The sequence below is a fragment of the Motacilla alba genome, chromosome 5 (genome assembly GCF_015832195.1).
Source record: "Motacilla alba alba isolate MOTALB_02 chromosome 5, Motacilla_alba_V1.0_pri, whole genome shotgun sequence".
In the NCBI taxonomy this organism is placed as follows: domain Eukaryota; kingdom Metazoa; phylum Chordata; class Aves; order Passeriformes; family Motacillidae; genus Motacilla; species Motacilla alba.
In genome coordinates, this window is record NC_052020.1 from 57464653 (window position 1) to 57702924 (window position 238272).

The 238272-nt window shown below is 43.8% G+C and overlaps 6 protein-coding genes, 1 long non-coding RNA gene and 1 other non-coding gene across 25 annotated transcripts; 3 read left to right on the plus strand and 5 right to left on the minus strand.

Annotated features, from left to right (window-relative positions):
• Positions 1–2171: 2171 nt before the first annotated feature.
• DACT1 (dishevelled binding antagonist of beta catenin 1) lies at positions 2172–17334 on the minus strand. 4 transcript variants are annotated; one of them, XM_038138956.1, is made up of 4 exons: positions 16858–17334; positions 14480–14612; positions 12809–12871; positions 2172–10301 (listed from the first exon to the last, which is right to left on the minus strand). In XM_038138956.1, the coding sequence occupies exons 1-4, from the start codon at positions 17212–17214 to the stop codon at positions 8557–8559; spliced, it is 2298 nt and encodes a 765-aa protein (XP_037994884.1). In that variant the 5' UTR covers positions 17215–17334; the 3' UTR covers positions 2172–8556. The 4 variants fall into 4 exon arrangements, with proteins under 4 accessions (XP_037994884.1, XP_037994882.1, XP_037994883.1 ...); XM_038138954.1 differs by having other exon boundaries at positions 2172–10415; XM_038138955.1 differs by having other exon boundaries at positions 12716–12871.
• Positions 17335–19443: 2109 nt separating this feature from the next.
• On the minus strand, positions 19444–126503 carry KIAA0586 (KIAA0586 ortholog). Of its 8 annotated transcripts, XR_005256983.1 has the most exons (33): positions 125737–126209; positions 124615–124691; positions 123960–124029; positions 122827–122893; positions 122344–122524; positions 121354–121587; positions 120582–120750; positions 119629–119808; positions 118722–118842; positions 117632–117764; positions 116236–116277; positions 114640–114866; positions 113699–113771; positions 113067–113324; positions 112717–112891; positions 106954–107142; positions 105871–106058; positions 104610–104717; positions 103409–103489; positions 98965–99161; positions 98642–98763; positions 97876–98063; positions 94920–95079; positions 94103–94340; positions 93268–93509; positions 92795–92871; positions 90997–91131; positions 89208–89388; positions 85742–85881; positions 82087–82174; positions 56781–56973; positions 56208–56403; positions 19444–19476 (listed from the first exon to the last, which is right to left on the minus strand). XR_005256983.1 is itself a non-coding variant. In XM_038136858.1 (32 exons), exons 1-31 carry the CDS (start codon positions 126002–126004, stop codon positions 56828–56830), a joined length of 4755 nt encoding a protein of 1584 aa, XP_037992786.1. In that variant the 5' UTR covers positions 126005–126209; the 3' UTR covers positions 55865–56403; positions 56781–56827. The 8 variants fall into 8 exon arrangements, 7 of the variants coding, with proteins under 7 accessions (XP_037992786.1, XP_037992787.1, XP_037992790.1 ...); XM_038136858.1 differs by lacking the exon at positions 19444–19476 and having other exon boundaries at positions 55865–56403; XM_038136859.1 differs by lacking the exon at positions 19444–19476 and having other exon boundaries at positions 55866–56403; positions 85742–85878.
• Positions 126504–126680: 177 nt separating this feature from the next.
• On the plus strand, positions 126681–133745 carry TIMM9 (translocase of inner mitochondrial membrane 9). 2 transcript variants are annotated; one of them, XM_038136869.1, is made up of 4 exons: positions 126681–126823; positions 130504–130567; positions 130882–130977; positions 133267–133745. In XM_038136869.1, exons 2-4 carry the CDS (start codon positions 130529–130531, stop codon positions 133399–133401), a joined length of 270 nt encoding a protein of 89 aa, XP_037992797.1. In that variant the 5' UTR covers positions 126681–126823; positions 130504–130528; the 3' UTR covers positions 133402–133745. The 2 variants fall into 2 exon arrangements, with proteins under 2 accessions (XP_037992797.1, XP_037992798.1); XM_038136870.1 differs by lacking the exon at positions 126681–126823 and adding an exon at positions 127225–127860.
• Positions 133746–139875: 6130 nt separating this feature from the next.
• Positions 139876–188315, minus strand: ARID4A (AT-rich interaction domain 4A). 3 transcript variants are annotated; one of them, XM_038136865.1, is made up of 25 exons: positions 188215–188315; positions 187514–187575; positions 186215–186325; positions 183817–183882; positions 182803–182893; positions 173293–173372; positions 173096–173190; positions 172413–172545; positions 170943–171022; positions 169205–169281; positions 167573–167739; positions 157912–157984; positions 155559–155653; positions 155142–155239; positions 153534–153762; positions 151690–151940; positions 150155–150352; positions 148988–149072; positions 148706–148838; positions 148475–148537; positions 146358–147488; positions 145657–145761; positions 143929–144144; positions 143274–143420; positions 139876–142823 (listed from the first exon to the last, which is right to left on the minus strand). In XM_038136865.1, the coding sequence occupies exons 2-25, from the start codon at positions 187517–187519 to the stop codon at positions 142720–142722; spliced, it is 3834 nt and encodes a 1277-aa protein (XP_037992793.1). In that variant the 5' UTR covers positions 187520–187575; positions 188215–188315; the 3' UTR covers positions 139876–142719. The 3 variants fall into 3 exon arrangements, with proteins under 3 accessions (XP_037992793.1, XP_037992796.1, XP_037992794.1); XM_038136868.1 differs by lacking the exon at positions 148475–148537; XM_038136866.1 differs by lacking the exons at positions 187514–187575; positions 188215–188315 and adding an exon at positions 187239–187492.
• A 298-nt stretch (positions 188316–188613) lies between these two features.
• LOC119701345 lies at positions 188614–196186 on the plus strand. 4 transcript variants are annotated; one of them, XR_005257066.1, is made up of 3 exons: positions 188618–190615; positions 190798–191052; positions 193172–196186. It is a non-coding gene; the product is annotated as an uncharacterized LOC119701345 (long non-coding RNA). The 4 variants fall into 4 exon arrangements; XR_005257067.1 differs by having other exon boundaries at positions 188618–188976; positions 190489–191052; XR_005257065.1 differs by having other exon boundaries at positions 188614–192670.
• A 5037-nt stretch (positions 196187–201223) lies between these two features.
• PSMA3 (proteasome 20S subunit alpha 3) lies at positions 201224–211148 on the minus strand. 2 transcript variants are annotated; one of them, XM_038137905.1, is made up of 11 exons: positions 211072–211148; positions 210116–210198; positions 209418–209541; positions 208118–208219; positions 207925–207998; positions 207287–207359; positions 206288–206353; positions 203614–203660; positions 202054–202121; positions 201846–201910; positions 201224–201477 (listed from the first exon to the last, which is right to left on the minus strand). In XM_038137905.1, exons 1-11 carry the CDS (start codon positions 211090–211092, stop codon positions 201433–201435), a joined length of 768 nt encoding a protein of 255 aa, XP_037993833.1. In that variant the 5' UTR covers positions 211093–211148; the 3' UTR covers positions 201224–201432. The 2 variants fall into 2 exon arrangements, with proteins under 2 accessions (XP_037993833.1, XP_037993834.1); XM_038137906.1 differs by having other exon boundaries at positions 210116–210167; positions 211072–211141.
• Positions 211149–211226: 78 nt separating this feature from the next.
• TRNAK-CUU lies at positions 211227–211299 on the plus strand. The gene has a single exon. It is a non-coding gene; the product is annotated as a tRNA-Lys (tRNA).
• A 2197-nt stretch (positions 211300–213496) lies between these two features.
• ACTR10 (actin related protein 10) lies at positions 213497–226194 on the minus strand. Its single transcript, XM_038137904.1, has 13 exons — positions 226009–226194; positions 224447–224519; positions 223673–223755; positions 221984–222092; positions 219682–219789; positions 219432–219499; positions 219056–219135; positions 218056–218091; positions 216683–216762; positions 216516–216589; positions 215609–215690; positions 214794–214995; positions 213497–214273 (listed from the first exon to the last, which is right to left on the minus strand). Exons 1-13 carry the CDS (start codon positions 226083–226085, stop codon positions 214092–214094), a joined length of 1254 nt encoding a protein of 417 aa, XP_037993832.1. The 5' UTR covers positions 226086–226194; the 3' UTR covers positions 213497–214091.
• Between the last annotated feature and the right edge of the window lie 12078 nt (positions 226195–238272).

Sequence of the window (238272 nt, forward strand, 5' to 3'; positions counted from 1 at the left end):
TCCATGGCAGGGAAGGGGAGGGGAAGGAAAGGGAGCTTGTCATTTAACAGCAATAATAAACACTTCTGAGTGTGCTCCCTCCTCTCCCTGCATGAGCACCTTCACCCTAAAACCTGATGGGCTTCAGGTGGGATCAGTCGGATCCAAACTTCTCAATCCTGATACTCCTGTCAGAGAAAAATACTTTGGGGTAGCTGTGGATTGTGCAGCTCTAGGGTTGCTGCAGGGGGTCCCACAGTGTTGAAGACAGTGATGTGTTACCTTGATGTGTTTGTTGTCCCATATAAACCACTCGGAAGACACCTGGAGAAAAACATGGATACGTTGCAGATGAGAAGAGGATCACAGCCCTTCCTTCCAAGCAACTGAACATCAAGGAAAACACTCTCATGAGGTGTTTGACAGGAGAAACAAGCCAGAACTTCACTTTCATTCAGCACTCAGGCTTTAATGCCAAGCCACAATTTATTTCACAAGGAAGAAAAAAAAGCAGTAAAGGAAACACTTACCAGGATGAACACGCTGTCTGCTGTGGCCTGGAGGCAGGAAGGTGGCTTAAGCAAAGGCAGGGATCAGGAAATCCAGGTCAGCGGCCAGCACTGCCCTTGACCTCACTGCCCACCAGGTGGGATGGCTGCTCGCCTGGCACAGCTCCTGTGGCTCCTGCCATGGCCTCTACAAGCTGCTCCAACAGGATTTACAGACCTCTCTCTTATCAAACCTGATGGATTTCCTCTCCCACTCCTTTCCCAGCCCTTGCCCTGCACTGGGAGATACAGAGAATGATGCAGCACTGGGGACTGACCTTAGGTCTAGAACGAGGAGACCATCACCATGATTCTGCTTTCCAAGACTCAGGATTTTTAGCAAACACCTACTCTTTCCTGAGTTCACCTTCCCGAGAGAAGAGCAACTCCAGGAAATCGTGTCAGTCCAGAGTCCAGGAAAGAAAACTGCAATGTGATACAGGTCTAACCCGCAGAAACTCTGGGAACGTCTCCTTTTACAGAGGGCCCTTCCAAAAGGAAACCAACCCACTGTAAAAAATGTGTCTGGGAAGCAAACCTCTAACCATTCCCTTGCCTCCCCTGCTTGCTCAGTTAAACTGCATCTTTCCTTTGAAGCCAGGCTAAGTTACCCTCTCTGCTTTCTCGTTCTGCTCTCTAGCCCGGAGACCCTGCTGTTCTGCTAATCTCACTGCCTGAAACCGGGATTAAAGTTGGATTAGCCAGGCAGATGAATGAGTGGGGCTCCAGACCCTCCACATTTGGTATTTGTGCCTACCTCATTTTCCCAGCTTTGTCTGGGCATCCAAGGGAAGAGAAGGGAGTGGATACAGAGAGGGTCATTCTGTCCCTTCCCAAGTGCCATTCACAGAGTTTACAAAAAGTCCTGCTACTGATACAGAGCACAAAGCACATTTATTCATGTAAATGAAGTGGTTTTAGCTCTGTATCCTCAAATATGACAAAATTAATTTCTTTCTTTAAAAGCTCTCCTTGCTATTACTGCTTAAATCAAGGACTCAAGGCACTGCTTCTCCCAAATTCAAATTAACAGCTTGAATCCAGTTTTACCACGGCTGGTGAAACTGGATTTTCAGTCTGGATTTTAAGGAAGAGCAGGGAGTTCCTTCCAACATGAGCCAAAAGAAGTCATTGGGACAGTTTGTACAAACAGGATGGGACTCTTGGAAAGCCTAGTGACCTTGATCCAGCATTCCTGAGCACATGCTTAATTCACCCCAAAGCGTGTGCTGAAATGCTTCGCTGAGTAAGAATGGGCTTAATGACATGCTTAAACACTTACTGCATGAGCACTTCAGAGATTAAGATTGATTAGGTCCTTCTCCTACCTGTGCCTCATACCTCCCTCTTTGTGAAAATCTCATTTCTGAGAGCATGAAGCTCATAAGGAGACACAGGAAACACATTTTTCAACAGGTTGCAAATTTTCCAGCTTCCTGCCCCTTGACCACAGAAGACTTGACCTTTTAAAGGGGGGATAAAACAATTTACTTCCAAAGCCTGATGGCATGAACCCCATCACGAGGTCAGAGTCCAAGTCATATGGGTTTTGCTTCAATATTGTCAAGGAAGTCTTAGTTCCCAGGACTTACAACTCTTTTAAAACAAACAAAATCCAGATTTTCAGAGCTCGGCTCAGTGAAATCAAGTTGTTAATGTTAATACACTTTATTGATCTTAAAGGAATACAGCATGGAAACAAAGGCCATTAACTGAGAGAGAGGCTCAGTTTACATCAAAAAGTCACACAGCATGAAAGGAATGAAAGGAGCAGATCCAAACTCAGGTCCCCACAAAATGAGGTCCCCACAAGAACAATGTACAAAGTTCATGTGTTTACTTCAGCCTAGACTTAGTCTGGTCTCCAATGTCATCTGGACCAAGCTTGCCCATATTTTTTGACTGGAAGCCATCACCGGGTCAGATCTCCAGATCCCTGCTCAGGGGAAAGCACATTTGCCCTGCCCCTGGGTCAGTGTTCTACCAGCGTGCTCCAGAACTGCCCTGCTGCCCCAACCAACACTGGTCAAGTGGAGATGACCATGGGACACACTTTCAGCCTGCTCTGTTGCTCCAAAGCAAGGCACAAGTGGAGACACAGTCAGATGAAGAGAGAAACTCCCCAAGGACAGCAAATTCCCAAGGCAAAGAGCGGTGGAGGCACTCAGGCTCTAGGATGGATCATCTGGTTTGTAGGCCACCAGCTTTTCCTGCAGTTTATAAGCAGCTGCAGGGTGTAAAACTGCAGCCCAACACTGACTCCCAAGGTAGATTCATTTATGGACTGAAGTCATGAGGAACTCACATGGGTTGTGTCCATAACCGTATTTGTGGTACAGGGGATGATGTTCACTGTAAGAGAGGATTTAGAGTGCCTGCCTGAAAGGGTGGATGAATTGATTGTGCCAGAGGACAAGAGTGACCAAAACCATGTGTCCATAGTCTGGATAAATGCATGTCACCATCAGCCAAGTGTGGAAAGTGAACTTCTTGGCAAAGCAATGTAAAACTCGCCTTCAGCAGAAGTTGGGAGGGCGAAAGACTAATAAATATCAGAGTGAGGAAAATTCAATTGCATAGACAACTCCCATCAGTTACTTCAAGATCAGAGGAACACAGGAAATGGTCTGCTGGGTCAGCAGGATGGTGCATCTCCCCCAGTTAATGGTGCTTCAGCATCTGCAGGAAAAGACAGTCTTGAGGAGGAGCACACAAACCTGGCCACTGTTTGCAGTCCAGTCACCTCACACTCTTCCTAGAATCCACAATCATTGGTAGAGCACATCCATCCCTACCTTCTCTTTCCCTCTGAACTTGCTGATGTTACATCCATCTCACTATTTCCAGCAGAAACAAATTCCCTGCTGTGTAAAAAAGCACTTTCTAGTATCCCTTTTAAATAGATCCCCCTGGTTTTCTTTTATCTCCCCTCATCCCAGAACTGTGAGAATTTTCAAACCCCAAAGCACCTCATAGAATCATAGAACAGTTAAGGCTGCAAGAGACCTCTAAGATCAAGTCCAACTCTTAACTCAAGCACCACCTTGTTCACCTCTAAATTAAGTCCCTGAGTGCCACTTTTTTTGAACACTTCCAGGGATGGTGACTCCACCACTTCCCTGGGATGCTTGTTCCAATGCCTTAACATCCTTTTAGTGAAGGATTTTCTCCTAATATCCAATCCAAACCTCCCCGGTGCAACTTGATGCCATTTCCTCATGTCCTATTGCATGTTAATTGGGAGAAGAGATCGACCCTACCTGGCTCCACCCTGCTTTCAGAGAGTGGTAGAGGTTGATAAGGTCTCCCCTAAGCCACCTTTTCTACAGGCTGAGGCTCCCAGCCCCCTCACTTCTCTCAATACTTCTGCTCTAGTCCAGTCTTTTCATCCATTCCATTGCCCTTCTCTGGATATGCTCCAGCATCAACTGTTTCTCACCACAGTTTTCCTCCTGTAATGTTAAACTGAGAAAGGTTCAGTTTTTTGTACTAGCAGCTCAGTCATATTTATTTGTGTTGGCTACTCCAAAGGTACATACTCTGAAGTTAGCTATTAAAAATACATTTCGTGTTTTTGCTTTCTCAAAAATGTCCTCGTTCCCTCTTGTAAGAAGAACCACGTGCCTGGGGAAAGCCATGCCCAGCGTGGTGAGTCACCTGCCAAGAGGCCACCACTGCTCATCAAAGCCTTTGCTGCCCTTTGTGACAGGAAGGGGCGCAGGTCCCTCAGAGATGGCTTTGTTGGCTGCCACCTGAGGAGTGCCTGACCTTCCTCTGAGCTAACAAACAGATTTGGGATTACTGAAGGCACAGGACTGCTGTGGAGAATGTTTTCAGTGCTTATCCAGCATGAACCCCAAGCCATGAGAAAAGTAGAAAACTTGTGAGGGATGGACAGATTCCTGCTGAAGCTCCAGGACCAGGAAAGCTGCAGAGGCCTGGGACCTACAGGCTCTCTGCAAGCAGGGGCTGTGCTGTGGAAGGCCAAACCCAGACCTGGGGAATGGAACCTCATCTCTTTCCCCAGTTCCTACAGCACTTGGTCAGATGGTTTTTCTGGAAGAAAAGAGGCAGAGTCCCTGGGAGGACTCCATTCAGTCCAGTCTAACTTCCTGAGCGAGGTGTCAGGCTGAAACACCTCCTCTTCCCACCTCCTCTGGAAATGCAGATGAACCAGATCAGACCACTCTGTTCATGGGACTCTCCACTCCTCCTTTCCCTCAGAGGCAGCTGTCTGAGCCCTTGCTCCACAGGCACATTGGATTTCTCACGGCAAGCAGGAGGTCCACAGCAGGGGCCCCACGCAGTTGGGACGTCTGGGCACCAGGCCAGAGCCTCTCCCTGACCCCACACACACCAGACACAGCCTGGTTCTTTATTTGCTGACCCACAGCTGGTGGCTGGGGTGAGGCAGCAGAGGATTGACCCAGAAAGGCTGCTGGAAGGCAGACAGCCCAAGGACACGCTCATCCCCTCAGTGTGTGGTGCTGATTCCCTCAGTGGGAGTGATGGTATTCCAGAGGTGTGCAGAAACGCTGCATTATCTGAACCACAAGGAATCCAGCTCAAAGGGCTCTGCTTGTGCTCCTCTATGCTCCTGTACTTTCCCGCACATAAGGAGCACACTAATACCAAAACTTCCCCCTACCACCTACCCCCACCTTGAAACAGCTCCCAGTGCAATGAAATGTTCCTGCTTCAGACTTCCAAAAACAACCATAAACGCTGGGGATAATTAAAAAGTGAACATCATGAAAAATACACTGGCAAGCTGTGAAGCTGGAAAGCCAGGTAGCTTAAAGAAGTGCCAGATATTCAACTGGTCTCCAAGACCAGCAGATGTTTTTCAACCTAACATTGCAAAACCTTACTAACTCAGATGTGTTTCCTAAATCAGAACCAGAGATGAGAATGTGTGTTGTGTATTGGGACCATATCAAGTACTTTTCCAGCACTGTTAAGATCTGTTATTTAAAAAAAGGAAAAAAAAAAAAAAGAAAAAAAGAAAAAAAGGAGGGGGTTGGGTGTTGATAGAAAAAACTAGGCCCGAATAAAGGATTCTGGATGCTTACCTAAATCATGTAAGAAAGGGAAAATTCCTTCCCCAAACTGAAAGGACTCAGCTGCAATTAAGAGGTAGATACCATCAGCCCATTTCCATGTCTGGTATTAAGCTATTCACAAGAGAACTGCAGAATACAGTGGCTGCAGCTGATACAGCCTTAGTGATATTTAGGCAGTTATTTTCTTTTTTTACCCAATTACCTGAAAAGAAATCATTCAGCAGCTCACTTTTGAAAGCCAGCCTCCCTCACTTGGTACAAGGCAATCTGCTATAGCACTGCAATTAAAAACTCATCATCCCAATGCCACTTGGTGTTGGTTTGTCTTTCCACCAGCAGCTCCTTTACAGCCAGAGTGCACAGCTGAGGATCCTCTCTGCTGCTCTTCCACACTTTTGAGGAGATTTACAGGGATTTGCTCATGTTTTTCTCGCTCAAAGAGAGATTATGTGGCGTGATTAAGAGATATTCTAGGAAAGAAACTACCAGCTTCCACAAGACATTCCCTTTGTTTGACATAACACCCATCAGTTATTAATGGGATGGCTTGAAGCTGTTGCTTAGCCTTAGTAATGCCATATTTATCAACAAACTTTACTTCTCTCCCCTCTCTGTAGTGGCAGCCTTTGTCCAGCAATTTCTGGATGAATCATTCTAAACCAATATATAATTTTTTAATACATACATGTATGTATATATATATATATATATATATATATATATATATATATATACACACACACACACACATACAAGCTGCCTTCCATGTATAAAGTAATAGGAGAGTTATGAGCAGATAAGGGGAGTTACAGCTTTTGCTGTTTCATGGGAGGTGGAAGTGTGCAAGGAGGGTCACTGAATCCACAGCCTGGTGATCTATTGCAAAACCCTTACAGAAACTGATTTTCCACTCCTTATAAAAACAAACAAACAAACAAACAAACAAACCACAAAGAGGAAAATAATAATATGCGACATTATAAATAGGGAATTACTACACTGCAGATTGAAAAATCAAATGTGCCTCTTAGGAAAAAATGTTCCCACTGTCTCAGAAGCTGCTCCCTGAGATGTTTAATTCTGAGTGGATCCTTCCCTCCCACATTTGTGATGCAGAGAAACCTGGGAAAACAAAACCTGCTCTGCCTTTCAGGTGTGTGACAGCAGGAAGGACAAAGAGGAACCACAAAGGAAAGCTCTGCTCAGACCTTGCTATGGAAAGGACAGGCTGCACACATGTCCCTGAAATCCACACCAGCACCCACAGCACCCACTCTAGTTGTTTGTCCATTGCTTTGTGGATGCCAAAGCAGAAGATGGACCTGCAGCAACCAGCTCAACCTGCCCAAAACCTCCAACCTTTCCACCAGGCAGCTCCAAAGCTTTTGTTGTGAATGGAAGCAGCGCTGCCTATGGAGAGGAGGGCTCCTTTCTGCTTTGCTGCCAGCCTCCCCTCCAGTCCCAAGGGAAGAACCTGAGACAGAGACCAGTGGGTGACCCAGCTGTCATCTTCCATGACCCTGCTAGGGCTGTAAGAGAGCCAACAGCCAAAGCTACAGAGGGCACCATGGACAGGCAGCCTGTGCTCTCCTCCACCCAGCCCAGCTCCCAGAGCACACAGCTCTTGGGGATTCACTTACTGGACATTCCATGGGGACACCTGTTGTGCCCCACAGATTGATTTGGTTACAGAAACCAACCATCTGCCCCCGTGTTGTACCAACCAAAGTCTGAAAGCACCCAGACAGAGAGCAGGATTAATGTTATACTTCCATCTGCTCTGAAACATGAGCTGCCCATCAGCAACAACCTGAAGATGCCTCTGAGCTCCTAAATCCCACCTTGCCCGGGGAAAAGTGCAAGCTATGAGGAGAACAAGAGAAGCCATGACAAGCCAATTCCCTCAAAGCACAAGTCACATCCACAGCAGCATTTTAAACTTGCCCCTTTTCCTGCATGGCTAAATGCAAGGAAAATGTTATCAGGTCACATCAGGAGATATCTAAGTGGTGACAACAGCAATATAAAAGCACTGACTGGGTCTGCACCAACGTAACAAACTTTAAAAAGTATTAAAACAGACTGTTTATTACAGCATATGATGTGTTATATTAATTTACACAATGATATATATATATATATATATAAAAACAGCCATTGATGATGTACAGTAAATTGGACATCAACAGGAATATTAAAACTACTGATACTCATGCACGTGACATGCATATGGGTTTTTTTTTCTTTTTCAAAAGCAGTTTTACACAATATAATGAAGTTACTAAGCCTTGGTCAGCTGCTCCAGCTGCAGTTTACTCTGGACACCACCGCCGTCCACAGTGGGACTCCCAGGAGATCGGAGCAGAGTGCACTCCAGGGAAGGCGACTTAACCTCGGAGACAGATTGAACAGGAGCCCTTTCCTGGTGGGGGAAGGCTGGGGGAGGACAGGAGTGAGTTTCAAGAAGAGAATCAACAAGAAAAGAAAAAAACCAGACCAGAGTACCAAAAGGAAAAAGTTCAAGATGTGGCAACAGCAGCAGCAGAAAGGGACAAGCAAAAACATTAAGAAACACCCTCACTCCCTCCCCTTTATTCCCTAAAAACTTATGACCTTAAGCTGTCGATATCCTGTATAAGACCCAGAACTGGAAAAACTAGGCAAGGAAGATCCACTCTCAGAAACATTTTAGCCTTTTCTCAAAGCCTTCTGACACCACGCACTGGAGGCTGTTCACCACTGAAATGGCAGTGTTGTGTTGTTGGGTTTTTTAAAACAAGTGTAACGGTCTTTTATTTCCACATAAAAGGCACTAGTATCCACCCAAGTTCTGAAGACAAGTGACATAATTTACCTTAAGTTTTAAATATTTGTATTAAAAAAAAAAAAATCTGTGAAAATATGTACAAAAAAAAAGCACCTTGCTTCCAAAAGCAGAAGCAGATACATTCCACCAAGTCACCTCACTAGACGGTCGTCATGAGCTTCAGGGAGCCTGACCGAAAGCGGAGGATCTTCTTCTTGAGGTTATGGGAGGCTTTGATTTTGACAAAGGCCTTGGCCGCATTTTCATGCAGCTCCGGTGCCGTGACTGTTTGGATGGGGAGAGTCTGGACAAACTGGGACCAAATCAGGCCCCCACTCTCATCAGAGTCACTGGTGGTCGTGCTCTCCCCTACAAACTCCACCTCGCTCAGGCTTGACTCGCTGTCTCCAAAGCAGTTTGTGGTGTAGTTGCTCTGCTCGTCCTCGCTCGTGTCCACCACGGTGGAGTGGAACAAGGACTCGCACTCGGCCGAGTACTCCGAGTCGCTGGCCACGTAGGCGTAGGGGCTGACATAGGGCAGGGGCACCTGTGAGTAGACCCCCACGCCCTCCCGCCGGTTCCTCCTCGCCCTCCGCAGGGCCTCCTCGTAGGAGATCTCCGCCGAGGACTTCCAGCGGCGGTAGTCGGCACGCTTGTGTTTGGGCTTGGCCACAACAACCTCCCGGCCGTGCCCATGGGAGCGGAGGGCGGATCTGTGCAGGCCAGCCTGCCGGCCCGGGAGGCTTGGCTCCAGCGGCAGGCCGCTGCCTCTCTTTCCCCGCGACGAGGGCTTTTTCAGTTTCTTATTTGTATCCAACTCCTCAGGAAAGCGGCACTTCTTGCCGACCAGTTTGGCTTTCTCCCTCAAGGTCTGTGAGCTGTTTTCCACCCCGTTGGCAAGGTGGGACCTGTGCTTCAACGCAGAGCTTTTCAAAATCTTGACGTTCCGGGTGCCTTTGTGAAGCTTCATGCTTTGCTGCTGGGCCGGGATGTACTGGGCGTTCACCAGCAGCCCATCATCCAGGCTCTGCGAGGAAGAGCCCTCGCTTTTGAAATCCAGCGCGGGCCTCTCCTCGACAGCCGGTGACGAGGAGCGAGCGGCCTGCAAGCTGCTCTTCAACAGGATCTTTTTGGGAGGCTGGCTGACCCTGTTCTCTGGCTGCAGCACCACTGGCTTCCCTGGGGTCTCCTTGGGAGATGCAGCAAAGAGCTGGCCGTTCTCCTTGGGGACATCCCCGGCCGTGGCCGCGGTGTTGCGGCTCAGCTCCAGCGGTGCCGGTTTGACGCCCCGTGGCAGGTGCTTGCTCTGGAGTTCCGTTGTTGTGCCAGGTGGGAAAGCTGCCGGCAAAGGGGCCTTCCTACTCTCCAGCTGCTCCCCAGCCGGCTCCCTTGGCCTCTGCTTTAACGGGGAGGGAGCCGTGTGGTCCGGAGCGGGAGCCCCACTGGGAGGTAAACACACTGGCTTGGAGCTCTTCAGGTTCACCACGTTGCCGTGGGCCACCATCGCTGCCGGCTGCCGGACGCACATGCTCCCATGCCTCAAGATCCCTTTGGTGGCATCGGCGTTGAGACTCGTCCGGGGTTTGTTAGTCCTTACTGCGTGAGTCTTTTTCTGAACCAGGCTTAAGATGTAGCTGTCTATCCTCTTGCTGGTGGAAGGGCACGGAGCCGGCCAGGAGCTCTGCGGGGGGAAGGCGCTGGCGGATTGTCCCGAGTCCGTTTCGGATGGGGTGCAAACGTCACTCATATCGCAAGCGAGCCTCTCCTCTTCTCGCTGGGGGTTCTCAGTCACGGGGAGAAGGAACATGGGGCTCTGCACAGCCACGGCGTGGAGCGGGCTGGGGTAGCGGTAGATGTCGTTCCCGTTTTTAGACACCAGATCGCACTGGTACTTGGGATGTACATCTGCAACGACATCGAGGGAATTTGAGTGCGGTGTGGATAAAGAGCGACAGACAGAGCCTGCGGTCTGGTCCTCATGCTGGCCTTCCTTATTATAGTCCATCCAGCCTATGAGATCTGAAAGGCATTTTAGGAGAGTTTAGAGAGCCTGCCAGGGACAGCTGTGCTACGTTTTTAATGTGCTGCCAAGGACGCCGGTCCATCTAGGCACACAATGCAAAGCTTTAACTACAGCAGCAGCAATTTTGCAACAAGAGGGGCTGTTCAAGCAATACAAAAAGCAGCACTGTCCTTCTGTGGGTCTCCCTGTCACTGCATCTATGTGGGATTTACCCCACTAGGACCACATGGTCAAAACAATAAAAATCACAGCCCTAATGAGAACGTGTACATTGGTTTCAAACCTGTGCCCAGGTTCTTAAGATCTTCCTATCTTCCTTTCAAGCCACCCAGAAGTCTGCAAGGGTCTCTTATTTGTTACATAGTCACCTGTGGAACTCTCTGCAGGCCTCAGCACATATGAATTTTAAATCCAAAGAGAAACATAAAAAATACAGACAAGAAAACAATTAATTCTTGTAGCTTATTGACAGATTTCACTTCTGAATTCTTTCAAGCATGTCTCCGGCCAGGAAAAAAATCCAGACATAATTTTATTGTTGCTTTTATTATTGTTACTACTACTATTATTATAATATTTATAGCAATGCTAATAGTAATAACAGATGCTCCTTTTGAGTGATAAGGGGTTAAAGAATGGGAAACAAGCTCATGTTTTCACACAAGTACAAGGAGTGCAGGTCAATCCAGCTGACATCCTAGCCTTGGCTCTGCAAAGAGAGTTCTGCCACAGAAATCCAGTGCGTTTCACAATGCATGAGTCAGATTTAATGGCTAAGGAGCTTACTAGAGAGGTAAGCAACCTTAAGAGCAGGGCTTCCACCCAAGCACCTAAGATTATTATTATTTTTTAAGCTTAAGTTGCCCTTGTCTTCTTGGGTAGGGGTACAATCTAAATGATCCTCTGCCAGTCCTGTTTTCTGCCCTTGGGCTGGAAACTTCAGCCAGGGTACTCTGATTGGAATGCTCAGTGCTCATCACTTATCTAAGGCTTATTTCAAAGAGGTCTCATGGGCATTGATGAAATTTGCTGATAGAGATGATGTTCCTGTGTGAGCAGGAGAGGAAGAACAGGAAAGTTAAGAGCATAAACTTCCTCCAGATCACCTCTCAGTTTTCCTGCATTTCCTAAATTCTACGTTGGCTTCAAGGAATGTTGACAAAAAGATATTTTTGAAATTTGTCAGTTTGTGAAATTTCATCTGCGAAAGTGAGACTGTATGAATCATGAGAGGTATAGGTTTTTGTGGCATATACAGAAAAAACAGCAATGCAATCAGCTGGAATTTGTTGTGTGTGGGGGGGGTTTTCTTGCTTTAATGAACGGCCCATGAAGATCACCTATCCCTTACAACAGGGAGCATTAAATTACCTCGAGCTGCTCACAGGAAAACTTAAAGGACTTGTCAGCATCTCAGAATGAATGTATTCCAGGCTGCATTTTCCCAGTTCAGAAACAGAAGAGCATGAATTATTCTGTCCTTGATTCACAACAAATCACTATAAGTTAACCTTAAAGAGCAGAATGCAAAGTGGAAGCACTGTGGTTGGAATCATCCTCCCCAGCCCAGAATGAGCTAAAGCTTTTGAAAATGTCTGCAGCCAGTAACGCTGGATCACAACAGCCCTATTGAAGAGTCCCTTCTGGAGAACAGAGGAGACCTTCCTAATGAACCATCCCACAAATCAAGGCTTGCATCTTCAGACTGGTGTCCAAGGAAAGTTCACAGCTCTCTGCCAAAGAGATAAAATGTACCTGGCTTGTTCATGATGTCTATCTGTCTATGCTATACAAATGCAGGACACACCTCACCATGCTCACCCGGGGTCAAGGACCATCAGAATTGGCAAAATGACTGCTAAAAACGTGTGCCCTGACCCCCTAAAACCTGTAGCCAGCGCCTTACTCTGTGACTTTATTGCTGACATGGCTAAGAGCTATCGTTAATTATTGCTATTCACTAAAAAATGCTTTTCTAAAGAAAGAGAAATCAGCTGACTGATGTGTTTCTGCGTACAGGTACCACTGCCCTCTGCTGGGTAGAGCAGCTGCCAGATCTTCACATGCCAGTTTTATGTGTTTAGAGTGACATATTCATGTGCAAAGCTGGAGCAGTGGAGGGCAAACAGTCCTGCCTCGTGACCCATGTACGTGAGAGGCACTGGGATCTTTTCAGAGCATAATATGGCACATGAAAGGAAGAAGGGTTAATCCAACCCAGGTACTCCTGAGGCAGTATTTCCAAAGCCTAAGCCACCTCCTGGAGTATGATGTACTCGACCTGCTTTTACTATACCTGCAGATTTAGGGCGTCCATCTGAGATATTCAGTGTTGCCTCCAAAGGGCTGCAAAAGCAAGTGCTAGAATGGCAACTGGATAAACACTCACTGAAGACAGAGTTAGATGAATTGGAAAGCGATCCAGAAGCTCCATCACTCAGCTCATAAAACCCTATAAAAATAAGAGTTTGGATTTATATTAGTTATGTCTACACAAAGTTACTATTTGTGTCCCTAGAAAGGCAGTCAAGCTGGTGTTTGAGTTGGCTTACTCTAACACAAGTAGTTATGGGATTTCATTCAGTCACCCCAAAAACAGCCAACAATTTAGTAATATCCTTATTGCCATGAATTTACTTTGTTTAAAAGTAAAGCACTTAAAACAGCAGAACTTATCTTAGCATATGGAATTTTTTTTAACTTTACAAGGGTTGGGGTTCTAACTCTTTCAGGGATTTTCAGATTTTAGCAACAAGGATCCAGGCTGTGCTTGGCAGCTCATGCATTTAATAGAGTGTTATACTTCCAAGACAGACTCTCCAACTATTACTTAACTATAAAAGTGTTGGGCCCAATGCTATCCATTACTTTCCTCAAAGTTCTGGAGATAAACATAATATTTGTGGATTACAAGAAAGAAGGAAAATGGTAAATAATGTGCAGATGCAGCAAATTTAATTTCCTGGTAAACTGGGACAACTCACGGAAAAATGACATACCACAACCAAAATTTAAATTGTTCATTTAGGAGTAAGGAATGCAGAGCATGCCTACAGAATGGGGATGCATCCTGGAAAACAATAATCCTGGAAAGGGCTTAGTCAGCGTGGAAAAGCAGCTCAATCAAGCTTAATGATATGGCAAAAAAAAAAAAAAAAAAAAAAAAAGCTAATGAGATTGTTGGATGTACAAAGAGGCTAATGAATAGCAGCAGGGAAATGACTTCAGCAGTCTACATGGCTCTGGTAAGAAACACTGGAACGGTGAGCCCAGTGCTTGAATCCAGCATGCTTAAAACAAAGCTAAAAAATTGGAAAGAGGCCACCAAGCTATTTAGGAGCTTGGAAAAATGCCTTAAAATGAATGACTTCAAGAACTTGACCTGTTTAGCTCATCAAATAAAAGCCAGAATTATAATGTATAGCACCTCCAAGAGGAGGAAAAGACCTTTCTTTAGGGGAGAAAAGGATATAAAAATATCAGTGCTGGAACAAGTCAGACTCAGACTAGAAATCAGCAATGGCTTTAACAATTGCTAGTTGGAGGATTCTCCACTTTTTTGTGTGTTCAGAACAAGTCTAGGGGCCTCTAGGAAAGGCTCCCCATAGTCAAATACCACTTACTGGCTTCAACACAGTTAGAATGAGATGAAATTCAGTATATGGGGGATGAAATTGTTTGACTCCATGCTCCTTTCTGGCTGTATGACCACTTTTGATACCTTCCTCCTGATGGTGGTGCTTCTTTTCACCATTTTTCCTTCAGTCTCCTCCCTAATATACAGGACAAATAGAACTTTTCGAACTAATGTGAGTGTGGCCTTGAAAAAACAAATGCCCCAAACACTAAAAATCTAATGAAGCTTGAAATGCTCCTCTGAAAGAAGCAAACAGCACCTTTCCAGTGGTCAGTGAACTCTGTTAGTAGAGATTAATTATCAGAGTGTGAAGGAGATGTAGACATTTGCTGCTGCAGTACTGAAAACTCCAGCACTAAAACCTACAGCCAGTTTAATTCCAGATCACAAGGGAGGCTGCATTTTGCTGAGCACTGCCCTTACCTGAACTTGGACGACTGTCTGTCTCCAGGTGTTCATCTGTCGTTTTCTCCACGTCCAGGCGGAGATCACTTATTTGCTTATCCAGCTCTTGCAACTGATTTAATAGCCCAGCATCCCTCCTCCTCAAGCAGTTCTGCAAAAGAAGAGGACAAAGAACATCAGCTCCTTCAGTGGGGCAGATGTGAAGGGGTCCCAAGGACCAACAGACTTCTCTATCTAAGCCTTGTGAAACACCTCATCGATATTCTTTTATATAAAAACCAAACAAAGCCCTGACATTTTTAGATGGATGCTCTGGATAAATACTTCGGTGAAAAATTATGCAGGCACTTCATCCCAGCCTGTTCCAGCCAGTTCTGCATGAGGAGCGTGCTCCACAGTTCAGGAAGACCAAAGGGCTGTGCTGACCACAGCTGGAAGAACAAAGCTGGATTGTGTGATACGGCCCAACCAGACCTGTGCACATGGAACGGGCAAGGACGGCCGTGCCAGCCTAGCAGGGCACGTTCCTCACCACACTGGTGTTACTCAAAGATCACATCTGCTCACACAATGGCACCAAACAGCTCTGCCAACAAGTGCCTGTGGTGTGGGAACCGCCTTGTTCTGCTGCACATTATGAGCTTAGAGTGCACCATCCAGAGAGCAAGATTCCCAGGGCTGGGATCACAGCCCTTTTATTAGTTTTGCAGTGCAGCAGGAAGGAAGAGTAATTCTTCCTCTTCTCCCATTATAATTGTACGAAATTGCTGCGAGATGAATTTTAAGGCTATTTATGAAGGTAATTTGATGGCATAAAATAAGCAATAAGAAATTATTTTGCAAGGCACTCATTAACCCACGGTCAACACAATCAGTTTCCCCCAGTGTATTATAATGTTGCTTATCCATCATCTGTTCAGCTTCATACCCTTTAATTGCTCTGGCTTTGGGGAAAGGGGAGGAGGCAGGAGGAAGGTTCATCTACTTTTGTTTCTTTGAGTGCATCATTTGACTGGCACCCAGGGGTGCTCTGACACACTGCAATGAGTTTTGACGCTCATAGCTGGACTAGTTCTGAACCCATTAAATCCAGGATAATCCTTTCCATGGAGTGGACCAGTCATAGAATCATACATTCATAGAAGGGTTTGGGTTGGAAGGAACCCTAGAGATCATCTTCTTCCAACCTCCTTACCCATGGGCAGGGACACCTTCCACTAGACCAGTTGCTCAGATCCCTGTCCAGCCTGGCCTTGGGCAAAGGGAGAGCAAATGCTAAAAGCACTGGTTGAAGATGTGCCGGCGTTTAAGGCCATCCTTTGGAGAACCAAAGGGGTGATCCCAAGCCTGCCTTCTCCCCCATTCCTGTGGGAGCCAGGGCTGGCTGGCAGCCAGGCTGGAGGAGGTGATGGGTTCAAGGGATGACTTCGCTGCGCCACCTACTGCCACCAGCGCCCCCTCCCCCAGTCAGCACCGCATCTGGTTCCAATCTGCAATGTCAAGTGCACAAATTGAAGTGCTACCACAAATCCCCGACTTCTTTCTTTTTTTTTTTTTTTTTTCTTTTTCTTTTTTTTTTTTTGAGTAATGATTCCGTGGTCCTTCACTACGGCTCTCGGCCGCCAGCCAGCCCCTTCTCAGCAGAAAAAATAATTTATTTTTTTCTTTTTAAAAGGGAAATAACCCTAACCTAACTAAACCAAAAGGGTAATAAGAAGAAAAAAAAAAAAAAAAAAAAAAGAGGAGGAAAAACGGGGGGTGGGGAATAGAAAAAATCAGGGAAATAAATCACGCAATCCAACTTCTCCCCGGGTGAAAGCAAATGCTGAGCCGCGCACAAAGAGCGCCAGGCACAGCTGTACGCTATTTTCATTGAAAAATGATCTGCCGCTTCATGCCGCCCTCCATCCCTTCCCACAGCAGCTCCAAAGCGCGTCCTCCAACAAAAGCATCCCTTCTTTACGGGCCCGATCCTGCCGGTGCCCGAGCGCCCGCTGCCTCCTCTCGGGGCTGGACCCGGGAGCTGGCTCCCAACTTCCATTCATGGCAGCGGCGGCGCCTCTCTTGCCATGAATGGAAGTGGGACCGCCGGCCGGGCTCCGGGAGCCGAAGGGAACCGTGCGGCCAGCGGCACAACGCCGGCACGACCCGTCCGCCTCCGAGCTGTCACCGGCGCGCCGCCTCACCTGCGCGCCGTGCCGGTGACAGCGGGGCGGGGGTGCCGCCCGCGGGGCTTCCCAGCTCCTGTCTCGCCTCTCCGCGGGCAGGACCCGCGGGTCACGGCGACACGGGGGCACCGAGCGGGCGCGCATCCCCGCCCGCATCCCCGGCGCTCCCCGCCCGCATCCCGCGGCGTTCGCCACTCGCATCCCGCGGCGCCCCCCGCCCCCGCTCACCAGCTGCCTCCGCAGGAGGAGGATGTTCTCCTCCAGGAACTTCTCCTCCAGGCTGCGCGGCGGCGGCCCCTCTCCCTGCGGCTCCCCGCGGCCGCCCTGCGCCCCGGGCCCCGCTCCCGCCGGCCGCCGCAGCAGGAGGCTCTTCACCAGCAGCTCCTGCCGCTGCCGCAGGTACTCCAGCTCGCCCAGCCCGGCCAGCGTGGCCTCCAGCCGCTCCCGGGTGCGCTGCCGCTCCGCCTCCGCTTCGCCCTTCTCCCGCCAGCGCGCATCGGGCTCCCGCGGCGCCCCCGCGGGTCCCCCCGCCGCCTGCCCCGGCCCCGCCGCCGCCGCGGCGCTCGCCACGGGGCTCGCCTTCATCGCCGGGGAGGGGGCGGCCGCCGCTGCCAGCCCTGCCCGCGGGGGCACCGCGCCGAGCCCCGCGCCGATGCCGCCGCCGCCGCCGCCGGTCGCGAATGGTCCGCGGGGCGCCCGGCTGCCTCCCCGGCTGCCGCCGCCCCGCGCCCGCCCACCGCCCGCCTCCAGCCCTCCTCCAGCCCTCCTTCCCGCCCGCCTTCCTCCCCGCCCGGCCGCGGCTCCACGCCCGTGGTCGCCTCGCTCCTCATCTCCTTCGTCGTCCTCCTCCTCCTGCTCTCACCTCCGCTCGCCGCGGGCTGCGGGAAGGTGGGGAATGCGGGAGCGCGAACCGCTGACCTTCCCAAAAACTCCATCCGTGACCTCTGGAGCCCTGCGCGGCGTAGTCACGGACCATCACAGAGTGATGACGGAGTCATTATTGTAGAATCGCAGAACGGTTTGAGATGGGATATTAAAAACCACCTCGCTCCAACCCCCCCCGTGCCGTGGGCACGGACACTCCACTAGACCTGGCTGCTCCAAGCTCCGTCCAGCCTGGCCTGGAACACTGCCAGGGATGGAGCATCCACAGCTTCTCTGGGCAACCTGTGCCTCACCCCCTCACAGGGAAGAATTTCTTCCTAATTCCTAATCTAAACCTGCCCTCTGTCAGTTTAAAGCTAAACACTGCTTATACAAACCAGCACATCCAAACCAGGAACGAGAATTATGCATCTGGGGGAAAAAAAAAATCCAAGCACGAAGAAATGAGGGTGTAAGGAGAGGGAGAAGTGGAAAGCAGAGGAGAACATGGAAGTCCTTGCACTAGGGTGCTGACCGTGGCATGGGCAGTGGGATCAGAGCACTGGTGAGCAGTTGCTTCAAAGCCTGTGTGAGTAAACCAGTCCAAAAAAAGCCATAATGAAGTGAACTTTGCAGCAGCACGCAGACTAATTGCAGCAAAGGAGCTGCAATTAGGTTTTCAATGGGCATGTGGTGGAAAGAGGCGGAGAGTGGAATGCAGATGCTGAAGGGAAAAAAAAAAGAAAGAAAATGTTAGTTTCAAAATAGAGCAAAAATTGAGTTGCAGACATGTACGAAGGGGAGAAAATGGAAGAGGAGGAAACAGGCATTGAGGGAGTCCTCCACAATATGGGGTTTGTTTGGGAAGATGTGAGCCCACTGTACAGCAGCTCTCATGGACATTATGAGCACAATGAAATGCTCTTTCTCACTATCCCTCAAAAGATTATGAGAGTTTGTGGCACTGAAAGGTCTCAGATGGAATTTGTCTCCTCACTCCCTTGCTCTTTGCAGCACACAACACACAGTGGTGTGCTATATCCCTCCTTTACCTGGTGGGTCCTTGTCCCGAGAGCCCACAGCTGGCAAAATCCTTACTTCACAGTCTTCTTAAACCACTGTAAAGTGCTTGCAAAAAGGGACATCCACTTCTTCTTGCAGTTTAAAACCAGCCCTCCCAAATCCTGGCCCAGATGCAGGTGAGGGCACATGCTCAGAGGATGGTTGAAGCTAAAGCCAGCTCTTTCTTTTTGCAGTTTCAGCCCACAGCTGGGGCAGTGCAGGGCATCTATGGTCATCTTTTAGTTTGAATTGGGAGTGACTTTTCAAAGGGTCTCTCCACATCATCCCAGCTCACCTGAGGTTGCTAAGAAAAACTGGAAATAAAAATAAGCCACATGCTGGCCCTCTGTGTCTCTACTCCTTTTGTGTATCTGGGCCCATAAAAGGCCCAGAAGTAGGTTCAACCCCTGCCCCACAGCATTTAGGCCACCCGTGCTGACTTAAAAATCCTCTCCATGGCTTTCCCTCTTGCATGGATCTTGGCTCACAGCATCCCTGAGCATGTTGATGCTGAAACTTGTATTGCAATGCAGAGTGACTTTTCCAAGGGCACCAGAAGCTCTCCAGATATGGAAGCAAAAGCTTCCACATTTTCCTTCACCCTTTGTAGCCAGGTTTTGCATATAGCTCTGTGCCTGGTATGTGTTTGCACACAAAGCTTCATGCAATATTTATGCAAAGCTATTTCAGCTCCTTCTGAGCTGTTGTGCGCTGTACAATGTGTACGTCGCTTCCAAAATAAAATACAGCTGAACAAAATCTTTCTTAATGATATTTTTTTATTTTGCCACTTATCATCTGGTAGATTTCAGCCCGATTCCTCCCTCCCAAGTTACCTCTTCCACTCCGAGGAGTATAAGGTGCTGTCTCAAGGACTCTCCACTGACATTTCTGTGTTCATCCTTCACAGTGCATTAGTTCCTGAAAGGAAAAGAAACGCAGGACCTGCCAGAACAGTCAACTCCCTACATCACACAGAGAGGAGAACACAGCTTTGAGTGAACCAGGCTCACCATGTGGTTATAGAGTCAGCACAGAGGAAGGGAAGGAGGATCTGATGAAGAGAAACTGAGCTTTTTCCCCATAGAGGAAGGAAGGAGATGCCTGGGAAGCAGTGGGACTGGGGGGGGGCTGGACAGCATGGGAGGAGGAGATGTGCAGTTGAGCAGTCAGCAAAAAATGACAATTTATGTGAATAATAGAAGGAAAACAAGGCATCACCTGAGACAAAACAAGGGAGGGGAGGGCCACAGAGAACATTTGAGAGCTAGGATGCAGCTCAGCAGAGTGCAGGTCATGGAGACAAGGGAGGAGAGAGCCTGGAAAGGCAGAGTATGAAGGCAAGAGAAAGAGCAAAGGGACTGAGCATAAAATACAGGAATTTTAATTTACTCAGGAAGCCACTCAGAAAACAGCAAAATGAATGGCCCATAAGCAGCAAGAGGGGACAATAAGGTGAGAAGATGGAGAAAAGGGTAGGTATCATCCTTTAGTAAAATGGGGATTTTAAGCACATGAGGAACAAAAGACTGAGAGTGGTTTCTCCCCTCTCAGTTACACTGCAGTAGATCATCCCAATGAAAAACCAATCTGAGAGAAGAGAGAGACCCCAGTCTCTCATCAACCCAGAGCCCCATATTAGCTCTGCCTGGACCTTTGGAGTTTTGAGATGTTTGGTTTGTCTCAGCAAACCAAACATCTCAAAACTCTTAGCAAGGGCTGAGTAATAGGACTCTCATATGAAAAAAAAATTGAGTCCAAAATTGTCTTCCATTCATCTCCTGGCTTATGGCAACAGCTGAAGGACTTGCTCTTACATTCCTCTGGAAAGCTGCTATCCCTTCACTGGCGTATTCAGATTAAATTCTCCACAAATAATCCCAGATTCCCCACTGAATTGGAAACAGCAAGGAGTGAGATGTCTGCAGGTAAGGAGAAGAGCTGATGATTGAGGAGCTCTGTTGCTAGGATGTTATGAGAGATGTAACTCTGCCTGCTACAGAGGCGGTTATGAAATGGCTCATCTCTTCTGATTATCCTGCCTCATCTCCTGTGCTTGTGTTATTAAGTGGTGGAAATGCTGTGTTCCTTCAGGATTCATAGATGGGGAAGGAAGAGATGATCTCTGCCCCACAGAGCTTACAAGACAAGAAAGAGCTGCCTCTGGTAATATAAAAGGAGTCCTGGAAAAGTAGTGGTTGGCACAGTGAATTCCCAACACACAGGCAAGGGGTGAGAGATTCTGACCCCCATCTCCTGGTCATTTCCTTCCCACTGGGAGCAAACCCCTACATCCCAACCCACACATTTGTCTTTCACCCTGCTGATCATCAAATTCAATTTAGATTGAATGAGGCCAATTAACACTTGTTGCTTTTCCTAGGTTCATTTCTGACCTGTCACACTAAAACGAGTGTAGAGAATTGGAAAAAATGAGGAACATGACAATTCCCTGTTGGTGGAATGAAAGCAAATGCTTTCCTTGCTCATTGAAACACAGCAGGGTGACACAAACTCTTGGGGACTATGCCTGAGACCCACAGCTGTCTGATCCTTTATTTTAATCTATTCTAATGTTAATTGTCCACGTATTTCTTAATTGCATTGGATAATATAATAGGGCATAAATCTTATCAGCAAATCAGCCTGGCATCAGCCTGTGTTATCATATTACCATGGTTACATTATTATTACAAGTGAACCTTGTGCTCATTACTAACCACAAACAATCCTGGCAAACAAGCTAAACTGGAGCAAAATATCCTGGCGGTGTTTCCATTTTTTGTCAAACAAAACTAATTTCTCTGGGTGCTAGGTAACGGCAGCGTACCTACGATGCATTTTCAACCTTCTGCATTTATTTACTTGCATTTGTACATCACTGAATCATTCCCTGCTGTCAACAAGAGGCCAGATTCTTGGAAAGTGGAACAGAATCTTTAACACAAACTCACGGTATTCAGATGACAAGCACTGCCCCAGCCTGTCAAAACACTGCCACGTTTGTGCTGTTGTGACAAAAACTGCTGCATTGGGAACACCTGGCAGCTTCATTAGGTCCCTCAAGGGCTCAGTTTCTCAAGGGGTGGCTCTCATCTGCTGTGGCTTTGGTCTCCCATCAAAAAACATTTCCCAGGGGGTCACTGTGAGGGTCCAACTCCCCTCAGCTGATGCAGGAGAGGAGGAGATGTGATGGATTCAGCGAGGGCAGAGCTGCCCTCCCCTGCTCCAGACTGTTCATTGGGGCATTTTCTGCTGTTCCTCTGCTGCAGAGCATTGTTCCACCAGCTGTGCTGGGACTGTGGCTGGAAAACAGATCTCTATTCTGGTCTGAGTTAAAAAAAAAAAAACAACAAAATAACTTCTTTCCTTTTTTGCTGATATTTCAGTGATCCACTTTTACGAGTGAGCAGTTGCGCTGCACGAGTGAGACAGCAGAGCTGTGCAGGAATGGGGAGAAGAGCAGGAAACCCTCCAGCAAAAACCTCCATCCAGACGGAATGTGGAAGGAAGGATGGACTGTTTTCAAAATAAGAAGTCACCCAGGAGGCCATGGAAGAGGATGCAGACAACAGCTGCTTGTGGGGAAGCAACATTAGAGCTTCTCCAGACATTCCTGTCAGACTGCAAGCCATGCAATGACATTCATTTCCTTTTCACAGCAGCAGCCCATCTGTTGTGTCAGGGAAAGGGCTGGTTTTGGATCACCCACTGCAGCCTCCAGCACTGTGGTGCTCCCCAAGGCCATGAGAGACTCACCTCATGCAGAACCTGTGGAGAAGTGGTGAGCCCTGAGCCCAGCGAGGTGTCACTGCTGCTCAGCGATGCCCAGTGCCTGTCAGGTGTCACACTGGCAAAGGTGATGCAAAACCTGCTTCGAGTCCCTTGATTAGGGAAGATCTGTGAGAAAATTTGATGGAAAAGTGGAAAAGACTCAAGAGTGACCTTCTCACTCTCTACAACCACCTTAAAGGAGGCTGTAGCCAGGTGAGGTTTGGCCTCTTCTCCCAGGTAAAAAGTGGCAGGACCATAGGAAATGGCCTCAGGTTGCACCAGGGTAGGTTTAGACTGGATAATGGGAAAGATTTCATCATGATAGGGTGTTCAGGTGTTGGAACGGGGTGCCCAGGGCAGCATGGGGTGCTGGAAGTGTTCAAAAGCATTGTGGATGTGGCACTTGGGGACATGGGTGAACACAGTGGTGCTGTGTATGTGGTTGGATTTGAAGATCTTACAGCTTAAAGATCTTTTCCAACCTTAACTATTCTGTGATTCTGTGAAAGCCAGGCAAGATCAGCTCCATTTTAACCTGTTTTCTAAGGAAAAGAGAAGGTCTGATAAGGACAGCACAGGGAGGGAGAAAATGGAGTTTAACAAACCAGTGTCACTTATGATCTTCACAGCTGACAAGAACCAGAGCTTGAAGCTACCACCCTCACAGTTCACCATAAAGAAACTTCACCAGCATTTCAGCAAATCACCTAATTCATCATGCCCTGATGCTCATGGACACTTCAAATAAGTCAGAGCTGGACTATTCCAAGTGACACTTCCTTTTCCCCCCCTTTTTTTTTTCTCCTCATCACCAAGCAGATGATGCCAGTTGAGTTCTGCTCCAGTTTCTTTCAATTCATCCTTACCATATCATGTCCGATGTTCTTGTATTTTGACTCCTTTTCTTGTCCTGGACTGGGTTTCATATGCACGTTTTTAAGTGCCTAAATTTGGATGCATGAACTTCTGCTTAGTTTAATGCCTTCTTACACCCATGCTGCCAGTGTTCATTGAGCACACTGGGCTGGGGACAGCCCTCAGCAGCACGGATTTTGTGGAAGAATGCTTATTAAATTGAACAATCAGCCACTGGGACTTAAATTACAACTTGAGATTTAGACAGCCTGGGACAAATTCCCAAGAGAAGGAACTTTTCCAGGGGAAAAAAAGGATGTAACCTGCAGTACAACTTGCATTCAAACTGCCCATGATGAAGGCAGAGGTGGCTGCAGTTGTGCTCTTTGGATGGCCTTGGGACCCCTCAGCTGAAGCTGGCACATGATGGGAGCCTGGAGCTGGGAAAAATACTCAGAGAAAATAACAGGAGTAAGTCTCTTTAGTGTATAACAACAGCAGGTCAAGGAACCACTAAAAAAGCCAAAACCATAAATCATTTTGCCTGAAAAAGTTCCTTTTCCACTGCTCTGAGGAGAGCAAACACAGAGCTCTTGCTGGGCTTAAGGCACGTGCCTGGGGAAGGGAAGGTGTCACTGGCCCCAGGCTTTGCATCACTGGGTCCCATAAAGCTGGGAAGGTCAGAAGTGCAGCCACAGGGCCCAGGGCACAAAACCAGCAGGGTCTGAAAGGACTCTGGAGGTTCCTGCTGCCAGCCTCTGAGCCTTACCTTAAAATCTGAGCTGAAGAGCTGCAGGTTTTAGCAGAATGACCCCCAAGTCTGCTCCATTCTCCTCTGAGAAACCTGTGCAACTCTTTTCCCACCTTGCAGGATGGGAGCAGCTCTGGTCCCTGCCATGGGAACATTTATTCCTGCAGTTCTTCCCTGTATGTTGTGTCACTCCATCCTCATGTTTGCCTGACTCTTTAAAAGTCTTTTTGAACCTGAATAATTCTATGGTTCTGTGAAAGGCTGGGTTTGAAGTCAGGTGCAAACTGACACGCAGAGGTACCTGAATTTCTGCTGGTTTATGTTTTGTTTTTTTTCAGTATTGACCCTCTTATTAATCTTGGCATAAGAGGGAATAACACTTCTTAATCTTCTCTAATGAAAGCTTTTGTCCTGGTAGAAAGCATTTTCCATCAACCCAGGCACCTGCAAGAGGAAAGAGTGGCATTTCAATTTCCAGAAATTATTGGCCCAAAAACTTTGATGTGATTCTCGCAGCTGAACTGTTCATTCAGGGCACGCTGCATCTTTACATTACCATTTGCTGCATTGCCATCAGATGTGCAGGCAGGACTGTTCCTTCATAGAAAAAATAGCCTGGAACACAGCAAGGCAGCACTGGGGATGTTATTCCATTTCAAAATTGCCAATCAAAGCCTCTCTCACATGGCATTGCTTGTCATGGGACAGCACTGTCCTGGACTGAGCCAGGAGCCCTCCAGACCTGGGAGAGGACATGGGGGAGGGAGGGTCTGGTTTGTCCAGAGAAAGCCAATCCACCCCTGCAATTCTGGGAACCTTTTGGGTGCCCCTGCAATAGGCTGGTATTGTTGCCCAGAACTGTTCCCACTTTTCAGATGATTACCTCCCAGTGCTTCTCAGATTCCAACTGTTAGTCTCATGCATAATGGATTTCATTTCAAGCCTTTCATCTGTGCATAAGTTTTCCATCTATTTCCATCCTGGTCTCAGATACTCTTCTACCTGTAAAGCAGGAAAAGTTATATTTTTCCCACTTCTTTTCTGGAGTCTCTTTCCTCTCAAGCACAGCTCCAGAACAGCTTTTTTGCCACCAGAAGGCTGTTTCAGGGGATGAGGTTCACATCCTCTTGCTGCAGATTTAGGGGGACACCTTCTTTCCAGCAGCATCTCTGCTGGCTGCAAAGCCTGCAGCTCCTCTCAGTTCCCTGCTGTCGGTGAGGGATCAATTGCATTCCTGGGATCCCTCCCTCAGCCACAGGCAGCCAGCTTAGCTCGTGTCACCCACTCCTTGTAGCCACCCTGACTTCAGGGGCTCCCACAACAAGGGGATGCTGGTTACAAGCACCAAAAGAGGCCATCGGGAGGCCTGCAGTGTCTCTTCAGCTGGGCCAGCACAACAGCACGACAGAATCACAGAATCCCAGAATGGTTTGGGTTGGAAGAGACCTTAAAAATCAACCAGTTCCAAACCCTCAGCCATGGGCAGGAACACCTTCCACTAAAGCAGGTGACATTACAGAGTTGTTTTGTTTTTTTGGTTTTAGTTCTAGTTTTTTGGGGTTTTGTTGATTTTTTTTTAATTTAAATATTTTTATTTACAAATTTAAGCCTTTATCTTCAGGCAGATACCTTAAAAACAGGCACAGCTCACACAGCAAGTAGATGTTTGGTGAAGGAAGCCTAGCTGAGTGTTTTCTTGGTCTGAGCTACAGGGAAAGTTAAACTGAATCCTAACAGTCCTTGCTGGGATTGAAGAGGGTCCTGGAGACAAACAAACCCCTCAGGCAGCAACCCTGGTGTTACCACGCTGCCTTGGGATCACTGATGGAAGCTGCAGGACATCCAGGCTTCTCCAGGAGCCGGTGTTAAATGTCCATAACCCTGTGTGCTCTCTCCTGAGTCACCTGAGGGCAGGGACAAGCCGTGGAGATGGTTTGGAATAGCAGTGAGAGCAGATTCAGAGGAACCAGCCTTCAAAGCAGGAATGCAGAGCTCAGCCGTCAAACACCCAGCAGTATCTGGATGCCACTTCTTTTCCAAATCCTTTCAGATGTAGCCCAAGGGCTTAGAATTGACTTGAAAAGCTGGGGGGGTGATTGAACAGAAACAGTTAAGCACTTAATAACATTAAGCACGTGCTCAAGTCTCTTCCTATTCAACAAAGCACTTAAGCACATACTTCACCCCTTTTAGATGGCCCAGAACCAAAACACTGAGTTCTCAGAATTTCTTCAGTCTTTAATTTTGGAGGGACAGGAATTCTAACCTTGATCCATGTTTTCCAGAGGGTCCCTATTTGCAAATGAGTCAGACTCCAGCTCCAGAGCTGCACATCCAAGTGCTGGCGCATTCCTATTTTGGACTGAATTTTTCAGCTTGTGCCTCACTCTGATCGATGCTGGTGTTGATCATAGAGGTTGAAGTGCAGGCAGGGAGCTATTAAACCCTGTTTCTATGCAAGGTTGGGGTTGCTGATGCTTTCCCCAGCTCCACCTCACTGGGATGCAAAGCTGAGGCACCACCTCAGTGTTCAGTGGGTGGATGCTCAGCCCAGGAGTGTGCAGGACTCGCAGAGCTGCTCCAGTTTGGCTGCTCCTCCACAAATGTCAAGCCTCTGCAGCACAGCTCCCAGAACTGAGTGAAATCCTCAGGTCTGGTTATTATCCAGATGCCATCCAGCACCCACTTGGTGGCTGCAGGGGGAAAGAGCAAAGGGAGTGAGCTCAGCCCAAGGGGGATGCAGCAGAGGAAAGGGATGGCAGCCAAGAGGGAGATCCTCCATCTTCCTCCAAGCTGTTGTCTCAAGCTTTCAGCAGACTGAAGCAAACATCACCACGTTGCCTCTTTCACATTTCCAAATGTCACTGCTTCCTCCAACACTTTGTGTTCTTCTTTCTTCCCCTGTTGTTGTATTTTTTTCCTTTTATTATTCATTTTAATTTGCTTCTACCAAAAGCTGAGATCCTCCAGAGCAGCAGGCAGCAGGAAAAGCAGCAAACAAATAAATCAAACCCAAAACATCTGGGCCACATGGCCAAATCCAGGCCTGCTTCCCATCTCACCCCAGTGCCAGCCACATCTCAGTGTGTGGAGCATAAAGCTCTTCTCCCCTCTTGCTTTGACCAGGGAGCTTCAGGGCAGCTGGCAGGGTGGGAGAGAGCTAGGAAATAAAAGGCCAGGCTTGTTCCAGGGAGACTGAAAACAAATGGACTGCCAGTTGTCTGGGTGAGCAGGGCAAGTGGCAGTCAGATGTCTGAGGCAGCAGCAGGAGTCAGGAGCCCCTCCAAGGGAATTACCCACGGCCTGGAGGAGGAAGAAAGTGAACCTGGATAAAAACAAAAGGCAGAATTCGAATGGCTGCATCTTGGGCCTGCCAGTAAGAGCACCACTGAAGGATTTGCTGATGAAGTGGTTGCCAGAAGATGAGAGGAGGAAGGAGCATCCAAGGGCTACAGGGCCCAGGAGGAGCTGTCACTTGGAACAAAAAGAGGCCCAGGGAACCAGCAGGCCTTTGCTTGCTGGCCATGAAATTGGCTAGAAACCAAACCTTCTAATACAATTTGAAGTCTTAGAAAGCAGGCTTTCTCTATTTTCAGCCTGCTGGACATCCAGGGGACATTTCCTCTAATCAGGTGTGTTGTGAAATTTACAGCAGGGTATTTATTCCCTCATGATCCCACATACTCGCTACAGCACACTCCCAGCTCATCCAGACACAGCACTTTCCTAGAGCTCATTTGCATGCACCTGTCCCTTAGTGGAAGCCCTTTTATGGTCTTGGAGGGTTTTCTAAAGGGGTTTCTGGTGGTGGTACTCACTGAGTGTCCCCCGCGGGACAGATGACTCTGCCTGGAATGTCTCTTAGGGCAGGTGCTGTTGCTGTTACGTGGCTTTGCCACAAAAGCCACAGCATTCCTCATCTGTCTGTGCTCTGTCCTTCCCAGGCAGCCAGAGCCAAAGGGAGTCTGGCACAGAGAGTGACCAGGAGACCAGGGATGAGGAGAGGCAGGAATGACAACTGCCTTGGGAAACACCTGCCTCCAACGTGCCCTGTGAATGTGCTTTGCACTGTATCTGCTCTGCACCAAAGCACGTGGGCTGGAGACCCAAGAATCCTTCCTTCCAGACGCAGATGAAGAGTGAATGTCCCATCTGACCGAGTGGGACAGGGCTAGGGAGACCTGCCTGAGCTGAGGCACAGAGATGAGAGCAGAGCTGGCATCTGTATCAAACCTGACCAGCCACCATCTGGCACTACTGACACAGAATCACACCCCTGGCTGTGGAACAAGGATTACTCCTGGGAAGGAGCAGGTCATAAATAATTAAAATAAGTCAAGCAGCAGCTCCTGGCAGCCCAGCAGAGCTGTGAGAGCTGTCAGGCTGGGCTGGGCACTGTGGGGCTGTCTGACTCTGCCTCTCTCCTTTGAGGTGGTGATGCTGAGGCCTGCTGGTCCCACAGAAGTTTTCCCAGCTTTGCAAATGGGCAACATCCTGGAGCAAGGAGCTCTCAAAAGAACCTCACTGCACTGCAAGAGACACCAGGCACTGCTGTGATGAGGCAAGAGCTTCACCTTGCATGGACAGGCCCATGGAGGCGCCAACCACAAAGGGCTGCAGTGCTGCTGGGAAGGCCTGGGTGGCAAGTGTTGGGACAATAACAAGGGTTGGGCTCCTGGCTGTCACTCTGTGCCCTACAGGCCATTCCCTGTCATCTCTCAGCCTCCCTGAAGCTGGAGCAAGATAAAAGGAACAGGCTCCCCAGAAAAATGGTCACAGCAGCAAGCCTGCCAGAGTTCAAGAAGTGTTTGGACAACACTCTCAGGCACAGGGTGGGATTTTGGGGGTGTCCTGTGCAAGGCCAGGACTCGATGGTGCTTGTGGGTCCCTTTGAAATTGGGATATTCTGTGAAAAGGTGAGGAGAGGTTGGACCCAGCCCAAGAGCGGCATCCAGACTGCAGGATGCTGGCTGGATTGTGCTGATCCCTCAGACCCTCCCCAGACCCCAGGTGATGTCCAGGGGAGTGCCCCAAGCCCCAGTGTGGGTGTAACCCCAGGTTTACCACAGCAGGGGTTTTTCCAGCACTTCCAGCTTAATGCACAAAGCCCTGGTGACCCAGGCTGGATTAACCAAGAAGGAGGGGAAAGCTCCAAAGGCTGTTACCCTCTGCTGCCCTTCCCAGCAGCTTATCCAGGCAACCTTTCAAAGTGACCAAAACCATCTTTCCTTCTTTTCCTTAGTGCATACACTGGCTTATTTTCTATCCCACAGCTGCATTGGGAACCTGCAGCTCTCAGAGAGCACTGTAGTAACCACCCTGGCAGATTTATTGGGGCAGCCAGCTCTTGGTTTCCCTGGTCACCCTCTGAGGATTTACAGCCCCTGTGCACTGAGAGTGAACAAAGCCCTGCTGTTCCTCATCAGAGACCTTATGATTGTGTCCATGGGGAGGAGGCTCCAAACCTAGATAACCTTTGGGAGGAGAAATGGCCATTCCTGGATGTAACAGGAGAGACAGGCAGGAAGGAAAGAATCCACCGTGCTCTGGCAAATCTCAGAAAACGAAGCTGGGAGTTTGCAATGTTTGTAAGGGTGGGCAGGAAAGGTTAGTCATGGGGCAGCAGGAGCGGGTTGGTAGCAGAGTTTGTTCATGTAAATTTAGCTTCTGGGCCGATTTTCTCTTGGTTGTGACACAATTAAAAGTGCTTCTTTCACAGGATTCAAGTTCCAGCTCTTTCTTCTATCAACAGAGCCCGGGGTGCCTTGAGACCTGCACCAGCAGCTCCTGTTTGGAGTGGGCTGCACTCTGTGACACACAGCTATGAGGCACCTACAGGCATCTTTTGGAGCAGAAGGGCTGATAAACTTTCAAAGGATTCTCTGGAGCCCGTGCACTTTGCCCTTCCATCTGTGCTGGGGCTCTGATCTCCCTGTAACCAAGAGCTCTACCAGCAACACTTCTAACAGCCCCTGTGATCTCGGTGGTTTTGCCCTCAGCTTGCCCTGAACGACTGGCATGGGCCTTGCACTCTGCCACTGCTTCACGCTGCTGCCGATGGCTCTGGCCATGAATGCCACCCAGCTGTTTACTGTACCCTGGGTGCTGGAGTCAGCAGCCATGGAGAAAGGAGGGTAAACAGTCATTACTATGCAGATTTCAAAGAGAGCTGCATCTGTGCCTGGCTTTCTGCTTTGTTTGGTGACATCTTCACAGGACAAAGTGGAGTTGGTTTTTGTTTTTTTTTCCTTAACTCTTACATTAGCAGGGGAAGTATGAATTTGCTGGGATGGTAGTTGTCATATGCACAAAATACAACCAAAAAAAAAAAAAAAGAAACAAAAAAGCTCCCAAACAAACAGGAACACAATTCCCTGGGACTGAAGATTCTGCATCTCAGCAAGTGGCTTCCTGGAGGAATATATCCACAAAGGATTAAAGTCCCATCCTAATTAGAAGGGAATCTCTGAGACAACCTTTTCCACAAAGGAAACAAAAAGGCAGCTCTGACACGTCTAATGCATATATTAACACTAAAGACGTGGAAATTAATTGGATTTATTACTCTCACAGCTGCAAAGACGGCTCATTTCTAAGTTTATTTTACAGAAAGTGGCGGCAGGAGTGGGATTTAATAGTCAGCTCAGTTAAGCTAATGAGCCAAAACTAATGGTCTCTTCTTGTTTAGAGAGGCCCTGGCTCAGTGGAGCACCTGAGCTTGTGTGTGGCTCTCAGCGTGGTGAGAGTCCAAGGGATGCTTGGCATCTGCTGGAATGTTTGCTGATGAGCAGGACATGCACAGATGCTTAAAGTCTGGGAGGAAGAGGAAGCATCTTTCCCAATGGCAGCCAAAATCTATGGGATGATCCATGGGGATCAATCCATGCTATCATTTCTGTCCTGAAGAAATGCTCCGGAGGCAAAAAGACCATGAGAAACTCTGTCCATTTCCAGCCAGGTTAGTTTTCTGCTAATTTACCAACACAACCATCTTTCCAAGAGGTTGGATCCATTCCAAAAGAAAGCCACAGCTCCCTTGTGCTGGCTCCAGCAGGCAGGACACTGAGACAGGGAGGCAGCAGCTCAGCTGCAGCTCAACACTGGCACCAGTGTCCCTAAATCTCAGCCTCTCTCATGTTTTCTAGGCTGCATCACTTGAAAGGATGTTAAAAAGGTTTCTAAAGGAGCTCTCAGAGATCTCTTCTCTCCTGTAGATGAAGAAAAAACAGAAGGTTTTTGATGGGAAAACTGAGCGTGGAAATGGCAAGATGAGTGCTGTTTACAGAGCACTTACCTCAACCCTCCATGAGAGGATTTGGAGGATTTTGGTTGCTTCCTTCCCGAATTAGAAACCAATTTTCTGAGGCAAAGGCAGGCTGCCTTGGGCAGGGAGGTGTTAAACTAACAACAAAAGGGAAAGGTGCAAAGAGGGAACAAATGGAATCTCATTTAACACATAATGAAGGTGCTGAGAACAAAATTAATCAAAGCAAAGAAGGAAGTGGAGAAAAAGGCTTTCATCACCTATTCACCAAAGGTAGGTCCTGGCTAATAAACAGGAATCTCTGTTGTACAGCAAAAATTTGGCCTAGCTGGAAAGATGGAAACCTGGTGGGAAGCTCGCTGGAGTGTTAAAACCATGGCTTTTAGGGAGGCTGAAGTGAGGATAAGATAGGGACCTGTTAGAAATGGGATCATGAGCATCCAGGTCATTGGACTCAGTAGTAAATGAATCTGAAAATTGATGGCTCAATCATCTAAAATAGAAAGTACAAAACAGACCAGCCAGTGTCTGCAGTGGAGCACAAAATCAAACCTGTGAACCATCTGAACATCCCCCCAAGCAGCTGCCAAAGGCAAGGAGGGGGAAAGGGCCAGATTGTCACAGGGAAACTTCAAATGGAGCAAATCTGCAGGAAAGCTGCTTCCAGCACCGAGACAGGCGCCGGGCTTGTGAGGGATGATGATTATTTGCTATCTCAAAAGAACTCACACATCCAGCAGGGAGAACTGGGGATCAGACCTTTTTTCTTGGCAGATACAGAGAATTTGATCACAGCACTGAAAACACACAGTAGCTTAGGTGGGAAGTGATTGCCACTCGAAAACATTTGTTATGTGCAGATGGAATAAAATCAAACCCAGTCAGACATTGCCTTGCTGCTCTCTCAGGCTGCTGTTACCAACCTGAAAACAATCATGGGCCGAGTTCAGAGTAAGAATTTAAACAGAAAAAAACCCTAAAACAAAACAACACAAAAACCCCCCAAAAAACCAAACCAAACCAAATAATAATAATAAAAAAAAAAACCAAACAAAAAATCCCAAGAATGATAATAGGGAATATTGAAGTACATATCTTTATACTGACAAAAGGCTCAATCTTACAAGTGAGAGACTGTTCTAGTGGTTAAAACAATACCTCTTCATCAAGAGGAGAACAGACATATCCTTTATGAACAAATGGGGAACAGAGATGCTGAAGGCAGTGAGTACAAATCCAAAGGTAGGATCTATAGATCATCCACATGGGAAACAAAAGGGGAGGAGAGAGCCAGGAGAATAAGGGCAATTGCAGCTTTTTTTTTTTTTTTTTTTTTTTTTTTTTAAGTACAGGGAAACTTCTTGTTTTCCATGTGGGGAGCAATAGCCCTGCAGAAAAGGCAGCAGTAGAAAAGCACCAATTTTTGTGTTTGTCCTTTGAAAACAGCCAGAGGGTGAAGTGACATCACCTGGGGCTGATGGCAGAGCTTTCCCCGCAGTGGGCAGCAGGGTGATCATGAGGCAGAGATTAGATATTTTTAAATAAAGGGGTTTGTCCAACCTGCAGCAAGGCTGAACTGTCTGTGCTGGGCTTTTGCCTTCCAATTTCCTGTCGATGCTTTGCTAACAGAAGGAGCTCTGGGAATTCCCATGCAGAGGCCAGAAAGCGTGTGAGGTAACACTGGGTAACAACAACATGGGTGCAACACCTAAAACACTGGGAGTAGCCTTCCAGTAAATCTCTCCCCCATCTCCCCTGGTAGTTATGAGCCAGTTGTGCTGCTGGCAAACAGATCTTTCCTGTCCTGAAGAGCAGCAGGATTGGCCTCCTGGATCCTGGAGATTAAATCTCAGGAGGAACCTGTGCTGTTGTTGCTGGATACTGCCCTTGGAGCAGCAAGAAGGACCAGGGCATTGGGTGGGACAGGATCTTGGAGACACTCCCCTACAGCTCCTGGGCTTGAGACTCACTGTGGGATCAAGAGTTTGCCTTTCCAGCTGGACACTCCCAAACCCACCTCATCTGGGTTTGCTAACAGATTGTTTATTGCCAATCCGGTTTAGAAATTCTGTACAAATCCTGCTCAGCCCCTTCCCTGCTCTTTAGCAGAGCTGCAGCCCTTCAGGGAGCTCCCAAAACATCCTCAGAGTTACCAGAAAGGCAGAGTTAGTAATGAAACCTTTTACTGATGGTAAAGAGCACGGGTGAGCCCAGGGCAGCTCAGTGAGCACATGGCCAGCTCACTGCCAGGACAAGGCACCGCTCTGCTCTCTGTCTCCCTGCCTGGAGCCACCTTGACAAGAGGGAATGGCAGATCCTCTTTTCACAGTGGGGGACTGATGTTTTATGTCACCTGTGTAGAGGACAGTGGCCATCCTGCTGTTGACCCACAAAGCTGTTCTCATTTCTACTGCAGCTGCATGGAAATCAGCCCATCTAAACACATCCCACGGGCACTGTTGGCTCAGCTGCCAGTAGCTGAGCTGCCCCACATGTGGCACATGTGGAGGGGCACCACCAGTTGGTATCTTCACCTTCCAGTGCCTTAAAAAAATAAGGAAATCTACAGAGAGAGGCACAGATCTGCTGTGTTTGTGGCGAGACAAGGCTCTAAGCAATGTCTGCACACACCCACCTCCACTTTCCCAGAAAACGCCTGTTACACCACTACAAAAACCCCTCTTTTATTGACTATTAATGAAAGCATTCTTCCAAGAGGTGGGAAGGAGCAGGGAAGCTGAGGAACCCAGCCCAGCTCACCAGAGCCAGGGACATGGGGCGTGAAGTGCCAAGCAGAGATTGATGCAAAGTGAGCAGCCCTGAGCCAGCAAACTCAGGGGATGGGGAAAGGGGAGTGGAAATCCCTGCAGTGCATAGCCAGGGCCTGGAAAAAAAAAATCAGGACAAAAAGTGAAGGGCAAAGCTTGAGTCACAGAATCAGAGAATCACTGGGTTGGAAGAGACCTTCAAGATCATCGAGTCCAACCCAGCCCCAACAGCTCAACTCAACCCTGGCACCCAGTGCCACATCCAGGCTTTGTTAAACACACCCAGGGATGGTGACTCCACCACCTCCCTGGGCAGCCATTCCAGAACTTTATCACTCTTTGTGTGAAAAACTTCTTCCTGATATCCAACCTGTATTTCCCTTGGTGCAGCTTGAGGCTGTGTGCTCTGCTTCTGTCAGTGCTGCCTGGAGAAAGAGCCCAACCTCACCTGAGCACAGGCACCTTTCAGGAGCTGCAGAGAGTGATGAGGGCACCCCTGAGTCTCCTTTTCTCCAGGCTGAGCACCCCCAGCTCCCTCAGCATTCCTCCCAGGGCTTGTGTTCCAAGCCCCTCACCAGCCTTGAGTCCACCCTGAACCCACCATAAAGAGTCCACCACGAAGCCACCACACTCTGTTGGCCCTGGTGCACCAGCCCTTTTTACCCCAGACTGTTATCCAGCAAGGAAACAAGTCAATGGAATAACCCACTCCAGCTTCATTACTGTCAGCTCGCTCAGAATTATGTGTATTAATGACCAGATTATATCTGTTTATATCATACAAATTACCATGGAGTGACTGCAGGCATTGAAACGCTCCTTGTGTGTTTGACACACATAAATAATGGAGGAGCTCACGCTGCATTTGGTACACATGACTAACCTTTTATCCCTGGCACCCCCGTGCAGGCTGCAGGGAGGACTCGGGTTTCAAATTCCTCGCTCCAGCTGTCATTAGCCCCTCTGAGTGTCGGCGAATTGGCAGCTAATTGATGTCCTTGTTGGACATTATTTTATTAGTCAGGCCTGGTGAGCATCAAGTGGCATTTTAATGCCCTTCTATCCTTGGCTCCACGTGGCCCTAAGTGTTAAGGCTTGTAAATAATTAACTGCACTCCAAGAGTTTTAGGAAAGGGTGAAGAAGTTGTCCTGGGGGTTCGGGTTGCTCCAGCCCTCCCTGGTGCTGTGAGCAGTGTGGGCTCCTGGCAGGACCATGGGCTATGAGGAACCACCCAGACCTCAGCCCCTCAGTGATGGTCACACCATGCTTGGGGGTGGATGGACCTTTGGGAATGTGCCATGGGGAACAGGGAGAAGCAGGAGTTTGCAGACAGCCTCGGGGGAAGGTTCAGCTGAGGGTTCAGTGGTAAAGCTGTGCCAGGCTGCCCGGTGCTTGCTGCCGCACCAAAGATCCATCACTGCATCGAGCTGTCCCCGACATGTGGTGAGGAATAAAGGATTTTCACAACCTGCTGTGAGCTTCTGGCTTGTCTGAAACCCCGCGTGCCGGGTCACCCAGGGGCTGGGGCTCAGTGGTCGCATCACTGCTGGGCCAGGCACTGAGCAGCATCCCCAGCTGGGGACCCCGGGCACAGTCAGGCCCCTCTGGGACCGTGGGCAGGGAGGTTCTGTTGTTGCATATTACCTCAAAAATACTGGTCTTTTTTCTTCTGCTTTTTGCTTTAAAACTGGCTAAATAACCTGAAATTTGAGACTTGCAAATCAGGGGCAAAAAAAATTATTTTAAGTGAAATACTGGGAATTACTTACTTTTTAAATTCCTTCAAATTTTTTTTTCCTTTATGATTTTTAGCAGCACTGGGAAGTCCACCCTAAGCTCAGACCTCCTGAGCTCACTGCTGGCAGACCATTCCCTGCTGATCTCTTGGGATTTCTCCCCTTCCTTTCCCTCCTCCACCCATCACTCTGTAACCCCTCCGGGACAGGAATTGTCTGTCCCTACATGAGTACTCTGCATTCGTCCTCAAACAGAGCCCCCGGGGCAACAGCATGATGCAAAAAATAAATAATTTAAAGATCAAACCTTGATCAATCTCATGAGATTCCCTTCTCCAGCCCTGCTTAGGTACTGCATGGGTTTTTCCAGGAGCTGAGTAAAAATGAACAGGCAACTTGAGCACACCAGGCTATTCATACATTAGGCAATAATTATAATGTATATTAACTGCCTGGGTGTTGAAAGAGTCCCAGCATGAGACTGCTTCCCTAATAGGAGACAGGAGTGATAAAAGACAGTAATAGATTGCCTTTCAGATGTGGAATTAAAAGCAGCAGCTCATTAGATTATTTTTTTTTCACAGCCTCTAATCGCAAGTAGTTTCTTTTCAAGTCAGATTTCCATTTCCAAGGCTAAGCTCAGCAACACAAACAGAAATTAAAGAGGATGGGGGGTCCTATTCTGACCTCTCCAGGATCACAGGAAGGGAGAGTAACTGAGCTCAGCTCAGCAGTGCTGCCCAGCCCACCTAGGCAGCCTTCTGAAGAGACTGTCATCAAAAGATCAGGATTTGGCAGCCTTTTTTTTGCTTTTTTCTCTTTTTAAAGGTAGCTGCAGCCCCTAAATTTCCTTTTTTTTTTCTTTCTTTTTTTTCTTTTTTTTTTTGAGATAGCCTAGAAGATAAAGCTTTTGAATTAGAACAATCAAACAAAAAATTAAGTTACTTCAAAGCAGTGGTGGAGATTCTTAAAAAACTGACATTTCCACTTACTGATCCAGTTTGTCTCTAGCAAGGAATGGTTTCCAGACAACTTTGGCTGCTGTTTTTAAAAGTAAAGTATAGAAAGCAAGAGAAGAAAGAGCTGGATTTTTGCTGAGCTGGGAAGCACAGTAAATAACATTCATTAGGTTCTCCCAGACAGTTTTAATGACTCAGAGTTTTAAACTGTTCATTCAACATCTTTACAGGCCAAAATACAGTAAGGTTTCAAACTCAATCCTTTGGCAGGAGCTGCATAATCCATAAAACATTTTAAGGGCAGGAATACAGGGGAGAGTCAAAAAGGTATAAAATTAGGCTGGGAATGGTGTTGCTGGTCAAATTTCATCTAAATCAGCAGCAAAGTCTGATTTTATCTGTACTGATGGCACCTAAAAATAAAGAAGTCTGGAGATCTCTGTCTTCCCATCCTCAGAGCCAGGACAGGCACAGCCACATGCAGATTTTGGCTGCCAGGCATGGGTTAACCAGGTTTCCCCATCCCTGGTTTTAGTAGCCAAGCTCTTAAACACAGATGGAGACTTGGATCCAACAGAACAAAAGCTGCATTTTTTTTTTTCCACTGTTCCATCCACTTCACCCTGGATGGGAAATGAGCTCTTCAGTTTACACAAGATTCATGCAGGAATCCACGCCTGGGCTTTAGGGCTGGTTTAAGGCTCCAAAAGTGGCATGATCCATGTCCCCTGGGAGCAGTCCTGCTGTGTCCTTCCAAGTGGGGTGCCAGTGCTGCTGGTCCTGGCAAGCAGGGGAGCCTGGGCAGCTGAAATTGGTCTGTGGAAAGTGAAGGCAAAACCCTTCAGCCTGCTCACAGCTCTCCTTGAGGAGCATGAGGAGTGCCTGGGAGCTTCTCTGGAGCCAAGGGCTGGTTCTGGGGGCATCTCTATGGGGTATGGTCACTGTGAGTCCATCCCCTTGAGGTTGGTTATGGTGTTTTTCCTGCCCTCAGCACGCTGTGGTGCCAGCTAAAGAGAGTTTTCAGGGTGGTTTAGCACCTGAACAGGGAGAAAAGTGAAGCCCAGAGCCCAGCGAGGCCATCACCCACAGGAACTGATGTGGTGCAGCAGCAGCAAGAGGTGCCATGGACCAGGTGCCACCAGCTCTGCCACAAGCCAGAGCCCCCCGGACTGGTCCAGGGTGTCACCCCAGCTGCAGGCATGGCTGATCCCAGCTGTGCTGCTGCTGCTGGGGGGCACAGAGACCTGCAGCAGCTGAGCTGGCTGCTCCCAGAGGAGGATCTGCACCCCCAAAGCCAGCTGCAGCACCTGGCGGGGAGCAGGGTCTGCCTCAGAGGGATGGAGCAGTGCTGGGGGGGCATTAAAGGCTGGCCCAGGAGCTGCTCACAGGGACACACACACTGAGCAGGGCCCCTGGGGAAAAGCAACCTCTGGGGGGGTTTAAGGAAAGCTTTCAGCATTTTGGGAACTGGAGGGGCCAGGGGTGCTGCAGAGGCACAGCTCATCTGGGGAGGGCTGAAGCTGAGCTGGCTTTTGTCATTTTGGTGTGAAAGTGCTTGGGGTGAGCACAGCCAGGGCCCAGCCCTCACCTCCAGGGGTGCAAATCAGGAGTGCTCTCAGAGCCTCCATCTGCAGGGCAGGGCTTGCCCGGAGGGGATGGGAAGCAGGGAAGGTGCTTTTCTGTGTGCTGGTTTGACAAACACGGTGTTGTGGTTAAGGAGACATCCAGGAGGGGAAGGAAGGGAACCCGCAGGATTTCCCATTTATCAGCCACAACCACCTCCTCCATCTCTGCTGTCAGACAAGAAAGGGTTTGCAGGAAGGCCCTGTGGTCTGGGCAGGAAGGGGATTTCGTCCCTATCACCCCACACCACGACACATGTGATGGTTTCCCTGGATCAGAGGTGCTCTCCCCAGATCAGGTTTGCAGCTGTGTGCATTTATCCAGTGCTCACCAGCTGCAGATCAAACCTGGGGTCAAAACCAAAAGCCCACAAACGCAGAGCCACACTCCAGCCTGGCTCTGCTTCCCAGCTCCGTTTGCTCCTCCAGAGGCAAAAAGCTCAAACCCTTTGGCCATTTACTTCCCAGAAATAGGATCAGGACCTCAAAGTAGCCATTGACCCCCCTCCAAAAAGTCCCCATGGATTACTTTTTGTTGCTAAATATTTTCTCCCTGCTCCCCCCTTCTCCTGGTATCCTGCTGCATGGAGAGCTTGAGCACAAAAAATGCACAGCTGAAAATGAAGAGACGCCCTGAGAAAACCAGGAAACCAACCCAGGAGGGAGCCCTCCTTCTCCTTCTCCTTCTCCTTCTCCTTCTCCTTCTCCTTCTCCTTCTCCTTCTCCTTCTCCTTCTCCTTCTCCTTCTCCTTCTCCTTCTCCTTCTCCTTCTCCTTCCCTTCTCCATGTGCTAAATCCATTGGAGATGAGCAGCTCAGACCCAGAAACCCCAGGACTTCCCATTCCCTCTCTCTTTTATGATTACCCAACCCCACTACAAGCAGGCAATAAAACCCTGCGGCCTCATCAACAAAATTAGATCAATTCCATGGCTTCACTTCCACCTTAAACCTTATCAAATTACTCCTCATCCTGAGGATCCTGGGGAATAGCTCTTTACGGGGAGAGCACAAAAATCAAATTAAAGATTCATTCAAATTAAAAGGTTCAATTCTGAAAGAGGCAGGGCCAGGCCAGAAGGAGCTGAAGAAAGTATTTTTTAATGAGCTCAGTGGCAGGAGTATCTTTAATAATAGATCTGATGGGGGGACCCGGGAACCTGGCAGCACGTGAGGCCTTTCCCTCCACACTGGGATAAATCAAAGGCACAGGTGTCCCCACACACTGGTGTCAATGGTCCTTCTGAGCCCCCAGATTAAATTTTGGTGACCTGAAGAAAAATGTGGCATTGGTCTTATGAATTGGCTGGGCCAACAGCACAAGGGAGAAAGCATCTAAGAAAAAAAGGCAAGGTAAGAGTTATGAAAGAATATTCATTCTCTGGTAGGATGAGACCTCTGGTGACTTGGCTGTGATCCTTCCTGGCTCTGGTTTGAAAACAAACGCAGCAAGAGAATCAGAGAATCACAGAATGTTTTGGGTTGGAAGGGACCTTAAAGAGCATCTAGTTTCAAACCCTTGCCATGGGCAGGGACACCTTCCACTAGATCTGGTTGTTCCAAGCCTTGTCCAGCCTGGCCTGGAACACTGCCAGGGATGCAGGGGCAGCCACAGCTTCTGTGGGCACCCTGTGCCAGGGCCTCCCCACCCTCACAGCCAGGAATTTCTTTCCAATATCCAATCTAAACCAACACTCTTTGAGTTTAAAGTAATTTCTCCTTGTCCAGCCACTCCATGCCCTTTTCCAAAATCCCTCTCCCGCTCTCCTGGAGCCCCTTCAAGCACTGCAAGAGGCTCTGAGGTCTGAACAGCCCCAACCCTCAGCCTGTGTCCAAAGCAGAGGCTCCCCAGCCCTCTGGTCACATCTTTGCTCCATCAGGTCCATGTCCTTCTGATGTTTGGGACCCCAGAGCTGGATGCAGCACTCAAAACATTTTCTTATCTCAAATCACTCATCCACACCCATGGCAGAACTTCCCCATTCCCAGGACAGAGATGGGCTTCACTTTTCCTGCTGTTCAGAAGGTAATGTTGAAACTCCACTGCTGCAGGTCAGGGCTCTTCCCAAATCCTGCCTGTCCATCCGTGGGCTGTCACATTTTTCACTGCAAAATTCTTGTGCCTGGAGCTGGGTCGGGGTGAGCAGAGCTTGTGAATTCCAGGGCTGCAGTGCTGGAATATCAACGGAGATAATAATCAATGGAGATGCTGATTCCAGCAGCAGGGAAGTTTTCCAAGGCAGTGCAGAAATTGAAGACCTTCAACCCCACTTTGAAACACCTTCCAGTTTGGGGGGGTTGGTGATGTGGGACTGCGCCCTTGGAGAGTCTCAGGGAGTGTCAGGGCAGCACCTATATATAGATGTGCATATAAATAACCTGTTCATCTGCATGTGTGACACACTGCAATCAGTCTGTCTGCAGCTGCTGACAGGGGCAGTCCAGTCCTTCCCCAGGAGGGAAAAATCAGCTGGACTCTGCTGAGAAAAGGGAGGAGGATGCAGAAGTCACCTCAGAAAATTAAAGTGAAAAAAAGGACTGATCTGCAGCTTGAGGTTTGGGGGCACAGTTTGCCTTTTCTCTTTGCTTTTCTCCTCTTTCCCCACTCGCCTCTGTGCCTGGCTGAGCTCTTGCCCCTTCCTGCATTTTCTTTCCTGCTGCCGATTTTCTTTCCTGCAGCCCTTTGCAATTGGCAGAGGCTCCTGCAAAGCCTCTGCATGGCTGGGGCAGGAGGTGATGAGTTTGATGGTGCTGCCCACAAAGCAGCACCACCAGAGAGAGAGAGCCAGGGATGGAAGAAAAACCATTTGCAGATTTTTCTTCAGCCCCAAAGCCCTCCCTCTCCTCCCTCCCACAAGAGTTCCTGGCTCACAGACAGTGCCAGTCTCCTCTGGCTGCCCCCTCCTCACTCCCCCAACAGCCCAGGAAGCTGGGATGGAGCTCTCCCTCTGTCAGGATGGAATACTGGATGGTAAATTTTGATGCAATCGACTGAAAAAAGCCTGGAGAGCTGGGAATCATCCTCTGGGCAGGCTTGAAGCCACAGAGAAAGGCTCCAAAGTGCTTCAAAACCCCTGCTCCCTGCACGGGTTAGAAACAGGGGGTTCAATAATTTTCTTTTTCACAGGGGCTGGCTCCCTGCCTTGCCTTGTCCTGGGGTGAGGTGTGGCTGCTCTCAGAGCTGGGCAAGGAGGGGTTTGAGGGGTGTGAGGGCTCAGAGCTGGCAGAGGGGCTGTGAGGCTGCTGGGCTGTTCACTCCTGACATGGGGCAGGGAGAGGAGTCACCCCCTCCAGGCCTGGCTGTCAGCTTAGAGCCCCCTGACCAGGAATTTAAACAAAATTGTTTATTCACAATAATGAATTGTGCTTGCCATGGAAGCATTTCTGCTTTAAAGAGAAAAAAAAAAAAAAAAAAAAAAAAGAGATAGAAGGGCATGTAGTGATAGGACAAGGGGTAATGGCTCTAAACTAATCCAGAATCCCTTGGGATGGCTGGGTCTCAGAAGTGCCAACATCTGACCAGAGCATCAAGGGAACACTTTCCCACTGATGCTCCAGTTTTCCAGCATGGCCATCCACTAAATCCTTGAGCTAAAGGGGATTTTTGTACTTGCTGAAGACATTTTTGTCCTCAGCAAAGCACTGCTCAGGGCCCCCAAATGGGGAATAGTCAAATCCCCTGAGCTGGAAGAGCCTGTTCCCTTGTGCTGAAATTGCTGCACTCTAAAAACACATTTTTAAATGTTTCTCCTGGCACACGGCAAATGCCCTCAATCCCCACTTGGAGGAGGTCCCTTGGAAAGCAATTTATGATGAGTTCTGTTTCTTAATTAGAATGTGGCTGCGTGAAAAGTTATAAAGAGGCCGCTGAGGTTTTTTTGTTTTACTTTTTACAGCAGCTCCTTGGGGGAAAAGGCCTGACTTTAAACCATGAGAAGGAATCCAGAGGGCTCTGGCACCTTCCTGATGAACTCAGGGAAGCTGATCCTGGGGGAAATGGCCAAACAGGCAGCTCAGGTCCATCACTCTTGCCTTCATCCCAAAATCCCCACCATCCTTCCCTGCAAAGGACCTGCTGCAGGTTGACTTCCACTCAAGGATGGTTTCAAAAGGTTCAATTTAGCAACAGATGCAGGAACACCACCAGTGGTGGCATCACCTCCAGTCACACCCCAACACTGCCCCTCTCTCTTTCCAGCTGTGTTGGCCAAGAGTAAATTGAAGAATTGGAATGAAAGAAAAAAAAAATAAGGAGAAATGGTTTGTTTCCATTTTACATGGGATCTGGAGGGGTTCAGGGACTTCCATGATGGTGCAGCACTGCCATTGAGACCAGGCTGGTTGAAGACAGACTTTGCTAGGAGCCAAAAAAAGCTCCAGGAGAGCAGCCCAGGTGCATTTTCCCATTGCTGCTCACAGAAGTGTCATCGAAGGGTCTGCAAAATTTCTCGTAGCATTTTGATTTTCTCTTTTTATAGCCTCATAACCACTTAAAGGCACTTCTTCTGAAGGAGCAGGGGGCCTCTAAAACAGGGAAGATAATGGTTATGAAAGGAAGTAATTCTACAGTAGGATGAGACCCCCAGTTCTCAGCTGTGCTCCTGCCTAGTCTGGATCTGAAAACAATCCCAGAAGGAGATTCCAGAATCCCAGAATGGTTTGGGTTGGAAGGGACCTTAAAGAGCATCCAGTTCCACCCCCTGCCATGGGCAGGGACACATTCCACTATCCCAGGTTGCTCCAAGCCCCATCCAGCTGGCCTGGAACACTGCCAGGGATCCAGGGGCAGCCACAGCTTCTGTGGGCACCCTGTGCCAGGGCCTCAGCACCCTCAGAGGGAAGGATTTCTTCCTTAAATCTAATCTAAATCTGCCCTGTTTCATCTTAAAGCCATCTCCCTTGTGAAAATGCCTGGATCTACAGATGATGGAGGCAGAAGTCTTCCCTTGCTGGCTCCCTTTGGAGAAATGCACACAGCAAATGCGATCTACACAGCAGCTCCCATGCTAAACAAAAGGCAGGCAACAGCTCAGCAGTTTCCCTGCTCCTGAAGGTGGAAAATCTGTTTGGCTACACTCACCCACTCCTCGAGTTGTTGGCATGTCCCAAAGAGAGCATGATATTCCCGTGTTTCGTAGGAGCAGCACAACAAACCAGACAGAGCGAGAAATCCAGGAGCAGCACAAAAGCCATAAATACCAACCACAGTGCTGAGCCAATTAGTGAAACAAGAGAAATCCAATTCAGCCTTGGGTTTTCACTCAGAGGCAGGAATGTCTCTGCTGCAGCCTGGGAAGTTCGCCGGCGCTGGCAGCTCTGAGAATTCACCTCGTGTAAACTCAGCAGAGATGAAAAATACTCTCCTGCTCCGGGCAAAGCTGCTGAGGAGCTGCAAAGTGGCTGAAAGAAAGGACAAAGATTAATTTGGGGATCAATGGAGTAGCCAGAGGAGCTCGGCTGGACACGGGAGGGAGTCAGTGGGGCTGTGTGAGCAGTGGCCAGTTAGTGAGAGCCATGGGCTGCCTGGGTGACAACCAGCACCTGGGAAATGGGGCTGGAATCAAGGCTGATCTCATCTCCTCGCTGAGTGAGGAGCAACCCCACACAAAAATTACAGCAACCACGCTGCTGTGGTACCTGGAAGGTCCTTGAATGGCAGAGAGCACAGGGAGCACCAAAATATCCTGGAAAAGACACACACAAAAGCATGGACAGAGTGATTTGTGGCAGTAGCTCTCACCCCTGATGGAGAGATGTCTTCCAAGCTGGGATTTAAATTCAGTTCTTGAGCTCCTACTGGTTTAAAGTCAATGTGTAAAGCCCCAAGCTGCAGTGCTGTTTTGCCTTTATTAACCTGTAACCAAATAAAAGGTTTAAATCAGCTCTTCCACAAAGTTCCTGTGTCACTGTCACTGCTTTTTGGCTGCAGGAACCATGGCTTGCTGAAATTCTCTTTACAAACAGAAGGCACCAGGAACAGGCTCTGCTATTTTAGTTCATACAGACATTTTGGCATTGCAGCCAGGCCTCATCAGTGAGAGCAAACGTAACACTGGTGACTTCAATGCTGAAGAGCAGGCTTTGAAACTCCTCAAAATGCTGCTATTTGAACACTCATCACCCTCAAGAATGGGGATATTTGGGATTGAAAGGAGGTGGTGCTGCACCAGTGAGCTGCAGCCAGCCCAGCCCAGCCCCAGGTGAGGGGATGCAGGAGCACAAAGCTGGGGCAGGGTGAGGTCTGAGCACCCCAGGGCTGGCTGGATCACCCTGGGAGCACCAGCACAGGAGGGCAGGGGCAATGGAAAGCAGCACTGAAACAGGCTGAGCTGGGCACCTCACCATGGCCTTGCAAGAGCCAAACCCACCACTAAGCCATGTCCCCAAGTGCCACATCTAGGGGCCTTACATCCCTCCAGGGATGGTGATTCCCCCACATTCCTGGGCAGCCTGTTCCAGTGCTTGACAAGCTATTCCATGAAGAAATTTCCCCTAATATCCAATGTAAACTTCCCCAGGTGCAACTTGAGGTTGTTTCCTCTGGTCCTTCACTTCTTACCTGGGAGAAGAGACCGACCCCACGTCACCCCAACCTCCTTTCAGGGAGCTGCAGGTGGATGGTTTGCTCCCTCCCCTAGCACAAACCCAGGGATTTTCAGTCACTTTCTGCTACCTGTGGTGATACCTGAGCGATGGAGGGAAGGGTTAGATGATGTTGGCAGGGAGACAGGAGCAGGAGGTTCTTCTGCAGCCCCATCTCAGCTCAGCTGCAGCAGAGGGTGGTGGGGTTTGGCACATTCATCCTTTGGACATCACCTGTGAGGGGTGCACAGGGGACAGAGCACACCTCCCTCCTCACCCACCAGCATCTGGAACAGATCCCTGAGCAGGGACAGGAACAGAGGACAGGGAGCAGCAAGAGAAATTATTTTATTTAATCTTCCCTGCAAGCATCAGGAACCTGTGTGTAAGCTGGCTTTGCAGCACCAGCACCTCTAAAGCAGTATTTCCTGGATGAGTGAGAAAGCTCTCTGTTGAAGAATAAACTTAACAAAAGACAGATTAAAAACTCTCTATATCTTACTGAAAAACCCAGATTCCTAATTTCTGCATGCTCTGGCTGTCCTGAGGCACAAGACACACACCAGCACAGTCTGAGGGCTGAAATCCTACACCCACCAGTTTGTCTGAGGGAGGAAAAGTTATCAGATTAAAGATCAGCAAGATTTAAGGACTGCTAGAGCATTTATCACAGTGGTTTTTGCACTCATCTGCTTTATGTACTCAACCAAGATTTACTTGGAGTTGTCACTGTTTGGGCTCTGAGGAGGAAACATGCTGACTCCTTCTCTTTCTCTTTCACTGAGACATCTGAGCCTATGCCTAAATTTACCCAAGAGAATGGGCTCATGAAGCTGGTACAACTATTTTCATATTTAAATGTAGGGATGTTTTTGAAATATCTTCTGAAATTGAAGCTTGGGCACAGTAACCCAAAATACTTCCATGTTTCTAAGCTTGTCCCCAGCCCTGCTCCTTTCAGAGCTTCTTTCACATTACTAAAAATGTTTGCATACTTAAGATTTCCATTTGGTGTGGATACATTTTCTATTTGGTGTCAGTTTTACCAGCAGCAGCAGCAGCAGCAGCCACCCAAACAATTCAAATACTCCCAGGGACATGGAAAATCAGTATTTGATCAGGTGCTTGGGTTGCATCAGAAATTTATGTATTACTTTTACTTAACCCTAAACTATCCAATATCCAAGCACTGTTTTCTTCAGATCATAGAACCATGGAATATTCTGAGTTGGAAGGGACCCTCAAGGATCACCCAGTCCAACTCCTGGCCCTGCACAGAACAACCCCAGGAATCCCACCCTGTGCCTGAGAGCACTGTCCAAGTGTTCCTTGAGCTCTGTCAGGCTTGGTGCTGTGACCACTGTCCTGGGGAGACTATTCCAGTGCCCAATCACCCTCTGAGTGAGAAACTTTTCCTCATTTTCAAGTCCAAACCTTCTCCTAATATCCAAAAATCTTTATCCTAATATCCAGATGTTTCATTTGCCCGTGAAAATTAATTCTCACAGTTCAATTCCCATTACATCAAACACCTTTTGGAAAAAGAAACCCATAATCCAAGATGGTCTTTTTCTTAATAAAGACACCCAGCAGGATGCAGAAATAGCTGTAAAAATAGCAGAAGCAGCACAACAACTGTCCTGCATCCATCCAGGTTCTGCCAAGTTTCTGGTGGTGGCCACGGCACAGAGAAAATCTAACCTGTGACAACTGTCTTGCATTTCCTGAAAACCACAGGAATTCCCAGCTGATTTCTTCATGTGAGCACTGCCTTTCCAAGCCATCTCAGAGCTTACAAAATGCTCTCAAAGAGAGGAACGGACAAGGAACTTTTTAAAGGCTTTGCAAGAGGACCAGCCCTGGAAACCCAGATTGCTTCTTCTCTGCTTCTGTTTAGGAGCAGCATTCCCAGGCTGCATTTCCAAGAGGTTTTTGGTTTTACAGCTGTCACGACAGCAATTTTCTCAGCTTTGCAAGGTTCCCTCATATCCTGTTTGAGCTGGCTTATCTCTGTTTAGAAGCCATGTTCCTACATGGCGTTTTTCAGGAACAGATGTTCCAGCTGATCCCACATTGCAGCACTCAACGTATTTCACAGCCCCATTTTGAAACAATTAGCCTGTCACTGCTGAAAGAAACCTAATGCTTGGCTACTTGTTTGGAAATAAAAAAAAAATAAAAGAAAAAAAAAAAAAAGAAGAAATCAGGAGCAACCTATGATTTATGCTTTTCCCAAATATGCCAAGATGCTCTAAATTTACAGCTCATTAAAATGGCAGCGTGTCGTGGTTCAGCTGCTGGTCCCAAGATCTGTTATCTGGAGAAAAAGATCTGTGGGCAGAGCAGCTGGCAGAGAGCTCTCCCAGCCCCAAAAGTGACAAAAAAAAAAAAAAAAAAAAAAAAAAAAAAAAAAAAAAAGAAAGAAAGAAGGAAAAAAAGAAATCAGGAGAATCTTTATTTACACAAATTAAAAAGCTAATGGGTTAGTGAGGAGTGTTCAGAGCAGTGGCATCTGTAGCTTTTGGACCACAGGCTGCTGTCAACACACCCTGTGCAATACAAGGCAGCCTGATTAATAAGTCCTTAATGGAATCATAGAATCCTAGCATGGTTGGGTTGGAAGAGACCTTAAAGCCCATCCAGTTCCAGTCCTCTGCCATAGACAGGGACCTTCCACTATCCCAGCTTGCTCCAAGCATGGCCTTGGACACTGCCAGGGATGGGGCAGCCACAGCTTCCCTGGGCAGATGCTCTGGATTGCAAACACCCAGCAGAGCACCTTGAACCCATGGCTGGGATTCCAGTCATCTGCAGGCTTGGGAACCACCCAGGCACAGAGCCAGTGAATAACAAGGTGCAGTAAATGGCTTTGGTGCCATAAAAGCCAAAGGAGCCACAGGCAGATTTATATCAGGGAAGAATTTGATCCCCGACATTAAGCAGCAGTAATACCCACAAAAAGGAACTTGCAGGCTGATCTTCAATAAAATGATCTCCTTTTCATCTCATCGAGATTCCTCCAGCCTATTTCTACTTGGAGGAGGAGATCTCATGGTCATAAAGACCCAAAGGAGCACCCAGCACAGAGCCCATCTGCCACCAACACACACCCCCTGCTTGTCCCTGCCTGCTTGGCACCTTCTGGTGCCATTTGCCACCTTGTGTACCTTTGTAACCTGCTCCTGGTCAACTCCTTTTTTTTCCCTCGGAGCAACCTGGTCTAGTGGAAGGTGTCCCTGCCCATGGCAGGGGGTTGGAATGAGATGACCTTTAAGGTCCCTTCCAACCCAACCCATTCCATGATTCCCTCTGTCTACCTTTCCCTTCAGAGGGATGAGGGGGGATGAGCCAAGCCCGAGCTGGCAGCCCACGGCTGACATTTCCTGGCCAGCACAGGGTGCAGTAACAAGGAAAACGACAGCAACTGAGCTTCCAGCATGGAGCAGCTGCCAGGCCACGTGTCCCTGCTGACACGCAGCCTGGCAAGGACAGGTCCAGTCTGCCAGGAGCAGGCTGAGCAGGAAGAGCATCTCCAGGAGCAGGCTGAGAGCCCAGGCAGGAAGAGCATCTCCGGTGACAGCTCACGAGCGGCAGACAGAGATAGGAGACCAGACAAGGGTCAGGAGAGACACTGCTACAACCACGAGCTTCAATTAACTGAAAAGAGCAGAGGCTGCCTGAAATAAAGCTCTTTCTCATATCAGCTGACACTCAAGGCAACTGCATTTTTGATCATCAAAGCAAAACCAAAAAGCTTTTGCTCTCTGCGATTGCTCACGGACCTTCTCTGGGAAGGCATCCTGCCACTCATGGGTTTAGGGAGAGAAATGCTTTCTCAGGCTCCTGGAAGGATCACACAGCCCAGACATGCCAGAGACATTCCCTGGTATTATATATGTGTATCAGATGCAAAACTCATTGCATAAGTGTATTTTACTCTCAAGCAAGAGTAGCTGAACTAAGGACAAAAGTGGAGCAGTAATTCTTGCATGGAGCCCTCTGGGCCACTGCTAATTCCAAATACAGATTTAGCAGCCAGCACTCCTCAAAAAAAGGTTGGAAGATGAGGTTTGCTCATCTAGAGGCTCTCAGAACAACAGTCCTAGTGGAAAATGACCACTGGGGTGGGCTTATCTCTACCAGCCCTGATCCCAACCATCCCGGGAGGTGGGGAATAAACAGAAAAACCCACCTTACCCCAAAGGAGGAGTCTCCAAGAGCAGAGGTGGTTCACATCCTAGAGAGCCTGTTCCAAAAACCATAAGGAAGTGCAGAGGGGTAACAGAGGTGTGGACACCTTCACTGCCCACCAAACAGAATCTCACTCTCAGCAGAGCCACAGCAACAGGACCCCTGACTGGCCTTACCTGTCACATACAGAAAAATAGTGCTTCTGCACTGCAAGGCAAAGCATGGATCCAGCACTTATTCCCCAAGGAATATTTCTACAACATTCATCACTGATTAAAGTGAATTTGGGGACCACCACCCTCCCCCCAGACTGGCGTTTCTGCCTCTGGGTTCTTGCACATGGCTGGGGGTGCAGCAGGCAGGGACTGAATTACCAGGGTTATAATTCTTGGCTGGGTACTTCTAACTCTGGTGAGGCACTGGCAGAGCTCAGCTCACTAATTCACCTCCATGTAAACATGATTATTTTAAATGAACTCCAGACGAGGCTTAACTGTAAAAACATCTCCAGTTTTTGTAGCATTTTTAAGTGTTCAGCTCCGAGTTGTTTTCGTTACGGCAAGAACTTACCCTTTCTTCAGCTTACAAAGAATATTTTCAGAATTAATGACGCCCAACACCCCCCAACTATAACATGAAAAGTCACAAGTCTGAAAATTAAGCTGCAGCGGGATTTCACGGTCAGGATTTTCCCTTTCTTAGCCAACCATTCCTTTCCTCACAAACAGGAATGCTTTCAGCTTTCAGAGCCAAGCTGAAGAGAAGTGAAAACAGTAAGAGGTATTCACTTGGCTGCATTTCTTTGAGTGTTTCTGGTGCAGGGTTCCCATTACAGCTTGTGAGGAGAAGTGGCAGAGAAACACCGTGTGTACACGGGAAGGGTTGTACTTTCTCTGAACAGACACGTTTCCAGGAGGCGGCAGATGAAAGAGCTGGTGGTACTTCAGACAGGGGAAAATAACATCTTGCCAGTTGTGTTTATTTGTAGGGCCCTGTGATTTATGCCTTCCCATTTGTAGAGGGCTTGAGAGAGATGGATCACGTGGGCTCTGTTTAGATAATCCCCGAGGAAATTCGGAGTACATCAAGCGGGGAGAGATGGGGTTTGTTCTCCTAGATGAGAGGGGCTGGGAAGTGGCAGGGAGATGTGAGATTTCCTCAGGATCCTGGAATGAAGTTCAAGGCTCTGATTTTCTGAGAAGATTGAGTGTGGGTTGTGAGAATGAAGCAATTAAGATAAGAACACAAGTAGTTCAGGGTAGGCAGGGATGAACAGTTCTTTGCTGTTATTTACTGGCCTAGTACAGAGAAAAACAAGGAGTTACTCCCTCAAAGAGCTTTACCTGTCAAAAAATACAAGGAGAAGATGCAGAACTGTTGCTACAAGAGTGAAAGCAGAATCTGTCACCCTCTGACTCACGCTCCTGCTCTTTTGATTTTTCACATGAATGCCGCTTCGTGGTATGGTCCCCATCTCAACCCTTTGGAACCTCCTGGCTTTAGCAGGACTTGCAGAAATCAGCCACTATTGTCTGTATAAAGAACCTACACTGGCATTTCACACCCTGGAAAACATCCTTACCACAGTTTTGGGAGGCAAGAATGCAACTGCTTTTAAAAAGAAAACACTTATGGCAGAGATGAGTTTAGTTAATTGTTCTGGGGAAACAAAACAAAACCAAAGGCCAGGCTGGACGGAGCTTGCAGCAGCCTGGGCTAGTGGAAGTGTCCCTAGAACTGGATGGTCTTTAAGGTCCCTTTGAATTCTGTGACTCAAAATCAGCTGTACAAAGAGGCAACAGCTCAGCAGCCCAGCACAGGAAATCCCCCTCAGCCAGAGGAACCCCTGAGTGTCCAGCCCCTGTCACGGTGCTGCTGGAAAGCTGCTTTAAACATGTGGCATGAGCAGCCCTGAGTGCTCCTGCAGCAGTTCCTGGGTGTCACAGTGTGCCTGCTGCTGTGCCAGAGGTGCTGATGAAGGGAGCACAGCAGGGAAGGAGAGAGGGAAGATGTGATTCTGGTGTTTGTGTGATGTGCAGGATGCAGAATGCCCTTGGCCAAGGGCACATCACACTGGAGCAGTGATTTCCCAGACTGTCAGGATAAAAGGAAAGGAGGAAAAAAAGAAAAAAAATGACAGGATGCCACTCACCCAGCCAAATCCCCCATCACTGCAAGAAGCAGCTCCCAGAACCCATTAAAAATAAGCTCTAAGTCCTCATTTCAGTGGCAAGATTTTTCCATGGTGATCAAACACTCAGCTCTCTAGGGGATAACAGGCTGCAGGGAAGTACAAGTGCACCTGCTTTAGGGAACAGGCACCAACCAGGGGAGACTTTTTCATCTGACAGTAACAAATTGGAGTGCTGAGACCTCTAGAAGACCCCAGTGCATCCCTGCCTGCAGCTAGGTCAAGGCAATAGGAAGTGTTAGCAACCCTAATTTGCAGGGCTGGGCACCCCTGCCAGGAGAGAACAGAGCTGAGAGTGCTCTGAAGAGTCCAAGCTGCTGCCTTGTCTGCCCAGGGCAGGCAGGATGAACACTGGCACTGCTGGGGGTTCACTGCTTTCCTCCCAAACCTCCCTCCTGGAAGCTGGTGATGATTCCAGCTCATCAGCAGAGCAGGCAGGATTGCTGCTTCCCAGCTGGTTTTAGGTTGTTGGGTTTTAGTGAAGTTCTTTGCTCAGCACCTGCTCAGCTCTTCATGTGAGTGATTTCTGTATCTCTTCTTCCCAACTGTTTTTTAAGGAGCTGCCCTAGATCTGCAACAGCCTTTCCAGGGGCAAGAGCCCCACTGGCTTTTAGTTCAAGAAATTCCAGGGGCTTCACATCTCCCTTCAAGGTCCTCAGCAATTTTGGTGCAGGATCTGACAGCCTGGGAGCCTGGGGCCTTTGGGATGAAGTCTGACCAGAAGGACAATGATTCTCTGCCCCAAGTAAATCCTACAGAGGGGGTGAAAAAGCACCTCTTCCCAAAATGGCCCTTTCTTGCATTGGAAATATGAGAATTACCTCCCCCATGATCAAGGCACCTCACAGGCTTCTGATTCCACTTCTTACTTGACTTTTCTCTCCTTTCTCTATTTTAGGCTAAATATGAAGCAATGTATAAAGAACAAAATAACCCCTGAGCTATAAAAATTCCCTTTCTGCACTCACCTCCCAAGGCAGAGAAGGAGAGCAAAAGACAAAACCAGGCTTCCCCTTCTACCCAAAATACAACCAAAGCTGCAGACATGGATACAGGACTGTGGGTTTGTGTTACTGCCATCACAGGAACAAAGCCCAGGCCTTATTCTGGCCTCTCCTCAGCTGGCCACACCACCACACTGAGATTTCCATAATTTAATTTGGGATTTCTGGAAAAACCTTTTGTTGCAGTTCCCCGACCTGGCTCAAGGATGCCACAACATTGAGATTAGGATAAGGGATCTGGCCACATTCACAAGAGCAAAAAACCAAAATCCCATCCAAGTCCTGCAGGGCTGGGGGAGGCATCAACACACAATCAAAATAATGAATATTTTGAGGCAACTTATGAAAGACACGCATCTAAATCAGGAGTGCAGCAGAAAAAGAGGAATAAAAAAGAGATCTCCATAGGAACAATCCTGCCAAGCAGGCAAATATCTCAGTGCTTATACAGAAGCTTTCAGTTCCACACACAAAACACCACTGGGACACCTCTGGGAAGGATGGATTTCCCATGTTGAAACAACCCCAGAGGATGCAATCCTGCCCCCAGTGCTTGTGCCAAGTGTTCACAGCGAGCTGTTAAACAGTTGCAGGGTTCCAGCTCTTCTGTGGCTGCATTTCAGACTGGAATCCAACAGAAGTTTTGCACATGTGTCATTTTACACATCTGAGTGCTCAATCCACTGGGAGGAGGTTGGCACACACATCTTTCCTCCATCAGGGCAGAAATGTTATCCTGCAGCGATTCAGAAAGCACCTGGGAAGGTCAGCTCATGTTTTTAGCAGCTAATTTTGACAACTTCCATCTCTGAGCTATGAACAGGAATAACAAAACCTTCACTTTTATCCATTTTCCCCACAATTCAGATAAGATGGAAGTGTGCACATGAAATTTTCTGCTTCTGATATTGAAAACCCAGAAAAGCTGAGCAGGGAAGGGTGACACCAGCTGGAGTCCTGTCCCAGAGCCAGGGCTGGCCTGGGAGCTGGGATCTCCCCCTGTGCCAGGAATCTCAGGTCCTACCACTCTCACCATACAGCAGCTCTCTTTTATCTTCAGGAAGGGGAGAAAAGGGGGAAAAAAGCCATGGATTCTTGAGCACCTCACTTCCAAAATGCCAGATTTTCCTCATCAAAGTCAGAGAAAGATTCTCTGCAAACATAAAAGCTTCTGACATTTCAGTTTCGTGCTTTCCTAGCACTGCCAGTCCAATCCATGAGCAAACAGCCTCGTTCCAGAGCTTTCCCAATGTAAGACATGAGCAAACTTCACCAGGAATTCAATCAAACCAAAAAATAAAGCCAGGGGTTTGGTTTCCACGCTACAACCCTGAAATCCAGTAACACCCTTCCTACCCCCTCACCTCTCTGCTGCTGAGATTCCGCTGAAAAATAGAGCTGTATAGAGGTGGTTTTTTAATACTTTTCCTGGATGGAATTCTATTTGATGCTGTTAAGCTTTGATGACATACCCCAATGACTGGCTTGGAAGAAATCCATTTAGCAAGCTCGCAAATCACGCTGCTTCAGTGCCGTGAGTGCCCATGAGAAATGTGCATTTTCAATCATAAAAGCTGTAGAAACAAAATGGAACTTGGAGATGCAGACAGAAAAATTCCTTATCAAGGCTTGGCTGTGCTCACAGAACATGTGCTTACCATTTCCAGCTCCGGAAAAGTACTTACAGGAACCTGAAATACAAGACTGAGTCCAAAAGTAAGAAATAGATAAATTTCTAGAAGATACATTCAGGGGGTGCTTTTCCATTTCAAAGTCAAAATGGAGACTCAGATAAAAACTAAAACAACCCTCCCTTCTCCCCCTGGCTTTTCCTAGGAATAGAAAGAATTGTAATATGATCCATGCACGGAGTGCCAGATTTACAGAGGTTCCCTTATGTTTATGTGGCAGGACACATTGTTTTGGGGAAGCCTGGAGGAAGGAAAAGCCACGAGTTTGCACTTTTTTCACCTCTCCAAAATGCTCTTTGAATAGGAGCAGCAGAGGCTGCAGTGGGGATGAAGGATTAGCAGATCCCACTGCCATCCATGGTGTAATCCCCACCAGCAGCACATCTTTGAAGCTCAGTGCCAGGAACCCAGAAGCTTCCAAAAAGATCAGTCAGTCACGACAAGCTGGGAGAGAACACAGCCCTGTGGGGAATTTTAAAAACTGACTGAAAATGGTATTCACTGGGCATTTCCTGACATATTTTCCTCAATTTTTTTTCCAAATTCTGTCAATGACAATGACAACACCTTTGATTAATTGCAAGAGAAGATAATTGGAACAAAATGTGAGATGCTCAGCCTTGCAGACAATAAAACCCCATGCAGTAATTTTCCTGGGATTATGAGCTGATGGCCTCTCCCACTGGTTGGGCTGCCTCATCCTTTCCTAAACAGTCTCCTTGCCTGTGTATCCATCTACTGCCTCCCATCCCATCCCCATCCCTCATCTGACAGCTCTCTGCATGTTCTCAATTCAATTACTGCACTTTGTTTAGCAAAGCACAGTCCTGACCCAGCCTTGCAGCCCTGGGCACAGGAGCAGCTCAACTGCTCTTTACACTGCAACAAAGGGGACCTGAATTATACATCAGCACCCTGAGCCATGCAGGAGACTGACAGAGCCCTTGGAACACAGCTCCAGGAAGGACTGCTCTTGCAGGAAAGCTTTAAGTTTAAGAAGCTCTTGCCCTCTCCACTGCATTTCCTTGTCCTCTCTGTTTTAGTGCAATCACTTCTTGTAGCAGCTTTTGCTGCAGAGTAAAAGAACATCTCCATCCTCCCCTGAGAAGCTGTTGTTTATAGAAAGCATTGATTGGGTCAATAGTGGGATTTAAAGTGCAGTTCCACAGAGAGCAGCAATGAGCAGAACTGTGCAGATCCTCATCACAGCACCAGAACATTGAGAAGCAGCTCCCTGCTGGTGCCAGGGGTTGTGGCACCACGTGCTGCAACCCAGCTCCCAGAGATGCCATCCCACAGACTGGATTTTAGGAAGAAATCCTTGGCTGTGAGGCTGGTGAGGCCCTGGCACAGGGTGCCCAGAGCAGCTGGGGCTGCCCCATCCCTGGAAGTGTCCAAAGCCAGGTTGGATGGGGCTTGGAGCAGCCTGGGATAGTGGAAGGAGTCCCTGCTCATGGCAGGGGGTTGGATGGTCTTTAAGGTTCCTCCCAACCTAAACCATTCCATGGTTCTGTAGCTCTCATTTGTGCTTTTCCTTTTTTTAAAGTGATGTTGCATTTTGCACAAAGCCTGATACTCTTTCACCCCCACCCAAATCTGCTGTTTATGTGTCTGTCACAACAGACAGGCACAACTCTGCAAGGTGCTTAAGGGACACCCTTGAAAGCTGAATCCTGGGGATATCACTGACCTTGGAGGCTGAAGCTCTCTCTCTTTTTCCATTTACCCTTGCAGTTGCTGCAGCAAATTAACTCAACCTTGTGGTCAATGAGATCAACATAAAGCCAAAAGGAACTTCTAATATTTCTCCGTTGAGGAGAGATGAAATCAGTGCAGGCTCCAGAAGATAAGAGTGATGGGAACTGCTCACAGTCAGGAGTATCTGCAACAACTAAATGCCTCTCATAAGTGATGAGAAACAGAGCAAAGGCTTTGTTTGCCTTGCTTAGGAAACAGCTTCTTTCCCAGTTTTTCTACTGGAACATATCTGAATTCCTGTTTTTCATTTTGCCTGGATGCTGTTTGGGACAGGTGATCCCACCTCCCTCCTGGATCAACCACCTTGTCCTGATCGAGGCTCCACAAAGGTGGAGCAGTCCCTGCAGAGTGGCACTGTGTCCATACACTCTTGCTGTTAACCATCACTGTGGCATTCCCAACTGAGATTGTCATGATTCTGAAGGGCTGAGACTGCAGGAATTCATTCTGTCTCATGAGAAGGGAAAAAAATTACATTAAAAGTGTAAAGAAACAGCCTTACTTACACAATCTCTCATTTGCAGGCTTCAAGATGGGAAAAATCTTTAGGGAAACAAACATGAAATGCTGAGAAGTTCCTGTAGGTCTAAAAATCATTTCTTTATAATAACAATACAAATTCTAGAGGTCTTTTCCACACACAGTTTTGAATTAGTGGCTTGTCATAGTGGTCTTCTAAGGATGAACAACCTCTGATGATACCTAGAAAGAGAAATTTCTCTTGCAGACTTTGGCTCCAAATGCATTTCCCTTTGGCTCAACATTTTGACAGTGCTGATGTGATATTGAGCCAAGAGGTTTTCCATAAGTGAGACACACTTTTGCACTGGATTTTAATACCAACCACCTCCACATTCACCTACGATAATAAATATTTAAAAGGTCTTTATTGACTTCAACTCAAGACGATTCTGGAAAAAACTGAATTTTATTCACTTAAAAATAATTGATATATTCACAGACAGAATCATTTAAAATAGTAACAAATTTTTAAGAAAAAATAGTAGAAAATAAACAGTACTGAAAGACTGTTATTTTGATGGAACAGCCAGACTATCACACTAGACAGACAAACATACCAGTGACAACATCTTCAGACAGAGACTGCCATAAACAGCCCTAAGCTTTAAAATGTGTCTGTCCCTGAAGAATCTGAATCTCCACGTGCACTGCTCAGACTCTGAGTTTCATTATCTGTGCTCGTGCCAGGCAGCTGCACTGACACCCTTGCTGCAGAAAGATGTGCATTCAGATGAGGGGCAGCATCCTCTCCTAAAAAATAAAAATAAAGAAAGAAAAAGTAAAAAGGAACACTAAAATCATTATTTGCTGTCTGTGAACTGTGCTGAAGTCATCTCCATCTTCCGTGGGAATGCAGGTACACAGACACCCCTGCTGCCCACAGTTCTGAGCACTTCAGAGGGTGCTGCTTTAGCCAGCAGAACTCTCCTCACCAGGTAACAGAGGGATGAATTTCTGTGCACATACAGGATCACAGAATGGTTTGGGTTAAAGGACCTTCAAGAACATCTCATTCCAAGACCCTGCCATGGCAGGGACACCTTCCACTACCCCAGGGTGCTCCAAGCCCCATCCAGCCTGGCCTGGAACACTGCCAGGGATCCAGGGGCAGCCCCAGTTTCTCAGTGCCAGGGCCTCAGCACCCTCACAGGGAAGAATTCCTTCCAAATCTCCAATTTAACCTTACCCACTGTTAGTTTCAAGACATTCCCCTTTGTCCTGTCAGTCCATGCCCTTGTATAAAGTCCCTTTCCAGGTTTTTGGATGCCCTTTAAGTACTGGAAGGACTTGAGTTCTATAAATACACTGGGTTGGATTTACATACACTCACCACACACACACAGATCTATACTCTTCAGCAGGCCCAGAATAATTTCAAATATGTGTACTGGTGTTTCTGGTGTTTTCCACAGCATTGGAATGGGATCCATAGAAAAGTCATGGGCAAGAGTTAATGTATTTAGCCAAAGGAAGGAGAGCAGATGAATCAATTCATGGAGCAGGGAGAGGAAGTCATGGATCAGGGTAGAAACAAAGAATGAAGCAACTCAGGAGAAATGGCACTGGCACTCAACTGCAGCAAGAGCATTTTGAGATTTCAGTTGTCCTGGGGGCATTTAAGTGCAGCAGCTACAAGCAAAACAAACATATCTGAGTCCATGTACAACAGCAAAGTCTTGGAGCTTGTTCTTATTCCAATAAGCTGTAACAATTCTCCCTTCCTCTGTGATAGACTAGGTAATTAAAACACTGTTTTCCCAATAAAACAAAAAAAGTTAGGCTTTCTTTCAGCCCAGTTAATTATCTACTGTGTCACTGAAGCAGTCATCTGCATTCATCTGACTGGCAGCAAAGCACGCATCGAATGGCTAATTAAAACAAAACCCCACTGCTAAAATGAAATTCCACTGGTGCTTTTCCTGCTAGAACAGCAGCCAACAGCCTGGGAAATCAAACAGGAGTGAGGCCAAAGACAGTAAAGGCAGGACAGGCAGTGACCTGTGCCAGCACAGCATCTTGCTATTCAGGAAGGCAGCAGGAGCACAAGAGCATTTTTTGTGCCCTCGGGGAATCAGCCCATCACCTGGAGAGGAAAAAGATTTGGGGAGATCTTAGAGCAGCCTTCCAGTACCTAAGTGGAAGAGAGCTGGAAAGGGATTTTCCACAAGGGTATGGAGTGATGGAACAAGGGGGAGTGGCTTTAAACTAACAAAGAGCAGAGTTAGATGGGATATTGGGAAGGAATTCCTGGCTGTGAAGGTGGTGAGGCTCTGGCACAGGGTGCCCACAGAAGCTGTGGCTGCCCCTGGATCCCTGGCAGTGTTCCAGGCCAGGCTGGACAGGGCTTGGAGCAGTCTGAGATAGTGGAAGGTGTCCCTGCCATGACAGGGGGTTGGAATGAGATGAGCTTTAAGGTCCCTTCCAACCCAAAACATTCTGGGATTTTGGAATTCCAGTCTGTGTTTGTGTGATACAAAAAGGCTGCTGAGAAGAAAAAGCCAAGGGTTTGTTTGGTCAGACATGAAAATGACACAGTGAAGACATGACTGTGCAATGCCCAAGGAAACCTGGCAAACCATCCTCTACTAAAGCCCCTCTCCAACACTAGATGCAGTTTGATACTTTCAAAGCTTTATTTCTTAATAATTTCCACAGTCATGTCACATTCCATGATGTCATTGTTTCAACAGCTGTTTTCAGGTTTGTTAAAAAAGGGGGAAAAAAAAGGAAAAAAGGAAAAATGAAAGGAAAAAAGAAAGTAATATTCCCTTATCCCAAGGCTCTGTCGGAACTTCTCAAGTCTTTGATTCTGGGAGTGCTAAAAGAAAGTATCATATTAGTCTGCATTCCTCTAACACATACCCTAATATATTTTACAGATATACTACAGACCAATTTTACAATAGTTATAAAGTGCTAAAAGACAGAAAAAACCAAAAATAGTAATTCCATCTACTTGCTCAACAGAAAATTTACGAGTTCCTGAGCTATCAAAATATCTTTAACTTAGAAATACCCAAAGTCACCACTGCCCTTTTGTAAAGGCAGAAATCTGAAGTCTCTGACTTTGTTAAATTCACACAGAACATGGATTTTCAGCATTTTAACTGTGAAAAAACTGTGGATATCATATTTCAGCTAAATGAGAGATTCTGCTCCATGACTGTAACTTCCCAGGACAGAAAGCTGCTAGTCCTGAAACTCTACATGGGCCCCAAAAATACAACTACCAAGTTACTCTCACATGTGTTTTATCATTATTACCTTTTGCTGAGTGTAACCTTGTGCACACACAGTGCATAAAACACTTTATATACACATCCAGGGAGGGGTTGGAGAATAAAGACACAAATAGAGGCAGACTGGTTTCAATCCTTGTATAGCCCCTAGTCTGCTCCTTCTTTAATAATGTGATATTCCATTTTATGTCTTCCCCATATCAGAGAGCAGCTCATAACCAATATTAAGATGGTTTCCTCTTTAACACCGAGTTCCTTACCAGAATGGTTAAAATCTTCTGATACACCATAAAAATGGAAATGAATTTATTTTTCTTCACAAAGCACAAAAGGGCAAGCAGGCAGGTAATCTTCATGGCTTTCCTCCCACCCTTTTCTTAGAGGCTCTGTGAGTCCTCAGTACAATTTTGTAATCATGTAGTTAGGTGTATTTATAAAAATTTTCCTTGTTAAAATCCAATAAATGGAGCGTGTGACCTTAGGTGACCTCCAGTTTTCCAAATTCATTGTCACCATCTAATAGAATAAATTCCTATGAACTGTGAAAACTGACACTCTTGGTAAGAGAGTCCTTGGCTGGTAGAAACTCATCAGTGCCTGAAAACATCTTGGTGACCTGCTGATGGAAAAGGTCACATTTCAGATCAGAGATTTTTCCTGTTCTTGGCACTCTGTAACAAATTCATGTACAGTATTTAATTTCCAGACCTTTGTTTAACAGAAGCATAAAAATTAATGGTGTGTCAAGCATCCAGTGACCTGTGAAGGGAGTTTTTCTCGAAGAGGTACTGTCACACTCAGAATATGCCATATACAAAGGGTGTCATGAATGTGTGCCAAAGGGAAAAGGAATTAACCACACTGAAGGGAGGTTTGGTTACTCACACCATATAGCAACAGCAAGAACAAAGAAAAATGTTTAAAATATTTCTTTTTGAATTTTTCTATTTGGCAAAATAAAAAGACTAAACAAGTCTGACTTTTAAGCCAAAAGAAAACCATGTGCTTTAACTACTCTGACTGGGTGTCCATATATGAAATAAAACTATTTTAAATCTATCTGGGGATTAAAGAGAGCCATACCTTGTAAGTGAAATTGTAATCATGGAATCACAACATGGTTTGGGTTGGAAGGGACCTTAAAGACAATCCAGTTCCAATCCCTGCCAAGGGCAGGGACACCTTCCACTACCCCAGGTTGCTCCAAGCCTCAATGTCCAACCTGGCCTGGAACGCTTCCAGGGATGGGGCAGCCACAGCTTCTGTGAGCACCCTGTGCCAGGGTCCCACCACGCTCACAGTCCAGAATTTTTTCCAATATCTAATCTAAACCTACTCTCTTTCATTTTGAAGCCAATCCCCCTTACCCTGTCAGTCCATGCTCTTGTAAATCATCTCTCCCCATCAAGACAATAAATAGGGAGGGTTTGAAGGATCAGGACCCAGGTTATTTTTCAGTATAAAACCAGAACCATAATTACTGTAATTACCTACCTATTGCTTCCTAAAATTTCAAAACAATCCTCCCTCTATTCTCCAACTGAAGCAGCTCTCTTCAAGAGCAAGAATAAACTCCCAAGATTGTAAAAACAACTCCAGTGCAGTTCTCTCATTCCTTTAATAGCAGGGGCTGATAGGAATGGCTTGTTTCTTCTTCTGCCAGATTCCAGCTGCTTTTTCTTTGTTTATTCCTGACTTCAAAGTTTCAAACACTGTCCTGTCCCAACAAATAACTTCCTCCAGATGGCATTAGCTCAAGTGCTCTGAGCACTGGGATAGCACAGCACCTGCAGATCTAACTCAGCATCTTAAAATCTTCACTGAGGGCGCCTTTTTTTTCTTCTGTCATTCCCCCATTTTGCTTTTTCCCTACATAAAAAGGTTCACATCTGGCATACAGTTACAAAGACCATTAGAAGGGAAAGAGAGCTGTCAGAAATTCTTTACACTAATGGCTAAAGCAAAGTAGAAGAACAAATGTCTACAGGCCCAAAGGTAACAGAACCACTGGCAGTAGAAACATTTTATAGAGCCACAGAATGGTTTGGGTTGGAAGGGACATCAACACTATCCAGTTCCACCCCTGCCAAGGGGAGGGAACCTTCCACTGTCCCAGGGTGCTCCAAAATCTGTCCAGCCTGTCCTGGAACACTTGCAGAGATGGGGCAGCCACAGCATCTCTGGGCACCCTGAACCAGGGCCTCCCCACCCTTACAGGGAAGAATTATTTTCTAAGATCTCACCTAACCCTGCCCTCTGGCAGTCTGAAGCCATTGTCCCCTGTCCTGTCACTCCATCCCTCATCCAAAGTCCCTCTCCAGCTCTCCTGGAGCCCCTTTAGACACTGGCTGAGCCTTTAAGGTCTCCCTGGAGTCCTCTCCAGGCTGAACATCCCCAGCTCTCAGCCTGTCAGCCTCTCTTATCTGCACCTCAATTCTCTCTTGTCTTTTCCTCTCTTTTCTCCTCTCAGCCTCTCCTGTCTGCTCCTTTTACCTGTAATCAAACCTGTGAGGTCCATTTTGGTCCAATATGTGTCCTGGCCATGTCCCCATGGGTTTGTGTGGTACCACACTGAAATTCTCTCACTTTCATACGTGGTTGTACAGGTGAGTTACCAAGCAGAGCAACCCAAGGAGTGGCATTTTTGGCAAAATCAAAATTATTCCAGGCTTGCTGGGCTAACACATTCTTGTGTAAGAAAAATCCATATTTTGATGTAAGTAATTCTGAAGGCTGCACTGAAAAAAGAAATTACACTGCAATGTCAGTCATGCTACTAATTATAATGATATTTAGCATTTCCAGTTCAGAGTCACATTCAGCTGTATTGTGCATACTGGCTGTTGAATGTTTCTGGATTCAGTGGCTTATAAAGTTGAAAGTGGGTAGGTTATAGAACTAATGAATACAATCTTTTCAGGAGTAAGCAGGGCCATCAACAGGTACTCAAATAACCCAAATTTTTGGGCAATTTTTTCTCCATTTATTCGAAATGAGAGCTCCTCCTCCAGAGCTTTTCTTGCTCTTGTCACCTTGAATCCATGGGCTTGTTTAGGTTATTGTGGAGAAGCTGGCCTTTCTCAGCTCTGCCAAAATGTGCTTTTTAGGGCAGGGGCTCTCTTGCTGTTGTGTGAATGCTTTTCCAAACATTTACCTGGCTGCAGGTGAGAGCTCTGCCCTCCACTGGGGCAGAAACCCAGAAAACAGGAACAAGATGCCCTGCGAGTGCCTGCAGTTCTCTTTTTTAACCCCAGCCCACACTGCCCCAGCTTAGCTGTCTCATGGCAAACAGAAAAGACTCGAGGCAAAACAAGGCCAAATTTCTAGGGCTGAGTTACATGCAAGGGGTACATTTACAATTAAAACACTTGAGCTGTTTTACAGAAATGGACAGACATCTGGGGGAACGGAGCCAAAAATGTCTGGATTTAAAAGCACGAGTCTACTGCTGAAAAAACATGGTTTCATTCTCAAAGGCTGCAGCCAACTCATAAACTTCCATAAGTGGGCCACAGACACCAGTGGAGACAGAAAACTATATAATGTGAGTTCAGTTCAAGTTCTGACCTAAACTTGGCAAATTCCACCTTCCCCTTGGTGTCATGTACTTACAAAAACCCTGCACACAAGCACACAGAAAATAAACACGTGTATACACACACTGTGCTTTTGCTGTTTGTTTGTGTAACCCCCAATGTATAGCCCAGCTATAAATATTTCCAAAAAAGAAAATAAATGCAGATCCCCAGCCAGTAAAGGAGGGTTGGGCCAGGCTCAGCAGCTAACAAATATTTCAAAGCAGAATATTTGAAAATGGTTTTCTCCTCCTCTCGAGTTGGAGTTCAAGGTTCAGTGGTTTTTCCAAAACACTCTATATTCCCACCAACAGCAACACTAAACAGAACAAAAACTAGAAATACATTAAATAAACTAGAACCAGATTTTTCAAAATCCTAACACAGAGACCAGCAGGGAAGGGCAGACAGAAAGCAGCTCCAAAAACATCTAGAAATGAGATTGCAGAGTTTACTAAATAAATATTTCCTTTTGGTGCCTAAAATCTACTCTGCTCCTTTAGATCTGGCATCTTTTGCTCTGTAGAACCTCTCACTGCTTAACAAATTTGTTCCCTGGCCACATCTCTTGCTGCTGTTTCCCACCAAATCCCTTCCAAAACATGTGTAATGATCTTTCCAAATAACTACAATAATTATTAATACCAAGAAGCAGTATTAAAAGTGAATTTGATTTTTCCATACAGATAGCTGTGATTTTTGGATGTGCAATTGGCTCAGAACAAATAGTTTAACATTTAAGCACTGCTCTCTCTAGGCTGCAATCATTTTCCTGAGGAAAACTCAGATGAGGCTCTGTGGCAAACAGTGAAGCTGCAGCTTTTATTTCAAAATTAAAAAAGGAGAAGGAGTTGGTTCCTTACTGGTCCAGAGTCTTTGAAAAACCACCAGGAAAACGTGTATCTTGTGCAAGGGCCAGGGGGAGGAGTAATCCCTAAATCCACAAGAGATAACCTAGGTAAACAGCTGGTGGAATCAGGAGAATCTGACAGGTGATAATTAAAAATCTGCAGATCTAATGGTGTAATTAATATTTTACTTATTCAGTAAAACTAAACATCACCTACATACCTTTTTTAAAAAAAATATGCAAAATCTAACCAGCAAGTGGACAGAAAGGTAATTTCAAAAGCATATTTCTAGAATATATTGGGCTCTGTTATTCACACCTTCATGTTTGGGGCTCCAAAAGACATTTTAATGCCTGTATCTGAAACAAAATAAAGAAGCTAAAAAAAAAAAAAGGAACTGGAATGATCAATCGTGGGAATTCACACTTAATTCTAAGATAAAGTTCTGCTGAATTCCCTTAGGATGCAGAGTCAGTCAGTGCAAAGCCAGCAGCAGGACTGGCTCCACTGAGACCTTGTATCTTAATGATATTAATTGCAGCAATACTGCCTCCAGCTTATCTGCATCGTGCCACAGTGCCAGACATAACAGCATTCACAGCCTTCGTGGGGAGTGGCGAGGAAAAGAAATAAAAATCAAAGCATCTTTTTAATTCTCAGAAGTTACATGGCCTCCTTTTATTGAAAAACAATTTAAAATATTTTTACACGAATAATTAAAGTTGAGTGACCAAAGTCAAGCGATGTTTCACCATCAATTAAGATCTGAAAATTAATTAAAATCTTCCCAGTTCACAGCTGAAATGCAGGTGGGGTGTCCCTGTGAGACTGTGCATCTCCATCCTTGAATGCCCAAGGCCAGGTTGGATCTTGGGGGGATAGTGGAAGGTGTCCCTGCCCATGACAGGGGGATGGAATTGGACAATTCCAAACTGTCCAGGCCTGCCAGATCCCCAAATATCCAAAAAAATCCTGAGGAATCTCAGAGGACAAGTTTCAGTGAACCTCTGTAAGAAGTCACAAGTTACTTTTCACCACTCAAAAGCTCAGTGGGAGATCTCAATGAACTCTCCCTCAAACAGACAAGAGGTTTTATCCCATGGCTGCAATCTGCGCCCATGGGATCTGCAAATCTGCACCCAGATTTGACTGAAAGTCAGGGAATGGGTATCAGAAAGAAAAGAGAAAACTTTCTGCCTGAAGGGCAGTGCTGCAGGGCAGAATTTTCTCACTGCAAGTCACTCTTCACATACAATGGAGTCACTAAATGCATTCTTATAATAAAAAAGAAATAAGGTATACTCGGTATAAAAAACTTCAAATAAAAAGTGTTTTTCTAGATGACCACAAGCAAAATAGCTTTATTTCTCCACTCTGAATACTTAAATATTCACATGATCCTGTGATTTGTTTTGATGATTTTCAATAACAAAGTCATGGGATTCCCCATCTGGAAACAGTTTGCCAAGACTCCCTTTACTGTACTACCATTACCATGATCTGGCATATTAAAAATGCTTGTACCTACAGCACAATTACCCAAAATTTTTGTAATTACACCTTTTCAAAAGAAGATGATGAACGTTTTCCCCAGGAACAAAACAAAACAAGACAGAACAAAAGCCAGCCCTACAGAGTTTGCATTTTCCAATGGTCAGTCTAATAAATTCCAGAACATCTCCATGCACATTTGTAATACATGAACAAACAAACTTACAAAAAATACATTTTTTCCAGCCTTTTGTTTAGCTGCAGAGGGTGGCCACTACAGGTCTTACCACTTGTGCATATCAATGACCTTTGGAAATGGGTAGGAATAAGCATTTCTAGGAAGCTTAGAGAGGCAAAAAAATTTTCTGTTAGCTCAGAAAGAGGACTGAATAAATGAGCACATGTTCAAACAAGGAAAACATTAAATGTCTTTAGTGGAAGATCTGGGAGCTCACTGTTACAGAAGCAGAAAATCATTCAGGTTAGAAAACACTTCTAATATCATCAAGTCCAACCATTAACCCACCATGTTCACCCCTAAACCACGTTCCCAAGCACCACATCCAACACATTTTTTCAACATTTTCAGGGATGGTGATTCCAACCCTCCCCTGGGCAGCCTGTTCCAATGTCTGACCACCCTTTCAGTGCAGAAATTTTTCTTAATATCCGATCTAAACCTCCCTTGGTGCAACTTGAGACCATTTCCTCTGGTCCTGTCTGTGTCCAGACCCTATTTTGACCTGCTCTTGAAATGAGCACTCAGTGTGATGACAAGTAACTCTGCCTTCACCATCCTGTGACCAGAAACTTGGAAAGGTCTGGGAGTAAATACATGATTTTATCTTGTGCTATTTTAAAGTTTGCTAAAATCTAAAATGATTAAACTTTGTGCAATAGAGATAAGCATTCCTCCTTAAAGAAAAAAATAAAAAGGAATACAAAAACTTTGGCCTGTTACATGAGAAAGAGTAAAACCAAAATTCCTTTGCAGTACTTGGGTGAATCTGAGCTCTAAACCAATAGAATAAATGAGCTGGAGAAATGTATTGCTCTACATTTATGTTGCACATTAAGCACAGTGCACCACCTTCTCTACTCTTAGACACATCAGTGATTTTAATATCATCCCCCTCCATCTGTGCTAAGTGGTACAAAACAACAAAACACAGGAGGAACTGCAGGCAGCTCCCACCAGCACGGTGCCTCTCGAAGGATTCTCTGCCAATGAACAGCTCCCAGCAGCACCAGAGAAACCAACAACTCTTGTCAGGAGCTGCTCTGCACAAACCTTGGAGCTGCTGTCAAGCAGGGCCTGCCTTGAACAGACCCTTTTCCATCAGGTTCTCATTTGGGCAGATGCTCTTTGCCTCTGAGGCTGCAGCCACCCGCACACAAATTGAAATTTGGGATGCTGGCTGCACTGATTTCCTTCAGGAAGCTCTGCAGCTCTTTGACTCTTCCCAGCTCAAGCTGCTGGTGCCAAACCTGGTGAGCACCCAGATCATCCCTCAGTGCTTTGGGCCATTGTGGAAACCCAGGGCACCAGGAATATTTCTCTGTCTGCTCTGGGGTGCCCTGACCCCCAGGGGAGCACTGACCCTCATTCATGGAGAAAGTTTCCCAGACTTCAAGATAGACTGGAATCCACTAAAGTGTGAAATAGATTATAGAGAGCAGTGTAGGTGCATCACTTGGTGAGAAATTGAGATTTTGGGATTTTTAGTATGTTGTGGATGGAAGCAAGATGGAGGGCACAGGGTGTTGTCCTGGCTTTCTTCTTCATGCTTCTTCTTCCTTCTTCTCCATGGGTTTGGGTGGCATTCTGGAATTGGGCAGAAATTTTGCACTGGAGCCTCTTTGGGATCAGTTATTGGGTTAAAAGGGAAAATAATCCAGTTCTTAACTGGATAGTTTAGTCTTAAAATACCTTGTAACAAGAGATAGTTAGCCATTTTGTGCCTTCTAATGAAAAGCTGCAGAACTCACAGCAGTGAGACTGTTTTACAATAAGAAATAATAAACACCTGAGTCCAAACATGAACTACTGCCTCGAGTGCCTTCAATCCAGACCCAGAGAAACCAACAGGCCATGAGCAGGATTAACAGAGCTTCTTGGCAGCTGAGGGAAAATCATTTATCAGTTCTCTGGGTTTAAATATCCCTGGCCAAAATACAGGGAGATCTGCACTGCAAAGGAGCATGCATGGCAATCCAGTCTGCATGTGTGGGAGCAGAGTGTGGGCTCTGCCTGATGATGGACACAACTTGGAATTTCCAACCACTGAGGCTGGAAAAGTCCTCGAAGGTGAAGGGCACAGACTGGCTCTGAGCATCATTACAGAGCACACACCTGAATTCAGGAGCTGCTACAGGAACAGCAATTACACAAAGCTCCTCAGGAAAGAAAGTGGCTTTTGCAAACCCTGCACACACCTGACAATGGCACAGACTCAATTATTCAGCACAATCCTGATGTGACATGATGACACCCAGTGTGTGCCAGCAGGAAAAGCACAATGGCAAAGGAAGTCTTATCTTGTGTGCCTCATGGAATTTAATATGTTACCTGAAGCAAATTCATCATATTATACACACAACACACTCCCAAGTTCAGGAACACTTTCTCTGCAAGTATCAGATAAAGCAATCTGTTTTCTGGCAATTTCCCTCGCATGCTACAATAAGACCAGAATTTTAAGAAACATTATCCATTATTTTCTTTTTTTCTGCCTCTTAAATATCAGGGAAGAACTCAGTCTAGAATATACTTAAAATTCAATACATCTCCAAGTTGGGGAATATGTTTTCCCTCGTCATTACTCTGTCACGGAGCATTATGCTGCCTACACAAGAGCAGGAGAGAACAAAGGCTTAAAGATCATCTTTCTTTAAACACAACATTTAAGTGTCACTGTTATTTAATGCAATATTGGGGTTTTTTTTTAAATCTTGGAGGCAGAGAAGACACGTGTTGCAAAATCTCTTGCAACAGGACTGTCTCCTACATTGTTGGAAGCCTGGAAAGGGTCTGGATCATGCCTGGGGCCTCTCTCACTAATTCTGCAATGCAAACTGCAATGTAGTTTTAACTCTGCCATTAGAAAGGTCTCCAATCATTCCCTGTTCCTTCAGATGAGAAGTAAACAGGTTCATTCAGACTCATTGTGCATTGTTGTGCATTTTTAGAGAGCTATTTGGAAAGGGAGTAGTGGAGTATCCAAGGTGTAGCTTTATTCACACCACCTACATTTATCATGCACAGAAAGTTTCCTGGAAACCCATTCTAAAATCTGATAAGAAAAATCCTCATTAAGAATCATTTGCTTGTTTAATTTTCACTTATTGAGCTTTAATGTACCATAAAAGTAATAACAACAGTGCCTTAACTAAATACTGCTTGTCTTGTGTTCATTAATTTCAGAAGAACACAAAACTGCCTGCAGATACAGGAAGCTGCTGGAAAATAAAAAGGAACCGATTGCATAAACTCAAACGAGAGAAATTGGGTTTTTTTTTTGGTGGAACACTGAGTTCAACAAAAATGTATTCTGTTCACTGTACACACGACACCAATGGGAATAAGAGCCAGTTCAAGTTCTAAGTTACCATTACTTGGGTAATGGCTTCAAGCTGCAAGGCACAGCTGTATGGGCCCAGCCAGACAGGCTATCACAGCAATGCTTTGATAGCATGGGGCCCTTAAGTGTCAGGATATAGAAAAGGCAGCAGTTGTTGGCTGTGAAAACAGTCTGATACAAACCAGATGGGGACTCACTTCATGGGCAACACAAAGGAAAACAATTGGCTCATTCAACAAAGTCAGGCCACTGCCCCAGAGAATTAACAGAAGACAATAACAGTCAACCAGAGTTGATGCAAACAAGAAACAGCCATGTGGTTAGGGTTTAAGGAATTGTTTCTCCTCAGACTAAACATAAAGTTTTGATTTCTAATTCTCATATTCATTAATTTCAGTCTCGTTTACAAGCCCCTTCTTCCTCCAAAGTCTTCCGTGTAATTCATTTATGTAGCACCAGCCTTCACACACCTACTTAAACAAGAAAAAAAAAAATCTATGACAAAGGCAGCTATATTAATCTAATGTTTCCTGAGGAATGCCAAGACCACAGACAACTTTCTGAACCGTGGCAGAACAACATTACAGATACACAGAGGGTTATTAGACATATTTGCATGCATATGGCAATATATTTACTGATTCTTTTGGATTTGAAATGCACAAAGCCCAATAGGTCACATGCTGGGTTACCAGAGTACAGATGTCCTCCAGTTTTGTGAAGAGTTCTTCTGGTTTCTTACTTAGTTTTTTTTTTTAAGCAAACTTCAGATCAATTATGTTGCCACATAAGAGTTTTGTCAGGCTACAGTTAAAAAATCTATTCAAATAGCTATTACCAAACCTTTTTTGAAGCAATTAAAAATTTAAAAACTGCCTATTTCAGCCATAACTCAAAAAATCCCCAGCCCACTCATTTTTAGAAGCTTGTAGAAGATTATGGTCCAAAATCTTAATTGCTCTTGCTGTTTTATTACAGGAAATATGAAAGTGACATGTGCAAAGGTATTTTGATTACAAATTACTTACAGAGATTGCTCAATAACTCAGACCTCTAAGGGCCTTCTGCAATTTCACTCTGAGACTGAAAACATCTGAACTTTCTTTTCATATACTTCAGACTGTTCCCTCTGGCAGGCCCTGCACTGTGGAGCTCCACACGAGTGTGAGAGCTTGGATGGCACCAAGGAAGCCACACCTGAAAATCCAAGCAAGGACCTGGACATGGAGATGTCCTGGATCTCTTGGAAATCAGTGTCCCACACATCATGAAACCACAGAATCGTCTGAAGTGGAAGGAACCTAAAAAAACCATCTTATTCCACCTCCTGCCATGGGCAGGGACACCTTCCACCATCCCAGGTTGCTCCAAGCCCTGTCCAACCTGGCTTTGGACACTTCCAGGGATGGGGCAGCCACAGCTTCTGTGGGCACCCTGTGCCAGGGCCTCAGCACCCTCAGAGTGAAGATTTTTTTTACTAATCTCTAATCTAAACCCACTCTGAATGTATGGCTCTCATTTAACAGGCTGACTCTGGAATGACAGAGAGAGTCTGTCCTTTAAGAAAGTGAATAAAACCCGCTCTGAATTAATGAATCAGATGTTCAGAGGCCCTAATCATCCCCTTAAGTGGTTCTAGCCTTCAGCTGCTGTGGTTCTTCTGCCTTTGAGCATGGCTTCACTTCAAAAAAAGGCCAACAAAACCAAACCACCACGTACTGCAGGTAGAGAAAACAGGTTTCACGTCAGTGTCCTGCCATAAGCACAGAGCCAGCAAAGCCATTGTGTGCTGTGCTCTCTCCAAGCTAAAACATCTCCCCAGCAGAACCACAGGGCTGATTTCCAAAAGTGCAGCCAAATTCTTGAACCCTCCGCTGCAGGGCTGGGCTGTCACATCACAGCAAGAGAAGACTGTGCCTGCAGTGCTGCTATTATTCATTTTTCACATCATATATATCGAGGTCAGACCGCATTTTCTACGTGCAGCTGAAATTTTGGGTTGAGTCCCTCTGTTAGGTCGTTACCAGAAAATGATGAACCTTAGGAACAGAACAGCTTTTATGTATCAAGCCTTAAAACCTCAGAGATACTGGCACTCGTAGTCCTGCATTAAAAGCAGATGAGAGAGGAGCAAAAACCTCTTTAAAAGCCAGGTCTGCCTGCAGAGGCAAACCCCAATTGCTGTTATAAAAAGGGTTTTGGACATGGTCTGTCAGAGAGCTCCTGCACATAAAGGGCAGCTGGAGCAGGGGGAGGCACGGCTGCCCAGGCTCCCTCCAAGTGAGGATTCCAACAGGAAACTGCTCCCCCCTTTTCTCTTTTTTTTTTTTTCTTTTTAATCAGGAAGGAAGCTTCATCTTCAGCAACAAGCATTCCCTGTGTAATCTCCCTGCCTGGCTGGGTCTAGGAGTAGGTCCAATTACTGAAATAAGCAACAAGCGCTTCTGAGAAGTCACTCGTGCATTTCCACTGGAACTCAAACTTGTAAATATCTCCCATTTATAACTCTGATTTATGTAACGGGGCACAATGGCAGCTGTTAAGTAAATTAAACCATTTTCTCAAGATCTGTAATTATGGTTTCAGGATAATAAAAAACACATTAAAAGAAAAAGTCAGAAATTAGGCAATTTGCAACAAATTCCATGATTTTTATTTCTCCTGAAGACACAATGGCCTGACAAGGACAGACACTGCAGCTGTTTTACTGTCTTTAAACAAACACAGCTCTGCCTGACTCTTGCAATATGCACAGTGCCTGAAACAAGGTCATGATATGCAACCCTGAGATTATTACTTTACTCCAACAATCTGAGTAAGGATGGAGAGCAGCAGATCACCCTGTTAAGTCTAAGCCACCCTGACTGGCTAATTTTGAGCCAAAATATAAACATAACTCTACCAGACCTAGAAAAGGTGAGATACATTTTCATTGTTCACATCTGGTTGATGAATTATTAATTTGTATTAAAAATATATGCCTATATGACATTAAAAAAAGAAAGAGTTAACTGGAAGGCAAAGTCCTGCTGTACACAAAGAGAAACAGTTACTTCCCTGCAGCCAAAGCACTGGGGAAAAAAATGCATTTCACAGACCTGCTCCATATTTTGTGTCACACTCAACAACTTTCACTCAGGTTGTTTAGAACTGTGCTTAAAACCAGCTCTTCCTTCTTTAAAAGCTAAACATAAGTTTTAGATTAGAGCAGAACGACAGGACATACAAAGGTTCTAAATTTAAATTAAGTTTTTCTAGGTGTAGGGATTTTTTTTCTCTCCTGAATGACAGCACTATGATAAAAACCAGAGCACAGTAGTCCACAGACAAAGTTTAACCCATCTCCATCATTTACTACTGTTCCTTGCAAAGGCAGTCACCAAAAGCACATTTGCAAGTGGTATTTCAGAGATGAGGATTTGCTGTACTTCACTTACAGAATCAGCTGCATGGAAGATGAAGAGGGTTTTACTCCAGCTTTATGTTAGGAAATGTTATTCCACAGAGTTACAAAACACAGCCCCATGTGCAGCCTCAGCACTGAGCAACAGGTCATGCATGACAACTTTAATCTTCACTCACCAGTCCTTACCCCATTTTTTAACAAGAATGCTACTTTGGCAGCCTGCATTTCTCAAAATCAGCATGTTATCAAAGAGGAGCATTACCAGTATTTACATAGTGCTCTTCATTTGGAAGACATCCTAGATAACATTTACTACATGCTGTTGCCTTATTTGAAAATTTCATGGGCTCCTGTTCTTAAGAAATTAATCCTGTGGGCTTGGGAACTCTATATTTATATTTAATTCTAAGCAGCCTTTGTATCACTGTATTGAGAAGGTGGAGCTGGACAAACCTGGCTTCTCTTTGGTGCATGAATTCCAAGGTCTGTTTTCATGTAGAAAAACAAGAAATAAAGTTCCTGGTAACAACACTGGTCAGCAGCATGAAAACTGCCTGTAAGTCAAGCCCTTCCACAGTCTAATAAGCAGCAGAATTTTAAAAATATGATTTGATTGTGGACACAAATTGTCTAAATATTCATCTTTATTGGCCACTTTGGTTCTCATCATAACTTTGCAGCTGTGCCTTGCCTCTCCTTAGCAGTGCCAAAAAATTTACAAAGCATTAAAAAAGAAAAAGAAGTTTATTGTCTGAGAATGACAGCTTCTGTCTGCTTCGTAGAAGAGGGCTGGGGGCAGACAGTCAGAATTTGTGAGTTATTCATCACTCACCTCATACACACTCATGTCTCAGGGATTTCTCTCCTACCCACCCCCCACACTAACAGCTGGCTCCTTCCAGCTTTTATGTACTGCTTAAAAAAGCTGAATTGAGAGCAATTTAAGAACAGGTAAAGCTGAAGGGAGTCCAGCTGCCTCTGCCCAGGGCTCAGCAAAGCAGCACAGTGGGGAGAGCAGAAGCTGCTCCTTCTGTTGTGCTGCTCTCAGACTTGCACCAGCCACTGAATTATAAAAGGCAACATCTGCCTTCCCTACCAAGCAGAAAAATGTAACCAACTCAGCACATGCTGAAGACATAAAGCCTGCTTTTCTCCTATCACAGTGCTATATATGTTTCTCCAAGTTGAAATATGTGTTTGTAATACTCCTTGTCTTCACCTGTCACCAAACAGTTTCCAGGCAATGTGTTGCCAGCACCCAAAAGCATCAGGACTTCCTGCTCTGATACTGATGCTTTTTATAAAATAAAAAAAAAGAAAAAGAAAAAGAGAAAAAGAAAAAGAAAAAAAGGAAAAAGGAAAAAGAAAAAAGGAAAAAGGAAAAGGAAAAGGAAAAGGAAAAGGAAAAGGAAAAGGAAAAGGAAAAGGAAAAGGAAAAGGAAAAGGAAAAGGAAAAGGAAAAGGAAAAGGAAAAGAGGGAGATAAGAGACCTACTTAAATGACTGTTAATCCAAGTAAGGATGGTCATCCTAGGAGAGCCTGTGGTGTGTGTGCCAACTGAACTAAGCCAGCCAGCAGCAGGTCTGCCTGAGACCTGGAATGGCTCCTGACTCAGCTTAGCTGGTATGGATGGCTGTACACAGAGAGTGACTGAAAAGTGGAAATGTCTCTTATTCAGAAAACTGCCTCTGTAGGCTGGAATCTGTGTGAGAAGCTGCAGCAGAATTCTGGACACAGGAACTTTAACCAAATGCCCTGCTGGAAAGGGAATGCTGTTTCTCTGAATTATGGAATCACAAAATGGTTTGGGTTAGAAGGGACCTTTAAAGATCATCCAGTTCCTAATCTCTGCCATGGGCAGGGACACTTTCCACTACCCCAGGTTGCTCCAAGCCCCATCCAACCTGGCCTGGAACAGTTCCAGGGATGGGGCAGCCACAGCTTCTGTGGGCACCCTGTGCCAGGTTCTCACCACCCTCACAGCAAAACATTTATTCTTCATGTTGAATGTACACCTGACTCTTTTCAGTTCTAAACCATTGTCCCATGTCCTGTCACCCTCTATCTATAAGAAGTCCACCTCCCTCCATCTTACGAGCCCTTTAAGGTGAGGAAGGCCACAGTGAGGTGTCCCTGGAGCCTCCTCTTCTCCAGGCTGAACAATCCCAGCTCTCCCAGCCTGTCTCCACAGCAGAGGTGCTCCAGCCCTCTGGTCACATCTTGTTGCAGTGACACACTGAGGCACATCCTTTAGAACAAGCAGGAATCCCAATTTACATTCTTTTACCACCACTGCTAGCAAATAGGCATGTGAATTAAACTAGTACGAGACCACAAAAATCAAATGCCTCTTCACAACATTATGACAGCAGATGATTTGCAAAAGGACTTCAAACTCGATTATTTGTCTACAAATGAGCAACAGGTTCAGGAGAGACTATTCTGATTCTCTTCCACAACACACAGGCCACAGAACAGCTAAACATTCTTACTTTCTAGCTGCACATCAGTTCTTTCTTGTTAAACCATGGGCTCAGAGCTGTGGAACCACTAATTTGTGAGAAATTTCTCCCTCCAGAGAAGAACTAACTGGAAACAGCCCTGGGGCTGATGTAAGCATTAAGTACATGGGGAGTCTCTGTCCTTAGGTGGCTTGCCCAAGCCCATTAATTTTTTGTGTGTGTCCCCCATTTATATAAGCAATGTTTGCATGAAAGGGGAAAGCAGGTCAGCCTAGTCAGCCTGCCACCATCTGCTTTTATTCAGAGTTGCTCAAGATCAGTGCCAGTGGGATCAGTGCCCATTAAAGGGGTTTATTGTGTGTGTTTATTTTTTGCTCTTTACAATGAAGGCAACAGCAATTACTGTAAGTTTGTAAAAGTGCATACAAATCATAATCCTCAACACAAAGCTGCTTCAGTCAGATCCCAGCATGTTTACAAATCCTAGACAGGCTGTGAGAAAAGCTGTCCTGGCACAACCATTTCCACAGACTGGGGAGGAGTGTGGTAGTGTCCAGGAGATCAGAGACTTGTATTTAATAGTTGTTATCAATTCCACCCCCTGTTTGCAATCCACAGCAACTCCAGCTGATTCACCACCACCATGAGAGTCTTTGACAAAAGAAAAAGCTTCACACTGGAGCTTCACCCCCAGACAGGCTGACAAGAGATGGATTTATACAACTAAAACTGGAACTGGTGAGAGATCAAAGGTAGGCTGCCAAAGTGGAAATAGCAATTTAGAGCTTTCAGCTAGTGCATTCCAACTCCTGAGAGTGGAGATGCAGCAGCAAGAGGTGCCCTTCCTTTAAGGAGAATTCTGCCTAGGAGATGCCAGGCCACTAGAGACACAAGCTACCAAACCCCCTGAAATGAAACAAAATATCAAAAAACCCCAAAAGAATTAAACATTTAGAAAAATCCCCACCCTGACTGGTAAAAAAGATGGGAAAAAAGGGAAAATGCAGAGAATTGCAGTGGTAGAACTGTGATGCTTTGGTTCCAGGCTATCACAAGTGTTTGAAAAGTAAATACAATTATGAATCTTTTTTTTTAAAGCAAATTCCAGTTAATTTGGATGTGAAATCCTTTACATTTTTATTATATACTTCAGAACAGAAGATCCTCTGAACCTTCTGGTGTCTGGCTGATGTGATGTAGGAAGCTCAGCAGGCACCTGGACTAGGCACCACATGATGTTTTGAGGTAAAAAGGGGATAAAAAAGTGATAGGAAAAGGGGGAATGGCCTTCAGCTGAAGGAGGGGAGATTTAACTTAGATATTGGGATGAAATTCTTTCATTATGTGGGTGGGGAGGCCCTGGCACAGATTTCCCAAAGGAGCTGTGGCTGCTCCTGGATCCCTGGAAGGGTCCAAGGCCAGGCTGGATGTGGCTTGGAGCAGCCTGGGACAGTGGAAGGTGTCCCTGCCATGGCAGGGTGGAACTGGATGAGCTTTAAGGTCCTTTCCAACCCAGACCTGTCTGTGATTCCATGATTCCATGAGAAAGTTCAAACTCCAAATGTCCACTGGGTGCTTTGTGCAGCAGTGCCACAGGTTTCCAGCTTATCTGCATGAAAAAGGGACTGGTCCCTCAATATTTTCACATTACAGCCCCCATATGTGACTGAAATAGCAGTTTAACTGAAGTTTAACTCATGACCTATAAAACACACTTAGAGGGATGCCACAGGTCACTGGATCAGATCACCTGGAATCCTTTAAAATCTAGGCTGGAGGAGGGAATCAGATGTGATTTTGCAATATTTACTTTTGAGCCCCAGAAAATCTCAATAAAGACAAGCAAAAAATCTAAATATTTGACAGTCTCCATAGGAATTAATGCTTTCAGTAGTGATCACATCACTTTGAAGAAGTTTTTCTTTCCCTTCCTGCACAAAAAAAACCCCACCTGCTGCTGGAATTTCACTGAAAATCCCTGCTGCTGTGCTCAGACCAGAGGAGGGGCTTGGTACAGGAACACACCCTGAAATTCAGCAAAATAAATGTATTTAAACACAAAGATCTTCTCAAAAGGGAGGGTTTATTCTTTTTACTGTATGAAAATGCAAAATGGGTCCCTGCAGAGATCACCCAAACACACACCCAGCAGGGTGGGGTGGATGAGGGAGGTGTGAGGATACAGAAAGCTGTGCAGATTTCGTGGTGGGTGTAAAGCACCATCACACAGGCACCAAGGGAAGGCAAAAAGGGCAATTTCCTACCCTTGCACATGGCAAAAGCCTCAGCACGAGGTCACAGCAATGTCACTGCAGCAGGGAGAGCTGTGACACCGAAGGAGGGCTGCAGGAAGAGAAGAACAAACTCTCAGATAACTTCTAACTTCAACTCTTCTAACAACTTCTCTTGTTAGAAGTTGAAGGAAATTGCCAAGTAGGGAAAGATTGGCAATACATGGTGTGGAACTGTGGTCTCCAGAGGAGAATCCTCCTCCCTGAGCACTGCCCTCAGCAGCAAACCCTCAGACTGCAGAGCAATACGACACTGCTTGGTACAGTTTTCTTCAAGTATAAACTGTGTTGTCTTGGTTTTTTTTAAATTCTCCATCAGACCACTTGCATTTCAATTCATCCAGGTGTTTCAAAAAAATCTAATTACATTCTAGGAATCCAAAAACAAACTAGAGTTGTGCTTCTCCTGCTTGTAGTTACAATTCTTCACACCTTCAGGGCAAAAAAATGGCAACTGTATGAGACCAGAGGAGCATTTCCCTGGAAGAGATTTTTTGGGAATGGCCACAAAGGTGTGCACAGTCCCATGAAATTCCAGCAATTCCTGCTGTTGGTTCCTCATGACTCAAAGCTGAAGCAGCAGAACACACCCACAGCAGGACATCATCATCCACAGTGACAAATTCACACAAGATTTTGCCTTAAGCTATGAAAATCCCAACTTCTGGTTTAACATTTTGTCTGAAAAATAACTGAAGTAACTCAGTGGGCAAAGAAGCAGCCATGGATATAAACGACATTTGTTAATAGATAAATAATATTTACAAAAGCCAAGAAATTGAAAGCTCCTGTTCCAAATGTACTATAACACAGCTAAATATTTACTTAGAGGAATTCACAGCAGAAAATCTCAAGTGTGGCTACTGAGGATTTTACGTGGGATATTATTCAGAATGCACACTTTATCACTAACATTCATGTTTTCTACTGCATGGGCTATTGTGCAGCTCCTATGGACACATGCAGAATAAACAAAACCTCCCTGGGAAATGCCATTCTGAACCATTTGGAGCACCTAAAAGCTAATGACAACTTACAGAAAAGCCAGAGCCTCTGTAGGAAATGCAGCCCTGCCTTTCCTGACTTGCCCAAATGTAAAATACATCAACTGAGTGATGTCAGTGAGCCACCTGATAGCACAGAGAGGTACCTGGATAGGAAAACCAGAGGAAAAATAGATCAGAAACATCCCTGGAAGAGTTCAAGGCCAGGCTGGATGGGACCTGGTCTAGTAGAAGTGTCCCAGCCCATGGCAGGGGGTGGAACTAAATGATCCTTGAGGTCCTTTACAACCCACACCATCCGGAGAGTCTGTGACAAGAAGACTTCTGAAGAAGCCCTGAAAAAAACTTCCATGGAACAGTTGCCTGAAAAATACCTTAATTACAGCCAAGTGATTTAATTCCTCCAGTTTCCAAGATCTTCTCTCAGAAATGAGGCAAATTCAAGGAGCAACACAGGCTGCACAAACTATTTCAGCCTCTCAGGTTGTGGTGGTTCTCCCTGCTCTGTGAAAGAAGAGCTCTGCTCTGCTTCACTGGCTGCTACATCCAGGGTGCTGTGGAGAGTCTTTAGCAAAAGCCTTCAGTGAAATTCAGGCCAAAAAAAGAAACAGCAGGATATTAAGGGAAAAGTAAACTTTCAGTAGAATAGTCATTGAGTTTGACCAAAACAGTTCCAGTTCTAAGAAAAAAGAAAGACCTTTAGCCTTATCCTAATCTTCTTCCTTCCTTGAAGCATCTGTTACAGATTTGCCTCACTCCACAATAGTTTTAAGAAAAAATAACCCAAAACCTAACTCAGAGCAATTCCTGGCTGAAGAAGAAAGACAAAGAAGTATTTCGTTATAGCCATATTTTCAGCATTACAGCTTTCAATACAGCCGAATGTCAATGTTAACACAGAAGCAGCCCATTTTCAATACTGAACAAGGACTATGGAATTTTTGTTTTTATACGGATTGTTTTAAGGGCTTCTTGTCATCTTATTCATTTATTGCACAGATCATCTCCTCCCACAAGCAGTTGTGCAATCTCTCCGTGGCAACAAAGCCAATTGCTTAGTGTCCCAATATTCCTTTCCCATGTATTTACACTGCCTGAACATAATTCACTAGCTGGAGATAAAAAGGAATTACTATCATCGAGTTGTGCTCTCTAGGTCACATTTTGAGAGTCTATGCTGTAGGAAAATAATTAAGTGAAGATACATCTACCTCTGAGCTGCTCATATTAAAGTTTAAAATTGCTCTGCACTCAAGCATCGCCACCTGTTCTTTCATTTTAATTTTAAAAATTCCAAATCCCTTTAATGTAAGCCTGAAAATGCTTAAATCCTGGAAATATGAGCATTCACCAACCACAACAATTACTCTCCTATTAAATTCATGAAGATATATGAAAGAATGGTACAAAGATTAAAGGGTATTATAAAGCCAAAAATATATATGCATGTATATTATGTACTACAACTCTATGTTTTCAAACCACTGTCTCCACTGTGTCTAGAGAAGGCACACATTTCAATTAATAATACATCCAGGCTTGATTTTCAGTTGTAACTTTTCAGGAGACTTTACCCTTTCAGGCATGATATTGTAGCAGTCCTGAACTTCAACTTTCATTAGAAGCCATCAATCAACTTTCCTTCAGTAAAAACACATGTTCACTGCAGACCACAGACATTTTTAAACAACAAAAGAAAGCTCTAATGTGTATATATGTTTATGGCCACCAAAAGATGAATCAAATCTTGTCATGTACTTATCAATTATACAAAAATGGCTTTTCAACATCCAGCTTGAAGTCCAAAACAATTTTCCTTTTCTCCAAATACTGCGAATTCACACTTCATCTCAGGGCTTTGGATTTTCTAAACTCTAATACCAACCCAACCACATACCCTTTAAACTCTGAAAAAGCACCTAAATGGTCCTGCCTCCAGAATGCTTCTCCATTTCCAGGCAAGCATTCCTTGTCCCTTGCTATCCCAGGGAAGGCAACCATCTGACATGAAGCTTTTATAAACAAGGTGCTTTGAACTTACAGTAACAGATGTGCTTCATTTTAAAATGTTGTATTTACTTAAACCCACGTACACTTATCATGTTGCAAGCTTTCCTTTTCCTTTCAAATGCTTCTTATTAATTTTTACCCTCAACTTTTGGCCTGATTAAGGTCTCTGTGGTGAAGCTTAGAGAGAGGAGACATTCTGGTTAAAAGTGACAGACAGTTGTTTCCATTCTCTAATCCTTGAGATTTTTATTGGCTTATTAAATATGTATACTTCGAATGAGATTTCAATTATCCTGGTATATAAATCATACTTTTTTTTTTTTTTTTCTCTCAAAGAAAATTGACTACTGCCATCTCCTGGTCACACATTTTCAGCTGACAGACACAGCTGGACCATGCCCAAATTCCTTGTGTTACAGTACAGATAAATGCAGAGGTAAAAACAGGTAAACACAAACCTGCACTAAGTTGTGCCACTTCAGCTCTGGAAGCTTTTCCACTAATTATCCATAGATAATTTTTACATTATTCATAACTTTCTTCATATGCAAACCACGTTTTAAAATCAGGTTCCAAGTCCCACGACCAATAACATTGGCCTGGGGCTTTTCTTACCACTTATAAATATTTGAAGCAGAATAATTCCCTCAGAATTCGATGAGATGTTTTTAAAAAAAATTAAATGGAAGAAGTTCAAAGAATTATTTTTAAAAGGGCTTGAAGGAAGAATTTCTCAGTGCTAGGGTGGAGCAATTATAATTGCATATATTGTAGACAGGCAGGTTTTTAGATTCTTGTTCTTAGAATGTAAGATTAAAACTGCTACACATCTCACTGTAGCACCTCCACAGACTCCTTATCTGCTAAAACAATTACCCATGGCAGTCATGTGCACAGTTTATGCTATTCCCACACTGACTTGAACTACAATAAACAAAAGATATTCTCTCCCTCTCTTTCATCATCCTGAACACCTTTAAGCACTGTTGTTAAGCAACCTCCAAAAATAGCAGAGATAATACTTAGTGTCCTTCAGAACAGAAAATCTTTATCTGTTACACACCAGCTTGAAGTCCATCTCAAACCAGGTCATTTTAACATTGAAAATATCTTTTTCTTTCCCCACATTTTCATGATCTTAACTTCACATTATCTTTCAGTTCTCCTGCAGCACTCCTGTGTTTTCTCAAGCATGTGAGCCCCTCCCTTTATCACAACACTATGAACATCTCCTTTGCTGAACAGCACTCTGTAAAGCAATTAAGATTCAGTTGACTACAGAAAATGCACGTTGCAATGCTCTTGGCAAATCCAAATTTAAATAAATACCTTATTGCCAAGATTGCCATGACTTCCATACAGATAAATTTCATAGGATCATAGAATGCATTGGGTTAGAAGGGAGCTTAAAGCTCATCCAGTTCCACCCCTTGCCATGGGCAGGGACACCTTCAACCGTCCCAGGTTGCTCCAAGTCCCATCCAACCTGGCCTTGGACCCTTCCAGGGATGGGGAAGCCACAGATTCTGTGGGCACCCTGTGCTAGGGCATCACAGGGGAGAATCTCTTCCCAATATTTCATCTGACCCTGCCCTCTGTCAGCGTGAAGCCACTGCCCACTGTCCTGCCACTCCGTGCCTTGTCCAAAGTCCCTCTCCAGATCTCTTGGAGCCCATTTAAGCACTGGAAGGGACAATAAGGTCTCCCTGGAGCCTTCTCTTCTGCAGGATGAATTTCCAATCCTTTCAGTGCACCCCAACAATACCATAACTGTGCACACACACAGCCATAACTTTGTGCATGGGTATAAACTCTGCATCCAGAAATGTCTGGAAATGTTGTAAAGCAATGAAAACCAAATTCTAAAAAATCAGCACAATTAGGTCAGTACACAACAATATTGAGAAGTGACGTGCTTTACTGAGAGAACTCTGCATATTGACACTGATTTACCTTCTTGCTGCATCTCCTCAGATTTCCTTCTCACAAAGACAACTCGGGGTCTCACAGCCTGAACGTGTGCAGCTCCTTGGCTTTCCTCCTAGGTATCATGCATTAAAATCACATTACAAATCTCACTTTTGATGTCAAAGCACAGCAAGATTACATTCAGCTTCAAGAAACATCCAAAGAAGTTTTTAAAGATTCATTAAACATGTGTACTTGCTCTCCCTACATCTGACTTCAAGAGAATTCAGCTCTGAATGAGCCTGTTACAGCTATTCCCTCTAGACAAACATCCTGGGAGCAGCAGGAATGCATGGAAAAGTGCCATTTTAGACCTGAAGACACAGGAGACTTTCCATTTTTACTCAAAGCAGGTAGTGGAAAGAACATAAAATTTCCCTGGCTTTCTTCAATACCCAGGATATCTCCCTAGGTATTACCCTCCTGACTAGTAAGAGAAAGATGAAAGAGAAAAGAAATATAAAAATTTCAGCACACAGGTTGGAAAACACAAGCCAAATCTAAAATTTATTTCCTTGGCCATGTTTTTAGAACTGGCTGCTGCAAGCCCCATCCAGGCTGGTCTTGGACACTTCCAGGGATGGGGCAGCCACAGCTTCTGTGGGCACCCTGTGCCAGAGCCTCCCCACCCTCACAGGGAAGAATTCCTTCCTTATTTCTAATCTAACCCTGCCCTGTGGCAGTTTAAAATCACTGCCCCTTGTCCTATCATTATGTGCCTATCTGGAAGACTTAAGCTTTCTCTTAAGACAGACAAATTCAAAGCAGACAAGATGAGAAAGAGTTGAGATTGTTTTCTGAGAGCATGAAGGTCTCATGGAAATGTGGACACCAATCTATTAAATGAATATTAAAAGTCAGTAGCATAACAGTTCTCATGGGTCCATCTGAAGTGTTTTGGGTTTTTTTTCTATTGGATTTGTAATACAGCAAAACTCAGTTTAAACTGAACCAAGCTGCCCACAGAAGTTGAGAGGTAACACAGATTCATAACCTACAATTCTGCATTCCTGAAGATTAAAAAACCATGTCTTTTGAAATACTAAAGAATGAAAGCTAATGAGAATGCCAAAGTGGCGATCCCACTTGAAAAATGCAGATTGTATAAAAACATCCATACTTACAAAGGAATATTATGAAAATATTTTGCAACCAAGTGATTTTCTAAGATTTTAACAATGCATGTGGGACTTCAAATTATTTAGATTTACCATCTCTGGAATGCGTAGCCACGCAAATATGACTTCAATGTTCCCATCCCTCCCATGATCAAAATGATTTATTTAGAATAGGAAGAGCTCAGCTTCCTCCAAGTCATTCTCTTGCTTCTTAGAGCTAAGACCATGGGGGCAAAATGGCCACAAATAACAGTCAATTCCTGTATTGTTGCACAAGAATGGACAGGAGGGGTCAAAGGAAAGATGCATTTAGTCTGGCTTTCTGTCTAACAGTGGCTAAAAGTATATATAAATCTCAAAAAAAAAATCTAATGCCAGAAATGGAGAGCAGCCAAGGAATTTGGGTAGATAAGAAAATTCCTGTATGACTTAAGCCATTTGTTTTGGACTGAGTGACCACACAGACTTCACTCTTCATGACTAAAAGGCATTTGCTCATGCCCAGGGTGAAAACTCAAGGTTCTTCTGGTGAAAACCTGACCTACACACCAGTGCTGCCAGGGAGCAAACACATCTGGCAGCTCCACATCCCTGCCAAAGCTCCCTGACACGAGGATCCTGCTCACTCAGGCTGCAGGAACCAGCCAGGCTGTGCCATCAGCTCCCAAGGCCAAGGCCCAGCAGGACACCATCTGAAATCCTACATTTTCTCAGGTCTCTCAGCAAACTTTGCTCCTGAATAGCAAAGTTTGTCCTCTGCCTTTGTATGTAGTGATACAGTTTGATTTCAGCGAAGGCAAACACTGTCTGGAGATGAAGAACAAGATGTGAGAGTCAGTGACTAACTTGAGAGGAAATCCTCCAAGAAGTCTGAAGTGATTGCTGCCTTAAACACTGCATTGAATGAATGAATCATCCTGAAAGCCTCGGTAGCTCTTGCTCTCTTAGCTGGTGTAATGTTACCAGAAAATCTGTTCCTGCAGGCAGGGGACAAGGCAGATCCAATGGCAGAGCTGAACACAGATGCCATCCTTAATTAAAGCAGGGAAAGGTTCATCCTTGTCACAAGGTAGATAAGTGCTGTCACAACAAGCTTTCAAATCACCTGGTACAGGGATTATTTCTTAATTTCAGAGAAGGATGTAAAGATCTAGTAGAGGATCTTACAGAATATGGCTGAAACACAGTGAACATCTCTCCTGGATGGGGCAATCACTTATAAGCATGATCACTTCATAAAAAGTTATCCTGTGAGAAAGTGATGTAGAGTTAAATCAGGAATAACCACACTCAGGAAAAAACCAAACCCAACAAAACCACACCAAGTTCTGGGGTTTGGTTGTGTGGTTTGAAGGGAGGGTGAGTTTTACATGCCAGCAGGGGAAAAAAAAAAGCTACACTAAGGGTTCAGATGCAAGAAAAAGTTTCTAAAGATAAGATAATGTATAACTACCTACAGATAAAGGATAAGATAATAAATAATTATCTGTATATCTTCTGTGAAAGACACATGTGTTACCCTCTCTGTCCCTATTACTTCTGGCTAGAATCCACTTTTGCCTGTGAACAGTAATTCCAAGAAAGTCTGTTCTGGTGAGCTCAAAGTAAAAGAAGGGTAACATTAAAAATCTTCTCTGAAGATGCAACACATCACTTCAGGTGACAAATTTAAGAACTGCTCAGACACCAATGGCACAATACACATCAAGGCTCAAAAACATAGACCCACAGGCAGTTTAATGCAAGATACTTTAGATTTTTAAAAATACAAATAAAACATCAAATACAAAAAAAACCATCAGGGAAGGGCAGAATTTATCCATGAATACAGCAACCATGGTAAGTAAATAATGCTTTCAAATACACTGTAGAGCCTCACATATTAGAGAGCAGTCTGCCACCTCATTTTTAGCTTTTGCCACTTATTTGAATCAGTTAGCAAGTAAACCATCATCTCTAGGTAACAGCACATACTAATAAAGTAGCAAAAAATTAACTGTCTAGGCTTAAAGCAGAGATCAATAGGATGTTCCTCTACCTTTAAGTGCTCTGAGGTTCATCATCCTCACTGCCTTTCCAGCCCTGCCCCTGCTAGGACAAATGAAGCTCCTGGAATGCTGAGTGGGTTACATCCCATGAGGCCAAATTTCTGTATTTCTATGGTCACCTCCTCAGCCATATATCCAAGATGTCATCCTGCATTTGAAGGACTGTGCCCCTAAATCATGGGAATACCCCAATGAATGTTGTATAGGACTGGATCCTGTGAGACCACTGAAGCTGTGAGGAAGTGCAGAGAAGCTAGAAAAGAAGGTCTGAGCTTTAAAGAGGGGATTTTTGTGAGAATTTGTCACAGGAAACACAGCCACCTTTACATGCACTTTGACTCTTCTCAGCTGAATGTGTCACTTTAATGCACCAGTTCTGGGATGTCAGGCATGACAGTGAAACAGGAAAGTTTATTTCCCCAGGTTTCAGTTTGCTCTCTCTGTCTACACACAGGAAAAATCCTTTCAGCTCACCTGGGACAGATCCTCTGGGAGTGCTGTCCTTCTGCAGCTTGGCTGGGCTGCTGGCAGAGCAGGATTTGAACCTGGCTGTGACTCCAGTTCAGCCAAAAGCATTGGACTAGGACTTGTATCTGCATCTTCAAGAATTTCTGCTGAGAGAAAAAATTTCCTTCATGAGCTGGAGCCATTGTCAGCTCATGGTCAACTCCTGGTCAACTCATGTGACAGAATGTGCAGCCTTTCAAACTTTCAACAGGGGGACATTTAATGTTAAGGAGAATGATTTCCTCCTTGCATGGCTCATTGTATACCCCTTAAATTGCTCTTGTGGGGATAAAAATGAAATAGGAAATACATGTCTGTGGAAATTGAAAAAATAAATCAGCTTTATCATCTGTAGATTTGTAATGTGGCAGCACCTGAGAAAGCTTCAGAGCTGTACAGTTCATCATACCATTATATGCTTAATGAGCTTTATCACACTTACTGCAAAGAAATTGCAAAAGCTTCTTCATTAAATGTTTCACTCCTGTATGAACTAAAAGAAACCTGTATATAGTCTCTTTTAAAGGGATAATTTGCTCTCTAATCCAGCATTTATCATGGTTTTGCAGCCTGCGAGCGTGTAAAACATCTTTATGAAAAATGTACTGACAGCTCATGAACTAACTTTAGCCTTCTGCTATCATACAGAGCCAAAGAATGAATTTTAAGCCTAATTAACTATAATCATTGCTTAATTAACTGTAATTATTGTTCACTTTAAGACTGCATGTGCCACATTTCATTTGCATGTTGGTTTTTATATTCCTGACTTTTAGCATTGAAAACAAGGATTTATAGATGACTGATCATCAAGATGCTGTTATGTACCCACATGAGCAACACCTGCTCCATCCTACAAATGGACACTGTGTTCCCATAATACAAATAAAACTGGTCACAAAACTGGAAACAACCCACAAGACACACAATCCCCAAAATTCCTACAGACACCTCGCTGGGTGACTCATTCTGCCAGAGGAACTGAGAATCCACTGCAAGGTGTCATGTGCAGAGATGCACACCCTGGAATATGTGAAGTCTGACACCCGTGGTGTAGCTATTATTTAGTATTGGCCCTGGAAATATTTATCAAATAAAGTGATGGCCCTGCATTGTAGCTGTTGTGGCTGTCAGGAAATAGTTGACTTGCACTGAAGGACAGGCAATCACACCCCAGTGCAGAGAGAAAAAAGGTTTGGAAGGAAAGTGGAAACAATCACAGATCATTCCTTCCACCCTTCACCCGATCCTCCCTCCAAAACCAGCTTGTTTTCTAGTCAGTGTTGACTTCAGTAACAAAAGGACTTAGAAACAAGGATTTCTGTTCCTCCTTGATATGAAAACAACTCCTGTCTGGAAAGCAGATCCAAGCTTCTATACAGTGTTGTTTCCTTAGCAATGCAACAAATTACTGTGCTGTGTTCAGAGGCGGGGAGGGAGGGAAGCTAAATTAAAAATCATCAGAATGCAACAGAACTCAGTCTGGGATTATAAAGATTATGTAAAAGCACAGGGCATTGCCCTGTGGTAGTTAGTCCAGGGCACTTGCCTCCTCTCAAAAATATGCTGCAATAAAGACTAAAAAAAACACTACAAGATTTAGAGATGACCTTAAAAATCAGTAGAGAAACACACTGCTGGTGCATTATCATCACATGCAGGAGCTGCTTTGAAAAGTGTTAAGATATGTACAGGACAGTCAAAAATTTAAATAAATTTTAAAATTTCTCTGTAAAAATACAAGGGGATACAACCCTGTTGTGCCAGCTACAGCTATGGACAGCGTGAGTAAGGAGGGCAGAGGGACAGACAGACATAGGGACAGGTTCTGCCATTAACAGGCATCTTCCAATTCCATGCTCTGGAGCACCACCACAGACTCAGAGAAACAGAGAAATTCCAGAATCCCAGAATGGTTTGAGCTGGAAGGGACCTTAAACCTCATCCTGTTCACCCCCCTGCCATGGCAGGGACTCCTTCCATATCCCAGGGCACTCCAATCCCCATCCAGCCCTGGAACACTGCCAGGGATCCAGGGGCAGCCACAGCTTCTGTGTGCCAGGGCCTCCCAACCTCTCAGGGAAGAATTTCTTCACCACATTTAATTTAAATGTCTCCTCTTTAGTTAAAACCGTTCCCCTTTGTCCTGCACTATCTGCAGATGATCTGATCACTGATTTATTGCTACATCAGTGTCCTTAGTGCTGACTGACCTCTACCAGCACAGAGTCAAACAAGTGACTCAGAGAAATCTCTTATCTCAGGAAACCTCATGCAAGCCATTTCCAACAACCTTCAACAAACTACTTTAAAGGAAAAGTTTGATAATATATAAAGTACCAGAATGTATTTTCAAGGCTGACACTGGTGTAGTTGTCCAAAATGTTAGGTCACAGCTGGTTTAAAAGGTTACTCTGTGTGTGACCAGTTCAAATGTTAATCACTTCAAAACCAAGCAAATATTTCATTTTCTCCAAGATTGTTTTTGCTACGTGTGAAACACATTTAATTTCAATCCACTTCCTACTGGTCAAGGGTTAATAATGTGAGATAAACTTCTCTTGTTGAATTCATAAATGTGAAAATTAAAAGGGCAGAAAAGCAGCTGTTTGATCACTTTAATTTACACAACTTTTGATGAATCAGTGCAACCGCGTTTGTGTTGCAACAGCTTAGTAATTATTTCAGTTTAGTTTAAACATATTTAAAACCACAGTCAACAAAATAAAGACTTTCTACATGCTTGCAGCAGCTACATTAAACAATTTTAGAAGCACATTTTCAGATAACAACAGAGAACCTGGGATAAAAAATACGGAAGAGGAAGGATGGACCACTGCTTTCAGCACTACTTCCAACTGAAATAAAATAAATTTCCCTGCTTTACCAACAGCAATTCACGGCTTTGTACAAGATGTGTGTGCCTCAGCCATCCATCTGGGAAAAAAATCAACTTCCATATCATTAGAGGAATATATGAAGCTAAAATATATTGCCATTTATGAGACACTGCAGAATCACCACGATGGAGTGATAAAAGCAAAGAGGAGCAGGGCTGAGCAAGGGGACAGACAGAAGCAGCTTGAAGTGCTGGTGCTAACACCTGTCCAATGGAAACCACCTCCATCTGTTACTCAGAACTGAAATTGACTTAAAAGAACAAGATACACACTTTACAAGTTAACTTTTGTACAGCCAAATGGGTATTTGCCATGATTTTTATTCCAATTGTAGGAAATTGCTAAGAAGAGTGAAGACAAGGTTTGAATTAAATCCAGTTCTTGAAAGAGGAACACTAATAATCTAATTGTAGGAATTGCCTGTAAATATTGGATTTTGAATGTATGGTCTGAAATGATTTCAGATTCTGTTATGGAAAATCCTCAGAATCCACACGAATACCATAGAGAAGGAAATAAGAATCTAACTGTACCTCCAATTTGGGTAAGCTGCCCTGGAGATGCAGAACGGAGACCCTGGCGTGGTCTGTTCCCACAGCTCTGAGCAGCTGGATGCTCCATAAAAATGGAATTTCCCATCAGGATTCTCTCCTGTGCTCTGGACAGCCTTGGCCTCTGACCTGCACTGAGCTCCCCAATGCTGCCATCAGAATCCTGCAGAGAACACCAAAACCAGAGCACATATAAAAACCCAGTGTAAGTCTTCCAAACCCAGGTACTGTTTTCTAATTACATTAACCCTGAAAGCTTTTATAAACTTAAGTTTATTCTATTTGCATTGGATGAAGAAAACAAGCCATGGAGATATCATCTGGGTTTGAAATGAAGATCTACATTTATCAGAAGGACAGAAAAGGAACACTTGCAGCCAAACATCATTTATTCTGTTAGTGGTATCTCTACATGATCAGAACCTAAGCTACATTTTTAGCACATGAAGCCTTTGATATTATAGATTTGGCCACTGTTGACTGCCTGACCTTGAAACTTTGGCAGCATCTAAAAGCTATTGACTCTCTGCACTGCATGTCAGATAAAAGCTTCAACTTTCAAGTAGGTTTGGAGGGCACTAAAAATAGGGATGGTTCCCTGGATCCTGACTTTTAAAGCTGCAGGTGAAACCCAGCTTGCTTCCATGTTAGAAAATAGGTGGAATACACACACACACACACACACATGTGCACAGTATCACTCTAAGGTCATACAGGGAACATCCAGGACAATTTTGATTCTCCTCTGAAGGACAAGGGACACCTTGCCAGAATCTGTGGGGAGTTTATGAATGCCTTGGATGGACAGGCTGAGTGGTCTGTGACTATGGGAAAGGGAAAAAGCAAAGCAGAGCTGCATTGGTAACTGGCAGTGCTGATGAGAAAATGGCACTGCAATTACAGGCAGACTTGGGAGTTAACACTGGAGAAAGCTTTTCACCAAGTCCAGCCACCAGAGCTCGTTAGCAAAATAAATAAAGAGAAAGGAACAGCCAAGGAAGTGAGTCAAGTTGGTAATTATTTAGACTAAACTGACCAAGACAGAAGGAAGAAACTGCATATGCATCAGTAGCATCACAAAAAAGCAGGATCTGCTGTAAATAAATGTGTTCACGAAACATTGCTGCAGCATTCAAAGTTCATTTCCTTCAAACATTCCTCCAGCTATGTCACTTAGAATGAACACCCAGTCCAAACTGCTATTTTCCAACACAGAAATAACTCAGATGTGTGATTAAAAAAAAATTGTGATGCAGATAATTTCGTTTTTCTGTGAGTCTCTTTTTTTTCTGCCAACTGAAAAGGAATTTTTGAGGTTTTGTTCCAAGATCAGTATCAACAGCATGTGCAAAGTACATGTAAACACTTGCTGAGTTGTTCTTCATAGCTCCCTAAAACACTCCTGTGGCTGTTAAATTCAGGGTATTTGTACTGTTGAGCATTCCACCTGTATTGCTGGAGTGACAGAAAATTCCCTGGCACTCCAGGGAATTTGACAGGACAAACCTGGGACATGGGGACAGTCACACACCTGGAAAACGAGGCACATATGATGTACAGTTTGTTTATAACCCTGAGACTTCAGTGTTTCTTAAGAGTTTGACACAAGAATGAAGCCAACAGAAGTGGGATCACTTGCAGCAGGGAATGAAGTGTATGAAGCTGTTCTTTAGCCAACAGGAAGGATAAATTTGGGATATTTTATCTACTTTTGAGTAGCAAAGAATCACTTCAAAACTACTGTACTGGAAAGCCAAGGACTGCAAGTTACCTCTGAGTGCTCTATTCTTTCTTGTACAAAAACAGGTGCTTGATTTAACTTGGTTAAAAGAGCCAGGACAGGATCCCTGTGATAGCCTTTACCCATTCTCCTCACCACCTGCCCTTCACTTGGAGGATCATAATCCTAGAACAAAGAAACAAACAAACAAAAAAAATCCACATAATCCATGCTCCAAAACTGGTTTTTGATGGGAATTTGAATAATTCTTACTTTAGTTCACAACTAAGCTTTTTTTAACAGTAAGTTTCCACACTGAAAAACTATGTCATGAAAATTCAAGCCTTTAAAAATAAGCAAACAGATGACACACTGTTTTCTTTTACCCACAGACATGCACATTCTTTATTTGATACAAAAGACTGCAACACTTAAAGAGGAATAAGGCCCTTCAGGCTTCCAAAGATCAGGGAAACAGTTAAATCCTCACACATCCTTTGCTAGCAACAACCTGGCTGCAGAGCTGCTCTCACCAGCAAGGAATTACCTTCCTCAACCAACATCCTGGATTGAGGATGGAGAAATACTAGAAGGAGGAGAAATACTAGAAGGAGCTCCAATCCAGCTGACAAAGAGAGGGAAGAACATCTCAGCAGGCCAATGCCCCTTTGATGAAGAGAACTTTAATTTAGGTTCATCTGTTATCAGAGTTTTAAGCCCAGAGTTCAGGGGAGAAGTGTGGCAGACAGAGGAGGCACCTAAAGATCTGCCAGTCCAGGGCAGTCTCACAACTGTGGTGGTTGTTTTTTGGGGGTTCTGTGCAGAGCTAGGAGCTGGGATTTGATCATTCTTGTGGGCCCCTTCCAGCTGAGGATGTTCTCTGATGCTGTGACTTGGCTGGAATCATGGATGTTCATGGTAAGCTCTGTACAGGGAGCTGTGCCCATGAATGTGCAGAAATCTGAAGGAAGGAAAGGCCAGGGGAAGAGGACTCCTGCTCCAGAACATTCAACTTGCCTTGTGGAGCTTGGAAGGGACCTCTGGAGGTTGTCTAGCCCAACCCAGCTGCTCAAGGCAGCCCTTCCTTCAGTGTTTGGCCACTCTACAGTAAAAACATCTTCTGTATTTAAACCAAATTTCCTGAATTTCATCCTGTGTCCACTCCCTCTCATCTTTCACTGGCTCCTTCTTTGTTACTTCTTTCCACCACATATTTTTACATTGCTAAGGTCCCCCCAGAACTTTCTCTTCTCCATCACGTCTCCCTTAATTTATGTCACAGCTACATCTTTCCAAGAGGCTTTACACAAAGTCAGAGAGGGAAAGTCCAGGCATTTGAGGAATACCAAAAGAGAAAGGGAATGGAGAATATCTTAACTTGGGAGGCTTCCAGAACCATGGACTACAGCAGACATTGGATAAGAAACTATTCTGATGTTTTAAGCAGCTTTAACTAACTCCAGCCTCAGCTAACCCACTTTAATAATTTAATCATGCAAGCAATTAAAAGATGGCTCAAAGCTGCAACAGCTCAGAGCATAGCAATGTTCTGTTCTGTTTAAGATGCCTTAAAACTAGAAACAATAAAGAAATGAAAGTGCATAATAGCTATCTCTCACCTACAGAAGTATATGAATTATCCAACTTTTTAAAAACATAAATTAGTTTGTATAATGTGGTTTGTTTTTCCTTTGGTGTTCTGAAATTCTAACACTCTTTGTGAGTATGCAGTTTAAAAGTGTGAATTATAAAAGTTGGTGAATGAAAATGTTTAAAGCCCATCCAATTCAGCAGGATGCCCAAGGTGGAACCCACATTATCTCTGATTCTTTATGAAAGAGCTCCTTACCATTTCATTGGCATCTTGGAGAGTACTGGATAAGCTCTCAGCCAGGTTTGGAAGAGATATTCCTCCTTCTGCTAAGGCTGAAAAATATTTTATGTTACAACTATTAAAAACATTCAAGTTACATGACAGAAAAACCCAAGCCATATTCTTTAAGTGCAACACTGTGCTTTAGTAAATTTGGAAATTCCTGCTGCTGCATGCCTATTATAAAGACATATTTTCATATTTCTTTTCCTATTTCTTACACTTTCACAATAACAACTCAGTACCACATGCTACTTAAGCAAGACAAGTCCCAATCCTTTTCTAAGTTGATCTGATGACAAAAGAGCAGATTGAATATTTTTTTTCTTTCATAAACAGCAGCATTTTGTTCAGTGATGGGAAAAAGAACAACAAGGCCTTGGAAGTTGATGCTTGCAGCTTTACGAGAATAAGAAATAACTCCAATTCTGATTTCCACAGTTGGTTACCTGCTGCAGGCAGTGGATGTCCATAGGGGAAGAGCACCTCCCCTTCTGAGAGGGGTCTGTCCGTGGTCTCAGTGCCCGTGGGGGTGAGGCTGCTCTCCTGGCTGGACACCCCAGAGCTCACCGTGGGCACAGGTGATGGCACCTGGGCAGGGCAGGGCAGAGCCTCCAAGGGCCTCCCTGGCAGCTGCTGAGGTGGGAAAACCAAGGCCTCTGGTTCCTCATCATTGGCCACTGACATCTCCCTGGCAGGACAGAACGTGCACTGTGAATACACCGGGACACACTCAGCAGTGCAGAACAACATCTTAATTCAGTGCTGAAAAGAACTAATTCTAGTTATTTACTAAAAGAACTAATTCTGAAAAGAAACTAATTTTGAACTATTTTTTCCAATGTGAGAGCACAGCATTTTACAGAACAGTTCAAGAGTTAACATGGTTAAATGATGTTACCTGTGAGTTTCTGGTTCTAACTAGAAATTACCATGTGTATTCCCAAGGAGGTAACACAAGAATTTAAATGCTAATAATACAATATTTCATTTTCACTCTCTGTGTTACTGGCAGGTGTAACAATACAAGTTTACTAAGCACGGTGTTCAGCAGGGCAATGAATAAGGGCTCATAAACCCTGAGAAAGGCCCTGATTTCATATTTTTCTCTAAACTGCCCTTCAAGCAATTAAAAAAAATGAAAACCCAATCCTGCCTTATCTCAAATGCCTCCTAATGTATACATTAAGCATGTCTTTCTGACTTTTGGAGCATATCTGTAGAAAGAATATACATATTTCAGTTTTTAAGCAATGAGAAAATTGTGCAGCCTGTTGAACTCACACAGTCTCAGGACAGAATGGCTCTTCAGGGACAGGACTGGGGTTCTCTTCTTCCAGAGGAAGTTCTGCACCATCCCACGGGTTTGGAAGCTTTGGACTTTCCCTTTTTTCAGCCTGGGAGCCCCATTCTGAGACAGGAGGGCTCGGTGTGGCTACAGGGGGAGGTGTGGTGTCAGGGGTGGCCACAGGAGTGACCACAGGGGTGACAACACAGCCTGTGGCAGCTGCACTCTCAACTCCTGCACATGGGAAGCCAAATTTCAGATCAGAAAGGAAAACAGGAAGTGTATATCAGACAGAGAGAGTCAGTTCTACCAAGCACTTGCAGTTTTTGTGATAGCTTTTGATAGTTATGAAGACTAGATTAAGAATTGCTTCTTTTAAGTACAGTGCTGGCACCTGAAGAACTTAGAATAAAACCTCAATTTCTTCCTCAAGGGAGACTGCTCTGCATTTTAAAAATCAAGCAGCTTTACTTGAAGAGTGTACATTTGATTAAATTAACATTACAAGCACAGGAAGGAGCAAAAGACAGCTATTTTTCTGATGTGAGAAATTGTGGAGGGGTTGGGAGGGGTGGAAATCACACAGACCATAGAAATGTGCATTAATTTTCAAAATAGAACTGTTACCAAATAAAAGATGTTTGCTTTCTATATAAATTAGCCCATAAATTTTTGTAGAACATGAGTTTCCACTTGAATTATAGCCTCAAGAATATTTATCTTGAGAGATAACATTTCTTTGAAGAAGAAAATTAAAGGCAGTAGATTAAAGCATATTTGCTACTTCTAAACTTCAATTATTATTTTCAATACCTGTTTCTTTAATTTTTTCATGTCCATGAACATCCCCACTCATCTCTGGAGGAGATGGAGATGAATCTGGAGTTTTGACCTCAGGCAGTTCTTTTTCTGGAGGTGGTGTTGGTGGTGGTGTGGCCTGGGGTGTTGGCACTGGAGTAGGCAGAGGAGCCTCCTGAGGGGAAGAAAAATCATAACCACAGTTATGATCTCAGTGCAGAATTCCTGCCTTCCCAGGAGCCCCAGAGAGAGCTGAGGAAGAGAGGGAAAGGCAGCTTATCACACAACAGGAACAGCTGCTGCTTCCATGGATCGAACTCCTCCAGGAAGCTGCACCAGGACAAAATTAATTAAAGCCAGTGAATTAAGCATTAAAATGATTAAATTGGGAAATCATTACGTATAGAACACAACAGACTGTTTCAGTCAGAACTACAATCATCATCCAGTCCTACTGCCTGACCAATTCAGGGCTGACCAAAAGCTGGAATTTGTTGCTAAAGGCATTGTCCAAATGCCTCTGAAATACTGACAGGTTTGGGATACCAACTGGTAGAACCCTGGATGCTGAGAATTTTAAACCTCCTGTGCTAAAAGGCACAGACCCACAAGAGAATACTTTATTTGACCTGAGGCCATGGAGAAAGCTTCCAAAATTGATTGATAGCACTGGGATTATGGGTGTGGAGTTGGAATAAAAGTTTGAAATATCACATGGTGGAAAACTCAGAGTTTAAAGTTTTAGAATATAGAAATAGATAAAAAGCAATATAGAAGTTTTAAGGCAGTGGCTAGTTGTTCTTCTTCACCCTCTTCTTCATGGGTTTGGGTGGTATTTTGTAATTAGTTAGAAAAGTCCACACTGCAGACTTCAGGTGATTAGTTATTGAGGTAAAGGTGAAAATAATTTAGGTGTAATTTCTTAATTAGATAGTTTAACCTTGAAAGACGTAGTAAAAAAAAGATAGTTAGCCATTTTGTAGCTTGTTAGTAGAATGCTGCAGAACTCACGAGTTGTAAAGCTGTGATAGAAATAAGAAATAATACACATTTGAGTCTGAGCACAAAATATCGTCTCAAGTGCTTTTAATCCCAGCCTTAACAGAGGCAAAAAACCCCAAAAAACAACATTTAATGGTACCAACCATCCCTCCAGGAAGCCTGTCCCATGTTTAACCATCCCCTTGGTAAAGAAATGCTTCCTAATGTCCAGTCTAAATTTGAATTCCATTATTATATGGATTTTAATAAAGCATTTGAGACAATGTTAAGCAAGAAAGTATTTCACAACATGGATAAAACTGAGTCAGAATGATGATTTTATGGTAAGAAGAACCAGCTAGAAGATCACAAACAAAGCAATAACCAAAGCAATAACAGCAAAGCACTAAAAGAAGCACAAAGAGCATTGGGATGTTCTTTAAAAAGATGACAGCAATTGACATAAATCTGACAAGAAAATATGATGGCTGTTGTTTGGCCTGCTGTGGAGGAATATGCTGGACCTTTGCAGGTTTCTTCCAGCCTTATTTTATGACATTTCATAAATAAAACAAGGCTGTGAGGCTATAGGAAGACTTCCAGGCTAGTTTATGAAGGGGATGTCTTAGGCTGATGATTTTTATTAAAATTTCTCATGGGATGTGGAACCTGCAGGAACATTTGGCAGCTCACACCCAACTGTGTGACATCCTGAACACCAAAGAAGTCAGTAACAGCTGAAATCCAGTTCTAGATAGGAAAATTCACAGTGGGAAGGGAGAAAACAAGAATGCATAAACTACTATTTTATTCAAGAACTTCTGCTATGAGTGAGTACAAATAGAAAAAGAAGAATTCAAAAACTTTGCTAGCTATCCTTCAACTTGTGCTATCATGCTAAAAAATGTGGAAAGACTTTAAAAAACATAATTAGCTACCTAGGATTCCAACAAAGGCAGGAGAGAATCACTACTACAGCTCAGGGCATTGAGGAAACCCCATCTTGGAGACCACATTATTATTAAAAATGTCAATTAGCATTTTAGTATTACCTGTACTTGAAACCAATCGAAACTGGAAAACATCAAAGTGCTGCCCAACAGCAAGAGTCAAAAAAAAATAAAAATGGATGATTGCTTTCTTTAGGCTAATCAAAAAAAAAGGCCAAAGAGGAGAAAATTCATCTCTTCAAATGCACAAATATATATAGCAAGGACAATCCAACCACTTCAGCTAAAGGATATCTCAGTTTAAGCTGATAAAGAAACAAAAGGGAGATCAGTAAATGTAGAATGGATAACAGAAGAGGCTTCTGAGCATCAGAAGAACAAGCTGAGAGGAACATCAGGCCCTCCTCAATCTGTAATGGAGTGGAAGAGATGCTGGGGGGCTGAGGTTGAGCCCTAGCAGTGAAATCTTGACTTCTGCCTATAGAATCACCTCTTAGTCCCTTGCAGCAGGCAGGAGGAGATGTTTCAGGCTCACTGCACTGCAGCAGAACAGAGTGACTGATCCCACTTCCAACAAGCCTTCCATAGCTGGATTTCTAAGCACAGCAATTTCCACAAGCATCCCCAAGACTTTACACAACACCAGATTGCAGCACAGTCATGTTGTTATCAAAGTAAGAGCCAGCTGTCATTTGATTATCAAAGGGAACACAGGAAATTATCCTGTATTACAGGAAGCTCTACTCATCAATTAAGTGTTTATTCAAAACTACTGAAGTCAAAACTCAGAAAGAATTAATAGCCATTTTAACAAATCTTAAAGAATGGCTGCAAGCCCATACGACCAAAAATAATATTGCTCTCAGCTTCCATTCCTTATTACATGAGAAAATTAATTTTTTCATCTCTCATTTGTTTGCAAGAAAGCAGAATGACTATTTTTGGTTGAAAATAACCCGAGCTATCTTTCAACAATGTGAAATTAAGTACCAAGTCCATCAGAACTTCAATAGAAAAGCTTGAATAAAACAGACTCTTACCATCACTGAGGTGGTGCTGGGAGGAGGAGGAGGAGGATCAGGAACTGCTCTCTGAGCCTGGCTGTCACCCAGCATGGTTGCAATGGTTTCACTGAGAGCTTCCTTTACAAAATGATTTATCATTTCTGAGTCCACAGGGACACCAGCATTGACAAAGAGCTGGAATCCTCCACCACCTGCAACTTCAACTGAAAATGAAGGAATGTGAAGCACACAGCCAGGTCTCACTGCCTAAAATCCATGTACTGCATTGCAGCCATTCACTTTCTATGGAATTTTAAACAGTCCTTTGCAAAAAGTGATTTTTTTTTAACCTTCCAGATAAACAACAGTAGAGAAACAAATCAGGAGCATAAAAGAAGGCAACAGCAAAGGGCAGTGACATCACAGGAGAAATGCTTTTCTCTCCATTCTCACACATTCATAAGAGAAGTAATTTTTGACATATCTATTAAAAAAAAGAAAGGCAAAAAAACATTACAGGCTCAGCAAAATGCCAAATGTGATTTAGGTGGCCAATAACAGCAGGTGATTTGTACAGTGCTGCTGTTCTAAGTCTTCTTTTTATTTTAGATCATTTCTTTCAATGGCCTTGTGGCACTGGCTCTGTCTCCACATAAATTCAGGTGTGCACTGCAGCTTTTCACAGTTTCACTGGTCGAGGATTATCCACCTTCAGGCTGAGGCAACAGCCACCTACACAGCTTGTTAAAATTAGCCAAAAATTGAGCTAATCCGTCTGCAGAGAACAATAATTCCTACTTACCAATGCCAGGGGTTACAACCTCACTGTCTTCACTCTTTATGGAGCTGCTAATGCTGGGCACTGTTTCTGCCTGAGCTGGGCACATCTCACTGATAATTTTTGCCATTATTTCTTGTTCCACCCTGGCAGAATAAAACCTATTTAAGTATCAGCAAACACCAAGACACCCAAAAGCACACAAAAGAACATTCTTGGCATAAAGGAAAGGCAGCTGAAAGGAAAATGGATAAGGGAATGGAGGTGAGAAAAAAGGGGAAGGTTAATTAGGGAATCATTCCTTCTTCCAGATATATTCTTTGCCACTTTGTTAAATTGCAACTCACCAATTTACCAACTTGTTCTCTATAGTTTCTCTCTTTTGAATCAGTTCATCCAAAATATCAGCAGGCTGCTGAGGAGCAGAAGCCACTGGAGGAAACAAAGGACCATTGTGCTGTGGCGAGGCAACTTTAAACTGGCCATTAAGCTCCAGAACAGGCTCAAGGAATTCTGGAATTTCATCCTTCTCCTCTTCCTGATCCTAATAAATAAGCAGTAAATTAAGTTACGGTACATTTCTGGAAGGCAATGTCATTGAGGGAGCTGTCAGGTTTTTTTCTTTAAGAAACATTTGTGGATGTACGACAGCCCACAAACCACATTCTCCCTCCTCAGTGTGTTGTAGTTAATTGATACAACCCTAAGCTTAGCAAATCATAAATCTGTAGAGGTATAAAGCCATAGGAACTGCTCAGTAAAACATGATTTGGCTCATATTTCCTGCCTGTGCAGCACAGGGCAGGGAGCCAGTGGCAATGCTAATACTTGAAAAATTTACTTGGGACCTACGTCAGGTTTCTTTAATGTCCCACCAGAAATGTTCCTCCTCTAAACAAAAAAACTTCAGGAAACATTCTACAGTTACTTGTTAGGTTAGGGGTTTTTGTTTGTTTGGCTTGGGTTTTGGTGTTCTGGTTGTTTTTCTTAAAATAAATCAAACTTGTTCTTTAAAGACAGTCTGAAAAGACAAATTCACAAAAGTTAATCAGCATGTAGTCAATCAAAACTCTAATGAACTTGCCAGCACTAAAAACTAGAAAATAGTTTACAGAAATGTCACACGTGTGTTTACACTTCCATTAACTTCAGCTGCTGAAAGGTAGAAGGTATTTCTGGGCAATAATTCAGACACTCCTCACAAATGTCTTGATTTTAATGTTAAAGTTCTATTCTAAAAAGTTAGAGAAATGACTTGGTGAGTTAAAATATTTGGTTTTTCCCAAAGATGCCTCCCTCCTTTTCCCCTGGAGCACAAACACAGCACCAAGTCCCAAAAAGCAGCCACTAAGCCATCATGCAGTAATGCCTCCTGATGAATGAGAACCTGCAACCTCCACTTCTAATATTAAAAACAAATGTCTCTAATAGTAATATGACTCTCTAGGAAGAAAATCTGGCATGCCAAATGAAAGAGATGAGGAGCTGAGCCCTGATTTACCAGTGACAAATATGTGATGGTGCATAAAAGCTCACTGGAAATCCATATTTACTAAGATTAGTCTCCAACACAGTGAAAGGAGAAAAAAAAGTCTCCTTTTCCCTTATATAAATTAAACTTACTTTCAACCCATAAAATGAGAAGATCCCATGCTATATATTATCTATGAAAAAAAAGAAAAAAGTGAAAAAGTGAAAAGAAAAAAGCTAAAAGAAAAAGAACAGAGAATGGGGGGAGGGAGGGAAGTAACATTTTCCTGTCTCCTTCCCCACCCCAGCATTAACACTTCTGCCTTAACACATTCTAAAACTGCAGAGTCAGAGAGGTCCCTGATGGGTATTACACAAAGAACTGCTGGGTCTTTCTGGATCTTTAAATAGTGATAATCTTCAAAGCAGGGAGAAAAGCAGAATATGTGTATTTGGGTGATAAACAAAGATCTTTAAACCATTCAAGGCACAGAAAAGAGCAGAGAAGTTAAGTCAGAAGGCCCTGGGTGCCCTGCAAGCTGCTCAGCAGTTCACGCTGTTGGGATATGTGCACTGAGAACAGTAATTCACTCTGACAGCAAATGTAAAGATGTCTTTGTCCAGCATTTCATAATGTATTTTCCTCTGCCTGCATTACTCCATAAATTTTCTTTGATGTTGCCTATTTAATACCTCTGAAAGTATGCAAAATACAAACATCTGGATTAAATAAAGCAAGTACATACAATACATCTTACATCTATTTAGTAACTCTGACAAACTTTTGCAGCTCTACTGCATTTCTAAAATATTTTATACTTTATAGAGCACAAATCCATATTAATGCACAAAATCATATTCATTTGGGGGTGATATATTATCTCTGCTGAAATAAAAAAATAATGTAATAGTCAGTATTTAATTATACAGATTGAACTTGAACATATATCAACTTGTAGACCAATCTTGAATACTCTGCACTCAATTCTGCATTTTGCTTCCCTGGGGACTGCTGAAAATATTTATCACAACCCCCAATCAAAATATGGCATAAATTAGAAAGTCTTTTAGATATGATTGGAATATTAATCACTGTATTTTATTATAAAGTATCAAGCCAAAATTCTATTTCCCAAATTACATTCAGATAATTAAAAAAAAAAAAAGTTTGAAATTATTAGATGTTATAGATTAGTTTTTTTCCATCACCAAACATGTACATGCAGAGTCTTATTAAAGACTCCTGAAACTTAAGTCATGGATTTCTTCTTGAAGGATTTCTAAAGAAATTCTTAAAACCAAGGTCAGGCTGCATTGCAGGTGTCACCTGTGAGATTATGTCTGAAGAGTGAAGTGTAAAAATATCAATGTCCTCCCCAAGAGCATCAATGGCAAATGAGGGTTGAGGAAAATACATTTACATTTATAATACCTGAGCTCTGCAGGTTTCATATTTTGCTCTGGCATTCACACTGGAAGCAAAAATTCTGAGAAAAAAATCCCCTACCTTGCAATTAGGGCATATTCAGAGAGAGCAAAAAGTGCATTTAATCTGAAATCCCAGGGAGTTTGCTAAAGGAACTGCAGAGTGTGGCTGCTTGTAAGAATCTGAGAGCAGACTCAATAAATCTGAGAGTCAGTTGTGTGAGCTGAGCAAGTTTTCACTCTGAAACAATCCCAGAATGGTGTGGGTGGGAAAGGACCTCCGAGACCATTTTGTCCCAACCCCCTGCCACGGGCAGGGACACTTCCCCCAGAGCAGGCTGCCCCAAGCCTGTCCAACCTGGCCTGGAGCACTGCCAGGGAACACAAACACAGAAAAAGGAAACAGAAACAAACTAAAAAGGAAGATATTTCACACAAATACTTATCCTTCTCAGTCCTAACAGAATTAATCTTTCATAATAAAAGGGGAGTGGGGGGAAGACAATAAAAGCTATATTTTTTTGTATAGCATTTTATGCACATACTTTCATGAATCTGAAGACTCTTTTATAACAATAACTTTGCTTTCTTTTGATGTCTTAAATACCCCTGCCACTCCAGAGACCGATTTTGTGCTCCCCCATTGTGTTTGCCTTGCACATTTTTAAGAACATTGTCTGTGTGGTCATAGGCCAAACATATGTTTCACTTGGAATGTTTTTGTTATTGTGGTTAAAATATATCCCATTGCCAAAACTAAAAGATAAAAGCAATCCAGGGGAAAAAAAAAAAAGAAAAAAGAAAAGATGAGTAACTATTATTCACATAATAAAAATTTAACATTGCAGCATTTTTTGATAGTTCTTAAAATGATTTCTTTAAAGCTTTTTTTCTTGTGCTAACAGAAGAACAATGTTCACAGAGATTTAACTCCTCCCCTCCAGTAACATAAGGTAATTTTGAAACTATAAATGAATAAAGCATTTACACACTTTTGATAAACAAACCATCAAATTAGGGCTGTTTTAATGAACTGATAATGTTAAATGATTAACTCATTTTAAAAATAAATCTATCTGTAAGCACTAGGGTTAATATTTGATGTACACTCTAATCCTGGGATCAGGAACACATAGAAGAAGTAAAAAGAATAATTTATTGGGTAAATTTTGATTACACACAGTGAATTTTGTTCAGTAAAGTGAAATACAGGCCAGTTCACCAGCCTTGTGTTTCTCAGGACCCCCAGACAAGAGGTCAGCTAACCAAAGAAAGGATTTGCTACCTGAAAAAATTAAACTGTGAAAGAGAATCTCAAACAAACCTGTGTTTCCATAAACCAGAAACAACAACATTGTCAAGAATTTCTTCTTAAGATCTAATTCTAACCCTGCCCTCAGTGAGTTTGAAGCCATTCCCCTTGTCCTGCCACTCCAGGCCCCTGTCCCCAGTCCCTCTTCAGCTCTCCTAGAGCCCCTTTAGGTGCTCCAAGGTCTCCCTAGAACCTTCTCTTCTCCAGGATGAAGAACCCCAGCTCTCCAAGCCTGTCACTATATTCATTACATGCAGAGTTTTAAACTGGAAACTCTAAGTGCTATAATCACTGCTGATTTTAGAGAAATACTTGTATTTCTAGTGGATTCTAACATATCCAAATAAAAGCTAATTTTAGCTTTTTACTCTAATTTTTCAAAAGCTTCTCTACTCACCAACACACAGTAATTTCTAATATCCTCTGTAACACTGTAAGCAGTTCAGTATTGCTCACAAAGTGTACTTTAAAAGCTGCTAGGAAAGCAAAATAGTTTCTTTACACTGTGTTTCCAGTTTTGACAGAACAATATAAAACAAATATAAAAACAATAAAAGGAAAAGACACCTTTGCAATGGGATTACCTGTGTGACATCAGTAACATCAATGAAGTTAACTCCTGGAAGCTTTGTGTCTTCCTCCTCACTGTGTATTTCTTCCGGAGTCTTACAAAGACAGATTGCAGTTGTTAGGTATTTCATCTTGGGGGAGTGGAAATGCATTAGCAGGAAACCTTCATGACAAGAATCAACTAAATCACACCTTCCACTATCCCAGGTTGCTCCAAGCCCTGTCCAACCTGGCCTGGAACACTTCCAGGGATCCAGGGGCAGCCCCAGCTTCTCTGGGCACCCTGTGCCAGGGTCTCACCCTCCTCACTTCTTCCCAATAGCCAATCTAAACTTGCTCTCTGTCAGTTTGAAACCATTGCCCCTTGTCCTTACTGCTGTAAATAGTCTCTCTCTTTATTGTAGTGTCCCTTCAGGTACTGGAAGGCTGCAATGAGGTCACCCCAAAGCCTTCTCTTCTCCAGGATGAACAATCCCAATTCTCTCTGCCTTTCCTCATAGGAGAGGAGCTCCATCTCTCTCATCAACTTGCTGGGATGGGGTGATAGAATTTTAAATACAAATCACAATTTTAGTCCACAATCTCAGTCTGATTCAGTGAATACCTGGATCACAGGACTCTGCAGGACCTAACTCCTGAAGTCAGGAAAATGGAATGTACAAGAACCACACAAAAATAATCACCAAGCCTTCACACACACTGTCCTTATCACTCAGCACACAGCAGTTACATAGGGCTACACAAAAACCTTCCTTGCTGCTCAGATCAAGATTAAAAACACTTCTGAAAAGTTGCAGGGAAAGAGAATAGAGTGGCCACTGCAACACCACAGCTCCTGGGCTCAGTGCCCACACCACTGACCACTCCAGAGAGCCAAGCAGCAGAGGGAGGGATGAGGAACATCCTCAGAGCACTGAAGCCAGTAAAAACAAGACAGGCATGGGCCAACGGGGATTATAATTCTTTACAGGACACAGGAACACTGTTTTTCTTAGAGTTTTACCATGGTGATCACTTAATCTTGGCAGAAGAGCGTCTTTCTACAATTTTTCATTTTCTTAAACAAACACCTTGTACTATAAATTCTTTAGAGTAATTACTCCATTTTTTCCTAGAACTGTCTCATTTCTCTAACTGAAGAAAGACAGTGAGAACTTTGCAGCAATTTAACATATTTTCCTCTTGAGTAAGTTTGAATTCCCAGACAATCAGTACCTGTATTACAGCATTGACAGGAGGGAGCAGAGGCTCAGAGCTTGGAGGAACAGGACTTACAGTCCCACTGGCACTTGAAACACTGTCAATATCAACATTTGGTAACACCTAGGACAGAAAAAAGAAAGCATCAATACAAAAATCTATATATTAGCTTGGCTATTAGCATTGAACTTTTTAGATTTTCTTCCTCCACTTGCTTCTGAGCCACTAAAATTCAGGGCTCTCTTTTTCTCATGCCTGTATCTGATATCAGCTTGATTCTAAAAATCAAATTACTGTAATGTTAAAAACCAACACCAGAAATACCACCTCTTCTCTTGCAGTACCTGATTTCTCCTGTTCTCTAACTCCCTGACACTTTGTCTTGCATGGAACAGAAGGTGAGTGTATCTGTAATATTTGCCTATAATAGTTAGAGCAGAGGTGTGCTGGACCTGCAAGTAGTTTAGAAGATTAAAATATAGTTTGTAATCAATGCATGACCATTACAGCATTAAAATGTGCTGTATTTCTCTTAAGAACAAAGATTTCAATGCTTCATTCCTTTGGGAAAAGAAAAATCACTTCAAATATTTAAGAACTGGGTGAAGTAACAGCAAACTGCAGGTGGGTGGGATGAAATGACACAGCAAGGAACAAAGCACAGAACACCCTACCTGTGTTTAACTCTGAGTTCCATGAATCATTTGTGTCTGAAAGGTGTGTGGGGGAGTGGGTGCAGTCTCAACAATTGGAATCCAAAACAATGAACATGTAAGAAACATTCACTTCCTTGACAACAGACTCATGTAAAAAATGAAAACAAACCCCAACCCACAAGGTAAGGACTGCAAGGGTTGATTAATCAGGAGTGAAACCCTTGGGTTGACAATCATGCTTGAAACAGAAATCTTAAAGGCCAAAGCAATCATCCAAGAAAACTGACATTTATATTTATACTTCTTTTATTCCAAGTTTGTTCTGGCTCAAAAATGTCATTAAAAAAATAGAATGTGACACAGATTTTACAAATACCCTGCTTAGGTGGCTTAGGAAAGAAACAGTTTTCTATTTTGGCCAAATAATAAAGACAAGTGTTAAAATATGAATAAATATATTACTATGGTATGAGAACTGCTTGGTCCCTCCATTCCATATTTTTCTAATTCTTATTGGAGACCATCTACTGATGTCCAAATGTGTTACTGATGTATGAGGCTGCCTGTGGATAGCACTCATTAAAATCAACAAACAAACCATCACCACTCTTGACATGTACCTGCACAGAGAGCTGAGGTGGCTCCTTTTTCTCTGATCTCATCTCTATCACAGCTATATTTGGCTTTTTTACCTCCACTGGAGGCTTTGGTGGCACTGGAGGAAGGGAGGTTGTAACTGTGACAGGGTGTGGTTTATCTATGATTACTCCAGCAGGCTGCACTGATGTGTTGCTGCTTTGGGTTTGACCTAAAGACAGTTGAAAAACAATTAAAACTTCATATATCCATCTCCAAAGGCAGTAAATTAATAAATTAATTACAGTTATATTCTGTGCGTTTCAAGATTCTGTGTGCAATTACAGACCAATTAAAAAGCCCCCTAATAACATTGGCTAAACTACAGTAATTCACCAGCTAATCTTAAGCTTTCCCAGCAGAAATTGTCAACTCAACACTACCTGTTTTTAAAATTATCCACTTTTCTTGACTCTGGTGACATCTACTGCTCAAAACAAGAATTGTGTTTGCCATTCAAAAATGACAGACCATCACACCCAAAGTACTATTACATTTATTATAACAACCCACAAATTTTTATCTGAGACAGCATTTAAAAAAAAAAAATTACCTTATTTCAATGCCTATATAATACTAACCCTTCTCAAAACAAGCCCCTATATAAAGGTTCTATTGAAAGTCCAAAAATCCAGGAGTCATGACAAGGAATTTACTGTGCTTGGCACAGTCCCACTGAAATTGCTGGGCTGAAGTCATTGCAAAAGTTGAATCCAAGGGTGAGTGATTCAGTTCCTGCTTTGGATACCAAACTGAAAGCAGGAACACGAAGCCTAAAACCAAAATGAATCAAAACAGGTACAGCTAAACAAGTAATTGCTCTGTCAGGGTGTCACCAGACATCCAGCTCAAAGGATGAGGAAAACCACACTATTTTCAACTGGTCCCTCAGATTTCCTATGAGAAGGGCAGGTGCAAATCTCATGGAATGATTTGGGTTGGAAAAGACCTTAGAGATCATCTAATCCCAACCCCCAAACCACTGACTGAAGAAGAGAAAAGTTATATTTCCATGAAATAGCAGTGATTAAGCTGCACACAATCTGCTCCAGGTTATTTGCTCCTACCTAGTGGAATAGCCATGGGGATGAGGTGGCCTTCCAGAGGACCAGAGGCAGCAGGGACATCCTGGCTGGGGCTGAAGAGGTACTGGCTCTGCTGGGCAGGGGCATACACAGGATTCTTCTTCCTGGGGCTGCTGATGATCTTGTGCGTGTGAGAGCAGGTCTGGGTCCTTGCTGACTTCACCTTTGTGCCTGAAACAAGAGCACACAGACTGTAAAGGTCACAAAGCATGCACAAACCCAGTGACAACACTCTACTGAGCCAAGCCTTCCTACTGAATCCACTGCAAATTTTTACTCTGGGATGGAGGGAATGAGGGAGGGAGTCCCAAAGGGCAGAACCTGAAAGATGTCTCGTTATTGGCAGCAATGAAGGAGTTAAAATTGCAAGTTTTAAGTTGAATCTAGCAGATAAGGGCATAGAAACATGAAAAGGACCAAAGGACAGCAGTAAGTTGGAATGAAATGTGTGACTGAGCAGCTAAAAAGTAATCCATGATTTAAGTTTGAAATTTGGAACTGACTATGTGATTTAGCAGCTAAGAAGAAATCCAGAATTTAGGTTTGAAATGCAGCCACAAAACTGGCAGGTACTCAGAGGAACAGGTATAATCTGTAACTTCCTGCTTTAACAACTCAGTGCTACTGCAAAATCAAGCCATAGCTAACACCCAAAAATCTTGACTTCTGTCATCGAGGAAATGCTGATTTTTTGGCCCAGTTTTCCAACTGTGTACTGCAAATACCCAGCCAGAAGTAATTTATATGTAAAAATGTCTTAAGCAAAGAGCAGAGGAGAGCATTTATTGCAATGTGCATTTCTCTCCATACAGTCATGCAAGGTCTTGCTCAACTTACAGCAAACAATGGATATTATTAGGAAAATTATTAGCTTTAATATAAATGGATAAAACTGAAAATTCCCCCCAAAAAGGTGTCAACAATTGTCAATCAGGCAGAAGTGCTTCTACTGTTGTTTTGTAGGTGTTAGGATAATGAATTTGGAAAGAAACATGCTGATAACCAACTCCATGCCTTTATTACAGCCAAAAAAATGTCATTTTACTCCTCTGTTGTTTCTAATAATCACTTCCCTGTACCTGCAGCCAGTTAACACGTGGCAACAAGCATTTTTTAACTCTGTTCACATTTAACAGACTCCTAATTAATTGAAGAATGAAAGTCAATGATTATAAAATATAGGGATATTAAAGATTGATAATGTGACTTGTTAAATGCAGACAAGCAGATAAGGCAGTTCACTTATAAAGTGGTATTTTTGTACAGACCATTTATGGGTTTTAAGCCTGGAAACAAGAAGAAATCATAACTTCTCAGTGAGTAAACACAGGTCAAAGAGAAGCATCTCTAGAAAAGGGTTTATGGTCACGTTGGGTAAGAAATGGAATGAGAAATGACAACACAGTGCTCTGGTCAACAGGATGAATGTAACCCCCAGATGTCTCAGCAGAATATGAGATGGAGCAGCAGAAGGCTTCCATAGATGATAACACTGCATTCAGCACTAATTCTGCATCTCTGCAAATACTAAAACTGATTAGACATTAACAGGCACTCTTCATTTTTTAAGGAAAAGTCATCTGGAAATTGAAGTAGCTGTAAACTGAAGCCAAAATCTCACTACAAATCAGGTAATAAATCTGAAGTGTCCTATTTGCTTTTGAAGCACAAGGTATTCTGCTATGGGAAGAAGCAGAATTGCTTCTGTCTTTAGGTGATGAGCTTGTGCCTTTCTGCAAAGCACAGGTTAGCAAAAAAAACCCTGTTCTTCAGTCAGACAAATGACTGTAACAAAAATAGATACAGTTCAGAGGCTTGTGATTTAGAAGAGGTCATACTGCATGATCTAACAGTCCCCCTTGGCCTTGAACTTTTGAGTAAAAGCAGAAATTGGCAGCGTATCTGTAATGCTGCCAACTTGTAAAAACAAGGTTTTCTCAGTGAGAATGATTAAGTACTGTATACACACAGCACCTCATTTTAATTGCTTGCAACTTTTCATTTTTCCCTGCAAAGTTTATTTGCACTGGGCAGAAACTAGACACTTAATTAAACTTAGCTTTAAAAAAACAGTGTTTTACATGTATTTATCAGTTCATATTATGCAAGAAAATAATTCCAGCTTTTTTTTTCAGAAATGATCTCTTACTCATAAAAGTGCTAGTTGATTTTTTTTCTTGACTTCTCATAAGAAACTAAGCATTAGTCACCATAGTTTATTTGCAAAGAAAATGGTTGAGAGTTATAAAATGACTGAAAAGAGACTCTCCAGATGGCCATTTCAGTCTTAAATAAACATCCTTATTCTAACACTAATTTAAAACAAGCTCAGTGGACTGCTCTAACAAAATAGAGTCTTTTAACAAGTCTGGATTTTTCAACCAATCAAACCCAAGGCCAAAGATTTCCAATCATTTTGAAGCCTTTATCACCTGGTCCATCAAGGCCACGAAGGGAATCTGTGGGTGCAGATCTGTGAAGGGAAGAACTCACCATGCCTAACGTGAAAGAGATTTGTTTATTTCCTTCTTTGTGGTTTTGTATTTTTTTTTAAGAACCTGGTGCTTTGAAGTGCTCATTCAGCCTTGGTGCATTTTATTTACACTCCTCCTATAGAGGAGCACAGAACTGTTCCTGATTTTATTATTTATACTTTGCTTTGCCATAACAGCTTCTTCCAGAACAGCAGCCCCCGAAATGATTGAACTGTTTGGTCTTCGTGAGACCCACGTGAAACACCAGGGATTATTTTTCCATTTTATTGGCAAGGTAAGGAAAGGACAAAAATGAAGCAGTTTGACCAAGAGTCTTACCTAGAGACAAAGATAAATAATGCCAGTATCAAACAAACCTCAGTCTCAGTTAAAATCAGAAGGTTTGGGAATAGGACACACTCACTGGAGTGCTGCTCCTTTACACAACATGCAAAAAAATTCAATTTTTCTCAGATAAGAACACAAGGAGGTGTCTTACTTTATTTACCGTCGGGATAGAGACAAAACCACAACTTCCCATTAACTCCAGCCTGATATTAAATAGAAAAACAATTTTTATGGTGGCTTTACTGTTGCAAACACACATTTTTCTCTGCAGCATGACTTCATGGCTTGGAAGGGAACCACTCTGGGAAAAAGCTATCCAGAGTTCACTCTCTGTTTTCCAGCAAAGAGCTTTGAAGCTGTTTGTCACACACAGGAGCTCTGCAAGACTGAAGGCAGCATTGATCCAGTGCAGTTTTCCCTTTTCATTTCTATTTGCACCCAACAGAAAAAAAAAGCTGAAGCACAGGAGCAGCTCATTCCAACTGCACAGAACCTTTCATTTCACTGACACCACTGAATTTCAACTGGTGGTTTCAAATGATCAAATGACCTGTTTGTTATAGGTAGACTGGGGAGGGGGGCACTCTTTTTTTGCCACTTTACAAGATATTGTTTCTGGAATGATGAAATTGGCCTCCCTGGAAAGGTTATGACCTTCTGTAAAGAACAAGAGCCAAATAAATAGAGAAGAAAATTCATTTAGGGCTCAGCAAAAGCAGAACTGCTGATTAAATATTTTTAAAGAAGTGCCTGTTCTCAATCCAAATCTTAGTGGTCACTGTGTCACTGTTACTACTACCCTTAAGTGCTTACAGGCACACATTTCACCCAAAAAGATCTATACTGAATAAATTAAATTATGGGTGTACAGCACAGCCAATAGTCAAAACCAGTGGTATGTCATGCTTCAAGTGAGTATACCAGAGGATGCACTATTTTTCACCAAAAAAAGACATCCAAGAGAGGGCAAACAAAATACCTAAGTCACAAGGCTGGCAGTTTTCATGTTGAGCTTTTAAATAATGTTGAGCTTTGAAAAGTTTTGTAGGTTTTTGCCAGGACTATAACCCCCACTTTCCAGGAGGGTGGTGAGAATTGTGAATATTTTCTACCAATAGCACTTTATCTTCACAGAGAGAGAGAGCACAAGTGAGGAAAGTGCCCTAAAGACCATATCAGGCCAAACAAGAGATTCTTGTACGATTTGAGGACTTGCCACAGTGGATGTACATCATAATCACAGAAGGGTTTGGGTTGGAAGGAATCTTCAGGATCAACCAGTTCCAAACCCCTGCCAGGGGCAAGGACACCTTTCACTAGACCAGGATACTCAATAATATTAAAATAAATAAATAAATAAAATTTAACAATAATAACAACAATAACAATACTACTACTACTACTACTAATGTTTCAAAATCCCCAGCCCCAAATCCCAGCACTGCCTGTCTTCAGAAACACAGATATGTTTTACACCATCCATTGCAATGGCCTAAAAACATGATTTCATCAAGTGACTGGCTGCCTTCTGATGTTAATCTCTCATATTTCACACAGAATACAATGTTTTGACAGCTGGAATAAAAACCCAGGCAGCATTTTTAAACATGGCATTTAAGACTGCATCAAGTATATTTTCCCTGCGTGGGTAACAACAGCCTAAGTGCAAGAAGCATGGAGGGAGCCAGTTAATATTTCTCCATGGGTGCACATCCTATTAACTCCATTGTGCCCACCACCACCTTAACCCCCTCTTGCTCTTAAGCCTCTCTCCCATCTCCACACTTTCCTTCATCATTGTCTTTTTTTCATGTCATTTCTCCCCAGTAAAATTATCCACACTTTTATTTTTTTAATACCAGTTAAAGATTATTCTTAGTTTTTGCATTAAGAATCAGGTAAGTTTTGGAAAGTTAATTAAGAAATAAACCAGATCCAATTAAAACATTACTGACTCTAGATGAATTTATCTACACTGACCTGTGTCAGATATGATATAGTCTCCCTCTGTAATTATTTTACACATTTTTAATAGGTTAGAAAATTAGGACCCTCTTATCCTAACTTTGCCAACAAAACTAACAAATAGAATTAATTATTACCAACTAATAACCTTTATCAATTAAATAATCTTAACAAGCTATCACAGAAAGGATTTCTACTCTGCTTGTAACTCTTAAATGGATGAAGAAAAAGGAGTTACTTGCACTTAGTGAACTCAACCAATGATTCTGATTACATCTTTCACTACTTTTATCTTCATGCCCATATATTTAATTTTTCATATTTCAATTGATGCATTAGAAACAGGAAATTAAATATTAGACTTTCATCAGTTTTCAAGTCTCAGTACATTTCTGAACTCTGAATGAATTAAATATTTAAACGAAAAATCACTGGATAAACCTGACACAAAAATATATCTCCCAGTGACCTATCAAAAATTAAGTTGATTTTTCAACACATTTACTTGTGATTAGCTTTAGCAATTCAGCTCATTAAATCTTGGACAACAATAAATACATACTAATACATTTATCATATTTAGAAATAAGTATTTATTTGCCAATCTAAACCAAGTGAGAGACACATTAAGCAAAGTTGAAAAACTTCTGATTTTCTTTTAGTTTCGAAAAGAGGATCTTAAATAGAAATAAACTATTTCAAATGGACAGGACCTACAAGAACCATCTAGTCCAACTGCCTGACCACTTCAGGGCTGACCAAAAGTTAAGTTAAAGGCATTTTCCAAATGCCTCTTAAGCCCTGACCAACCTGAGGCAGTGACCACCCCTCTGAAAAGCCACTGCAGTTGCTTTATACTGAAGAGCAGATGAAGTAAAATTAACAGATTCATCTCCACAAGGAATTTCTGGTAGAAAACGGGGAAGGAACACCTTGTTCCCATCCAAGAATCACTTACCTCTAACAGTCTCTATCAGCTTGGGTCTGGGAAGTTTAGATTTGGGAGAGGGAGAGGTGAATCTCAGGTAGGGTTCTTTTTTAAGCGTGCTCCGGCGGCCCTGGTAAATTGGTTTCCCATAAATTTGAGACAAATAATCTTCATTTTGGACCAGTGCAGTTCGACCTACAGCTCCCTGATGGACAGCAAAAAGGAAGAAAAAAAGTAGTTTACAATTCTACATGTATGCAAATTGGAGCAGGACAGAGCTATCAGTTTCATTTTGAATTAGTACACCTGCACACATCATTTTTCATGTCAATACTGAACAGTTTTTTCCCAGAAAAGAAACCAACTACTTGGCAACTCACATCTGCCTTTCTTTCTTTGCTTTGCACATCTTCAGAAAAGTAAGTTTTAAACTTCTGTTTCCTGGTGTTATCTTCCACCTGCTTCTGCAATGGCTGAGCTGGAGGTGAAAGCTTTTTTGGCAAGCATCCTGGGATGTTTTCAGTTTTCTCTTTAGTTTCTTTCTTGGTCTTCACAGCCCTGAGGTTTTGGGCTCTCTTGTTCCATGGGGCTTTTTGATCATATTTCCCTTGTTCTGAATCACTTCTTGCCATTTCAGTCTAAATAGAAAACATAAATATAATAAATGGAGATTTCTGTATCCAAGGCTATCAGCAGAGTGTGTGGATAACTTTGAAGCTCTGAGAAAGGGCCTGTTTTTCATGTTAGCCAGCAAGTGAGACCAGGGATTTTCATTACACAACTACAGTTTTAAAACAGAGGTAAATATTTTATTTATTATTTATTTCTTCATTATTTTTTAATTTATTTATTTGTTATATTTATTTTACTACAGCTTACTGCATGCTAGCAATAACAGGCAGCTTTCTCATGTTTTCAAGAGGTGAGTAAATCACTTTACAGTGGACATGGAGGAAGAAGGAAAGGTGGAAAAACCCAACACAAAAATCTGAACTCATTTTCCCAGCCCTACCTGCATTTCCTCATTGATTGCCTTGATCCACTCATCCACAGCCCTTCGGATACGAATCTCTTCCAGGACATCTCTGAAACAAAAGAAAGAACCATTTTAGGTCAGTGCTTCTCAAATTGCACAGATTTGTTCCTGGGAAAGGCTTTAAAGGCTCTAAAAACAGAAGTTCAGAGCACAGACAGTGAGATTCTGCACCTCTACACTCCCCAAAAGACACCAGTCCCAACCCCAAATCTCTTCTTGCATGGTGACACCTGCAAACCCCACTCCCTGCTGGTAAATACTGACATTATTACAAATATTTTAGGAATAAGAAGCAGCCACGTGTCACTTTCTACTTTGACCAAAACTGAAAAAACAAGAAAACAAAAATATTCCAACTTAACAAAAAAAGCAGATGACAAATTACTACAACCTCTAAAAGTTAATGAGGGCAGGTAACATGCCTCAGAAGAAACCTTATATATAGAGAATAACTACCTTCCTCAGAAAAATGCAAGTTTGGATTGTATTTTAATAGAAAATTTCCATTATTATTAAAGCAGGAGTATTTAACACAACTAACAAAGCAAAAGTTTAAAAGCCAAAGATCTGTAGTGAGGGGATTAAACTCTGTAAATTTACAGGCTTATGAAGCCTCTTCTGCTCTGAATAATTAAATTAGGCTTCCATTTTCTTTTTAATGCAGGTAGGTATGGAAACAGTTAAATGTCCTGGCAGCAGAGCAATCTGTCCAGCTGATAAAGCCTCAGAAATCAGATTTAGGCACCTGACAAAAATCAGTTCACACCACAAGGGCTGAAAAACATCTGAATTTCAAGAATCAGACAATGATTGCTAGCAAGAGCCAATAAATCCTTTTTGCAGGAAAGAACACAAGTTCTTCAATGCCCAGATTTGGAAACATCAATCTCACAAAGCACTGAATTGCAGGCTCTGACCTGTTTGTAGTCAAGGAGTTACTGAAAGCATACATGGCATCTCCATCTTTTGCATGAGTAACAGCTTCCAGATTCTCCTCAAGGACTTTTTTACTGTTTTGCACTCCTCTCAAAATCCTTTCAGCATCTGTCAGGATAGACCTTGGCACTTGGACATTTTGAAGGATGGATGGTTTGCTGACTGGATGATGTTCAGGAGGATCAGGTGCAACAGGAGGACTTTTTGTCTAAAATTGAAACAGAACCTCTAGCTTTTAATCAGAGATTGTGATTTCCTATTAATCTGTTATCACATCAATGCCATCATATGAAATCCTGCCTGTGTGCACCATCAGCAACTTCAATTACTCAAGAATGTTCATTATGTTGCAAATATATTTAGAGAAGTGAAAGACATCCAAAAGATCTCAAATGGAAAATGATAGGAAGTATGAGAGGCAATGCTAATGAGGCTAATAAGCATGTGAAAAGATGGCAATTAGATACATGAAGTATCACAAGCAAATCTCTCCCTGTAACAGTAATTAAATATAATTAAGAGCCTAATAAAAGCCCAAGGCCTCTAAATAGATGCACTTGTTTGGCATCAATCTACCCACAAGAAACACCGAGCAATACTTGTGAGTTTTAACAAGATAAATCCCTCAGTAGCCCCTTGATCCTCTTTCACTCATTTTCACTTTTCAGGAGGAACAATGAAACCTCTCACTTTGCAGAACCCTTTTACAGAGATAAAAATCGAGCATAAATTAGCTGCTAAGTACAAAAGAAAGGGACACAAACACAGGAAAGAAGTTCTCACATTCATTGTCACACTCCTGAGGAAAAACCCAGGGGCCCATGAAAGCTTCATCAAACAGTAAAAATATTTCAAAGTGATAAATGTACATTAAAAAACACCTCAAACCAAAACCAAAATGCCCAGACACTGACGAAAACATCAACTGAATGCACAGAAAAAACAAAATCTCACAGATCACAACTCAGTTTTGGCTTTAAGATTACTCTTTCTTCAAATCAGAATTAAACAAAAGTTTATGTTCAAGTTTATGTTCAATACTGCCACAATGCCATAACAAAACAGGAATCAACACCCTGATCCCATAACCTCGGTTTTGGCCTGGTGAGTAAAGGACCACCAAATTATTTATCAATTTTATATAGGCTTTCATTTTAAAATGAAACTTTCTGACAAATACTGACTCAGGAAGACAGGTAAAACCTGTGAGAAAGGGTAAGAAATACAGATACATGATAAATTGTAAAATGATGCAGACTTAGTGAGACCCAGATCATGAAATGGTAACTGGAACTGTTAAATCTGTAAAAAATGCTGGTAGCAGCAGCCCACACTGTGCCAGTCAGACACAGCAGCTTCCTGCCTGACATTATCCCCTGAAAGGATTTCCTAGGACTGAGCCAGACAGGAGGAATGTGATGTGAACAAGAGCAATCCTTTAACAAACATCCAGGTGTGCCACAGGCAGGCAGTGATACTTCATTGCAAACACACTCAAAACTGCTTCAGCACTAGAGCATTTGATAGAAAACCCAAAAACCCACAAAAGAAACACACATTAAAATGTCAAGGTATACCTTAATAAGATCAGTCAAGTCAGATTTCCATGAACTTGCTTCCTAAAAAGACAGAGGAAGAGCTGTTGAAACTTGAAGGTAAAATCCATAGGAGATACTGGGTCAGGTTCTCTGGCCACAATGAATTCCTTGGGTTAGAGCACCACCTTCTGTCCTCAGCTAACTCACACCTTTGCTTTATGACACAGCTGGTTTCTCGTTTACCCAAAAATGTGTCATTTTATCACTCTACAAACCTCTCAGTGATGAGGAGTCAGTAGCTAAGTGTTTAATTGACCTAACTCTCCACTGGCTAAGTCATCACATCTCTGTCTTTTTATTGATCTTTTTCATAAGAGAAATTTCAAGTAATTTCTGTAACTGCCCTTCACCCATTCTTTATCCCATCTCATCTGGTTCTGTTGTAACAAGGTATGTTACTTGTTTAAGTTTTTAGCAACAGTGGTCAGAAAATGTTTGCAACCTCGGTGGCACCTGTTTCCATTCCTAGTAAGAACAGTTAAATGTAAAATCCACAAAGTGTTACAAAATCTGTAAAAAATACACCAGCTATGCTATAAAATACGACAGATGAAGCTGCATTTTCTACAGATATAGCAACAAAAACCAGACAGGTAAGACAAAATATTCTTTAGGGAAATATGCAAGTTGAAACTTCTAACCACAGGAATGAACAGGCAGAATCAAAGCTATTACATTTCAAGCCAATTCACAGAGGTGAATTTTCACTTTTTTTCCTCCTTTCTCACTGTGTTCATTGACAAGGACAGAAAGGACCACAGCAGACAGGTGGAGCCAGGAAAGGCACCAGGTTAGGAGATAAAAGCCTCAGTTGGCTGAAGCTCCACGTTGCCAGCACAGAAGCAGATCTTGCACCCCCAAAGGTACAAAATCACTAGCACAAGAAACAGCACAAGGATTCTGTGCCAGGCAATTCCTTGGAAAAAGCACTCAATACAAAAAAAAAAGTGGCAAAATGAGAAAGGAAATGCTTAAATCAGCCCTAAAGCTGACTGGAGATAAATGGAACACTGTTCTTTCCCGAATAGGAAAATTACATCAGCTCTGTAGCTCTGCAGAGAACAGGCACTGATAATATGCAAAACCTTAAACAAAAACAAACTTTTTTTTTCTCTTTCTGTCCTTCCCTCTCTCTCACCTATTTTTTGTCTGGGACAAGGGCAGGCAGAGTCCACTGAACACCCAGAGCATTATTCAGGCTCAAAGCTCTTCCCCACACAGAGACTCCAATATTTCAATTAATTGTAAACAGATGTGGATCTTTCTACAGGTGTAGAAGAGCAACACTTTGACTGATATCAGACCTCAATGGTTTTCTCCACATTTTTATTCCCCTTTTTCAAACCCCTGCTCATTGTGATTAGATTGACTTTACCTGCAGAATGTTGTGCATTTCTCTTCTCAACTTGCCAAGATCTTGAAGTAAATCATCTGCTTTTTGCACTGTTTTCTCAATTGAATTGTACCTTTCAAAAGAGGGAATTAAGTCTGCAGGCAAAGCATTCTGTCTGAGGGGAGAAACACTCCTGGTTACACCTCTCATGGCTCCTGAGGTAGCCCAAGAAAGGATTCAACTGTGAAACCAAGCAGAATTTACAGTGCAAGTACCAAACTTTCAGATAAACTGGAACTTGGTTTGGCATCTGAAGTTACAGAGAGGGTAGTGGGTTTTTTCTCTCTTTACCACTTAACACCTTCAGCCCCATCATTTTATTTTCAAGAGTGAAATTACATCTAATAGAGCAACACTTAAACTCTGGATATCTTTCCATTTGAAGCAATTCACATTTTTGTGCACACTGCTCTAAATCAGACAGCATATATGCAAAGTTTCTCACTCTATTAGTGAAATTATAACTTTACATTATTGCCTGGGGAAAATATGCTTCAGACTGCACAGCTAAGAACATTTTTTCACCCATTTTAAAGCTTAGGAATTGTTAGGTGGATGCTGCTCCTGCAAAACACTCCAAGTGCAACCTGCTGACCTCTGAGAAAGGTGTTGTGAGCTGTCCTTAGGAACAAGCCTTCATCTGCCTGCAGTTCAACAGGAACCACAGAATCCTGGAATATTAGAGCTGGAAGGGACCCACAAGGATCAGAGTCCAACTCCTGGCCCTGCACAGACACCCCAACAATCCCACCCTGTCCCTGAGAGCACCGTCCAAACTCTGAACTCTGTCAGGCCAGGGGCTGTGCCCGTTCCCTGGGGAGCCTGGGCAGTGCCCAGCACCCTCTGGGGGAAGAACCTTTCCTGATCTGCAACCTAAACCCACCCTGGCACAGCTCCAGCTGCTCCCTCAGGCCCTGCCAAAAGGAATGCCAAAATAGAAATACGCCAGCACAGCTGGGCCAGACTGCAGGAGCACACCAGGGACTGTTACTCCATCAGTGTCTGATGCACCTCTCTCAATTTCACTGGAACAGAAACTGCCCCTCAGTTTTGGGTTGTTGTGTTTATCCACCTGTCTCTCCCAGCATGCCAGTTCCTTTCATTGCTGTTTAATGCTGTCTTCTTGGAATATTCCATTTGCTTTAGTGGTGCTTCTTGAGAATTCAGAACGTGTTCCAGACCTTTCCCTTCACCTACAATGAAGTGAAATGAAGCAGAAAAAAAGAAAGTTAAGTTAGTTCAATCTATTTAGTATTTCCCTTTCCTTTCCAGGTATTTCACTGTACTAACCAAGGAGAGTAAAATATTTTAAAATTCAAATATATAGATCTATTTCAGATAAGGCAAGTCACTTAAAACCACTCACACTAATCTGTCTTTCTGAGATTGCTTTAAATTAGCAAAGCTAGATGGAGCTGGGATGGCAATGAACTGAGTCACTGAGAACAAATCTGTGACATTATGGACAGCATGCTTCCTCCTTTGTCTTATTTCATTTATTCCTGGACCCACTGAACAATAGGAACATCTGACAGCTTTGTAACAGAGACAGAACTTGATCAAAAGCAGCAAAAGAAAATTACATTTGCTTTACATCTGCTGCTTTCAATATAATAATCCAGAGACCTTGTGGACCCATGAAAAAATGAAATAAAAATTCAATTTAACCAATAATAATGGCAAAGTTATTAAGCAGCTCCCAAGTTTTACATTATTCTGTCTAATTTTCCTGAAACTTGACTTTGAAAAAATATTTCAGTGACCAGTCCTGCTGAAACTCTATAGATTAAATGAGCACTGTCTTTAAGTCTTTTGTTACTTATTGAGTAAGTGACTTACACACAAAACTAACCCTTCCCAAAAGTAGATTCCAAATATTCCCAATATATGCATTTAAGTACCAGCAACCCAAGGGAAAAGGTCAGAAAAGGTGAGGAATACACAAAGGCCATACTGGTTAGGCCAGTGGAGGACAATACCTTCTCTTGTAGGTTTGGGATTATTTTCTTTTTCTACTACAGAATTTTCTTTCTCTGAGATTTTCCCATTTTTGGGTACAGGTTCTGGAGCATATCTTCGAGGAACTGGTGTCTTTAGAGGAGATTTTTGGGTATGACCCCCATGACTTGGAAAATTGCTTGAATATGCTTCAGGGAACACTAAAAAAAAAGTTATTTAAATGCTGACAATTTTCTTCAAAGGAAATTATATCATAAAATCACAGAATGGTTTGGGTTGGAAGGGATCTTAAAGATCATTTAGTTCCAACCTCCTGCCATGGCAGGGACACCTTCAACTATCCCAGGCTGCTCCAAGCCCTGTCCAAGCTGGCCTTGGACACTGCCAGGGATGGGGCAGCCACAGCTTCTCTGGGCACCGTGTGCCAGAGCCTCACCACCCTCACTAGAATTTCTTCCTGGCATCTAATCTAAACCTACATTCCTTCAGTTTGGAGCCATTCCCCCTTGCCCTATCATTACATGCCCTTACAGACTCTAGGAAAAAAATCTAGGAGAAAAACCCATGCCAGGTCTATAAATTCTGCACAAAAATGCAAAGAATTACTGCACTAGTTAAGTAAACAGGAAAAAAAGTTTTAAACTTCTGACTGCTATCATAAGGGGATTAAAAAAATCCCAAAACCCCACTTAGTTCATCACAGGCTTCCACACAGATTATGTCTCAATAGGATTATTTTAAGTCCATGCCCCTCCTGATGCAGACTTCAGTAAATCAAAAGTCTCACTTTAATTTAAACTGGAAGACGCTGGAATACCTTCAGAATGTCACAAAAATTAGAAAGAGCATTGGGCAATAAAACAAATTACACAGAAGAAATGTTTACTACTCATTACTGATGTGATGAATAATCCAATATTAATGGACACAAAATTAATGCAAAACTAACAGTGAAAATAAGCATTTGCTCCACCTTGGGCAGGTGCAGCACTGGCAAGGAATAAACCTCTGTGAGATGAAGGTGCTTCAGTAGTGAGTGATCTCTGCTCTGGCTTCTCCCAGTGCCCTGCCAGGGGCCCAGGGGCAGGCACAGGACCCTGCTGCAGGCCACGGGTGTTCACTGCAGAGCTGATGAGATGGGACTGGGAGACAAAAGTACAGAGCATTTCTGGTCATTGAATCACAGAATTGTAAAGGCTGAAAAGAGCTTTAAAATTACTAAGTCCAACTCTTCTCGCAGCACCACCATGTTCCCAACCAAACCAAATCTTCCAGTGCCATATCCATGTTTTTTGTAAACTTCCAGGGATGGTGACTCCACCCTTTCCCTGTGCATGTTTCAATGTCTGACCCCCCCCCCCAGTGAAGAATTTCCCCTAATACCCAACCAAAACCCACCCTGGTGCAGCTTGAGGCCATTTCCCCTTGTCCTGTCCCTTGCTCCCTGGGAACAGAGCCTGACCTGCACCAGCCCCACCCTCCTGTCTGGGAACTGTGGGGCCAGAAGGTCCCCCCTGAGCCTCCTTTTCTCCAGGCTGAGCCCCTCCAGCTCCCCCAATCATTCCTGGGGCTCCAGATCCTTCCCCATCTCCACTGCCCTTCTCTGGACATGTTCCAGCCCCTCAGTGTCTTTCTCATTGTTGAGTGCTTTCACTTTGATCCACTTCCACTGAACTTTCTTTCTTTCTACTACTAAGAAACAATCCAAATTATTGTAACACTGAGATACAGAAGAAATGATTAACCTGAATATTCATTTGTTGCTCCTGCAGCTTTTCCAGGTGCTGAATCCTTTGCACCATGAAAGCATTCATTTGTTTTTCAAGCTCACTGACTCTCTGCTGGTAGTGGGGTTCCTCATGTTGAGCCTTCATTTTTTTTTGCTGTTCAGACACTCGTTGCAGCTGCCTGTCTGTCTCCTGCAGCTTCTGAAGCAGTTCTGAAACTGAGTTCACTTTTGCTTCCAAATCATTCTGAACCTGCAAGAAAGGATGGGAAAAAATAAAAAAGGGAAGGGAAGGGAAGGGAAGGGAAGGGAAGGGAAGGGAAGGGAAGGGAAGGGAAGGGAAGGGAAGGGAAGGGAAGGGAAGGGAAGGGAAAGGGAAGGGAAAGGGAAGGGAAAGGGAAGGGAAAGGGAAGGGAAAGGGAAGGGAAAGGGAAGGGAAAGGGAAGGGAAAGGGAAGGGAAAGGGAAGGGAAAGGGAAGGGAAAGGGAAGGGAAAGGGAAGGGAAAGGGAAGGGAAAGGGAAGGGAAAGGGAAGGGAAAGGGAAGGGAAAGGGAAGGGGAAGGGAAGGGGAAGGGAAGGGGAAGGGAAGGGAAGGGAAAGGGAAGGGAAGGGAAAGGGAAGGGAAGGGAAAGGGAAGGGAAGGGGAAGGGAAAACCCATTATTGCAAAAGATGTGTGAGCATCAAAAGAACAAAGCATCCTTCACAGAATCCTGGATTTGCATCCCAAAAGAAACAAAATTCTATTTAGCCTTAAACTTTTGGTGGTTCAGCAATATTGTGAATTTCTAAATAGATAAATCAAATGTTGTCTGTCTCTGCCCATTTAGTTGAAACCAAATTAGCTCCCTCTGGTATATTGGTCAGCAAGTGTGAGGTGACAAACACACAAAGCAGTGAGCAGACACTCACTCACATTCAGGCTCTCTGGAGCTACCATCAACAATTTCAGGCTTGTCTGGAACATTTATTATTTTAAGAGGACAAAGAACTGCTACTCCCACCACTGACCTTGAGAAGTGGAGCTGTGGTGGCAATGGCAGCAGCAGTGGCTGCTGCAATGGTTGTTGCAGACTCAACTTCCCTGGGTGCTGACCTGATGTCACGCCCAGCACCTTCCCTTTTTTCTGTGGAGGCTGCACTTCCCAAGAGCTGCACCTTCACCTCCTTATGAACAGGGATAACCTGAGTTCTAGAAAAATAAAAATGTGCCTGTAAACAGCATTTTCTCCATATTTCCTCCAAGCAAATATTTCCCCCACACAGCACTGATATCATTATATAAGCATTTCTCCTGGAAGTTTTGGCACAAGATACTCCAGGGAATAAAATCAACTGAAAACACTTCCATACACAGAAAAAGAACACTGACAGAGAACAGTAAAAAAACCCCACTTCTTCCTTACCAGCTATGCATTTTTGGCAAAAAAACCTGAAGTGGTGTAGTTGTACAGAAACAGAACAGCTCAGACACCAACAATAATTCACACTCACTTTTGCATTAATACTGCTCTCAGAGCCTCCTTCTGGCCAGTAGCATACTGGGAAATAAAAACATCATCTGTGGGGAAGGACAAACATCCTTTGTTGAGATAATTGCACAAAATGTCTATTTCACAGGTCGAGACAAAGTACAATACATTTAATTTTGCTGTGAAGAATCTGCTGCCTGCAGGAACCACATCATCTATTGCAACAACAAATTGTTTCCTTTCAGTAAGTAGAAAATTTAAATAATGGTAAGAGTAAGAGCAGCCTTCATTTAACACAATTTTTATAGCACTGAATGCTGGTATCAATAAAATCCAATAATGGTGAGTAAAGGCTCAATGGTAACTTGAGCTCAGACAAGCCAGTCAATAAAATGCTGCAAATTCTGACTTGAAAACAGTTCAGTTAAGAAAACCCCAGAAAGAGTATTTCCCTACCATCATCATAAATTACAACAAATTTCCTTAATAGGTGCAAATCATGCTAAAAGGATTGCAGGCTCTCCCTCACCCACTGTTTGCTGGGCAGAGGAGGCAAATGCTGGTAAGTCAGGCAGCTGCTGCCTGTGAGTGTAAAAGTACTGATTTTTTGTCTTAACTGGGGTATTGATTTGTATTTTTTCTCTTTTACACAGCTCCAGATATCCAAGAAACTGCATAATTGTCTTTTCTTTAAAAAGCCTTCACTTCCCTAAATCTGATTGAAATTGGCAGATTCAGAAATTAAAGGAAAAGACACTGACATTGTGATTTCCTAGGATTCTTAAGGATTGGAAATACACTTTTTTGGTATAGGCTGCTTGAAGAAAAACATGCTTTTGTATTACAGTAATTCACAAGAGGAAAATTAATCAAAAGAAGGCCCTTCCCCAAACTGTCTATTCAGAGACATGAATATTTGGTTAACAAAAGGAATCTCAACACTGGCACACTGGCAGAAGTCCCACTCAGTTAATTAAAAAAATGTAATGCCAGCAAGAATGAGATAAAATTTGCAAAATTCAAGAATGTTTGTTGCAATGATCATGTTTTTATCAAAGCAACCTTTGACTATTTTCACTCAGGAGTTTCTATAATGAAAAAAAATACCTACAAGTTCCCTTTCCTGACAAAAAAAAGGAGATTGGTGTGTTTTACCTTCAGGTCCTCTGCTATTTTCCAGCAGCATCAAAGGACCATCTTGTGCTGCAGCTTCTTTAGGAGGATCCTTCAGAACAAGAGCAGAAAAAGCAGAGATGAAAGCCTCTGTAGCCAAAATTTTAGAGGCAGATGGAATTGCTGAGCACACAAATGGAACCAATTGCACACAGCAACACAAAGGTCTTGGCACAAAACATGACAAGACCTCTGCCACAGAAGAGTTTGGACACTGCTGGCAAGAACTCTCATGGCATTTTAGGGACTGAAACTCCACAAACACAATTCAAATCAAAACCATATATTCTACGTGCTAAGTAAGTTTATTTTCCTCATTTATGGCAAAAGAAGCAGTGGTGAAACTGTACCTGCTGAAGTTTAGAGAAGTTGCTAATCCTGGACAATTCAGGATTGCTCACACAAGAGAATGAAGTGTTAAGTAAAGCCCAGAGAATGAAATGTTAAATAAAGCCCCTCCAAAAGCACCAGCAATAACACCACATCAGCAACAGCTCAAAGAGAAAAAGCAGCTGCACAGCTGTGGAGCAGAGACCGAGCCAAAATCTTGTGTTGCTTTTAGAGGAGCTACAGCTTTTTGAGGAAAGCAGTGCTCTCTTAGCTCAGGGTTGCAGGAAGGAGCAGCAGCTTTTCCTACCTTTTGGGATAAAAACATGGGCTCTGAATTTTCAACTGGAAGCAGGCGTTCTGGATATGCTTTGGTGTTTAGGACTCCTAAAATAAAAGCAGTTTTACTGTGGTCAGAATCATTTGTGGTGCACTTTCTGTACAGCTCCACATTTCCCTTGTCTCTGAATGCCTAAACATCATGACCCTCATAACACAGATGAGCACAGAGATTGAGCTGAAGCTTAAAAACATCAGTGAATTCTGAGTCTGAATGAAAAATTCAATTTACAGCATGGGGAAACCTCTGAAAAACAGAACATTATTAAACAACTGATGCCTTGTGAAGGCTGACCTAGAACAGAGACTAAACAGAGCTAAAGAATAAAGTGGGGATTTATTAAAAGGCCTCAAATAGATCCATCTTGGGCAGCACAAGAGCCCAGCCAGGGCTACACCCAAGATGAACCAAAATGGCCACAAAAATGGACCACAGGTCTCACAGGGTCTCAGACTTCTGTAAGTTTTGGTCCATTTACATATTGGAGTTAATTGTCCAATTCCAGCTTTAGCCCATGCACTCCCACCCTGCTTGTTTTTCTCTCTCCAGCCCACGCTGTTTGTGCTCTTGGGCTGAGATGTGGATTGTTTGTCCTGGGTCCCCAGCTGGAGCAGGAATTGTTTTGTCTCCCTGCTCTGTGCAGAGAGCTCAGCATCCCCTAATAGGAAGCTCAGACCCACACACTAAAGCAGCACAGAACCTGAAAAATAGAAAAACTAAAACCTGAGGTATCAGGTTAAAGGATCACATCCTTTAACCAGGGATGTTTAACAGTGATTAAGCACCCCTGCCCCCATGGACAGGGACAACTTCCACTACCCCAGGCTGTTCCAAGCCCCATCCAGCCTGGCCTGGAACACTTCCAGGGATCCAGGGGCAGCCACAGCCCCTGTGGGCACCCTGTGCCAGGGCCTGGCAGCCCTCACAACTCACATCCCATGTGCACAACAGCTCGGGAAAACAAACACTGCAAACAAACACTGCTGACAACTGCGGAACGAGCGTGCAGAGACTCCTTAATTACACAACTCCCCGAGGCTGAAACCGCCTCTCAGCTCGGCTTTGAGCCGAACCCGGCGCTCACGGACGCACCTGGAGCTGCGCCGGGGGAGTCGCGGGCGGCGCCGGTGGCTCCCGGGGCCCGGGCCGGGCCAGCGCGGGGAGCCCCGTCCGCAGCCGGGTCCGCCGGGCAGGGCGAGCCCCCGGCACGGAGCCTCTGCACGGCCACCGGCACCTTCCGTCCGCGGCCGCCGGCCGGGGGCTGCTCCCTGCGGGCCGCCGTGGAGCGGACCAGCACCTCGGCCGCCGTCAGGCTGCCCAGCGAGTCCCGGCTGCCGCCCGAGCCGCTCTCCGCCTCCATGGGGCGGTCTCAGCGCTGCGGCCGGCGGCGCCTTCGCGCAGCAGGGCGGGCGGGCCGGGCACGGCGGCAGCAGCCCCGGGGCTGCAGCTCGCTCCCGCGCCGCGGGCACGGCTGCCGTCCTTGAGAGAGCACCGTCCCGCTGTCCCGGCCCTAATCCCGGCCCCGATCCCGCTGTCCCGGCCCCGATCCCGCTGTCCCGGTCCCGATCCCGCTGTCCCGGTCCCGCTCCGCTCCCGCTATCCCGGTCCCGTTCCCGCTATGCGAGCCCCGTTCCCGCTATCCCGGCTCCATTCCCGCTATCCCGGCTCCGATCCCGCTATCCCGGCTCCGATCCCGCTATCCCGGTCCCGTTCCCGCTATCCCGGTCCCGTTCCCGCTATCTCGGCCCCGTTCCCGCTATCCCAGTCCCGATTTCGTATCCCGGTCCCGTTCCCGCTATTCCGGTCCCGTTCTCACTGTCCCGGCTCCGATCCCGCTATCCCGGTCCCGTTCACGCTATTCCAGTCCCGTTCTCACTGTCCCGGCCCCGTTCCCGCTATTCCCGTCCCGTTCCCGCTGTCCCGGCCCGGCCGGCGGCACCGGAAGCGCGCGGTGCCATGGCCACGGCGTCCCATTAACCGGCGTCCGGCGGGAAACGCGCGGGTCCTCCCCTCAACGGCGTCCGGCGGGAAACGCGGGGCCCGAGAGGGTAAATCGGGCGGCGGCTCCGCGCGCGGCCGATTCGCCGGCCCGTGGCGAATCTGCGGGGCCCGGCGCGGGCCCGGCCCTCCCCGTGCGCGAGCGCGCGCCTGGCGAATCTGCGGGGCCGGCGCGCGGGCGGTGAGTGCGCGCGGGAGCCCGGAGCGCGTGAGGGAGCGGGCCGGGGAACGGGCGCGCGCGCCTGAGGGAGCCGGGAGCGTCCCTGAGGGGCCGGGAGCGGCCGGGAGCGTTCCCGTGGCCCGGGAGAGCCTGGGAGACACCGGGAGCCTCCCCCGTGAGGGCCCGGGAGACACCGGGAGCCTCCCCCATGAGGGCCCGGGAGACGCCGGGAGCCTCCCCGTGGCCCATGAGGGTCCGGGACCGCTCCCGAGGGCCCTCAATCCCCGCTCTGTGCCCGCTGTTGGGCCGGGGCTTGGCTGAGCGAGTGATTCCCGAGGGAGAGGAACTCAATGTGCCCTTGGAAGGGAGAGCTGGAGGATGGAGTAGAAGGAAAAGAGGGAAAAAAAAAAAGCAAGCTCGACTTGTTAGCCTCCGGTGTTGGTTTTGTTGGGTGAGAAGCGTCAGCCAGGTGTGGTTTCACTTACAGAGGAGAGTGCTGTGGGAAAATGTGTATTTTCCCTCAGGCCTGATGCCCATACACGTGGGGCTCTCCCGGTGCCTGAGGTCGGGCTGACCCTGGTAACTCACCTTTGGTGCTGGATTTCTACCTCTGATCCCTTCTCCTTCAGAGCAGGGTCCAGGCCAAATGCAGGAGGCAGAGAATGATAAGCTGAGCACCAGCTACTCCTAGTTATCCAGCTCCTGACTGGCCCCTCTCATCTCATCCTGCCCTTCTCACTTCATTAAATGCCCCTGGCCTCTTAAAATTAATTTGTTTGGGCTTCTCTTAAATCGATGGCACTCCAGTTGTAGCCTAGTAATCCCCCATGCTAGAAGAACTTTCTCTACAAGCTGTGGGGAGTTCACCTTGGCACAACTCTTTGACTTGAGATTTTTATTCTTTGACACATTGCTTTGACTTGATGCTTTTACCCTTCTTTCTCCTTTTCAGAAACACTTGTGTGGTGTTCTCTGTGTGCAGCTGGAAGCAAAGGTTGAAAGAGACATTCCAGCTTTCTTTTTCATGGAGTCGGTGGTAGTTACAGCTGATTCAGATGGTTAGTGGGGATTACAGGTGTGAGGGATTTACAGTGTATTTCCATCTCTCTTCTTCCCAGAAAAATGCAGCTCTTCTCAAAAAGATGGGGGGAAAACCCCAAACACAGGGCTTGTTTATTATGATCAGAGGGACTTCTCTTCATGAAACTTCTGTATTTGGAAGAGCCCCAGGGTCTTACAAGGGGAGAAATTTCCCAGTTTTTGCTCCTTCCTGGTGAGCCAGCACACCCAGCAGAGGTTTATTGAGAGACCTCTGCTTCCTGCAGTGTGAATATCCTTGCTTAGAGGGGCAGTGCTGGATTTTTAAATCGTGTTTAGCCCACGGGATTAAACCTGAGCCTGCAGGAGTTGTGTGAACAGCTCTGGGCTGGGTTGGCTGAGGTGCTGAGCACTCTATCATCACTCTTTAAAAGCTTTTTCTCAGAGTTGGACGGAAAGGGGAGAAGCAGCAGGAAATCTTGAAAGAATACATTTAGCAGACTATGGAACAAAACAGGTTTGCACATTCCTGGGAATTTTCAGATGTAAGGCTGATTTATAGCTGAAGGTGCAGCAGAGCTGTGTAATTCCCCAGTGGAATGTGTGAAATACCTGCACAGGAACAAGAGCTTCAGGCACTTGAGATCAGGTGGTGCTGATGTGAATCAGAGCCTTTCCCAGGTGCCAAAGCTCTGTGAAACTCCAGTTTCCATCTGCCTTTTCCAATCTTGCCAAGTCAGTCGCAGAAGGACAGGGATCAGGTTTGCTGTAAACACAGATCATGAGGCAACGCTGAGTGTGGGAAAGTGGCACCGACAGGTGAAACTTTGAGCTTCCTGCCTTTGGCAGAGGACAAAAGTGCTCCCTGCAGTTTCTGTTTAATTATCCACATACCTTGCCCTGGCAGAATTGTCACTGGTCTTGTTTTCTCACAGGCTGAGAAAGGAGAGTGGAGTTGCCATCACTTCTCACTGGTTACTCCAGTGGTGGGCAGGTCCATTCTCCTGAAACAAATCAGGGGTTTAGGGCAGAGGAGAGAGGCTGGAGGGGGAATTTGGACAAGGCCGTGGGGTGACAGGACAAGGGGTGGTGGCTTTGCACTGCCACAGGGCAGGGTTAGGTACTGGAAAGAAGTCCTTGACTGAGCCCTGGCACAGGGTGCCCAGAGGTGCTGTGGGTGCCCCATCCTGGCAGTGCTCCAGGCCAGGCTGGAGGGGCTTGGAGCAGCCTGGGATGGTGGAAGGTGTCCCTGCCATGGCAGCAGGGTGGAATGAGATGATCTTGAAGGGTGGAATGAGATGATCTTCCATCCCAAACCAGTTTGCAATTCAGCGACCACCTGAATAAAACCTGGTTCCTTGTTACCACATATGCTGCAGGAGGTTCTCCTTCAGAATTACCGGTGTGACCTGCCTGCCCCTGAGGAGTTCTTGCATCTTACATCCCAGAATCATCTGTGCCCTTGGCCTTCAGTCTCTGAACTGTGCAGGGATGAAGTGTGGTGTCAGGAGGCAGGTGTCACCATCCCTGTGCTGCTGGCAGGGGCTGTAGGGACAGTTCACTCTTGTGACAGCTCCCCGATGCTGTTTTTAGTTGCTTCATTTTCTTTCTGTTGTAGAAATGATCGTTGCCGTCTCTTTGTTCATGTTCAGGCAGCTTGTGTACCCCTTGCCTTCCCCCTGCTGAGAGACTGCAATAGCTAAAGCTCTCTAAAACACGAATGTCTTGCCCAAAAAATGGCAAAGCCTAATAGAAGATTAATTGTAAGTAGCCCTTGCTAAAGGACTAAAAGAATTATTTTTTCCCAAAGTGATTGCTCTTCAGTGCTCATTCTTCTTCCAGAAGTTGAATTATAGTAAGGAGCTTGCTCTTGCTGCCACGTGATATTAGTTTGCATTGTCATTTGTGATAACAGCTCTTAGATAACATGGAAATTGAGGGAAAAGGAGACTAGGCTTCAGTCTTCTAGGAAACCTGCAGGGATGCTGTCAAGCCTTAACTTGTTCACTGCGTTGGGTTAGGAATGTGAGTCTTCCTTGAGGATGCTTGTTTAAACTCTTAGATCCGTGGCTGTTTACTTTTTCCCTTTTTCTTTGTCTGTTTCATTCCGTTTTCATTGTTCTGTTTTTCTTGCATTTAATTCACTGCAATAGCCACAACATTTGCTGTAGTTCAGGTGTTTGGTGCAGCTGCACAGAAACCAGGCCCTGCACCTTGTGCTGCATCTCTTCAGTGACTGCCAGTTTATATTTGCCTTTTTTCCTTACTTTTTAGAGTTCCTGAAACTCCAGGGCTAGAAAGTGACTTTGCTTCTTCCCCAGCTCCTGCCCTAGCTTATTTAGTGAGTTTGACAGCACATATAAAAATAAATAAGGTATTCTGTAAGTCACTTTAGCTGTGTGGAATACCCTAAAAGTCTTTAAAGGACAGCAGTTAGCAGGTGGATCTGGTAAGGCTTCGTACCTGGAATGATCCTGGATGTTTTTTTAACTGAATACATTCCCAAGAGGTAAATTCCCTTTGAGTGAATGGCTCGGAGGTTAGCTGGCAAAGTTGCATTTAAACACACTTCAAGGATGCACAAAATTCCATTCTGATGTAAAATGTTGCAGTTCATATTTATGTTTTTTTATTTAAAACTCACCTTTTATCCTCACCTGTAGGTGACTGAGCCACAGGAGGTGGAACATGGCCGGACAAATGTCAGAGGCTGATCAGATCAAGCAGGTGAGATGCTGCATTTGGGAGGGATGGCTTTGGGAGCTTTGTGCTGCTCTGTCACAGGGAGTGCCAGGTGTAGTGCATAGGGAAAGACAGAAACTCTGAGTTATCATCTGAGTTAACCAAAATTTCAACAGGTGACCATTGACAAAGAGCATGTTTTGTGTATGAGCAGCTTTTGGTGCTGAAATTTTCTGAGAGTAAATTTTTCCAGGGACTTGCCCTTCAGATTTTCTTATACCATGCAGCTAGATGTAAGGAAAATAAACACTGATTTTAATTTTTTTTTTAAATATTAATTGTCCGATTTTTATTTACAGTTCAAGGAGTTTCTTGGCACGTACAATAAACTTACAGAAAATTGCTTTGTGGATTGCATAAAGGATTTCACTAGCAGAGATGTGAAACCAGAAGAGGTAGGTGATGGCTTCTAATGGCCCTTTGGCAAAACTGCAGCATTCCAATTTCAGAAGCAACTTAGAGAGTTTTGATCTTTAAACCAAGATACAAAGCCAGGCAGCAGCCTTCAGTGGAGTGTGGGTGTCTGGCATGTTGCTTCCAAGTGAGTGTCCCACCCCAGACCAGCTTGGAGCAGCCCGGGACAGTGGAATGTGTCCCTGCCTACGGCAGGGGGTGGAACTGGATGCTCTTTAGGGTTCCTTCCACCAAAACCCTTCTACAAGTGGTTGTCACACACAGAATCTGCCCAGTCCCCACTGAATGTTGGCTGCTCGTTGCAATTCCGTGTGTTTCATTCCTTGAGCTGTCAGTGGATGTTCTTGTGCCTTAACTTCTCATGGATGGTGACTCCATGGACATGGCAGCTGCCCACCTACAGCCTGCATCATGTTCTTTGAGGAATCCTGCTGAAATATTTGTTTACCTGCCCACGTTCCTGCCTTGTAGTGAGTCATGGGAACACAGCTCCGGCTGTTCAATCCACTTCCCTGCACTGCAGGGAGCTCCCTCACGCTGTCATCTGCAGAAAGATTAAGCTCTCCATAAGATTAGTTGCATGGTTTTGCTTCTCCTCGCCTGTTGAGAGGCTGTTTCAGAGCCTAATCATTTTGGTTGGTTAAAAATCTAATAACCTTTGCTTGACTCTGCTGGCAGGAAAAAATAGCCTAAAACTTTAAACTAACTATTGTTTTTGGGCCTTTTCTGCCTCCTTGGAGTTCAACTCCTCACTGCAGGCAAAACTCATGACTCCTTTCAGCTTTGGTTCTGCTGCCCTGAACAGAGCTCTCTTAGCTTCCCGAGACAGATTTCTTCTTTCCCTAATCTTCTCTGCATCTGCTTTAGTGGAATTATATTACAGGTCATAATTATTCTGGATTAAAGATTACTTAGGTCCAAAAAGTATTCTTAGATTCTTGGAGCAACCTGGACTAGTGGGAGGTGTCCCTGCCATTGCAGGGGGTTGGAATGAGATGATATTTAAGGTTCATCCCAACCCAAACCATTTCCTGATTGTGACTTGGCTTTTTTTACTTTTGTGGATTGCAGAGGGTTGATGTCTGGTAGCACAGGAGCCATCTGTTAACAGAGGAACCAGGAAGAAACTTTCTTGTGGGAAGTCCTGCCCATATTGTCCATTATGGGATTTCCTGCAGAGCATCTGTCTCTGGCAGCAGGACACTTGTCTAGATGGACGCTGCTATGGAAATTCCCGTGTTTCTCTTGAGAGTTGTAGTTCCTTATTAAATGGTTGAGATTAATACCTACACAGATCCCCTTTGGGATCCCACACTTTTAAAAACCCAAGTTCTGAGCTCTTTCCTCGCCCCAGTGCCAGTCTGGACTCCCCAGCAGCGTGTCGCACACGCCGCTCCCTCACAGCAGAGGCCTGGGGCAGTTCAGAGCTTGTTTCCTAGGGAGACTCCACTCCTGCTCAGCAGGTTTGGCTGTAGCTGGTGCCAGGCTGAGGACAGAGGGCAGGGGCTGGGTGGTGTGTGGAGCTTGCTGGGGTTTTGTCCAGTTCGTTTCATCCCTTGTGCTTTTCACATCCCTCTGTACTGAGCAGAACCAAAGCAAAGTCTGCATTCCCAGGCAAAGGGCTCGCCTTTTCTTTCTACCCAAATCTCTTACCTCTGCTGTGATAGCAAGGCTTTGAGCCATGGCACAGAATACCCAGTTAGTAGGACTGTAGCTCAGAAATAATCTCACAACTCTTTCTCTACGCTTTAAATCTGAAAAATACTGTGGCTGGAATAGGCTCTGGTGTTTATTTCCCAGTCCAGCTGACTGATGTACTCTGGTGGCAAGGCAGGTACCAGAAGGCTGATAGAGCCAATGGGAACAAGGGTAAAACAGGGTTAAACTGAGTTAGCAAAGAGCAGATCGTATTTGGCTGTCAAAGCCGATATATGTTTGTAAACAGAATTAAAACAAAATTTACTAATTTAATATATTTATTATTAATTTCAAAATATGTAGTTCAATTCCACAAGAGGAGCCCAAGGACAAAACGATGGTATCTCCTGGGTCCAGGGAGTTTTCCATGGAGACTTGAACATGAGAATGGATATTAGTAAATGTTTCAGGCATACCAGAAAAACTCAACTTTACATGTTCTACTGCCCTCATCTCGACAGTATGGGATGTACTCACCTAAGTGTTTACCCCTGTCTGTGGTGGTATTTCGGGTCCTGGCTGGGGACATGTTTGACTTCTGTCTGAAGCCCTGTGTTTCGCTCTTGCTGCAGATAACTTGCTCAGAGAACTGCCTGCAGAAGTATCTGAAGATGACACAGAGGATCTCCATGAGATTCCAGGAGTACCACATCCAGCAGAACGAGGCTCTGGCAGCCAAGGCAGGACTGCTCAGCCAACCTCGTTAGAGCAGAGCACTGTGCTCAGACTCAAGCTGTGCCAAGAACACACTGGGGGATTCCTACTGTCAGGATGTGTGTCCAGCAGCTCAGAGCAGAGCTGTGGGTGCTGCTCAGGCAGTGGGAGCAGAAGGGTTAAACAGGAGCGCAGTCCCGGTGGCCTGGCAGTGGAGTTTGTTTCCACAAGGGAACCATGCAGATACAACTTTTCCCAGGACCCACAGACTGGTCTGAATTTCAGGGGTGGTGGGAGGGCTCGCCTGCCTTTTGCTGAGACTGGTTGAGATGAATCAATGTAACGTGGGGAATACACTTTTTTATTTAATTCAAATAAAATCAGCTGGAGCCATATACACCTGTGTGTTCTTTCCAAAGAGCCATTTTTGGGACATTTGAAAAGCAGCATTTTGTTTGCTGGGGGCTCTTTGCTCAGCTGCTCCAGAGTTCTGCTCGTTCACTGCTGCTTTAGGAGCTGACAGATGCCAGAGGCAGCTCAGGCAGGGGTGCCCCAGGTTCTCTTTGGGTCATTGACAGGAGACAGGGGGGCAGTAGCAGCACTTGGGCCTGAGGCAGCTCCTGTGCACCCTTTGTTTCCCTCAGGGAGCCCCACAGGGTCCTCCCAGCCTGGCTTCCTGGCCTGACACACTCCAAGCACTGAGCTTGCTGCAGTTTTCACAGAATCACTGGGGTGGAAGGGACCTTAAAGATCATCAAGTCCAACCCATGCCCCAACACCTCAACTAAACCCTGGCACCCAGTGCCACACCCAGCCTTTTATTAAACACCTTTCTCTTGTGAATGCCAGCAGGAAATACAGGCTCTGCACAGCACAGGGTGCAGGTGGAATATGGGGTCTGTCCTGCAAACACAGCAGTGCTTTGGAAGGATCCTGACAGCTGAAATCCCGCAGTCAGGGCGTTAGTGCAGTGGAATGACAGTCAACAGGCACCCTGTGCTTCAGATCTCACTCATAAAATACAGGGACAACAGGAACTGAGCATCAGGAGCACCAATTTTGAGGCTCGAGGTGATGAGGAGTGAACCAAAGCTATTTCATGTCAGCTGCCAGGTTCTGTTATTGACAGGCAACAGCAAGGAGCAGAAAGAGCAGGAGGAGGTTGTTGTTACCTTCTCTACCTTTCTATCTCCAGCAGCAGCTTGAACGAGTCACTCAGCTGTGCAGGCTGTGGCTTCCTGGCCCCCGAGGGCAGCACAGTGCTCCAGACACCTGCACCAGCCTCTGCTCTGTGCTGCAGCTCTCCCTGGAACCCTGCTCCTGTGCCTGCAAAGGTGGAAGGAGCCAGCGTGAGCCTCCTCTCATCCCTGTGTTTGTACCACAGCCCCTTCCTCCTCTCCTGTGCCTCGTTACCGTGGAGATGGATGAGAGCTCGCTCTGAAACAGTGAAGGCTAAAAACCAGCCCAAATAAGGCAGCAAGTCTGCAATGTCCTGTTTTTTCAAAGGAATACCAGGCTAAAACTGTCCAGATTGTTTGCTACAATCAGGCCACAAATGCTGCAGCTAAATTGAATCAATACATGCATAGTAAAGGCTTTCAGGGCTTCCCTTGAAGCAGCTCTCCTTCTGTTGAACATTTGAAAGTAATCCATGACTGAGATTTTCCACTGATCTTCATGTGCAAAGAGGTGCTCAGAAAAGTGCCTGAAGAGTTTAACAGGGAAGTGGAGGATTTTCACATCTTCTGAACAAAGCACCTGGGGGCTGAAGTGAGGGAGGTTAAAAAAATACTCATTTCAGTATTTGGAGCCAGGAAAATATTTCAATATTAGGACAGATTTCCTTTAAAAAAGGTTGCTTTAGAGGGACTTAATAAATTACTCACTTTCAGGTTTTGTCAAAGCTCTGTTTCACTACAAAAATCTTGTGGTCTTTCACATCCAGGTGACAGGCTGCATACAGACAATACAAATATATTTGAGCTTGGAAATAAAATGCATCCATCTAACTAAAGCATCCAGGTGATAAAAATAAATAATATAAAATAGGATAAAATGCTTTTACTCTGGATCCTAACAGAAAAACAACAGCATTTTCTTAAATGCCATTAAGGGGTGCAAAAGGAGGTGAATCACCTTGCTGAGGCACAGTGGGTGCAGGAATGGATCCCACTCTGATGGAAGGAGCAAAGGGTGAAAAATGGGAAGCTGCTGAGGGAGGAGCAGTGAGAAGGCTGCGGAAAAAGTGAGCCAAACTGGAGGTGGGAGGGCAGGGAGCAGGAGGGCAGCCTGCCAAAACCCAGCTCAAGGAAAGTGAGCGGGTAAACAGACACTCACTGGGGGGAGATGCTCAATGCAGCAGCAGCGAGGGAACACGGATCCTTCCTGCTGCAGACACACAGTTCCTGCTCAGCCCACAGACACCAGACCCTTTTCAGCAGCCAGGGTCAAATGAGAGCCTTGCTCCAGAGTGCCCTGGACAGCACAGTGCTGGCACAGCCATCAGATCAATCAGCTGGAAGATTATAATAGAGGCTCCTTGAATTCTCTCCAGGATAAAAGCAAAGCCCCAATTTATGTAATCCCCTGCTGAGAGCTTCAGCTGCTGAGCTCTGTTGGAAGGCAAGAAAAGGAGTGACTGCAGAGCTGTCAGGGAGTGTGGGTGAAACACTGAGTGTGCCTGTGGCTTCAGAGCAAGGAGGCAAATCCTGTGTGCTCTGGCATTCCCCACTCTGGGAATTGGAGCTTAGCAACAGCTCTTGGTTCAGCATCTTCTCTTAGCTAGTTGAGAAGTCAGCACATGGCATTTGAGGAATGCAGTTCAAACCTTAGGAAGTCCATTAAGCTCAGCTCCAAAATTCCTTGAATGAGTCTGGCCCAAACTCTAAAAGCTGTAAAAGCAATTAAAGCCTCTGACACCTGAACCTGCATCATGCCTGCACCTTCAATTTCCAGAAGACAGCATTTAAAGAACTCAAAAAGTTACAATTCTGCCTCATATTGGAGGGTTTTTAAAATTATGTTTTACCTTAACTTCACACTCCTTTGTGTTTTGGTGTCAGGGAACAGCAGGTTCTTCACAATAAATTTCAGGTAAAATGCACATGTTACAGCTTTACAGCAACAACTGGAATTAGATCAGTACATTAGTGACTGTTTCTGCAGATTAAACTGTTGTTGTATTACTGGCCATACTGCACTGAAAGGCACAGGGAGGTGGCTGGGTCACACCAGAAGGCACCTGGAGGATGGACCCTGAAGCACCAGGAGAGGGACAGGGTCACCTTGGAGCACTCAGAGACCACAGAGACTGCCGGGGCACAAGCAGATACTCCTGGGGGGGTTGGAAGTAGATGATCTGTCAGAGTCCCTTCCAATCCAAGCTGGTTTTTATTCTCCAGAGACATAAGGAAATGTCTTGTGGAAGATCTGGAAGAAGAGACAACACATTTCACTGCTTGCCTGCACATCCCCAGCTCCAGCAAGGCTCTGGGGCAGGCAGGACATTGCAGGGGATGCAGTGAGCAGTGTCACCCCTGGGCACTGGGACAGCCCAACAGGGAAGGTTTTATAAAAACCAGCTCTGGGCTGAATGTAACATCAGCTGATCGTTCAGAGGCACTGAGAGGTGTTACCCTGCATGGGATGCTGCCCAGTGCCTCTGAGCCAAAGAGAAATCACATTCTCATCAATTGTTCAGGGCCAAAGGAAAAGCAGGAAACAAGAACAGCAGCAACCACAGCCACAGAGATCAGCTCCCTCCTGCACTGCCTGTGGATAACATGATTCCATAATTATTCCCACAGGATTATGTGGGGCTGCTCTCACATTTTGAGTTAATCACTTTCAAATAGCTGCACAGACCATAAAATTTTACCTCTCACTGGTTCCACGGCGAAAACATTTCCTCATCAGAGAGGGATTGTCCTGCCCACCTGAGGGAGCCACTGCCCCTGAGCACCTGTCCCCATCCATGCCATTGGGATGGCACACAGGGGTCACCTGCAGGGTGGGAAGCAGAGCACGTGCAGAAGGAATCGAGGGTTGGGGCTTTCCTTATTTTTCCTTTTAAAACAGCTTTATTTATTCATAAGGGAAATAAAGGAGCATCAAGAGAGATGGTTTTAAGTTACACATACACATAAACAAGTCCCTTGTTAAAGCAGAAAGAAAACACACTCTTGTGCAATATAGCAAAGTATTTAACAGAGATTCCACATCTTACCCCTCCTTATGAAACTGGCATAGCTGGCAGGAGCACGGTAAATTAGGTCAAGCTGTACCCAGATGAGGGATTAGAGGAGGAGTTTAGGAACAGCTGAAGACACCAACAGTGCTGGAATGGAAATGTTGGGTTACTCTGAACAGCAGGAAAAGTGAGAGACATCACCAAGCCCACAGCACCAACCCAGGGCAGTGTGTCCCCCAGCAGCAGGCTCAGGGTCAGGGTTAAACACACGAGTGACAAGCCCCTGCAGGCTGTTCCAGCTGTAGCACAGCTCCAGGGCAGCTTTTCTTTGCTGGCAAACACTGCCAGAGGGAAAGTGAAGCAAAGCTTCTGTGGTTGGTGCAGTGAGTGGGCTGTGCTGCTGCACTGAGGCCAAGTGGCATCAAACAAAGCCACTTCTCATGTCTGAAAACTCTTGGTGAGGGATAAGCAGCAGCAGAAGGGTGGTAACCAATCTAAACAGCTGCAGAGCTGAAGCAGAACCAACCTGCTCTGAGCCAGAGTTTAGGGTTCCTCTGCAAAGGGAAGGAGCAGGAATAACAGCATGAATAGCAAAGATAATTCAAAACAAAGAAGACACCAGACAGGTTCTATTCTTAGAAAAACTGCCTTCGCAATCAACAGTTTGATCCTTCCAGTTTTCTTTAAATGTCAGCACGGTGAGTATTTGTCACTGGGCCGTGGCTAATCATAAAATCCACCACTCACTGGCACTGGAACAAACACACCATGAGACCAAAAAAACTAGAACACAAAAAACTGAATTTACGTATCCATCCAAAGCAATGGGCGGGACTAATAAATACTTGTGGAATTTGGGGAACTCACACATCTCCAGAGCAAACAAAAAACCCCAAATAAATCCCAGCTCCTCTGTGGGCACTGATAAAAGTGAGTAATTCTAAACACTGAGCCCTCTTAAAATCCCATCCTGTTTGGTGTGAGGCAATATGGGAGAAGGACAGATTTTCTCAAAACCTGAGTGCAATAGCTTAATAGTGTGAGCTAATTACAAAATGTCATTTTCCTTAGCCCTGGAATTACAGTGAGTCAGCCTCTGGCTGCATCCCCTTTGGTCCCACTGGTTTATTATGTCCCCCAATCTCCAGAGCCTCACACTACAGCAAATAATAAAATCCCAAGACCAGAGAAGGAAAAATAACCAAGATTTCAGTGCATAATTTTTGCAAAGGGCAGTGAAGTTTTTTTGCAGTGAAGTAAACAGCTCAACATACTTCTGTGAACACATTAATCTTTTATTTCAGCTGGTAAATCTGGCTCCTGGCTCACGTCACATTTCTTTCAAGCCATCAAACCAAACCAGCTCTTTTCTCCAAAAGAAGACTACAGCATTTCTTAGACTTACTGCTGTTAAAGAATTCCAGCAAATGCTGCCCAGAAAATCCATTTGGCTGCCTCAGCTATCCAAGAGTATTTTTAATGGGGAAAAAAAAGAACATGTTATAAAAGTATTAATTTTTAATGTAATATTCCATCTGGTTGACAAACCTGTCTGCAGAGAGAAGGCTCTCTCAGCAGTGGGTTTTCTGACTGAGGCACAGGAGTTGACAATCCTTAGATTCAGATTCTCTTCCCAGCTCCACATCAAAGCCATCCTGAGTGATTTCGGTGGCCATTTCTGCATGGCTCTCCATACAAAAAAATGAGAATATGTAAGCATTTAAAAAATTTCTGTCTGTTCTAATACTGCACCTTCTAAGATTAGATTGAAGCATGCACAAAAGCACAAACAGTGATTTAATCACCTTTTCTGCTGCTCCCTGTCAGATACATCATCCTTCATGAAGACACACTCTTCTTTGCCCTTGTTATGCTTTTCATTCACTGATGATTACTACTGAAAATCTGTTTAACCTCTGTCAAAACAATGACTTGTTATTATTGTTCTGACAACTCTGCTTCTCTTGCCTGATCTGTTCAGGCTGATTAGACAGGAGAAACTTTCCCAGCCACCAGCAACCTGATGGAGGAGCCAAAACCAAGCAGGGATTTAACTGGGTGTTCTGAACATTCACATTAGAAAACAAAAACTCACTAGTGCAAATGTCACTGATGCACTTGATGAAAAGTGTATAAAACAAGTAAGGAAATGAATCTTACCTTATGTCCTTGCATGGAAATATTCTGAGTTTTTCCATCTTTCAGATTTTTGCTAATACAAAAATAAGCTTTAAGTTATCTCCCAGCAATCTGACAGTTCTTTGTATCAATTGCAGAAAATGAAGGAAGAGTCTGATTCTCTTACAACCTTGTTCTTTTTAGCAGTGTTGGATCCCATTTTTTATTATTTTTTTACCTCCTAAGGAAGCTTGAAATAGCAAGTTATCATTTTGAGGAAAACCTGTAGGAGATCAGAAGGCAAGAGAACAGCACAAAGATTGCCAAGAAGGTGCTTTATTTCTGCTTGGTCTCAGAAACACAATACCTAATCTCTTATTAAAAAAAATCCCAATTCTGTATAATCATAATTACTGTGTCTTCAACAGGACAAACTTCCAGCCAGTGAAAGACACTTTGGAATTTATATAACCAAGGCTTCAATAATAAGGGGATTATTATAGAGTTAGAAACCATAGATTTTATTAGGGTTTCTTCTTGATTTCACCTTTAACCCAGGACAGCTCAATGATTCCTGCTAGTTTTCTTTTCCCTGTGAAATTTTTAAACAACACAGGGAACTACTGCAAACTTCTACTGAATAACCAGATATGCTCCTTCCCAGAAAGATAAAAGCAGGAAATCAGTGCCATGCTGGAGGCTTTGCCAGTGGCTTGGCAGAAAGTGCATCTTTTCCTGCAGGTTCAGTGCTCTGCCAGAGCAACACCAGCTGTTTTTGGGGTGAGCACAGCGAGGGAAGCAGGTGGGAGAGGAAGCAAGGAGGAAGTTCTCCCTGTCAGTGGGCTGGAATGGGTTTCCATGATCCATGGGAGCATACCTGGAGCCTTCCAAGCAGGGTTTTAAACATTCCTAAGAGACAGGAGCAGCAGGCAGCTGAGAACACATGTGGGGAACACCCAGGCCAGGGCAGCAGCTCCTCCATCCTCTGTGCCTGTTTAAGATCTCACAGTGTGCACACAGGTTACATTGCAGAGATCTGCACAAGATGTCATTAATCCTGCTACTTCCCTGGATTTTAGATTGCTTCTGTAAATATTAAACATTTGACCCATGTTACTTCCTTTTCAATGAGTATTGCTTTTTATTCGTAGCTATTAGAAGATTAACAAGTAAAAGTTAGCTCTGGAAAAGGTCTTTACAGTAATTTATGGAGATTAACTTTCCTATTTAGGGTAAAGTCCAGACATTTACAAGAACAATCACTTAAATAAAAATAGAATATAAAGCCTATGTTTAAAACATGGCCTTTATTAGCGCTGTCTAGTGAGCTCCATATTTATCTTACATTGAAATAGTTCTGCTTTGCTTAAGAAAAGACAGAAAAAGTGCATTTACAAGAGTACTTTTTCTTTAATTTTCTGCGAAAATGGAAGGAATTGGAATCACAAGTTGACAAATGCTGTAAAAATGAAATTTCAAGAAACATCGATTTTAGTAATGCTACACCATCACTAGTGTTTCCTCCTGACCTTCTGCTGTGTGGAACCAGAATATCCTGATATACAGTCTAGAGCATCTATGTTATTACTCTACAGCATATTAAACACAGAAAAAGGGGCTCAGACCCCCTCTCAATGTACAAACATGAATAAAAAAATTGTTTAAAAAATCATTTTTTTATACATAATGTATATGCAAACTGCTTTAAATACATGGGTTTGGAAGAGTTATTTACAAGCTGCATCTGCCCGTGGGACAATCCACAGGCAGAGCACACACAGTTGCTTTTACTTTATTGGTGCATCTCAACTTTGGGAGATATAAATTTATTCGGCAGTACAGCAAACACAAGAACTTGTGACAAAGCATCTTAAGGGCAACCCAATAAATTTTGTTCCTCCAAACAAGGTTAAGTACTAGGACTGCCAAAGTTTCCAAATCAAGATTTGTTTTAACCCAGATGCCTGCTGGCAGATCTGTGTGGTGGAGGATATGTAGACAGACCCATTGGAAGTACAGGTTTGGCTACTGGATAACTCCTCCTGAAGAGCCAGAACTGATAAGGATGTTTTGTCCAAAGAGTGAACTAACCTAGAATTTTTTTTTTCCAATTTTATTAATATTTTAAAAAATACATAAAAATACAACATCCAATGTCTGAATAAATATATTTAACAAGTTGCAAGATACCTTATTTTACACAAAAATTTCAGCTTTAGAAATCTTGTTAAATAACTTCATTGTTGTTATATATTTCATTTTTCGTCTTTTTGTAACAAAATAAAAACTCTGAAATTACATAGAAAAAAGACAAAATATTTTTGTCAAGGGATAAGATAGTCCACTGAAAACCTATTCACAATTCCACTGTAAACATTAATAAACATTAAAACATTTGCATAATTGTGTGCTCAAAAATCCTATAAAAAGTGGAAGACTTATTACAACTGTAGTTTTCAGTCAACTACACTTCCTTTCACAATTTATTTTGTCCCATTTACAGCTTTAAAACTGGGCACATTGCTGAACACATACTTTGGCAGTTCTGTATAGCAAGTGCTTCCACAAAGAGGAACTACTCACCAAGAGTTACCTACAGCTTGGTGAAAGTGCAGCAGTTACTCAGTTCTTTTGGAGAATACTCTGATGTCTGCTTGGTGCACTTGCTGTTTTTATTTTTTTTTAATAAGATCACCCTAGAACACCTGAATGCTTCATTGGACATAACTTTGCAAATTTGATAAGTGCCCTTCCTCTGTGTCAGGAAAAAAAAAACAACAAAACAACAGAACAAAACAAAAAGAAACAAACAAGAAACAAAAACAAACACAATGACAAGGATGTCACGTTGTGCCTACAAACCTTCAGTTACCAATGAGCTTAAGTTCTCTGAACAGTAATTAAACAAAAGAAGAGGGTGGGAGGGGGGAACAGGTACAGTCCAGCAGTGGAAGTGTGTACAGGATATACTTGGCAATGTCCAACCAGTTGAGTGCTTTCTGTGGCTGAATTTCAGGGTTTATGTCCATGGCAGCGAGCTGCTGGCAAGGCAGAGAAATGTTTATCACCTGCACTCCACAGCCAGCACGTTCTGGGGAGGAGAGGATGATGAGGGGCTCATTCCAGTGTCTGAGGAAGCAGATGACATGGATGCTCCTGTATGGGACACTGAACAGACAGAACAACAGATCAGCATCAGGTTATCAAAGTACAGCTCACAAGGAAGGCTTCCTTGGTTCTTAGGTTGTGTAAGACAACAAAGCAGCAGCACAGGCACAAAACACTGATAGAGAGGTTTTGCCAATTGCTTCCCCTGCTGTATTCACACAGGATTAGCCTTATCCAGTTATTGAAAAGGTAACTCAGATGAGTCTAATGGAAACACTTGCACTAGGAAGTCCAAGTGTTGACTACACAGTTATAAAAGAGTCAGCAAATGTTTCTGTCAGGTTCAAGCTCCAAAAGGCCGCAAACATTCTTTCAAAATCCAAACACAAACAGATGGTGACACTTTCCTTTCTTCTAAAATCTCATCAATTCAACTCAAATTGCCGTGAGTTATGCATTTCCAAACAAATTACCTCCTCATGGGAATCATAAAACAAATCTCAACCTCACCTTCTCTGTCTTTCTTTTTTAATCGTTTCCTTCTCCTGTCTATGGTTGCTACTTCTGACTTCAAGGACATGTAGTATTTTCGTATCTCCTGGAGCTTTTCTTGTAGGAAGGAGATCCTTTCAGTGCTGCTCATATTGTCCAGTTCATCTGCAAAGAAAGAAAGAGAGAAAAGAGAGAAAAGAGAAAGAGAGAAAAGAGAAAGAGAGAAAAGAAAAAGAGAGAAAAGAGAAAGAGAGAAAAGAGAAAGAGAGAAAAGAGAAAGAGAGAAAAGAGAAAGAGAGAAAAGAGAAAGAGAGAAAAGAAAAAGAGAGAAAAGAAAAAGAGAGAAAAGAAAAAGAGAGAAAAGAAAAAGAGAGAAAAGAAAAAGAGAGAAAAGAAAAAGAGAGAAAAGAAAAAGAGAGAAAAGAAAAAGAGAGAAAAGAAAAAGAGAGAAAAGAAAAAGAGAGAAAAGAAAAAACAGCTTTGTCAAGGTGATTTTAAACAAATGAATGCAGTTCTTAAGAGGATGTAAGACACAGCATGGAAGATAATACATTTCCATAACTATGCCAAAAAGGCCCACACCTAATTTAGTATCCCAAAATTTCCATGTTTTCCTTTCAGAACAAATTTTCTCACAAATTCCCTGTAATCGAGTCATTTCAAGAATCCTTACTGAGCTGGAAGCTCCATTTGTACACTCTGGGTGAAGCATTCTGGTGGTGGTGCTTGTCCCTGTGCTTGTCCTTCTCTCCATCCTTGATGTGAGGAGAAACCACCCTGGCAGGGGAGCGAGAAATCTTCTGGGGTTTGGATGCATTGATGTGTTTGACAGGAGTACATTTACTGGAACTGTCCAGGACAGGAAGATCTTCACTGTCACTGCTTTGTCCTGCAGGAAAAAGAAATTAATTTGGACTTAAAACCTCCACATTGACATTTTAAAAATTGTGGTTATAGTAAAGAAAACAATGACTAAAGAACCCTGCTGCTTTTTGCTTAGAAGATCACATAACACACCCAAGGAATAATGATCTCAGATTCCATGGATAACCTGATCAGACACAACATGCACTGAACTCTCAAGTGTAATAATCATAATTGATGCAGGAGAATTCAAGAGCTGACTAAGCCTAGTGAAAAAGTAATAGCCAAACTTCTGTACAGAAATAATAAACAAACATACCAAAATCAGAATATTAGAGTGCTGATAAACTGTCTTACATCACCTATTTTGGCTTTCTAATATAAAGCAGACACTAAAACCCCTTTTTTAAAGATTAACCCTGTATTATTATGGGTAGGTAGCAGATGATTGTATTTAGTTATCAAACTGCTTTACATCTAAAGGAACAATTCCGAAACATGACTAAAACAACAGAAGTTCAACATGTAACAGGAAATTTTTAGCTCATATATTCAAATATTTTAGATTCCCACCATAACTGCCAAGTTTTCCACAGGCACGTTAAATGTATCCGAATAGTGTATGCCAGATAATTAGTGTTTTAGTTTGATATTTAAAAATACAACAGTGTTGCCATAAAGCCAAGACCACTGATTCAGTTATGCAATGATTGTCAAAAATTTTCTGACAGGTCAAGAGGGAATAAGCTGAGGGAGGGCAGGGATAGATGGAACATTAGACAGAAATTCTTTATTATAAAGATGGTGAGGGCCTGGCACAGGGTGCCCAGAGAAGCTGTGGCTGCCCCATCCCTGGCAGTGTTCCAGGCCAGCTTGGATGGGGCTTGGAGCAACCTGGGATAGTGGAAGGTGTCCTTGCCCTTGGCAGGGGGTTGGAATAAGATGATTTTTAAGGTCCTTTCCAATCCAAACCACTCCATGATTCTCTGAAAAATGAGCTACAGAAACACAAAAATTCAGATTTCCACAGCAAGTTATAAAATAGATGCTTGAGAGAAAAACTAGACAAGAGCCCTTTGGATGAAAAGCTTTTCCTTAGCATCCAACATTTTTCTGTATTTCAAAAACGCTTGTTTTTCCCCAGGAGAAACACCTGTTTCAAGACTTTAAAATGTGCCCTCTGCCAAATTCATAACCAAGCCAATATTTAAAAATCAGCATAATGGTAAGTACATACTTACTTATAGCTGCTAATAATAATTTAGACTTTTTTTCCTGCTAACATAAATAATAATTCAGACATTTTTAGACCATTACTTCCTAAGTAATACAAATCAGGCAAGAGATTTCCCAGTTACACTACAGAGCTCAGAACTCCTCTCCAGTTTATCACCAATAATGATGACGAATAAAAATGAAAAACCTTGAGAGGGAAGCCCCATCCACTGGAAAGTGTTTGTAATGTGAGAACAGCAGGTTTTTACACATACTTACAGGCCTGGATAACCTTCCCCCTCCCCTCCCTGCAGGAATATACCTGTTCCATTCTTTTCATTTTTGGCTGCAGCACTGGTTCGCTTTGGAGTTCGCTTTTGCTTTTTTGCCAGCGTTCCACTATTGCTGTCACTGGGTCTTTTTTGACCTATGAGAGGAGGGAAAAAATCAAAAATAAAATACATGACACTTGAAATACTTCTGCTACTAAAAAGCTCTTTTTATAAGCAACAAAGAAATCTAAACCCAGACAGCCTGAGAGAGCTGAGGCTGTTCACAGCCAGGAGAAGAGGAAGCTCTGGGGAGAACTGAAAGCCCCTTCCAGGGTCTAAAGGGGTTCCAGGAGAGCTGGAGAGGGACTGGAGACCAGGGCCCAGTATGACAGGATAAGGGAGAATGGCTTCCCACTGTAAGAGGGCAGGGTTAGGTGGGATATTGAGAAGGAATTCTTCCCTGTGAGGGTGCTGAGGCCCTGGCACAGGGTGCCCAGAGAAGCTGTGGCCGCCCCATCCTTGGAAGTATTCCAGGACAGGCTGGACGGAGCTTGAAGCAACCTGGGATAGTGGAAGATGTCCCTGCCCGTGGAAGTGGTTGGAACAAGATGGGCTTTGAGGTCCCTTCTAACCCAAACCATTCTGTGAATCTATAACCAGCAGACAAAACAGAGCAGCAATTTTTAGCCAAGTGACACCAGCCACCTCAGCAAGGATCAGAGCTGCAGTGACTCCTCCAGGACACGCTCACCTTTCTCTCCCGTCTCCCTCTCCTGCCCCGCGATGCTGCAATTGCTCGACGTGGTGCTGGCTTCGAATCCATTGGCAGACTCGCTCTCACAGAGCCCTTCCTGAGACTCTTCTGCCACGCTGTCCACCTCGATGGTCATGTCACTCTCGCTCTTGATGCTGCGTGACTCGTCCTGGCTGAGGGCCAGAGGAGAGGCCACCGGGAAGCTCGAGGGGACGCTGGGGGCTAAGGCAGAGGGGGCAGAGTTGGAAGCATTGGCGTCTGGCTTTTCTGCTGTCGCGTCTTCAGTGCTGCTCTTCTCCTTCTCATCCAAGTCATCCAGGTCTACTTCATGGCACAACAAAGTTTCAGGACCAATCTGAGGCATTGTGTCATCCTCGTCTTTCAAGGGAACGCTCTCGTTGGCTTCGGCCGGGCGTTGGAAGTTGTCATTCCTCAGCTCCGGACCGTGCGGAACCGATTCCGCCACCAGGGACGGCATCTCCTCGTTTTCAGTTCTGAGGGACTCCTCAGCATTCAGCCCTCTACATTCCTCTGCTCCACTACATTCATTGGTCCTCTCTTCAGATACAATATTTGGCACTTCCATCTCACTCTCTCGCCGATTTCTCTTCTCAGGTGATGCTTGTTCCAAAGTTTTCCTTTTCAAAAGTTTCTTATCTTTTGTGGAGGGCTCTGTTTCACTTTCAGTAGTGCTGGAAACGTCTTTACAGTCCAAGGAAGACACATCTAACCTTTCAGGTTCTGTAAGAGATTCATTTGTCACCTCTTCCTGGCTTCCTGGTGCAACCTTTGCATTCTCCAGTGAGGGATCTTTTGTCTTGCTCCTTCTCCCTTTTCCCTTAGGTGATTTTTCGACCTCTCTTTTGATTTCTTCCATTTGCTCCGTTTTATTTCCAAAAATTTGAACAATTTGTTCACTTTCCTCAACTTCCAGTTTCAGTGTTTCTAGTGGCTGTACTTGAGTCCTGTCGTTTTCCTTCAGCACATGAGAAATCTTTGGGTTTTCCTCATCCGGCTTCTCATCACGGAGTTTTTCACTTTTTTCCAGTTCTGAAGTTTCTGGAGAAAATTCTTCATTCAAATTCTTTTCAGATGACTCATCTGCTTCACTGTCAGATGTGCCAGAGTCTAAAAAAATTTTAAAAAGAAGCAAACACCACCCTAAATAACTAATTGCAGCATGACTTTTTATTTGAACCTCACAAAAACCCCTGTTGCCAGTAATCTGTGAGGTCACCATCAGCTTACAGTAATAATTTTATACCTTAAAAATCCTGCATTACTCAACACACTTGCTATACTTCTTATTTTTACCTAAAATTTATATGAAACTGCAGTACTGGGGGTGCTGTCAGGGCTCAGGAAGCATCTGGATGATGCTCTTAACTCAGGTGATTGAGTTGAAGTCTGATTCTCCTACTATTTCCCAAACAAGCCAATACAAATGAATTACATTTTGTTGCAGCAAAAATAGTTTTATAGATTCCCCTGATCCCATGGATATTGCCTCTCCCATGCGACACTACAAAACCAAAAAACACTTCTCCCCTCCATGCAGAGAAAAAAAACCAACCCAAACCCAAAAATAAAAACCTTCTAAACCCCAGTGTGGACATTTCACTGCTGAACTATTGTACGATGCACCACACAGAGAGCAAGCATGAGTACATTACCAGGAGATTACTCAGGGACCTGTACTAAAAGGAGACAGTGATTTCACTTCAGTTCTTGTTCAGAGAGGCTTAGAAACACCAAAGATGTGCTGCCATTTGTGTGTAATTAACAGCTCTGCTGGATGATGGAGTATTGAGGTTGAAGACTTAATTAGCACAATAAAGACTATCATTATAGCACTGGATTTGGTCTGTTCAGGACTGAAAGGCTCTGGCTGAAGAACATGGGATGACTTGTACAGTCACTGCTCTTCTGTGAGCAAGCTGTGCTCCTCAGCAGTGTCAGCTCAACTGCTTACTCAACAAAATTTACAAGGAGAAAGGAAAAAAAAATAACCAACCAAAAAAGGTTAAAAAAAAACCAAAAAAAAACCCCCAAACTTCTTTTCAAAAAGGTACTGAAAAAGCCTCCAAAGCATACACAGGGCTGAGATCACTCACCGTTTGATCCTCTATCAGAATCAAACATTCCTGAGCTACGTCTGGTCTGCCTGCGAGGTGTTGCTAAAATTAAAATCGACAGAATTAATTTGTATCGATCGGAAGGAGCGCCCAGCCCCGGCGGTGCGGGCCCGAGGGGCGGAGCGGGAGCCCCGGGCTCGCAGAGCAGCCCGGGCTCCAGCGGAGCGCAGCGAGCTCGGCTGCTCCCTGCACCTCCGCAGCCGCATTTACCTTCGCTGCTGGGCGTTTTGGGGAGGCTGCAGGATGTGTTCGATGGGAGAGTGGATTTCAGAGGGGGCCGCCCACGCTTGGATTTCTGTTTCTCCTCGTCCTTCTTCTCATCCTTTTCCCCATCTTCTTTATTCTGTAGAGGAAACAGTGGATTTTTATTAACGTTTCACTGCTGATTAGCAAACCTTTTGCTCTATTAAAAACTAGCCTGTGGCCTGAATAACTTTTTTCTTTTTTTTTTTTTTAAATACAATACTACAACAAACTTATTGAAATCATTACTTTTGTTTTTTTCTTCTGTTTTCTCTTTGGTCCTCCTTTTTCTACTGGCCAGATAATCCGATCAGCTTTCACCCATTCATCATATCTGAAAGGGAATGAAACCATGCTGTTATCACTGCACATAAAAATGCTGTATGAATATGAGGAGTAAAAGACTTGAATTAACACAAAATATTTATTAACGAGGTAGGAAAAGGCCAACACCAGGTTGGATGGGGCTCAGAGCACCCTGGGATAGTGGAAGGTGTCCCTGCCTAGGGCAGGAGCGTGGAATGAGATGGGATTTTCTTTCCAATCTAATCCATTCCATGATAGCAGAGCCTGTATTTACAACTCATGCAGTATTCTGGCCTTAGAAAGGTGAATGAGATTTCCAGGTCATAAAAAAACCTTATGAGATGAGGGAATTAAGGTAAAAACTTCCCTGTCTCTCACTGGAACACTCAGGGGTCTGAGTCAGCTCTGAAGTGTCAGTTATTCCACATCATACACATAACACAGTTTTCACCACACCTCAGCAGGAAAATTTACCTTTTTTTTAAATTATGGCAACAAACTGGATGAGATTCTGAAAAGCACAAACACACTGATGCCCCATAAAATCTCCTAAAAGGTATTAATGAGGCAAAAGGAACCTGTAAATATTTGGGGAATACTGCCACACCATGTTGCCACATAAAGAAATTTGCTTATGCATTTGGAATACCACATGTTATAGACCAGAAGTATATAAAATACTATAAAGACTGGCTGCCAGGAGAAGCATTTTTACAATCCAAGCTAACATTGAATACAAGAATCTATTTTATTGCCAAAATTCCAGTGCTTAATACACTTAGTTGTAAATATCTTGACCATTATCAATGGCTCCCTTAAAGGAAAGTTTGCTAGTGCTAACACTGATAGACACAATAAATATCAGGGAAGGGGTGAGGATCACTAAGGGATGGACACTTGGAAAAATACAAGTATGTTCTGACATTTCAATGCAACAGCATGAACAAAATCACCAACACTGAAAAGTGAAGAAGTCAGAGCCTGTTATGTTGATAATTCAATATAGAGCCACAGCACTGACCATCTCTCACTTTATTTCCTTAAAAACAAAAATTTCTTTTGCAAATAAGCCTTTGAACAAGGAAATGAAAGGCAATTTGTTATCCTCACCTTACATTCCAACCGTAGTAATGAACTAAATATAAAACCTCTCCATCATCAATTTCTGTGCTTTTAATACTGGCTTCATAAATTTTCTGAGTCTTTCCACGCCCATATTTTACTTTCACTTTGGTTCCAGTCAGGCAGGGTTCTGTGTCCTCCTCATCTTCTTCACCTTCTGATTCTCCTTTGTTCTCAATTTCTTCCCTGCAGTAAAATATATTTAAAATGCCCATTAATTAGTAACAATCATATTTTAAAATTTAGAGAGTAGTCAAGGTAGAAAAAGGCTGCAAAAAGAAATTAATTTTCTGTACCCTGTTCTGTCTCTGAAGCCTACTCAGAAACAGGTTTTTAAATCAAGAACAGAACTTAGGGAGAATAGGGCTAAGTGCCAAAAATATCCAGAAAGTTTTATTACAATTTAAATACAATTTATAAAGCATACAACTACCTCAAAGCTTAAAGATTATTTTTTAAATTGATATTTTGATAATACAAAGAGGAATAAAAGTTAACTCAGTGTGTGTCTCCTAAACAGCATAGGAAGAACTAACTTCAGTTCCTGAAATATTTGATTTTGACACATTATTTATAAAAAAAAAGGTATTTTTACAATTGACTTAACATGCTATAGTTTATTAACTGCACCTTGGTTTGAATTGCCACCACAGTGATCCTCTCATGGCCACAAACACCATTCCACTGGAAAAAAACCTGATCACAAAAGTGTTCAGCCAAGCTTAAAAGTGTCTGCACAGCTCTTTATTAGATACATCCACCTCTCATTACACCTTTAGCTGCTGTTTAAATATTATACTCAAACATATTTTGAAGAACTACAATCAAAGCTATTTTTAGCTATAATTTCCTTCCCTACTTAAGGGACAATTTAGCATAATTTAGAAGTTACTCTTGGTACTCCTTACTCTTTTTTGTCTTGGTGACAAAAAAGTCACCAAGAAATAAAATACTAAAAAGGACTATGGGTTTGCTTTTAATGAAATAGATTTTTTTGGCCTTCAGTGAAAGATCAATTATCTTGTGGCAAGCAACTCAGAGGACAAGTAACACTCACACAGCTTAAAGAAAACTTTGCTGCCTTGATCATCTGACACAGAGTTAAAACAAGGAGGCTGCAGCTTCACCAGCCATCAGCAAACCCTTAAAAGCACAGGAGAAGAGGGATTTGCCATTTCTGAAAGTGTCCCCAAACTGTTCCCACCCTGTCACAGCACCTGGCAGACTCACAGCCTGGTCAGCTTGGTGTCTGCAGGTATTGGTGTGATAAAACACCAACACAGCCTTGGCAAGGAAAGTGACAGTGAAAAATACAGCCTGGCATCGAGCACAAAAAGATGCTTCCAGAAAGTACAGCAGGCTCTACAAGCTTGAAATAAAATGTTCCCTTCTCTGCCTGTCTGAGTGAACAAGGCTTCTGATTTTCACACTCCAGTAAGATCAAGTCTGTGTCCTCCTGCCTGGAGAACAGCTCAATCATAGCACAGAGAAACTCAAAGAAGGTGATACAAGTTAGTGCTCACCTCTCCCTCTGCCTCTCTTCCTCTTCATCTGACTCTTTATCAGAATCCTCCTGTTTTTTAATTTTCTTCTCTTTTTGCTTTGGTGTGCTTTTCTTCCCTAGTGGAGTTTCATTTTCTTTCTTTTCTGCATTCTCAGGTGTTTCCTCTACATCTTTGTTTTCTTTGTTGCTGTCTTTTAATTTGTCTTGGGTTTTATCCTCTTCACCATCTTTTTTAGCAGGGGCTGCATCACGGGCAAGTCTTCTTCGTCCCTGGAACAGAAATAAAATCAGTTTAAGGACTCCTGTCCCCTGCTTTCTTCATAACCTCTCCAAATCCCAGCAAAAAAGTGAGACATGCAACTCCTGTAGAGAAGAAAGACTGCAGATGACAAAAAGTGCAAAATATTCTAAAATAGTAAAATTAAAGCTTAAAGTTTTTATAGCTGCTTCATTTGGAATAATGATGAGTTTCTGATTAACTGATGGAGGATTTCAGGACATTTGTTTGGACCTGTGTTACTCTGACAGAAAGGGCCAAAATGTCTTGTTCACCTACAGCAATATCATTATGTGCAGTGCTTGTATAGGAATATTGAGGGGAGGCATCTCCAATCCTGACAGTCCCCTGTGGACATCAAGGGCACAAGCCTTCAAGAAACTCTAAATATCCCATTTTTAAAAGGCACCTTGAGTACTCAAGGCAGTTGCTGCCTGGGACTATCTGCAATTGATTCTTAGAGATCTAGCACAGGATTATAATTTGATTTATTAGAAGCCTCTTGATAGGATCATTGCTTTTTAGTCAGAACAAAGAGCCAATTATTAAAAAGACAAAAAGTTCTTACATTTCTTTATCTTTCTTTTGAGCATTCTCAGAAAGAAAAACAAACTCAAAAATAAACGAACAAACCAAGAACAAAGCTAATGTCATGTCAGGAAGTTCACTGAGGCTGATGCAGCTTGGAAAAACCACTTTCATTTAAACAGAAAATACATAATAGAAGTCTAAACCTGTGTTTACACCGTGTCCTTTAATCAATTAATGTATAAAGCCATATATTTGCTTGAAAAGCTGCTTTGCAAGGACTTCAACAGAATGACATTTGAGTCAAACAGAATCTTTAGAACTTGAACAATTCAAAAGCAGCAATTCTTGTCCTTTAGTAGTCATACTCCATTGAAGAACACAAAATGTTCTTTTAACATAATTAAATGAGTGCTACAGTCATATTCCAGCACCTTTAAAGTACTGTCTGTATTCCTCATGGTGCTCAGTATCCTCCAGCTGATGGGCCACTGATCTGATCTATGTAGCTACTAATAAAACCCTCACCTCTACAGCATTTAAAGACAAATGAAGGCTAAACTTAATTTTCCTCCCTCTATTTTTGTCTATATACTCTGAGATTTGAGCGTTTCTTGTAGAAGAGAAACTGTGGCAAAAACCAGCTCAGAGAAATGAGTCTTCCTTTGATTCTTAGGTCCACAGCAGGTTTTTGATATTCCTGTTTCTTGCCAGAAGGCTCCAGGTTCCATGCGCCTGTGGAACTCCTCACCCACAACCAAGACTGTCCTGCTGTGTTTCAGTGCTCTGATGAGAACAGCTCCAAGCCATCCCTGAACCACAGCACATCCGACTGAGCCTGAGCAAATCCCACGCATGGTGTGGAACATGAAAGAATAATCAAACCCTGTGTCCAGGTAGAACACAATTAACAGTTAACACTCACAGAACTCCACGCTTGTGCCAGTGCAACAATTCCAACGTGCAGCTGCTCCACAGGGAAAACTCACTATGGAAACTGTTCGCTACACAAAGGGGCTTTGTTAAGGACTAAACACAAATCAGTTCAAACCACTCACCCTTGGGGATCTTAGTTCAATTTCTTCTTTCTCACTTTCACTGCTGGAATAATTTTCTTCTGCTTCTTTTTTAACTTCTGTTGGGGGCATTTTTTGTTCCTCTTTCACACTTTCCTCCATTGGTTCCACGTGTTTCTGTGTCTCTTCTACCACTTTTGGTTCATTGTGATGGATGGTCCTGAACTGAATGTTTGCAGAACGGCAGTACTCTTCAAAACCATAAAGATACCTACAGACAAGGAAGGTCCCATTTATATTCCATGGTTTATTTTCCATTTATTGAAGTACATAAAACCTATTTTCCTGCTCAGTAACTTCAGAAAAATAATATTAAAAAACCCAACAAAAACCAAAGAAACCCAAATAAAAATATAAAAGCCAGAGAAGATTTTGAAGTTAAACAATTTCAAGTTGAATGCTGAAAAATACTCAGAGGTGCTTCCCACATATTTAACTTCATGCCCATCCTGTTAAGAATTCATGACAGTAATGCCATGCATGAGCTTGTTCTCTGGAAACTGCCTGTGCACACTCTAATCCACTTACAGATGAGAGAGGTATGAATTAGCTTATTCCTCAAGGAATTAATATGCAAGTTGCAACACACTATCACTGTCACAACACATTTTCATGTGTCCAAACAACATCATCATTATTTCCACTGAAACAGCAACCCAGTACACATTTACCAATTGCTCTTTCCAGGATAAACACTCTTCTCTGTAAAATACAGACCTTAAACATGTGCCCAGTTCAAATCCCACTGAAGAGAGTCTCAATATTGTCATCTTCATTGACATTAACATGAGGTGAGTCATTAGTCATCCCTATTTCCAAATTTCCTTAGGTTTGAGTCAAGAGAACCTCATTCTTCCCTTTTACTCAAAAAGCCCAATTGTTTCTTGTCAAACTTCCAGGAGGATAAACAATAAAAACAGTTTTTATTTAGAAAACGAGCTTGGAAAATGTCATTCCTGAAAGGTTTCCAATTCAAAAGTTACAACACAGCTGAAAAGTGAGGGTCAGAAAAAAAAGATTTATGCATTTGTTCAATGTAAGTAATGATTTTACTATTTAATAACTCTCACATTCACCACAGCAATGCACGCAGTTAAACCCTAGTGCCATTATTCTACAAATTCTGCAAAGATTATATGTAAATATACATCTGGAACATGTCTTTTTTCAGCCAACACCTGTCATGAAATTAAAGCAACTGGTATAAAATTCTCCTCAATGCATATAAGATCTAAAGATTAAGGAGTTGGTTACTGTTAATTACCTTAACTTGCAAAACTGAATCTGCCAAAGCTTATTTTCTAAATTTCATTGGTTTACTCTGAAATGCCATCAGCACAGGAGCAAAGTGAACTTTCCTTGGTAAAAAAATGAGCAGAATTCTGATGCACTGGAGCAACAGGAATTTATAGCCCTGACTGCTCCCTCCTGTCCTCCACATCAGCACTGGAAAATGCTCCGAACTGTTCATTAACTGAAGAATATCAAGTGCTGTCTCTAACTACCAAAAACCTCTTGAATATTGTACAAGCTACAACTAGGATAAAGAAAGGAAAAGTGTTTTCACCACTATCCAACACAAGAACTTACTTTCTATAAGCAGTTTTTACGTTGTAGGAAGCAGCTGAATTCAAAATAGGAATGCCAAGGTCCATATAAATTTGCTTCCATACAGCACCACTCTCAATCTTTGGGGGAAAAAAGGAGAAAAAAGGAAGTTTATAGGTTTTGTTAAATAAGAACATTAAGGAATAATATCTAACAGAGCTAAAAGCCAATGTCTTTTATAACCATTGAACAGTTTGGGTCGGAAGGGACCTTAAAAATCATCCAGTTCCAACCCTCCCACCATGGGCAGGGACACCTCCCCCTATCCCAGGTTCTTCCAAGCCCTGTCCAACCTGACCTGAACACTTCCAGGGTTGGGGCATCCACAGCTTCCCTGGCCAAACATTTATAGATATGAATGAACAGACATATTTAGTTCAGGGAACATCCAGCACTTACATTGTCACACCCACCCTGCTGATAAACCAGCCTAAAAAGCTTGAAGAGGTTAAGGTCCTTGTAGCCCAGAACTGGTGGTTTATTGATAGGAGTACCTGAATAAAATAAAACAGAAACAAGTTATCCCAAAGAACAGCAAGGTGCCTCTTCAATTCCTTTAGCACACAGTTGATTACAAATAGTAGTCTGCATTTTAAAATCTGTATTTAATGGATTAAGGTATGTTCCCAAGTCAGTAACTTCCAATGACCAGTTAAGGCTTCACCCTGTTTTGAATGCATCATTATCTCTGGGTGCTTTTTCAGCCTCCCAGGTTGATTAACAGCCCCCATCCACCTGGCTGCATCCCACTGCTCCTCCGGTGAGCAGGAAGGACAGCCAGAGCTGCAGGAAGCTCCAGAGAACACCTGAGGAATGCTGGAATAGAGCAGCGTGTGAAGAGATTAACTAAAACCACCGTGGGCTGAAAGGAACGAGGAAGAAGGAGAGACCTTGGATGAGACACTCAGGCAAATTGTCAGAATGTGGAAAAGCACAAGGACCTGACAGGACATGAATATTTGGGACAGTTCCAGGGGAAAAAAGGAACTCGGAGCAGTTGAGTGGCAGTGACATGAAGAACAGTAATTATCTGCAGAAGGAGAAACCAAAAGTGACTTAGGGCAAGTGGCTGCATACGTAGACAATAATCCTCCCAGCAAGGAAGAATGCCAAACCTCCTCCCTGCTGCTTTGTATCTTCCCTCATCTTCATGCAATTATATTTGGAATCATTAAAATAATTTTATAGGACTTTGGGAATACTGTCATGATTCCATGAATCAAAACATTTATACTGAGAGAACAGAATGTAGAACAAATCTGCTGGGAACAGAAATCTTGCTATAAGGATGGAGAAGGAAAATAAAAAGCAAACAGGCAAGGGGAAAGTCCCACTCCTGAAAAGTCCTGCACATTGCTCAATCCACATACTGGCTTAAAGAATATTTCATGGACTGAGTCTTCAACATACAAATGCTTTCTTCTTCTGCCTTCACAAGGTCCTGACATCCCTACTGGTTTTGTAGTCTGAGAGTGTTTAAGAAAGAGAATGAGAAACCAAGAAAACAGGAAAGTGGGAAGAATCAGGCTACATGAAAGGAAAACTCTGGATTAGCCCAGCAGCAGAATGATTTCTTTTCTTCCCCCTAACCTAGCCTTTTATTCCCCTAGGGCAGCTTATTCTCCAGAAACACTGGTTATATACACAGGAGGCCTTCAAAATTATATTGGATGAGCTCCAGAACACTTTGCTGTAACACATGCTCAATTTCTAAACCTATGATAAGAACTGGCAATACTGAACAGCTTTTGGATTGCTCTTTTATGATTCTGTGGTCTAGAACACACCTCCTTAGAAGGCACACAGACCCTCTTTTACAAAGGCAGCTTGATTTCCCCATTAATTTTAACAACCTCCCACCCTCAAAGAAAGAAAGGGGCAAATATTCAGACTCTGCAAGTACTTCATGTTTTACCCTTAGCTCTGGTCATTTCAAATTCAAATACATCAACATTTGCTGCACTCTGTGCTGCTATGGAAATATCATTCAGGTAGCTGCCGTCAAGAGAAAAGAAAGATGACAAGAAAAGGGAAAAGGGCAGTAGTTACACCTATAATCCACCCCCACACCAAGGCTACTGCAGGATGAAAACAGTATTTGAAATACAGGATTGAAATGGTGGCTTCATGAGTAAAATTTATCAGGCCAATATACTCTAAAAGACAAAATTCTGCAGGCTTGAATATAGATTTTTTTAAAAGGAGCATAAAAGCTTCCATTTTCATGTCAGTCTCATCACAACTGCACATGACTTATGCAAGAGCAGCTCTCCCAAGTCAGCAGGTACATCCTGCTCCCTATGCAGAGCATGATACTGCTCTGAAACCAAGGCTTCAACTATTCTAATTTATTAAGTCTCACTTCTGTAAAGACAGATGTTTAAAATACATTATTTTATTGTTCTAGCTACAGGATAAAATAGAATCTCTTAAGTCTTCAGGTATCACTGCTCCATCTGGGCACAAGACTAGAGGATGGCATATCTCCATTCTCTGCTGGTTGGATTTCACCATCCATGGACAGACTCCACAGCTGCCAGCCTGGGATTAACAGCAGCAGAGCTCTCAGCCATGGCTGTCAAAACCAGAAATGAACCAAGGGCTTATTCAACAGGCGTTTGGAACATAGAAAAGGCTTTGTGAAAGCAAAACAAAACCAAAACACCTCAGGGAGGATTTGAGTTCCCTTTGAGTACAGTGCCATTAAAGAAGCGGACTGGAGATAAAAACAAGGAAGAAAATTCAGTGGTACCTCTGTCTTCCATAAACTTGTAAAGCTGTTGGAGGAAGTTGTCCCTCTCTTCAGGATCAAGCTCTTCCTCAGGCTGTGGAAATAAATGCAGTCATAAATGAAAACAGCAAACATGCAAAGTAACCATTTATTTGTACAAAAGCCTAAGAGCAAGAACTAAACCCAAACCACTTCCCATTTGGCCCTGAACCCATGAAATGGTGAAATATGCAGAAAACAAAATTTACTCAGAAAGACTGAAGTGGTACCTCAGGAGGAAAAGAAGAAAATGCGGGTCAGGGAAAGCATCAGTCCATGACAGAATGAATGAGTGACCCTCAAAATGAAAACTCTAATACACACAGCATACCTGCCTAACACAGGAGAGGTCTGGTATTTACAAGACTGAAAGAATTCAAAGGAATTCCAGGGTTTTTTTTGGTTAGGTTCTTTCTGTTTGTTTGGGGTATTTTCGTTTAACTCATTTTCCTTATCCCAGCTTTAGCTCAGGTTGCAGATCAATTCTTTCTCCAACAGTACCTGGTGGAGATGCTCCAGACAGTATTTGTTTTGTAATTACATTCCAATGCTTGATTTCAGCTTATATTTGGAAACACCTTAAAGTCACTTCTATAATTTATAATTACTATAAATTCCTTAGTTTCATCTTTACAACTCAAAGCCTCAAAGAGATAAACACTATGAGATAAATTTATGGCAAGTAATCCACAGCGTGAAATAAAGATACTCCTTTAATTCCAGTGAAAATTACTTAAAATAAAGTCAATTTATTGGGGGGAGTGGAAAGGACAGGCAGAGGAAATAATGTCTACGTATCTTTATGGAATTTTGAGACTCTAGCAGAGACCAAAAAAAAAAAAACCAAACCCTTTTCCCTGCAATGCTTTCTGCATGCCACTTTCTTCCTGCCAGCCTGGCAGTTTGCACAAGGCAGGCTGCAGCTGTCTTGAAGGAAAGACGTACAGTACGTGTCAAAAAATCTTATCATTACATTATTAAAAATAACAGGAAAGTGACAAGCAGTTCCAGAAGGAAACCAGAACAACAATTTAGATTTCAGTCATCTCTGCATTCTGTAAACTTTAAGCTTCAAGGCAAGGAGATAGGCAGGGAAATGGGGATGTACATGTTAGTGCCTTGCTAACCAGCAAGCAATCTGCCCAGCATCAGAATGAATCCCAGCCCTGCCTGCTTCACTGAATTCAGAGCTTCTAAACCCAACAGGGCTCAGCTACAATCAGGCAGAGACAATATCTGTGTCTTACTTCACTAATTTTTCTTCTGGAATAATTGGAGGAAATTAAATGTGTAATCACATCACCGTACAGCGTCAGTTACCATTTGCTCAGCACATCACAGGGATTATATAAGGAGAAACAGTTATCTATAGAATTAGCATGCTCTTCCAGGTTATCAAGCGAAGTATTGCTATAGAAACCACAGCTTTCTTCTCTCCATCCAGACTGCAAAATAACTTCAAGATCGAGAAATTTCTACCATCTACTGTAATGTTTACTGGCTGAAGGCAATACTGCTCAAACTGTGCAAACTAAATACATCTAATAACAGTAAACGTCCAGAAATACTTCTGAATAGTTGAATTAAAGCCATTTCTTCTGTGTGGGCACAAAGCCAAACCAGAACTGTGGGTCAGAACAGCAGAATGCACATTAAAACAGCAATCTTACAGCCAGAATTCAGCCCTTCCACTGAGACTGAGTTCTTTCAGCTGAAGAAAAGCAAAAAGGGAAGATGAAAAGTGTTATAGGGTGGGGGCATAAAACCCGGCTGCAATAAGCATCCACCTGTGTGAGACATCCCAAAGTCTGCACCTGCTTCTCTCTGTTGATGGTGTATGAGCCCCTTGACAGAGGAGTCTGAACTGTGCCTGGTACTGATGCCAGAACAGGCATCAGATCCTTCTGAGAAGTGACTTGGGTAAGCCCTGAGTGACTGCAACCACAGAGCACATCTTGGATCAGCTGTTCTTTTGCTTCTGGCCAAAACGAGCAGGACTGACCCTTCCTGGATATGCTTACTGCAACATGAGGATAAGATGCCATTTTTTTACCAGGGTTATCTATTTGCAACTGGACATTAAAGAATTCTAAAGAGTGTCTGCTGTTCTGAGAGAGTTTTACTATAAATATATCAACCATCATGAAATTATAGAATGGGTTTGGTGGAATGGACCTTAATTCCCAACCCCCTGCCATGGGGGTTCATCTAAGCTGCTGTAATCTGCACCCAAATCAAGGAAACACCTGAGAAACGTTGATGCCACAACCTGTGATCACCATCAGAAAGCAAATGGAGAGCTGAAATTCCCAGCAGGATCCAGGATGACAGTGCTGCTCTCCAAAACTCACTGCTACTATCCAGACATTTGTGCCCATTTTAGACTGGGCATAAGTAACTTCACAGTGCTAATTGTTTAAAACCAGTTACTGAAGAGAGTTCTGTCTCTCCATTGCATTTTTTTCCTATACAGATGTTGCAAAAAGGGGGAGACTATAGCCAAACGTAAGTCCAAGTGAGAGGCAAAACAACATGAAAATTTTAAGCTGCAAGAGTTCAAAACTGAGACCTTTTTGCAGCTCATCCAATACCCACAGCTAAATGCAACATGAGAAAAACTTTTTAGTTCCAGGATGAGAGGCTGAATTTCATTTAAATGAAAATAAATAAAAAATCTCTAAGACACCCCTTTTCTAATTTAAAGATTGAAATTTTATGGGTTTGAGATTTTTTTCCTCCTTTCTGACAAGCAGGCCACATCTGTTAGGGAACACCAGAAACAACAAAACAATAAAATTGACCATGAACATTATCTTTTTATCTTTGTATAATGGAGATGTTGCCAACTCCTTTTCTTATGGTCTTCCAAACAACGTTATCAGCATTCATGTATTTTCTAAAACTATCTGGTAAGCACCAGCAACATGAAGCACACAGAGATGTGTAGAACACTTGTAACTGCTTTTGCTTCGTTCGGTTTCGAGCCACCTGATTCACCATGAGCTTTGCCTCTGTCCTTAGCATGATCTTCAACAAGAACGTGGCTCTGTTGTCCTGACTCATCATTTACTCTGCAGAAAGATGTTAAAGCTTCTGTGGGTGCCAACCTTCAGAGCTGAGTGGGAGCACAAAGGATGAAATAGTTCCTTCTACAAAAGAAAGAATGAATCTCTACCTCCAAGCACGTACACCCTGAACTCAGGCAATCCGAGGTGGAGCTACCAGGGACAGATCTTTCTTTTATGTTATAAATAGACTGACAAGACCATAAATGCTTCTGTGAAAGAAAAGCAGGTGAAGAGGAAGAGCAGCATACACAGGATTTGGAGTTCAGAGGAAGAGATGATCAAGCCAAGCTGCCAGAATTACAGTAAATGTAATTTTGTTGCTTCACAGTGGTTCAATGAGATTTCATCACTTGCACATTTGCTTTCTAACGCCAAGCTTGAAAACTAATTAAGGAAATGACAAGAATTAAACTGATTGCAACAAGTTAACAGCTTTAAACCACGTGGAGATGAGCATGGTCTTAAAATGTTAATTTGTACCAACAAGAAACCAGAAATTCCACAAACCAACAATGACTCACTCCAGAACTGTGCCTCAGTTTGCAACTTCTCCTGGGAGTGACATTCTGAGAATGCCTCTTTGCATAAAACTGTGAGCAAGGAAGTCTTTAAAGAACATTTGTGCATGGCATGATGCAGGCTGTGCTTCACAGTAGCCAGAACTCCTACAAATGCACACATGCATGAGAAGGAGGATTAGCTAATCAATGTTTAGCTATTTTTAAAGGCTAGTCTGTGCATTACACATCACAGCTGCCTGGGGGGGTTTATATATATATATATATATATATATATATATATAAATCACAGAATCTTAGAATGGTTTGGATTGGAAGGGACCTAAAAAACCATCTTGTTCCACCTCCTGCCATGGGCAGGGACACCTTCCACTAGACCAGGGTGCTCCAAGCCTCATCCAACCTGGCCTTGGGATGGGGCAGTCCCAGCTTCTCTGGGCATCCTGTACCAGGGCCACACCATCCCCACAGGAAATAATTTTTTCTTAGTATCTAATAAACCACTTCTTTCTGGATATCACCCTTCATTAACTTTGAAATGACTCTTTCCTGTATTGAACTTTCAGAGTCAGCTATTTCAATGTTATTTTAAAATACAAATAGGTTGCAAGAGACATGGCAATTCGGGTATGATTTTATGTGATCTCCCACAGTTACTCAGAGCAAAGCCTACACAGGGAACAAGAATTATTTTGAAGCAAAATGTAAATATTTTAATAGTCGACTACTGATTATTTGTAGGAATTTCAAACCTCCTAAAACGTATCATGGATTTCTCATCCTTCCTTTATGGACTTAATGCTAATAAAATATATGGAAATAACTTATCATGAGAACTGAAATCCTTGCTTATTTGCAGAATGGGAACATTGGAAAATGCCTCTGGCATCTTCCCTTTTCAACAATGTAAAGCAACTGTGACTGATTTTTTTGATGCCGTTGTGATGCAAGAACCTTAAAAAGGTTAAATGAATGCACCCCATTAAACATGCTACACACACATCCTCCAGGTGACTGTCAGAAACAAGCCCTGAAGAAAATCCCTCTTAGCAAACACCTGGAGGTGCCACAATTCTTCCCTCAATGAGCCACGGAGACCTGGAATTTTCTTCTGACAAAATTCCTTGCCTTTACTCTGGTCTCCAGTGAATGTATCTGTTGAGAACGTGCAAGTGAAGATGTTTGAAATAACTGCACATTAAGATCTTCATTCTCATGGAATCAGAATGGCTCGCAGGGAGACAGAGCCAAACCCAAATATTGCTTACACATCCCCCTGTAAAACAGGAGTATTTCAATATTTAAGCTTGAGAATCAAATGTGATGGATCACTGTGGATTCCACAGCTTCTCCTACCAGCACATTTACCTGCCTCGAATCCTTTGCTTCACTACTTTATGTTTAGATCAGATTCTCCTTCCCTGACAGAACAACTTCAAGACAAGCAAATACACTAGTAGATACAAGCTGTTTTGAATAAAAATCAGGTAATGTTCAATATTCCAAAAGCTTTTGTTTCTATATGGAGACACTGGAGTTAAGATTTTCTCTTTCCTTTTAGCTGCAGTGCATAGACTGCCAAATGTACCCTCCAAACACAGTTGACTATCTTCCTCTGACATGTTGAAAAATGGGTAAGAAGCAAAAGCAATATTCAGGTTTTTATCTGGATTCAAATTAATTGAATGATTCTTTTAATTTTTGTTCAATACAGAATTAATTTTTATAATACTTGTGGATTTTTTTCAATTTTAATGAAATGTGTTAATAAATTCTTAATTGCTAATGGAAAATAATCCTGAGTTGCACCATGTATCACCAAAATTTCAGCAATTTGAACATGCTGAGTAGCTCTGTGTAATGCAATCCCTGTTAGAGTCCATGACAAGCAATTTCCACATTGTCCTCCTTGCCAGTCAACTCTGGACCACACAAGTCACTCACCACGGGTGAGGAGGAGGAGCACCAAACCAACCCTGTGTTTGTTCCCCCTCTTTAGCTTACAAAAGCCATGTAAAGCCTGGAAACCTGGTGGTACCAATTCTACCACCTCTTAAAGATGTCACCAAAGGCAACACACTTAGAAAGATAGTTTCTGTCAAAATAAAGTTGCAGATTTTTAAGCCAGCTACTGGAAAAATGGCAGGATCTAATGTCACCAGCTACAGCAGATCTCTGCTCCATTATCATCATAAAAGATCCTACTTCAGAAAAATAGGATCCTTTCCATTCCAGAATTAGACTTTTCTCACTGACTTTATCCTGTGATTATATATTAAGTAGGTCTGTGTCCATTTGATTATTTAATGATGGCCTATCATGGCTGGGCAGCAGCTGGACAGGCCTTGTCAGCAAAGCTGCTGTGCATAGCAAAAGATGGGAACGGGGGGAAATAAAAAGGTATTTTTAATAATCTCACTCCCATCTTTAACAATATAACCAATTACAGTTCTAAAACAAAATGCCCACTGAGAATATTCTGGGAGATGATGGACAGAAGCAATTTTTGACCTTGATTAATAAAAGGAAGCACTCTATAAAATGTATAATTTCAGTAATTCAACATCTGTATTCTAATACAGGCAAAAAAACCCAAATCACTCACTTGTCTAATCTCTCTGCAGCTAGTATTACTGCCTTTCTAGGGGAAAAAAACCCCAGAAATTCCTTAAATTCCCTAAATGTTGTCTGTTGCAATATCTAGCACGGCCCACAATTAAAAATATGTATTTTACCAGGAATTTGACTTAATGGGCCATCATGTCAGTTCTGCTCTGACATTATCTAAAAAGATTCATATCTACCCTCTGCTACACAGCTTCAGCATGAAGATGCTCACCTTACATTCCTACTTGTCACCTGAAAATAATGGATTCCACAGCTTCTCCTATCAGCACATCCACCTGTCTGGAATCCTTTGCTTCACTATTTTACATTAAAATCCTTTAAAAATAATCTCTATTTCTTTTACAGGAATGCCTTTTTATTTTTTTTTTAAATCACCAAGCTTCCCCCTCCCCCTTCTTTGTTTGAAACACACAGCATTTTATGCAATAGGCTTGGAAAATGATAATAAAAATGGATACTAGAAAACTAGTACAGCAATCCTTGATTTTCAGTGACTGATACTCTGAAATTTTAACCAATGTTAATACAGACAGAGCAATACAGCCTGCAACAGTTCACACCCTGCAAAATGTGGCCTATTCAGTCTTTTTCACTGCAAACAGAGGGGAAAAACCCAGAGGATTTTACATTTCTGCACACATTCATCTCAGATTTATCTTATCACACCATTATTCTTACACAGACATCTACTCCATTTTCCAAGACACTGATATCCGAGCATAAAATTCCCATCTAAAAACAGATTTGTATTGTCTTTTTTTTTTTTTTAATTTATTTTTACCTGGAAAGATCTCCCCGGGCTGCAAAGCTCCACCAGACAGTTCCCAGATCAGAAACCCAAGTCAAACCCCCATCCCCAAGCACCACGCTCACATCACAGATTCAAGCACACGATCCTTACCTAGCAGCTGCATTCTTTCAAACGTAAAATGGTTTTACTTCCTTTCTATCTAATCTGCCCACTGCCTGGACATATTTTCAGCCTGACTTCCAAATATTCGCTCTCTCTCTCTCTCTCTCTCTCCCCGCGCGGCGGCCGCGGTTAACCGGCATTACTTACATTCTCTTCCGCACGGAAAAAAAAATTAAAAAAAAAAAAGAAAAAAAAGAAAAAAAAACCCAAAAAACTAATAAAACGAACTAGTCAGACTAAGGAGAACGCGAGGCATTAGATGAAAGGCAGAGGAAGGGCCAGCCCATCTCCGAGCCCCCGGCCAGCCCCGGCTCCCGCGGCCGCTCCCCGCGCCTGCGCCGCGCCCGCTCCCGTTGCCCGGGGAACGCCGAGGCCGCCGCCAGGCGCCATCGGCCATTCCGTGAGGGAAGGGAAGGGAAGGCGAGGGGAAAGGGAAGCGGCCTTTGACCTTCCTGCCGACACACACAGGCCGCACCGGGGGCTCGCGGTTCGGGGTTTTGGGGTGTATTGTGAGAGCGGCGCGGTGAGGAAACAAATAAATCCCGCAGTGCCTCCTCTCCCCGCCCCCCACCTCCGCCCATGCTTCTAAATCCAACATCCAGGTTACGAGCGGGGAGCAGAAATAGAAGAGAATTCTGTAACAGCAGCTCTGATGGCATGAGGAAACCGGCTAACGTCATGGGAAAGGAGCCACTTTAAATACTCGAATGCAGAAAAAACTGTTGTTATGAGAATCATGGAAGCACATTCCATGATCTGTGTTGGAAGGGATCTTAAAGAGCATCCAGGTCTAACTCCCTGCACGGGGATATCTTCCACCGGAAGATGGAGTGAGGTTCCTCACTCCACCAGATCAGGTTCCTCCAAGCCCTGTCCAACATGGCCTGGAACAATTCCAGGGATGGAGCAGCCACAGCTTCTCTGGGCAACCTGTGCCAGGGCCTCACCACCCTCACAGCCAAGAATTCCTTCCTCATGCCTAACCTAAATCTCCGAGTCAGTTTAAAGCCATTCCCCCTTGTCCTGTCCCTCATACCCTTGGTCCAAAGTGCCTCTCCAGCTCTCCTGGAGTCCCTGGAAGGGGCTCTCAGGTCTCTCGCAAGCCTCCTCCAGGTGAACACCCCCGGCAGCTTCACGGCCTCCTCCGGAGCAGCCTCCGCAGGTCCCTGCCGTGCTGCGGACCCTGGAGCTGCACACAGGGCCCCGGAGGGGTCTCAGGGAGCACAGGAAAGGGGAGAATGCCATTTTCTGTACAGCCCAGGACACGTCTGGGTTTCTGAACCACGAGTGCTCGTTGCTGGCTCGTATCCAGCCTTTTATCCACGAGAACCCCCAAGCCCTTCTCCACAGGCTGCTCTCCATGAATTCCTCTCCCAGTCCGGACAAGCCACAGCACGTTAGACAGAAAGTCCATCCACCACATCATGCTATGACTTGCAGCCTAACAGGCACGAAGGGCTGTCCTCTACTGCTCCTAAGTAGCATTTATTGCCCTGTGAATCAGCTCATAGTTTCAATCTCCAGCTTTTGCTTGAAATGAAATTTTTGTCTCTTTTTTTAAAATCACACTACTGTTTTCTGAAACAAGTTACTTTTATATAACCTACATACACATGAGTTCTACAGCATTTTATTAATAAGTTACAAAAGGGTTAATTATTTTATAAGGTTTTTGAAGGTTAAATTAATTAATTAAGAAATTATATTTAAATTATTTTTCTTTTTAGTTGAATAATTAGTTATTTGATGTCTGCAATGCAGACTTTTTCTTCACTTCCAAAATATTATTTAAATTTATGAAGAAGTATTAGCTTGTCTTTTTAAATTTTTATATATATTACTATATATATTATATGTTTATATATTACAATATATTTTAATATATATTTATATATATTACCATATATATATTACTACATATATTTTATATATATAACTATATTTTAAAACTTTAAATTCTAAGGTCTTTATTTTGTGATATTAAAAAGTTTTTATTTAAATTTTATACTCATCATTTTAGTGTTATCAATTAATTCTGGAGGCTTTCTCCATGGCTTCAGGTCAAATGTAGTGCTCTCCTGAGGGTTTGTGGTTTTTAGTATAGCAAGTTTAAAATTCTTAGTATCTAGAGTTCTAACACATACCAAGAAAAACACAAAAGGAAATTACAGAAGAAAAATACAAAGATACTGTTATTTAAGGTGGAATTACTACTATTGGGCTGAACATAAGTGTTTTGGTTTTGCATTTTCTTCTGACCCAGAACCTTTTGCTCTTTTCTGCCTTGAATTTAGTTTCTGACATGGGTATCAGGAGACAACTTGCCACTGCTCATGAATCCCAACAGAGACAACTGTAGCAGAGAGAAAATGAGCAGGACTGAGAAGATGCTGAAGTGAGCTGAGTCTGACAATAGTATGTTGGAAAGTGCAGGATTCCCAGGCAAGCAAGTCATTAAATTATCCCTGAAAAATGACTGAAATTGTCAAAAAAAGGCTGAAATTGTCCAGACTCACCGCTACTTCTTCTGTTTTCTCTTCTCTTTTTGGCTCCTCTTCATCAGTTTCTGCAGCAGCTCCATCCTCCTCATCACTGCTGGAGGACTCCAGGATTTCACTGATGTCCATTTTCCAGTTCCGAGGCACACCCTTGGTGCTGAGAAACGTGGTTGCCTCCTGTAGCCCTAGAGAGGAAAGGGCCCTGGCTTTACCTCCTCTGCAGCATTCCCAGCCACAAAGCATTCTTTATTTCCTTTTCACCTTCTTGTAAATCACAACACCAACTTAAATGCAATGAATCCATCACAGTTCAAGCACCATGGCTTACTTGGCTCTTTCCAAAATACCGTGGTTTAGATTTAAAAAAAAAAAAAAGAAGAAAAGGAAAAGAAAAAAGAGCACTGCCCAAAGAGATTTGACATTAATGATTGGAACAGAGGGAAAACATGTTAGTGAGCAAAGGAGAGATGGGACAGGCACAGTTACATTTGTAGAATGGAAATACCTCAAATTCTTTTCCTTTAAGAGGTGCTCCAAGGGTGGAAAACAACAAAGCAAAACAAACCCAGATAACCCCAAAATCTGCCCCTCAGTTACAATAAAAGACTTTAATAAAGGAGCCAGAAAAACATCCAAAAGAAGAACATACTGCAATGAACTGTTCAGTGTTACCAGAGAAGAAAAGGCACCAGTTTTTAACACTGCTGACAGAAAAACCTCCAGACATTGGTCTCAACTATCTTTTCTTTTGTTTTGAAACCATAAACCATTAGTACCTTTGGTTCCAAAATATTCCCTTGTAGCGAGGAATGTCACAACCCAATTATGTTCTGCACAGGAAAAAAAAGTCCCTTTCTTCAATTTATCTCAAACCTGGCATCTGCTATTTTTTTTGGCTGTTCTAAAGATTTTGTACTGTGAAATAGCTATTAAGAACAAAGTAGAAGAGAAATCATGTAATATTAGTCAAATCAATCAAAACCACCTCAACCTTTCATATGAAGCATTTTAAATCTTGACTTGTTAAGGAGCTGCTGCACACCTTTACTCAAACTAGATACTGTTCTTGAGTGGGGATTTCTTTTTTGTTGGGTGGCATTTTTTACCATAATTTTTCATAAATACAATCTAAACATTTCTCCTTAACACCTTACATGTTTTGATGGATTCTGGTATCCATGTCATCTATCCATGTCACCTATCCATTCATCCATCCATCCAATTCTGTAATTATATTTTTAAATTAAATATTAATCACCAACTGTTGTTGTTGTGAAGTTTACACCCTGCTGTCCAGGTATCTTTAAAGTAAACAGAGTGTTTTGAGCAATGGCACAAAATTTTAGCATTAGGAGAGGTAACTATATATTCCACTGCTCACTGACTTGTCAAATAGACTACATTGAAAATATTCTATTCATTTTCCACAAATTTGGACTGGATCAAAATAATGAAATAAAAATCAAATAAAGAAGATTTCTACTAGACAAAGCTATATCCAAAGTTTCTTTAACTTCTCCCGTTTTAAATTGTTTACAAAATATCCAAGAGCAATTATCAGAAATCAACAGGACGTCATTTATCAGCAAATGTTAAAAGAACCTTTGTATGAAATTACTTATTTTACACCTAGAATTTATTCTAAATTACCTTTTTTAGGAGAGGACTCCGATTTTGGTAAGTTTTGAAGATCTAGCTCCTTAATGTCTTTTCTTGCTATTGAGTAACTGTAAAAGAATAAGGTTTTGTGATTACATCACAGAAAAGCAAGCATTTGATTTAGAAAAACAGCAATTTCTAAAATTTTCAGGTTATCCTTCACTTGCAAGGTCCTTGCTAACAACTAACTGCCTAAGGCACTTGCTATTGGATGGTCCAAATACAAGAGTAAGTTACCCAGGGTAAGTTTCCAATCTTTGAAATCCAGGCATTAAAGTATCCCCAAGTAATTAAGAAAACTTTGTAAATGTCATTTATTTTAACTGCTTAACCTGCACTAATTTGCAAAGATTAAACACGCAGGCAAAAAAAAAATAATTCTGAACTGAAAATATTCCCAAGAATCAACAGCTGCTCTCCAAAATAAGGAGCTAGCTAAGAGGACAGAAGCAAGTCCTCTATTTTCAAAATGCCTTTTTACTAGCACAGAGCAACAGTGAAGCCAACTCACAGATTTGCATTGATAGACAGTTGATTTTAATTTTTAAATTACAAAAGTGTTCTCACAGCAAAACATATGGAGGTTGCTCTGTTCCAAAGTCATACTGGATATCCAGTCACTGAGTTGCAAGAGAAATCCTAACCAAAATGCAGGGAGAGCCTTACAAGTGAGTTAGTCTAACACATTTTTTTTTCCTTTCATTATTTCAGAAAATCTGGAGTAAAATTTCACGAATCAGAGGCTGCCATTTCCTGAAGTTAAAGCTATTAGGCTAAGGGGAGAAAAAAAAAATCAGACAGAGCAGATCTAGATGTTTTACCAGTAACATTCAACCTTCAGCACAGAGCCAGGCTTATCCAGAAGGCTGATGACATATTCATATGAAGAGGCCAAAATGAACCAAGTCTTCAGGTACTTGAAATACATTTCAGTCATCAACTGAAATGACCTACTCAAAATCCAAAATCATGGCTATCAAAAATCAAAAACTGCTCACTTGGAAAAAAGAGGGTGACAGGTGGCCTTTGGCAAGGAAGTTTTCAGTTACAATGTGTTATCACAGATGCAATGCAATAACAACAAAGAGAAATAAAGCCTTTAAAAAAACCCAAAAGCAGTTTTCATACTCTCATGAATACATTATTCACTATGTAAGACACATCTCTGTCTCTCTCTCCTCCCTCTCCCCTTTCGACTGGAGGATGGACTAACAGGACTTTTCTTTCTTTTTGAAGGAATTATCTTTCCTATTTAAAAAAAAAAAAAAAAAAGTAGATGAAACCCTTATGAAGCATCTAAACAGCTATGGACACCTGGGCCCTGGAGGTAATGAAGCAGATACCCAAACTACTACAACTGACACCCATCCAGAAGGTCATTTAAGGCAGTAAGGGAAATAATTTAAACCAAAACTCACTTTAAAGGACAGAAATTACGTAAAAAAAAGGAAAAACATCCAGGTGTTTACACTTTAAGTTGTTGACATTTTTACAGGATGTTGCACCAGAAACTTTCTGGATTCAATGAATTCTTGTTGTTACACACAATGGAAAGAAGGGTGAGGAAGCACAGAAGGAGTCAGCTGGAAATAGATTGTGAATGCCAGATGTGTCCATCCAGCATTACAGAAAACTGTACCCTTTCCTTTTGGAAGAAAGAACATCCTCAGGAGCACTAAGTGATGAGTTTCCCCCCACAGATATCTAACCAAAGCGAGCCAGCACTCACAATTTGGAATCTGCAAAGGATCGAACTAAACACTGGTCCTTTTTCACGGTGACGTCGTCATTGCAGCTCGGTGACACAACCTGAGGAGTCAAAGAAAACATTCCTTTATCAAAAAAACCAAACAAAACCAAACCAAAAATCAAACAAACAAAAAGCTGACCTTGAGAGGAAAGAAAGACAGACTGCAGGAAATCTGCTGTTTCTTCTATTATATTTCCAGTATTAGGTAAACAAACCTACTTCCATTTATACTACTAAGGCCAACAGCAATAAATTTCAAGAAGCAATTTACCCCAAACTATTGACTTGTTATGTACAAGCCAAAAGAAGTCTAGAATTTCATTTGGAAACTAATCTGCTGAGGTCACATCACAGGACCCTGTTCATTCCCTCTGCTGTTTTAGTTCTTGTTCACACAGTTTTTTAAAAGCATCTATTAAAAAAGTCACAAACCCACTTCTTTTATACTAGCTTCTGATTTTTGGCATTTAAACTGAGACTTAAGTTGGTTTTTTGGTTTGTTTTGTTTATTGAGGTGTGGATAATATAAACCACTGTGAAATCTACCACATCCTTCCACAGCAGTATCATCTCTAGGTCTAAAGCAAGTGATAAAAATACATTTTCAGTATTTGTATTACCACAAACATCACAAGTTTATATTTTGCTCTAGAACATATACAAGCAGAAAATGTTAAATGCAAATATATGACCTCCAAGTACTTAACCCACTAGTTCAGAACCATATTAAATAAAAATCTGTCATTACTAAAAGGAGCTACAACCAGAACATGCACAATAGCACTTTTTAAATTGAGGTACATACAGGTGGATAAGGCAATGTCAACTGTACACCCTACATTACACCATGTCTGAAAATACCAAAAAGTTTTCTACAGAAAGCAACTTTTAATATGCACATGTAAATATTATTGTGTGTATCAATAAGGTGCAAAGTCTCTGCCTTTACAACACAGCTCTACTTGAACTTGGATTTATTTAATGTATATTTATAATCAGCAGTGGCAGTGAAGAGCTGTATCGTTTATTGACAGTCAAATAAAAATAAGCACCAACATCTGCTCCCAGAGTAACTGACCATTGGTACAAAAGCAAGCATAAAAGAAATCAGTATTTTATAAAATTGAAAAGTCTAGGGAAAAAGACAATTAAATTTTAAAAAAATTCAAATCCCACTACAATTAAAATTCATAAATCTAGATCCTCTTAAATTGCCTGGGAGTGCAAGTCCTAACATACTTTATTTTTAGAAGAAAAGTATCATTACACACTGATGATTTTGTATGCAGTTCTAAAACACTTTAATGCCATGAAACATAAATTACACATAAATGTTAATCTCTGCTTTCCTACTCTTCAGAGATACTGCAAAACACTTGTATTTTTAGCCAACATAGGAGTAGAGCTTAGCCTGACTACATTCACAGCTTTGCTGCAAAAGGAACTCACCAAAGCTGGGTACCAGTCTGCTTTCTCTGAATTACAAGTCACACTCACAACCTTGCCAAGCAATTCATCGTTGAGGCGCCTCTTATCTTCATCCTCTTCTTCACTACTTTCTTCTTCCTTTTCATCTTCAGTACTGAATTATCAAAAGGTATAATATTTTAAAGTTTGTCTGAAGTTATTACTTGAAAACCAAAAATAGCTTACGACAAGATTTTTCTTCCTATTTTGCAAAGCTTCAAAAACAAGTTATAATTTTAAGAGCTGAAATTGCTTGAAATACACTTAAATATTAAGTGCACTTACTCAGTAAGAGGAATTTTACAGGAATTCTTTCCAAGTAGCAATATTTTACATTGGAGACATGACTCAGGTTTTGATTTTGCACAGACACGAAACAGAGAAAAATGTTCTCTACCCAAAAATTTAGAAGTACCTTTTTTTTTTAACTGTGTTCAGTACAAGGAAGGTTAAAAAAAATCCTACATTTCCTATTAGATGAAAGAAGCACAAATGTTCTTAAGGATACTACAAGAAAAAAACCCTTCAATTTCACAGTATTGCCAGCATATGACCATGTCTATCAGCTGTGCACAAAATTCAGGTGACAGAGCATTTATTCAATGGGACTGCTTCAGTTTTAGCAAAGAACACCAAAGGAAAAGCAGAACACTCCCAAAACTCACACAGGAAGAGAAGATCTTCTCCCTCTATTAGATTTCTTCCCAATAACTGGAGTTCCAAAGTGCTCTGGATTGGTTAGTGGCAGCTGATCAAGTGTCTGCATGGAAAAGGGGGAAACAACAATGGTTTGCAATATGTTGTTATAAAAAAAATATGAATTAACTATTTATTTTTAATTCCATGTCCACCACTGTCTTACCTCACTTTCTGCAAAGTGCCTTTCTCCCTTCAAGCATAATGAAGTTCGTCTCAAGGTCCTTTCATCACCGTCATCAAAAACTAGGGTGAAGCCAAGAAAACACATCAGCACAAGCTGATCAGACCTCAATCCCAAGTCTACTGCTTATCCCACAATCAAGAACATTCTCTGAAACATCACTTTCAAGCCTAATTTACTCACTCTTTAGTCTAGAAGCAAAAGGAAAGTCAGTATTCAGGAATCAGTCTTGGAATAGATTTTTCACATAGAGATTCAAAGCCAAAGTAAGGCTTTGGATGCAAGTCTGAGTGTAATTTAGACATTCTTCTTATCAATACAACTGCACATTTCAAACCACAGGCCTGGCTGCACACCAGTTACTATTATCTAGCAATCTCTGGGGTTTGTTTGGTTTTGTGGATTTTTTTTCCCACCCTATACATTTCTTCCTTACTTATCATCATTTCATAAATATGGTACCTTTTACTTCTCCTCTAGCTACGAGCAATCCCACAAAAAGATCAATGGAAAGAAAAACAAGTTTCTGCTACGCTATCAATGCCATCTTACGAACAGATCAAGATACTGGAAACCTGCAGTTCCAGGTGTGACACTTCATAAGGAATATTTAGTACACATCCTGTTGCGTTACATCTCATGGACAGGAAGTTCCATCCATTTCCATCAATTCACAGCAGAAGAAGGCTAGGACACTATGAGGCTACTGCGAGCTTTGCCTGAGAAAGATCTATTCTTCAGCTTAGATAAACTGAAATTTTCTTCAGGAAAATTTCCTTGAAGAGAAGAAAATCAAAGTTACCAATTCCCCCTGACAGCAAAGAGCAGAGCCCAGGTGGCTGCAGGCTGGAATCCCTGCAAGGTACAAGTTTATTTGTATGGGGTCAAAGTGCAGAACACTACACTTCTCTATATTTAAACTACTTGAAACAGGCTTTGTACACTAGAGAAAGAAAGTTTCAAGTGCTGTGCATAGCAGTATGGTAATTTTGGCATACTTATAAAATTAATTAAGCTGGATAAGATAAGCTTTAAGGTTCCTCCATATTCAGAGTAAATACTGCTGTGGTATGCTCCATATGCTCCACTACTGAATTATCTTAATGGCTTAGAACACTTGCACACAATTAACTTGTCCCTCTCCAAAAATCTCAAACTGCTAAAATGATTCAAGAAGAATCATTTTAGGGGACAAATGGCTGGTGACTGGCAACTAGTAACTTGATTGAAAAAAAGCAAACAGAAGCTAATACTTGACAACAGAACTAAACTGCTTCTTCTTATTTATTATCTCCAAAACGCTCTCTATTTATTATCTCTTTATTGAAAGCTAGTCCAGTAGAGGGATAAAGCATATGAACTGTTCATAAATCAGATAACATATACCAGGTTTTTCATCCTAAAAAGATTAAATGTTGTAAATACTGAAGGTTAAGTAAAATACCCTTAGTAAAATACACTTAAATTAAGACACATAAGGAAATCATGAAAATCAAGAGTAACAATTTATGCCGTGGACATGTACAAAGCATCTGCAACTGCCAGCGTGGCTACAGAACTTGGAGAAAAACATCCTTGCAGAACAACAAAGTGTAAAAGAACAGCATAAACAGAAATATTTCCTTATCTACATAAGTGATCACTTCAATAAGTTTCAATAGAGAAAGGATAGCACCATTTGTCATACAAAAATATCAATTATTTGAGTTACTAAGGTGGAGCCAAGTAAGGAGTCTCTCCAATTAATCATGATGCTTGAAGTGTTTCGTAATTGTAGCTACTTCAAACTTGCTTCTCCTCTAGGGAAAACACTCGACTGTGCCTTACTGAAAGGGCAACCAGAAAATCACACTGATAAATTCAGCACCTTTAAAAATAAACTAAACAGGCCTTGTGGTTTCCATCTCACTCTTCAGAAAAATCTGCTACACCAAAGTACTGCTCCTATTCATGTCGCCCTGTGAGTGACTCTTTAATGCCAGTCCTAGAGGATTTAAGGGAATGTCTGTCCAAGGCACAGTATCAAATATTAAGGATTCTGCAAATATAAGCACTAAGGCAGATGGCACAGTTTTTGGCTACGAGATATTTTGAAGCTGTGATAACAGTCGTGTCAGAAGAACTTAATACACTCTAAGCTGCAAATTCATTCCTCTTTTTAATCACATCCAGAAGCAAGGTTGTTTAACTCTAGCTAAAATGTCTACAACTAACAATCAAACTAAAAACTTTTAAATTAATGTTAAATATGTATCAATTACTTCATTCCTTCAACAGGTTATTGCTACAACTCCAAATTCTTCAAAAGCAAAAATCCAAAATGCTGTGTTTTATAAGGAAGCTTTACTGGGCAGGGAGAGGGCAGGAAACAGGAACAGAAGACAAGGAGACATCTCCCCATCCACACACACACAGTGAAGTCATCAAAGGATGTGTTTACACTGTCACCATTCTCATCTCTAAAGAGGAAATCACTGTCCTGTCTTTCCAAAAGAACAAAGGTGGAAAAGCAGAAGCCCTTGAGGTCCCCCCATTGCCTCATCTTGCAGTGCGCAGGGGCTTGCTGGGGAAACAGGGGGAAGCAGCTGATTTCTGGGAAGGGAAGGATACAAACTAGCCAGGGAACTGCTCCCTGCGGCTGAACAGCCAACGGAGCATCACGGCGAGGAAGGAAGAAGAGCGACATTTCTGCCGGGCAGAGCCCTTTCTTCCAAACACGCTCCTTAATGAGGAACACTGACAGAAGGGGAAAAGAGATGAGTAAGCAGCACAACCTGGAGGAACAGTCTCTGCCATAATGCTTGGTCTAGTCCCAAGAACTGAGTCCAATATGTTCCATACAGAGCATATTGAAACAGTGACAATAAAATGGAAATTTTCAGAATTTTGCTGCATCTCGACCTTGTCTAGGATAATAGGAAAGAAACTGAATTGGGTTTTTTCTGTTTGTGGAAATCTACACAACCCTAATCTAGGACAGAAAAATAAAAACAAACTTCCCAGTGGTGATCAATGCAACACTTTGCAAGAACTAAAAAAAAAAAAAGAATTTACCAAAAGTTCAGTGCCTCAAAAATGCAACTTTAAACTCACTATTGATGAGCTGGTATCTTCCATTTCCTGTCTATAGCAGACTTGCATACACCATCAGCAAAAATCCACTAACCCTGTCTTTGCAATAAGGCTGTCTCAAGTCTGGTTTTCATGTATTTAAATATATAATATTAACCAGTCAACTCATCAAAATCCTTTTTAGGAACTCTGAAGAAGCTTGTCACAAAATACTACAGATCAGTTTGACTACATCTTGTTTAGAAATATATATATAGCTATATTATAAACAGATTTAAGAAAGAAAAAAAACCACAAAAACAAGACAGAAAAAGGAGAAGAGAGCAGAACTCTAGAGAGAACATCCTCATGGCAGTTACGAGATGACTTCCACAGAGCCACCAGTGCCACCAGGACAAGGCAGCTCTGTGCCCCACAAGTGCACAGGGAAAACAATCCTCCAAGGCTGCATCTTGCAAACTTCAAATCCAACAAGTCATGTTACTGCTGCTGCCCAAACCAAGAGAGATTAGATTCTACACTGCAAGGAAACAATTTTGTCTCGTTTCCCAATCCATTGAGAAACTTTTAAGTCACCAAGACAATGAAATGAAAGTACATACCACAAATTAAATCTGTTCCAGCATCACTGCGCACACTGAATTATTCTCACTGGCTGCCTGGCAAAGCAGCAATTTATGAACTACAAGAGATGTTGTTGTCTAGGAATATCTTGACTAATGTGTGCAGATTTTGCAGATATTTGGGGTTCAGCTGTGGAAACAATATAGGAAGTACCAGGAGCTGTGCAGTCCTTGTTGAATGGTCTCGTAGACAAGGGCTGTACTACTAATTCATCACTGTAAAAGGACTAAAGAGCAAGTGCTGCACTGTACTGTGCTACTGAGACACCACACAACTCAAATTTACTATTTTTAAATGGTTTTAAGTGAGCCCAAGTTCCTCTTACAAAAATATATTTGAAATATCCCAGAAAACAGGGAAGTTTGAGTGGCCTTTGAGGCTACTGATAGGAAACTATCACCTCACAAACAAAAGCCTGTTGCTTGAAACAGCTTTTTCTGAAATATTATTCTTACTATTTTCATACATAAAGAGATTAGAGAAAAAAATCTACCTCCTTGCTTTCCCTAGAGTATTGTTTGTACACGATTTTAAAGTATTTTTAACACTCAGTTCACGTAGTAACAAAGGTGGTTTTAAAAGCAAGAATGTGATCCAGTTGATTTGTAACAAGGTTGTACTGCTAAAATACTACTTTTCACTACAAAATCTTGTTTCTCTACTCACCTGTTCCCTAAAGGTGTGTAAACACAACACGTAGTGCTGCTCTTTTTTTTCTAGATTCTCCAGAGAGCAACCAACAGAGCTACTGCAGCATTTTTATGTGCCACAGGTGCACTTGAACAACACATCCCATGGAAGGCCTCTGGACAAATACAAGGTTTCCTCAAAATCCACACAAGGAATTTTAAAAAGAACAAATTTATGGTGGGTCATGGTGGTGGAGAACACCAGCCAAGTGGAGGCAAACACCTGTGGTTCTGGATTCCTGGATGACACATGCACAGCCCAGAGATGATGCCTCTGCCACGTGGAGCTCAGCAGGATGCTGGGAACTGGTCAAACCAGCCCTGCAGACATGGCCAGTGCCTGGCACACAGCACAGGAGGGTGCTGGTCAAGCTTTGAAGGGACAAGCCAACAGCCCTCTGGCACGGATGGACTGAGCTGGCTGTGGGGGCACTGAGAGCTCCCAGCACCCCTGGAGGAAGAGCTCACAGCTGTAGTGGACCCAAGACCAAGCCTTTTCTTCTTCTTAGCATAAATATCTCCACAAAGCATCAGAAGAAAACTTCTTTTAAAAATAGAAAAACATGACTATAAATAGCTCCTGTTAGCAACCCTGCTCCTAAAGTCCCAGGACATCAGTGCTGGTTGATTTGCTGATAAATATCCTCAACACCATGAACTGGAATTTTCAAAATCCATGGAACATGCAAGATGACTAAAACCAAATCCTCAGTATCTTTCATTTCCGTGACCTCACCACCACAGTACTGTAAAGTGATGCAGTTGGTGGCTGAGACTACACTTCATACCCAGAACAAACACCCAGGTCTCTCTAACTCTGCTCACACATACTCAACTCAGCACTTCCCGGAAACTGCCACCATGATTGCATGAGAGGAAAAAGCCACCAGCAGGGCTGTGGGGCTCACTGAGGTGCCTCAGGAGTGTCTGAAAGGCAAAAGTCTCAAAAAGTAAGAGATCACATTCCCTTTCACTCTAAGCAGTAGATAAAATCCTAATAACTGATAGCAAGGTCCGCTAGAAACTGCCATGACCTCTCACTGTTTCCCTCTCCTACTTCCTACTCATTTCACAGGAAACATTACTGGAAGTTAATAAATGTTCTTTATTTCTTTCTTTAGAAACGCTTTTCCATTAGTCTGCCAAGCAAAATACAAGGCTCAATGTATTTGATCTGTTTTTGTTTGAACTTGTTTAAAGTTGTAGAAATTATATTACATAGTAGAAAGAGACCTAAGCATACACAGATTACTGACCTCAGCTTTTTCAAAGGACAGATGATAAGGGGCAAACCAGGCCATTCTAACAGCAACTCCTGGATGCTTGCTCAAACGAAATCCTGTTTCTCACTTATATATATATGACATCACTTCTAGTTCTGTGCAGAGGTGATACAAAAGTGTTTCCTCAAAGAACATCTACATAAGGATTTTCGTTTTCTGAAATTCTGGTAATGCTTGTAAGACTCCAGGCAGAGTGTGAGAGAAGGAAAATACAGCTATGCACTTTGGAAGGTGTGGTCTGGGTTGTGGTTTCTTTGTTTGTCAGTCATTTCAGACATTATTTCAGTATTTACCTGAAGCATTTTACAAGTTAACAGGGAATCAGGTGGATGGTACAGTCAGTAAACTGTAATTCAAACCTTGTTCAGCTAAAGCAGATCTGACAGACCATTTTAGTTCTATGCAATTATCACCTAACAATATATTCAGCACTTCAAAAGCATCAATGCAGCACTTTGTAATTTGTAAATTAAAGAAGTTCACTTTAGATAACTGCATTCTAAAGAAAAACATCATCAAATCATTGAATCACTTAGGAAAATCACCAGGTCCAACTGAACCATTTGTTAACCAAAGAACTTAAACCCCTATTAGAGTCACATCACTTTGGATTTGAGGAGTGCCTCGTGCAGTGACATTTCCCAGACACTTTTAAACTTCCACTCCAAACAGCTTTTGCCTCTTTACCTGCTTATACTGAAAAGCTGAATTTCAAAGGTAACTTCAGAAGTATTTCCAAATCGCAGCTGGAAAGTTCAACAGGACTACATGGCTAGATGAACTTCATTGTCATATAAAAAGAGGTCAAAAAGTGATTCTGTTGAAGCTACAATAAAAATAAAGTCTGGGTACATGAACACCATTAACAGCCAGGAGATACTGTTGAAACACACAAACTGATCATCACTGTGGCTCTTGCATTACAGTGGTGGCAAAGCAGTCTATTATAGCAAGCTCAGCACTTCCACTGGTTCAATTTATTGACCAAAAGCAAAGTTGTTTCAGGTGGCTTCTCTCCTTTTCATCCCTACATGAAACAGAGAAAGTGATATGCAAAAGTGAACATCATCACTTCTTGCTAGGCACACAGGCCTAGCAAGTTTTGGTTTGTTTGGCATTTTTTACCCATCTGTACTTAATACTCTGAAAATGTTTGCCTGTATATATTCCTGGTTCCACTCGCCAGAGATCAGTTTGCTTTTAGATCGCTGAGAAAGAGATGTTGGATAACAGAGAATAAATAGTAAGGGAAATGCACAAACTACTGAAATGCAAGCTTTCCCCTGTGCTTTCCAGATCAAAATGTTCAGGAAGGCATCCTGTAAACCTGGAGTCTGGGTAATCCTCTCAGCTCTTCAGCTGTGACTGCATCAGTCAGGGAGGCTGTGGAGCAGCACACCCACCAGCTACTAAAAAGCAACCAATTCAACTGTTTGCTCTACCAGCAACATAAATACACACCTCATCTCTGTCCAAAACTTTCTGCAAAGACACAATGGAAGCTCCAGGCTGAAGATAAAGCTGATTTTTCACAGGTCAAAATTCCTGTATTCAACCTAGAACACTTCCCCAGTTTTAACTGCAGAAGAACCGTGATGCAAAATTGATGATCTGCTTACTCTGGTCAATGCTGCTGGGCTTTCAACTCCAACAAGCAACCCTCCACACAGAACTAACAAAAATGCTCCTAAGATCTAAACCCAACAATTACAAAGGTATTTTCACAGTTAAAGCACCATGTAACAGCTCTGCTTGTTCATTTACCATAAAATTACTTAAATCCCCCCTGAGCTCCAAACTTTTACAAAATCTTAGCAGTCATAACATATTTGCATATGGAAAACATGTTTTATTTTCTCCACTCTGTCAAAAAATATTATTTGGGGAAAGAAAATTACAGTAGTTAATTAATGCCTTGTTTCAAGTTTCTGAGGAACAGCACTTAAATAAATGCGTGAAGTAAAAATCCTGGCATGCATGATTTCTCTCTTACATAACTGGGGAGAATTCAACAAGTTGTTCAATATAAACAACAATCCATTAATACAGGGCAGAGCATTTATTCACTGTTCAAATTTCCTGCTCATCAAGTAAAGATTTTTTGGCAGAAATGCATTGCTCAAAAGAAAAGGGGGAAAAAAAAGCAAAGTAAAAAAGAAAAAAAAAAAAAGAAAACACAGACAAAACTCATCCCCCAAACAAGGGATTTAAAGTTCACATGTCAAATGTAAGAAAACAAATGTCTTCTGGCCCAAATTCAAACAATTAGCTGAAAGTGCTACTTGAAAACTGAAATCAGCTGGGAGTTCTACAATTAAAATGTTAACTCATAAACCATGAAATTGTGCAAGACTGTGCTTCTTATCACTTCTGTAACAGAATGGTGAACCTCTGAAAATCTATAAAGAGAAGTTAAAGGTCCAGTGCTGTACCTCGAGTATGTCACATCACAGTACTAAACCAAGCAGATTTTAAATCTTCTGCACTCCAAAATAATCCTGCCCTTCCTCCCTGACCTGACATCCACTACAATTTTACAGCAATGTTATAATCCTGAAGAAAAAAGCAAAGAACAGTGAGCTTTGTCAACCAGCTTAGAGTTAAAGCACTCACTAACAATAATAATCATAAAGCAATAAATCCTTCCAAATTATCTGCAGAGCTTTATCCTGATCCCACCAAAGACAACAGAACCTCACCTACTGCAAAGGAAATGCTGAATTACTGCAAACAGCTTATTTAAATCTTAAAAAGGGGTTAATGAACCAAAATGATTAAGAGTTCATGGGACAGAGGACTCCTCAAGAGAGGATGGAAGAATATGAAGTAAAGCTGAATAGATTTGGTCCCCAAGGCAGCGACTGAGAAACACAGAGTTTAAATTTACAAGTCCTAATCTCCAAAGCAATGCCCATGAGTAGCATGTACAGGACAATTAACAGGACCATGTTCCTTCTAGGCAACTCTTAGGGAATAGAAGGCTCTGCTGCTGTAAGAAGGTTGTGCAAAAAAAAGGATGGGTGCTTGCAAAGCCCTCTGATTCAAATACTGTCCTTTTATATTTGCTTCTGTACTATTACTTGAATGTTCCTGAGTTTTGTCATTCTGTTCTTAAAGCTGTTTCAGAAAAACCTGGGATCAGAATTATTGAAAATAAGGAAACTTGTCTTACAATGAATTCTTCTTCAACATTGACATTTTGCTGACCCTGCATTCTGAACTTTCTATTTCAACCACTTAACACCACATGAGCCTCCAACATGAGGAGAAAAGTAGTTTTCTATTTTACTTTAGATCATTATTTGAAAATTTTATTAAAGGAAACAGCTATTCACTTTATAAATGAATGTCTCGTCTTTTATTGTGTAGTGTGTGATTCTTCTCTTAAAAAGAAATAGATTCTGTTTTCTGTCCATGTTTTCCTTGTGTACAAGCTTGCACACAGTGCAAGGAGGCTCATATATTTCAGTCATTCCTTTCATGCCACAGATTTTCAGCTGGAAGAATGATTTTACAAGGTTTATGTCTTAAAATCTGCAAAAATTATTCTGAATTTCACTGAGTGCAACTGCTACCATGACGGGTATATTGTGTCAAATAAAACTTGACTATTCAACCTGTGCAAAAGCCTCCCTGAACAACAATTAATTATCATACTGCTTGAAATGGAAAAGGAATCAACATGTGGACAAGTTTAAAAAAAGTCCCCTCCAAAAAACTCTCTCAGATTGTGCAAAACAAGATGTAATTACTGACACTGTTACCTACAATTAGAAATATATTGTTCAAAGATTACAGCCCATAAATGAAAGGTGGCCACTCACCTACAGTGTACCAACTGGCATCTGTCAGCTTGCTGATAACTGCTTCCTGAAAAGATCCATCGGGCATTTTGGTTTCAACCATTGCTCCAACCTGCAACAAGGGGCAGCTCAAGGTTATCTGGAAAGCCAGGCTCAGAAAACTGATAAAAACACACTGATCCTCCCAGCAAGCCAGATTTGCTTTTTAAGACTCCAATTAGCTAAATGCTGCTTTGAAAGGTTAGTTACTGTAAGGCCCTGTTGAGTTACAGGTAAGAACAAAGGTCCTTCAGCAGGAAGGCTGAACTACAAGTAGACACCAAAGCACTGAGGAACTCAGAACATCTAAATTCAGCACGACTTCATCATCTCTAAAAACAAAAGACCAACAGAAAACTAATTAAGCCATTGATTCATTAGTGATAATCATTCAATTACTAGTATTTCTTATACTTTAAACACAGTTCTAGTGTCAGCTGGATCAGAATTTCAGTAGCAGCCTTGGTGTTCCTGCAGGAGCAACACAGAGAACACAAATGCAAGCAAGATGACCTTCTCTGGAGAACTCTATTTGCATTCAGTGCTCATAACACAGCTCTGCATTTTAGCACACAACTGTTACACAGAATGAAAATACAATCAAACACCTTTTTATACAAAATACATCAACTATTCTAAAACACTGAGTAATTGTATTTACTCTTGTCTAATGTGCTTGAACATGGCTTGGCACTCAAGTTGTTAATTACTTCTGAGAAGTTTCAACGTTTCATTATTTATAAGAAGTTTTGTGTTTTATGAGAAGATACCAAAATTCCTGTGCAGGCAAAACTGTGTATCAAGTACACAACACAGAGAAGCATAAAGAGCTACAAAAATTAAGACTAATTCCTCAGAACCCATCTAATCTAAAGTGATGAGCCTCCTCCTGTTGATTTCAATACTGAAGAACAGGTACCCACCTAAACAACTTCAACATTTAACAGTTTTAGGACATTTATGGGATTACCAAAAGAAGGCATGCAATGTACATACTCGTAGAGGTCCTTTCACTTGGTCATCTTGCACTAACTGAGTTGAGTTATCCCCCTTCAAGACCACCTGAAAGATATTCATGAACTTTTTAATATGCATCTGATTTCTTAATAGCACACAAAAAAAAAACCCCACAAGAAAATGTATATATATATATATATATATATAAAAATCTTATTATCCACATTAAGATTATCAATTAGACTCAAATGTTACTCAACAGAAAACACTTGGCATGGCCAAGTTTACTGACACGAAGCCCCAAGTATCACATTTAATTTTTTTAAATCTGAAACATCATAATTAAACAACAGGGCAAATCAAACACCAGTCATCCCAAAGCAAAGAAAATACATTTTGAGGTGTGTTTAGAATTTGACACAATCCAGGGCAAACTTGGGATTGGGCTTCCAGATGAGAAGATTAAGCAGTGTTTCTTTTTCTTTCTGATTCAACTGTAGCAGTTCACTGACAACACTTTCAATACTGAACTACAACAAAAATAAACACCTATTTTTATTTAAAATGTATCAAAAAATCACCAAACTGGCCATATTAACAGCATTTCTGCCACCTCGAGCAAGTTCTTATGGCAAAGATGTGGAACACCACCCATGTGATGGAAATAAGGATTAGTTACAGTGTAAGTAAACTCTGCTTCTGCCTTTAAAATCCTACATTCTAGAAGGGAACAGTGAGGAAACAGATTGAACATCAGCCTTCGCAGTTTAACTTCAAAAAATCTAAAATTTCTATTTGTTTTCAGGAATCAAAAGCTCAAGAATCTTGCTTTGGTAGTGATGTCCAGTTTTCTGGCTCCCCCAATTATTCTCTCTGTAGCTGTATTTATAAACACAACACCAGGGGCATGCCAAAACAGCAGCGGTATTAACTCACGCTCAGGACAAAAATGCACTTGATGCTGATAAAAAATTTAAAATAAGAACTGCAGAGGGATGAATACAGGTTGTCCAGCTGCTCAGGAAAAGGCTATCTGACATTTTGGACTTTTTGCACTCTTGGCAAGCGTGCCAGGGTGTGCCTACACCTCTTAATGACGGTATCAGGCTCAGCTTGTTAAAACTTCTATTGTTATAATAGAATTGAGAGCCAGCGACAGGAATTTCCACCAAGTCACAGCAGCCTCGTGCAACTCCAAATCTTATCGTGGAGTAAGAAAGCATCTGACTCTAATGAGAAAAAGAAACTCCTATTGACAGGCTAAATACTCTAGCAGACCAAAGATGCAGACAAAATCCAGCTTGTCAGACCTGCATGCTGCTTCCTACAGAGCTCCTCATTAACACACATTTCAAAGAACACCACAAGCTCCTCTAAGTACTTATTAAGAACAAGCAAAAGACTCCAGTATCTCAATTACATTTCTTTTCTATTGATGAAAAGCACTCTGATAAAGTGATATGATCTATATATGTAACTGAAGAGGCTGAGGGTTGTTCTACTTGATCTAAGCATTAAAGCACACAAAAGCTTGGATGTATAGTTACAAAAAGCAACTTTCACTTCCATTTGTTGGGGATTTTGGGTCATTAATGGCTCATTTGCATATCTTGGACAGCAGGCACTAAAGTAGGAAGTGGGAAGACTTTAACAAGACAAAGAAGAAAAACAACTTCTGTATTTACTTTCAATTTTAACTTGCATTTAACAATGTTTTATTCTTATTCTCACACAGTGGCATTTACAACAGTATTACAACAACAAAACGAAAACTTTGTCTTTTGGTTGTTTTTCCAAAAGCCCTGTAAATGTGAATGAATACTATGTGCCAATACTATCCATGCACAGAAATTCAACTACAGCCAGGGCACAGTGCTTTAGAAGCTGCATCAAGATGCTCAAAACTTAAAATATTAACCTAGGCATTGCTAAAACCAGGCCTAAGAAACAAATTATTGCCATCTCTCTAGCTGTTGACTTATTTTTGCATTGCTTTTTCAGTTCCAAAGTGTAGAAGTGAGAGTGTCAGTTGGTGTGAAATGGAACTTTTGCTTCTGAAGAGGTTGCTCTTATTCCTTATTATTCATGTAAAGCCATAATCCTGTATTTGTGACATCAAAACTTACTGCTGGGAAACTGATGCATTCAAAAACGGAAGACAAATGCAGTCAGGAAAAAAAGAAGCAAGAAAGCTCCTTTTTGCTCCAGCACCCCACTAAAAAAGATAATAAAAAATAACATTTCCCCCAAAATAAAGAAAAAAAAGAAAAAAAAAGAAATTTGTCCTAAAACAAACAACAAAATATAAAAAAACACATATTTAAGTGTTGTTTAAAATTCATACAGTGAAGTGATGAACATTTTCTAGTCTTCAGGAGTAGGATCTCCTGTGACAGCCCTTTCAGCACAATGCTCTACCAAAACCTCAGCCGCTCACCTTGACTTTCACAAGCCTCTTCACCGTCTTGATCTTTGCCTCACAGAAGGCACCTCGGTACTTGGCACTGACATCAGTCCCCACTGTCAGGTAGGCAGGCTCATCTGCTGCCTGCAGGGGAACAAAAACACAAAAACAAACTTCAGCTCTTACTTACAGCTACAGCTGGCTCGTTATGTATTTCATTTTACACCTAGGCTTTTAGACCTGTTGACTTTTTTAATTGATAAATTGTCTGTCCTAGAGATTGCCAGCACAGAGTTCTTCAAAAGGGAAAAAAAAAACAAAAAACAACCCAACAAACAAGTTACAGGAAGTTTTGGTTTGTCACTGATGTTGACACACATCTCCTGTCAATCCATTGTCAGCCTCTCCCAGAAATGTTTTTGAGGATATTCATTGATACTTAGGACATCTGCTTATAAAAAGGGCAACAAAGTAGAAGAGAAACTATGAACTCAAGTAGGTTCTACACAAAAAAGCAACAGACAGCTGTATTTTTTCAGCTATAAGTAATCCAATGGCACAGATTATTTAAAACATTTGAGATTGGTGTCATCCCAACACTCACAATTAAGTCTATAACATTCTATATATAGGATTTCTTTCCTGGTGACTAAAAGGAGACCTCTAGAGAAATCTGTTGCAATCTTTCAAACAGCTATTAACAATTATTTTTCTTTCCTGGAATGCCTTTATTAAAACTTAATTGCCAGTGCATTCTTAAAGAGAAATATTCATCACGTTTTCCTTAGCCTGGACTTTAATACTCAACATTTCACTTTACTGTGCTAATTGCAACTGATAAACAAGGACAAAATGACCACATTGAAAAGACAGGAAATGGGTGCAGAATCTAAAACAAAATAGGATATGTACAGGGTTTTTTATAATTTGATTATTTCATTCAACTCGGAAGGGAAAAGCAAAAGTTTTGTAAATTATACTGCAATCGTTGAGCCTTTGTACTGAGCAAACCGGCAACAGCAAAGGCGGGACAAAAGCTGTGGTTTTGCAAACTTGCCATAGCAGCTGCTGATACAGGAAGCGTTTAAAGACGGGAGCCCGAAGGACAACAACAACTCGGAGGCGATGAGGATGTTCCGAGCGCTCCTGCACGGCGGTGAGAGCTTTAAATCACCTGCACCCGGCCGGGGAGCAGGAACAGCGCTCACAGCACGCACCGAACCCCGCGTTCTCCCACTGCTGCCGTGCCCAGACGGAGAGCGATTAAAAATGAAATCTCCAGAGCGGCGGGCGAACAGGGCGGCGATCCCCGCTCCCGCCGGAGCCGCCTACCTTCATCTTTAAGGGTTACGCGAGCGATTCCAGCTCCAGGACTTCTCCTCGCACGGGCAACACTGCAAAACAAGAGCGGGGGAGGCTGAGGGCTGAGCGCGGGGCTCCCCGCGAGGGGCGGCGGGGGGAGCCCGGCGAAGGCGGAGGGAGGGACGGAGGGAAGGAGCCGCCGCCCGTCCCGGCCGCGCCGAGGGAGCGCGGCCGCCGCTTCCCGCCGGGCGGCCCCGCGCTCGGTGTGTGTCACGTCGCCATTTGCTCCGCGGGGCTCAGGGGCCGCCGCCCCCCACCCGCCCCGGCGCCCCTCTCAACTTTCCGCGGCCCCGCCGGGCCCCCTCCTCCTCGCGGACTTGTGCCGCCCGCCCCCCGGGGCAGCGCCGCAGCCCCCCGGCCCAGGGAGCGCGGGGGCCGATCCCGGGGATACCGGGACGGAGTTGGGGGGTCCCGCTCCCGGGGGTCCCGGGCCGTGAGGGGGGCGGCGCGCGCCCGTGCGCTCCCACAGGGCGGGGGAGGGGGGGCGGGGGGGGGGGGGGGGTTTAAAGCGCAGCTCCCGGAGCCGCTTCGCGTCCCCTCCCCCGGGACGGCGGCGCGGCAGCCGCAACTCCGCCGCCACCAGCAGCAGCACCACCACCGCCGCCGCCTCTTCTTCCTCCTTCTCTCCTTCCTCCTCCTCTCCCTCCTCCTCTTCGCGCGTCCCTTCCTACCTGCGAACTCCTCGTTCCGCAGCCCCCGCGCCGCCCGGGCCCCTCCGCAGACGGCGGCGGCCCCGGCTGAGCGCGGCCCCCGCTCCGCCCCCCCTCTCTCCCGCCCCCCCTCCCCCCCCCCCCCCCGCGCGCGGACCCGCCCCGCGCCGCAGCGCGAGCCCCAATAAACAAGCGGCGGGAGCGGGGCCGCTCCCATTGGCCGCCGCCCCGACGCCCCGCGCGCATTGGGCCGCCGCGGACAGCACCCCCATTGGGTGGCGGCGCGGCCCCGGGCGCACGGGATTGGCGAGCGGCGGGCACCGGAAGGGCAACGGCGCGATGTGATTGGCTCGGGGCGGGACGGGCGGGAGGGAGAGGGGAAGGACGGGGAGGGGGCGGGGCGGCGGCGGTGGGGGCGGAGCCGGCGCGAGCGGCGCGCAGGCGCGGCGGCCGCGGCGTCCCGGGCGCCATTTTGTGCGCGGCTCTTTCCCATTTTAGGCCGCGGGGAGAGGGAGGAGCGGGAGCGCCCGTGGGATCGGCGGAGGGAACGGCCGGGAGGCTCATCCTGAGCTCCGCTGAGGCGGCACCGCATCTCTTCCCGGCGGTACGACCCCCTCGCTGGGTCTTGGCGGCGGCCCCGTTGCGGCGGCGATGGCGCAGGAGCGGGCCCGGCCGGAGCCGGAAGTGGAGCGGCCGCCATGGAGGCGCCGGGACCGCCCGCCGTGAGGGCGCGGAGCCGCCGGGGCGGCCCGAGCGCCCCACAGAGACACACCCGGGGTGCAGGTAGGGGCTGCCGGCCCGCGCCGCCTTCCCGCGGGGGAGGGCGCAGCTCCGCCGCCCTTCATCGTCCCCGTGACGCGTGTGGGGAGGGAACGCGCCCGGCTCCTGCTGCTCCAGCGCTTCCCCACGGTTCCCTTTGCAGGAAGGCGCGGCAGGGACAGGGATGAGCAGTGTGGAGGAGCCTGAGGGCTTCTTCTGGGAGGTGTGTGGGGCGTTGTGGTGTCTGGTCCTGGAGGTGCGGCCTTACGAGGAGGGATACCCGCACCTGTCGGAGTCCTTTGAGACAGTTTGGTCTTAGAGACGAGCTTTCACTTTACTAAGTAGCAGTTACAGGCCGAAGCCTATGATAAAACCAAATGTTTTACATTTAGTTTCACATTTTGACATGTTATATAGAATTTGTTCTGTGGTTTATTGTAATACAGATGCATAGTTTTTATTCTGAAGTAACAGATGCATAATTTTTATTCCAGAGTGATGAGCATCTGTTTGATAGTGCTCACTGTGAGCTAAAAGGCATCTCTAAGGGTTACTTAAAGCAACAGGAGGGGACCATTGTGGTAATTTGACAGAAATAGATGATGAATTCAGGTATGGTTCCCATGTAAGTTCTGCTTCGAATGTGGCTTTTGTATTTTTTTTAATTAAATTTGATGCTTTGGAATGATGCAAGCAATGGGAGAGTTCTCTGGGGAGCTCAGTGAGCAGAGGTGTGTGGTGCAGGTAAGCTCTGAAGGTTTAATAATGCACAAAGTACACGAGACTTGTTTGGAATTGACCGCAGGCAAGGCCTGACATGGAGGAAAGGTCTGGAATTTTGGTGTTTGGATCTGTAAATATAAAGGTGGTTGAAGATCTCTACAAAATGTCTAAAGGTTGAGGCATTTAGTGTTGAGGGAGTTTTGATCCTGTGCTGTCGTTCTGTTTTATGCAGGGGATAACGTGGAGAGTATCAGAGGGGAACCTAGAGGAGACCTGGAGAGGGACTTTGGACAAGGGCATGGAGTGACAGGACACAGGGAATGACTTTGCACTGACTGAGAGCAGGTTGAGCTTCCATATGAGGAAGGAATTCCTGCCTGTGAGGGAGGGGAGGCCCTGGCACAGGGTGCCCAGAGCAGCTGTGGCTGCCCCTGGGTCCCTGGAGGTGTCCAAGGCCAGCTTGGATGGGGTTTGGGGCACCCTGGGATAGTAGGAAGGTTTGGGACACCCTGGGAAGGTGTCCCTGCCACGGCAGGGGGGTTGGAATTGGAGGATGTTTTTAAGGTTCCTTCCAACCCAAACCATTCTCTGACTCTATGACTTAGAATATATTTTGTCTAACCTAAATGTTAACAAAGCTTCCAAAATTCCATTAGGATGTGAACTTCTGATCTCTGGGGAATGTGTTGGGCAAACCCTGGCTTGGATTGTGAGCTGTCCTGAGGCACGGCTTGTATCTCTGTACTGAGTGTAGAACCATTCAATAAATAACAGTTTGTGATTGAACTAATCAGTCTTGTTTCTGATTTCTAGCATAAAAATCCTGCCCCCGTGGATGTATCCCTTACAGCCAGCACAATTAGGAGGCTCGTGGCACATCACCCACCAAGCTGCTGCGAGCAAAAGGACTTTATTTCTGTACAGCCAGTGAGCAGGAGAGGTGGCTTGTTCTTTTATGGTATTTTAAGCACCTAAGAATGCCCAGTGGGCAGCTCAGCACAGCACAAATGTTCTCACACAGCTTAGGGATGATGTCTGCTGTCATGGAATGAGAACGCTGTGCTTTTTGGCAAGGCAGGAAAAGAGTCTAATTTTGATTTAAATATCTTTTCATTGGAATAGGAACTTCAGGACTCAAGAGTTCCTCCATGGTACTGAAATTTTTCATCCTAAATGTCACTGATAAACAGCTCTGAAACGTGAAGCCATCCTGGCTGTGCTGGATCTTTGCTCTGTGCCCCCTCCCCCTGTGCAAACCCTTCCAGGGAAGCTGTGGGAATGAGTGGAAGCAGCGAGCAGAGGAGGTCACTTTGCTGAGCCTGGTGTGTTCACTGCACAGAGCTAACAGCTGAGGAGCTCTAGAGTGGGACAATCACAGTAAGTCCTTTTAGGATCTAATCTCTCTGTACACAGACACACTGTGAGGTAGAGACATTTCATTTTTTAGATCCCTGTTCAAAGCAGCAGTACTTGGTTATCTGTACTTTGTTAGTACCAAAGGTCTTGTCGATGCAGCACGGGAGATTTGCCTGGGGAAATGCATTTGAGTCCAGCTTGAACAAATTAAAGGCTTCTTAATTTAAAAACTATTAAAAGCGTTAAGGCACTCCAAGCATGGCACTGGTCCTTGGTCACATGGAATTCTAAGTGTGGCTGTAAGTAAATTAGTAACAATAATACACTTAAGCATTTGAAAATGTGTTTGGTGTATTAGTTGCAGAATATACTTCTCCCAGAAATCCAAAGTCTTCCACAAGTGTGGCACTGGATAAGAAAAAGCAGATTCAGGAATGTCTGCATCTTACAGTTCTCTCTGTAAGAACAGCAGAACAAGTCACTGTTGATTGTATCACGTGGCTTCCTTCAGATCACAGATAAAGTAAGAAGGTTTCTGGGATAAGTGAGATGGTTTTATTCTGTTCAGTAATCACATACTGCTCTTGACAAACTGGATTTTTTTTGTAGCTAAAACAACTCAGAATACACGTACAATTGCAGCCAAAATACTGTAGAAATATTAAAAATATTAGATCTTATTCTAACACTGAGATTCTTTCTATGTAGTGAAGTACAGTGCTACTCTGTCAGACTTTGCAGTTGTTCAGGAGACTTTTAGCTTTTATTCCTGTTTCCATTGTTCTTTTTTTAATGCTCTTCCCCTTGGTGTTTTTGTTGTTAAATAGACAACAGTTCTGCAGATCCTGTGTGGAACTGCAGTATTTCTGTACAGATTGAGGTCACATGCTTCCCACAAAGCTTTATTATCTAAATGATTGCAAACTGCTCACAGGAGCATGGTAAGAAGTTGTGAAGTGCATGTATAAAGAGAAAAAATCCCAATAAATTTGAAGTTGATAGCAAAAACAACCCAGCCAGTAATAGCTGGATTATAAAAATGGAAGATCAGACCTTTCGTGGTCACAGAGAAAAATAAAACTATCAGCATTAACTTCCTTCATTTTTATAATCACATGTGTGAGAGAGGGGAAAAGAAACAAACCAACTTGAATGAAACCTGTTAAATGCTGACTTATATTTTCCCCAGCTCTGGGGCATTCCTGTCCTCAAGTTCAGAAAATGGACATTTAATTATTCAAACATAACTTCATGCTGATTTTAATCATTGCCTTGGGAGGGTTCTCACTGGAGAAGACAAAGCCTGGCAGCCCTCAGGAAGCCTGGATTGATGCATTCTCTCCACTGAAGTTCTGTGCTGATTTCTTGGATCTGCTCTGGGGCTGTTTTGCAGCAGTGCAGTATCTTCTGGACATGAGTAATGATGAAAATATTTGTGATGTAGAGCACTGTCACAAATACTTGTGTGAGAAAGATCTCAGAATTGGCATTTCTATCAGCTCTGCAAAAACAATACTCACTTTGTAGTTGCTTTTCCCAGGAACACCAGTGAAGTGATCCATGCTCAGTGATCTCCAGGGAGGAGCAGCCCCATTTTCCTGAATAAACCATGCCCAGAGTTTGAGCTGTGTGGCTGCAGGTCAGAGCTGCCCCGCACGTGTGGCAGTGTTGCAGGAGTCAGTGCTGGGTGCTCTGAGCGTGCTGTGGGCACCAGCAGAGCCCTTTCAGCTCTCAGCTGATGGAGCTGCTGCTTCCCCCAGCCCCTGAGCTGGGGCATCTGTCAGGCAAGCTTTTCATGCCAGACAGAAAATGTTGCTTGTTTTAAGACCGATTTGGTAATCTTGTGTTTGGACAGAACAAGAGCTGTGTTGTAAGAGGCTATTTTTATTCTTTCTGCTATGGAATTTTATGATAGCTGACATATTTGTATCAAATGTTAATGTTGGCTAATTTAGCAACTCAGTGCTTATTGCCAGGCTTTACTTCAGCATGGATTCTAAAGCCAGTTTCTGCATGTTTTGGCAAGTGGGGTTAAGTTACCTGAATATAGATGTTTAATTTCTGTTTTGTTGTCTAATTAAGGGATGCAGGATGTGGAATTTGACTACAAATACACTGAATTTCTTGTATTATTTCTCAGGACTGCAAGATCACGTTGGTGATGATAGTTACAGCTATCCCGGGGAAGCCATGCAGTGTTGCAAAACAACCACACAGCACTGCAGGGAAGCTGAAGATTTGTGCAGCAGCTTTAATTTAGATGTGGCAAAGGATTCTGTCATCACCTGCAATCAAGTGATCAGCCTGTCTTTCAAAACTTGAAGTAGGTGCTTGAAGTCAAATGAGAATTTAGTTACTGTTCTGGGTAGCACTGCTCACAGGGCTGCTGAAGGAGAATGTTCTTACATATTTTTCAAAATAACACTTGGGATGCCAGCAGTAAAGGTGAAGGATCAGATCTGTACATCTACCTGTCATTAGTTCTCTTTCAGGCAAGTTCAAGACAGTGCTTAGTACCAGAAATGTATTTTGTGCATGTACAGGCTGCATCAGTGCATCAACCATTACAGTGCTGTAAACTTAATTTTTTTGAACTCTGTGCTTTTTAACTGGCTTCCAAATTATCTCTGCAGCATGCAGCCTTTTTTCTTGGCTTCTGAGGTGGAAACCTTATTCCTGATGTAAATTCTTTATCTGTGAAAGTTTTGATCTTTCAAGGGGAGAAAATACGGGTTTTTTACAGGAATGAAGGAATAGTTTTATTGGTAAATACAGTTACCCATCTACAGGTTGAATATGTGTTATGTTCTTGAAATAAACTGAAATGGAAAACATTTAAACTTATACCTGAATCTCTAAATAGTCTGTATTCTTCCTAACAAAGTCAAATTTCTAGTTTATAATTACTGCTGTTTAGTAAACTCCCATCTAAATCGAACGTACAGGGTAAAACTTGAAAGCAAAACCCATGTGGGTTTGGGAGTGGCAATTACTTATTTCATTGCTATGAAAACCAGCAGGAGAAAAAGTCTTTGAAGTTCTGTGTGTTGTATTTGAAGAACCTTACTGCAGTCTTCTGAGTAAATTAAGATGCTGAAATAGAAGCTACTCCTCCATAAATATTTAACTTCTAAGATCTACTTTGTAGCAACAGTGTGGTCACTTTTTCAGCCTTTTGTGATACCACACTGGGAGGAAATGTTTACAGAAGGGTGTCTAATGCTGCCCATAGCTAAGATGTGACTTGCTGCTGACGCTGGAGAGCTGAAATGGGTGTTTCATTTTGCTGTAGAGAACTAACTCTGGCTGGATTCGTTTCTTTACCTGTGTTAGATTCAGAGTCTTCTTCTTTGTCAGTAGTTTGAGTGATCTGTCATGGGCAATCTGAAGTAAGAATCCTCCCTGTTTATCCTTTTATCCTACCTGTTGCTAGTTTATATTTTAGACTGATTTTTTTTTCCTCATTGCTTCCTTTGTACACTTTTTGCTGCAGCAGTGGCCATGTAAAAAAGGTACAAGGAAATCAAGGTCTCATGAGCCATGTTCTCATACAGCAGGGTCTGAAGAAGCTTGTGCAAGTGGCTTGCAGAGTTCAGACTTAACTAAAATGCATCTTTCCATACTTAGGGAGATAAAGAACAGGGTCCTAACACTGATGGTGAGTCCTTGGACATGGTCCACCTGCCAGAACAGAAGTGTCTCTCAGGCTTGCCAGCACTGATAAGCTGTGATTAAAATACTTTATTGTTACAGATGCAGAGTGTAGAGCAACGTGATCCAGCAGGATCAGGACTGTGGATTCACAGTCCTTCCTTGTAACCCTCCAGAAGCACTGTGTGTGTCCCTGAAGTGTGTGTGTGTGACACTGCAGTGTGTGTGTCACTGCCAGCCTGCAGCCTGGCACAGAGAGGGAAGCAGCAGTCCTGCTGTTCAGCGTGGCTGCTCAGCAAAAGAAAGCTGGTGAGGGCAGTGGTTACATGGCCTTTCTTCCAGGGCTCTTGCTTGTCCAAATTATTTCAGTCACTGCTGGTTAATTTACTTTTCAGCCTCAGCTAATAAGACTGCAGTTGGTCAGTATTGATTCTTGCTTAAAAGTATTAATGCCTTCAGTCTTTCAAATCAAATGTTTTGAGCTGTAAGTAGCTGCCGTTGGTGAGAATCTACAGTTCAGCCAGTGATTAAATTCTGATTCTTTTTTTCCCTGCTCAGCCATCTTTTCCAAAGCTATTTTTCACTTGTCTGTGTCTTTTGGAGGATATTATTCCAGGTAGCTCATTTCCAGGTGGCCAGGGAGTTGGCTGCCCCATCAACACTTGAGCTGTTAATTAATTGCCAGACTGTGCTGTTTGCTGGAGTTGGTACCTTCAGGGATGTGCTTTCCCCTGCAGTGCTTCTGTGTAGTGTCACCTCATTAGCTACAGCTCTAAACAGAGCTGTGTTGTGTGACATTCAGAACTCTGACAGAGCAAAATACATGGCTTTTTAGAGGGTTTTGTTATTCTGGATCAATGGAAGATGTATTTGTGGGAGTGATCTGTCTTGTCCTTGCAAGCAGCAAACATGATACACTGGTGTGAGGGTAGACACAAGCACTTGGCTGGGGGAAGCATCTCTTGTTAAACCAACTGATGGAAAACACATTTAGCTGCATTTTGGTCGTGCCTCAAACAGCATTTCAGATTTGTTTCTGTTCCTGATGTACATAGAAGTGTTTGGGGGTGATAGGCTCCCTCTTGGTGGGCTTTGTTAGCTGTGGGAGCACCTGGGGTTACAATTGAAACGGAGCTTTGAACATTCTGCTAAAGTAGCTGGTGCTTCCTGTGCTGCTCTTGTCACCTGGTAATGCAGTCTCATGTAAGAGCTCTCTGTTCTTTCTGAATGTAATGAAAGGAGCAGATTTCCTGCTTCTCGAAAATCCCAACAAACAGGATAAAATTTAACTTACAAATATTATAATAGGCATCACTTGGGTGGGTTTTGGGGGTGTGTGGGTGTGTTTGGAATGCATGTTTTTGGGTGAATTCACTATAATCAAACCTACTCCTAATCTGGTGAAATTGGAATCCTGATGACTGATTTTGGATATGCAGACAGTATGTGTACCAAATTATATCTAATTTTATGCAGCAATAAAGCACACCGTGTTCTTTCTAAACCCTTGATTGGCTTGTTTTATCACGTTGCCTAATATGGTATTTGCAGTGGGCAGTTCCTACGCTGTTTTTAAGGGAGACTTGAGGGGATTTCAGTTTTTTCCTGTATCTGAAGAGATGCATGTGTTTGGACTACAAACTCTGTGATGCTGCTGCCTGCTTCATTCTAGTTGTCCATTTTTGGTTGGCACAGCAACTCGTAAGAACCATTTTTAAACAACTGTTTCAGAGTCCTTTAATAGCAATGTACTGAAGATGAAAGAGCACTGTGTGGGGGTGGCTGCATCCATCTGGAAAAAGGAGACTTGGTTTGAGCTTGGTAGTAGATCCTGTGTTCTAAAATACTAGAATGTATTTACAGTAAGGCAAGGCTTAACTGCTACCACTTGTTTTCTGCAGCTCTGGGTAATTAGACATAATGGGCAGCAAGATGCTCTATAAAGGAAAGTTACAAGCAGTTGGGATCTCAAAATAGCTCTCAGTTTTTAAGCAGAAGTAACTTCCTTGCTGCATGCAACTTGAAAAACTGGTGGGCAGAGGAAAAGCTGGTCCTTGTCTTACAGACATGCAACTGAAAGAAGAAAATGAGGGGGAGAGAACAGACTCTGTGCTGTATTTTTGGTGCAATTACAGCATCAGAATTGTCATGACAGTCCAAACTATTTTTCTCTTTGTAATCTTTCAACTGTGTACTTCATCTTAAGGTCATGCAAGGATGCGTTACTGAATTTGCTGTTTTGTGTTCCCTTCTATGGCTGTGGTTTTATCTTCAGGAAGAGACTTGCAAAACAGCCCTGGAGTTGTTCCAAATCTCCTTCCTTAAGGGTGCCTGGGACTGCACAGGCAGGAGCATCCCAAGCAGTGCTGCATCCACATGGACATCACACTCTCAGCATGTGGGGCTTTAACCTCAGGCCATCGAGCTATTTTTGGTGATGAGAAGTTACAAATGAATGACCCAATGCTTGGCATACTTCAGATCTGCATGAGACACGTTCTGCATGGAATGTTTCCTTTCTGAGAGTCGGCACCAAATACAGATGAGTAGTATTTCTTTTGGAGATGGCCTCGTGGATGTCTGCCACACAGGAAATTTCATATATGGGTTACTCCTAACAATCTTGCCATCATTTCATCAGCAGTACTAGCAGTGGTAAAGAGGCTATTATCCAAGCCAATAACTTTTATGGCCTTATTAAAGTAGCATAAAATTAATTATCTTGATGCAATAGCCTAAACTTGCTTTTTGAACTCTGCAAGTGCATATTCATATTCTAAAATCTGCCCTGGTGCAGCCATGGAGATGGATAAAGCAAACTGGAGCCTATTGTTTTGTAGTTTGTCACCTGCAGTTCACCTAGTCCTCTTCTTAATTTTCTTGAGCAAAGCTGCTGTATGTGGAGTTGCTGACTAAATAATTGAAACAAGGAATGTGACATATCCAGCCTCAATAAACAGCAGAGCAGTGATTCATCAGGTGCTGAGTAACAGCCAGTGGATGTGTGAGACTTAAGGAGGAAGCATCTCACTGAACAGGCTACTCTTGTGTCATCGTTGGAGCTGTACTTCTTAAACACTCCTTGGGTGGAGGGGTGACTTTGAGCTAGGAGATGACTTGGTCTGTAGACTCTTCCTTCCTGCTGTTCTGTGTGAGCCCTGTGCTTTGGGTTTTGAGCAAGAACACACCACGAAACCCTGAGCATGAAGTGTTTCAGCATGGCAAGGACTGGAGTTATGTATTCCAAGTGGGTATTTAACTTTCTGCCGTATTATGTGTTGCCATAAATGGCCAGAGTGGGACAAAGTAGGTTACTTGTGGAGCCTGAAGCAAGCAGTGCTGCTTTTCTGCTATCTTTAGATCTGAAACTTCCCAGTGCTTTGGACAGAAATAACCCAAGTGAGACTCTTAGAATCACCTCTTGCTCAAATCTCTAATTCAGAAGATTTCACCCTGCCACTTATTTGCCTTGCAAAGCATTTCCACATTTTAGTTATACTGAAGTTATAATTGACCATTTCCAAGCCAGCTGCAAAAGCTAATTTTAATTTTAGGGAAGGGGATCCAAGCCTTACTTCTGTAGGAATGTATGCTGCCTTTCAGACCTTCATGTTGGGTGCCAGTTCAGGTGTTGTTCTCTGGGCTTAAATCAAACTCTGGTCCTCAGATGTTGTTTAAGGCTGCAGGATAATATGGGTGTATCTGTAACAGGGCCAGATTTCCCCCCCCAGTCCTGTAATTAAAAGAGCCTCTGCTAAATATAGGCTTTTTGGTTGTTTGCAATTTAACATTATTTTGTCTTGTTCTGGAACAGATCTAGTTGTCACCTAAATAATCTCAGATCCAGCTTGAGCCCTTCTGGAGCTTGTTCACCAAGTGATTTCCCTCAGACAGCTTTATATATTCAGAAAAAAATGGTCTTCACTATTAATTAAAGTTTAATCATGTTTTGCTGTCCCACTGCATTTTTAGTTCATTTGGTCAGTGTGGCTGGCCAGAAGCAGCCACTTCCTTCTTTTTTCAAGATTTCTTCCCCTTCTCAACTCCACTGTTTGACATAGCAACAAGTAAATACTTCTCAGTAGCAAAACTCATTGAAGTTTCTGTTTAGCCTATCAACTGTGGACTAAATCAGTGAAACATTATGATGACTAATGCACTACTGTATAATTAGTTAATTTTTAAGTAACTAAAATTAGTAAGTTACTTGTTAAATACAGTGTGGTTGCCTCATGGAACTGCAGGGTTACAAAAATAGCTGTCACAGGGGAGTTGCAGTAGCTTTTCTGCTGGAATGACTCTCTGGGCTAGAAATCTATTCTAATGTTCCTGGGCCTTGCTGACAAAAGGAAGCAATGCTGAACCTATGATCAAAAAGAATTCTGCTGCTTTTCTGTTTCTAAAGAGCAATGTCAGTATTAAAGTAGCTTGTTTAGAATTCTCCTGCCTTTTTCCTCTTTGACACCTCCCCTCCCAAAAAAAAAGGAAATTTCTTTTCTTGCCTTCTAATGCTCAATTATTTTCCTCCCCCATCTGCAGGCAGTGGAAATGAAAGTAGGTTTATTTCCTTACCATAAAATCTTCATTAACAGGCTGAGTCTATACTCTGATAAATTAAGGATTAAATTTGGAAAATAACCTGACAGTAATAACCATCTTGGTGTTGTTTAACTAAATTTTGCCATGACAGGCAAGACACTGGGCAGCACTTGGCGTGTACTGCTATCTACAGCCTCTTGACACTGCTTTTCATGGGACTTTTTGCTTGTTGTGAAAAGGTACAGAAAAGTTAAGTGTTGATCTCCAAAGGAGCTTTTTAGAAAGCCGTGTTCTCCAAGTAGTTGTTTGGAAATTTTGGATAGGCAAGTAGGTGGCTTTGCAACTCTTATCTCTTCATCTTCCTTCAATTTTGTCTTTTAAATATGCACAGCTGGTCCTGCTCCTCTCAGTGCACCCTGAAATGTGGCTGTGAGTGTAGTTACAGCTCCTGTCCCCAGCTGTGAGTGGCTGTCACTGAAGGGATTACAGGGGTGGATGGGTGGGGGTAGCCACACCAGGACAGCCTTCAGTTTCCCTCAGCAGTTCACAGCATGTGCTAAAAACACCAAGCTCCTGGGTCTGATCCTGGACCTGATGATCCTTCTGGGTCCTTCAGAATATTCTGTGATTCTGGGAATAGAATCGAGACACAATGAAGATCAGGTACTTCCCTGCTCCCCTTGCCAGGGAGTGGCAGATCAGCCTCAGCTGATGCTTTAAGGTGCTGCTGAGGAGTTTCCTGACTGGCGCTGGCCCGTGACTCCCAGAGCTGAGTCAGCAGGAAGCTGCAGTAGTAAATTCAGTCTGGAGCCCTGGAATTCCAGGCTGACTCAGAGCAGCAGCTGTTACTGGAGGAGGCACTGGAGGAGGCTGCCTGTCCTGGCCGTGACTAAGGCTGCCTCAGGCTGGCCCCATCTGTCCCAGCAGGAGCTCAGGTGGCCTGGACTGACACACTCAGAGCCACCTCCCTCTGCTGACCTTCCCATGTCACAAGAAGGAAGCAGAACCTGTGCTTTGTAATCCTGGTGCAAAGGAGACTGGAGAAGGCCAGGTATTTTCCAAACTAACTCTTTAGAAATAAACCTGTGAAGGAAAGCTTCTGTTTCAAGGGCTGGTGAACGTGAGTGTGTAGTCCTAAAGCTGAGGAGTTTGATTCATTACACAAGTATGCATTTTAGATTAGCAGTGCCATTAGAATTTTAACTGCATGTACAAACAAGACTTCAAATTTTAACTGAGTTTTAAGGTGGTGAACAGAACAGCTTATTACCGTATAGAATCATACGGGTTAGAATGGACCTGAAAGATCATCTCACTGCTCTCCCTGGCCATGGGCAGGGTCACCTTCCACCAGACCAGGCTGTTCCCAGCCCCATCCCCGCTGCTGTTCAAAAGTTTGAAGTGACTAGAATAGGCAGTCTGTTTTCCTAGGAAGTGGGGAATGACAGCAGCAAAGCTTGTTTTTATCTTCTGGAAAGGTCAACAATTGATGAAGCTGATTCAGAAGAGTGTTAAGATTAACTACAGCTGAATAAAAGAGTTTAAAAATAGTTTGGCTCTTCAAGCATTAATTCCAATTACATTGCTTAATAGATCTCACAGCTTTAGAACTTAACACAAGCACTGTTCTAAATTGAATTAGTCTTTAATTCCTCCTACTCCTCCCCTAAGCCTAGGCTGAGTACTTCAGATTAACATTCCTTTTGCTGCACTCCAGCTTGTTCCATAGGCTGCTAGGAGTTGTCAGCTGTGCACATCACCTTAAACTGCAACCTGCTGGAGCTGGCCATGTTCTCATCTCTTCTGCCAAGAGCAGTCAGACTGTGGCTGTGAACAAACTGCAAACTGTGCTATTGGTTAATCAAGGAAGAACAGAGTACTAGTTTTTAATATTTAACTATGCAGCATTAACAAGAGACTTGTCTAGTGTCTAAACAGATTGTTTTTCTGTGCAGAGCCTGGCTCAAATGGAGTGCTTTAGGAAGCAACAGCAGCCTGATAATGTCTTTCCTTTTTAATGTCTCAGATACAGTTGCTGGCCTATACATTTTGAAATAAAAGCTAACAGACAGTAAAATGGAAAATTTATTAGTGCAAGTTGGTCAGTTGGTTTCTTCCAACAAGAACACAACAGCATCCCATGCATAATGCATTATAAACAAACCTGGTCTAAGATAAGAAAAGTTGGACTTGTTTTGGAGTAACAATGTGTTACATATTGTCATCATCTGACTCATCTTCCTCTTTCAAAGATTCCTGTTTAAAAAAAGAAAGTACAATTAAAGAACAGTCCAACAGATGTTTTATATTTCAGCCTGCAATAAACAAAATGAGGTTTGCTGCAGCTTCACACCCCTCTCACAGTGTCCAAACCCCTGCAGTCAGCAGGACAGTTCCCATCAGTACATTTACCTTTGAAGGAGAAAGAGCCCAGTTGTGGCAGGCAGTGAATTAACAGTTTCTGAGAGCAAGAACTATCCCTGGGTTACACTGTAGCCTTCCCTAAATCCCTTCCCAGTAACTCCAGCTCACTCTGAGGGATGTGTGTAGGGATGGTACATTTTCCAAGCAGCTCAGCAGTTTGTCAAGGGAAGCACTGCAACAACACCAAAGTCATAACTTACCTTGGCATATTTTTCTGCTTCTTCTCTGATGTCTTTGGGAACAATTTCATGTTTTCCATTGGTTACTGCCAATAAAAAGAGTATGCCTTAATTACAATTCACACAAGGACCCTGACAACAGCGTGAATTTAAGAAGCAATGTTTTACTTTAGTTACAAAAAGTTATAAATTTTCTGGAATATTTATAGAAATTAAAGAAATGCATTACTTTCTCCAACCCAGCTGAGTTCCAGCTCAAAAGCTTTATCCTTTACTTCATCGTGAACTATGTAGATTCTGAAAGAAACAGACAAAGAACATATTAGAACAGACTGACCAAAAGGCTAAATTCCTGTCACAGATTTCTTCTGTTATTCTCATGATTTATAGAAGCTCTCCCTGTGCCTCCTCCCCCACCAAAAACCAGAGAATTTTCCAGGCTTAACTGCTAATCTGACAATTAAATCATTACAGCAAGATGCAGGTTGAGACGTTCAAGTTGCCCTAACTGGAACAAACATTGAGATTTAGATACTGCAGGACCAAGGCTGCATCATCACTGCCTGCTTCTGCCAGACCAGTTACAATACAGCTTGGAGTGTCCTGCACGTCCCCTGTCACCCTTACTGCAGTTTACACTTGAACACCGAATCCCAAATCAGGCACAGTATCTCGTGTCTAATCAGAAATCTGTACAGAAGATTTCCAATGTGGTGCTTATAGCAAACATGGAAATGGGAATTTAAACTCCAAGTGCTATCACAGCATACACAGTGCCACCCAGACCAGTAAAATCACTGCTTAGCCTGTGGGACAGAAATGTTAACACTGATTTGATTCATCCCGTGGCAGAACATGCAAATAAACTGGACCAGTTCTGGGCTGAACACTCAAAACAGCAGAACTCCCAATAACCTGTAGCTTCGCTGTTTCAGAAGCCTGTATTTTGTATTTCTTCGTTTGCTTCAGAAAGCACTAGTAAGTCAGAAGTTGAAAAAACCAGCAATTCCTACCCAACATGGAAACCCTGGAGATAGTGGAGGAAGGCAGGACACCTTCAGCAGCACAATTCCAGTGGAAGTATTGTGAAACAAATATAAAGACTGAAGTGAACATTGGTGTGCAGGAAAATGCCCCTCTGTGCTTACAGACCCTCCTGTCTGCTAGCTGAGGTGATCTCCAGGCCTTTCTCGTGTTTCAGCTGGTTACAACAAGCCTTTTGCAGCAAAGTGTACACCTTCACAAGCTCCTGAAATCGCTGCTCTGGACTGTGCCGAGTATTTTAGGTTTAAAAGTTATTAAAATGTTTGCTATCTTCTCAGTGCTACTAAGGAGCTGAATTTGAGCTGAAAAACAGAGCCCTGTCTAGAGCTGCTGCTGAGTTTGAGCTGAAGCAGAACTAGAAGTATTTTCATTATTATAAATTATTTTTAAATGTCTAATAATAATACAGCTATACTGAATATATTCCTTTAAAGAAGTACTACTTTGCTTCTTTCCCAAGCATTTGAATCTTTTCTTTAGGCTGGGTCCAAGATTTCACCATCATTTGTGGGCAGCTTCTCTCTGAAGCATCAGGTCATTGTTCAAACAACTCCTACTTCAGAAGCAGCACACCAAGAAGTTTCCCTTCATCTGTCACCTGGTTTAAATATTTTAAAACTAGGGATTAGAGTCAGACAGTTTAGCACACAACACCCAATTTAAAAGGAACAGCTTCAGTTTGAAACCAAAGCAAGCTCACCAGGCTGGATTTTTGTCAAGTTGGAAAAACGGCCTGCAGACTTACATTTTTGCAACTTCTTTAACAACATCACGGCAGGTCATTTCCTTCATCTGTAGGCAAAAGACACATAAATGTAAGATTTCTATTAACAGAGTACAAATCTTCCACGGGGCCAGAGCAGGAGAGGCTGTGCATGTGCCTGACGAGCTTCATGTTCAGTAGTCACAGGAACAGAAAAGGCCAGAACCACGTCTCTTCTGCACAGTGCATCTTCCAGCCTGCTCTATGCAAGTCATTCTTCCAGGGAAGAATACTACAAGTGAAAGATTCTAGGAAAAAAATACTCCTTGGAAATTGCCCAGTTCAAAGCACTCATCAGCTGAAATCTTAGAAGCTCCGCTGATGATGGTGGCATCCTAAAAGCTTGACTTGTTCCCAGCTGCTTTATGCTCAACTGACAGAAAACAACCACATGGGAGAGGCACCATATATTCACATGTAATGCTGGTATTCCTTCTAGGCAGCACAGGAATACTTTTGGTCTTACCAACATTTTATGCAAGTAATTTTGGGTTTTAAGCAATGCCCCAAGAGGAGAATATTGTTTAACAACCAAGTGCCTGCCTGAGCAAGGCATAAGCATCTCATTTCACATTTTCTCAGTTATATCACAGTCTTTTGGCAGCTTCACAGTTAATCAGAACAAAGGCTGGTGCAAATTTCCAGGACATAATAAACTTGTGGTTTATAGATCAACTTTTCTGGCCCATGAAGCAGTAATACATTTTCCTATATTTCATTAATGCAATTTACCATCTCTTCCAATTCCCAAAATATTTTCAAACTCTTCCTATGGCAGTAGTTGCAAGGTGCTGGTGAAGGGATTAAGATGACAAGAGTTCATGTGGAATGTCACAGCCCTTTCTGGGGTGAAGCAAAGGGCCACAGGAGAAATGCCCATGCCTGGCTAGACAAATGTGCCACCACAATCCCACCTGGAGAAGTTCCCTAAACAGAGACCCACTGCCTTTGTGACACTCAGTCCCGAACAGAAATGTAACTTGTGTCACACAAGCACTGAAATGATGATGTGCATTCATGCGTATAAAGCGAGCAGTCAAGCAGGAAACCCAGAGCTCTACTACTGTCCTGCATATTTACAGAAAAGAAAACTGAAGTCAATTTCATTTCTGCCATTATCCTTTCTCCATCCCAGGTATGTTAATTCTGCAGACAATGAAAGTAAACAACGTGAACAGTTTTATCCCAGGAGTTTATCATGATCATGTCCACAAATCAAAAAGCTGTATTAGTATCAGCTGCAGGGAAGAGATTAAAGCAGTCTCCACACAGCTACGAGTTTTCCCACAGCTGAGTTTACAGACATAAAATGCAAAGGATGTGATCAATGCAGGGTCTTCTCCTTGCCCCCTCAGCTAAACAGTTTCACACACTGTATCCTCCCCTGCCAGAGCTGCTCTGCAGTCCCCCAGGGCAGGGGTAAAGTCCTGACTCCCTGCTTGCCTCTCCCTTTCCACCTGCACTCGTCTCTTCCAACCAACAAATCCTGACTATCAGCTGGATCACCCCACAAAACCTTTTGTACTTTGGGTTTTTCCCATCTTAGCTTTGACAAATTCACCTTGTCAAAATCAGCTGTGACCTGGAAACCTGCCCAGACCACAGTGAACAAAAGTTCCGGGCACGTGGGGCTGGACTCACCGCACAGAGCTGTGACAGACCCCACGCTTCATTACTGGGGACACTGCACACCCCCTGAATGATCACCTCAGCTGGGCCCTGTGCCACACCTCTGCTCCAGGTGTGCACTTACAGCTCTGCTGTCAGGGTCCAGGAATGCACGTCAGTAACTGCAGAAGTTTTGGAAAACCCCAGCGCTGCACAGAAAATTAACTACTTGGAGTAATTTGTGTGTTACCCAACACAGCTCTGTCTTTTGCCAACGTGCACACACGGGAATTGAAACTATGATTTCCCAGTGGCCACAGTTCCAGTATAAAGATCAAATGATCATGCAGGCTTCTTACCTTAAATTTGGTATTCAGGCATCTGAACCAGATTCAAAACTGAGTGAATCAAGTCTAGAACATTCTCATTTTTCCTGTAATTTTTCAGTCATGGTGCTACAGCACCACAAATAGGCTATTAATAAAAATATAACAATCATATAAACTCTGAACCTTTCCATGAACAGCTGTGACATCCCTCTGCAGACCAAAATGAGATCTATTTATAACAGAGTATCATGTAAGAAGTACATGAGACAGACCAGGAGAAGGATTTGGTTCCATGTTGTCTCCAAGGGTGTCAGATATAAAACACATGAGGATGATGGGAATCTTTCAGGATTCTAACATAACTTCAACCAGCTGAAGAACTTTTGGTTGTCAGAACTTTTTGGTTGTCTTCTCTCCACAAACCATTTTTTCCTTAACAAGAGCAGCTTTTCTGAACTTGCTGAACAAAAGAATCATCTAAAACCTTTGGGGGAAAAAAATGGATACAGCACCCTGCACAATGCTGCCCTATGGTTTTCATTCAGAATGAAAAACACATTTATACTTTTATATTCACTCACTTACTTGGCTCACTGGCAAATGTACAAGGAAATATTTCACCTGCTTCTCCTGCATTTTATGTATTTCAGGCACCCAAAAGGTAACATGATAAGCCAGGAATATTTATCTTGAGACAGCACAACACTGTTACACCATACCTGAAGTTTTTCTATCTCTGTTTTTGCAGCCTGCCTGGCTTTACCAATGGCACAACCCCAATAACCCTAAAAAAAAAAAAGAAAAGAAACAATATGTAAATGTAATTAAATACTAGACCCTCTACAGCTCTTACTGTCACTTGGCACATGACAACCCAATGAGAGGCCAAAAAACTTTGGTATTGTTCTCTCTTGGGGCACATCCCCAAATTGTTGAATAGAGCCCAATAACAACATCAGTACCACCACTATTGACAGAAAAGTGTTCAGTAATTCCTGGACAGAAATTTATCAGCTCAAAATGTTGTAATAGACTTTTTAAATTGCTATTACAAAAAAATGGAAGAATAAACTAGAATTAGTTTGAAAAGAGAAGTTCTGCATGAATTACAGAAGTTGTACAGCATCCAAGCAAACCCCAAGCTAAACCCACCTACTGTGCAAGTGTATTTGAAGTGTAAACACACAAAAATTAAGCATTTCTCTTTCTCTCAACAGCCATGGCACTGGATATACTGCAAGAGAATTTTAAGAAATCCAGCAGTATGAGTGTGCATCGACCTGTGTGTAACACACAGCTGAAAATGCAGCACTAACAACAATTAACAACAATTCTATTTGGATTTGGTTGGCTGCTGGCAGGCAGCGCCAGAGGAACAGCCCTCTCTTAGCTGGAGTATTTAGAGAAGGGGGTATCACTACAATTCCTGCCTTTTTGGAGCAGTGCATGGGAGTTTTCACTGGACGCAGCCACGTGGATGAACTCCCAATTCCTGACAGACAAGCTCTAAGCTCGTTTCTCAGACTGCACTTCTCAGAAATGCACAATGTTTGTTTAACAAGGATGTGCAAAGGAGCAGCAGCGATTCAGCAGAGATCTTCCCAGGCAAAAGGAGAAAACAACAGCAGCTCCTTTGGACCAACACTTACTATTTTCCCAACTAGAAACTTTTACAAGAGGAACTTATTCTAAGATGGAAATATTTTTGACACACTCACGTATGAAACTCCTGAGGGATCAATCATGTACAGTTGTGCACCATCATCACTATCATAGGACCCCAACATGAAACTGGAGGAGAAAAGAGAAATTAAAACCTTTCCTTTTACCAACACACACAGAGCTAGAGAGACTACACCAGTTTGGGTTTCCTACACCCTTCCTGGAACAGAACTCCTCCCATCCTGCTACACTCTGCGGAGCAATTTGCCTCACAGCAGCACCTGCACGTTGCCAGAAGCATTTTACTGATCAGTAACCTGGCAGCAGATGTGATTTATCAGCCCCTTTGCAGCACAATCACACAGGGCTGTAAGCTGCCCTTTGGGTGTCAGGCCAAGCAGGATGACTGCAGAGGGAAGTTCTGCTTTCACCACCAGCACAGACTGATTGGCACAAACCCTCAAACTTTAAAAACCTGGGACAAATTAACCAGCTCTGTAGAAGCCTTATGGGAATATAAATTCCTCACCTGAGGTGTTAGACATACACAAAAAGAAAGGGGAAAGGAATTCTTTAGGAGATGAACTGTGGGTTACTAATTCCAGGTTCCAAAAACAAACTCAGACAACTGAAGCAGTTCCAGTAACTGTGAACCGAAAGATATTTACAAATAGAGCACATCTGCAAGACTCACCTGCAGCCAAAAGGCCTGACAGCACTGTACAGGGTGTAGGCATGCACGTACATGGCCACTCTGTCTGCAAGGTGCTGCGTGCAAAAAGGAAAAATAAAACACTGGGATCCCTTATTTACAGAAATAAGGAATAACATTTCATTCTCATGTCAAGAATAAAAGGCAGAAGCCCTGAGGGCTGCACTGCTCTTACCTTCAGGGGGATGTCATAGCCGTAGTTGGACCTGAAGTTGGAAGCCTCTTCGCGGGCAATGTCGGCCAAGGAGCGCGCGTCCGCCAGGAGCCCCGCCACGGCCTGCAAGGAGAGCAGCACACACACACGCAGCTGGCAGGGGCTCAGCCACCCCCGGCCACGCAGCACTCCACACTGCCCAGCCTCCACCAGCCTCTGGTGCCGATGGCATCGTGCGTTAACAGAGTTTAACTCTAGGAACATCAATGATCAAAGTTCTCTTCGTTAATTATCGTCTCGTGATTCACCATGGCTGCAGCAGCACAAACAATGCCGCGTGTCCCGTGTGTTGACAGGCTTCCCTCACACTGCATCCACCCCCTGACTCCATTCCCACACCTCCTGTGGACAGGCCTGCCCTCCGTACACCAATCTTTATGGATTCAGGTGATTTCCACATTGTTGAGAAGAAAACCTTGTATGATACAGAATCACACAGAATTTCCAGGTTGGAAGAGACCTTTAAGATCATCGAGCCCAACCCATGTTCCAACACCTCAACCAGATCATGGCACCCAGTGCCACATCCAGTCTGTTTTTAAACACATCCAGGGATGGTGACTCCACCACCTCCCTGGGCAGATGATTCCAGTATTTGACCACTCTTTCTGTGAAAAACTTCCTCCTCAATTCCAGCCTGGATCTCCCTTGGCGCAGCTTGAGACTGTGTCCTCTTGTTCTGTCTGTTGTTGACCCCAGCTCAGCACAGGCACCCTTCAGGGAGCTGCAGAGAGTGACAAGGTCACCTCTGGGTCTCCTTTTCTCCAGGCTGGACACTCCCAGCTCCCTCAGTCGTTCCTCATAGGGTTTGTGTCCCAAGCCCCTCTCCAGCCTCGTTGCTCTCCTTTGGACACGCTCCAGCCTCTCAAGGTCCCTCCTAAACTGAGGGCCCAGAGCTGCACACAATACGCAGCAGGTTTTCCCTAAACACACCTTATTTGGTAACTGTGTAAAACAGTGCCATTTAAACACTTGTGTTTATATTTACATGCAAGTTTGAACAACTGGAAAAGCACTCCTAAAAATTTAAAACAGCCTCAATCTTCTACTCCAAGTTTGCATTTTACTTATGTACGTTTTAGTGCAAAGAATAAATTACAGAAAACAGTGAAAAAACCACTGGCATTTCTGACTTTATACACAGACACATCAACATTACTTTCTTAATCGACTTATTTTTGATTCTCTGATTGATAAATTTATCCTTTAGAGGGAGAGTCACCTTACAATTCGTGCAGACCTAAGTGAAGTGGCACCTTACCATCCCAACGTGCCGGTCGACATTGAAGAGGCGTTTATTGGAGCCCTCCTCGTACAGCTTGGACAGCACTAATTTCTCTACTCCAAACACGACACCATCTTTGCATCTGATCCCGATTGCTGTACTGGAAGACAAGAGGAATGTCAGTTCCTCACAGTGGAAAATATTTCACAGACAATTAGCAAGACAGAAGAAACAGGGATATGATTTCTCCCAAGGCAGGTTGGTCACAACTCCGGCACTGAACACAACAACGGGGTGGAACTAAATGGTCTTTAAGGTCCCTTAGAACCCAAAATTCATCCTGGGATTCTGATTATAATCCTTCTCTGGGGCAGACAGACCCCTGGGTGACCCTGCTAATCCATCTTGCGGCCCCTAAAGCACAGCTGGGGTTCCCAATGGGATTCCAAACTTTCTGAGATTTCCACTTCCCAACATTGCTTCACACACACTCCAGGGAGCAGAGACACTCCCGGAGCAGCTTCAGCAGCACTCGGGTGTCCTCCGTGTCTTGAGGAACCCCTAGGAAGCTGATACACAATTCCAAGGAAGGTTCTGAGCATGCCTCAATCCACACCCCTAAAATGGGCTTCTAGATCAGAACTCACGTTACCACCACAATTTTACTCTCGTGTTTCTCCAGTCCAACAGCACTGCTTTAAAAGAGGCCAAAAGAGCAGACATTTGTATCTTACCTGCTGTTCTCCACAGCCTTCATAGCATACTCCACTTGGAACACTCTGCCATCTGGAGAAAACGTGGAAGCTGACAGGTCATACTGAAGAAGAAGACACAGTTCTCAGGAAGAAACACCCACACAGTATCACAGCACTTTCAGATCAGGCCTATTCATTAAAAAATTCCAGATTTCCAGAGATGGTGTGAGGTCCCCAAAGCGGGCTGACCCCTTACATAAGATGTGGGAACAGAGACTAAAAGCCAGGAGAGGCCATTTCCCCAGTGCTGGACATACCCACCCTGCAAACCCTGGATGTGAAATCACGGAGCATTACACAACGCCCCAAACCCATGGGAGCTCTTGTCTGCCTTTACATTTCATAGAATCCCGGAGTGGTTTGGTTGGAAGGAACCCTAAGGATCATCCAGTTCCAACCCCCTGCCACGGCAGGGACACTTCCCACCATCCCAGGCTGCTCCAAGCCCCCTCCAAGCTGGCCTTGGGCACTTCCAGAGGCAGCCACAGCTGCCGTGGGCACCCTGTGCCAGGGCCCCAGCCCCTCACGGGGTGAATTCCTTCCCACTATCAGACCCCACGCTCCCCTCAGTCAGCCCCATTACTCTGTGCCACACCACTGCAGCTCCCACTCCAGAGTCCCTCCCCTGCCTCCCTGCAAGCCCCCACTTAATTTAAACGCACGGGCCACAGGAATATATTTGAAACGCACAGAAGTGCATTATATAGAGGGCCATAAGCGGTGCATTATCCCGGCGCCCGCCCCGCCCCGCCGCCGGTTCCCCGGGCCTGCCGGGCCGCAGTGACTCAGCCGCCCGCAGCGCCCCGGAGCCGCCGCGCCGCGCTCGCCGCGGGCCGGGGTTAGCCGGGGTTGGCCGCGGGCCGGCCGGGGGCGGGCGGGCGGGCGCGCTGTGCCCACGGCAGAGCCGGCGCTGCCGCCCCTCACGCCGCACTCACCCCGGTGCCGATGGAGCTCATGGCGGCGCCGCTCCCAGCCCGTCCCGCGCCCACCAGCCAGCAACGCGCGCTCCCATTGGCCGCCGCGCCGCGCTCCCGGGGTGACGTCACCACGCGCTACGTTAATATTGTGTAATGCAAGAGGCACTCTCAGAGCCCGGCTAGCTCAGTCGGTAGAGCATGGGACTCTTAATCCCAGGGTCGTGGGTTCGAGCCCCACGTTGGGCGAGTTCGTTTTGAACCTCTCGAAAGGTTCCACGCGGGAAACGCCGAGTCCCGAGGGAAAAAGCGTCAGCAAATCAGCGGACAATCAGCTTTTGTAAGGGACCTGCATGCAGGAATGACAGGGGCATTACAAATTTGGAGCTGAGGAGCTGCACAGTGACCACTAAACAGCTGATCCCACGATTTTTTTTTTAATAAAGAATAAAGGAAACAGAGGTTAATCAAGTAGGAGCTCTGGGCTCCCTCACAGACAGAGAGGAATTACACAAATACCTGGATAAAAGCTGGGCAAGCACCTGCCATAGGAAATGTGACCAGAGCCAGGGTGGGATTCTCCATCCAGGATGGGACAACCCTGGTTAAACACAGGAACTGCAGGAGAGCAGCCAGAGCAGCCCCGCGGGCAGGGATCTGAGGGGCTCAGGGCAGCAGGAAATTCACCCCCGAGAGGGCAGGGAGCCCTGGCACACGCTGCCCACAAAAGCTGCAGCTGCCCCATCCCTGGCAGTGTTCCAGGCCAGGCTGGACAGAGCTTGGAGCAGCCTGGGATGGTGGAAGGTGTCCCTGTCAATGGCAGGGGTGGAACTGGGTGAGCTTTAAGGTCCCTTCCAACCCAAACCATTCTGGGATTCTGTGGTTTGTGTCGGTCCATCACTGAACAGGCTCTCCAGGGAAGCGCTCACAGCCAGGCAGAGCTCAAGGATCTCTGGACAATGCTCTCAGCCATAGGATTTACTGCATGCAGTCCTGCAAGGAGCGGGGAGTCGCACTCCATGAGCCTTGGGGGTCCCTTCTGACTGGAGACAACCTGATCCCATGAAAAGGGAGAAGGGAATGAGATAAAGGCACTTTCCCCAGGGAGCAGCTCCCGCTGATGCAGACCACAAGGGGCTCGTGCACATTCCAAAAGCCTCCTCCGGTCAGCAGGACTCACCTGGAGCAGTCTGCCATCGGCCAGCACCAGCCTGCTGGAATGGCATCCAGTCCAGAATGAGGAACCTCAGAGGGAATGCTCGTGTCACTGCAGGGGTTTGTGTCTGTCACGGTCCCCCTGCTCAGCCAGGCGGGCTCACTGTCAATTTGTCTGCTGGGAGGATCCACAGACCCCACAGCTGCGCCAGGGACAGAACTACAACAGTCAGGGTGAAAACCCAGCCATTTCTACACCAGGGCACGTTTAGGGTGTGATCGCTGAGGGCACACCAGGGCACGCCATTAGGAGCGTTTCTCACTCCTTCAATGAAATAAAAATCTGCCTTAGCAGGTGCTGGGACTCTGCAACTACTCCAGCAGTAAATGGGAGTCAGGAATTCTGTCCCTGCCGTGTGAAACAGAGGCAGCTGAGGCTGTTCAGTGATGCAGAAAGCCCACAGGAGGAGATGTGAGTGGGCAGAAGGAAGATGAGGTGGCAGAACGCGCCGGGAGAGGTCCCAGGGTACGTGCGCAGAGCGGCACAGAAATACCCCTGGAAAGGAAGGGCTAAGAATATCCTGAATTTCCTCAGCTGCAGTCTGCTGCAGTTCAGGAAAATGACATCATTGCACCACCACCACCACAGGCTCTGTAGGAGTTTCAGCTCCTGACTCCTTCCCACTGAGGAGGAAGGAGCTCCCAGCTCCATGGGACGCGTGCTGATGGCAAATTCCTCTCTCAGGAAGCTCTGGTTCAGCTCTTACTGAGGTAAAACAGAACCTGCACCCCAAATCACCCAGACTGCGACAGAAAATGAGCAGCACAGCTCAGGCTGCACGCTCTGTACACCTGAGGCTGGCTCTCTGTGCCTGGCAATGAGACTGCCTGTTTATCCAGCCTGGAACAGCACCAGGAGATGATCCCTGAAAGATCAACCTCATCCCACAGCTATAAAAACTAACAGCACCTGTTAAGGTAAAACACACTGACAAACCATGCAGGAGTTACTGAAGTGCCAGGGTTCACCAGAAGAGGATTTCTTTAAATATCTGTTTGACTTGCAGAGTCGTGCTTCAGGCACACAGCAGGTGGGCAGCAGGCAGCACGGGGAGATCTGTCACAAAAAGCACGTTTGTGCCAATAAAAGACTTCATCACCCATAAAAATGTTATATTTATCATCCCAAATTTGAGACAAAAATTGCTCCTCAGGGTAGGATTTACACCTCAGTAACCAGCAGATACCAGCTGTCACCATCTAGCCACTGAGTCAAGTTTGACCTCAAACCTGTTTATAATTAATTTCTAATAATTTATAATCTTACACTGCTGAAATATTTCTTGGAGGAGACATAGGGAAAGGTTTTAGCTCAGCACTATGAGAGATTTACAGGCAGAAGAGCTCTCTATAAAACTCTTACAACAGGGGAAATAATCTTCCACTACCTTTGCCAAACAGCCCCAAACCATTTCTTCACATGTGACTCAAGGGTGGAATATTTTAATTTGGCACTAAAAATTCCCATAGATGTTTCCCTAGTGCTGTTCATTCTTCTCAACATGCTTAAAATGAAAATATCTTAAACCAAATTCTCTCAGCAATGCCATTTACTATACAGATAAATAATAAACAACTCAGTAGGGAACAGCTCGTGAGGGGACAGAATTTCTCCAAAACAAGACAAAAGAGCAGAGGAGCTGCCAGAGTTCAGTTTGTAAACTATAACTGGACAGGGTTTTAAATAGTGTTAGTGCCTACACCCTGACAACATCCAAACTGTTCATATTTAATAGTGTTACACACAAACTAATGAACAAAAACCAATCCCAATGCACATGGATGCAGTTGAAATGGGGCAGAATCCTTGTGTGGCATTGAAGTGCTTATTTCTCCGTGGAAAAAGCTCTTTTCATCAGCGGCGGGGGTGCTTTTCCAACATCAAACATCATTTCCAGAGGGGGGTTGTTGAGGCAGCACCAGTCGGGGATGCGGCCAGTCTGGCTGTAATACTCCTTGGACACAGAGCGGCTCCCAAGGATGTCCTGGAGAGCTCCAAAAATTGCTCCTGCCAAAGGAAAAAAACCTGCATTAATTCCATGGAGAATTTCTCTTTCTACTTCTTCCCATCGAGAATCTCAACTCGGATATTTTAGCTCTGCCCCTAAATTTAAAGGGATTAATGGATACTGCTGCTTTCCTTCTCAGTAGCCCAGCTAGTCCCAAACTGCTTCCATTTATATCCCTGGAAAGTAACTGAAAACAAGGAATCATCTGCTCTCTGCTGGCAGCAAACCTGGCCTGGTTGACCCACTTCTTACAACAAAGTTTTTATTTGAAGCACTTCAACCAAACCCCGTTGTGCTCAATGCAATCTCTCCCCACCAAAAAAAGTTGCCCCACAAATTCACACCAGCTGTGAGAAGATTCAGCCCACAGCAGCCAGCCAGGGAACGAAAGCACCACAGAATTTGGTGCACAGAAACTCTTCTGGTTTGTTAACCCTAAAAATACAAGGTTTTACTCACTACAAACCCCACTTGGGTTTTTTTTTCCAACCCCTGCTTCCCAGTTGTCCCCATTGTTACCTCCCAGCCAGGCCACGCAGTTGGATTTGGCAGGGGGAGTGTGAATCCTGAAGGTTTTGGTGGCAAGAGCTTCCTTGTACTTGGGTTTCTCCACCAGGTGTCTGATCTCAGCCATGAGCCTGTGCAGGAAGCCCGGCAGCATCGCCGTGCCCCCGATCACCACCAGGTTCTCTGCCAGCTGCTTCCTGGTGTCTATGGGGCACTAATGCAAACAGGGACACCAAAAACCCCAGATAAATCAAGCTGCCTGAGCTTGAAGCCATTCAGAGGTCTCTTGGAAATTCAGTCCATTTCTATGCCCTCCAATTGGTGTTTTCTCATATTGAGCTGGAAAATAACCAACATAACGAGAGAAATGCAAAGGAAGTGCCTGGAGGTGCAGAGGTGAGGGCTCCAGGCACAGAACTTCTTGAACAATTTGTTTTGATAAAGAATTCTAATTGAAATGTTTGTCATATCAGCCAAGTCCATGGCTCTCCAATAAATTGCATCTCAGCAAACTTATTTAAATGGCATCAGTAGCTACAGGGAGCCAACTTTAATTAACATACATACACCACCACATAATGAAAATTTCCATTTATAGTGGTTTTCTAATGCATTTTTTTTTCCTAAATATAATAAGAAGTGAAGCATTTGTATACACCAAGAAAAAAATCTGCAGTAAATTTAATATACTGCCTGCAATAAAGATGTCTGAATTAATTTTATTCTAGCACAGGTAAACCAGCAGCCTGCAGGACTCAAAGTCATTTTTAACTGCAGGTTGTCCAAGGCTGGAGGCATTCCCTAAACTGTTTCTACTATAAAAATACCTGAACCAGTGAATCCAGGATCAAAGTGGCAACAGATGTCTCCTCATTATCCTGTTCAAAGAGGATTTCCACCACGGAGTCTCTGTGGCACAGACAGGAAGGGAGTGTTAATGAGCAGCAGAGCCACACCGAGCTGAACTCAGCACAGCAGAGCTGGAGATAACTGCAGCCCTCTGCTGCCAACGCTCTGTCACTCCTGTCACACAGCCCATGCACACGGCAGCGCCAGCAGGGAGGGGACAACCATGGACTCCTTGGGACAGTCATGGAATCCTTGGAAAAGACCTTTAAGGTCATCACATTCAGCCCTCAGCCCAGCATCAGCACCTTGTTCACCACTAAACCACGTCCCCAAGTGCCACATACACACGAGTTTTGAACACTTCCAGGGATGGCGACTCCACCACTGCCCTGGGCAGCCTGTTCCAGGCCTTTACAACCCTTCCAGTGAAGACACTCTCCCTGATACCCCATCTAAACCTCCCCAAGTCAACCTAAGGCCCTTTACTCTTGTCCTGTCCCTTGTCCCCTGAGAGCAGAGCCCAACCGCCCTGGCTACATCCTCCTGGCAGAGCTGCAGAGTGAGAAGGTTTCCTCTGAGCCTCCTTTTGTCCAGGCTCAAATGCCCTGCTCACATCACTAAACCTGTGCTATTATCAGGCTTGGACAATCATTTCTCTTCCCCCGTCCCTCCAGCCTCTCTGCTCTCGCCCTGCTCTTGGGGCTCTGGAGAAGCCACCCCCTCCCACGATGGGCTTGCACTGTGCCCAGCACACAGCTTCCATTTTAGAGGCATTAAAAGCATGTGCAAGTGTCTCATTAAAATCCAATTTTATGAAAATCGATGTGCTTTTAGAGTTCAAATATATCCTCGTAGGGACAAATACTCTGCCGTGGCATTTCTCACCTGATGGGGCCAACTACATGGAGAATCTTTTCTCCATCCAAAGGATAGTCCACGTCTGGAGGCGGTGAGGGGCGCTGCAAACAAAAACAAACTTGGATTATTATTTTAGAGCCCAAAAAGGCTGCAGCCACCTCAAGAGAGCAGGAAGAGCTGCATCCTCCACTCACCTCAGCACTGCCATCAATGTTGAACTTGGCTGCCTGGATTTTCAGCCCCCGCTGGAGATCGCTCACGAAGCAAGTGCGGACTGTGCAGAGGGGAAGGAAGAGAGGGGCACGAGTGAGGCCCTGGTGGATCCTTTCACCACCAGCAAAACCAGCCATTTTCTTAATCTAGAGAAGAACACACACTCCAGGCCCTTGCTGGTGCAAGATACTATCAAATAAATGCAAAGAGAAGCAGTGTCTACACTCCAGCAGAGTTCAGGTGCTCTCCAGATCACGAGTTAAACAAAGCTGACACTGAAATTATCTTGGAAATCCTGCCTGTCCTTTCTCACACAAGGTGTAAAGCCAGAGGGATGCTCCTAATGGTGCCAGGGGTTGTATCCTGCCTTCACTGCAGGCTCTGCACCACAGCTTCAAATGAGGCATTGCTCACTGCCAAAACAAGCTCCCACCATGCAACATTTTCCTTACTGCAGCTCTTCAGCACCCTGAAATTCCAGAGGGCTTTTCTGCTTCCAGACAACACTGGCAGAGCACAGCCTCACTTGTATCCCAGCTGCTACTGCTATTATACACTCAATTATTTGCATTTGGCACAGGTGAGCCAAATAAACTGCTGCCACAAAGAAACAGCCCTTCAACACACAGACAGCAACAATTTCAGCCCTAGCTTGGTGTCTGTGGTTCCAAAAGACTGCATAGAAAACACAGCTTAGCAGAAAAAGTGTGCAAGTCCAGGAATTAGAGAAGCAACTTCCATTTCATGAAGCACCAGCTACATTTATTTTGCATTTGACTGATGGATTTCCTCCTAGTTTGACCCAAGGGATACATACTAGTTACTGTTTTCTAGGAAAACACATTTTTTCTATCTGTTGCACATGTAACAATTACATAGGAACTCATCCAAGTTTTGCCCTTGGATGAAAGACTCTACTTTTCCTGATGTAGCAAATGTAGTTCTTGTCTCCTCTTGCCTACCTGAACACACCAAAACATATTTTATAAATACTTTTTCTTTGAAAAATTGACTTTAAAGCAAACTTGAGCCTTTCTAGTTCATCTACAAACAAGACTACACAACAATGCAATCCTCCTTCTCTGCCCACCTATCAAATATATCTAAAAGTTGCAACTCAACGACACAGAGGTTAAAGTGAAAGAGGAATTCAAAACCTGGCTTTGGTTTTGCTTTCAAAGAGGAAGAACAACCCAAGATCATCCAAGCAGTAATAAATACAGCAGAGAAGAGAAAAAAATTCCTAAATGTAAAATATTTTTAATTCCTAAGTGTAAAATATTGCACACTTGTTATTATCACACTCCACTGCACAATTTCATACACTAGAGTCACATAAAGCAAATAAATTTACCTTTTATATCCTCTACTATGTCTTCTGGGACTGAGCCTGAAACAAAAAAAAAATAGTTTCACTCCTAAATTCTCTTCCTACTTGAAAAAAATTTTTGTTCTAAGTTGGAATTGCATTTAATATATTAAACTTTCACTTTGACAGCAGCTTTCAAAGATTTCCAAAGCAGAAGAGATATTAAGAATAGAAATAAGTTTGTCTTTGCTCAAAACAGACTGAAAAATTACTATAGAACTTTTATCTCAGCCTTTATTCAAAATTGCTGTGTGAAGAGGCTTATCATAAAAATAATATACTTGTGAAATTACAGATTCACAGAATCACTGGGTTGGAAGAGACCTCCAGGATCATCCAGTCCAACCCAGCCCCAACAGCTCAACTCAACCCTGGCCCCCAGTGCCACATCCAGGCTTTGTTAAACACACCCAGGGATGGTGACTGCACCACCTCCCCGGGCAGCCATTCCAGAACTTTATCCCTATTTCTGTAAAACACTTTTTCCTAATATCCAACCTGTATTTCCCTTGGTGCAGCAGAGGCACACAGGTCCTCTGCTTCTGTCAGTGCTGCCTGGAGAGAGCCCAACCCCACCTGAGCACAGGCACCTTTCAGGAGCTGTGAGAGTGATGAGGGCAGCCCTGAGTCTCCTTCTCTCCAGGCTGAGCACCCCCAGCTCCCTCAGCATTCCTCCCAGGGTTTGTGTTCCCAGCCCCTCACCAGCCTTGCTGCCTCCTCTGGACATGTTCCACTGTCTCAAGGTCCTTCCCAAAGTGAGGGCCCAGGACTGGGCACAGCACTCAGGGTGTGGCCTCAGCAGGGCTGGGCACAGGGGAACAGTGACCTCCCTGCTCCTGTGGCCACACTGCTCCTGATCCAGGCCAGGATGCCAAGACAGAATTCACGCAGGCAGGCCACAGCAGACACAGTGAATCCTAAACCCATTTTATCCTCCCTTTCCCCAGAGCAGCTCCCAGCACAGATTCCCCATCCCAGCCCTTACCCATCACCGAGGGAAGGCTTTGTCCTTTGGCCAGTCCTGTATCCACCGTGCACTGCTCCAACAGCTGATACTCCAGCTCCCTAAAACAGGGCACAGGAGGGTGGGGAAAGACATCCATGAACCCAGCCTGGCCCTCTGGACTGCACCCCAGGGTCAGGACTCATTCCTTGCAGTTACATCCTTCTAAATATAAGCCTAAGGAGATCCCATACCCACAGCTTTTAGCACATCAGCAACAGCTGCACAGTTTTAACTCTAAAAATTGGATGATGCTGCAGCAAGTTAAGATTTAGAAAAAGGAATTTTTGCTCATGGTCAAAGAGGAACTTTCACAAATAAATCATTTGTAACCTGGAATGGGTAACTATGAACTTACTTGTGGATGGCCTTTCCTCCCAGGGGAAGGGAGCCCCAGCAACTCAGGATTGGAATTCCCTCATAGATCTACAGGAAGATCAGGAAATTCTCCTCTTTTTCATTAGCTTTCAGTCTGCTGGAATTAAATGCCTCTTCCCTTCTACAATCCATTGCATCAGCCACATTCTAACTGCTTTTGTCCAAAATTAATTTCTAGTTAAAAAAACCCCTCATGTTTCATGACAGCCCCACTGAAAATGAAAGGATACAGGCAGCACCAAGCTTTCTGCATAGCCACAGTCCAGCACCATGGCAGAGTTGATCCCCAGCGTCAGCAGAGACATCAGGTGACTCGGAGCAAACAAAACAGAAGGTACCTACACAGAAACCAAAAGCAAACTTGGCAGAAGGGGGAAAAAGAAACAAAAAAGAAACAAAGCACTGATGCCCCCCCCGAATGGCATTTTAAAAGCAAAACCCAAACAACTGTATCTTGAATTATTCCAGTACTAATCTGATGAACAAATACAACAGGATTCCAAATTCTGTGTCCATCTTTTTTGTGGTGCACACCAGGTACTTCAGTAGTGATGGATGTTGGAATGGGCTTGTAAGAAAAGCAAGTGTTGGCTATAAAACTCAGATCAAGTTTCTTATTGTTATAGAAAAAAATGAAAGAAGGTGGAGTACAGCTACTTCAAAAGCTGTAAAAACTTGAAGATGTGAATAAAAGAGCTAGAAAATCCATAAAAGTGTGACAAACACTGCTGCACCCAAACAGAAGAGGCTGTTTGAAACACTCGCACAAAAACAATGAGGAAACTCAAGCTGAAATTATATGAGAATTACTTCCTTCTCCCAGAATTCCATAAATCAAGTTTCCTAGAAAGCAACAGTTCCATCAAAAGAACACTTTGAAGTGTGAAATAAATGAGAAATTCCAATAAATCCTGCAATTACAGGAAACATGCTGACCCTCAACCCAGAGCCAGAAGGTAAAATATTGATTAATATCTATATTAATTAATAAAACCACTCTTTGCACCAAGTAGAAAAACAGAAACCAGAGAGAATTACATTTCCATCAGTATTAACTGACTTCTTAACATGTCACAAAGTCTCTCCATCAAAATATGACTGAATACATGAGCCATTTCCAACAAAACATTTTGCATGGGATGTGCTTTAGCTGAGATATTTTATTGCTGCAAAAGGAATTAGGAAAAAACCTCAAAAAACCAACTCAAATCTTTCAGCAAATTGAAGTCCTCAGAAAATTTTCCCAATAGTAAGAAAGAATCATGCAGGAGTTGGAGCTTAGTTGGTAAACTGTGCTGTGGAAGGACAGTGAAGTACTGCAGTCAAACTGGTTTCACTAGTTTTTATAGAAAACCCTTAAACCTTAAACTTTCTGAACTGAAGAAGCACGGAGTCACCTTCTAAAACATTCATGGTACAACCGAGCAAGTGTAGGAATGTGCCCCTATGGACAGAGTGACAGAACCTTCCTCTGTCCCCCAAAAAGGAAAGAGCCCAGAAGTTTCTCCCGGTGATCAGGTAGGAAAATCACTGATAGGACCTTGGGGACTTCACCTCAAGTTTGGGGACAGCTAATTGGCCATGAGCCAAAAGGTCCCGCCTGGGCCATTGAGTAGAAAAGCACAGAACAAAGAAGCCAAATCGATTTTGTGAGGTGTCTTTACCAGGAGCACAAGCCTGTGGCACCTGGCTCGGTTTGAGTTTGTTATTTTGCCTTTATTAAACCTCTTTTGTTCCTGACGCTGCCACATCAGCCTCCTGCTCCTTTTATGCCTCCTGATGAAAGCTGAGCTATTCTGGGGTGTAGTGTTGGGGTGCTGAGAGCTTAGCAGATCGGCTCGAAACCCCCCGGGCCAAACGCTACAAGCAAGAATTAGGTTCAGACTTTTCTCAGAATCCTCGACTGGTTGGGTTGGATGGACCTTAAGGATCACTCAGTTCCACCCCTGCCACGGGCAGGGACACCTTCCACTGTCCCTGGCTGCTCCAAGCCCCATCCAGCCTGGCCTGGGACACTGCCAGGGTAGCCACAGGTTATTTTTCCCCACAGCTTTTCTTCAAAAAGACCGATTAGGCAGAGCAGGTATTTGATTTCAGGTAAGTTCTTCTCTAAATGAGCTCAGCCATGCGCTGGGCAGATATTGACTGTGGCAGAAATCAGGAGACTTGCTGACGGGGCACTAAGAGGAGTTTAAATATAAATCCTGGCTCCAGGCAGTGCTCAATGGGGATTATTGGATCTGTCTGGGACAGTGCACTGTGAGCTGTATTATCTACAAGCCAGGGAAACCTTGCAGAGCCTCGTTAATTGCTGCTGCTTCGCGGCCTCACGAAGAGTCAGAATGGAACAAAAATGGTCTTTAATCCAACTTCCATGCCCTACTTCCTCACACCATCACCTGAATTTTCTTCCTTATGCCCCTCACTCTTCTGCTACTATTTCCATTTTTATTTCCCACATCTGGTATTGACTGTAAGCAAAATTTCTCCTGGCAAGCGGAGCAAATACACCCATTTCTGTCAAACACTTACCTCAAAATGCTTGAAAAGGACCCTGGTGAGGGTGTCCCTGAAGTGGGAAGGGCACAGGACTGACTCTATGATCACAACACGCCGGTCCCTGGGATTCACCAGCAGATGCCTGAAAAAAGACAAGATGTGCAAAATAAAACTGGGAAGTTTCAGCAGATATTATGAGACCTATCCTACAGTTATATTCCATTTTCCTCAAAAATCCTCAAGATTTGCATTTAGATAGCATTTGCTACAGCAGACCCCAAAGATTTTCACAAATCTAAAAACCTCAATGCTTTCCTAAAAGAAAATCAGGACATTCATTATACATTTCTAAATCAATGTAAAGTAATACCAAAATAAGCCATCAGTGGCTCATCCAGTGTCATAAAGCACATAAGAATGATGATACTCTGATGCTCAGATGCTCTGATTTCAGAGGAAGAGGATGAAATTGTCCTGATTTCAAATGCAAAGGGGTGGCCCAGGGCAGGAGAAGGAAACAACCCAGCCCACAGCAGATCTGAGGCACAGGAATTAAATCCTGGTTTCCCTGCGATGGCTTTCACTGGGTAAAAATACGGATTGGAAGCACAGAGAAAAGACCAAGCCCAATTTCATTATTCACTAAGGGTACTAAAAACAGAATAAAGGGATGTCCTGCTGAGGTAAAAACATTCCACAGGTAAAGATTCCTCCTTCCAAACCACTGTGGAGAGGGCTCTGCACTGACAGGAGCTGCAGCCCCACCAAAATCAATGCAGCTCCTGAGGGAATGCCTTGCCCTTCTCAGGCCCTTTATAAATCCCTCAGCTGAAAGGTAATTTATCAAACGCTTTCTGCTTCTCCAGAGCAACTGCTGCTGCAGGACAGGAACTGTCTGTAAGATGCTGGAACCCAGGACATCCCTCTGGGTGCCCTGGATGGCCAGAGCCGCTGGCAGGGGGCTCTGAGACCCTGGCAGCAGCCAAAGACACACGTGGGGTTTTGATCTTAGCCCGTGGAGCAAATCACCAACTCTGTATGAAGAATTACAAGCCACACACACGAGTTTAGATAGCACAGTAGAGATAATCACGGAGTGAAAGGAAGGATTTTTGAGTGCTGTACAGGGGGGTTTTAAGCCTTGTACGCAGGGGTCCAAGTTTTGTACATGGGGGTCAGGGGTTCTAAGATGGAGGGATTTGGGTGTGCCCTGTCCTCCTTCTTTCTCCTTCCCAGCCTCCATGTCTTTGGTGATGTTGGCACTCACAGATTGGTTTAGAGTAGAAAGTCACCATTCAATATAGATAGTAGGCATTGGGGAAAAGTACAAACATGTAACATGGAATGTGTGATATCAAAGATGGCAGCAGCCCCTGGGAGGGCAGAGTGCCTTTGTCTGAGCTGCTGAACGGGCCACAGCAGCTCAGGAGAAGAATCTTTAGATAACCAACAATAAACAACCTTGAGAACAGACAACAGAGGACTGCTGAGTCTTTCTTTGAAGGCACGGGTTGGAGGAGGGACTTTTCCATCTTTCGGGGTCACCCCAATCCAGGGCATGAAACCCCACAGTAAGAGAGCTGGATCTCAGCACCACCAGCACCAACACAGCCAGGCAGCCCCTTGCACAGCCTTATCTCAGTCTTCTTATCTAACCAGGCAGTGCCCAGCCCCTGCTCAGAGCCCTGGAAGCGCTCAGGGAAGGCCTGCAAGGTCTCTTACCTGAAATACAGCATGTGGATAAATTCCTTCAGGTAGGAATACAGCTCCTCTGTATTGATGTTGTACTGAACCACCCTGACAGGCTGGCAAGGGAAAACATCCACAGTCAGCTCAAATGCTGGGCAGTGATTAATTCTATACATATATATATATATATCCACATATGATATATAAAGAAATATATAAGATACATACATCATATATATTCAATCTGACATTATCTATAGATACTCACTCCTGCCTCATTTGCTCTTTGTCCTTAAAACATCACATAAACCCACCCTAAAACTGAATTCCAGAGTTAATTAATGCCAATTTTTCATACAGGCAACTTAGAATTAGTTTTCCAACCTCTACTAATTATTATTATTATTATTACTATTATTATTACTATTATTACTACTATTATTACTATTATTACTATTATTTTACTATTGTTATTTTTATTAATTTATTACTATTATTACCATTATTATTATTAATTTGCATAATTCTTTTATTATTTTATTACTACTGTATTATACTTTATGTATTTGTTATTATTTCTCAAGAAATGCCCCAAAACACAAGCTCCATGGGGGTTGAGCTCTGGCATCACATTTACCTGCACCTACCCAGAGTTTTCAACAGCAGCAGTTAAAACAATGAAAAATCTAATAATATTTCAGAATACTTCATTCAGGCAGTGGAAAATGGCTTGTGATGGATAGGAAAAAAAGCATCTGCCAATTCCTTCTATGCCCCAACACACCAAACAGCACAAAACCAGCTCACCTTTGAGACATCAGGTTTCTTGATTTCACTGGGGATGATGCACCTCGGCCCTGTTTCTCCTGCAAACCCACACCTGGAAGAAAATGCTGATTTTATTAAATTATTTGAAGTCACCTCTTGACCCCCCTGAGCCTCGGGACCATCACAGAGTAAGGAATGAGGGAATTCTTACTGCACAGAGGGGTTTGGCACAGTTTTCCTACCCTGCTTGGAGATAAATTTAAAGATGGACTAAAAGATAAAGGGTTTGTATCTTTTTAATCGACTCTCTCAACAAAAGCATAAAAAAAAGCAGCAACCCCAAACCAAACTTTTCAGAAAGCCCCCTGGTCTTCCTCAGACACACAAGAACCATGGGCTGAAGAAAGGAAATTAAAGCAAAATTAATTCAAGGTTTATTTTAGTCTCAGGGCCTGATATTCGTTTCACCCCTGTCACTCCCAGTAACTACAAATCTCTGAGGAAAACTACAGTTTTCTGTGAGGCTGCTGGACTTGGAGCAGCTTTTTTAATGCAAACTTTTTTCAATGCAAACTTTTTAAAATGCAAACTTTTTTTTAATGCAAAAAGCCATTTAATGCTTGATTCTGGTATTTGGCAACTGTCAACGTGCTGGATCATTTCAGAAAAAAAAATATAAATCTTGAAACAGCCACAATTCAGAATTTAGTGCTCTTCTTTTGTCTCAAACAGATGCAGTCCCAGTGTGTGCAGGCAGTTTTCCTTGAACTTTCAGCTAATTTCAGCCTTATGTGGAAGGGAACAAACATTTCTCACACAATTCAGCTGCTATTACTTCTATCTGAATGAAGGCTGGAAACAGACCCTAAAAACACGTTATTCAGGGTATTTCCAAAAGAGGGCTTTATCGGATAAACAATGCCCAAGGAATAAAAGCTCACAAGCACCCCGACCTTGGGAACAGCTGTCAATGGGAATCCACAGAAAGCCACCCGTGGGAATCACCTGTCCCCATCCATGAAGGCTCTGTAAAATCCTCCCATTCCCAGGTAACAAAGCTTTTGGCCCACGAGGTGGAATTCTAAAAAAACAGCGAGCATTCCTGCTTCAGCACTCGAGCTAGATCTTGTTTTAATCTAAAACACAAGATTAAAAACGTAGGCTGGTTATTACCAGCTCCACAGCACACAGATCAAGACAGGGGGAAACCTCACATAATTATTCTCAGAATAATGGTTGGGATGGGAAGGGGACTGTAAAACTTTCTAATTCCATTCCCTGCCATGGCAGGGATGCCTTCCACTATCCCAGCTTGCTCCAAGCCCGTCCAACCTGGCCTGGACACTTCCAGGGATCCAGGGGCAGCCACAGCTTCTGTGGGCACCCTGTGCCAGGGCCTGACACCCTCAGGAATTATTTTTCCCATGTTCTCTGGCAGTGTGAAGCCATTCCCCCACTCCCTGTCACTCCAGCCCCTTGTCCAAAATCCGTCTCCAGCTCTCCTGGAGCCCTTTAAATCACTGCAAGGGGCTCTGAGCTCTCCCTGCACCTTTCTCTTCCCCAGACCGGACACCCCCAAACCCTCAGTGCGGGGCACTCACTTGGTGAAGGCCTGTCCCAGGTCGATCACCACGGCAGTTTTCTCCCCGCCGCTGCCGAGCCCCTCGTACAGCGGCATCGCGGCGCGGGCTCCCTTCCTCCCTTTCTCCCTTTCTCCCTTCCCCTTTCTCCCTCCTCCTTCCTCCCGTTCCCTTCCCCGTTCCCCTCCCTCAGCCGCCGCTGCACGGGTCCTTCCTGCTCCCCCGCGCTCCGGGCTGCCCGCGGCGCCTGTCCGCCCCGCCGCCTCCCCGCCGCCTCCCTCGGGGCCGCGCCGCCGCTCCCGCCCCATCCTGCAGGGCTCCGGCGGGACCGGGAGCGCCGCGGTGCCGGCGGCGGGCGCGGTGCGGGGCGGCTTCCCCTCAGCTCCGCTCCGGCGTTCGGCTGGGCAGCCGCGGGGAGCAGCGGCGGGGCCATGGCGGGGCCGCAGGGGCGGGGCCCGGCGTGAGGGCGGCCGGGGCAGCGCGGCCGGGGCTGCTCCCGCCGGGGCAAAATCGTGACAATCACAGAATCGTTTAGGCTGGAAAAGCCCCTCAAGGTTATCGAGTCCAGCCATTGCGCCGTTAAGCCATTGTGAGATACAAAGCTGTGTTTCGTGTCAGGTACATACAGGCAGCGTGTGTGCTTATGATTGTGATATGTATAGAAACTGATCATGAGACAATTAAAGGATGAATTCCAAAAAAATAACTGAGGGAGTAAAGCATGGAAGAAGGCCTTTGAACTTATCCTTTGTTTGCAATTAACTTTTATAGCATCTAAAATAAAGCTTTAAAGATGTTGCTACTGGACAGGAACTTTTTGCACGTAGCTAAGCATTAAACAGCTTTGCAATAATAACCTTTTGAAGTATAATTTTAGAATATTACTTGTAGTAAAGAACTTTAAAAATATAAGTTTAGAATATATGTAAAGGAAATATGCTTATCTCAACACCTTAGCAAAACAGTAAAAAGCAGCTTGAGAAAGGAAGATGAACATCAACCCAAGGATTGATGGATTCGACCAAAGGAAGCTGGACATCACTGCTATGAGATTTATAGTCTTTGCAATTAAAAGGTGGGCCCACATCTGGAGTCTGGACCGCACCAGCTGGAAGACCTCTTTCTTCTTTCGGAAGTCGGACCCCACCATCTGGGAATACTCCTTTCTGGGGTACATCCTGAGAAAACTAACTCACAATAGTGTATAAAATTGTGGCGTAAAAATTAAGAATAGAAACTGCTAAAAAAAGCTTATGTGTGCCCCTATAAATATCTGTACGCCCCAACCATCAGTGTGCAGTTGGAGGGAAAACTTCCCCCACTGTACCCAGCGCTGTTTTGCTCATACTTTACCACATTAATTAATAAATTAGTTACTGCTTGAATATTGGCCTAGTCAAGCTTCTTATTTTTAACACCATGTCCCCAAATGCCGCATCCGCATGGCTTTTAAATTCACCCAGGGATGGGGACTCCCATCAATTCCCGGGGCAGCCGGTGCTGCTGGGACTGCACAGCCCTTTCTGTGAAGAAACTTTTCCCAGTTTTTCCACCTAAACTGCCCATGGGACAGCTTGAGGCCATTTGTCCTTGTTCTGTTCCCTGGATCAGAGCCCGATCCCCCCCAGCTGTCCCCTCCTGTCAGGAGCTGTGCAGAGCCACAAGGTCCCCCTGAGCCTCCTTTTCTCCAGGCTGAGCCCCTTTCCAGCTCCCTCAGCCTCTCCTGATGCTCCAGCCCCTTCCCCAGCTCCATTCCCTTCTCTGGACATGCTCCAGTCCCTCAGTGTCCTTGTGAGTGTCCCAAAACTGCCCCAGTGGGGTGTTTGTGAGGTCCCCAGAAAAAAGGAGGAATTGAGAATCTGACTCCATGTCCTCAGAAGGCTGATTTATTATTATATTACATTATATGATATGAATACTATACTAAAAAAAGAGAAAGGAAACTCACAGAAGGCTTAACAAGAATGATAATGAAAGCTCGGGACTCCTCAGAGCCTCGACACAGCTGGCTAGGATTGGCCATTAAGTAAAAACAATTTACACGTTGGATGAACAATCTCCAGACCGCGTTCCAAAGCAGCAAAAGATGGAGAAGCTGAGGCTTCTCAGCTTCCCAGGAGAAAGAGTCCTGGCGAAGGGATTTTTCAGAAAATACGACAGTGACACCCCAGGACTGGGGGATGTCAGCACAGAGGGACAGGCACTGCCCTGCTCCTGCTGTCACGGATGACACAGAAACAGCCACGTTTAATGCAAAAAGCCATTTCTATGAGGTTAAACGCACAGTACCCTCAGGGTGCAGCATCCTGCCTCCTGAACAGAAATAAAACAACTCAGGGACGAAAAAAGCCACATCACTCTGCTGCTCCAGGAGTGTGGAGGTTGGGAGTGAAGATGGGAGCTCAAAATACAGTGAGGATAGAAATGACAAACCCCATGGTGGTAGCAACCTGTGCAGGGCCAGGGGTTGGACACAGTGATCCTCGTGGATCCCTTTCTGTGAAAAATGCTTATTTTAGGATTGGCTTTTTGCAAATATTAAAATGAATGTTATATGTGTTATGTTAAAAGTTATGCTGTGTTAATTTTCTTAAGTAGCGTGTTAAATATAGCTTTAGGTTATAACACAATGTTAAAATAGAAGCTATGCTATGTAAGGTACTTTTTTAAAGAGAGGACTCACACCAAGACAGCAGCCACAGGACACCTAAATCTTTCAGAGAAAGAGAATTTATTGCTGCATTATCAGAAGAAACTAACTTCTTCCCGCCTTGCTCAGCCATGATTCAGAGAAGAAGCTGACACTGACCAGACAGAATCCTTTGTTTGAATGGAATTCATGTATGAGGTGTATGAATATGCAACAGGCTGCTGCTTTTAAGGGTTAATCCTCTGTTCACATGTGTCCTTTTTCGGGCTTATTTTGCCCAGAAAGAGGTACCTGGACCGTCTGTAAGTCTTTGTTTTTATTGTCTCGTATTGTCCTAACCCTAATTGTCCAAATTTTTATTACTCTAATTATTTTACTATTTTTATAAACATTTTATTACTAGTAAACTTTTAAAATTTTTAAAACAAGTGACTGGCGTTTGTCCCACTTTCAGCTCAGGACCCTCTGGAATCCATGCTTTCAAGACTGGGTGGCCTGAGACAGGTGACCCGAGAGGCAGGAGATCATCTGTCCTTAGTAGAACGAACCTAATCAGTAAAAGGTGTTCTGATGAATCTTGGCTGTGGTATGTGTCTCTCCTTGACTGGATCTCCTGGCTGGGAAAAGGGAATTTCTAACAGACTTTGGTCAGTGTAATTCAAATTTGGGATAATTTGTGGAAGAGATTCCAAAGGCAGCGCTTGCCCCGCTCCCAACAACCATCTTCTCTCCTCTGCCAATCCTCCCCTTCCCCTCAATACCCACACTGTAAAGCCTGCTGCTCTTCAGGCAGTTGTGATGCCCAGGAGGGTGACTGTGGCCCTGCTCACACCCCCAAAGGAGGAGTCCTGGGTATTTATTTCAGCCAAGTGCACGAGACCCATTTCTTCTTCAGGGAAGCAAAATAAGCATTGGAAAAGCAATTAACTGGGGAGTTGGGTCTAGACATTCGCTCACTGCCTGCCAGGCCAGGCTGGGAGCCTGAGGGTTGGTGCAGAGGAGGACGAGGGTGCTAATGAAGGCAGAGGATTTCAGGGAAGGCTGAGGTGACACTGCTGTGCTCTGTTGTCACTGAACCCACCCCCCCGACCTGTGAGCTGCTGCAGCAGCTCGTGGAGCTGTGCTTTTTGCTGTGTCCCACATCCACGCTTCCTGTTTGCAGTCCCTGAAGGTGGAGGTGTGTGGGAGCTGGGTGATGAGTGGGAGTGATGTGAGACTCCGAAAGCTGTCGCTGCCACCATCTGCTGTGTTGCCTGGGCCAGCCCCCTCACTAGCCCGTGGGCTAGCAGCTCTGCACAAATGATTTCTCTGCTGCTCCCGTCACAGCCTTGTTGTGTTCCCCGCTTCTGGTCACCCCAAAGTCACCAAGGTGACAAAGCGGGGTCAAGAGGCAGCACTGAGAAGAGAAGATCCCAGTGTGTGCAGAGCAGAAGTGCAGACTGGGGGAGCCGAAGCAGATGGGGCATCCTGGAAGGGCTCCTGGAGGACACATGAGGAATCCAGGCAGTGCAGAGGGAATGCAAGAAGGGTGTGAAGAAGGGGAACTTTGCAGTGACAAACTCAGGGGAGACTCCTCTCAAAGCAAGGAGATCATAATAAATCACAATCCCTCAGAAATCCCTGCTATGTCTCCTTCAGGCACCATCCCACAGCTCCATGGGAGCCCAGACACTCTTCAACAACCCATCAGCAGCTTCCCATCCTCTCCTAGGAGAGGAAAACTGAGGAGCAAGGACAAGGCTGTAGTGGTGATGTGAGACACAGGAGCAGTGATGGGACCAGCACACACCCAGTGAATTCTGGAGGAGGAGGGATCATTGCCAAGGCAGCAGTGGAGGATGCTGACACATGAAAAAATAAACAAACAAAACCCTGCAGTGATTAAACACTGTGACACCGACTTCAACTTGCCTTAGGATTTCGTGTGGTTTTACATTTTTAATGGCTTTTTAAATTATTTTTTATGGTTAGTATTTTATGGCCTTCCAGAACATGGAAATGCAGCTGAACTTTAAAGGATATGCAAACAACGAGGCACGAAAATATGTTCAAATGTCATTTCCACAACAAAACCTTAACTCTGCCATGTTTGAGCAATTCCCAGTGTACCAAGAACATGCACGCAGTGGTAATTACACCCGACTGAGTTATATTCAAGAAACTTTTTTGTATTTGGTTTTTCTGTCAGGGAAACAATCGCTGAATTTCCAAGTGCTCCTGGAGAGATTCTGTTCAGACACAAGGTAAATTTTTCACAATGAGAACAATCAGCCATTGGAATAATCTCCACAGGGAAGTGTTGGATCCCTCAACATTGGACACTTTAAGATTCAGCTCCACAGGGTGCTGGACCATCTTATTTCAACAATTTGATTTTGCCAAGAAAAGTTGTGTCAGATAATCCTTGAGATCCTTTCCAACCTGGAATTCCATGATTCTGGAATAAGTTACTACCTGGAGTGCTGTCTGCCCTCGCTGTTCAAGGACAGCACAGGGAAGCTGTGCAGGCACTGCCTGGTGAGAACGTGCTCTCCCTGGAGTGTGAATATCCTTCCTCTCAAATTCTGTAAAACCCTCCTGAGTATCTCAGTGATAGGGGTCCAATAAAGACATAATATACTATACTTAGTGTTGTTGCTCTTGAAAAACTTTAGGTCTAAAAATTGGCATAATTTAGATAATATATGACTAAAGTCTAAGCGTGATGTTTGCATGATCTGTTTTCATCCCCAGATCCCACCCATTTATGACATCTTTCTGTGCTGTAATTACATATTTACAGCACTATGCTTATGTTTTTAATAGAATATTTTATGTAAAATGACTGCTTAGATATGTTTTGTAAAAATCAGGGCCCCTACTTGAAATCCACAGCCCATGGCTTCCTCCTGAACGTATTATCCCTGGGTTAGGAATGATCAGAGTTTCCTGCTAATCACATCACCGTCTTTATAGTCCATTGGAAATCTCCTCTTAAATTACGTTAATCAATCACAGTTAACACGAGTTCTGAAATGCAAGCTGCAGCTTAAAAGTGCCTTAATTTAATGGATGGGCTTTTCAGAGTTATTGATAATAGGAGCCTGAGAGTTAGAGATGTGCCAGGGTTTCATAACAAAATCCATCCATGCCGGGCTGGTTTAATCAAGAAAGCTGCTTGCATAATATGAAGAGCACTCTCTCTCCCCCGAATATGTGACTGTTGAGGAAACAGATGGTGATGCTAACCCAAAAGAATCAGGCTATAAATACATTCAGGATAACAATATAAATGGAGATAATTATTCACAGTCTAAGGAGACAGTGGGACAATTAAGCCAGCTCGTAAGCAAAATGTCCAGCAGAGTGAAAAGAAGGATTTCCATAACATAATAAGAAATTAGTCCCTGAGTGCAGCCAGTTCATGAAACTCTTGGGAGCGGTGCTACCTCTGACAGGCAAGGAAGAGGTCCCATAAGGACATGAAAATACAAGAAATTAACAGCAGCCCATTGAAATCAGTGAAAACTCTTATATCATAAAATCATAGACTGGTCTGGGTTGGAAGGGAGCTTAAAACTCATTCAGTTCCACTCCCTGCCATGGGCAGGGATGCCTTCCACTATCCCAGGTTGCTCCAAGCTCCATCCAGTCTGGCCTGGAACTCTTCCAGGGATGCAGGGGCAGCCCCAGCTCCTGTGGGCACCCTGTGCCAGGGCCTCCCCACACTTATGGCCAGGAATTTCTTCCTAATAACCAATCTAAACCTCCTCTCAGTCTGAAGCCGTTCCCCTTTGTCCCATCACTCCATGCCCTTGTAAAAAGCCCCTCTCCAACTTTCTCTCAGCCACCTTGAAGCAGTGGAAGGCCACAATTAGGTCACCCCAAAGCCTTCTCCTTTCTTTTCTGGCTGAGCAATCCCAATGAGCTCCTAGCAGAGCTGCTCCATCCCCTCTGCCCATCTCGGTGGCCTCCTCTAGACTCGCTCCAACAAAACAAAATTTGTAGGACAGTTCCTTTTGCCTAATGCGGACCCTTTCCTCTCCCCCCATTTTTTTTTCGGGGTTCTGTTGGTATTCAAGTCTTTGGCTTGCAGAAGAAAGCCCCTTTCGGATGTCCTGCGGCCCCGGCATTGTCACAGCGCAGCGCTGCGCTCTCCTCCGCGCTGCCGCCTCGAGGTGGCGGCTGCGCCACCCGCCCCGAGGGTTAAAAGGGAATATTTCTCATCAAGAAAATCACTTTTCTGTGCTCGGCCCGAAACAGGCGGCTCTCGGCTGAATTAATCCCCGCGGAGCGCTTGGGAACATTGCGAACATAAAGGAATGTGTCCTGCAGCACAAACACTGCGTGGCTCCGGCACGGAGCAGCACGCCCAGCTAATACTGAGCTCCCTGAAAGCCAAAATGCCTGCCTGGACCCCTGCAGGGACTCGGATTCCAGCTGGACCCAGGCAGATTTCAGCAGCAGAGCATTATTATTTTTAATTGGTCGTAAAATCAGCGCTCTTTTGTGTCCCTGCATTGGCTGGCTTAGTCTGTGTACTTGCTTTTTAGGTCTCCCTAATCTCTACGGGCTAACTGAGGCACGGACCCATCCCTTCCTCACAAAATCAGGGAATTGCATACTTAGGGCCAGCTTTTGACCTTCTGGAGATCACAGAGTGCTTCCTCACCCCTTCCCATCTCCCGGATTCAAGGGGATTCACGCATCAGCTCTCTGAAGGGAAAAAAAGGATGAAAGCCCCCTGCTTAGGGTTGTGCTAACAGCTGGATCTGGTTCCTGGTGTAGGATTTTGGCTTAATTAATTTCAGTGTTTCCAAAACAAAAAAGTGTATTTCTCTGCGCTTAACCATCCTCAAGGGGGAAAATGGAAACACTGGTGGTGTCTGGAGCATTGCTGTTTCACTCCAAAACACAGTGCTCCTCCCACCCAGGCATCCCAGTTCCATGTGTTATCCATGAGAAATACCCCAAAGGTCTCTTTGGTGGGAGCTTTTGGCCCCTCTTTGCTATTTTAGAATGGGCTGTACAGGGAGGGATGGACTGGCAGTACTGACACTGCACTTCTTTAAAACCTGTGGATTTGGGGGTTTAGTTTAACCTCAAGTTTTGAAAAGCAAAAGAAAGCTGCAGTTTCTAAAGTCCCTCTGGGCATTACGTGCGTGAACAACCATATTTATTTATGTGCATGAACAACCATATTTATTTATGTGTGTGAACAACAGATGATGGAGGTTGGACTCAATGATCTTGGAGATCTGTGTTTGATTCTCTGTTTCTGTGAATCTGTGAGGCTGAGGGTTTAATGTCAGAGCAGGGCTTAGGGGCAGCCTGCTTTGGGGTGGTGGATCCAGTGCTTTTTTTCATTGTCAGCCTAATTTTGTAGTGGAATTTTAGGATGGGGGGGGGGGGGAATATCCAAGGGAACTGACAGATAGTTCATGTTTTAGCTGAGACTCCAATATGCACGTGGAGGGCTTCCTCAGCACTTTATCTCTGGGGAAGTTGTAATCTGTGGCGTACCTTGGCATTAACTGCATTGATTTTGTTGAAGGGTATGAAGAAGAGCGAGGGCTGTGCTGTGATTCCATTATGGATGTGAGCACTGGTCCCCCTGGGCTGCATTCCCAGAGCAACTGCAACGGATTCCAGCGACCTTGGGCCAGTCAGCAGAAGCCTGGCTCTACTCTGAAGAGTGAGTGTGTAAAAATGGCATTTCCTACTCAGCAGATCTGGGCTCTGTGTGCTCTCCAAGTCACATCTGCTGACTTTGGTGACAAAAATAAGTTCCTATGGTTTTCGTGCTCTGTGAGCACTTCAGGAGCATGAGAGCTGGGAAGCAGAAGCTGGATCCCATGCCTCCTTGTAGGATTGATTACTGTAAATCCCAGCCAGCAGCGGGGCTGCACTGGCACCACTTGGCCTTGCCCAGCTTTCCTGTTAGTCCCAGCAGTGAGATGCATGCAAGAAAGGAATCCAAGTGGATTCCCCTCATTGACTTTCAATTGGAGTTGACATTTATCAGGTTTGCAGTTGGAGGAAGAAGAAATCTGTTCATCCATAACATTCAAAATAATTCACTGGCCACAAACTTTTTCAAAGTGGAGCTGTTTTAAACAGACTTCCCTCTCTGTGGCAGGGGATGTGTCGGGTTTCCAGCCCCGGATTGGGGTGACCCCGAAAGATGGAAAAGTCCCTCTCCCAACCCGTGCCTTCAAAAAAAGACTCAGTAGTCCTCTGTTGTCTGTTCTCAAGGTTGTTTATTGTTGGTTATCTAAAAGATTCTTCTCCTGAGCTGCTGTGGCCCGTTCAGCAGCTCAGACAAAGGCACACTGCCCTCCCAGGGGCTGCTGCCATCTTTGATATCACACATTCCGTGTTACATGTTTATACTTTTCCCCAATGCCCACTATCTATATTGAATGGTGACTTTCTACTCTAAACCAATCTGTGAGTGCCAACATCACCAAAGCATGGAGGCTGGGAAGGAGAAGGAAGGACAGGGCACACCCAAATCCCTCCATCTTAGAACCCCTGACCCCCATGTACAAAACTTGGACCCCTGCGTACAAGGCTTAAACCCCCCCTGTACAGCACTCAGAAATCCTTCCTTTCACTCCGTGACTACTTCTACTACAATACCTAAACTTGTGTGTGGGGCTTGTAATTCTTCATACAGAGTTGGTAATTTGTTCCATGGGCTAAGATCAAAACCCCACGTGTGTCTTTGGCTGCTGCCAGGGTCTCAGAGCCCCCTGCCAGCGGCTCTGGCCATCCAGGACACCCAGAGGGATGTTCTGGGTTCCAACAGGGATGCTGTTCTCACTCCCCCTGAATTACTCATGGCTACTCCGTTCCAGTGTCTGCTGTTTATTAGGAAGAGAGGGCCCCCCCTTGAAACAGATGCTACCAGCTGGAGTAAAGGTGAATCTTGTGATGGAGGCGTGCACTGATTTGTGTGCTGGATGTCCCCAATATTCAATTTGGGAAAGTCATTCAGCAGCAAAATTAACGGCAACTATTTTAAAATTGCCTTTACCTTCTGTGGCATGTCCTGACATACTTAGGAGAGCTGATACATCTCCTCACAGGTGCCAGGAGTAGCAGCATAAGGTGCAGCATTCTGCTGTCAGGACAATGATTTTTTAGTTCATTTTATACAGGCAAAATGTATCGTCGTATAAATTTTTATGTGACCTAGTCTCTTAATTAGGACGTGCTGTTGGTACTTTTTGGGTTCTGCGAGAAGGCAGTGACAGGAATATCACCTGTGAAAGAAATCTGACGTATCATTACTTTGTGCAACAGAGGCAGCTGCTATAATAATACACAGATTTTACAAGAGGCTCTTACAAAAATTAGGTATTGTTATTTTATAGAAGCAGTGGAGGCTGAGAGCAGTGAGATTCAGTTTGAAAATCCTCTAAAAAGGCAGAGCTGGGAACGGGACATGAGTCCCACTCTTTCCCAGCTACGCTACCTGCATGGAAGAATGAGCCTGCTTACATCCAAATTTAGTATCTGACTTCACCTCAGGTGAGAAGTTCTGAAGGACAAGAGCAATAGAGGATTGTACTGAAATGTCTCAACCCAGAGCAAGGGTGAGAGGGGAGAGGAATGGATGTTTCTTCACATGCTGTGGAAGTGGGGCCTGTTTTGCCTGGTTACAGGTATGCTCCATGGCATGCTGATCCGAGTTAAAAATCAGTATTTCCAACTAACAAACCATAGAAAGGAATAACAAAAGAGTGCTCTCTGATGATTTCTGATTTCTGCCTCTTTCATCCTGCCTCTTTCTTACAGTCTGCAGATATTTTTGTTGATAACGCAGAAGCCTCCGATTTTGGCAGGTTACGCGGGGAAGAGAAACTTGCAGTGTACAGGGAATGTGCAATTTTAGGCAGGGAAAAAACCACAGATAACCAGCTATTTTGGTTCCAGTGCTTAGAAGTGAAATATTTAACCTTGAGAGGACACAGTGCCAGTCTGGGCTGGGAGTCGATGGTGAGGGGGAAGTGAAAACCTCTCCAGTCTATTAAGTGCTCTGCATCCTTGGAGAACACTAAATCATCCCTTACACATGCTTTACATTTTAAGTGACTTTCCCAATAATTGTAAAGGTTAGATAGAAATGGGACTGAAAACAGTAATAGAATCACAGAGTGGTTCGTGTTGGAAGGAACCTTAAAAATCATCTCGTTCCCACCCCCTGCCATGGGCAGGGACACCCTCCACTGGAAGATCCCTTGTTCTGAATCCCAGGCCAGCTCTAGGGGAGGAATTGTGCAGCTGCTGAAGCCCAGCCCCTGGACTCATCCCTGAGGGCTGTGATTTCTGCTGGAGTGGTCCCTGTTTTCCTGCCCCTTTCCCCCACACGAATGACTGAACAGTTTGGGAATCAATCCCAGAGCCACCACAAGGTGCAGTGCTGCTCTTGAGCATTGATTTTGGTCTCCTGGAAAATCTGGCTGCACCATTAACTTGGGAAGTGGCACCTCCTGCATGGCTGAGCCACCCCCTCCTCTCAGAGCCCCTGGCCAAAATGAATTGGCCAGGACAGAAGTTGAGTCTGTGAAGAATTTTGAGTCCCTAATCCAGGAGTTAATGGTGTTTAAAACACATGAAAAATGCAGCTCTTACCTCTTCCCTCCCTCCCACCCCCTCTTCCCTAGAGGACAGAGGAAACATCCTTTCTTTTCACATATTTGTATTTTATTTATGAAGATGCCACAGCACTAGGAATATTGATTAATGAATAATTGCCCCGGATTTTACAGTTCAGAGAGGCAAAGCCAAAAGGGACTTTTCCCATTGTTTTAAGTGACCATTTCCTCCCCCAAGCCTAACTCTGAAGTTCATTCTGATGCCTTTTGTCACTGGCTGTCTTTATTGCTGACACAGGCACTTTGACACTTTATTTTCAACTCATGCAGGGGTTAGCAATATTTCCCTGAAAAGAAACTGCCCTAACTTGCAACAAATCTGTTTTTTGAAAGTTTTGATATTGGATGCACAGTGCTACGACCAAATGAATTGGGTTGAATCCAGTTTGGTTGGAATCCAGTAGAAAACACACTGTTTCTCTAAAATTAAACAGGTAAAAGTTTGGGATGTGTTTAGAGACACAAAGAGAGCAAATCACTCATATAAATGTTATTACCAGTAGCACAGTGAACAGAAAAAAAAAAATGAACAATTTGTTGATAAGGAATATCTCATTTTCTTCCACCAGTTCTGTTGTTTCTTTTAAGAGCTGAGTGACCCGTGACAGCAGGTTACATCTCCCTTTGTGTAGAAAAAAAAAAAGTTTATTTTGTAGTTTGTTATCTTAACTGGAAGATTCCCTGATCAACTTCATGTGGTAGAACATGTTCATTAGGAAGCCAAGATTTTACCTCACCTGTCCCACACCTTCCCTCTGGTCCTTCCCAGCAATTCCAGCCCCCAAAATCCCCCCCACCCCAGTCATTGCCTCCTGGGAGAGATCATCATTTTTGGTCTCTCCTCACCTGTCCCTGCCCAGCCCCAACTCCCTGCACCTGCTGCAGCCCTGCCTGAGCGGGTGTATAAAACCCTGTGTGTGCAGCAGGGACCCTGTGCTGCCCCCGGCACTGGGATTAGGGAAGCAAGAGGAAGCTGAACTGCTCTCGTTTTTG

Excerpts from the sequence above, each read along its gene's own strand:
- PSMA3 (XM_038137905.1), bottom strand. The coding sequence starts at position 211,092 with ATGAGCTCCATCGGCACCGGG. Across the intron at positions 207,360-207,924 it reads GTCAGGCCTTTTGGCTGCAG|TTTCATGTTGGGGTCCTATG; the intron begins GTGAGTCTTGCA and ends TTTCTCCTCCAG. Across the intron at positions 206,354-207,286 it reads ATCCCTCAGGAGTTTCATAC|GGTTATTGGGGTTGTGCCAT; the intron begins GTGAGTGTGTCA and ends TTTTTTTTTTAG.
- ACTR10 (XM_038137904.1), bottom strand. The coding sequence starts at position 226,085 with ATGCCGCTGTACGAGGGGCTCGGCAGCGGCGGGGAGAAAACTGCCGTG. Across the intron at positions 219,790-221,983 it reads TCCTTTTCAAGCATTTTGAG|GTACCTTCTGTTTTGTTTGC; the intron begins GTAAGTGTTTGA and ends GTTTCTGTGTAG. Across the intron at positions 216,763-218,055 it reads CATAGTAGAGGATATAAAAG|TCCGCACTTGCTTCGTGAGC; the intron begins GTAAATTTATTT and ends CCCTCTGCACAG.
- ARID4A (XM_038136865.1), bottom strand. Across the intron at positions 153,763-155,141 it reads GTAAAAACTGCTTATAGAAA|GTATCTTTATGGTTTTGAAG; the intron begins GTAAGTTCTTGT and ends CCTTGTCTGTAG. Across the intron at positions 149,073-150,154 it reads TACTACGGTTGGAATGTAAG|ATATGATGAATGGGTGAAAG; the intron begins GTGAGGATAACA and ends ATTCCCTTTCAG.
- DACT1 (XM_038138953.1), bottom strand. The coding sequence starts at position 17,214 with ATGAAGGCGAGCCCCGTGGCGAGCGCCGCGGCGGCGGCGGGGCCGGGG. Across the intron at positions 14,613-16,857 it reads TCCTCCTGCGGAGGCAGCTG|AACTGCTTGAGGAGGAGGGA; the intron begins GTGAGCGGGGGC and ends CTTCTTTTGCAG. Across the intron at positions 10,416-12,715 it reads TGGACGCCCTAAATCTGCAG|ATCTCATAGGCTGGATGGAC; the intron begins GTATAGTAAAAG and ends AATGCCTTTCAG.
- TIMM9 (XM_038136869.1), top strand. The coding sequence starts at position 130,529 with ATGGCCGGACAAATGTCAGAGGCTGATCAGATCAAGCAG. Across the intron at positions 130,568-130,881 it reads AGGCTGATCAGATCAAGCAG|TTCAAGGAGTTTCTTGGCAC; the intron begins GTGAGATGCTGC and ends TTTTATTTACAG. Across the intron at positions 130,978-133,266 it reads GAGATGTGAAACCAGAAGAG|ATAACTTGCTCAGAGAACTG; the intron begins GTAGGTGATGGC and ends CTCTTGCTGCAG.
- KIAA0586 (XM_038136858.1), bottom strand. The coding sequence starts at position 126,004 with ATGGAGGCGGAGAGCGGCTCGGGCGGCAGCCGGGACTCGCTGGGCAGC. Across the intron at positions 103,490-104,609 it reads CTGTCAATGCTGTAATACAG|ACTCCGGAAGAAATACACAG; the intron begins GTACTGATTGTC and ends TGTCTTTGTAAG. Across the intron at positions 94,341-94,919 it reads TGAAAAAATTAAAGAAACAG|GAGTTGAGAGTGCAGCTGCC; the intron begins GTATTGAAAATA and ends TCCCATGTGCAG.